We start from the raw sequence: 282,832 nt of genomic DNA, 5'->3' as shown, positions 1-282,832 counted from the left end.
AATAGAAAAAGTTCTGGTTTCAAGTCTATATGTTTATGTATCATTTTCTCCAACCGCATGTGTATTTTAGTCCAGTATCTTTTAGCTTCAGGACAGGTCCACCACATGTGGTAGAATGTGCCCGGCGTATGTTGACATTTCCAGCATTTTTCAGACTTATTCTTCCACATTCTTGCTATTCTCGATGGGGATAACTGCCACCTATAAAACATCTTATACAAGTTTTCTTTATATGCAGTTGACATTGTCATTTTATAATTTTCTTGTTCTATTATTAGCAGAAATCGTAGGGATGTGTTGTGTATTCTATTTCTTCCTCTTCTTAAAAATCAAGCTTCTGGGGGCTTTAGAGACCAACGTTTTTTGCGCTCAAAATTGAAAAACCCGTGAGAGGACTTCGTTTGCGGTGGAATTGCGTGCTTCAAAATGGTATTTCTTGGTGTTTTTTAAAAATCAACGCTTTTGCACCCAGAGGAGAGGAGGAAAATTCCTGACCCTGCGGTCAGAAAAATGGGGGCTTGGGGGGAAAATCTTTTTCCCGGTCAAATTGAAAAACCCGTGATGGGACGGTAACCGTCCTGCCACGCCTTAGGAATTATTTCGATCGTGGCACCTAAAGCAACAACCGGAATCCTATAATTCTAATTTATGTAAATGAATTCTCCGTGCAGCTAACAATGAAGTGATAAAAAATATTACATCGCTTCCCTGCTCTTGTTGAAAGATAAAAAATTTGTCTTGTCTTGGTGAAGTTCCCTTCCTACCCTTAAAAATGGTTGTTATTTCTTGCTATTTCTATAAATCAATGTTTTTGCACCCAGAGGAGGAAAAGACGACCTGGTACCCTGCTTCTGCGTGCCCTCCGACCTTCCCGGGGGCTTCCCGTTGGTCCAAAACACCTGGTCTGCTTGTTCTTGCATTGACCCGTGTGTCAACGCTCCAATTAATGCACCTGTGGAAAGCAGAATTCCAAGACAGGTAGATCCTTCAAAAGGTTTATTGGATACATGAAATTGGTATGAGTGGTGAAAACCGGCTCTGAAAGTTCCTGCCGTTTTCAGCTAATGTCAAGTGAAACTTCCCCCCTTTTCCCCCATTGTCCGATCGAAGTGCCGGGTGTCTGCTTGGTTGCTCCGCTCCGCTTTTTTACTCCGCTTTTGACTATAAAAACACAGCTATGCATTTCCCACCCCTCCCCGCCCGTTCTTCTGCCCTGTAGCAACCCTGAACCCTGCGAGGTGGTCTCGGCCAGAATCGCTTCGGGGTTGACGCCGAGCAAGTCCGGTGTAGCCTGCCCCCTGCCTGGCTTCCCAGCCTCCCAGGGACTGCCTGCTGGTCTGGATGGATGCGTCCTACCGTACCTGAAGCTGGTGCTTCTAACCCTTGCAAGCAGGTCGGGTGGAATTTGACAGGTTCGAACCATGACCTGCCCCTCAGCTCCACCTACCTGTATTTTCTCAGCTGAGTCCCGCGGCACAGTGGATTGCCGTGCCTCAGCTGTTTTCCTTCCCAAGCAGCGTTCCGAAAGGTAAGTATTCTCTAAATTGTGCAAGCGGTGAGCTGGTTGTTAAACCGGTAGGATCCCACCCCTGCTCGGCTCTTCTTCCGTGGGAGGCCCTCGGCTCCGAGAAGGTTATGCACAAATACAATACAATCCTATACCCATAGAAGGAGTCTCTGTCCAGCCAGGCCTCTGCACTCTTTCCATGCCCATTTTCTCTGTCCTGAGTGAGCAAAATGGTCTCTTATTTCCCTTGTCCAACTACATTGCTATCAAATTTTACATCTGCAAGAAAAATGGGGGGGGGGAGCATTTCCAATTGGACAATACGGTTTTCTGGTCAAAAATGGAATAAATCTTTCATATGAATTCTTTTCTCTTTTTCTTGGTCATCCGACCCCGGATGTCGTCTCCGCCGTCCGTTTCTCTCAGGCTTGGTCAGCGTTTGCGGATCAAAATATCCCAGCTATCCTTCCAACGCAGAGCCTGCAACTCGGATTTCGAGAGTGCCGGTTCTCCGTAGGTGAGCGGGCGGAAGGTGTAGTACGTCAGGTAGACGGAAGACATCCAGGCCGCTACCAAAGCACTGTGCATGCTCTTGTAAAGCCTGGATCTGTCCAACAGAGAGACAAGCATAAAAAAAGGAGGATGAGACTCTACAAAGAATGCAGGGAAGACCGACCGAGTTTATTCAGGAGGTTAAAACGGCTCCTCTTTTATTCCCTATGAGAGTGGCCATTCGTGGTCCGCTTGTGGCCTTACTCCCAAGTCCACCCCCCTTCTTTACCTGTTCCCTTCTCCTGGCAGCTGTGCGTGCGCACAACGGGAACAGGCTCCAGCTGTTCTTCTGCCTCAGAGCTGTCTGACTTTGAAGGCACCTGATCGCTGCCAGATGGCCTCGGCCCCCTCTCTGCCTCCAACACAGAGCCCTCATCGGAGCCTTCCCCAGACTCCAGGACTGGCCCGTGCTCCTCCCCAACCTTCTCACCGTCTGAGTCTGCCGCCAGCTACGCTGGAGGGCCACAACACCGGCTGTTCTACCTGCAAAGGAAGTCGCTGGTGTGCTGCAGAACGACGGGGATCAGAAGAATTTGAAAAGTGACAGCCGGCAGGTAATGGTAAAGGAAGAGGTTCTTCTCCATCAAGAAGAAAGGCAGGTAGTTTGTGGCCCATCCGCCCACGCAGATCCCTCCGGCCAGGAGCCACTGCTGCCAAGTCTCTGCAGAGGAGCGGGATAGGGAAATAGGCAAGTCAGTTTCTCAGCCTGACAAAATGCCAGGTCAGGTCGGAGCAGAGAGGAGAACAAGAAATGAACTTAGGGGCGTTTCACCACCTTTCAGGCAGGATGGGTGCAGTGAATGCAAGAGAGTTCATCGAAGCCTAGCACTCCACAAGAGTCAGTGTGTCCATCAAAAGGCACACTGATCTACCACCAGGCGTGGGATTCTACCGGTTCAGACTGGTTCAGGTGAACCACTTTGTTCTGACTTTCAGCTGGGCGCACGCAAAGCGAACCGGTTGCTACACCGATAGGATCACAGCCCTGCCTACAACCGGCCTGCTGAACACCCCGTCTTGGAATACAAAGCAACCACACAGCCAACTGGACACGGCGCCCACCCTCAACCAACTCACGCAATTGCGCGCACACGCACACACACACGCACACACAGTTCACCTCCCAATGCGCCTGACCTGAGATAATCTGAAATAAATTAGTAGAGCTTCTCCTGCCTGAGCAGGGGGCTGGACTAGAAGACTTCCCAGGTCCGTTCAAGGATTAAAGCCAATTTTATGTCAGCAAAAACAGACCTCAAAGGCTTCAACTCTCTGCAACAGGTCTAGGCCGACCCAATTAAGGGGGGTCTTGGATAGAAGATTGAGATGGGGTTGGAGGTCCCAGACCTTCAGGGATATCCCGGATATTTCGCCGTCGCCGGAGCAGGTACCCCAAGAACAAAACCACATAGACGATGGTGGCTACGTTGGCTGATGTCCAGCTGACGAGGTTTCCCAGAAGGTGAATTTGAGCCTGGCCAAGAAACATTGAGAAAATGCTTTGAGTTGTGTTTTGCGACCTTCTGATAAACCAAATCCATGGTTCGCTTTAACAACTGTGTTACTAACTGAACAACTGCAGTGATTTGCGTAGCGGCAAGACGGGTCTCAAAATGAGGTAAAGCTCGCTTCGCAAATGCCTTGCTTAGCAGCAGAAATTTTGGGCTCAGTTATGGTTGTTAATCGGGGACTTGCCTGAACGCTTAAAAAGGCAGCCAGATATGGACTGCTGAAATTCTCTCTGGGACAAAGGGAGAGCTGGAGATTGCCCGCGTGTATTTCAGAAAACATGATTTCTAAAGTCCACATAAAAATCCAGTAAAATCACCCCTGAGCTGGAATGGAACCAGTAAGCGATGTTGGTCTCCAGGGTGATCCAATCTAAGGGAGATGAGCTGTATTTATGTTCCGTGTCCTCGTTTTTCAGGGTAAGGATCTTCCACTAGAACGAAACACAAGAATTGGGAATTCCGGATATCGATGCAAGCTACGAGTGATGCAGCCCCTAATTCAAAATGTCGCTTGAAGTCTACGACCCCCAAGTTGTGAAATCGGCTGGCAGCATTTACTCCACACGCTTAACGTTCTGGTGTGTTTTAGGGGCTGTAGCTTGGGGGGGGGGGGGCGCTCTGCCTGGTTCAGCTTGGCGCCTCGCCGGCATCCTGCCATCAAGGGCTGGAAGGGAGGGAAAGGATGGAAGGGCTATAAAGCTGTGTGTATACGTGATGGGAAATTGGAAGTGGCGAGGGATTGACAAAAATCAATAAATGGAACTTCAATTCCCAGAATCCCCTGGACAAGTACACCTGCTGCTGAGAATTCTGGGAAATGAAGTCCACCCTGTGACTTTATCGTAGGCTGACTTTCTGGACCTTTCTCTCACCTGCAGTTCGGTGAACTTGGCAACAAAGGTGAGATTATGGCTGATGTTGATCTGAGTGGGCAGATGCAATTCCACCTCTCTTTCTTTCTGCTCATGGCCTGCAAAGGATTAAAACGAGAGAGATCTGAAAAAACAGGTTAGTTGGGGCAAAACCTTTCTCCCACAATCCCTCGGGGGGAATCTCTAAACCCACCTGGGGTAGGTAGGGTGGACCGCTGCTCTCGGAGGAGCATTTGGGTCAAACCCTTGACTTACAAGAGTTCGTTTTATGACCGTTTGAACTTACAACGGCACTGAAAAAAAGCGACTTATGACCGTTTTTCATACTTATGTCTGTTGCTGCCTCCGCATGCAAATTCAGACGCTTGGCAACTGGCATGTACCTATGACAGTTGTGGTGTCCCGGGGGCCATGTGATACCCTTTTCCGACCTTCTGGTGAGCAAAAGCAACAGGGAAATCAGATTCACTCAAGGACCCGGTTACTAACTTATCCGCCGCAGTGATTCGCTTAACAACCGTGGCAGGAAATGTCGCAAAATGGGGAAAAACTCACTTAACGGTCTCTTTTGGCAACGGGAATTTTTTTAGTTAAGTCGAGGTCAATTTCTCCAAGTATGGACTGAGTGGGGGGAAAAAACCAAGTCTTTCCAGAACTTTGAATGGGGAGGGAACTTCATTCACATACAGAGGTTTTCCTAAAACAGGGGTCAGCAATCTGCGACTCTGGAGACGCGTGTGGCTCTTTCATACCTCTGTTTTACGCCTTTTACGACTCTTCTTGCCACGGCCGTTAAGTGAATCGCTGCAGTTTTTAAATTGGGAACTCAGGTTGTTAACTGAATCTGGTTTTCCCAATGGACTTTGCTTGTCGTAATGTCATAAAAGGGGAATATGTGATCACGGGAGCCACTGCGACCGTCATAAATTTGAGTCAGCGGCCAATCCTCTGGATTTTGATCACGACCGGGTCGGAGTGCTGCAACGGTCATTTACTGTGAAAAATGGTGGTAATTGAATTACTGCTGTTGTTAAATTAGTAACCTGGTTTATTAAGTGATTTTCAATTAACCTCTGAGATTCATTTACCATCTGTGCCAAGCAAGGTCACAAAAGGAGGCAAAACTGACTTTTAGCAACTGGCACCTAAAGTTTTGGGCTGAATTAGGGCTGTAAGTAGCAAACTATCTTTCATAACAGAAGAACAATGTAGCACGAAGCCAAATTTAGCGGTTTACTTCTATTCTATTCTAGACCTAGCTACTTGCGGGATCGTATCCTGCCCCATACATCCCTGCGACCAATTCGCTCGCACAGAGAGGGACTCCTCCAGGTGCCGTCCACCAGACAATGTCGGGGGGCGGCGTCTAGGAGTAGAGCCTTCTCTGTTGCGGGCCCAGCCCTGTGGAATGACCTTCCCCCGGATATTAGGACTACCTCTGACCTCCGCGCCTTCCGGATAAAGCTCAAGACCCACCTATTTCAATTAGCTGGCCTGGCTCAACCATAGTTCGTTCACACTGCTCCTGACGGGTTTTTTAATTTTGTGATTTTTGGAATTTTAGGGGATTTTAAATTGTGTTTTAACTGTCTTTATTCATCTTCCTACCTCCTCCTTGTACATGTATTCGTTTATTTTGTGTGTGTATTGTCCATATTGTTTTTATGTGTTTTATTGTACGCCGCCCCGAGTCCTTCGGGAGAGGGTGCGGCTAAGAAATAAATTTTATTATTATTATTATTATTATTATTATTATTATTATTATTATTATTATTATTATTCATCCATTCAGCCACGATTCCGTCTGAGCTCCATTGTCCTCCGTGACAACTCGATTAATGTTAATCTCAATTTATTTTCAAGGGCTTTTTCACATGCCAAAAGGTGGACTGAATAATAAATAGTTTTATGTGTTTAGATTAAAAGCTTTTAAAAACGCAACGGTGAGGTTTTCCGCAGACGGTCTTTATAAACAGACAGAAAGAAAAGTTTTGTTTTAATTCCCGGAAAAGCCATTGTTGATACCGACATTTTTAGTCAACTAAATCTATGGCATCCCCATATATTGGAATATGTTTTTTTTTCACCAGACTTTTTTTTTCTTACATAAAATTATAGGCATACGTTCACATAGTTATTCTTCTTTTTTACATTCATCGTTCTTATGCATTTGACGTTCTGTTTACAGGATTAAAACATACTGTTTGGGTTGCTTTGTTTACCATCCCTCGCCTGTTTTGAAACCACCTTATTTTTCCCTTTCTTTTCTCCCTCTCTTCCTTCTCTACTTCCTTCCTTCCTTCCTCCTCTCCTTTCCATTCCTTCTTCTCTTACCTCTCCCCTGCTTCTCCCTTCCTACCCTTTCTCCTTCTCTCTCTCTCTTCCTTCCATCTTCCTCTCACCTCTATCTTCCTTCCTTTCCTCCTCTCCTCTCCTCCTCTCTTCCTTTCTTTTTCGGTTGTTGTAGGTATCTCTTCCAGCTCTTAATTTTTATTTTCTTGGGGTGGCATTTCTGCAAAGCCAAAAATAACTTGGTATCATTCCTGGTTCCCTTTCCTTCTCAAATCTATCCTGATTATGCCCCCCCCGCTTTGTATCTTACTTTTGAATGTATACTTATATGCTATTATTTTCTTTTCTACTCCCCCCCCCCTCTTCTGCCCCTTTTCTACTTAATGCCGTATCCTCTAGGTTCTAGGAATATGTTTACTTACACTACAGCTCTGGGATAGGACAGAGCCCACAGCCGGCTGACCAATCCAACCACAATCAAAACCACCAAGTTGACATTTATTTCCACCGAAAAGACAATTGGCTGCTTTAAGAATCCGAGCATTTTACAGAATAACCTGGGAGTATCTAAAAAAAAAAGGAAAATCGGTCCCATTCGGAAAAAATAAAAATCAGGCACGCTCTCAAAACTGTTGGAAAAGTTATGTTATTCATACCAGTCAGCCATCCACAGACACAGAGAGATAAAGATATTTCGCCATCGTTGAAAAGAAACAATAAAAACGTAAGGAAAGAAAAACACCACAACACCCCCCCTCTAGCTGCCCATAATTAGATAAGCAGGGATTAACTCCAGACTATCAAGCAAACAATAGTATCTTAATTGAGGAATTACCAAGGAGAAAACCACACCTGCAAGGGGAGCTTCTGTATATAAACAAGAGAGCAAATCCACGAGCTCACTAACATTGGTGATGTACCTTAGTAGGGTAATGAAAAGCCTGCAATGAAACAACCGAGTGCAGAGGGCAGCAAGGAGCCCGGTTTAACCCTGAGCTACAGGGATAGGTGGCCCAAAATGCCAAATGCAATCTAAATATTTGGCTGATTGAGCAACAAGCCATAAGAATAATAACAGGGGAGAGTGACGGTATTTGGGAGATAGCAGAAGAGAAAAAACTGGAGAAGATAACAAATTAGAAAGCTATGCAATGCCTTTAACCCCATACAACCACAACATCTGCCTTTCCTGGGTCCTTGATACATGGATACAGATACAGAGTAACTAGGTTGGAAGGGACCTTGGAGGTCTTCTAGTCCAACCTCCAGCTCAAGCAGAAGACCCAATACCCTTCTGAACACATAGCTCTCACATCACTTCTTAAAAGCTTTCGGTGATGGAGCGGTTATTATTGAAAGTGTGTTTATGAATATTCCATTGGCTGCAAAACTGATGCAAATCCTACTATTCAGATGCATTGTGTATCCTTCTCTTACTCCTCCTTTTCTCCTTCCTCCATTCCCACTCCTTTTCAGCACTTTTGACATTACCTGGTTCGGTCATGAAACGTCTGCAAGAAAACAAACAAGCTCAAAGAGCACCAAGGACCCCACAGTCCTCCTCCCCTCCTCCTCCTCCTCCTCCTCCTCTCCCCCCAAACCCTACTCCTTTTCAGAACTGATGACATTAATGCCAGATCCGGTCTAAACACAGTTCTAGGCTGCATCAACAGAGGGACAGAATCAAGATCACGTGAAGTGTTAATACCACTTTATAATGCTTTGGTAAGGCCAAATTTGGAATACGGCATCCAGTTTTGGTCGCCGGATGTAAAAAAGATGTGGAGACTCTAGGAAGAGTGCAGAGAAGAGTAACAAAGAGGATTAGGGGACTGGAGGCTAAAACGTATGAAGAACGGTTGCAGGAACTAGGTATGTCTAGCTTAAGAGAAAGAAGGACCAGGGGAGACATGATAGCAGCCTTCCAATATCTCAGGGGTTGCCACAAAGAAGAGGGAGTCTAGCTATTCTCCAAAGCACTTGAGGGCAGGACAAGAAGCAACTGGTGGAAACTCATCAAGGGGAGAAGCAACTTAGAACGAAGGAGAAATTTCACAGTGAGAACAATTAATCAGTGAAAAAACTTGCCTCCAGAAGCTCTGAATGCTCCAACACTGGAAATTTTTAAAAAGAGATTGGACGGTTCATTTGTCTGAAGTGTTGTAGGGTTTCCTGCCTAAGCAGGGGGCTGGACTAGAAGACCTCCAAGGTCCCTTCCAACTCTGTTATTCTATTCTGTTCTGTTCTATCTAGCTGACTGAACGACCAACCACAATATGAAGCATCAGCGTTCGCCAAATACCCATCAATCCTTATATCGTGCGACAATGCCTGTTAAAACACCACAAACCAGCATTGGAGCGTGCAAAGTTGCAAACTCTCTCCAGCAATTCATTCTCTCTGCGTCCATCTTTTGCACCAACCCGTTCTTCTTTTACACTCCGGCTGGCTAAGCACGCTTGGTAAAAATATTTGTGTATAAATCTTATCGATATTAATACCCGGGGGTTTGCTTTCACTGTCTTCCCGATTATTTCGAGAAACTTACCCGATCCCTTCTGCTTCTGGCTCGCCTGCTTGGTTCAACCGCCTTAATTTCTCAGCGCCCTTCTCCCCCTTTTCCAGGAATGCGCTCGCTTTCGTGCCTGTGTTCAGGCGGCGGAGATGGGACATATCAATGATAAAGGGGGGGGTGAGAAAGGAGGCGAACATGGCCCCCCCCCTATCATTGGTATGTCCCATCTCCGCCGCCTGAACACAGGCACGAAAGCGAGCGCATTCCTGGAAAAGGGGGAGAAGGGCGGTGAGAAATTAAGGCGGTTGAACCAAGCAGGCGAGCCAGCAGGCGAGCCAGAACCCCCCCGTGAGAAAGGAGGCGAACATGTAGTCCGGTCTACTCCTCTACCGTGCAGAAGGCAGGAAGACAGGACCGGAGGTGACATCACGGACCCGGACAGTTGCCATAGGAACAAGAAACCATACAGCAGCCCATGGGCTCTCGCTCACCCCACCCTGTCTAACCATTTGCAACCGGGTCGGTTACCAGGGAAACTACAGGCCCCAGAATTCCTAGTTTTACACATCTCCGACTGCAAATCTATTTCCATTACCCAATTTCTGCCGTTATTTACAGCGGAGCAAATGATTCTCTCAATAATGTCTCTTAAAGCAACAATCGCGACCCTGTAATGTGGAAAATAAAAATTTTAAGGGCTGCTGTTCCTTCTTTCGCGCCGTCCCGTGGCGAATGAAGGAACAGCAGCCCTTTAAAAAAAAATATTTTTCAGCAAGAGCGGGGAAGCGAATCATGCGCAGTTTAAAGGTGATTTTATAGAGCACAGCGCCGTCCCGTGGCGAATGAAGGAACAGCAGCCCTTTAAAAAATCTATTTTTCTGCAAGAGCGGGGAAGCGAATCATGCGCAGTTTGCAGGTGATTTTATAGAGCACAGCGCCGTCCCGTGGCGAATGAAGGAACAGCAGCCCTTTAAAAAATCTATTTTTTAGCAAGAGCGGGGAAGCGAATCATGCGCAGTTTGCAGGTGATTTTATAGAGCACAGCGCCGTCCCGTGGCGAATGAAGGAACAGCAGCCCTTTAAAAAAAATATTTTTCAGCAAGAGCGGGGAAGCGAATCATGCGCAGTTTGCAGGTGATTTTATAGAGCACAGCGCCGTCCCGTGGCGCATGAAGGAACAGCAGCCCTTTAAAAAATCTATTTTTTAGCAAGAGCTGGGAAGCGAATCATGCGCAGTTTAAAGGTGATTTTATAGAGCACAGCGCCGTCCCGTGGCGAATGAAGGAACAGCAGCCCTTTAAAAAAAATATTTTTCAGCAAGAGCGGGGAAGCGAATCATGCGCAGTTTAAAGGTGATTTTATAGAGCACAGCGCCGTCCCGTGGCGAATGAAGGAACAGCAGCCCTTTAAAAAAAATATTTTTCAGCAAGAGCGGGGAAGCGAATCATGCGCAGTTTGCAGGTGATTTTATAGAGCACAGCGCCGTCCCGTGGCGAATGAAGGAACAGCAGCCCTTTAAAAAATCTATTTTTCTGCAAGAGCGGGGAAGCGAATCATGCGCAGTTTGCAGGTGATTTTATAGAGCACAGCGCCCTCCCGTGGCGAATGAAGGAACAGCAGTCCTTTAAAAAAAATATTTTTCAGCAAGAGCGGGGAAGCGAATCATGCGCAGTTTAAAGGTGATTTTATAGAGCACAGCGCCGTCCCGTGGCGAATGAAGGAACAGCAGCCCTTTAAAAAATCTATTTTTAGCAAGAGCTGGGAAGCGAATCATGCGCAGTTTAAAGGTGATTTTATAGAGCACAGCGCCGTCCCGTGGCGAATGAAGGAACAGCAGCCCTTTAAAAAAATATTTTTCTGCAAGAGCGGGGAAGCGAATCATGCGCAGTTTAAAGGTGATTTTATAGAGCACAGCGCCGTCCCGTGGCGAATGAAGGAACAGCAGCCCTTTAAAAAAAATATTTTTCAGCAAGAGCGGGGAAGCGAATCATGCGCAGTTTAAAGGTGATTTTATAGAGCACAGCGCCGTCCCGTGGCGAATGAAGGAACAGCAGTCCTTTAAAAAAAATATTTTTCAGCAAGAGCGGGGAAGCGAATCATGCGCAGTTTAAAGGTGATTTTATAGAGCACAGCGCCGTCCCGTGGCGAATGAAGGAACAGCAGCCCTTTAAAAAATCTATTTTTTAGCAAGAGCTGGGAAGCGAATCATGCGCAGTTTAAAGGTGATTTTATAGAGCACAGCGCCGTCCCGTGGCGAATGAAGGAACAGCAGCCCTTTAAAAAAATATTTTTCTGCAAGAGCGGGGAAGCGAATCATGCGCAGTTTAAAGGTGATTTTATAGAGCACAGCGCCGTCCCGTGGCGAATGAAGGAACAGCAGCCCTTTAAAAAAATATTTTTCAGCAAGAGCGGGGAAGCGAATCATGCGCAGTTTGCAGGTGATTTTATAGAGCACAGCGCCGTCCCGTGGCAAATGAAGGAACAGCAGCCCTTTAAAAAAATTATTTTTCAGCAAGAGCGGAGAAGCGAATCATGCGCAGTTTGCAGGTGATTTTATAGAGCACAGCGCCGTCCCGTGGCGAATGAAGGAACAGCAGCCCTTTAAAAAAATTATTTTTCAGCAAGAGCGGGGAAGCGAATCATGCGCAGTTTGCAGGTGATTTTATAGAGCACAGCGCCGTCCCGTGGCGCATGAAGGAACAGCAGCCCTTTAAAAAATCTATTTTTTAGCAAGAGCTGGGAAGCGAATCATGCGCAGTTTAAAGGTGATTTTATAGAGCACAGCGCCGTCCCGTGGCGAATGAAGGAACAGCAGCCCTTTAAAAAAAATATTTTTCAGCAAGAGCGGGGAAGCGAATCATGCGCAGTTTAAAGGTGATTTTATAGAGCACAGCGCCGTCCCGTGGCGAATGAAGGAACAGCAGCCCTTTAAAAAATCTATTTTTTAGCAAGAGCTGGGAAGCGAATCATGCGCAGTTTAAAGGTGATTTTATAGAGCACAGCGCCGTCCCGTGGCGAATGAAGGAACAGCAGCCCTTTAAAAAAATATTTTTCTGCAAGAGCGGGGAAGCGAATCATGCGCAGTTTAAAGGTGATTTTATAGAGCACAGCGCCGTCCCGTGGCGAATGAAGGAACAGCAGCCCTTTAAAAAAATATTTTTCAGCAAGAGCGGGGAAGCGAATCATGCGCAGTTTGCAGGTGATTTTATAGAGCACAGCGCCGTCCCGTGGCGAATGAAGGAACAGCAGCCCTTTAAAAAAATTATTTTTCAGCAAGAGCGGAGAAGCGAATCATGCGCAGTTTGCAGGTGATTTTATAGAGCACAGCGCCGTCCCGTGGCGAATGAAGGAACAGCAGCCCTTTAAAAAAATTATTTTTCAGCAAGAGCGGGGAAGCGAATCATGCGCAGTTTGCAGGTGATTTTATAGAGCACAGCGCCGTCCCGTGGCGAATGAAGGAACAGCAGCCCTTTAAAAAAATAGTTTTCAGCAAGAGCGGGGAAGCGAATCATGCGCAGTTTGGGATCTGAAAAAACAGGTTAGTTGGGGCAAAACCTTTCTCCCACAATCCCTTGGGGGAATCTCTAAACCCACCTGGGGTAGTTAGGGTGGACCGCTGCTCTCGGAGGAGCATTTGGGTCAAACCCTTGACTTACAAGAGTTCGTTTTATGACCGTTTGAACTTACAACGGCACTGAAAAAAAGCGACTTATGACCGTTTTTCATACTTATGTCTGTTGCTGCCTCCGCATGCAAATTCAGACGCTTGGCAACTGGCATGTACCTATGACAGTTGTGGTGTCCCGGGGGCCATGTGATACCCTTTTCCGACCTTCTGGTGAGCAAAAGCAACAGGGAAATCAGATTCACTCAAGGACCCGGTTACTAACTTATCCGCCGCAGTGATTCGCTTAACAACCGTGGCAGGAAATGTCGCAAAATGGGGAAAAACTCACTTAACGGTCTCTTTTGGCAACGGGAATTTTTTTAGTTAAGTCGAGGTCAATTTCTCCAAGTATGGACTGAGTGGGGGGAAAAAACCAAGTCTTTCCAGAACTTTGAATGGGGAGGGAACCTTCATTCACATACAGAGGTTTTCCTAAAACAGGGGTCAGCAATCTGCGACTCTGGAGACGCGTGTGGCTCTTTCATACCTCTGTTTTACGCCTTTTACGACTCTTCTTGCCACGGCCGTTAAGTGAATCGCTGCAGTTTTTAAATTGGGAACTCAGGTTGTTAACTGAATCTGGTTTTCCCAATGGACTTTGCTTGTCGTAATGTCATAAAAGGGGAATATGTGATCACGGGAGCCACTGCGACCGTCATAAATTTGAGTCAGCGGCCAATCCTCTGGATTTTGATCACGACCGGGTCGGAGTGCTGCAACGGTCATTTACTGTGAAAAATGGTGGTAATTGAATTACTGCTGTTGTTAAATTAGTAACCTGGTTTATTAAGTGATTTTCAATTAACCTCTGAGATTCATTTACCATCTGTGCCAAGCAAGGTCACAAAAGGAGGCAAAACTGACTTTTAGCAACTGGCACCTAAAGTTTTGGGCTGAATTAGGGCTGTAAGTAGCAAACTATCTTTCATAACAGAAGAACAATGTAGCACGAAGCCAAATTTAGCGGTTTACTTCTATTCTATTCTAGACCTAGCTACTTGCGGGATCGTATCCTGCCCCATACATCCCTGCGACCAATTCGCTCGCACAGAGAGGGACTCCTCCAGGTGCCGTCCACCAGACAATGTCGGGGGGCGGCGTCTAGGAGTAGAGCCTTCTCTGTTGCGGGCCCAGCCCTGTGGAATGACCTTCCCCCGGATATTAGGACTACCTCTGACCTCCGCGCCTTCCGGATAAAGCTCAAGACCCACCTATTTCAATTAGCTGGCCTGGCTCAACCATAGTTCGTTCACACTGCTCCTGACGGGTTTTTTAATTTTGTGATTTTTGGAATTTTAGGGGATTTTAAATTGTGTTTTAACTGTCTTTATTCATCTTCCTACCTCCTCCTTGTACATGTATTCGTTTATTTTGTGTGTGTATTGTCCATATTGTTTTTATGTGTTTTATTGTACGCCGCCCCGAGTCCTTCGGGAGAGGGTGCGGCTAAGAAATAAATTTTATTATTATTATTATTATTATTATTATTATTATTATTATTATTATTATTATTATTATTATTATTATTATTATTATTATTATTCATCCATTCAGCCACGATTCCGTCTGAGCTCCATTGTCCTCCGTGACAACTCGATTAATGTTAATCTCAATTTATTTTCAAGGGCTTTTTCACATGCCAAAAGGTGGACTGAATAATAAATAGTTTTATGTGTTTAGATTAAAAGCTTTTAAAAACGCAACGGTGAGGTTTTCCGCAGACGGTCTTTATAAACAGACAGAAAGAAAAGTTTTGTTTTAATTCCCGGAAAAGCCATTGTTGATACCGACATTTTTAGTCAACTAAATCTATGGCATCCCCATATATTGGAATATGTTTTTTTTTCACCAGACTTTTTTTTTCTTACATAAAATTATAGGCATACGTTCACATAGTTATTCTTCTTTTTTACATTCATCGTTCTTATGCATTTGACGTTCTGTTTACAGGATTAAAACATACTGTTTGGGTTGCTTTGTTTACCATCCCTCGCCTGTTTTGAAACCACCTTATTTTTCCCTTTCTTTTCTCCCTCTCTTCCTTCTCTACTTCCTTCCTTCCTTCCTCCTCTCCTTTCCATTCCTTCTTCTCTTACCTCTCCCCTGCTTCTCCCTTCCTACCCTTTCTCCTTCTCTCTCTCTCTTCCTTCCATCTTCCTCTCACCTCTATCTTCCTTCCTTTCCTCCTCTCCTCTCCTCCTCTCTTCCTTTCTTTTTCGGTTGTTGTAGGTATCTCTTCCAGCTCTTAATTTTTATTTTCTTGGGGTGGCATTTCTGCAAAGCCAAAAATAACTTGGTATCATTCCTGGTTCCCTTTCCTTCTCAAATCTATCCTGATTATGCCCCCCCCCCCCCCGCTTTGTATCTTACTTTTGAATGTATACTTATATGCTATTATTTTCTTTTCTACTTCCCCCCCCCCTCTTCTGCCCCTTTTCTACTTAATGCCGTATCCTCTAGGTTCTAGGAATATGTTTACTTACACTACAGCTCTGGGATAGGACAGAGCCCACAGCCGGCTGACCAATCCAACCACAATCAAAACCACCAGGTTGACATTTATTTCCACCGAAAAGACAATTGGCTGCTTTAAGAATCCGAGCATTTTACAGAATAACCTGGGAGTATCTAAAAAAAAAAGGGAAATCGGTCCCATTCGGAAAAAATAAAAATCAGGCACGCTCTCAAAACTGTTGGAAAAGTTATGTTATTCATACCAGTCAGCCATCCACAGACACAGAGAGATAAAGATATTTCGCCATCGTTGAAAAGAAACAATAAAAACGTAAGGAAAGAAAAACACCACAACACCCCCCCCTCTAGCTGCCCATAATTAGATAAGCAGGGATTAACTCCAGACTATCAAGCAAACAATAGTATCTTAATTGAGGAATTACCAAGGAGAAAACCACACCTGCAAGGGGAGCTACTGTATATAAACAAGAGAGCAAATCCACGAGCTCACTAACATTGGTGATGTACCTTAGTAGGGTAATGAAAAGCCTGCAATGAAACAACCGAGTGCAGAGGGCAGCAAGGAGCCCGGTTTAACCCTGAGCTACAGGGATAGGTGGCCCAAAATGCCAAATGCAATCTAAATATTTGGCTGATTGAGCAACAAGCCATAAGAATAATAACAGGGGAGAGTGACGGTATTTGGGAGATAGCAGAAGAGAAAAAACTGGAGAAGATAACAAATTAGAAAGCTATGCAATGCCTTTAACCCCATACAACCACAACATCTGCCTTTCCTGGGTCCTTGATACATGGATACAGATACAGAGTAACTAGGTTGGAAGGGACCTTGGAGGTCTTCTAGTCCAACCTCCAGCTCAAGCAGAAGACCCAATACCCTTCTGAACACATAGCTCTCACATCACTTCTTAAAAGCTTTCGGTGATGGAGCGGTTATTATTGAAAGTGTGTTTATGAATATTCCATTGGCTGCAAAACTGATGCAAATCCTACTATTCAGATGCATTGTGTATCCTTCTCTTACTCCTCCTTTTCTCCTTCCTCCATTCCCACTCCTTTTCAGCACTTTTGACATTACCTGGTTCGGTCATGAAACGTCTGCAAGAAAACAAACAAGCTCAAAGAGCACCAAGGACCCCACAGTCCTCCTCCCCTCCTCCTCCTCCTCCTCCTCCTCTCCCCCCAAACCCTACTCCTTTTCAGAACTGATGACATTAATGCCAGATCCGGTCTAAACACAGTTCTAGGCTGCATCAACAGAGGGACAGAATCAAGATCACGTGAAGTGTTAATACCACTTTATAATGCTTTGGTAAGGCCAAATTTGGAATACGGCATCCAGTTTTGGTCGCCGGATGTAAAAAAGATGTGGAGACTCTAGGAAGAGTGCAGAGAAGAGTAACAAAGAGGATTAGGGGACTGGAGGCTAAAACGTATGAAGAACGGTTGCAGGAACTAGGTATGTCTAGCTTAAGAGAAAGAAGGACCAGGGGAGACATGATAGCAGCCTTCCAATATCTCAGGGGTTGCCACAAAGAAGAGGGAGTCTAGCTATTCTCCAAAGCACTTGAGGGCAGGACAAGAAGCAACTGGTGGAAACTCATCAAGGGGAGAAGCAACTTAGAACGAAGGAGAAATTTCACAGTGAGAACAATTAATCAGTGAAAAAACTTGCCTCCAGAAGCTCTGAATGCTCCAACACTGGAAATTTTTAAAAAGAGATTGGACGGTTCATTTGTCTGAAGTGTTGTAGGGTTTCCTGCCTAAGCAGGGGGTTGGACTAGAAGACCTCCAAGGTCCCTTCCAACTCTGTTATTCTATTCTGTTCTGTTCTATCTAGCTGACTGAACGACCAACCACAATATGAAGCATCAGCGTTCGCCAAATACCCATCAATCCTTATATCGTGCGACAATGCCTGTTAAAACACCACAAACCAGCATTGGAGCGTGCAAAGTTGCAAACTCTCTCCAGCAATTCATTCTCTCTGCGTCCATCTTTTGCACCAACCCGTTCTTCTTTTACACTCCGGCTGGCTAAGCACGCCTGGTAAAAATATTTGTGTATAAATCTTATCGATATTAATACCCGGGGGTTTGCTTTCACTGTCTTCCCGATTATTTCGAGAAACTTACCCGATCCCTTCTGCTTCTGGCTCGCCTGCTTGGTTCAACCGCCTTAATTTCTCAGCGCCCTTCTCCCCCTTTTCCAGGAATGCGCTCGCTTTCGTGCCTGTGTTCAGGCGGCGGAGATGGGACATATCAATGATAAAGGGGGGGGTGAGAAAGGAGGCGAACATGGGCCCCCCCTTATCATTGGTATGTCCCATCTCCGCCGCCTGAACACAGGCACGAAAGCGAGCGCATTCCTGGAAAAGGGGGAGAAGGGCGCTGAGAAATTAAGGCGGTTGAACCAAGCAGGCGAGCCAGCAGGCGAGCCAGAACCCCCCCGTGAGAAAGGAGGCGAACATGTAGTCCGGTCTACTCCTCTACCGTGCAGAAGGCAGGAAGACAGGACCGGAGGTGACATCACGGACCCGGACAGTTGCCATAGGAACAAGAAACCATACAGCAGCCCATGGGGTCTCGCTCACCCCACCCTGTCTAACCATTTGCAACCGGGTCGGTTACCAGGGAAACTACAGGCCCCAGAATTCCTAGTTTTACACATCTCCGACTGCAAATCTATTTCCATTACCCAATTTCTGCCGTTATTTACAGCGGAGCAAATGATTCTCTCAATAATGTCTCTTAAAGCAACAATCGCGACCCTGTAATGTGGAAAATAAAAATTTTAAGGGCTGCTGTTCCTTCTTTCGCGCCGTCCCGTGGCGAATGAAGGAACAGCAGCCCTTTAAAAAAAAATATTTTTCAGCAAGAGCGGGGAAGCGAATCATGCGCAGTTTAAAGGTGATTTTATAGAGCACAGCGCCGTCCCGTGGCGAATGAAGGAACAGCAGCCCTTTAAAAAATCTATTTTTCTGCAAGAGCGGGGAAGCGAATCATGCGCAGTTTGCAGGTGATTTTATAGAGCACAGCGCCGTCCCGTGGCGAATGAAGGAACAGCAGCCCTTTAAAAAATCTATTTTTTAGCAAGAGCTGGGAAGCGAATCATGCGCAGTTTAAAGGTGATTTTATAGAGCACAGCGCCGTCCCGTGGCGAATGAAGGAACAGCAGCCCTTTAAAAAAAATATTTTTCAGCAAGAGCGGGGAAGCGAATCATGCGCAGTTTAAAGGTGATTTTATAGAGCACAGCGCCGTCCCGTGGCGAATGAAGGAAGAGCAGCCCTTTAAAAAAAATATTTTTCAGCAAGAGCGGGGAAGCGAATCATGCGCAGTTTGCAGGTGATTTTATAGAGCACAGCGCCGTCCCGTGGCGAATGAAGGAACAGCAGCCCTTTAAAAAAATTATTTTTCAGCAAGAGCCGTGAACCGAATCATGCGCAGTTTGCAGGTGATTTTATAGAGCACAGCACCGTCCCGTGGCGAATGAAGGAACAGCAGCCCTTTAAAAAATCTATTTTTCAGCAAGAGCGGGGAAGCGAATCATGCGCAGTTTGCAGGTGATTTTATAGAGCACAGCGCCGTCCCGTGGCGAATGAAGGAACAGCAGTCCTTTAAAAAAAATATTTTTCAGCAAGAGGGGGGAAGCGAATCATGCGCAGTTTAAAGGTGATTTTATAGAGCATAGCGCCGACCCGTGGCGAATGAAGGAACAGCAGCCCTTTAAAAAATCTATTTTTTAGCAAGAGCTGGGAAGCGAATCATGCGCAGTTTAAAGGTGATTTTATAGAGCACAGCGCCGTCCCGTGGCGAATGAAGGAACAGCAGCCCTTTAAAAAAATATTTTTCTGCAAGAGCGGGGAAGCGAATCATGCGCAGTTTAAAGGTGATTTTATAGAGCACAGCGCCGTCCCGTGGCGAATGAAGGAACAGCAGCCCTTTAAAAAAAATATTTTTCAGCAAGAGCGGGGAAGCGAATCATGCGCAGTTTGCAGGTGATTTTATAGAGCACAGCGCCGTCCCGTGGCGAATGAAGGAACAGCAGCCCTTTAAAAAAAATATTTTTCAGCAAGAGCGGGGAAGCGAATCATGCGCAGTTTGCAGGTGATTTTATAGAGCACAGCGCCGTCCCGTGGCGAATGAAGGAACAGCAGCCCTTTAAAAAAAATATTTTTCAGCAAGAGCGGGGAAGCGAATCATGCGCAGTTTGCAGGTGATTTTATAGAGCACAGCGCCGTCCCGTGGCGAATGAAGGAACAGCAGCCCTTTAAAAAAATAGTTTTCAGCAAGAGCGGGGAAGCGAATCATGCGCAGTTTGGGATCTGAAAAAACAGGTTAGTTGGGGCAAAACCTTTCTCCCACAATCCCTTGGGGGAATCTCTAAACCCACCTGGGGTAGGTAGGGTGGACCGCTGCTCTCGGAGGAGCATTTGGGTCAAACCCTTGACTTACAAGAGTTCGTTTTATGACCGTTTGAACTTACAACGGCACTGAAAAAAAGCGACTTATGACCGTTTTTCATACTTATGTCTGTTGCTGCCTCCGCATGCAAATTCAGACGCTTGGCAACTGGCATGTACCTATGACAGTTGTGGTGTCCCGGGGGCCATGTGATACCCTTTTCCGACCTTCTGGTGAGCAAAAGCAACAGGGAAATCAGATTCACTCAAGGACCCGGTTACTAACTTATCCGCCGCAGTGATTCGCTTAACAACCGTGGCAGGAAATGTCGCAAAATGGGGAAAACTCACTTAACGGTCTCTTTTGGCAACGGGAATTTTTTTAGTTAAGTCGAGGTCAATTTCTCCAAGTATGGACTGAGTGGGGGGAAAAAACCAAGTCTTTCCAGAACTTTGAATGGGGAGGGAACCTTCATTCACATACAGAGGTTTTCCTAAAACAGGGGTCAGCAATCTGCGACTCTGGAGACGCGTGTGGCTCTTTCATACCTCTGTTTTACGCCTTTTACGACTCTTCTTGCCACGGCCGTTAAGTGAATCGCTGCAGTTTTTAAATTGGGAACTCAGGTTGTTAACTGAATCTGGTTTTCCCAATGGACTTTGCTTGTCGTAATGTCATAAAAGGGGAATATGTGATCACGGGAGCCACTGCGACCGTCATAAATTTGAGTCAGCGGCCAATCCTCTGGATTTTGATCACGACCGGGTCGGAGTGCTGCAACGGTCATTTACTGTGAAAAATGGTGGTAATTGAATTACTGCTGTTGTTAAATTAGTAACCTGGTTTATTAAGTGATTTTCAATTAACCTCTGAGATTCATTTACCATCTGTGCCAAGCAAGGTCACAAAAGGAGGCAAAACTGACTTTTAGCAACTGGCACCTAAAGTTTTGGGCTGAATTAGGGCTGTAAGTAGCAAACTATCTTTCATAACAGAAGAACAATGTAGCACGAAGCCAAATTTAGCGGTTTACTTCTATTCTATTCTAGACCTAGCTACTTGCGGGATCGTATCCTGCCCCATACATCCCTGCGACCAATTCGCTCGCACAGAGAGGGACTCCTCCAGGTGCCGTCCACCAGACAATGTCGGGGGGCGGCGTCTAGGAGTAGAGCCTTCTCTGTTGCGGGCCCAGCCCTGTGGAATGACCTTCCCCCGGATATTAGGACTACCTCTGACCTCCGCGCCTTCCGGATAAAGCTCAAGACCCACCTATTTCAATTAGCTGGCCTGGCTCAACCATAGTTCGTTCACACTGCTCCTGACGGGTTTTTTAATTTTGTGATTTTTGGAATTTTAGGGGATTTTAAATTGTGTTTTAACTGTCTTTATTCATCTTCCTACCTCCTCCTTGTACATGTATTCGTTTATTTTGTGTGTGTATTGTCCATATTGTTTTTATGTGTTTTATTGTACGCCGCCCCGAGTCCTTCGGGAGAGGGTGCGGCTAAGAAATAAATTTTATTATTATTATTATTATTATTATTATTATTATTATTATTATTATTATTATTATTATTATTATTATTATTCATCCATTCAGCCACGATTCCGTCTGAGCTCCATTGTCCTCCGTGACAACTCGATTAATGTTAATCTCAATTTATTTTCAAGGGCTTTTTCACATGCCAAAAGGTGGACTGAATAATAAATAGTTTTATGTGTTTAGATTAAAAGCTTTTAAAAACGCAACGGTGAGGTTTTCCGCAGACGGTCTTTATAAACAGACAGAAAGAAAAGTTTTGTTTTAATTCCCGGAAAAGCCATTGTTGATACCGACATTTTTAGTCAACTAAATCTATGGCATCCCCATATATTGGAATATGTTTTTTTTTCACCAGACTTTTTTTTTCTTACATAAAATTATAGGCATACGTTCACATAGTTATTCTTCTTTTTTACATTCATCGTTCTTATGCATTTGACGTTCTGTTTACAGGATTAAAACATACTGTTTGGGTTGCTTTGTTTACCATCCCTCGCCTGTTTTGAAACCACCTTATTTTTCCCTTTCTTTTCTCCCTCTCTTCCTTCTCTACTTCCTTCCTTCCTTCCTCCTCTCCTTTCCATTCCTTCTTCTCTTACCTCTCCCCTGCTTCTCCCTTCCTACCCTTTCTCCTTCTCTCTCTCTCTTCCTTCCATCTTCCTCTCACCTCTATCTTCCTTCCTTTCCTCCTCTCCTCTCCTCCTCTCTTCCTTTCTTTTTCGGTTGTTGTAGGTATCTCTTCCAGCTCTTAATTTTTATTTTCTTGGGGTGGCATTTCTGCAAAGCCAAAAATAACTTGGTATCATTCCTGGTTCCCTTTCCTTCTCAAATCTATCCTGATTATGCCCCCCCCCCCGCTTTGTATCTTACTTTTGAATGTATACTTATATGCTATTATTTTCTTTTCTACTCCCCCCCCCCTCTTCTGCCCCTTTTCTACTTAATGCCGTATCCTCTAGGTTCTAGGAATATGTTTACTTACACTACAGCTCTGGGATAGGACAGAGCCCACAGCCGGCTGACCAATCCAACCACAATCAAAACCACCAGGTTGACATTTATTTCCACCGAAAAGACAATTGGCTGCTTTAAGAATCCGAGCATTTTACAGAATAACCTGGGAGTATCTAAAAAAAAAAGGAAAATCGGTCCCATTCGGAAAAAATAAAAATCAGGCACGCTCTCAAAACTGTTGGAAAAGTTATGTTATTCATACCAGTCAGCCATCCACAGACACAGAGAGATAAAGATATTTCGCCATCGTTGAAAAGAAACAATAAAAACGTAAGGAAAGAAAAACACCACAACACCCCCCCTCTAGCTGCCCATAATTAGATAAGCAGGGATTAACTCCAGACTATCAAGCAAACAATAGTATCTTAATTGAGGAATTACCAAGGAGAAAACCACACCTGCAAGGGGAGCTACTGTATATAAACAAGAGAGCAAATCCACGAGCTCACTAACATTGGTGATGTACCTTAGTAGGGTAATGAAAAGCCTGCAATGAAACAACCGAGTGCAGAGGGCAGCAAGGAGCCCGGTTTAACCCTGAGCTACAGGGATAGGTGGCCCAAAATGCCAAATGCAATCTAAATATTTGGCTGATTGAGCAACAAGCCATAAGAATAATAACAGGGGAGAGTGACGGTATTTGGGAGATAGCAGAAGAGAAAAAACTGGAGAAGATAACAAATTAGAAAGCTATGCAATGCCTTTAACCCCATACAACCACAACATCTGCCTTTCCTGGGTCCTTGATACATGGATACAGATACAGAGTAACTAGGTTGGAAGGGACCTTGGAGGTCTTCTAGTCCAACCTCCAGCTCAAGCAGAAGACCCAATACCCTTCTGAACACATAGCTCTCACATCACTTCTTAAAAGCTTTCGGTGATGGAGCGGTTATTATTGAAAGTGTGTTTATGAATATTCCATTGGCTGCAAAACTGATGCAAATCCTACTATTCAGATGCATTGTGTATCCTTCTCTTACTCCTCCTTTTCTCCTTCCTCCATTCCCACTCCTTTTCAGCACTTTTGACATTACCTGGTTCGGTCATGAAACGTCTGCAAGAAAACAAACAAGCTCAAAGAGCACCAAGGACCCCACAGTCCTCCTCCCCTCCTCCTCCTCCTCCTCCTCCTCTCCCCCCAAACCCTACTCCTTTTCAGAACTGATGACATTAATGCCAGATCCGGTCTAAACACAGTTCTAGGCTGCATCAACAGAGGGACAGAATCAAGATCACGTGAAGTGTTAATACCACTTTATAATGCTTTGGTAAGGCCAAATTTGGAATACGGCATCCAGTTTTGGTCGCCGGATGTAAAAAAGATGTGGAGACTCTAGGAAGAGTGCAGAGAAGAGTAACAAAGAGGATTAGGGGACTGGAGGCTAAAACGTATGAAGAACGGTTGCAGGAACTAGGTATGTCTAGCTTAAGAGAAAGAAGGACCAGGGGAGACATGATAGCAGCCTTCCAATATCTCAGGGGTTGCCACAAAGAAGAGGGAGTCTAGCTATTCTCCAAAGCACTTGAGGGCAGGACAAGAAGCAACTGGTGGAAACTCATCAAGGGGAGAAGCAACTTAGAACGAAGGAGAAATTTCACAGTGAGAACAATTAATCAGTGAAAAAACTTGCCTCCAGAAGCTCTGAATGCTCCAACACTGGAAATTTTTAAAAAGAGATTGGACGGTTCATTTGTCTGAAGTGTTGTAGGGTTTCCTGCCTAAGCAGGGGGTTGGACTAGAAGACCTCCAAGGTCCCTTCCAACTCTGTTATTCTATTCTGTTCTGTTCTATCTAGCTGACTGAACGACCAACCACAATATGAAGCATCAGCGTTCGCCAAATACCCATCAATCCTTATATCGTGCGACAATGCCTGTTAAAACACCACAAACCAGCATTGGAGCGTGCAAAGTTGCAAACTCTCTCCAGCAATTCATTCTCTCTGCGTCCATCTTTTGCACCAACCCGTTCTTCTTTTACACTCCGGCTGGCTAAGCACGCCTGGTAAAAATATTTGTGTATAAATCTTATCGATATTAATACCCGGGGGTTTGCTTTCACTGTCTTCCCGATTATTTCGAGAAACTTACCCGATCCCTTCTGCTTCTGGCTCGCCTGCTTGGTTCAACCGCCTTAATTTCTCAGCGCCCTTCTCCCCCTTTTCCAGGAATGCGCTCGCTTTCGTGCCTGTGTTCAGGCGGCGGAGATGGGACATATCAATGATAAAGGGGGGGTGAGAAAGGAGGCGAACATGGGCCCCCCCTTATCATTGGTATGTCCCATCTCCGCCGCCTGAACACAGGCACGAAAGCGAGCGCATTCCTGGAAAAGGGGGAGAAGGGCGGTGAGAAATTAAGGCGGTTGAACCAAGCAGGCGAGCCAGCAGGCGAGCCAGAACCCCCCCGTGAGAAAGGAGGCGAACATGTAGTCCGGTCTACTCCTCTACCGTGCAGAAGGCAGGAAGACAGGACCGGAGGTGACATCACGGACCCGGACAGTTGCCATAGGAACAAGAAACCATACAGCAGCCCATGGGCTCTCGCTCACCCCACCCTGTCTAACCATTTGCAACCGGGTCGGTTACCAGGGAAACTACAGGCCCCAGAATTCCTAGTTTTACACATCTCCGACTGCAAATCTATTTCCATTACCCAATTTCTGCCGTTATTTACAGCGGAGCAAATGATTCTCTCAATAATGTCTCTTAAAGCAACAATCGCGACCCTGTAATGTGGAAAATAAAAATTTTAAGGGCTGCTGTTCCTTCTTTCGCGCCGTCCCGTGGCGAATGAAGGAACAGCAGCCCTTTAAAAAAAAATATTTTTCAGCAAGAGCGGGGAAGCGAATCATGCGCAGTTTAAAGGTGATTTTATAGAGCACAGCGCCGTCCCGTGGCGAATGAAGGAACAGCAGCCCTTTAAAAAATCTATTTTTCTGCAAGAGCGGGGAAGCGAATCATGCGCAGTTTGCAGGTGATTTTATAGAGCACAGCGCCGTCCCGTGGCGAATGAAGGAACAGCAGCCCTTTAAAAAATCTATTTTTCTGCAAGAGCGGGGAAGCGAATCATGCGCAGTTTGCAGGTGATTTTATAGAGCACAGCGCCGTCCCGTGGCGAATGAAGGAACAGCAGCCCTTTAAAAAAAAATATTTTTCAGCAAGAGCGGGGAAGCGAATCATGCGCAGTTTAAAGGTGATTTTATAGAGCACAGCGCCGTCCCGTGGCGCATGAAGGAACAGCAGCCCTTTAAAAAATCTATTTTTTAGCAAGAGCGGGGAAGCGAATCATGCGCAGTTTGCAGGTGATTTTATAGAGCACAGCGCCGTCCCGTGGCGAATGAAGGAACAGCAGCCCTTTAAAAAAAATATTTTTCAGCAAGAGCGGGGAAGCGAATCATGCGCAGTTTAAAGGTGATTTTATAGAGCACAGCGCCGTCCCGTGGCGAATGAAGGAACAGCAGCCCTTTAAAAAATCTATTTTTTAGCAAGAGCTGGGAAGCGAATCATGCGCAGTTTAAAGGTGATTTTATAGAGCACAGCGCCGTCCCGTGGCGAATGAAGGAACAGCAGCCCTTTAAAAAAATATTTTTCTGCAAGAGCGGGGAAGCGAATCATGCGCAGTTTAAAGGTGATTTTATAGAGCACAGCGCCGTCCCGTGGCGAATGAAGGAACAGCAGCCCTTTAAAAAAATATTTTTCAGCAAGAGCGGGGAAGCGAATCATGCGCAGTTTGCAGGTGATTTTATAGAGCACAGCGCCGTCCCGTGGCGAATGAAGGAACAGCAGCCCTTTAAAAAAATTATTTTTCAGCAAGAGCGGAGAAGCGAATCATGCGCAGTTTGCAGGTGATTTTATAGAGCACAGCGCCGTCCCGTGGCGAATGAAGGAACAGCAGCCCTTTAAAAAAATAGTTTTCAGCAAGAGCGGGGAAGCGAATCATGCGCAGTTTGGGATCTGAAAAAACAGGTTAGTTGGGGCAAAACCTTTCTCCCACAATCCCTTGGGGGAATCTCTAAACCCACCTGGGGTAGCTAGGGTGGACCGCTGCTCTCGGAGGAGCATTTGGGTCAAACCCTTGACTTACAAGAGTTCGTTTTATGACCGTTTGAACTTACAACGGCACTGAAAAAAAGCGACTTATGACCGTTTTTCATACTTATGTCTGTTGCTGCCTCCGCATGCAAATTCAGACGCTTGGCAACTGGCATGTACCTATGACAGTTGTGGTGTCCCGGGGGCCATGTGATACCCTTTTCCGACCTTCTGGTGAGCAAAAGCAACAGGGAAATCAGATTCACTCAAGGACCCGGTTACTAACTTATCCGCCGCAGTGATTCGCTTAACAACCGTGGCAGGAAATGTCGCAAAATGGGGAAAAACTCACTTAACGGTCTCTTTTGGCAACGGGAATTTTTTTAGTTAAGTCGAGGTCAATTTCTCCAAGTATGGACTGAGTGGGGGGAAAAAACCAAGTCTTTCCAGAACTTTGAATGGGGAGGGAACCTTCATTCACATACAGAGGTTTTCCTAAAACAGGGGTCAGCAATCTGCGACTCTGGAGACGCGTGTGGCTCTTTCATACCTCTGTTTTACGCCTTTTACGACTCTTCTTGCCACGGCCGTTAAGTGAATCGCTGCAGTTTTTAAATTGGGAACTCAGGTTGTTAACTGAATCTGGTTTTCCCAATGGACTTTGCTTGTCGTAATGTCATAAAAGGGGAATATGTGATCACGGGAGCCACTGCGACCGTCATAAATTTGAGTCAGCGGCCAATCCTCTGGATTTTGATCACGACCGGGTCGGAGTGCTGCAACGGTCATTTACTGTGAAAAATGGTGGTAATTGAATTACTGCTGTTGTTAAATTAGTAACCTGGTTTATTAAGTGATTTTCAATTAACCTCTGAGATTCATTTACCATCTGTGCCAAGCAAGGTCACAAAAGGAGGCAAAACTGACTTTTAGCAACTGGCACCTAAAGTTTTGGGCTGAATTAGGGCTGTAAGTAGCAAACTATCTTTCATAACAGAAGAACAATGTAGCACGAAGCCAAATTTAGCGGTTTACTTCTATTCTATTCTAGACCTAGCTACTTGCGGGATCGTATCCTGCCCCATACATCCCTGCGACCAATTCGCTCGCACAGAGAGGGACTCCTCCAGGTGCCGTCCACCAGACAATGTCGGGGGGCGGCGTCTAGGAGTAGAGCCTTCTCTGTTGCGGGCCCAGCCCTGTGGAATGACCTTCCCCCGGATATTAGGACTACCTCTGACCTCCGCGCCTTCCGGATAAAGCTCAAGACCCACCTATTTCAATTAGCTGGCCTGGCTCAACCATAGTTCGTTCACACTGCTCCTGACGGGTTTTTTAATTTTGTGATTTTTGGAATTTTAGGGGATTTTAAATTGTGTTTTAACTGTCTTTATTCATCTTCCTACCTCCTCCTTGTACATGTATTCGTTTATTTTGTGTGTGTATTGTCCATATTGTTTTTATGTGTTTTATTGTACGCCGCCCCGAGTCCTTCGGGAGAGGGTGCGGCTAAGAAATAAATTTTATTATTATTATTATTATTATTATTATTATTATTATTATTATTATTATTATTATTATTATTCATCCATTCAGCCACGATTCCGTCTGAGCTCCATTGTCCTCCGTGACAACTCGATTAATGTTAATCTCAATTTATTTTCAAGGGCTTTTTCACATGCCAAAAGGTGGACTGAATAATAAATAGTTTTATGTGTTTAGATTAAAAGCTTTTAAAAACGCAACGGTGAGGTTTTCCGCAGACGGTCTTTATAAACAGACAGAAAGAAAAGTTTTGTTTTAATTCCCGGAAAAGCCATTGTTGATACCGACATTTTTAGTCAACTAAATCTATGGCATCCCCATATATTGGAATATGTTTTTTTTTCACCAGACTTTTTTTTTCTTACATAAAATTATAGGCATACGTTCACATAGTTATTCTTCTTTTTTACATTCATCGTTCTTATGCATTTGACGTTCTGTTTACAGGATTAAAACATACTGTTTGGGTTGCTTTGTTTACCATCCCTCGCCTGTTTTGAAACCACCTTATTTTTCCCTTTCTTTTCTCCCTCTCTTCCTTCTCTACTTCCTTCCTTCCTTCCTCCTCTCCTTTCCATTCCTTCTTCTCTTACCTCTCCCCTGCTTCTCCCTTCCTACCCTTTCTCCTTCTCTCTCTCTCTTCCTTCCATCTTCCTCTCACCTCTATCTTCCTTCCTTTCCTCCTCTCCTCTCCTCCTCTCTTCCTTTCTTTTTCGGTTGTTGTAGGTATCTCTTCCAGCTCTTAATTTTTATTTTCTTGGGGTGGCATTTCTGCAAAGCCAAAAATAACTTGGTATCATTCCTGGTTCCCTTTCCTTCTCAAATCTATCCTGATTATGCCCCCCCCCGCTTTGTATCTTACTTTTGAATGTATACTTATATGCTATTATTTTCTTTTCTACTCCCCCCCCCTCTTCTGCCCCTTTTCTACTTAATGCCGTATCCTCTAGGTTCTAGGAATATGTTTACTTACACTACAGCTCTGGGATAGGACAGAGCCCACAGCCGGCTGACCAATCCAACCACAATCAAAACCACCAAGTTGACATTTATTTCCACCGAAAAGACAATTGGCTGCTTTAAGAATCCGAGCATTTTACAGAATAACCTGGGAGTATCTAAAAAAAAAAGGAAAATCGGTCCCATTCGGAAAAAATAAAAATCAGGCACGCTCTCAAAACTGTTGGAAAAGTTATGTTATTCATACCAGTCAGCCATCCACAGACACAGAGAGATAAAGATATTTCGCCATCGTTGAAAAGAAACAATAAAAACGTAAGGAAAGAAAAACACCACAACACCCCCCCTCTAGCTGCCCATAATTAGATAAGCAGGGATTAACTCCAGACTATCAAGCAAACAATAGTATCTTAATTGAGGAATTACCAAGGAGAAAACCACACCTGCAAGGGGAGCTACTGTATATAAACAAGAGAGCAAATCCACGAGCTCACTAACATTGGTGATGTACCTTAGTAGGGTAATGAAAAGCCTGCAATGAAACAACCGAGTGCAGAGGGCAGCAAGGAGCCCGGTTTAACCCTGAGCTACAGGGATAGGTGGCCCAAAATGCCAAATGCAATCTAAATATTTGGCTGATTGAGCAACAAGCCATAAGAATAATAACAGGGGAGAGTGACGGTATTTGGGAGATAGCAGAAGAGAAAAAACTGGAGAAGATAACAAATTAGAAAGCTATGCAATGCCTTTAACCCCATACAACCACAACATCTGCCTTTCCTGGGTCCTTGATACATGGATACAGATACAGAGTAACTAGGTTGGAAGGGACCTTGGAGGTCTTCTAGTCCAACCTCCAGCTCAAGCAGAAGACCCAATACCCTTCTGAACACATAGCTCTCACATCACTTCTTAAAAGCTTTCGGTGATGGAGCGGTTATTATTGAAAGTGTGTTTATGAATATTCCATTGGCTGCAAAACTGATGCAAATCCTACTATTCAGATGCATTGTGTATCCTTCTCTTACTCCTCCTTTTCTCCTTCCTCCATTCCCACTCCTTTTCAGCACTTTTGACATTACCTGGTTCGGTCATGAAACGTCTGCAAGAAAACAAACAAGCTCAAAGAGCACCAAGGACCCCACAGTCCTCCTCCCCTCCTCCTCCTCCTCCTCCTCCTCTCCCCCCAAACCCTACTCCTTTTCAGAACTGATGACATTAATGCCAGATCCGGTCTAAACACAGTTCTAGGCTGCATCAACAGAGGGACAGAATCAAGATCACGTGAAGTGTTAATACCACTTTATAATGCTTTGGTAAGGCCAAATTTGGAATACGGCATCCAGTTTTGGTCGCCGGATGTAAAAAAGATGTGGAGACTCTAGGAAGAGTGCAGAGAAGAGTAACAAAGAGGATTAGGGGACTGGAGGCTAAAACGTATGAAGAACGGTTGCAGGAACTAGGTATGTCTAGCTTAAGAGAAAGAAGGACCAGGGGAGACATGATAGCAGCCTTCCAATATCTCAGGGGTTGCCACAAAGAAGAGGGAGTCTAGCTATTCTCCAAAGCACCTGAGGGCAGGACAAGAAGCAACTGGTGGAAACTCATCAAGGGGAGAAGCAACTTAGAACGAAGGAGAAATTTCACAGTGAGAACAATTAATCAGTGAAAAAACTTGCCTCCAGAAGCTCTGAATGCTCCAACACTGGAAATTTTTAAAAAGAGATTGGACGGTTCATTTGTCTGAAGTGTTGTAGGGTTTCCTGCCTAAGCAGGGGGTTGGACTAGAAGACCTCCAAGGTCCCTTCCAACTCTGTTATTCTATTCTGTTCTGTTCTATCTAGCTGACTGAACGACCAACCACAATATGAAGCATCAGCGTTCGCCAAATACCCATCAATCCTTATATCGTGCGACAATGCCTGTTAAAACACCACAAACCAGCATTGGAGCGTGCAAAGTTGCAAACTCTCTCCAGCAATTCATTCTCTCTGCGTCCATCTTTTGCACCAACCCGTTCTTCTTTTACACTCCGGCTGGCTAAGCACGCTTGGTAAAAATATTTGTGTATAAATCTTATCGATATTAATACCCGGGGGTTTGCTTTCACTGTCTTCCCGATTATTTCGAGAAACTTACCCGATCCCTTCTGCTTCTGGCTCGCCTGCTTGGTTCAACCGCCTTAATTTCTCAGCGCCCTTCTCCCCCTTTTCCAGGAATGCGCTCGCTTTCGTGCCTGTGTTCAGGCGGCGGAGATGGGACATATCAATGATAAAGGGGGGGGTGAGAAAGGAGGCGAACATGGGCCCCCCCTATCATTGGTATGTCCCATCTCCGCCGCCTGAACACAGGCACGAAAGCGAGCGCATTCCTGGAAAAGGGGGAGAAGGGCGGTGAGAAATTAAGGCGGTTGAACCAAGCAGGCGAGCCAGCAGGCGAGCCAGAACCCCCCCGTGAGAAAGGAGGCGAACATGTAGTCCGGTCTACTCCTCTACCGTGCAGAAGGCAGGAAGACAGGACCGGAGGTGACATCACGGACCCGGACAGTTGCCATAGGAACAAGAAACCATACAGCAGCCCATGGGCTCTCGCTCACCCCACCCTGTCTAACCATTTGCAACCGGGTCGGTTACCAGGGAAACTACAGGCCCCAGAATTCCTAGTTTTACACATCTCCGACTGCAAATCTATTTCCATTACCCAATTTCTGCCGTTATTTACAGCGGAGCAAATGATTCTCTCAATAATGTCTCTTAAAGCAACAATCGCGACCCTGTAATGTGGAAAATAAAAATTTTAAGGGCTGCTGTTCCTTCTTTCGCGCCGTCCCGTGGCGAATGAAGGAACAGCAGCCCTTTAAAAAAATTATTTTTCAGCAAGAGCGGGGAAGCGAATCATGCGCAGTTTGCAGGTGATTTTATAGAGCACAGCGCCGTCCCGTGGCGAATGAAGGAACAGCAGCCCTTTAAAAAATCTATTTTTTAGCAAGAGCTGGGAAGCGAATCATGCGCAGTTTAAAGGTGATTTTATAGAGCACAGCGCCGTCCCGTGGCGAATGAAGGAACAGCAGCCCTTTAAAAAAAATATTTTTCAGCAAGAGCGGGGAAGCGAATCATGCGCAGTTTAAAGGTGATTTTATAGAGCACAGCGCCGTCCCGTGGCGAATGAAGGAACAGCAGCCCTTTAAAAAATCTATTTTTTAGCAAGAGCTGGGAAGCGAATCATGCGCAGTTTAAAGGTGATTTTATAGAGCACAGCGCCGTCCCGTGGCGAATGAAGGAACAGCAGCCCTTTAAAAAAATATTTTTCTGCAAGAGCGGGGAAGCGAATCATGCGCAGTTTAAAGGTGATTTTATAGAGCACAGCGCCGTCCCGTGGCGAATGAAGGAACAGCAGCCCTTTAAAAAAATATTTTTCAGCAAGAGCGGGGAAGCGAATCATGCGCAGTTTGCAGGTGATTTTATAGAGCACAGCGCCGTCCCGTGGCGAATGAAGGAACAGCAGCCCTTTAAAAAAATTATTTTTCAGCAAGAGCGGAGAAGCGAATCATGCGCAGTTTGCAGGTGATTTTATAGAGCACAGCGCCGTCCCGTGGCGAATGAAGGAACAGCAGCCCTTTAAAAAAATTATTTTTCAGCAAGAGCGGGGAAGCGAATCATGCGCAGTTTGCAGGTGATTTTATAGAGCACAGCGCCGTCCCGTGGCGAATGAAGGAACAGCAGCCCTTTAAAAAAATAGTTTTCAGCAAGAGCGGGGAAGCGAATCATGCGCAGTTTGGGATCTGAAAAAACAGGTTAGTTGGGGCAAAACCTTTCTCCCACAATCCCTTGGGGGAATCTCTAAACCCACCTGGGGTAGGTAGGGTGGACCGCTGCTCTCGGAGGAGCATTTGGGTCAAACCCTTGACTTACAAGAGTTCGTTTTATGACCGTTTGAACTTACAACGGCACTGAAAAAAAGCGACTTATGACCGTTTTTCATACTTATGTCTGTTGCTGCCTCCGCATGCAAATTCAGACGCTTGGCAACTGGCATGTACCTATGACAGTTGTGGTGTCCCGGGGGCCATGTGATACCCTTTTCCGACCTTCTGGTGAGCAAAAGCAACAGGGAAATCAGATTCACTCAAGGACCCGGTTACTAACTTATCCGCCGCAGTGATTCGCTTAACAACCGTGGCAGGAAATGTCGCAAAATGGGGAAAAACTCACTTAACGGTCTCTTTTGGCAACGGGAATTTTTTTAGTTAAGTCGAGGTCAATTTCTCCAAGTATGGACTGAGTGGGGGGAAAAAACCAAGTCTTTCCAGAACTTTGAATGGGGAGGGAACCTTCATTCACATACAGAGGTTTTCCTAAAACAGGGGTCAGCAATCTGCGACTCTGGAGACGCGTGTGGCTCTTTCATACCTCTGTTTTACGCCTTTTACGACTCTTCTTGCCACGGCCGTTAAGTGAATCGCTGCAGTTTTTAAATTGGGAACTCAGGTTGTTAACTGAATCTGGTTTTCCCAATGGACTTTGCTTGTCGTAATGTCATAAAAGGGGAATATGTGATCACGGGAGCCACTGCGACCGTCATAAATTTGAGTCAGCGGCCAATCCTCTGGATTTTGATCACGACCGGGTCGGAGTGCTGCAACGGTCATTTACTGTGAAAAATGGTGGTAATTGAATTACTGCTGTTGTTAAATTAGTAACCTGGTTTATTAAGTGATTTTCAATTAACCTCTGAGATTCATTTACCATCTGTGCCAAGCAAGGTCACAAAAGGAGGCAAAACTGACTTTTAGCAACTGGCACCTAAAGTTTTGGGCTGAATTAGGGCTGTAAGTAGCAAACTATCTTTCATAACAGAAGAACAATGTAGCACGAAGCCAAATTTAGCGGTTTACTTCTATTCTATTCTAGACCTAGCTACTTGCGGGATCGTATCCTGCCCCATACATCCCTGCGACCAATTCGCTCGCACAGAGAGGGACTCCTCCAGGTGCCGTCCACCAGACAATGTCGGGGGGCGGCGTCTAGGAGTAGAGCCTTCTCTGTTGCGGGCCCAGCCCTGTGGAATGACCTTCCCCCGGATATTAGGACTACCTCTGACCTCCGCGCCTTCCGGATAAAGCTCAAGACCCACCTATTTCAATTAGCTGGCCTGGCTCAACCATAGTTCGTTCACACTGCTCCTGACGGGTTTTTTAATTTTGTGATTTTTGGAATTTTAGGGGATTTTAAATTGTGTTTTAACTGTCTTTATTCATCTTCCTACCTCCTCCTTGTACATGTATTCGTTTATTTTGTGTGTGTATTGTCCATATTGTTTTTATGTGTTTTATTGTACGCCGCCCCGAGTCCTTCGGGAGAGGGTGCGGCTAAGAAATAAATTTTATTATTATTATTATTATTATTATTATTATTATTATTATTATTATTATTATTCATCCATTCAGCCACGATTCCGTCTGAGCTCCATTGTCCTCCGTGACAACTCGATTAATGTTAATCTCAATTTATTTTCAAGGGCTTTTTCACATGCCAAAAGGTGGACTGAATAATAAATAGTTTTATGTGTTTAGATTAAAAGCTTTTAAAAACGCAACGGTGAGGTTTTCCGCAGACGGTCTTTATAAACAGACAGAAAGAAAAGTTTTGTTTTAATTCCCGGAAAAGCCATTGTTGATACCGACATTTTTAGTCAACTAAATCTATGGCATCCCCATATATTGGAATATGTTTTTTTTTCACCAGACTTTTTTTTTCTTACATAAAATTATAGGCATACGTTCACATAGTTATTCTTCTTTTTTACATTCATCGTTCTTATGCATTTGACGTTCTGTTTACAGGATTAAAACATACTGTTTGGGTTGCTTTGTTTACCATCCCTCGCCTGTTTTGAAACCACCTTATTTTTCCCTTTCTTTTCTCCCTCTCTTCCTTCTCTACTTCCTTCCTTCCTTCCTCCTCTCCTTTCCATTCCTTCTTCTCTTACCTCTCCCCTGCTTCTCCCTTCCTACCCTTTCTCCTTCTCTCTCTCTCTTCCTTCCATCTTCCTCTCACCTCTATCTTCCTTCCTTTCCTCCTCTCCTCTCCTCCTCTCTTCCTTTCTTTTTCGGTTGTTGTAGGTATCTCTTCCAGCTCTTAATTTTTATTTTCTTGGGGTGGCATTTCTGCAAAGCCAAAAATAACTTGGTATCATTCCTGGTTCCCTTTCCTTCTCAAATCTATCCTGATTATGCCCCCCCCCGCTTTGTATCTTACTTTTGAATGTATACTTATATGCTATTATTTTCTTTTCTACTTCCCCCCCCCTCTTCTGCCCCTTTTCTACTTAATGCCGTATCCTCTAGGTTCTAGGAATATGTTTACTTACACTACAGCTCTGGGATAGGACAGAGCCCACAGCCGGCTGACCAATCCAACCACAATCAAAACCACCAGGTTGACATTTATTTCCACCGAAAAGACAATTGGCTGCTTTAAGAATCCGAGCATTTTACAGAATAACCTGGGAGTATCTAAAAAAAAAAGGAAAATCGGTCCCATTCGGAAAAAATAAAAATCAGGCACGCTCTCAAAACTGTTGGAAAAGTTATGTTATTCATACCAGTCAGCCATCCACAGACACAGAGAGATAAAGATATTTCGCCATCGTTGAAAAGAAACAATAAAAACGTAAGGAAAGAAAAACACCACAACACCCCCCCCTCTAGCTGCCCATAATTAGATAAGCAGGGATTAACTCCAGACTATCAAGCAAACAATAGTATCTTAATTGAGGAATTACCAAGGAGAAAACCACACCTGCAAGGGGAGCTACTGTATATAAACAAGAGAGCAAATCCACGAGCTCACTAACATTGGTGATGTACCTTAGTAGGGTAATGAAAAGCCTGCAATGAAACAACCGAGTGCAGAGGGCAGCAAGGAGCCCGGTTTAACCCTGAGCTACAGGGATAGGTGGCCCAAAATGCCAAATGCAATCTAAATATTTGGCTGATTGAGCAACAAGCCATAAGAATAATAACAGGGGAGAGTGACGGTATTTGGGAGATAGCAGAAGAGAAAAAACTGGAGAAGATAACAAATTAGAAAGCTATGCAATGCCTTTAACCCCATACAACCACAACATCTGCCTTTCCTGGGTCCTTGATACATGGATACAGATACAGAGTAACTAGGTTGGAAGGGACCTTGGAGGTCTTCTAGTCCAACCTCCAGCTCAAGCAGAAGACCCAATACCCTTCTGAACACATAGCTCTCACATCACTTCTTAAAAGCTTTCGGTGATGGAGCGGTTATTATTGAAAGTGTGTTTATGAATATTCCATTGGCTGCAAAACTGATGCAAATCCTACTATTCAGATGCATTGTGTATCCTTCTCTTACTCCTCCTTTTCTCCTTCCTCCATTCCCACTCCTTTTCAGCACTTTTGACATTACCTGGTTCGGTCATGAAACGTCTGCAAGAAAACAAACAAGCTCAAAGAGCACCAAGGACCCCACAGTCCTCCTCCCCTCCTCCTCCTCCTCCTCCTCCTCTCCCCCCAAACCCTACTCCTTTTCAGAACTGATGACATTAATGCCAGATCCGGTCTAAACACAGTTCTAGGCTGCATCAACAGAGGGACAGAATCAAGATCACGTGAAGTGTTAATACCACTTTATAATGCTTTGGTAAGGCCAAATTTGGAATACGGCATCCAGTTTTGGTCGCCGGATGTAAAAAAGATGTGGAGACTCTAGGAAGAGTGCAGAGAAGAGTAACAAAGAGGATTAGGGGACTGGAGGCTAAAACGTATGAAGAACGGTTGCAGGAACTAGGTATGTCTAGCTTAAGAGAAAGAAGGACCAGGGGAGACATGATAGCAGCCTTCCAATATCTCAGGGGTTGCCACAAAGAAGAGGGAGTCTAGCTATTCTCCAAAGCACTTGAGGGCAGGACAAGAAGCAACTGGTGGAAACTCATCAAGGGGAGAAGCAACTTAGAACGAAGGAGAAATTTCACAGTGAGAACAATTAATCAGTGAAAAAACTTGCCTCCAGAAGCTCTGAATGCTCCAACACTGGAAGTTTTTAAAAAGAGATTGGACGGTTCATTTGTCTGAAGTGTTGTAGGGTTTCCTGCCTAAGCAGGGGGTTGGACTAGAAGACCTCCAAGGTCCCTTCCAACTCTGTTATTCTATTCTGTTCTGTTCTATCTAGCTGACTGAACGACCAACCACAATATGAAGCATCAGCGTTCGCCAAATACCCATCAATCCTTATATCGTGCGACAATGCCTGTTAAAACACCACAAACCAGCATTGGAGCGTGCAAAGTTGCAAACTCTCTCCAGCAATTCATTCTCTCTGCGTCCATCTTTTGCACCAACCCGTTCTTCTTTTACACTCCGGCTGGCTAAGCACGCCTGGTAAAAATATTTGTGTATAAATCTTATCGATATTAATACCCGGGGGTTTGCTTTCACTGTCTTCCCGATTATTTCGAGAAACTTACCCGATCCCTTCTGCTTCTGGCTCGCCTGCTTGGTTCAACCGCCTTAATTTCTCAGCGCCCTTCTCCCCCTTTTCCAGGAATGCGCTCGCTTTCGTGCCTGTGTTCAGGCGGCGGAGATGGGACATATCAATGATAAAGGGGGGGGGTGAGAAAGGAGGCGAACATGGGCCCCCCCTTATCATTGGTATGTCCCATCTCCGCCGCCTGAACACAGGCACGAAAGCGAGCGCATTCCTGGAAAAGGGGGAGAAGGGCGGTGAGAAATTAAGGCGGTTGAACCAAGCAGGCGAGCCAGCAGGCGAGCCAGAACCCCCCCGTGAGAAAGGAGGCGAACATGTAGTCCGGTCTACTCCTCTACCGTGCAGAAGGCAGGAAGACAGGACCGGAGGTGACATCACGGACCCGGACAGTTGCCATAGGAACAAGAAACCATACAGCAGCCCATGGGCTCTCGCTCACCCCACCCTGTCTAACCATTTGCAACCGGGTCGGTTACCAGGGAAACTACAGGCCCCAGAATTCCTAGTTTTACACATCTCCGACTGCAAATCTATTTCCATTACCCAATTTCTGCCGTTATTTACAGCGGAGCAAAAGATTCTCTCAATAATGTCTCTTAAAGCAACAATCGCAACCCTGTAATGTGGAAAATAAAAATTTTAAGGGCTGGTGTTCCTTCTTTTGCCACGGGATGGCGTTGTGGTCTATAAAATCACCTGCAAACTGCGCTCAAAACGCTTCCCTGCTCTTGCTGAAAGATAACTTTTAAAGGACTGCTGCTCCTTCTTTCCCCACGAGAGGGCAATGTTGTCTGTAAAATCACCTGCAACAGGCGAACTGCTCTGGAATTCTACAAACCGATAAAGCTCTTCCGATGCTTTCTACCTTTTTTTCTTTCTTGTTCTATTAGCAGACATCCTGCGGGTGTGTTGCGTATTGTATCTCTTCCTCTTTTTAAAAAACAACCTTTGGGGGGCTTGGGACGGCATCGTTTTTGGGACCCCGAATTGAAAACCCATGAGGAGACTTCGTTCGGGGTGGGCTTTCGTGCTTAAAATTTCATTCTTAAAAATGGCATTCTTCGCTGTTTTTAAAAATCAGGCTTTTTGCACCCAGAGGAGAGGAGCAAAACTCCTCACGCTGTGGTCAGAAAAATGTGCGCTTTGGAGGCCAAACGTTTTTGGAGCCCAAAAAAGTATTCCCTACGCAGTACGCTCATTCCATACAAAGCGACATACTTCAAGCTGTGATGTGTCATCGTGACGATTATGGCTTATGGCTCGTGAAAACCCCAAATCTTCCATCTCGGAAAATTAGAATATTGTGAAAAGGTGCAATATTCTACGCTCAAAGTGCCCCGCTCTAATCGGCTAATTAAGCCGTAACACCTGCAAAGAGTTCCGGAGCTTTTAAATGGTCTCTCGGTCTGGTTCGGTAGGAATCGCAATCGTGGGAAACACGGCTGACCGGACGGCTGTGTGGAAAACCACCGGAGACACCCTCCCTAAGGAAAGGGAATTGTAAAAGAAGTTGGATGTTCCCAAAGTGCTGTATTGAAGCGCGTTAATAGAAAGTGATGTGGAAGGGAAAACTGTGGAAGAAAAAGGTGCGCGAGAGGCGGGGATGACCGCAGCCTCGAGAGGATTGTCAGGAAAAGGGCGTTCAAAAGGGTTGGGGACTTTCACGATGACTGGACTGAGGCTGGAGCCAGTGCATCGACAGCCGCCACGCTCAGATGGATCCTGGACATGGGCTTCGAATGTCGTATTCCTCTTGTCAAGCCGTTCCTGAACTACAAACGACGTCGGAAGCGTCTTACCTGGCCTAAAGATATTGGTGTTATCCTGAGTCAGGAAAGCTGAAAAACCAAGTTCAGATCACTCAATGGTTTTTCAGCTTTCCTGACTCAGGACAATACCAATATGTGTTTCTTGTTCGAATCTAAGCTCTGGGTCCAAACTAATGTTTTCTGGCTGATTTGACTTCTTCTGCCAATTTTGACGTATGCTTTGATCCAACTCCTCAGGGAAAACTCAGATCACCCAATGGGTTGTTCGGTTTTCCAAAAATGGCACCAATGGTCAAAACTAGTTTTCTGGCAATTGAGTTTTTGCCAGTTCTGATTTATGCTTCGGCCTAAGTCCTCAGGGAAAGCTCAGATCATTGGATGGAGCGGTTTTTCAGTTTTCCCAACTGACAACATCTATATGTGTTTCTTGTTGGAATCTGAGCTCTGGGTCAAAACTAACGTTTTCTGGCTGAATTGAGTTCTTTTGCCAATTCTGAGATAAGCTTTCAACATTTTTTTTAGAGTGGCCACCAAATCTGGATGAAGTATTCTAGGTGTGGTCTTACTTACTTACTTACTTACTTTATAGAGTACCTCACTTGATCTTGACCGTATCCCTCTGTTAATGCAACCTGGGATTGCATTGGCTTTTCTGGCTGCCCCCATAAACTGTTGCCTCATATTTAATTGGTCGTCCACTAAGACTCCAAGATCCCTCTCACAATGGACACTAGTTCACTTGCTTTTCTCCTTCCTCTTGACACAGGAGTTGTTTCTAGCCCGGCTTTCAGAGATGGCAGCAGCTCAGAAGGTGAGGAGGGGGCTAGAGGGCTGGAGGCAACCCACCCACTGCCATTCAAGCAGAACCACCCCAGAGCCCTTATCCTGCTCACTGTGCTTGGTGAGTTTTTTCTGCCCAGACTGGAACAAAAACTGTGTCTCTGCCTTCTGCCTCCGGATGGCAACTGCCCTGGAGAAAACAAAATTAAATAGCTGCTCAAAAAGTTATGAGTGGGAGAACCTGCTTCCTCGTCTGCAAGTGAACCCTTAAAAGATTAGCTTTTAATCTTTGGGCTTCTCCGCTGCAATGCCAACCTGAGCCACAGGAGGGTTATGTTGCACTTTGCATAGCTGGCATTTCCATATGCAACATGCTATTTCCCTAAAGTTTGTGTTGTTTATCATTCACTATCCCTAAACTGAAACCCATGGAGTTTATTTCTGTTGAAAATGGAATGTTACTAATTCTGTCGTAGCATCATAGATATTAATTTGCCTTAATTACTATCTTGTGTATCTAAAAGCTGCAATCACATTTCTTCCTCCCAGCAGCCTTTCAGAGTCTCCAGTCCAACCTTTCTTCCGCTTGATCTGCTTTAATTTATTTTATTTTATCATACTGAAGGTGTTCTCGGTCCATTCGTCATTTAACCTTTGCATTAATTGTGGTTCTTGGCATGGGTGAGTCAGATCAGCCGACTAAAGGTGCACAGTATTGTCAGTTGTGGTCAATGAAATAAACAAGGAAATTTGATAAGCAATTCATTGACTTTTCTGAACTTGAGATTGACCTTTTGGAAAATGCCAATTTGGCATGGATTATGAATCTGTTAGCTTTCTCTTCCAGAATTACACTTGGTGATGAGAGCCAGTTTGTGGCTGTGGTTAAGACATCAGGCTGGAAAATGGGAGATGCTGAATTCTAGCCCTGCCTTAAAGCCAGCTATGTGACCTTGGGCCAGCCATACTCTCTCAGCCCTTGGAAGGAGGCAATGATGAAGTACTTTTGAAAAGCCTTGCAAGAAAACTGCAGGGGCTTTCCCTTGAAGCCTCTGAGAATCACTCAATTAAATTGAAGGGGAAAACATCACTGATACCAAGTTCTCTTCTGTCACATAACAGAACTTCAGCTCTGATGCTGCAGCTACTTCACAGGGTGCTTCAGACGTTATCTAAATGGCAAACTGCCATAAGAACAACTGCAGGAACATTCCCATAAAATATGTTCAGATGATCAATGTGCCCCACAGCCTTCAAAGTCTGGAAGCTTCAGATTTACTGTGGGCACATCCTTCTGGTTTCAAATGTATATGGCCACTCAACTTGCACTCAAGTATGCATGCAGCAGACCAATAGATATTGGTAAGGAGGAAGGGGAAGAAGGGAAGAAAAGGAAATGTGCAAAATAAAATGTGCATCTTGAACTAGATCAAAAAGCTATTCCTAAACAATATCACTTGGCCATAAGAGTTGTTGGAAGACCTTGTTTCAAAGTCCCCGTCTGTAAAATCTGAAGCTATCTCTGGGAAGAAGCAAAGGGCCAAAAAAAACAGGAGAGAGAACAACAGATCATTCATGTCAACAATGAGTGAAATTCTAAAATAACAATCTGTTTGCCAGCTTTTTAAAAAGAACATATTGATTTTTAGGAACCGGTCTAAGCTACCAATAATTTGTAACACCAGGACAATTTTATAAAAATTTCTAGAAAAAAACATTAAATATGCTCACTGAACATCTTGCTTTCAGAAATCACTGAACCTATGCAAAGAATTTTAAAAGTTGCTGGCCAAGGTGCCAGATGACCTCTACTTGCCTCCCCACCACCTTGGAAAAAGAGAGGCCCCTAGACCCCACAGAAGGAAGTGCTGGGGAAGACTGGGACTTGCTGGGAGAGTTTGACTCCTTAGAATTCAAAGCCCTCCCAACCCCTAATCTGTGACTTCAAAGGGGGATAAGCTTTGAGAAAATAGGGAACAGGAAAAAACTAAAGGGTGAGCTGCTTGCTCCAGGAAAGGTCCCAGAAAGCAGGACAGAACACAAACTCTTTTGCAACCACCCTGCCAATTAATCCAAATCTTTTCTATTAGATCAATGGTCCAAAAGTTCATTTCCAATCTAGGATCAGCAAAATGTGCGGTATTTCTAATCCAAAGGTTGGTAATAAGGATGTGCAAAATCTCCCCCTCTACTCCCAAGCAGCTTCTGGCAGCTGCTGTTGGTACTTGGTGAATCTTCTGATCAACAAGAAGAATGTCATTTTATGTAATTTTAATGGTGGCCTATTTTGCAGAAGATTTCTCGAAATTAAAGTGAAAATAACTTGCTAAGTAACAGAGAATAAGCACAGTCTCAACTCTAGAACATAAGACTATGTTTCTGAAATGGCTTTATGCTTCAAGGACCGAGAACTGGAAGAAGGAATTTAATCTAGAAGGCAAAGGGAAATGCCAAATCACAGTGCTGTTTCTGGAAAACAGAACAAAGACCAACCTTACAGGAATCTGCACTGTTTAAACTTCATTTGAAGATTCATTTCCATTCAAGCTGTTTTGAGATTTGGCTCTAGAAAAGATTTGTCCATAAACTAATGGTGAACCCTCCAATTTATTTAACTCTTGTTAAGAAAGATTCCTTAATTAGGAGCATCCACTGTCCTGCAGAGGAGTAGCCACTATAGCCTCCCACCTGTGATGCTGATCTAGAAATGCAACCTGAAGTATTCCTGAGAGTGGGGAAACGGAATAGCTGCTATGAGAATACTTTTAATCCACAGTGTAATGCCTCAATTTATATATTAGTTTGCCAAAATTCCTTCCTTCCTTCAGATTGTCCACAGGATCCAGTTTGCAGCCGCTCATCCATCTCACTGTGCTTTATCCAATTACACTTTCTAGTAGGCACACTTAGAATTCCTAAAATTTTCAAGAAATTTCAGGCAAGACTGAAGATTGTCTGTCTCTCCTGTGCAGAAAAAGGCATTTCTCCTCCCAGTCAGGAGTAAGTCCTGACCTCCTTCTGGCCCAGCCCTCGAGGCAGCCACACATCCCTCTCTGGGAGATAATCCCTTGATTGAATATTGGTCACCCAGCCAAGAGAGGAGGCTCTCCTACTTAGAGCAGTGTCACCCTCCAGGGGCACTCCAGATCCTGACAACCACAATGGCAAAGATGGTGTCGTTCTCTGGGATATGCTGCCTTTTGGCCCTTCTCCTGGAACAGCCGAGCCTTGGACATCGGCAGCCGGGGTCTTTCTCAGAGCCCAATGACTTTTTCGGCCTCTGGAACAAGATGAGACACGATGCACACATCTACCAAGCTACCGTCATGTACCACCAGGCTGTGGGGCACTTGAACAAGGAGCACAACTGCACCTACCTTTCAGCACCTGGAGAAAAGGTCCACGTCCAAATGATGGCAAGTTTCTGGTTTTTCTCATTCTATTCATGTTTGCTTGCAAAGCTGCAAGGGGGCACTTTCTGATTATATTCATGCTTTTTATTGCGTGCGTGCACACACACGCACACACCGTGCTCTTTAGTTTTCCTCTTCTACAATCCAGTGGCAGTACTTTAATGTCTTATCTTTTGAACAGATTTGTTCTTCAAAATACTTTTTTATCATTTAAAAAGAATTCCTCTTCAGTAGCAGGTAAAGAGAGAGAGAGAGAGAGAACCGTGTCCTTAGCTCACTGGCTTCACTCACTGGCAACGGAACGGAAAATGGTTGTTTTCCTCCCTTTCAGCAGAATCTTCCTTGCTTGATGCCCCCCTTCCCTCCTTAGAACTGCTACTGTCGTGAAGAAATGGGTCTTTTAAAGTACTCTCTGGCCTGCTTCTTCATTCCAGGAAACCAATCCTTATCTAACATAATTTTTAAAAGGCAAGTTAAACACTGCTATGCCTGTTATTTTGAAAATTCTGGTGCAAATTCTGTAACATTCAAAAGACTCGATGGTCTTTTTCCTGGACCCCACCAGGCCTACCCAACCCTGCTGCTCAGGACCTGCTGCCAATCCTCTGAAGGGAAATCAGGGACGTGGGGTGCGGAGGGGGAGACAAGAGGGAGCTCACACGAGAATTTTCCTGGCTGTATTTCAGATTATGCATGGGAAAATTTACCACTTCACCACCGTCCTGGTGAAGGTCACGTGCCCTCCGGGGGAGAAAACGCCAAATCTTAAGAACTGTCAGATTGTTCCTGGATCACCGGTGAGGAAAGGGTTTTTATGCCATTTTTAAGAATGGGGTTTAGGGAATCACTCCTAGCTGTTAGCATAGCTGAAATCCGGGTGGGCTGGAGGTAGCCCAGTGGGGGGGTGGGGTAGGGGTGGGAGGAAGAAAGGTGGAGTGGGATTTGGGCCTTTGTGACCTCCAGCCAATGCAAACCCACCTGTGTTGTTGTCCGTGAAGACAACCTGAGCAGAAAGGCGAGTGGGGCTCCCACCCCCAGGGTTTCATCCTCCATTGCCTGCTGACCTCCCCTCTGCCCCCAACAGTTTTCAGCAGGGCAGAGGGGCCAGAGCCACTGAGCTGTTTTTTCCCGTTGGTGGGAGGAGGTCAAACTCTTCTTTGAAGAGCTGCGTTGCCTTACAACCCTAGAGGAGGGGAAGGGGGGCTCCTGATGCAAGTCGCTCCTGCCCTCCTCCCATCTGGGGGGGGGGGGGCATGCTGCCCACGAGGTACCGCTCCTTTCTCCAGGATAATTGCTCTGTGGAGGAGGGACTGCCTTCACCTGGCACACGCCACCAGCCCTTTAGCCACCTTTGGCTGCTGTGGTCCAATTCATTGGCACCAGGATGAGAAACCGGGAGCCTCTGAGGGGTGCTGTTTGCACAGTCAACTGCCCATGAAATACAGAGCAACTACACGGCTTCCTTCGGATGTAATGGAAATGCAGGAAAGGAGGTGGAGGGGGGGTGGGGGTGTCAAGATTTTGGAAAAAGTAAAGACCAGCCTCCATGCAAGAGCCCTGCAAAGTCTTGTCTGTTTTATTTCTTTATGCCTGTAGAAATATAAGTGCAACTTGGAATTGGAAACCGTCCCTGCTTTCAACATCCTTAAAGTAAGTGTAAAAAGTTGTGAGGTGTACCAGGCGCCCCCGCGTTCTCCCGAGGTCCCAACTGCAGAAGAACCTGAAAAAGAAGAGGGCACTCCGTTCATGTGAAGAGAGCTTCTCCTCTACGGTGGATCCCCAGCCCAGAGATCCCCCCACCCCCCACCCCCGACTGGTGCCCATGAAATGAAAATTCTGTAACAAAAATGGAATGATCCTAAATCTCATGAGTGGCAAAATGCTCTTCTTGGCTCTTATTCATGCTCGGCTTATTCCTTCGGAACTTATCCATCCGGTTCCAGATGGCACAAAATCTCCCATCATGGAGGCCTCCTCAGAAACGTTCCCTTCTTTAAAACCCGGCATTCCTCACTGGTAGACAAAACTGGTTCCCATTGCAAGAATCTGACCAGACTGGGGAAATGGCAGGCCTCAGAGTTTGACCTCAGGGTCCGTCCTCTTCAGCCAGCGATTCCACCGCACTGGCATAAAGCCTGTGAGGAGGGGGGATCTGAAGAGGCCGGTACAGTACACATAAGGGGGAGGGGGAGGGGGGAAGGTTGGGTAGAAGCAGAGGAAGGGTACAGAACCAAAGACTGCAAGGCCATCTCCAGAAGCTGTAGGACCCACATCAGGAGGCGACAGCTGAAATGCGCTAAGACTTGCAATAATGTCAGAAACAACCCAAAATGTTTGGCAGCTCATTAGAGGGGGGGGGGGGAAATGGGGGGTGGGGGTTGCAAAGAAGTTGTAGAACTTTGCAAGGAGAAAATGGTAAGAATGCAGAGCTCCTAGGGGAAGGAGGGAGCAGCGACTCAGGTAGAGAGCGCGGAGGTAAGAGATTTAAAGGAATTCAGGTCTCCAGGGCCAGAGAGGTCACATCCCAGGATCCTGAAGGAACCAGCAGGGGTGATCATAGACCATTGAGAAGTCCTGGAGGAGCTTATCTTGAAAAAAACAGCAGGAGACAACAAAGGGCAGAGACCTATCCTGTACAAAATCTTCAAGCCACGTTTGACAGCTTGTTTGTCAGCGCTCTGATAGGAAGAATTGGTCACAAGAATCCAGCATGGGTTGGCTGCGGATCACTAACCTTCCTTTTTTTTTTTTTTGTCAGTAAAAATCCTAGGTTAGAAGATTCTCCTGCTCAGCCAAGCTCTCCTGCGCTCCTTAATAAAATGGCAAAAGGCAGACTAGACCGAAAGGCTCTCAAGTGGGCCTCAGAGGACCCTGTCCTGGGCTGGGGTCTTCCATACTTTCCCAATGACTCGCATGAGACATTTATCCAGTCTGCAGACGACACGAAGAGATTCTAGACAAGAAAGAGGAGATTCAGAAAGATCTGGGCAGGGCTGAGCAAGGGGCCGAAATGATCCCAGCAAGTCCCAGGAAGAATAGGCCCAGTTCTGCATTTGGACAGGAAACAGAAAGGCATAAAAACAGAAGCGGGGGGGGGGGGGAGAGGGGGAGCCTGGCTGGGCAGTGGCACCTGTGACTTTGGCCACCGAACAAAACGCTGCTGGAACTCTCAGAGACTCCGTTTGGGGAATCTGGCGTGATCCTGGCCCACGGACTCTTCACCTGGCCCAGGATCTCCCTCCCTCCCTCTTGCTGTGGCTCAGGGTAGCTGTGATGGTTGCCCAGTCCTGGCCACGCACTCCCTCCAGCAGCAGCCCTGCCTCTGCCTTCGCATTGCACAGAAACGAAGGGCGGCATTGGACTACCAGCCCAGCAAGGGATTTGCCCTGCAGTTGCTTGGTGCTGGCTCAGCTGAAACAGCGAGATGCCCTTGAGGAGTGTGTGTGAAAAATGGGGTTTTGTGTGGATGGGAGAGTGTTTGTAGCAACTAGAAAGAGGGTCAAGGAGACACTGGAAGCGAACAGATATTCTCAAACATTGAAAATAAATTGCAAACTTGTCTTTTACAGCCCTTCCCCCCCCCCCCAACTACTGAGTGCCTCTGATGGCCAAGCCCCACAGTCTCCGCCCTCCCTAGCCGTCCCTCCTGGCCTACAGTGGACACCCAGAGGGCCAAAGCGATCCAGGGTCTCCTTTGTTTCTGCTCTGCCCGTTGGATGGCTCCTTGTGATTTTGAACAGCTGCTGAACAAACGTTAAGCCGGGGGATCCTAGCCCTGTTCCTAATGTTTTCTGCTGCTCTTCTGACACAGTTTGTAAAAGGAAGCGCTCATGTAAATTAGCCGAGGCTGAAGGAGCGGAGGGAACGCGCGTCAAGGAAGGCAAAGAAGCATACAGAGCCATCGCATTTTATTTCATTTATTTCAAGGGCTTCCATTAAGAGTTTTGCCCTTGTTTTACCCAAGTAAAATCCATCCACAATTCTCAGGCCCAGCCCAGATGATCGGTCCAATAATCGGCAACCGGAAAATCATGATTTGGTTGCACTGCCCCCTCCTGTGGTGGAAGGAGGGACGGCAGCCCCTGCCCCCCCCCCCCCAAAGCAACCCTGGAGTCTCGGCTTAGCTGGCTTTTACATCACAGAGCGGCAGCCCAGGGTCTAAACCTGGGCACAGCCAACCTTCCTCGGTTTGGCAACTGAAATGGAAGGGATGAGGTGGATGGATGAAGGGAGGAAGCAGGGAGGGACCTCTCCCCCTCTGGGGGAAAAAAAGGCTTATATTGGGGCAAAAGTTATCCTCCAGAAAGGAAGGAGAAAGGAGGGAGGAGGCAGAAGAGAGGCAGCTGGAGAGGAAGAAACACGCCCCCCCCCCCACCTGCCTGGGACAGAAATGGTCCCCATCTGCTGCCAAACTGGCTCACAGCCTCCAGGAAAAGGGGGTGCGAGAGAGATGGGGGTGGGCAGCCACAGCAATTTCTTCACACTCGGCTCCTTTTCTCTCTGCCAGAAGGAGGAAGGCAACGACGAGTGCCATGATACTCGCGGAGGGGGTGGGGGTGGGGAGCAATGAGTCCCCTGCCCTCCTTAAGCCCAGCCCTGCCTGCTCCTCCCTTAGGAGGGGAGGGGAGGGAAAGGGAAAGGGGGGTCCAGTGATGAAAGCTGGGAAACTTGCTTTGAGGGCCTCTCGGCAGCCCTGCTCAGAAGCCGCCGCAGCTTTTGAGGTCCCTGGGACGGAGGTGGCTACTCAATCTCCAGGATCAGATCATCCCCTTCTAAGCTCATCTCAGGCTTGACATAAATTTTCTTGACCGTCCCTGACACGGGCGAGTTGACCACGGTCTCCATCTTCATGGCGCTCAAGACGCAGAGCGGGTGTCCCTTCTCAACCTGCCCGCCTTCCTTCACTTTGATGTCGATGACTTTCCCAGGCATGGGGGCCCCCACTTGGCCTTTGACGTCCTTGAGGGCTTTGGGGTGGAAGTGCATCTCCTGGCAAGGCAAGATTTAGCGTGTGAGGTGGGCGGAGGGCACCCTTGGCTTCCTTCCATTGCTTCCTGCCCAAGGCAGAGTGCCGGGGGGGGGGGGGGCTGGTGGAGACAGGGGAGGAAGTGGGGGGGGGGGTTTCCATTGGAAAGTAGGTGACAATAGTGGAACATGTTGTTGCTAATGGCATTAGGAATTAACCTAAATATCATTTATGAATAAAAGATGTATTTTAAATGCCGCTGATTTTAAAGAAGACTGATAACTCTGTAAAGCAAAATCCAATCTCTCGGGATTGAATTCCTTAAGATGCCAACCCTGCCCTGCCTCCCGCCTGCCTCTTTCGTTACCTTCATGGCCTTGGCATCCTTGACCAGGATGGAGCGCAGCTGCCCGTTCAGTTCGAAGAAGACTTCCCTCTGGCCAGCCCGGTTGAGGTCTCCCAGGGCTAAGGCCTTGATGTGCAGCGTCTTCCCCCGTTCCAGCTCCACCTGCGAGGGCACCAGGGAGGGAAGAGAGCAAGAGGTGGGTCCTTTGCCGCTTCTTTCCCACCCTCTGGCCCTTGCAATCTGTGCAACCCGGTCACCTGGCCCTGCTGCAGCTTCTGCGTCTCCTTCTGTACCCCCCCTCCCCCCCTTGTTTATCTCTACTGTATCCTCAACCGTGATATTAGAGAGCTTTGAAAAAGTGGATTCCCTCCTAGATCTGCCCCTGCTCTTTCGAGGGCTGTCACTTGTTATCTGAACTGATAATCCTATCCCACTGAAGAGGTTTCAATCTTTTTCGTTTTTTTAATAAGGAAATTGGTGGCATGAGCTACCAAGTGCAAATCCAGGAAAAATGGTACGGATGGAGGAATCACAGGAGCAGCGCACAACCAGGAGCAAGTTTGGGCTCCACCTAGCCCTAAGCGGCGTCCCCACAAGGAGGCCAGACCTGGATCTGTGGGGCAGCAGGCAAAGCCTCGTCAGTCACATGGGTGAGATGGGGTGGTGAGGGTTATATGCATTTAATGAAGGACTGAATAAAATGCCACGTTTGGGGCTCCTAGCGCAGACTAATCCCGCGCTGACCCCCCTTTGCTCATTCCTGGGGGGTCCAACTCCTGGCATTTTGACCCAGCTTTTGCTGCTTCCTGCGCTCTCCCTCTCACCTCAAACTCCTCGGCTATCTTGGGCCCCTCCAGGAAGAGCCGCGTATTGAGACATTCGACAGGCCCAAAGGAGGCTGTGAAGTCCTTGAAGTCACTGAAGACCTTGGGGTACATGGCAGCAGACAGGACGTCCTCTGGGGTGATCTCTTCATGCTTTTCGCACAATTCCTGCTCCAATTGTGTGAAGTCCAAAGGGGGAAGGGAGGCCCCGGGGCGGCCCTCCACGCGGGGCAGACCTTTCAGCACCTAAGAAAGGACAATGGGCTTTGAGGTGGAAGCCCCATAGAAGCAGCCCTATCCAAGGAAGGGCAAAGTCGGCATAATCTCTCTCTGCTCCCTCTGACTTGCCCGGCCTTCCACTCAACCCCCCAAAGCAGGAATCGAGGTGTGTGTGTGGGGGAGGGGTAGAGAATATCTGAAAGCCTCCGTTTTTTTAGGCTTCCACCATGCCAGAAGGGCCCCCCCAAAATGCAAAGAACAAACCCCTCATGCCAAATCCTTGGTATGAAGTTAAGAGAAGGCGGCTGTGGGTTTACTTCCCTCCCCACGATTTCTCTGGGCCCTGCTAGGTGGCAAGGCAGGGAGCGGAAGGGCCCACCTTGGAGCGGAAGGGCTCTGGGAAGCCCCCGTGGGGGATGCCGATGTAGCCTTGCAGGAACTCCACCACGGACTGGGGGAAGGAGAGCTCGTCTGCCTGAGCTTCCACGTCTTCCCGCGTCAGGTTGTTCTGAACCATGAACTGAGCCAGGTCCCCCACGATCTTCGAAGAGGGTGTCACCTGCGCAGGGCAGCAAAAGGGGGGGGGGGAACACACTGAGAGGAGCAGCACCAGCTGTCTCTCCCCAGAAGCAGCCAACAGCCATTGAGGCACAAAGCCAGGCCCTTCAGCAGGCAGGGTAAGGCCATCTTGTCCAGGACCGGGCTGCAGGTAGAGAATCCAATGGTCACAGCTGCTACTGCCTTTTCCTGGAACAAACTGTGTGCTCAGAAAAATTAGATAGGGCTCTGGCAAGCTTTGGCTTTACGTAAGAGTGTGCTTTGGCCACGAAAGCCCCTTTCTCAAGGGATGGCACACAGAACATGTGTCCGAGCCGCATGTGGCCTTTAGGGACCTTTGAACTAGAGACCGTCAACCCTTGAGGAGGCCTGGAGCCCTTTAGCCAGTGACGCCGCTAGCTAAACAGATAATTATGCAAAGACCTGGAATCTTTTTGAGAGTTTCTTTGCCCGCCCAGGTCTGTGATGCCCACCCTGCCCTCCTGGGAGGGGAGAGGACTGGGGTGGGCAGACTGACCTTGATGAGGTCGCCAAGCAGCTTGTTGGCCTCCACATAGGCTTTCTTCACCTCCTTGAACTTGTGACCCAGCCCCATGCTGTGGGCCTGGAAGTGCAGGTTGGTGTACTGGCCACCGGGGATCTCATTCTCGTAGACGTCTGCATTGCCAGATTTCATGGTGGCCGTGCAGTCGAAGGCCGCATAGAGGCCCCGAGCCACCTCCCAGTACTCACTGTAGTCAAAGACTTTCTCCATCTGGATGCCTGAGAGAAGGGAGGGGGGGGGAATCCTTCCCATCAGCCCAGAGCAGGGGGCAGCCCTGCCACCCACCTCTGAGCCCAGCTCCATTTCCAGGCGGGGTCAACCAGCTAACCAAATGAATAAACCTTCTTTCGAGGTTGAATACGGCCAGGTCTGAGTTAGTGTTGTGTTTTCAGAAACACAGCGCAGTGACCTTCAGGATTGCCCCTTTCCCCTTTCTCTAAGGAGCTGCAGGTGACAAAGGCTCCTCCTTGCCAGAGGGCGCCGGGGGCCGGTGCGCTCAGCTGGTGGTGCCTTGCTCTGGGACAAGGGACAGATTGGCCCAGCTGCAGAACCCTGTCCTGAATTGCCCCGGGGACCCTCGCTCTCTCTGCTCAACCCACCTCACAGGGTGGTTGTGGGGATAAAATAGGGGAGGGGGGGGCGATCTCTGATCTGACGTCTGGGGAGCCCCCCGATTCCCCAAGGGGAGCCAGTTCGCCAAAGGTCTGGAAGACATCCAGACAGTTCAGCAAACAGCCACGAAACTCCTCCGGGAAGAAATAACGTCCCTCTGGAAATAAACAAGTACAAGGAATAAAGCTTCCAGGACTGAGAGGGCCACCTGCAAGGAAACTCCTTGTGCCAGACAGGCATGGAGAAGAGCGGCTTCTCAAGAGGATCCTAGAGGCAGGAGGGGCCCCTGAGGCCATGAAGTCCAGCTCCCCCCTCCCCCAATCTTACTAAGTGTAGCCTTAATAGGAAGCCAGATGTTTGCTCCCCCCCCCCCCCCACTCACTTCTCAGAGCTCAAGGGCTGGTCTGGCTGGGTCCCGAACCTTCCAAGGGCAGGGAGAGCCTTGACTGGAATTCCCTGGCCAGAGGCCAATTATTTCTCTCTCTCTCTCTCTCTCTCTCTCTCTCTCTCACACACACACACACACACACACACACCCCTTCTTTCTGCTTCTGTTTTTATGGGCTCTTCTATAATTCTGATTTTAAAGGTTGGTGGAAGCTGCTGTGGCCAGTCACTTGGACTGACTGGCCGCAATTCCTTACATATATAGATTTCTTATTTCTTGGTGGAATTACGATTTTATAATTGCTTAAAGCAGCTCAAGGGCCTGGCATTTATTCTCCTGCTGCAACCCACAGGCCAGGCGGGAGGGGGCAAACTCCTGGCTGCAGACTGGCATGGGCTGCTCTTTGTCTGGGGCAGACGAGAACCCCTTCCGCTCCTGCTTCAGACCTGTGTCATGCTCTGTGCCACGGGTACAAGCCACCATCGCACCCATGCTCGGTTGGGAAGTCATGCCTGACATGGAATCCACCGCGACGTCAACAATGTCAGCCCCGGCAGCAGCACAAGCCAACATGGAAGCCACGCCAGCACCTGAAGTGTCATGGGTGTGAATGTGAAGCGGGACGTCAGGGAAGTGCTTGCGCAGTGCCCCCACAAGCATGGAGGAGGCTTGTGGCTTCAAGACTCCAGCCATGTCCTGCAAGAGAAAAGGGCAAAGGCTGCAGGTGAGGAGGAGGAGGAGGAGGAGGAGAGATGGAGGGAGGAGATGCAGCTGCAGATAAGACAGATCCCCTGAAGTCGAGGGATGGGCATCAGCTTTCCTTCTGGAGCCAGGCCAGGAGGAGGAGGAGGAGGAGGAGGACAACCGGCTCCCTCGGACTCTTTCAACTCCAAGCCCCTGGAAACCTCCTGGATGGAATGCCATGAGGAAGAATGGAAACGGGTGCCCCCCACCCCCTGGGGCAGGGGAGAGTGGAAGCATGCAGGCAAAGCCTTCCCCACCCTCCCTCCCTGCCTACCTTGATGGCCAAGATGTGAGTCCCGGCTTTGACCAGCTCCTCCGCAAGGCTAACGTAGTAATCCAAGGTGTACTTGGTCCGGCTGGGGTCAGCCACATCCCCTGTGTAGGAGATGGCAGCCTCCACCACGCCCCCGGCCTGCCCAGCTGCCTCCATCCCCAGCAGCATGTTAGGGAGGTAATTGAGGGAGTCAAAGACGCGGAAGATGTCCATCCCATTCTCTTTGGCCATCTGGCAGAACCTGCAATGGAGAGGAGTCCTGAGTCAAGGCCGGCCGGCTGTCCCTGTGTCAAACCCAGGCTCTGCTTCACGGCCTGCCTGGGAGGGAGGGAGGGAGGGAGGGAGGGAGGGGGCAGGCTAGCCAAAGGCAGATAAAGTCTAGCAAGGATGTCGGGTTAATGTGGAAAGCCACAATTGGGCTTTTCCTCCAAGGTGACTGAACTTCCAGGAGGGACCATAAAGGAACATAAAGGATTTAAACAAGCAAAAACAGAAGCTGAGCTTTTTGAGCATAAAATGTATAACTGCCAAAATAAACCTCAGAAAGGCAGGTTCTGAGAAAGACGAGAAGACTGGAAGGCAAGCGGGGCGTCCCCTTGTTCAAGCACCTGGAAACAGCCCAGGTGAAGCTGTAGGCACCACTTACTTGAAGACGGAGTTATCTGGGTAGTTGGTGTAGCCCACTGCATTCGCCCCTCTCAGCAGCATCTGGAATGGGACATTGGGGATGAGCTCTCGCAGCTCCTGCAGCCGGCGCCAGGGGCACTCGTACAGGAAGCGCATGGCAACATCAAAGGTGGCACCTGGAAGGGAGGGAGGGAGGGAGGGAGAAGAGCATCAGCAAGAAGTTTCCTGCACGCGTCTGAAGTCCTAGGGTTCCTTGGGAGCTTCCTCTCAGCTCCCTTGATTGTCAGAAAGGAAAATACGTAAGGGAACCCAGAGCGTGTTTTCTTTCCCAAAGGGCCCTCAGCTGGCACAGCAGCAAGTCCGAGGACGGGTCCTTGGTCAAAGTGGTCTGGCTCTGGCCTCAGTTGGAGCCATGGAGCCAAGTTCAACTCTCTTGTTCACCAGCACTGCCATCTTCACAGCAATATCCCTGCTTAAGGCCCTTAATCCCACGAGTTCTATACGCCACAGAGCCTCAGGCCTGTGGGAGCCAAACCTGTGGCCAAATTCAAGAGTCAACAGCCCACTCACTTCAAAACAGCCTCTGCTCAAGTGTTTCAGATGTATCACAGACCTGGGAAAAGAATCAGATCCCTCTGGAAAGGATCTGGATGAAGACAATCGGAGTTTGAAGTGAACATGCAAGGGAGTGAAGATGCAGCTTTAATGAGGATGAAGGGACCACATGTGGCTCATTATATAAGTAGGAATTTTGCTGCAATGAGGGCAGCATTTCCATCTGCCAATAGCTGGACTGGCAGCTTGTTCAAGGTGAGCCTCTCTCTCCTGGACAAAGGGGCCATCTGTTGGATGAAGTCGCTCAGAAGAGATCTGTTCCAAGTTAGGTCTGACTGTAAACGCCCCATGGAGTTGACTGCTTCGTCATCCGAGAAGAGGTGAACCTACTGGTCCTGAGGAACTGGAGAGGATCCTCAAAGTTGTAAGTGGAGTCACTTAAAAGATCCATGTTGCTTATGATTGTACGAAAACTATCCCAAGATGATGTGTGATAGGATCCATCTGGTAGTGATGCATTCTTGAGGGATGTACTCCTCAAGAAACAATGTTTATTTGGTCTCCAGCTGCCCATTTTAGGGAAGGTTGTTGAGAAGATGGTTGGTAGCCCTCTGGGGGTTGGAAGTGAGGAAATTAAGTTGTGGCAGTTCTCCTTTCTCCAAAAGCAGCTCCAGGCAGTTGGGAGCAGGCAAAAGGTCCGACATGGCGTTTCGGCACTGCTCTCACCCTCCCCATCCAATACTGCCTGACGTTGCTTGGTGAGGAATTAAGTACCATCAGAAAGATGGTCACACACAGCGATACATTCTAATAGTAGAGAACACATGTAGCTCAGGACTCAGGACTGGCTGAATGCCTCTCTGGCACCACATAATTCCCCCCCCTCCCCGGAAATGATTGACTGCTGTGTTTAAACCCTCACTGACCAATCAGGGAGGGTTTATTACTGCTTTTACCACCTATTTTTCCTGCTGTGCTGCAATACTCTCCTCCTCCCAGGCTTTGATTAGATAAAATGGGGCCCTTTATTCTGCTGACTGGGCTTGGGAATTGTAACGTTTGGGTTAGGGTTAGGGTTAGGGCAAGGTAACAAAAAGCCAAATCCTCACTTAAATATCCATTTTATGCCATTCTTAAGCTCTTTGGGTAATTTTGTTATTTTATTTACTCTTCTGATTTGCTGTTTTTGACCATTTGTAATACTAAGTTTGCTATGTCTTCCTTCAGGTTCACAGTTCTACTACTTGCCTATGGTGATTATTTGCAGGCAGGGTAAACCTGTCCCTTTATTTCAGGCCTGAGTTGCTAGCTTCATCGTGAGCCCTTGGTTGCAAAAGTCCACTCAGAACTCACTGGGCAGCCCCATCTCAGCCAGGCCATCAACCTGGCAGCCAGAAACTTTCTCACAAGCTTCCTCATAGGAGCTCTCAGACTTCCTGGGGGGGGGGACGGGGGGACCCCAGCGCTCTCTCTCACCTCCCCAGTTCTCGATGCTGAAGAGCCTACTGAAGTTATGAGCTACGAAGGGGGCAATCTTCTTCAGGTCGTGGGTGCGAACGCGAGTGGCCAGCAGCGACTGGTGAGCATCTCGGAAGGTGGTATCCATTAAAAGCAGGCCCTGGTGCTGGCGAATGGCCTTGGCGAAGCCCGCAGGGCCCTCTCTGAGAAGGACATCCCGGAAGCCGTCGGGGGGCTGACCTGTTGCAGAAAAAGGATTGTATTATATGCAAAGCACAGAAAGCGGTGATGAAAATCTCACTCCTTCCCCAGGGAGCCCAGGGGACTCTTATCTAAGGATTTCTAAACTGGCAAACGAACAGCTCTCCCCTTCTCTCGGGCCGCTGTACAATTCAAGAGCCCACGTCCTGAACACTGCAGAGTCTGTTGCAGACAACACACCAAAGAGCCTGGGGGCCTCCAGGAGAGACTCTCGGGCTCTCACGAAACAGCAGTTTTTGCCCCCGCAGGGACCTTCCTCAGATGCCCTGGGGCTGCAGGCAGAAGTGCCCACCATTCCAATTAGGATCAGCAGCCAATTGCAAAATGGCTAATTAAAGGTTAACCAAACCTCTGTTGCTTGGTTGGTGGGCTGAGAAGGGCTCATCCCCATGTAGAAGGGCCCCCTCCCCAGAAAAAAGTATTCCACAGAACAAGAAAAGAAGCAGAATTTCTCCTAAAGGGGAGGAGGAGAAAAATCTCCTAAAAAAAGGCAGAAAGGAGCCCCCGTCTTTCCCCCACTAAAACACCCTGCAGGCAAAGTTTAAGGAAACGAAGTTTCATTCATAAAATAATGCGCACATTGTAAAACCGGATTTGGCTAAGCAGAAGAGACCAAGGACTGAAATCGAGGTCAAATTAGGAAAACCAAACACTTAGGATTTACGTTTCCCCTTTTCCTTTAGGGCCAGTCGTGACTCCCCTTGCCACAAAAGACAATCTCACAACGACATTTGAAATACTATATCAAATCTAAGGAGCAGAGAAGAAACACATTTTTCATATAAATACCAACACAGAACCCAGAAACACATAAAAACTCACTAACTCACAACCCCAATTTGCCAGCTGCCCCCAAAATCCATGCTGTGGTCACTGTTGTTCCTGGGCAATAAGCAGAAACCTCCTCTGCAACTGGAAACACAGCGAAGGACTGGCCCGCAGCAGTGCCTCTGCCAGCAAAAAGGGAGCACGGGAGGCCCGCATGCCACACTCCCAGGCTCCATTTTCGGCTGTGAAGGCTCCTGCAGCCCTCTGCCAGCAAAAACGGAGCTCAGAGGGGTCACATGCAGCCATCACATATGAAAATGGGGCCAGGCGGGCCGCACACAGCTTCCTAGAGCTCCTTTTTCGTTGGCAGAGGGCTAGCAAAACAAATTAAAAGCAAAACAATACGAAAGGAGAAATGTTCCCCCTTTTGCATTTGAGCATCCAAGAAGGGACAGGAAAGGAGAAAGGGAAAGAGGAAAGAGAAAGAAAAGGAAGGAAGGATGGGAAGAGCAAGGGAGGAAAAAGAAGGAAAGAGGAGAAGAAAGAATGAGAAGGAAAAGGGAAGAAAAAAGAAGAAAAGGAAGGAAGGTTTAGCATGGGGCCACAAGCAGCCCTGCTGCCCTTTTGCCATCCCCTTGTCTCCTCCTCCTGACCTTTCCTGGTGGTCTCCCATCCTATCTCTGAAGATGCTTTGATGCAAAGTCGGGTCTCCTTGCGTGGAGACGGATGGCACGCCCCTGGGGAAGCAGGGCTGGGGTGGGCTGGGGGGGTCCCAGTGTCCTGGGAGCTCGAGGGCCAGGCTGGGCACTTGCCCTCTGCTGCCTAGGCCTCTGGACAGCCTGCCCTGCCACTTGACGGTCCTCTGCATGGCCTGAGAGGGATGGCGAGGCTCCTCTGGACACTTTGGTGCTCTCCCTGGTGTCACCTTCCTCTGATGGAGACAATGGATCCCCCCAGCGTCACCTGGGCCACCACAGAGCCCCCCCCCTGGCACGAGTGACGTCAAGCTGGCCACGCCCACCCCGGCCCCTTCGAGGTCAAACACAACCCTGATGTGGCCCTCAATGAAATAGAGTTTGACACCCCTGCCTTACACCATCCCTGGAAAGGAATATAAATTAGATTTATTCAACCAAATTTAAAATAGGGATGTTATTATCTCCAGTAAAGTTTAATGGACTTTTGCTGAGCAGGAGTGAACCATAAGGCTCCTTAGATTCATTTAAGATAAGAGACAAGATATGAGAAGAGATATTTGTTGCATTTTAAGAGAAAGTAATAACTTACTAAAGTTGTTTATCCTGTTATTAAGGAAGAAATCATTTTTATATATTTTCTTTTTCTTTAGTATATTCTTATTTTTCTTTTTTCCTTCTTTTCTGCATTATTTTTCTTGATATTACTTCATTTTTAGTATCTTTTAGTTTTTATCTTTTTATTGTAATATTTAATAAAATTGCTATTTTAAAAAAAAACAAGGGCTGAGCATATGGGGCATAAATCTTTTCTTCCTCTGGAGGATTTGAGCAAACCCTGGGAACGATCGGATGCCCCAGAGCAGATGAGATGGGGCAAGGGGGCTCCTTCCTCTCCAGGGAAGGCGGGGGAGGGAGGGGAGAGGAGGGAGGGAGGGGAGGGACTAGGTTCCTTGATCGAGCTAATTCTCTCTCCTACTTTTCCTTCCAGCCCCTTGTTTTTAGCCCTATTCCTGTACATTGGAATGGAGGCTGCAGAGAGTCGCAGGAGACTTGGGTAGTTTATGAGTCCCACCAGGTCAGCAAGCAATTGACCATCCTTGGCCGTAAATGGTCCCCGGGATCCCAAGTGCTCCTGTGACTCAGGGCAGCAGCAGCAGCAGCAGCAGCCGCCGCCACCGCCATTTCCTGAAGGCCAGCGTTAGTCAATCATGGCGGTCCAGCCGAGCGTTTCCTTTGCTGCAGCCAGATGTCTTGGGGGAGGCTTCCCCCAGTTCTTCTGGAAAACGAAGAGGGCTTCTGGGAGCAACTCACCTAAGGGAACCGCAGGGACGATCGGATCAATGGGCGAAGGTTGGGCTTTCACAGGGATGGGCGTGGTGGGGCCATTTACCATGACGTGTCCTGGAAAGGAAGAGGAGGAGAAGTCAACGGAGGGGACTGCCTGCAGATGCCCCTGGCTGCTCACAGCAGGAGAGAAAGGCTTTGCCCGTCCCCTAACTTGGTTCTGAACTTCCGTTTCTAAGAAGTAACCCCGAGATGATTCAAATTCATGCGGCTTCCCTTCTCCTTTCCTGCCCAGTCAAGACCCAATGTGTGAAGCCACCGAGGACCCAAAGCAAGCTGAGCTGGGACCTCTGCCTCTCCAGGGGGAGGGTGTGGATCGGAACAAGGGTTCAAGTGACAGGAAGCAGATTCTGGTTAAATGGGGGAGAGAGATTCTTAATAGTGACAGCAGTGACGGTGGATCCCCCTCTGCTGGATGCAGCCATTGGTCACGAAGGACTTGGGTTCCTTCCCTGATCATTGTGGGTGGGATGCAGTCTTTTTGATGGCAGGATTCTAAACCTACCCAGGTAGTGGAGCAGCTTCTGAGCTCTGTTCTGGCCAGGCCGCAGATGGAAGAGGTCTGGGTTTTCATCAATGAACTGGGTGTCCACAGTGCCATGGAGAAACTGATCATTACTGAGCACGTTCTGCAGGAAAGGGATGTTGGTCTGAAAGGGAAGGGAGAGCAGAAGGAGGGGATGCTGAGGAGAGGCACTACGGATGGCTCCGTTTCTGCATCCCTCCACTGCACAAGGAGGCTCTTCGGAACTGAACTGGCTCTTCTCGGACTTTGGCTGGATAACCTGGAGATGCCTGTTGCTGGATGAGACTGGAAGCCCGACTCACCTTTTCCGCTCAAAGCCAGCTAATTCCCCCAAGCGATGGCAGCAGGCCCAGCACCTGGCCCAGAGGGGCAGAGCCACTGATTATGGCTCTTCTGAGTACCTGTGGGCTGCCCCCATAATAGCTGCTAGAGCAGACTTCTCTTCCTCCATGAATTATGTTTCTGTGCAATAATTAATAGCAGATGGGAGGAGGGCCAGGCATCCGGGGTCAAAAGAGACGGAATCTTGTCTCGGGGGGGGCTACAAAAGGAGGGAGGGAGCGGCAGCCATGTGAAGCTGGCACCGAAGGGCTAATAGGGAGCCTGATCCTCTTCACAGCCAGCCACACGCAGGGCAGGGAAGCAGCTGCCCTTGGCAGCCCTTGGCTTCTTGCAGCGGAAATCCAGAGGGAAGCCCAAAGGAAGCTCCACTGAGCTGCCAGTCCCGAAAGCTTCTTCTCCCGTCACTTCTCCACTTGGATTGGTCTAACTCGGATACCGGCATCCACCGATTGCTTTAAAACAGATGGGGCTGAAATAAGCAAATACCCTAAACAATCTAGGAACCACTTCGTTTGAAACCCTGCAGTGGCGTGTCCTGCCTTGGGTGGTGGAAAGGATATGCTTGTGAGCTAAGTTATGATCTGGAGGAATATTTGTCAATACAAAGTTCAGAGAAGCCTCCGCGTTCGTTCCAGCTTCCTTTGGGGATTCAGGGGATTTCACCCCACATGCTCCATTGGCTCCATTGTCAAAAACAGAAAGGGAGCCCCAAGCTACACTCTACAAATCTCTTGTGTGGCCCCGTCTTCAAGCCAATACGCTTCCAATTCCTAAGACAATTCCAATTTCAGATAATTGTATCAACTTTTAACAGAGCGACTTTTTCTGCTAAATTTAAAGGGGCCAAAACTAGTAGAACAATGAGCCTTAGAATTGACAATGAAGGTATACACAGGGCAGAGAGCTTCTGCCTTTCAGGATCAACCATCCACAAGAAAGGCAGAGGCAGTCAAGAAACAGGCCACAGGTGACGGGCCTTGGGCAGAGCAACCCCTTGTGATTCAGTGACTGTGCTACTTCTAGTCCCACAAAGATCAGAACGAGGCAAGACGGGGGATTCCACGCAACACTCTATGGCAATGAAAGGGGGACTTTGAAGAAGCAGGTTATGAAGAGCGTTAATATCAGAACTTTGATGTTTTGAATTCTGATTTTGGAAAAGACCCCTGAGAATATTGTGGACAGCCAAGAAAACAAACCAATGGATCACTGAACAAATCAGACCACTTGAGGCACAAATGGCCGGATCGTATGATCTTCTTTGGACATGTAACCAGCTCTCTGCAGAAGGGTCTATTGCTGGGAAAGTGGAAGAAGAGAGGAAAAGAAGACAACCCATAGCGGACGGGACACACTCGGGCACAGTGGCAACGGGGGCTCTGCCAAAAGGCCTGAAAGACCAGGGATCATCACGGGAACAATAGATTGGTTTCTGTTGTTGCTGAGGGTCAACAATGGAATGATGGGACGTAAGCAATCAATCCATCGCTTCTTTTGCATCAAACGTTCCTATGCCGGGGAGCAGGTAGGACGGTCCAAATAGACGCTGTACGGTCTATTTGGACCTAAACCGTCCCGAAGAGATGGTGACAGGGAAGAGATCTCAGGGACATTGCAAAGTCCCTGATTGATCCAAGAGAATATCTTCTTGCCGGCGACAAAAAGCACAGCCTCAAGCTGCTGAAGTCGGGACAGGTCTGCAACAGGAGGAAAATCAGAAAGAGAAAGTGTGTCCATCTGGTGAGGAAATCTTATTTTTATAAAAGACTGCCCAAAAAAGATTGAAGTTAAATTAAACTGATAAAGAAAAGGAAATAAGCAGCGAAATTAAACATTGTTGGACAGTGTGTTATCTTTTTTTATTTTATTTTTTTCTATCGATGGAAGTTTTGTGAACGTTTTTTACTTTTGGATTTTCTTCTGTTTCTTTTTTTTACCTATGGACTAAATCTTTTTCTTTATTCCTACAATACTGGCTGGGATGGATTCTTTCTTTTTATTTTATTTCATTTAAGAACTTTGTTTCTTCTAAGCCTGAAACATAAAGAAGATATAAAAGGAATATAAAGAGGGTAGTAATCTTAGAGGTTACACTGCCACTTGGAGGTTGGTTAAGACTTGGAAACATTGCTTTTTCTTTTTCCCCTTTGATCATTTTGACCTTGCACTTCAAGGGCATCAGCTTGTTTATAGAGAAGAGCATGGGTTGTTTACGCAGGTGCTCTCTGGATGCTTGTTGATAGCTGGAAAGAAGTGAAAACAAATATTTGTTTTTAAACTAGAGTGGCAATGTTTACTAATTGGAAGGAAGGCACGACTTCAAAAAGAAACCATAGCATTACAACAGATTATATTTGGAATTCAAAAATTATTAGAAACAACAGAGAGAATTGAGAAGAGATATGAAAATATTGAAAATATAAATTGTAATGTGATAAAACCTTATGGAAAAATGGAAGATATTCAGCAAATGGAAAAAGTGGAGGCTAGAGTCCTAAAAATCCAAGGGAAAAATGAACAAAGAGGCAAGATAAGCATGGATATTGACAGTGAACTGAATGTGGTTGGAGATGGAAAGAGTGGAACAAGGAAAGGGAAGATAGATGGAAAGATGCTTTACTACAGATTTCAAGGTATAGAAGAAGAAAAAAGAGAAGAATTGATGGACTTAAGGAGAGAAACTTTGACAAAAACACTACTGATAACCAAAGATAAGCTGATTAAAGAAACTGATGGAGGGTTTCGAGATCTTGTTTTTTTGTTTGTTTGTTTATTTGGATTTATATGCCGCCCTTCTCCAGAAGGACTCAGGGCGGCGTACAACATTAAAAAAACACACATCCCAACAGTTAAAAAATTTTTTTAAATCCATATCCAAAAAAACAAACCGAATTTAAAAGACAATACATTTAAAATAAGTTAAAATTAACAGGCCAGGCCGGCTTGCTGGATATCTTACAAGATATGTAACAAGCAACAAGTTGCGAAGAGAAGTCCAAACAAATTTGATTAAGGAAATAGCCAGAAGCTCAATTCCACAAATGGCAGAAGAAATAGGACTACACCATTACTGGAAAGATACAGGTTGAGATATGAAAATTAATAATAAAAGACTAGTTAAATTTAGTTAAAATTAGAGCCTTATGTTAAAAATGTAGTGATAATGATAAAGTTAGGTAAATAATTGATAATGATAATAATGTATACATATGTATTGGTTTGATAAGATGAAATTTGATATAAATTTTAAATGGTAAAAAAGGGGGAAAAGTAAGTTAAACATAGTCAAACTATCGTTAAATAATTGACTGATAATGATACTAATGTAATAATTTGTATTTACATGATAAAAGGGAAATTGGATATAAATTGTAAACAATGATTAAGAAAAGAGGTCTAAACCACCCCAACGAGGCTGTCGAAGTGATGTCCCGGTGTTTGGAAGCCGTCGGGGTCTGGATGGGGGACAACAGACTCAAACTCAACCCCTCCAAGACTGAGTGGCTGTGGCTACCGGCACCCCGGTTCAGCCAGCTAACTCCATCGCTGGCCATAGGGGGTGAACAACTCCCCCCTGTGGAGCGGGCGCGCAATTTGGGCGTCCTCCTAGATGCCCGGCTGTCTATGGATGACCATGTGGCAGCCGTGGCAAGGGGGGCGTTCCACCAGGTTCGCCTGGTGCGTCAATTGCGCCCCCTACTGGACCGGGATGCCCTACGCACGGTCACTCATGCGCTGGTGACGTCTCGCCTGGACTACTGCAATGCCCTCTACATGGGGCTTCCCTTGGGACGCATCCGAAGACTACAGCTAGTTCAGAACGCAGCCGCGCGGGTGATTATGGGGAGCTCAAGATACTCCCATGTGACACCTCTCCTGCGCGAGCTGCACTGGCTACCTGTGGTTTTTCGGGTGCGTTTCAAGGTATTGATTACCATCTTTAAAGCGCTCCATGGCACAGGACCCAGTTACCTGCAGGATCGTATCCTCCAGCACACATCCCTACGACCAATCCGCTCTCACAGGGAGGGACTACTACTGGTGCCGTCCACTAGGCAGTGCCAGCGGGCGACGCCTAGGGGTAGGACCTTCTCTGTGATGGGCCCAACCCTCTGGAATGACCTCCCCCCCGACATTAGAACTACCACTGACTTCCGTTCCTTCCGTCAAAAATTAAAGACTCACCTGTTTCGATTAGCTGGCCTGGCACATTCTTAGTTTTTACCTCCCGATGGATATATTTTAATGGGTAATTTTGGGTAATATTTTAACTCTTGGGTTATTAGAGTTTTTAATGTACTATATTTATTATTCTATATACAGTCTTGCAACCTCCTCCACCTACGTATTTAATTATTTAACTGTTTTATGTATTTTATAACGCATTTTAGTGACTGTACACCGCCCCGAGTCCCTTTCGGGAGAGGGGGCGGTCTATAAATACGAATAATAAATAAATAAATAAATAAATAAATAAATAAATAAATAAAATTTTTGTTATTAAACATAATTAATTTTTATTTTGAATGCGTTATAAAGGTATAATGTGGCTGGATGATATTGAAAATAGATAAGGGAATGCCATTATGTGATTTGTTTTAAATTTTGGAATATTTGTTATAAAGGGATGTTAAAACAACTGTAGTCATATGAAGGATGGGGTATGATGATAGCAATATATATAAATATATGTGATGTAAAATATGTAACTTGATATGAATCATAGGTTATGGCTGTGGAAGGGATGCACGAAAGTTCTTTGTAACCAATTGACATATTTTCTACAATTTGTAATGGAAGTGTCAGGCCTGCAATTATATTCCTTTTTTAGGATCTTTGGCCTGCCACACTTTCTATTATTTTCCTATGCTGTTTCATTAGTGTAGTAATTAGGAGGGGGGAATAGAAAGGAGTAGAATTGTGGAATGTGTTGTTGTCATTCTTTTCTAGAAGCCCAAGGTCATCTTTTGTCTCCGCACTTTGACACCTGACCGGAACCAGCGGGGTGGAGTTGTCGGGGTCGAAGAAGAAGATTGGACCATGTGATGGATTTATGGGAGTGGACATAAGATTATGAACTTTCAACTGGGTGGAATTTCAGGAAATAAATCAGGGTTGGTATTTCACAGATGTGCCAAAATGTCTGCTTTATTAAATGGGAACTTTAAGGATAACTCTGCCTTGGACTGATTTATTTCTGCATGATATTTGGAACGCTGACGGGAAGATGATTTTAAGGTGTTTGTTTCAATATATATATATATATAAAAAGAGTGCATTCTCATCCAGACTGGCTAGACGATGGGTGGAAAGAAACAAGGGGTCTTCCAGCTAAAAGGTTGCCATTGGAAAAGAAAACCCTGGGGCACACATACAAGGTGGAGAAAGAGTTGGTGTTGTCTCTGACAGGCTGAACACAAACCATCCAGCAAGGTGAGATGATGGTCAGGAGAGTCGGTGCACTAGGAGAAGCACATGAAAGGCGTCCCGTTCCATTCCATTGTATGCCACTCCACTCGTATTCATTTATATAACAGAATAACAGGGTTGGGAGGGACCTTGGAGGTCTTCTAGTCCAAGCAGAAGATCCTAGAGTCTAGACCATTCCATCCAAATGGCGGTCCAATCTCCTCTCAAAAACCTCCAGCTGGAGCAACCACAATCCCTGGAGGAAAGTTGCTCCACTGATCAATTTAAGGAAAGATTCTACCTCCAACCGATTCTTGCTTTGCTCCTTACCTTGCCAATTTTGTTCATATTTATGATCTTAATATTTTAATGTTTTACACTGTTGATGTTAAGCCGCCTGAAAATGACTCTAGGCGGCTTACAGTGTAAAAACAAGGTAAAACATTAAAATATTAAGATCATAAATATTAATATCTTAAAACCATTGAAATAGTAGCAAACAACAAGAATGAAATTCTATTAAAGCAAGATTAAAATTAATTATTTCTGCTTTGGGTAAAAACCCCTGAATATTGACACTGAGTAAAAGGTATTAATGCTGAAAGGAGGAGAAAAAAGGCTTCTTGTAACTACACCAGGTTAAGGTGCCTCCCTTCGAGATTTTCCCTCACCTGCTTTTTCTCTGAGCTGAAAGCAAATTTTTACCACACTCTTTCACAGAATGGGAGCTGCTGCTACTCTCCTTCGTCAGAGTTCTGCCTTCCCTTTTGCTTCTTTTCTAACCCTAAACATGGATTCTGAAGTGCGGTAATCAGGCATGTACACAGTATTTCAAGCGACAGATTTATATCAGGATGTTTTGTGTTAGCTTTGGGTTTTTTAAATTCTCTTCCTAAAAATTCGGAGGATGGAATTTAGCACTGTGCTGACATTTTCCTGTAATTCAGCATGAATCCTCGTTTCTCCTTTTTTAGTTCAGTCCCAATTAATATAATACGTTGACTTTGGGGTTCCCCTGCCCTGCCACTCTATTGATGCCCCAAATACCTGTGTTTAAGGCCAGTCCCTGAGGACATTGAGAAAATGGCCTTTCCCACTGGAGGATGAGCTTGAGAGGCGGAACAGGGGGGAACAATTGCAAGTCCTTTCAATCCTCCTAAATATATTTGGAGATTGTTGTCACTCGCTCAGAAGCCCTGTCACTGCGAATCACCACACTTTACGTGGTGCCCCCCCCCCCAGCCTTTCCCAACCCACCAATCCCCATTTCAACATTAGAATTGCCTTCCCTTTCCTCACGCAGGGCAGGGTCCCAAACTGAGACCTTCCTCCCTTGGGGTCCCCAGGGAAGCCGTGAAGAACCTTTGTGTTACAATAAGTCCCCCTTTCCCTGTATTCGTTTCATGGTTCATTAGTGCCCGTTTGGAGGTTTGGATTTGTAGGAAAGGTGTGTGTACATTACAAAGCTTAGAACCTCTGCTCTGCCAGTGCTCTCCAACCAGATGCGCTCAGAGCCCAGGATGGGTTCACCTTCTTAACCATTGCTTTTTGATATTCAATGCCACCAGGGCAGGCCTCTGATAGTCAAGTGGAGCCCATCCCTTTTGTATCTGCCTGTCCTGCCCACAAAGAAGTGCTGGTGCACCCTAAATCCCAACCTCTCCTGTGGGCACCGTCATCTTACTGGTCTATGGGGAAATGGCCCTTTTGGTGACTCTGGCTTTCAAGCACATGTCAGGCAAGGAAACAAGTTGGGCCTGTTGAACCCCAAATGTCAGACATGTCTCCTTCAATATCCAAGAAAGAAAAACCTCAACTCCATTTGAATAGAGATAAAGTACTTTTACTAGATATGAAGTGAAAGCAGCTAAAAGGAAAGCAAGATCTGAGCCAAAAAGGCGGGAACATGTACGTATCAAACATTTACCCAGCACCCTCCCCCCAATTCCCCAACCCAATGTCCAATCTGCAACTCCCTAAGGTGTCATGTGGGGTGCATCTTCAGAAGGCCTCATCCAGTTGGTATGTGAGACGGTTGGCCTTGACCAAGTCCAAACACAGGCCACCAGCATGCGCAGAAGGTGGTGAGAACAAAACTCCCTTCTTCATAACTCCTCCAGCACCAGTAATTCCCCCTTCCAAATATCTCCAGCCCCCTCCCTCCCCGTTTCTATGGCAGCCGATAGCAAGCAAGGAAAGTAGAGGCTGACTATTTCTTCTCCTATCGCTGGGACTGCTGACCTGCCCCAAGACCGGGAGGCTGCAACAAGGACCACCCTCACAGTTGCTTGGCTGCTACCAAGGCCCTGAGCCAGCACAAGAAACGCACAGAAGAGAGACAATCCCAACTCGGGAAACAATTCAGTAAACAAAATAACTAGGCTGATTGATTGGCTTGGCTGCTCACTGTTGCCTCATAAAAATGATGGCACAAAACGCTGCCATCTTTTCAGGAGTTGCTGGAATTTGGTCTGATAGACATAACGACACAAAAGATCACCCAACTCACGTAGCAGATTCATTGGAGCAGAAAAGCTTCTGGGACAGAAACAAAACGCCCAACTTTTCCTGGGAAGGGCAGGTAGCCTTCAAGAGGCTCTCTGTTACTTCAGTTATAATTTACACTGAGTTACACTTACTCTGTGACACACACACACACACACCCAAGCTATTTCGAGGCCCTATGCAGCATCCCTTCCTGGATTCAGACCAGACCCATCCACAAAAGCACATCTGCTCAAGGAACAATGCAAAACCTTAACACAAGCCAACGGGACAGCCATTCCCTGAATCCCCACTAAAGGATGAGGTCATAGAGACAGGTGCAATCCCTTCCTGGAAGCCCCAAACGTGAAATAGTTGAGAATGTTCTCTAGAGTTCTCCCAAACATTTTGTCAAAAAACAACCACATGACAGCACAACGGAAGCAAAACCAACAGGAGTTCCTGAACTGAGCTTTCAGGGACCCCTCTAGGGCGGATGGAAACCAGGCTAGCTGGGGGGAAAAAGATAAATAAACAGATCCATCTTCAAGTTTCAGTTCTATCAAGCTAAGATGCCAAGCTATTTATTGACCTTTGTGATGGTGACAAATGTATTTATTTATTGATCTACTGACTATACTGTTTTCCTGAAGACTCTGACTTCCATTCCAGTAAGTCACCTGCAGTTGACCCATCTTCAGTGGACCTTCAAGCATCTTCCAAGAGGTTCTTCTTGTAGTGATTCATCTGACCCAAGATTGTCATTCTTCAGGTCTGCCAAGGAGCCTCGTATTCAGAGTGGACATGGCTACCTGTCCCAAGACCTTCCTCTGGGGCTTTTTGGCTGTCAAACGTCCATATTCACATCCACAGCATTTGCCCGTAGGGCATCTGGTGGCCCCCAAGCTCTGCCTGGTTACTTGTCTGCAGGTTGGTTGCTGGATTGATTAGCTGGCCCCGAATTCCCAGGAGGTGAGGCAGTCCTTTGCCAGCTGCTTCAACCTTGTTTCTCAGGAGGTTGTGAGACATCATCACTCAGGCTCCCTTCTGGCCCACCGAATCTTTCTGCGAACCTTCCTCAGGTATCTCAACCCTACCTCTAAAATGGAAACTGGACTTCCCCTATATGAGCCTGAGAGAGAAACTTAAAACATTTTTGAATAAAGATGCTTTTCATGCTCATTTCAGGAGCAGCCTTCCCTGAAGTGCAGAACTGCCTCAGGACTTCATTGTTTCAGAGGGTCAATACTGAGGCACAAGTGTGCATACTTGAAACAGGAAACAGGAAATTGCCATTATGGGGGGGTCCAATGTTCCTCTTCCCCTGCTGCTCCATCTCCCCTCTCCTGCCTGAAGGGGCCAAAAGAGCCTGGGCTGCTCCAGGATGCCTTTCCCCTTAAGGGAAGCCCGCCTCCTAGCAACAATCACCCAGGGCAACAGGATGAAGGTAACTTGGCTGCTCTCTCTCCTTCTACAATTCTGATGGGGAGGAGACAGGGGAAAGGTGTATAAATACTTGGAAACCTCCCAAATCAGAGATAGGCATCCAGCCAGCGCATCTTAAAACGAGAAGGGTAGAAATGTAATGTTTAATTTCATAATACAAACTCCCTTTCATAACACAAGGGCCTTGGCTGCTGCCCCAGATTGCTGGAAGAGAGGAGAATTTTCCTCTTGAGCAGCTGCTCCATCCATCTCTCTTCCCCAGAAAGGCTGGGAAGGAGGGAGAGGGGGAGGACCTTTTCGGCTCCTCCATCTTCCTCCCCCCAATCAGAGCTCGAGGAGGAGGAGGATGTGGCGAGGCGGCCAGGGCCGTCCCCTGGAAGAACAGCAGCAGCCCAGCCTCCATCCACTCAGCCCCCCCCCCCCCCCGCTGGAACAGGAGCAGCTTGAGGAGGAAGCGGGGTGGGAGGGGGCCAAAGCAGGCGGGAGCTGGGAGAGCACGGGTTGTGGGCAGGCTGCTCCTCCTCACATCACCCCTCCTGCGCACTGAGGCGGCAGCAGCAGCAGCAGCAGCAGCAGCAGAGAGGCTGGTGGAGACAAAGAGGGGCTGCAGGAAGGGGGGGCTGCCAAAGACACCATTCTGGGAAGGTTGCGGCTGCCCGATCCCTCAAGACCTTCCGGCGCCTGAAGGAGGGTGGAGGTGCCAGGAATCCAGATGGCCACGGCCCAGAGAGGTTCTGTCCCACCGGCACAGAGAAAGGACTGAGACCCAAGAAGAACAGTCTACCACTGGTCTAAGGGGGCACAGCAGGATGGAAGAGCAGCCGCTGGGCCTCCGAAGCGAAAGGAGAAGAGAGGAGGAGGTGGGGGAACTGCTGCAGGCAGGGTTTCTCCAGAGCTGAAAGGCAGACGCCCGGCTGAGGGGCCCCTGGAATGGGCCTGGGCTGGAGATTCAGAATCTAAGGCTGCCGGAAGAAGTAGCCCAGCCCCTCCGGGAGAGCTCCAGTTGATAACCTATGGAGTCCCCCGGGAGTCCTGAGGGCTGAAAGGCCCGGAATGGACCAGGCGCACCTGGGCACCCCATCTCCCTTGGGAGCATCAGGAACCCCAAGGCCTGGGAAGGGCCTGGGACTGGAAGCCAAGAAGGCTGCGGCAGCCAGAACCTGAAGGGCTGAGATGCAAAGGACCGGATGAGCAGGGTGCCCAGAGAGTGGCACCCCACCCCCATCGGCACTGGGGCTTGAAGAGCTTGGCATGGCTGCCGTCACTCTGCCTGCCTGAAGCTGCAGCATTTCTCTTTTCCGTGGCTGGGGGAGGGGACCGAGGATGCTCCTCTGCCTGCAGGCTGTATGCTGCCCTCGGCCACCCCGAGCCAAGGAATCTGGGCACCTCCCCATGGCACCCCCCCAAGAACCTGCGGGAGCCCTGGGACCACAGCCTGCTCAGGAGACGCTGAGAAGGAGGCACAGGGACAGGTGACTCTGTGTGGGGAGCAGCTGGACTGCCACAGCTCATCTCTGGGGAGCCCAGAGGCCAAGGTAAAGCTGTGTCAGGTGCACGTGAGCACTGGGGGCCTTCGGAGGGGGGGGGGAGGGGCTGCAGAACGACCAGTTCGGCTGCAACATGTATGGTAAAAGCCTTCCACTCCCTGGACTTCCTCTTTTTCTCCTCTCCCCCCACCCTCCGTGGGAAAGTTGTGCTATGACAGACACAGCAAGGTCTCCCCCACATGTGCCCCCACTCCTTGCTCCTTGACCTTTCTCTCTATCCTGAGCCCAGACCTCTATGCGAAATCATCCTTCCTGCCTCCCAGGCATTCTCCCTTACTCCATTCTCCCCCCCCCCCCCAGACGTTACATCCCAGAGACATTGTGACCAGCGTTCATCCTGATCTTGAGAGGGGAAAAGGGAAGGGGCAACTCGAGGTGCCCCTGACAACTGGAGAGCCTGTTGCCTTCCGTGGTCTTCTTCCACAGTCCAGCAGCTCCCACCTAGAACAGGGAGCCTTGAGGGAAAACCTTCCAATCCCCCAGAATCCCCCAAATGTTTGTCACTTTGGTTACAACCCTGGATTGCTTTAAGATGCTTCTACCCTTCAGCCTCACTCTCCACTCCAGCCCCGACCCCAAATATCCCCCCAAGCCAAGTACAGGACAAGGACCAGAAACTGCCTCGGTAGTCCCTGAACTGGTAGAGACTCTCCTTGCCCTGCAGCCCTCCTGGATGCTCTTGAGGGATAGCTGCCCCCTCCCCATCAGCAACCAGTATCTGGATGTGTGCGTGCGTGTATGTGTGTGTGTTATATGGTCCTACTAAAAGCTGCCTCCATGAATCTGCCTGCTCTCCTCTTAGCTCCATGCCTGGACAGAGAGTGATTCAAAATTGAAGGCCCCACAGTCTGAATCAGAAGAGTGCTGGACAACTAAGATCACCCCACATACACACAACCCCCCCCGCCTCAGTGCATACCCTCCCCTTTCTATACGCACAGAAGGGCACCCACCAAATATACAGCCTAGTCCAGCTGGACGTCTGCAGCCCAAGTTGAGCAATAGCATCAAGGGGGCCCAGAATACTTACGATCTGGGTCTATCACAATCCTGATGAAGGTCAGGTGCCAATGCTGCCACGCCAGCTGGGAGTCGGAGTGGAAGCCGGTTGAGGGAGATGAACGAATCCCAAGAGCATTTATTCAATGGTGGTTGGACTAATGGGAAAGCCTGGATGCTTCTGAACCCTAGAGGACCTTCAGCTCTACAAAGGGGTAGTTTCAAAATCACATAAAGTAACAGTCCCACTTTATGAGCCCCACTAGTGAGGCCATACGTGGAATAGCGCGTCTAGTTGTGGTCATCATAATATGAAAAGGATGCTGAGACTCTAGAAAGACTCTAGAAAGCGCGCAGAGAAGAGCCACAAAGATGATTAGGAATCAAGAGGCTAAATTGTATGATGAACCATTGATGGAACCGGGCATGTGTCTAGTCTAACAAAGAGAAGGACTAGGGGTGACATGATACCAGTCTTCCAATATTTGGGAGCCGGCCCCAGAGAAGGTGTCAACCTATTCTCCAAAGCACCTGAGGGCAAGACAGGTGTGGAAGACCATTAAAGGGAGATCCACCCTGGAAATAAGGAGGTGGTGGTGAGAATGGCCAGTGGAATAGCTCACCTCCAGAGGTTATGGCTGCTCCATCACTGGAGGGTTTTAAGAAGAGATTTGTCCAGGATGCTATAGGTCTCCTTCTTGAGCAGGGAGTTTGACAGCAAAAACCTCCAGGGTCCCTTCCAACTCTGTTATTCTGTGTTCTGTGACTGACGGAAGACTGCCAGTTGAGAGGGAGGCCAAGAAAAGGACAGACAGGAGCTGCTGCAATTAAGGTCTAGGTTCATTCCAGTCCCACAACTTCCACAGCTTCAGGCTTTGCCAGTGCCAAGAGGCCAAGGGTTCCTGGGAGAGGCCACATGTCCTATGAGGAAGTTCATCAAGAAGGGGAGACCAGCGTCAGTTAGGAAAAAATCTTCCTAACACCCCTGGGTCTCGTAATTCCATTGTCTGAGAGGGGGCAAAACTACTTTTCCCACATGATTAACTCTGATCCTTGCCTTGCCATTGGCTCAGGTGTTGCGGGGAGGGGGACTCTTCCACCCCTTCCTCATTTTTGCAGGGGGAAAAGTTTAGGGTACCCTCTGCTTGCTGGATAAGGTGGTCAGGACTATGTGCGGTAATCGAAACAGGATTGCCCCAAGACCTGCCTGGAAGCCTTGCCAGTTTTACTTTCCTGCCTTTCCTATAAAGGCCTTCACAGCAACTGTCCTGCGTTTGTGGTCCATGATGTCTTCCCTGGCCAGCCCAGACCACATCAATGGAAGCACCAAGCTTTGGATCCTGCCCTGCCTCCGCCCTTCCGATGGCTGCTGCCCCTCCAGCTGCAGCAACTGGCAACTAGCACAATAAAACAGTAGTCAGGAAACCACAACTACTACTACTACTACTACTACTACTATTATTATTATTATTATTATTATTATTATTATTATTATTATTATTATTATTATTATTATTATAAATGATAAAAACAAAGCACAGCCATAGAAAAAGGACTGATTCCTGAATGCTCCTTGGATGTCTGCCCATGTCTGCCCTCCTGTCTTAGCATGCCCAGGTGGGAGGTCTGCTTACTTCTGTCCCGAGACTGGAAGGCCTTCCATTCCATTCCCTGATTCTCCCCATCCAGGCACGGTCAAGACTTCCTGCCCATCTCTGTTCCAGGGAGCCTCTGGCTGAGATTCATGCTGACAGATGACCTCTGCAGTGGCTTCACTCAGATTTGGGGTGGGGAGAATAGCTAACTCCAACCGCTGCAGACAACTTAGACCACCACAGTTGCTCGTACTGAAGACCCCACCACCCATCAAGCTGACTAACAGTAACCAGTGCGGTGCCAGTCTCAGGCCCAGGTCTGACCTCTGGCTGAGAGTGATCCAGGGTACCCATAATTGTCACCTCATAGAGGTGCCTCTTCTGGCTGGGGTAAGGGCAGAGACTTTTACATGTTTTTACATTAAACACTCAACAGTCTTGGCTACCTCACTCTGAAGAATTCTTTAAAAATGGTCTTTCTCGTGGCTTTAATTATCCATTCCTCTCAGCCTCTTCTCTTTCCATTCGGCCCCAGTTCTGGTCACCCGTTAAAATCAGGGCCTGACGTTAAAAAGCTTCCTCCCTTCCTTTGTAGAGAGAGTTTCAGGGTGTCAAACCACAAAGGTGGTTTTAACGCTCTTCCGTTTACAACATTATCCTATTGTGCTGGGGGTGGGGGGGGGCTGCTCACGGTTCTACTACCTGTTGGCAACCTGCACATGTGCAATGTTCAATATAAATGGTTATTCGCGTAGAACAATTTACAGTGAACTGCGCACGCATAGTCCCTAAAAACCAAAATGGCAGTGACCCAGCAGCGGTGAGAATGACAGATTATATTTATCTATTCTAGTTCTAGATGACTTTTTGGCTGTTAGGAGGCCATGTCTAGAATATCAATTTCTCCCCTACAAGTCTGTTTTTTAACATAAAGCTACACCATTCTAGTCTTCAAAAACTTGAGTTAAAGTTTTTGAAAAGAAGTCATTTATAAATAAAAGAGAGGCTATTAAAAGAAATCATTGTATACAGCATTTAGCCAAGCAACAAATGAAAAAAATGGAGTTTCCCTAGAAGAATCCCCAGAGTTTCAGAGTGAGATGGGCGACACATAAATTTAATAAATAAACACTTATAATCCAAATCCAAGGCAGAGGAGCTACGGGCCCAGGTGCATCTTGCCCTCCTTTCCCTTCCAAGAAAATGCTGAGCAGTCCAATGCAGCTGATGAGTCGGGCCTTGGAATCCTCGGCTTCTTTCCCTTCCAACCACCGTAATCAGAGACGCAGCTGGGCTGGCCTCTCCAGATGTTTTGAGCCTGTTTTGAAGAAATTTCCTCAGAGCAATGGCTCACAGATGCCACTCAGCCGGCTAGGCTCCTTCTTGGCAGGCGTGGCAGAGAAGCCACAGCAACACCGAAGATCTGCCCACCCCCGGATGGGAACAGAGCCCTCCACGTGTGGGTCTCTGCTCCAGGGCTTCACAAGGCAGGAGGCCATTTTCCCTTGACTTGACAAGGCAAGAGATTTGGCCACAGAGCATCTCCTTGAGAAGATTTACTGAATGGCTCTGCCTGACCTGAGACTTATGGGGCCCCGTCTCACCATTGAGGCCACTTCCCCCCTTCTCAGGACACCCCTACAAAAGGCTCCGTGAAACAACGGGTGCCAGCACTCTCTTGCTCCGGCCTGCTCGCCTCTCAGCTGTCCCGCCACTTTTTGTACCATCTCTTGTTCTAAGGTTGAATCTCCAGGGCCACAGAAGTAACTGAGCCTCCCCAAATGACAACACAGCATCTCACAAAGGCTGAAACAGAACAGCTTTTCTTTTGCATCTGCCCAGAGAACGACCCCTCGGCTTTGCAAGCCCTTGGACACTCTTGGTGGGATGAAATCAAGTCATCACATGGAACGCCTCCTCCCTAAGCTCAGATAGTTACAAATAAAATTCAATGAAGAGGTGAGGGTATCCAAGGGAGCACGTTCTTACACACAACACTGTTTAACTATGATTAGTTGTACAGGTCAGTGGTCTGGATCACACGAGAGGCCAACCATAAAATGGGGTGGTCAACACACAGACCATATGTGCAGCACAGCAGACAGTCTGCAGCGTTCAGACCCTCGGATGCTGCTGCCCACATTCAGAACTAGGCTCCATTGTGGCTTCGCGAGTTGCGAACACAGGCCTCTAATTTCACACACACAATGCTGAGTGTGAGGCTAAGCTCCGGTCCCTTGGGGTGGGTTTCTGGAACCTGACATGGTCTGCCATCTTCTTGGGCCAATACTAAATTTTGAGCAGCGTGCTGTGGCTTACTCAACAAATTGAGTGCAGCCTCAATAAAGCTAATGCAGTTTTAATTTAATGTTAATTTGAATTATGCTCACTCAACAAACAAGGTATTGCTAAGACAAATGCCAACATTCATTTAATTTACTTTAAATTTGGTTGAATTAATTCAATGCAATCGTAGGGTTATTGTCTACATTTTGCCCTTCAGCCACATTAGGAATCTCTGTGGCAGCAAATATTGGAAGAATTCCTAGGGGCGAGAGAGCAATTTGTGAGAAACTGATCCTGAGAAGCTGATTCTTCTCTTCCCCCTTGAAGTCCAGGAAATTCTGTAGCTGCCAAGTGCATTCCCAGAGGACTCTCCAAATGGAAGCAGGGAGCTCAAGCCAACCAGGTTAGCGAAATCTGATCCTGAGAGCCCATTTGCTCCTCAATAACATTCCACCCAGAAGCAGAAATCCGGGGAGAGGAGAGGATGAAAACCAAAATCAAGGATGGCAATGAACCTCAACACGCAGTAGAAGCCCTTAGAAGCATCAGGCTCTTTTTCACCAAACGCCGTGTGGCCTTCCACCTCTCTCTTCTCACTCATGCTCGTTTGTTCAGATTTTCACCTGGCTCGTAGTTGTGCATATTGGGCCCAGAGGTGTCAGTCGAGTGATCAAAAGAGCACCAAAATTCCTTATCTGAAGGGTTTTTCAATACAAGTGGCGAAACTCTATGCTGAAGTAAGATGGAAAAATGTATGTCTGATAAATCATTTGTAACCGTACACAGTTTATGAATCCTTCAATGAGCCGAAGGCAACATGAGGTTGCCACAGATGACACAAAGTTGCAAGAAGGCGCTAATATTTCGGACAGAAGATTCAAAAAGATCTGAGCAGCCAAAAAAGATTGGGCTGAAATAAACGGGGTTGTAATTTAACAGCAGAAATTCTACACATGGGCAGGAAAAAGAAAGGCACAAGATGTGGGGAAAGTTGGCTTGGCAGGAGAAGGAGGGAAAGGGATCTGAGCCAGCCGCGCGAGGCGGCTGCCAAAAGGGCGAACGCAATCTTGCAGTGCCTCAACTGGAGCACAGAAAGGGACTATTCCGCCCCCCCGCCCCCCGCCCCTCAGGCCAGACCCCAGGGAGAGCACTGTGGGTTCCAATTCTGGGCATCAGAAGGGATGGTGGTGAGGTGGAATTCAGGGATGGGCTACTAGGACTGAGGAGATTCACTTAAAAGATGGGGGCATGTTTGGCCTACAGGACTGCCATACAAGAGCAGCCTCTCCATGCCGCACAGAAGCCGAAATGGACTTACTGTGTGTATTCCGCGGCCAGAACTGCTAGAAATAAAACAACGAAGAAGGACTTCCTGAGTTCACAAGCAGCGGAGCCATGGAGCAGGCTACTTCCAGAGGTTGGTCAAGTAGTAAGAGAGGACTACTAGGCAGGAAGGGAACTCAAGAAAATACGCAGGGCAGATATTACCAAAGCTCAGCTGACCTGTTTTTCCTCTCTTCTAGGGCCTGCCAAGACGACGACCATGGAAAGGCTGCTCCTGATCCAGCTTTTGATGGTGGGGAGCACCGTAGCTCAGGTGGAGTCCTGCCCCTTTCACTGCGTCTGCCAAAACCTCTCCGACTCGCTTAGCACCCTCTGTGCCAACAAGGGGCTCCTCTTTATTCCAGTCAACATTGACCGGCGGACGGTGGAGCTGCGCCTGGCTGACAATTTCATCCGGGTGGTGGAAGCCCCAGACTTTCTGAACATGACGGGCCTCGTGGATCTCACCCTCTCCCGGAACACCATCGACACCCTCCGGCCCTTTGCGTTCGGGGACCTGGAGAGCCTCCGCTCGCTCCACCTGGACAGCAACCGGCTGACGGAGATCAGGGAGGAGGCTCTCCGGGGAATGCTGAACCTCCAGCACCTCATCCTGAGCAACAACCAGCTGGTCAATGTCTCTGGGGCTGCTTTTGATGACTTTCTCTCTACTCTGGAAGACCTGGATCTGTCCTACAACAACCTGCGCCGCGTCCCTTGGGAGGGCATCCAAGGCATGCTGTGCCTGCACACCCTGAACCTGGATCACAACCTGATTGACTTCATTATGGAAGGAACCTTTGATGAACTCTATAAACTCTCCCGGCTGGACATGACCTCCAATCGTCTTTCCACACTGCCCCCCGACCCACTGTTTGCCCGCTCCCAGATCGGGGCCATCAGCCCAACCCCTTACATGGCCACCATAACGCTCAGCTTCGGAGGAAATCCTTTGCACTGCAACTGTGAGTTGCTGTGGCTGCGGCGTTTGGCGCGAGAGGATGACATGGAGACCTGTGCTTCTCCCCAACACGTGGCTGGCCGCTATTTCTGGTCTGTGCCTGAGGAGGACTTCACCTGCGAGCCTCCTCTCATCACCCGGCACACCCACAAGCTCTGGATCTTGGAAGGCCAAAGGGCCACCCTGAGGTGCAGAGCCCTCGGAGACCCCGAGCCGGTCATCCACTGGGTCTCCCCTGATGACAAAATCATCGCCAACTCCTCCAGGACCGTATCATTCCGCAATGGCACCCTTGACCTTTTGGTGACCACCATCCGCGATGACGGGGCCTACACCTGCATTGCCATCAATGCTGCTGGGGAGTCGACAGCCACTGTGGACCTCAAAATCATCCCCTTGCCTCATCGAGGGAACGGCAGCACCACAGTGCTGCAGCAGGATCCAGGATCCTCCGACATTGCCACCTCGGCCAGGAGCTCTGCCAACGCCACCCAGGAGGCTTCCGAAAAGAGAGTGGAGGTGCTGGGGGTGACTGCCACGTCAGCCCTGGTGCGCTGGCAGGCAGATAGGTCGACCTACGTGGCCTGGATGTATCAGATCCAGTACAACTGCACTGCAGACGATGCCCTTGTTTACAGGTAAGGGGGCTGCAGTATGGGGACGGGGCCTGCTCCATAGACGGAGGGGACTCTGCGTTTCAGATTCTCTTTCCCGGCAATGAAGGTGCCTGGCTGCTTCGGTACCTTTCGGATTTCTCAGGTTACAAACGGGCCTCTCCTTAATTACATCTCTGCTGCTCACTCAGCCAGAGGGCTCTCCCTCTGGGTACAGTGTTGCCCTCCTCGGTTCACCCCTCTCCTCTGTTCCCACAAGACCTGAACTGTGTACCAGTGGGGCAGCTGGCTGTGCAGGAAGAGACTGGGGACTGGGGATGCCGTAGGTCGTGCGAACAAGAGTGCAGCAGACCCAAAAGCTCTGGCCTTGCTCCCCTGAAACAGAGAGTCACCACCCAAGGACACGGAAGCAGACCTTGGCTAAAGAGCCGGGTCCAGTTCCTTCAGCGGGGTGGGGGAGGCTTCAAAGGTTCATGCACAGGGCGAGTCAGAGGTTTCTGCCCAGCAGGAGGCGGGTGGGGGGTGGGGATTAAACCACAGAGACGGGTAGCAGAATTCATTTCCACAATATGAACAGCAAACCCAGGCAAGAAGAAATCTCTTTCCTAATGGCTCCATTTTGTAGATATTTCTAACCTTAAAACTCAGAACCACAGAATACGTGGCTCACGCCAATCCATTTCATGGCACTGAGCAGCCCAAAGAAGCCCTGGGTCTAAAGAAACCACCTCTCCTTCCCAGAGGCAGCTGGGGTTGGCAGGCAGCCTCTGCCCCTCCATCCTCCTGGGCAGGTGGTCTGGGCAGGTAAGCGGCCGCTCTCTCTCTCTCTCTCTCCCGTCTGAGGCAGAGGTCCCCCTCCCTGGTATCACATCCAGCGCTGCTGCTCCAGCAGTGCCCCCTCATCAACCGTCTCTCAAGGGTTGAGTCCTGGGTCCCAAACAAAATGCTCAAGGGGGGGCTTCTTCAATCAACGGAGGGACAGTGTCCAAGAACCAAGTGAAAGTTCGCTGGAATCAAGAAGACCTGAGAGACCTGCAGGGCGGGACAGCAGCTCTTCCTGTTTCCAGCTACGGTTGCCTTTTATTTCCTTCTGCACCAATAACTGGGCCGCAAGATTCACCAGGGTAGAGAATAATAGGCCATTAATGTGCAGATAAGCTACCTACTTAAGAGAAGGTGTGTGTGGGGGATAGAGGGCCCTGGCCAGCAATGAGGGTTTCTGTCCCTAGCGAAAGGACGCCCCCCCCCCATTGGAGGAGGGAGGGGGTGGAGGCTGCAGATGCTTACTCTCCCCGTCTTTCTCGCCTGCAGGATCATCCCCGCCAGCAGCCAGGACTTCCTTCTTAAGCATCTTGTGCCCAGCATGGATTACGACCTGTGTGTCTTAGCCATCTTTGACGACCTGGCCACTTCGCTGGCAGCCACCCACCTGCTGGGCTGTGCCCAGTTTACCACGCAGGAAGCCTACCCAGACTGCCATTCACTGCACGTCCACTTCCTGGGGGGCGCCCTGACAGTGACGGTGGGAGGCATCATCGTGGCTTCCTTGCTGGTCTTCACAGGAGTCATGATGGTGAAGTACAAAGTCTGTGGCAGCGTCCACGGGAGCCTGCCCAGGGTCAGCAATGTGCACTCACAGACCAATGGCGGACACCCAAACGGCCTGCTGCCCCAGCGGATACCCCCTGCGGAGTGCCAGCACGGGAAGGCCAAGGCAGGCGCAGCCAAGGGTACAGAGCGCCGGATGGGAGGCGCTGGGCAGGGCACCATGGCTTCGGCCAAAGCCAGGCGCAGCAGCTCCCTGGACATGGGAGACGCCTCGTCCAGCGCCTGCTACAGCTACGCCAAGCGCCTGAGCTTCATGTGGGCCAAGCGCAGCCAGTCAGTCCACGGGAGGCTGGCACAGGGCACGCCCCTTGAAGACAGCACCCGCACGCAACCCGGGCCCTTCCTTAATGTGGATAAATTGGAGGAAAGCGTAGTATAGCCCTCACGGGGGAGGACCGGCGTCCTACCCCTAAAGCATCTGGGACAGCAACTCCCAATGGGGAGGCCCATGGAGGGCGGATCCCGGCCGCACTTCAGTTGGTTGAGCCAAGCCTTCCAGGTAGAGGCCAGCCCTGCTGACCAGGCCATGCCTTGCCCAGAGCAGAGCCCCCCGAGCCAGCCAGGCTCAGAGCGAGACCTCCTGCAAGCTGGGGAGGGAGAGAGGGCAGGAGCTGAGAGAGAGAGAGAGAGGAGAGGCTTGGAAACAGTTTTTTCCTCTGCATTTTGCAGCTGATTAATTGAGGTGCAACTAGTGACCTGGATTCAAGAATCAATTATTTTGAAGAGGAAAGAAGACAACTTTTAAAGGAAAAAGAAAACAGTTTCCAAAAGAGAGCAAGAACATGCTATTCAATAAGTCTAAGTCATCAAGGATTTAAAGACAAAAGAGTTAATACAGAACCATTTCAGGCAATATTGGATGTTATCTGTGTTAAAACAGAGGTGTGAAGGCTGGGGGTTGGGGTCGGGGAATTCAAAATTCATGTTAAAGGCAAAACTTGTACGTGGCATTTAATGACCTCTATAAATGTCCATATGTGTGTCTCTTTTGGCATAAACGTTACTCCTGGTGTGCAATGGGGAGGGGGTTCTCCTCACTAAACTCACTCTGTAGAAAAGGGAGGGAGGGAAGGAAAGAAGGAAGCCAGGCAGCTGAGGGCAACCCCCCCCCCCAAAAAAAAACCTCAACTCTGATCCACAAAGAAGTCTACCTTTGCAATCCCATTAATTGAAGCAGTGTCAAGCGCCAGGAAAATTAGAAGATTCAGGCAGTTCAAATGGCTGTAAAGATTGATTTCTAGTTCAAACTCTCGACAAGAATCTGGCCAACTAATGGTCAAAGCAAACTGGCGAACTCAAGGTGAGCAGGACTTAGTTCTCTGGTGAGCGCAAAGAGACTCGAGACTGATGACTCGCTTGACCCCTTCCTCCCTTCAGCCCGGTCATCTCCTACAAGTAACTTCTAAAAAGGAATCTGCATTTTTCCTGAAAGGTGAAATCCTACCTTGGGTGCAGATGTTTACTGCCTGGTGAGGCAGTGCTACTTGTCGGTAACCTAGGGCCTCTCAAAGTTTGCCTAGAGAAGTGGAATATTTCAAACTAGGTCAGCTCTCTAGCCTGAATAACTTTGCTGTCCCTTTCAAAGGCGTTGCATCCTCCAAGAGCGACAGGTTCAGGAACGAGGCTAATAAAATGCCCTTCTGGCCCTTCCAGACTGCGGGCATCGCCCACTGCTCCTACCAAGGGAATCTGCACTGAGGGAGGGCAGGGGTCAGGGGCAGCCCCAGAAGAAGGCGGACACAAAGCCCCCGTCCTCATGGGGATGACCAAACGGGCAAGCCAGAGGGGACTTTACTTCAGAAGGGATAAACAGTCTACTTCCCTCTCTATCCTGTCGAGATGACAAGCAGGCCAGAGGGAATGCTTGGGGAGGCCGAAAGGGGGCCTTTCGGCCTCCCCAAGCATTATTAGACTCCTTCTGGCACGGGGATATCCCACAAGACTCAGTCCGTCAGGAGAAGGCTGGGAACCCTGGCCTTTCAGGGCTGCAGCAGGCATACAGCTGCCCCCTTTGGAAGAGGAGGGAGAGAGGGTGGCAGGAAGGCATGCACAGAGCCCGGCCCCACCCTGGAGAGGCCATCTCTGTGGCTGAGCTGGGCAAAAACAGTTCATTTTCGAGCCATGGCAGGATCGGCCTGGCCACAAGCTAAGCTGCATCATTCAAAATCTCTGGGCCCAGCAGGAAGCACCTATGGAAGGAGGACAGCCTGCAAACCAGAGCAAGAGATGAAGCCGAGAAAGCTCAGCTCCGGGTGAGGCTAGTCCTCAAGGCCTCCGGGGCTCACCAGGAGACTGACTGGGAGCCTGGAGAGGCAAAGCAGAGGCTGCAGTCTGAGAGCTAGAAAACAAGAGAGAACAAGGCCGGGGGTGGGCCAGCCTGATGATGCAGCTTCTGCTCCTTTATCCCACCTTCCTCCCAGGTAGGTGAGGCACCTCTGGAGAAGGCTGGCCCTCACCAGCATGGACTGGCAGAAGGCGGGGCTCCTCACAGCCTTAGGGGGCAACGCAGACCCCTAGGATGCCCACCCAACTCTACTGTAAGCCTTCACTAACTGAAACTGGCAAGTCTCAAAGGACATTCCCCCATTCCTTCTGTGGACTGAGATGTCACTTCTCCACTGGGGCTCTCCCCCCTCACACACAAACGCCTCCCTCCCTCCCTCCCCCCCCCTCTCTCTAGGTCATTTCCCCAACTTCCCCTTCCCACAGAGGCCCACTCAGGACTCCAAAGCAGGAGAAGGAAGCTCATCTGTGCGCTGCTTGGGGAGGAGTTGCAGGGGCGACGGCAGGGCCCCCGAGTCTCCTTAAGGCCCTCATCCTGCCCATCACCTGCAGCAGAAACCACTGGCTGGAAGGAAAATGCCAAAGGGTCTGGAGAGCATGCTGGAGGGGTGGGGGGAACGAAAGGGGTCTCAGGAGGAACCTAGAAGGTAATCAGGAGGGGACAGGTTTGAGGTCTCATGGGGGACTCCCTTTTTTCTTCCTGGGCTCCACGTGAAGCCTTGGACTGGAGAGAGACAAAAGAGGATGGGCCACTGTGAACCTTTGGAGCAAACACCAACTCTGAGACAAGCCTGTTGGGGACTTAAATACCTTCAGGGGCAAAAAAACAAAAAATCCCCACTCTTTTTCTGAACACAAAAATTGCTAACACGTTTAGGAGGAGAAGGAAAGATGAGAGAGTTAATCTAACTTGGCACATCATTCACAGAGTCATACTAGTAACTTGTAAAGGGGACACAATAAATGGTTCAGAGAAACCTTTCCCTTCTCAGAGAAGTGATGGGTCTAATTGTACCCTGAGTAATAGATGACTCTAGCCTGACCAAAATGCATCACCCGATAACCCCACTTTCGCTTCTCAATAGTAAACAGGCTTAAATCGGGCAGCTTCATCAGTTCTCAAGCATCCATTCCCCAGAATATCCAGGCAGCATTTTACAGCCCACCGTGGCTTTCTGGGGGCCTGGCCAGCTGAACAACAAGCAATGACTTTTTGACTTTAACACCAACATTTATGGCCCTTTCCTGTTTTTATTGATTCACGTCACCAGATGCCAGACAAAGGAACGTGGGCGGCCTCTTATCAAGCAGCTTTTTTCCCAGAAAGCTTCCCATGTATGATACAGCTGGTACAGAAGCAAAGGCCTTTTCCTTAGAGATATCGTGTATTTAATTCTCTAATCCAAATTAAATTGTGACAATTGCTGGCATCAGATGACACGCAATGCCCAAACTAATCAGCCCCAAGGCAGCTTAACGCCGTGGCCTAGTTCACACCACACAGCTGGGCTCCTGCAGAAGCCAAACGCGGATTTGAGCTGGATCAGGCACGTCATTAAACTTTTCTTTACCATCTTCTAAAGCCCTCGCCTCAAACCAAAGCCTGGCATCCAAGTCTCTTGCAAAGGCCCCTCTCAATACAGACGAAATGCTACTTTTTAAATTAAAAAAGCCCATCCAAAGCAAGAATCGCTTCCACAGGTTCCATGGACCGAGTGGCTGCGTATAGAATGGTGGCTGTCACATAGGCAGCCAAAGGACGCAGTGCCTGTAGGCCTCGGCTCTTGCTCCCGTGGGCCCTCCTGGGGACAGAGAGAGAGGGACTGCCAGCACCTGGCCCCTCTCAGCTCACCTCGCCTGGCTGCTTCACCTAGGGGGAGCCTTGATTGCCAAAAGAAAGACTCCTCTGTGGTGCTGGTGGGAAAACTGGCATGTGGGTCAACCGTGATTAACTATTAATTGCCCTCATATCTGTTTCTGCCTAGGTTTTGTCGGCTGTGGTGTGCCAGTCACAGAATATTTGACTGTGACCAAAATGCACAAACACCAGTGGCCAAAGTTATTGGCTTGAGAGGCCTGGGACACCTTTTGATTTATTTGGCACACGCATTATGTGTTGTGCCTTTGCCTGAACTCAGTTAAACTCTTATTTTTAATTTTTAAACATTATTTTTATAGTGTGAGACAGATCTGCATAAATGTTCTAAATATAAGAGCAAGACCCATCTGGGACCAAGGGTAGCGAGAAAGGTTTGTTTGCACAAAGTTGTGGAAGGGCGGCCAAAGGACGCAATGGCCGTACCAGGGTGTGCATCAGAATCTCCACCGCCCCTTCCTGGCTCTGGGGGGCTCTTTCGGGTTAGAGGCCCTTTGGTCACAGCAGCTCATAAAGTCCATCACCCCAGCAGGGAGCTTGGGTTGCAAGGGCACTTCGGCTGAGCTAGGGGTACAGTAGTGATAGGAGTAAACGAAAGGTCTTCGGAATTTAAAATTCTAAGAGGAAGAAGTAGGTGCAAGAAGAAATAGCTTAGAGATAAAACAAAACAAATTGAAAAAACAGGAAAGATAAAACTAAACGAACCGAGTAACAGGAAAGAACCTATTGTTCTAAGAATCCATAAAACAACCAGGAACTTGAAAACAAGCTAAAAGAGCATGCTCAATAGACTGTTGAATACTATCTGACACACCTTGCATATATTGTCTGCTCATTTAAATGCACATGCAATGTATGATTTAGTATGTTTGCGGAAGGTGGTCAGACAGAATGTAACCTCAGCCAATGGGGAATGAGGAGGGACGGGCAGCCGGTGCAGGGAATCTACCAAGATGTTGATTTAAGATGATGAACTTTGGAGAGAACAAAGTTTGATAGCTTCCCCCTGCCTACTGCAATAAAAAAAAAAGATCTTCACTGTGTCTTGGCTGGTTATTGGTCAGGCAAGTATGGCATTGGCAAACTTGTGAAGGAAAGTAGCGTGTGTATATATATATATATATATATATATATATATATATATATATATATATATATATATATATATATATATATATATATATATATATATATATATATATATATAATGAATATATATGAATATATATATGAATATATTGGCAAACTTGTGAAGGAAAGTAGCGTGTGTGTGTGTGTGTGTATATATATATATATATATATATATATATATATATATATATATATATATATATATATATGAATATATGAATATATATGAATATATATATATATATAGGAGCAGAGGAATCACATTGTGGGACCACAAGGCAATCTGATGCAGATGTCCAAATGGGAACCCTTCCTCCATATCCTGGCCCAAAACAGGAAGAAGATAGTCCCAGGTTGAGCCAGAGGACCTACCAAAGGAAACCAAGAAATTAGTTGAAAATAATCAGGATTTAGAGGAGGAGATGAAAAAGAACAAGGAGGTGCAAGGAAAAATGGACCCTCTTACACGGGCCCAAGAAGACGATAGAGGAGGGGTACACATGGACCCTTTAAAAGTGACTTTAAAGAACACTGGTGAAGCAATTCACCAGAAACAGAATAACATTACATTGGAAGGAAGATTGTATTTAAAGCCCGTGGTGGAAGCGCTGCTGAAGGATAAATGTGTGAATGTGCTGATGTTAAACCGTATGAATGCCTGTGTTTGATCCTCACCCCCAGACTATGAAAGGGGCTAGTTACTTTGATTCCCACTCTTACAAAGAAATCATAAGTTGCAGATGTTTTATTGTGAAGTAAGTGGAAGGGCAATAGTAATGTTTACAATGAAGTGGGGGGAAATGGAAAAAAGGCCCATGGAAGAAAAATGTCTTTGAAGATGTGGGAGATAAATTAATGGCAGATGCAAATGATTTACTGAAGACACAGAGAGAGAAAACTAAAGGGCTGCCATAAAGAAGAGTGGCCAACTTAATTGTTATAAAGTGCTTAAAGACAGAAATGCAATAGTTCAAAGTTAAGAAAGAACCTAGAACCAGGGAAAATTCCCTTGACTGTGGGGGTAATTAATCAATGGGATGATTGTCTCCAGAAGCTGTGGGTGCTTCATTACTGGAAGTTTTTAAGAGGAAATTGGAGAACTATTTGTCTGAAACGAATAATGTTTACTGCTTCATTAGGATTAGATTTGGATTAGAGGACCGCTAGGGTCTCATGCAACTCTGCTAGTGTGTGTGAGAGAGAGGGGTTGGGGGGCAGAAGCAAACACCCAGGTTCAAGGTGGGTCAAACTGCAGTAGCCAAAGCCTGGCCCCCTCCAGAAGAGGAGGAGACACTGGGGTCGGTTCCTCTTCAGTAGCCTAAAATGAAGCCAATTAAGATCCTCCCCTTCCTGCCTGGTGGGAGGAGGGCGGCCAAGCCAGGAGCCCCACCAGGACAATGGCTGCATTCCCAAGCCGAGGCAAAGACCAATGTTCATTTCACGCCATTCCCATTTGCATGTAACACATGCTAACTACAGTGGTTCTCCATGGACCCCCGGGGAGCCACAAAGGCTTGGAGAAATGTTATGATTTAAACCTTGAGTTAAGTCTTGGGGTCTCTTGGCCATGGTCTGTGGCCACAAAAGGTATTTAAAGGGGGCCTATGCTGAAGAAAAGGTTGGAAACCACTCTTAAATATATAAATTACATTAAAATTATTATTATATGTCATATTTTTCTCTTTGTCCTATTAAAAGTTTTAGAGTGCTCTCCCTGGAGACCGGTTTTCTAGTTCAAGCTAGGAATGACCAAACAAGATTCCAGATCTTTTGGGATGCAAACATCTAGCTTGAAAAGGAAGCGCAAGTGTGGAAATGGTGCAACTGAATCCTTGTCATGAAGACAAGCTGCCGGGAACACACAGGGAGGGCCTATTCTGACATCCTTTGTGGTGCCCCCCATGGAGGGGGGTGGGGGGAGAGAGAAGGGGACTTCAAGAGGGCGATCACTTGCTGAAAGAGAGCTGCTGTCGGGCGAGAGGCCTCCATTCCTGCCACCTTCCCTCAGCAGCAGAAATAAGGCCATTCCCTCTGACTGGATGTAATTAGGCCATTGGGGATTATATGTTATTTCACCTGATAATTAATTACCTTTCAGGTAATTCTGGTCCCTCATGACTTTTTCCTAGTTGTAATTAGAAAGTATAGTTGAAAAGACTTTTATTTTATGAGGCTTCAAATAATGTTGATGTTTATTTCTTTTATTTTTCTATGATGGATAAAGCATTATTACCTGAAAATCTTCCTAAATAAAACAACTCAAAGCTTTCCAGCTCTTTTTCAGCCGTCCTCCTTCCTCAAACTCGGCAGTGGGGTGGGGGGGTGGGGAAGGTTTCCTGTTTATTGATAGAAAATCTGGAGTGGGGGATGTTCAGGCATTTCCAAGCAATCACAAATCACAAAGCCCACCTCACCAATCATGGCAAATGATTTGGCGTGACTTCAAAGAGTCCTACCTGCAAAGGGCAAAGGGCCTCTTGGGACCTTTGCTGAAGGACCCAGCTGTAACAGGGGCTTATTTATTGGGAAGGTTTTTTAAGAGTTTAAGACATTCACAAAACAAAGGATGTTGCTCTGACTTCAGAGCCTCTAACCTGAGACACAGGAACAGGGTGGGGAAAACCTGCACTAGAATACTTTCACCTTCTGGCAAGAGAAGCCCAGGTAAGAAATGGGCAATATCTGTCTTTTGGACTCCAAAGGAGGAAATATAAAACGATCCAGTAGGCAACTCGCAAAGAAACAAAGATCAGCACCAGACATCAGGCAGAAGGCAAGGAACGCCAGAGGAGGAGACTGGCTGGGGATGGGGCTGCACAGGCAAGCAGACCCCCTCCCTCCCTCCCTCCCACCTGGCTGGGAAATGGATGCCTGTCCGCCAGAGTCCCTCATCGTCTCAGCTGGACGACTGCAGGAACAACAGAGCTCATTGGTGCCCTGAGGACTGGCTTCGTTCTGCCTTTGTTCTAGATTTGGCTTCTGCTCCCCCAGAGTGAGCCGGGGTGTGTGTGTGTGTTAAAGGCAGGCGTTTGGGCAGGAGGTGAGCCTGACTTGTTTGGAAGATGCCAAATTGGCTCTGCTCGGCATATCTCTTGCAACGTTTCACTTACGATCTACCTGGCTGAAAGGTAGGGTGACCTTGTTCCTGTTTCTGCAGACCTTTTGTGCCACCAATGTGTCTTCTCATACAGTTTGCATTCCTCTCTGCATGGCTGCATGTCGCATTAGCTGGTTTTTGTCATGATCCCGGGGAGGAAAGAAAGGTGAGAAAATTGTACTCCAGCAGGCCTGGGCTGCGAATCCAGTCCTTGGCTACCAATTCTGCGGTTTGTCCAGCCCAGCCCAACCCAGCCCGTCTGGCAGGGAAGACCTCGTGCGCAGAGCTTTGGAGCCCAGGCAGAAGATGCTAGAAGAACTCTGGGCCCCACAGCTCAGTGCGGGGGCTTCTGGGACCACAGGCAGAGCGAGCCCTTTGCTCGTCCTCTCTCCACTAGGGCACCTTCCCCACGGAGCATGTGCTGGGCTCCCGGGTGTGGAGGTGTCCCCTTTCACAAGGAAGCACAAGGAGTGGGTCCCTTTCTCCACTTGCACTGGGAACTGCACAGCAATACACATTTTTTTTCATTTAAATCTGCCAGCAATAAAATTTCCCTTGAACTCGAGAAGAGGTTATGAACTATTACACATATTTCTTTCTTTATTGTTTGTTTTGAATGACTAGAAAAGGAATCACCAAAATGTTTTATTCAATAATGAATAATGAAGCAGTAATGAATAAAACATGCCCATTTATTTGCCAGTCTACATGCCTCACTGTTAATTATTACATTTCGGGTTGCTGTTTGTTTTTTCACTTTGGCCACTGAATAAAATAAATGCATCTCGCTGGGATTCATGGACTGCAGCCAAAAATGCTCTGGGCGGAAATGGAAGGTGCAGGTGGTCTTGATTGCACCTTAACCAGGGCAGAGGGGAGCAGGAAGAGCTCTCTTCCCCAGTTTGCCCTTGAGCTTTGGCAAAGAAACCCAGTGCGAAACACGGAAAGCTTGATGAAGACCTGAGAACAAATATGGGGGGAAAGTTTCTTCAGATATATTTAAAAGAAAAGGAAGAGAAAGCGGAACCCTTTCCCAGGCGCTCTGGGAAGACAGGAAAGCCCCGTCTGCTAACAAAGACTTTGGGTTGTATCTCTTCTAAAGAGGAACCAGACTAAAAAAAAAAATACCTTGAATCATGGGTGAATCACTATATATGCCAAAGTCCAACCTGGAAGAACTGTTGTCTCTGAGGAATACTAGAGAACAACTAAGAGGTGAAGGAAAGAAAATATCACCTTCAAGCAGGGGGAAAGGAGACACACAATTAGTCTGACATCAATTCGTGGGAATATTAGCAGATCATAAAGACAACTATCTAAAAGCATCTTGAGAAATGCAGTAATTATTAGCAGTCAGCGTGGATTTGTCAAGAAGGCGGCTTATCAAACCAGGCTTATTTCATTTCCTGACTGAATAACTTCCTTAGCAGCATACTAAGGAGGATACTTTTGTCAAGTACTTCAATGAAATCAAGATAAATTATATCTACTTCCTTAGTAGAGGGGAGTGTCATAGACATAAATTATCTTGAGTTTATTAAAGCACTTGACAAAGTATCCCATGATAATCAAACAGTTTGGTAATTAGGCACCGTTGGCACAACAAGATACCTGGCTGATTAAGACTGAACTCAAGTCTGCTCAGAAATGGTTTTTCATTAAACTGGAGTGAGACACTGAATGGGTTGATACAAGGTTCATTTTAAAGGAAAGTTTGTCTTGATTCCTGCAATGAGCAGGATTTGGACACCCTAAAATTAGATGGCACTGGCCAATTTTATAATTCAACGGAGCCATAACTAACCAAAATAAAGTGTGTGCACTCTACATGCTAACCAGAAGCAGCGCAAGCATGTCACAGTCCAGGGAATGCTTCCTACAATTTCAAGCTCGTAAGTTACATAGCAACCTACAGACTCAGGGTTTCTGAGACCAATGCATTCATTTCGGAGAATAGGGGGGGGGGGTTGGGGGAAGCAGGGAGAGACAGATATTACAGCCTTCTTTACATGCATGTGGCATGACCTCAGGGAAAGCCACGTGTGCTCTTTGGTGGGGCAGATTTCAGTTTGGGGAATCTTCTTAGGGCTCTTTGCTGCTGAGGTTCAGCCAGAGACTAAACAGAAACCCCTTGAGGGTGTGGTACCTGTGGATTGTTCTACAAGAAGTAGGGAAGGGGGCTAAATAACCATGAATATCCTCCCCATTTCTACGAGACACGCTTTTTCAGTGTTAAAAGACCAGGGGTTGCAGCCCGACTTCTCAGCCAAGGAAGCTCAGCTGATGTGAGATTCCAAGTAATGACAACTGACCTGCCATTCTTCCAGGCAAGACTCTTTTGTGGGTACAAAACAGGCATGGCTACCCAACCTTACCGTGCTCCTACAGATCTTTTCCCCTGCCCTTTTGAAATAAGACGCGCTGGTCGTTGTGTCTACCTTGCCTTTTCTACAGAGTTTCCTTCCGCTGGAGAAGAAACCAAGACTGCAGCTTAGTCCCTTCTTTCCGCCTCCGTCAAAACAGCTTTTCCCCAAAAGATCCAATTTCAGCCTAGCTAGCTTACAAAAGGCAGAGGAAAGTGGGTGAAGCAGCTGTTTCAGAGATAAACTCTACTTCCACTCCAGGCCTGCAAAAAGGCCATTTCTCTATCCTGACTTCCTATTCCTGGAAGCAAACGGGGCCAGAGGTGGGGAAAGCAGGAGAATTGCTTCTGTTTGAACCTGCAGAATGTGGTGGGCACGGAGGGAGCTGCTTGTATAAATGCTATGATCTGCTAGCTCCAGCAGTGAAGAAAAGGCTTTGCCCTGAGTACAAGGTCTGCTTTCTCGCAGTCCTGGTGGAATGGGTACAGAGGACATCTGAAGGCAGAGAACAGGATGTGGAGGAGGAGGAGGAGGAGGAGGAGGCTGGAGAGACTATCCACATTTATTCCATTGGGCATCAAGACCAGGTGAGCAGCAGCAAAGGTCAGCCATTCCTTTCATGGCCTCCTCAATTCCTGGCACTGCAGAAGCATCCAGGACACCCCCAGACAGGCGAGGCAGGAGCCTCCCTGGCTGACCCCAGGGCATTGCCTCTCTTCCTGGCAGGACGACCAGAGTCCGGATGCGTTTGGCAGCTCAGAGCCCCTCCAGCTTGGGGGAGGGGGGTCAGCCTGCAAGGGCAGCTAGGGGCAACATGGCAAGTGGCCCTGAGCTGAGCCTGGCTGGGCTGTTGAAATGGGGCATCTGGGGAGAAGGAGGGCAGATAAAAGAGCGAGGCCCAAACTCACAGCCAGCCGTCCAAGGCTCTTTTGGCACAGACAAGGGCGTGATCCTGACCCGTGCCCTTCCAGGGGGAGAGGCAACCCTGGCAAAGACCTCTGGATGGGCAGGGCGCCCGCCCACCTCTGCCCCCCGCCTCTCTTTCTTCCTGCCACGCTGTTCAAAGGGTCACAGCGGTCATCACCAGCCCCATCCACCCAAAGATTGCGAACAGACCTCTAATCAGTAAACACCAGGTAAGCCTCACTTAGCGACCACAATTGGGACCAGCTACTGGTTAAGCAGAAAATCATGTGAGTGCAGCTGAGCTTACAACTTGGCAACTCCTCTGGTTCTTAAGTGAGGACGTCACTAACTGAAAAATCACACAACTGCAATTTACAGTCTTGCTTCAGTTTTCCATACTGTAGAGTTTTAATTCTGTTTGTCACAAGTCAATTGCGACTTACACAAACAGCGACTACGGGACTGAGATGCGGCAATGGTCTCAAAAACAAGAACAGATTGCAAAGTTAGTTTTTTGCACCATCATAACTTCAAAGTCAGTAAGTGAGGATTACCTGCATATAACAGGACCAGGCCTGTCTCCTTTATTTTGCCCCTTTGATAAGGTCCAAAAGAATCCACACACACAATGGGTTCCATTACCATGTTGTCTAACAAGATCCAGGCCATGTCCCCCCCGCCTTTGAAACAGCCCCTCTTCAAGACCCCAACTCTTCCCCAGCACTGTACTCCCCCCCTCCCCCAGGCTGATCGGCTTTGTTTTATTTACTTTGTTTACTGTGTGATTTTTAATTTGTTGTTGCTGATGCTGATGCTCCAAGACGTGAACTGAGCAACAGCTGTACAAATCAAGGCAATAACAAAAGAAAAGCACAAACTCCCTCTAAGAAGAGGCCAGAGGTTGGTTGGTCCCGGATCGGGCGAACTGGTAGTAGCGGTGGTGAGAGGCTCCGCCCACTCAGAACCAGTAGTAAAAAAATTGACAACCCGCCACTGGAAGAGGCCCCTTACACACTCACTCAGCCAGCTGTGCCTCCTCCATCTTCCCTCTTTGGGCGCTCCCTTCACCCCCCACACGAAGGGCGGGGCGTTGTGTGCCATTCCCCGTCTCCTCCTCCCTTCCGAGGCTCCCCTGGCCTTTCCTCACCCCCTGCCCAGCGTGGGAAGAGGGGTCTGCTGGGTTTGCCAATAACCTCCCCCCACCCATCTTCCCCTCTCCCCCCACCCTTCAATAGGAAGGTAGGACTGGGATGCAGGCTGGGTCCTCACTCTGCCCAGGGGAGCCAATGAGGTTTCCTCCCACCTCCCCGCCCAGCAGCTCCTGACATGGGGAGGGAAGCCCACCCCAGGTCTGCTAGGCCAGAATCAGATCACTGAAGCCGGTTGCCCTGCATCCAAAGTCCCCAGAGGCCTCCTCATCGGCCTTTCAGTGCTGCTTCTCTGTACATGGAGCATCTAGCCGAAAGTGGGGGAGGTGCGATTTCAGCAAACAAAGAGCAGGGAATAAAAGGAAATCCATACCTGCCTTAACAAAAGGCAACGGCAGCGTTCCCCAAACAGACTCTGCCCCACCATCTACCCAAAATATGGCTTAACAGTTTGACAGGATTCCCGCAACAGCTCCCTCCAGCACCCTGCACCACGTTAGCCCCACAAGGGCCACTAAAGGGGACACCCTGCAGCCCCCAAACGGCCCCGGTCCTACCTTGACTCCCCGGATGCGGAACTCGGCCAGAGCCCGGCTCATCTTGGAGGCTGCCGTGGGGTGGTCTTTGCCATGGGCGATGACCTTCACCAGGAGCGAGTCGTAGTGGGGGGAGATGATGGCTCCCTGGAAGGCAGAGGCGCTGTCTAGGCGGATGCCCATCCCCTCACCGCTCCGGAAGACCTGGAGGAGAAGGGCCAGAGGGTCAAGACCTGTCCAGGAATCACTGTGGACTTCCTGCACCAGGGAAGAGGCAGACCCATCCGACTGCAGAGTCTGGAGCCCCTCCCCCCCCCCGAACGTGGTCTGTGGGCTGCAGCGGAGGGAAAATTATGCTCTTTGATTCTGTCCTCCGGATGGGCATCCTGACTTCCATTAATGCTTTCTTTCTTTTTCTTTGTCGTTCTGTTTCTGTTTTCCTTTCTTTTTCTGTATCAAGACCATTTTTTTTAATAAAAAAAAAAACAGCTTTTCAGAAAAGCTGAATGCATGAGTAGGCGAGGCCAAGTCTCCAGGCCCCAAAGAAAGAAGCCCCACCTGGTCCTATGGCTCCTTCCCTGGTTAGGCTGTTCCCTGGCCAATGGTGCCAGTGCCAGGGAACAGCCATTCCACATCTGACGGGGATCAGCCTGGCACAGACAGGGTTTCCATGAAGCTGGAGCAGCTTTTGCTGAGTGCCAAAAACTTTTTCTTTTTCCCTTTTGTTGGAACTGAGCAAGGAACTGCCATCTAGAAGCACCAGGGTAAATTGGTGGAGAGAAGAGCAAGGATTAGATGTCACCTTGGGAGCCTGTGAACTGAATTGATAAGGAATTGTTTTGATTGATAGAGCGTGGCACATTGGGAACGTTGCGTTTGCTGCTGGAATAGAATTGCTCTTGGAAACTAAAAGGTGAAGCAGTTAGAAATAGATTACAGAAAGTTTTTCTTTCTTTTTGTTTTTTTGAATACTTTGAAATAAGACTTTCATGTTTTTTAATTCCTTTTTTAGTGGCTGTTACTTGTCTTCCTACTTACATTTTTATTCTTTTTCTTTTTTTTCTTGTGGTAACACTGCAATTTTTTTGGGGGGGGGAATAAAAATAGGATAATTGTCATTTTGGGGCCTGGTGGGCTGATTTGGATTAGAAATTTATTTTTCCTCTTCCTGAGGTAATTTGGATTAAGGTAAGAACCTGAAGAAAAGAAGTAAAGCTACGAGATTTGGACTTGGATTATAAAAGTTTTTCCTTTTTGTCCTCCATTTGTGGTGGATTTATATTTGAATTATAAATTGGATTGGAATCATAAGGACTTATATCTGGTGGATTACAAATATCAAGATATTACAAGATGAAGAGAACAACGTCAGCATTATCTTCAACATCCTCTGCTACAACCTCTAACCCTGCTGGTCAGAGAACATTGGATACTATGGCGCAAGGGAAAACTAATACAATGTTCTTAGAATTAAAGAATAGGATACAAGCTCTCTATGAAGATTTGAAGGAAAGAATAGACAAGCTAGATGTGAGAATGGAGAAAGTAGGAGAATAAAAAGATGTTAAAGGGATCATGGAAGAAAATGAACAACGAATACAAAAAGTAGAAGAAAAAGCTGAATCAACGGAAAAGATTACACACGCACAGCTCTTTTTTTATTTCAATAGATAGAAATAAAAATTATTATTTCTTTAGAAAAGGACCAGGCAGATTATGATTTAAGGTTTCAGTGTACGGAGGACGAACACAGCAAAGGTAGTGGAAGGGACAGTAAGGTGCAAGACAAGAAGGAGGGGGGGGGCTGAGGCTTCCTCTGGGGATAGGGAGGAAGGAGCAATATCGAAAAGGCTCAGATCACAAAAATAAAAGTATTTGAAACCACAGCAATTGGTGACACTCTAGAAAGTGACAAAGGAAAACGAATGAACACATGGTTGACAATATAGAATAAGACCTGGCTTTCTGCTTGTCTTTTATATTTTGTTTTTAAGATTGTAAAAATTGTGAGTTTTGGGTGGATTTCTATCACTAGTGTGGGAGCTGCCAAAATGTTTTCTATATCCCCTTACCTTTTCCCCATATATGTATAAAAACCAATAAAAATTTTATTAAAAAAAAAAAAAATTTCAGTATACGGAGGTATGTGCACATGTTTCTGTACACACCATCAATGACACCCAGAGCCAGGCACAGATGTGGTTGATGCCAGGAGCTGCAGGGACCCTAAGTCCAGGGATGAAATCTAAAAATTTCCCCTACCGGTTCTCTGGGCGTGGCTTTGTGGGCGTGGCTTTGTGGTCAAACAGCTGATGGTCAAACAGCTGATACTTGAAACCATTTTTTTTTACTTTTTTGTGCAGCAGCTGCCAAAAAAGCCAACACAGTTCTAGGCTGCATCAACAGAGGGAGAGAATCAAGATCACGTGAAGTGTTGATGCCACTTTATAATGCCTTGGTAAGGCCACACTTGGAATACTACATTCAGTTTTGGTTGCCACGATGTAAAAAGGATGTGGAGACTCTAGAGAGAGTGCAGAGAAGAGCAACAAAGAGGATTAGGGGACTGGAGACTAAAACATAGGAAGAACGGTTGCAGGAACTGGGTATGTTTAGCTTAAGAGAAAGAAGGACTAGGGGAGACATGATAGCAGCCTTCCAATATCTCAGGGGTTGCCACAAAGAAGAGGGAGTCAAGCTATTCTCCAAGGCACCTGAGGGCATAACGAGAAGCAATGGGTGGAAACTAATCAAGGGGAGAAGCAACTTAGAGAACTGAGGAGAAACTTCCTGACAGTTAGAAGAATTAATCAGTGGAACAGAAGTTGCCTCCAGAAGTTGTGAATGCCCCAACACTGGAAGTCTTTAAGGAGATGTTGGATAGCCATCTGTCTGAAACGGTATAGGGTTTCCTGCCTAGGCAGGGGGTTGGACTAGAAGACCTCCAAGGTCCCTTCCAACTCTACTATTGTATTGTATTGTATTGTATTGTTGCTACCGGTTCCAGCGAACAGGTCAGAACTGGTAGCATTTCACCCCTGCCCTCTTCCTGCGAACGTCTGAGGGCATCTCAGTTAGTCTCAGCCTCTAGAGCTGCTTTGCCTGGCCCAGGGCTGGCATCTCCATTTGGCAGATCGTATCTCACCAGGCTCAAGGTTGACTCAGCCTTCCGGCCTTATGAGGATGGCAGCCATGAGACCCAGACTGTGGACAGCCAGGAACAGTTGCCTGGACTTGGACCACTTGAGGAGAAAGGCAGTGCCAAGGGAGGGTGTGGAAAAGCGGCCCCCTCCCAAGCATCATGAGCTGGATGGGACGATGCCATCCTAGGAAGAAACTGGTCAAGGCCTTGTGGAAGAGACGTCCAAGGCTCGGACACTTTGGGAAGACCCCACTGGCTTGGAAGAGGCAGGATGTGTGGGGAGCTCAGAGAACTACTGAGAGCGGGTCTCTGGTCCTCAGGCCAGGGCCTCGCTCAGGTCCCCGGTGAGGGAGGGGCTCAGTGGGTGCAGAGCCAAGTGCAGCCGACCCTGCCTTCCTGGCATATGCTGCTTCTCCTCCTTCGCTGTTCAGGCTACTCGTGACAGCTGCTCTGAGTCTTTAGTGCTTTAACTGCTATAAGAACATCTTGATTTAGATGTTGTAAACCAGGCAGGCAATTAAGTTTTAATCAATTAGGCAGGACTTACAATTTAAATAAAATGAAAAGTATCCCAAACCCATTTGGGAAAACAGAGTAGGGGGCTTCTGCTAAAGACATTTCCGATCCTGAATGGCAACTCTAATTGGGTTACTTCAAAAATCAGGAGTAATGCAGAAGTTCCGTCCCAGCCCTCTTTCTCTGCATCTGCTACAGGAATTCTCTAGCAAAGGAGGGTCCCGATGGTTTCCAAGTGGCATGAGATCAAAGACCTGGCAGGTATTTTAGAGGCCATGTAGTCCAGCCTTCTGCCCAGTGCAGGATTTGCTCGAGCAGCTGCTCAGTATTGCTACAGCATTAGTGTCTCTTTGAAGACTCCAGCAAAGAGAATCCCACCTGTCACACGGTCGACTCTGCCACTGGATCACAGCTCTTGTGGTCAGAGGTGCCTCCCACTCCCCTACTCTGGAGGCTGTGTTTCACCATCCACCTGGAACTGGGCAGGGGGCTCTATCTGAGGCCTGACCAGGACAAGCGCCTCCCAGGACCTGCTCCTTGTAACCCACCGCAAGGAAGCTGCAGCACCCGGCCAGCTCACATTTAACTCAGGGGCAACAAGGGCACCCAGATCCCTTTCACAAGCACCTCCACTATCAAACCAGGTTTGCTCCAACCAAGATTTGTGCCTTTTTTTTAGCCTGCGATTGGATGGCAAAATGTCCATCCGTGACATAACCATAAAGTGAAGCTAAAACTGCCCAGTTTGGGCAGAAATTGCCCAGTTTGGGCAGAAGGTTCAACCAGTTTAGCACCTACATTCTCACACCAAGCTCAGTTTGGTTAGCACTAATCTTCACTTGCGTGGTATGGCTTGGCGTGTTCTGTGAATCCAGCCGTTTTCTTAGCTTATCATTGCACATGTTGTGCAAACTTGAGAAATGAGATGATTTGGGAATCGAGGTGGTCGATGGATGCACTGTGGCGGTAAAGCCTTAATTCCTACCTCACCACAGACAGGAATGAAATCTTGAACTAGTTCAGATTTCCTGTTTCTAAGAGGCTGGGAAAACGTGGTGCTGGGTGCAGAGGACAGGTGGGTAGGAAGGTCACTCGAACACAAATCCTGCAGGCTGCTGAGAGGAGGGGAGTGCGATCAGTTACAGCCCCCCCCCTTCCAAATTAGGGATGACAACTCCTTGAAGCACAACAGCACGTCTCTCACCCTCCCCGCTTCTTTTCTTGCCAACAAAAGAAAATCCTTTGTGAAATTGTGGCAGCAAGGCGGTGCCTCTGTATGTCTGCCTGTTGCAGAGCAGAGCTCACGGGTCTCCCTGGCAGAAGCTGCCCGGGTCCTGAGGGTGACCTCTCCCCAACAGGACCAGCATCTGGCAATGGACCCGTGCTGGAAGAGGTCTCTAGCTGCAGAGATACATCTTAAACCATTGGCATCCCAGAGCTGGAACCACAAAGTGTTCAGCACGCTGGGAGGAGAGTCCCTTGCTGGGCTCAGTCTAGGAAAGGGGTCTTCTGCCTTCTGCAAGCAAAAGCCAGGAAATCTTCCTGAGCGCAGCGTCCAAAACATGTTGAGCCGGCTGCTCTCCTGCACCTCTGACCAGGATGACAAGCTGGGACCATGTTTCCCAAGGCCAGGAGAGGCGGCCCCAACAGCAGAAGACACGCGGACAGCAAACCCGGTTTCTTGGCCCACTTCCCTCTTCCTGCTCTCCTGCCTCACTTGCTCTGATTCCTGCCTCAGGCACCAAAGAGAGGTCCAGCTTTGACCCCTGGCTGCAATCTGGTCCCACCCATTGCTCCATTCCACGAAGAGGCTGAGCAGCAGCATCGCTGGACATGTAAAGCCGCTTTATTGGGGATGAAAGAAACCCAAGCCGAAATGTGTTAATAGCATGAATCAAAGTGTCACTAAACTGTGAAAGGGTTCTAATTCTGCAGAAATTTTCATTAAAGTTTTGGCAGTGAAGAAACACACAATATCATAAAGAAGAGAAAGGGGCAAAAGAAAAGCAGTAAACTGATCTGGCTAGCTGGCTCTGCAGTTAGGGAGGAACATGGTGGTAACCTTGAAGGAGGAATGCAAGAACAGCTGCATAAATCTAATGCAATTTAGCTCCCAGAAAGAGGAGAGAATGAGAAAGAAACTCAGGAAAAACCTACCTTGATTCTCTTTCAAAATTCCAGGATGTCAATATATATGACAGTAATGAAGTGGAACTCCAGGAGCTCTTGTTGAATCAGTTTCCTGACCTTGAAGGGCTGGGGGGGGGGGGGGGGGTGTCAGGCCTGGGTCCAATTCTATCTCTTTAACCTCCGGAGCCAGAAGATGAAGCCCTCAACAATAGCATAAGGCAGCCTTTCTTCCCTCTGCCATGCCCTACAAAACTGGCTTGGCATCCGGGTCTGCTCATGCAGGGTGCAACCAGATGGGACTTGGCACTGAGGGGCGATGTGGACAGTGGGTCTTCCCTCTTCTTTGTGGAAGAAGAAGAACGGGCAGCAACCCTGAAAAGCTCAAGGCACCCGGAAGGGCAGTTAATGATGGACTGAAGATGTCCCGGCTGTTCCAGAGGGGAGAGGAGCTGGGACTGTCCTCCCAACCCCTCTTGGGGGATGGGGGAGGGGCCTTTTTTGTCTACCTACTCCCTCCCCCCCCCCAGTCTATCAACTTCTGGTTTCCTTCTCCTCCTCTCTCCAGCCATTTCCGGTATTCTTTTCTCATAATATTTACCAGGAGAAGCAGAAGAGAGCATCAGTCAGAAAGAGGATGGCCTTTGGCAAAGAGAAAATAGGGCTGGGTTTCGACATCGCGCTAAGCATTAACCTTGTTTGTCTGGTGTGTTGTGTGAATCCAACCAACTCAAGGCTAACAATATAATAATGAAAGTAACATCGGACTGGGACAAAGTCCTAGTTTCCTGCCGTCATCTTAATTTGCCTCTTGGAGGAGTAGATGCAGCCGGGGGGCGGGGGGGGGGCGGGGAATGGCAAACACAATGGAGGACAGCATGCCTGGAGCCTTAGACCTGGCCTAGTGACCCGTCTCCATTTTCATTTGGCTCTCCTGCTCACCCAGACCTTTTCAGATCCATGCTGAGGAGTACCGGGGGGGGGGGGGACGACACCTCAGCTGCTGGCTCCCTGTGCCTTAGCCCCCAAGGCAACTGTCCTTCCTTCAAGGGACCATCACTCCCAGGAGGAGGAGGAGGCAAGATAAAATGCTATGGATGCTATTTGGAACCCTGAAAACTGGATGGTTATCTAATGCGACTGAATTGCCTCCTCTCAAGAACCTGCAGGGGGCATGCTGATTTAATGAAATCTGATTTGCAGCTGCTTCTTTACTATTTCCAAGAGCAGCTAATCTAACTCCTTTTCAAGCTGTCAATTAGCTGCTGTTCGATTGGTTATCCATTCAGAAAAAAACTTCTGAAGAGCAACTTCTTCGCATCTGTATTTATTGAAAACAAAGTCAGATTCTGTTTCAGCTGCCAACATGTAACTGTTCAAGTGGGAAAGGTGAGGGTGAGAAAGAGAGGTTAATTTTTTTGAAGCCCTACATTGAAAGATGGGACAGAGTTAGGGGCAGGAGGACAGCTAATCCCACCCCAATCCCTCATAAACCAGGCCAAGCCTTGGCTGCCCATGGAACCAAATAACAACCCACAGTTTCTTTGGGGATGCACTAAGGTCCTTCCAAAGGTTTTTCCCCCTGGCAGAACTTGCAAAAGCAGCAAGAGCGGCAGCAATCCACTCAGCGGTGCCAAGGAAGCCCAAGGTGCCAAAGAGAAGAGGCGGAAGGAGGCATTCAGTGATGGAGAGAGGGGTTTTGGTCAACAGGAGGTAGAGATGCCAAGCGTCTGGATCTCAGGAGACAAAGCTTCCCCTGATGCCCTTCTGGTCCAGAGAGACATTGCTACAGCTACATCCCGGACAGAGGCACCAAATGCCCTCTCTGTCTTCAGCCCTTGTTTCTGCAAAGAATCGGTCGCAAGGGGGGCTTAGGAAATGTATGGGCGATATCAAGCAGAGGGGATTGGCTAACACCGGGGGTGGGGTGGGGAATCTCTATTTACCAGACCATCAGCAAAGTCCTGCTTCTGGGTAAGAACAGGGAAATGCAAAGGCATGTTGACCTCCCTGCTAGGAGACCTGCTCAGTGGCATCAGGGTGAGTACGCCACCAGCTGAGCGTGGGCAAGATGCTTTCACATCCTGTGTCCTGACCATGGGAGAAGCTGGGCTGGGTTCCGGAGGAGAACTGCCAGGGGGATGAGAAGGCTGGCGTCAAGCTCTAGGGAGAAACTGCTTAAGCTTGCAAGGCAGAAGATGGGGGGAGGGGGGAGGGGAGATGAGATGGGGTACAAAGGCTGCCACGAATGTCCTCCCTGAACTGGAGGTGCAGGGCCGGGGCTGGTGGGCAGAAGGCCAAAGGGGGTTCAGGCAAAGGATAGGATTTCAAACAGCAGCAGCCTCTTTGCTGGAAGAACACCTGGACAGATGGTGCCCTTGCAAGCAGGAAACAAGCAGAGGCAGCCTGGCATTATCCTCCCCAAAGATCAGTGATAATGAAAGGCAAAGGGGCATCCTAAGCTCCTTTTCTTCACTTTCTCGGGCTCTCATCCCTTTGAGTTTGGAAGAAGAAGACAGAAAAGAGAAACAACTTTATTCTAAATTTATCTTTAATTGCAAACCGTTATCAGTGAGCTGGGGAGACTGGCAAAGGAGCGGGAGGCTTGACGGAGAGGGAGGAAGGAAGCAACCTGGAACTGCATCTGCCCATTAAGATTATTAAGGCTCAAGTGGGGCCCTGCTCCCACCAAGAAGGGAGCAGGAGGCTCTTGGGCCCCCAGGCTCTTCCCGGGACAACTTCCGTTTGGGGAGGGGGAGAGGCAAATCCCTACATTTCCAGAGTCTGGGAAGGCCCAGAGAGCTCAGGGTCCCCTTGGCCACCAGGGAGTCAGGCAACGGGCTCTCCAGGCTGCCTTTCCACTAACTTCAATACTAAGAAATGGAGGGGGACGCATGCTCCGCCCAAAGATAAAATTACGTAAAAACATCATCCCACCAGCTGTCCTGGATTATAAACCACTTCATTGGGCTTTGTATGCACCAAATGGCTGTCGGAGGGACAGAGATATTTTGCAAGCAGGAAGAAAGGAAGAGAAGAGCACACATATTATTCTAGGGGTGGCAGCATAATAACACAATACAATACAATAGCAGACTTGGAAGGGACCTTGGACATCCGACCCCCTGCCTAGGCAGGAAACCTTATACCGTTTCAGACAAATGGCTATCCAACATCTCCTTAAAGACTTCCAGTGTTGGGGCATTCACAACTTCTGAAGGCAACTTCTGTTCCACTGATTAATTGTTCTCACTGTCAGGAAGTTTCTCCTCAGTTCTAAGTTGCTTCTCTCCTTGATTAGTTTCCCTCCATTGCTTCTTGTTCTACCCTCAGGTGCTTTGGAGAATAGTTTGACTCCCTCTTCTCTGTGGCAACCCCTGAGATATTGGAAAACTGCTATCATGTCTCCCCTAGTCCTTCTTTCTCTTAAGCTAGACATACCCAGTTCCTGCAACCGTTCTTCCTATGTTTTAGTTTCCAATCCCCTAATCCTCTTTGTTGCTCTTCTCTGCACTCTTTCTAGAGTCTCCACATCTTTTCTACATCGTGGTGACCAAAACTGAATGCAGTATTCCAAGTGTGGCCTTACCAAGGAATTATAAAATGGTATTAACCCTTCACATGATCTTGATTCTATCCCTCTGTTGATGCAGCCTAGAACTGTGTTGGCTTTTTTGGCAGCTGCTGCAAACGGCTGGCTCCTATTTAAATGGTTGTCCACTAGGACTTCAAGATCCCTTTCACAGTTACTACTATTGAGCAAGGTCCCACCTATACTGTACCTGTGCATTTCGCTTTTCTTGCCTAAATGTAGAACCTGACTCTTTTCACCATTGAATTTCATTTTATTAGATAGTGCCCAATGTTCAAGTTTGTCAAGATCATTCTGTATCTTTAGCCTATCTTCTGGAGTGTTGGCTATTCGTGCCCAGCTTGGTGTCATCTGCAAATTTGATGAGTTCCCCATCTATTCCCTCGTCCAAATCATTGATGAAGATGTTGAAGAGTACTGGGCCCAAAACAGAGCCTTGGGGTACTCCACTGCATACCTCCCTCCATGTAGATGCAGTTCCATTGAGGACTACATGTTGAGTGCAATTGGTCAGCCAGTTACGAATCCATCTGGTGGTGATGCTGTCTAATCCACATTCTTCTACTTTATCTAGTAGTAGGTTATGGTCTACTTTATCAAATGCCATGCTGAAGTCCAAGTAAACTATATCAACGGCATTCCTCTGGTCCACTAATTTTGTCACTTTGTCGAAGAATGCAGTAACATTAGTCTGGCATGATCTATTTTTGACAAACCCATGTTGGCTTTTGGCTATTATTTTGTTTACTTCTAGGTGTTCGCTAATTCATTGCTTGATTATCTTTTCCAGAATCTTCCCTGGTATTGAGGTCAGGCTGATAGGTCTATACTTTCCTGGATCTAACCTTCACAAGATCTTGTTTGCAATCAAGCTTCTCTTCCTGAGAATGAGAGAAAGAGATGGAGGAAGGCAGAGCTACTTGAAGAGTAAACAGGAGGGAGGGAGGAAAAGAGGAGGGAGGCGGGCCAAGCCTAGTATCCTGAGACCTACAGAAAAAGAGCTGGTTGAAGATGAGGGGCAGAAAAAAAGGGCCTGGGCTGGCAGAAGAGCCTGACCCAACTGTGCCTCCACCTGCCCCATAAAAAAAAACCCTGCAGTGCGGAGTGAGTCAGCGGTCCTGAGGCTGGAAGTCAACCATGATGGGGGCAACTGAGACAGTTGACCTGCAAAGTGCTAGGAAACCCCACGAGTGGTTTTGCCCAGACTCTGCAAAACGCCATGCTGGGCAAAGCAGCCAGGGCAGACAGAGCTGAGCTTTGGGGTAGTGAGTGGCTTGAATACATACCCCCCACCCCCAACAACAAAAGAGCAGCAGCTGATGGTTGATGAGGGGCAGGCAGCACCAGGCACAAAGCAAACACTTTCTATTTTCCATTGCAAAGACAGCACTGCCGGGATTCATCCCCCAGAACCCAAACTCCCGCTGCCCCTTCAGGAAAACAAGAAGGGACCAGATTGGGCTGGAGGGGAAGGAGGACCCAGCCCCACCTTCTACAGGAGGCCCTGCAGGTTCTATGCCACCCACTCTGCAGGGCACCACAGGGGAGGCTGCTGCACTTGCAGGGGGCAGAGACAAGGCACTGGCGGCTTCTGGAAAGAGGAGCACCCAAAATGGCCGTCACAAGCCCTCCCGTGTGATTTTGCTGGGCCAAAAGATCAAAAAAAAAAGGCTAGAAATACAGAAATGACTGAATACGATTGGGAGGAGAACCAGAGCAACTGTCGGGTGGGCAGAAACTCCCCCTTCATGAGAAGCCAAGAGCTGATTGATGCCACCCAGGACTCAGTTTAATTGCGTCCCTCTCCAGTTTGAGGGTCTCCCTGAAATGCAGAACCCCCCAGCAATCTTTTAAAACTTGAGATGACTGGACAAACAAGTCATTGACAGAGGCTGAGAAAGGAGGAATTTGCTATTCCCCCAAATAGTCTCCGATTCCAGTTTATATGTTCCAGAAATGTGAAGGCGAGTGCACGTAAATGAACATTTGCTCCAGAAAATTGTGCAGATACAAATTTGCTCAGCGACTTAGGAAGATGCTCGATGTATTTTTCTGTGCCCCATAAATCTAATGTTTTACCACTCTGTACAAATGTGAATCCCTCAGTATTCCATCCTTCCTTTAAGCTGTGCAGGAAGAAATTAATTTTATTTATAATTTTCTGATAGTCTGCAGTCAAAGGAAGTGCAGGGAGTTGGGAACATCTCAAAAAGTCACACACTCTCCCGATGGTGCGGTTTAAAAGCTGGCAGAGAGGACGAGTGATACTGCCAGGAGCTCTGGGCTGAGCCAGACTGGCAGAATCTGTCACCCAGGAAGTAGCTGGCACCTGGGCAGAAGTGGGAATTCTCTAGGGCAGGGCAGGTGAGCACAGCCAGACTGGGACTTCTGCCAACTCATCTTTGATTGGCTAACGATATTGGAAAGTTTGCAGCTTGTACCACATCAAGCACATTTATATTATTCTTCCCATCGTCATTATGAGGGTAGATTTTATGCCTGACTGATTCAAGTCTGCGTTTTTATTGAATATTAAAATTGCAGCTCAATCAAACGAAAGGCAGAAATACCTTTCACTCAGAATGAGTGATGGAGACCTCTTTACGATGCCTGGGGCCCTTCTGTTCACCCTGCTATCCTCTCCATGGCACAGATTTTGGGGACAGAGAACTGGTACTGCCGCCTCCTCCTCCTACCTCAATCCGGCCTGTGTCTGGCTGGAACCCACGAGCAGGATCCTCGGTCGTCACGCGACACTGGATGGCACAGCCGTTGATGCGCACATTCTCCTGCTTCAGGCCCAGCTCTGGCAGGCTCTTCCCCTCAGCGATGTGGATTTGGGCATGGACAAGATCAACACTGCAAAGCACATGAGAGCGCAGTTGAGACCAACCTACGGCAGCAGAGAGCACTGCAGCTGTGCCCTACAAATGGCGGCTGGAGAACACAGGACACCATCTTAAATGGGCACAGGGAGCTCAACAAACTTGGCTTTCGGAGGACTGCAGCCTTCTCCGGTGAGGCAAAACTGCGCATCTGAAGATGAACCATCGAACATAGAATAACAGGGTTAGAAGGGACCCTGGAGGTCTTCTAGTCCAACCCCCCCCCCCCAAGCAGGAGACTCTATACTATGGCTGGCCAGTCTCTTCCTGAACCCCTCCAGTTACGGAGCACCCATAATTTCTGAAGGGAAACTGATTAATTGCTCTCATTGTGAGACACAATTGTTCTAATTGTGTCAGGAAATTGCTCCCATGTGAGAGGGATCTCGGAGTCTTAGTGGGCAACCAGTTACACATGAACAAACAGTGTATGGGGGCAGCCAGAAAAGCCAATGCAATCCCAGGTTGCATTAATAGAGGGATACAGTCAAGATCAAGTGGAGTACTAATACCACTTTATAAAGCGTAGGGCCACACCTAGAATACGGCATCCAGTTTTGGTGACTACACTATAAAAAAGATGTTGAAACTCTAGAAAAAAGTGCAAAGAAGAGCAACCAGGATGATTAGAAGACTGGAGGCTAAAACCAGGGGTGAAATCCAGCAGGTTCTGACAGGTTCTGGAGAACAGGTAGTGGAAATTTTGAGTAGTTCGGAGAACCGGCAAATCCCACCTCTGGCTAGCCCCCAAGTGGGGAAGGGGATGGGGATTTTGCAACATCCTTCACCTGCAACGCCCACCAAGCCACGCCCACAGAACCTGTAGTTTTAAAAAAAATGAATTTCACCATTGGCTAAAACATATGCAGGATCAGGGCCTGGCTAGTCTAATGAAGAGAAGGACCAGGGGAGACATGATAGCAGTCTTCCAATATTTGAGGGGCTGCCATAGAGAATAGAATAACGGAGTTGGAAGGGACCTTGGAGGTCTTCTAGTCCAACCCCCTGCTTAGGCACCACTACACCACTTCAGACAAATGGTTATCCAACATCTTCTTATAAACTTCCAGTGTTGGAGCATTCACAACATGGAGGCAAGTTGTTCCACTTATTAACTGTTTCAACTGTCAGGAAATTTCTCCTTAGTTGTAAGTTGCTTCTCTCCTTGATTAGTTTCCACCCATTGCTCTTCCGATCTTGGGCTGGTGAGATGGTGTCCTTTGGCAGCATCGGTTCTGATCCTAGCAATCATCTCACCAGACCTCCATTTTTTGCCCAAAGCCATGTTTTCTCTTCTGGACCGCATCAGAGCACGGAACAACTCAAAGAAGCAGCCCAAGATCGGAAGAGGTGGAGAAACCTGGCCCAGAGACCTGGCCCAGAGAATTGCCAAGAGTTGGACACGGTTGAATGGATGACGTTGTTATCACGAGGATCTGAAGCTCACGTTGTTTATGTCCACACTCTGTGCACTGACGTGTTGACAATCAGGTTCACAATCTTTTTCATTTGCCTTTGAGTGGCTTAAGAGGCCCCATTTCAGCAACACCCCATTTCTTCAGCGCAGAAGTCCTTGCTTCAGGGTCCCCTCTCCAAAATCCCTGGGGGACTCTACCTAAAGTCCTCCTCTTCCAAACTCTGCGAGGGGGAGCCCATCCCGTGCTAGAAGGCCGTCATTCAGATCACTCAAAGCCTGAACCCAAATCGCTGCTCTGGGTGCCACTTGCAAAGCCAGCCTTGATCCGCAGGCGACTTCTTTGCCTCTCCAGTTCCCTTCTGTGAAAATGGAAGAATTTCCCACTACGAGAAGTTGAGCTTCCTTCCGATACCATCTGTGATGATCTGGTGTAGCTGTTTAGCCTCACTGAACTGAAAGCTCTTTGGCATCCCCATGGTCTTTTCTTTTAGAAGCCACCATGCTACCCAAGCCTGGAGCTCCAGTCAACCCGTGTTCCCTCTCATTTCCTCCCTCCCTGCCTTCTTATAACGCCCTGTGGCCGCTCAGGAGGCACCATCCTGGCCTTCCCCCCCCCCCCCCCCCGGGCAGGTCTTCTTGTTCTCAGGTAGGAAGAGGCCATCACCACTGCAGGGCATGTCTTCAAATGCTTCTCCATCTTCATCTTCATTTTCCCTTCTTAGAATACCAGCAGGAGAAAAATGTTTTCTTCTGCTCCCTTTTCACCTTCTACGGCTGGGCCTGATTGCTCCCCCAAATGAAGGGCAGCCAGGGCACTCCAGATCACCAGAAAGCACCTCAGAATCTTAAACACTGGCTAACAACAAAACCTCGGGGGGGGGGGGAGGAAGAGAGAGCCACTTACTCTGTGATCTCTTCTGTCACCGTGTGCTCAACCTGAAGCCGGGAATTGACCTCAATGAAGTAATGCTTGCCATGTTTGTCCAACAAGAACTCCACCGTGCCAGCATTCTCATATCCAACCTGCAAAAAGAAGGCAGTAAGTGGACTTCAGTGGCACACACAGAAATCTCACATATGAATACGGGCAGCACTCCATGTTCCAGGCCGAAGAGAACGTTACAATAGAGGAAGAGGTTCTGACAGAAATCTGTGATGCAGGCGGTGAGATGAATTCCACAAAGTGGATTTTTTCTCTTTTTCTAGCCGGCCTCCAGCAGTTCAGAACAATATTGGCAGATGGGGACCGGAAAAGCAGAGCTACCGCTTGCTGAGAGCTATTTGCACAGAAAGGAGCCAGATCTGAGTAGGCCATGAAGATTCTTCCATGGCCATCTCAAGCCTCTGGTCAGTTTTTGCCAAACTGACCCAGGAAAGTGGATCTCCTGTTCTCTGCCCCCAAAAGGCCAGGCTGAGCAGTACAAAGACTGGGGAATCCCATCCCTTTGCTCAGGGGCACCGTGGTCTCTAGCTAGGGAGGTCCTTGCTGACCCCTGGGGCCCCCCACCCCCAAGTGGCTGGGCTGCTTGCCGTCCCTCACCTGTTTGGCGAGGCGGACGGCGTCAGCAGTGAGTTTAGAGCGCAGCTGGGAGTCGAGGTGGGCGGCAGGGGCGATTTCCACCACTTTCTGGTGCCGTCGCTGGATGGAGCAATCCCTCTCATACAGGTGCAACACATTCCCATGCCGGTCACCTGCCGAGGAGGAGAAACAGGGCCAAAGATGAAGCCGGGCCAAGGCGGAGGCTAAGCAGGCAAGCTCTCTGCACTGGGAAGGCTCCCTTGGCAGGATGGGTCCGCCTGACCTGCTTATATCGAAGAAGGGATTCCCTGCCAAACCCCACAATTCCCTTTTCTCTTATTAAAAGCTGCAACTTGATCACTCAAATTATTAAACTCATAGATTATCAGGCCAGTATATTTCTGTAGTCAGAAGGCTTGGTATAAATAAGTTATTTACTTTTCTAGTCAATAACCATAATAAACATGCTATGTTTCTTTTGATTGCAGCAAAATTAATCTTCTTCTCATATACTGTATTTTTTGGACTATCGAACGTACAGGAGTATAAGACGCACCAAGATTTTGAAGAGGTAAATTTAAAAAAAAAAGTTTTTGCACTCTGCAGACCTCCCAAACCCTCTGCACGCACTTGTTTTTTTGTGAAAAACAGGGCATGCATAGGCATTGGGAGGCTTGTAGAGTGCTCTTGGGGGCTGGGGGGGGGGGCAAAAAACAACCAAAAAAAGGCCAGATGTTCATGAAAACAGGCCCTTTTTTGCAAAAAACAGGGCATGCATAGGCTTTGGGAGGCTTGTAGAGTGCTCTTGGGGGCTGGGGGGGGGGGCGGAAACAACCAAAAAAAGGCCTGCTTTTCATGAAAACAGGACTGTTTTTTTGCAAACAAAAAAACAAAAAACACAGGGCATGCAAAGGCATTGGGAGGCTTGTAGAGTGTTCCTGGGGGCTGGGTGGGGAAGAACGGGAGAAAATGGCCTGTTTCCTGCTCATTTCTGTCCTCCCCAGCCCCCAGGAGCAGTTTATAAGCTGCCCAAACCCTCTGCACTTCCATTTTTGCAAAGGGGGAGACAGGGTTTTGGGAGGCCAAAAATGCTGTATTCGGTGTTTAAGACGCACCCAGATTTTCACCCTCTTTTTCGGGGGAGAAGGTGTGTCTTATACTCTGTAAAATACGATAATCTTCAATCAAATATTTATTTCTCCATCCACCGTTCTCAGGTTAAGAAGTCATCTTTCACTGCTACCCTCCAGGCAAAGAAAGGACGGGCGACTATTTCGTTCCATACCCAAAATCTGGACTTCGATGTGTCTTGGCTTCTCCACGAACTTCTCCACGAAGAGAGCACCATTGCCAAAAGCAGAGAGGGCCTCAGAGAACGCCCGGGTGTAGTTCTCTTCCAGCTCCTGCCCAGAGAAAAGGGATCACCCTGGCTTGACACCCCATCCTCAGCGAAGACCCTCCTGTCCCCCAGCTGGGGATGCCCCCAAATATTTCTGGCCCATCCGGGGACAAGAAAGGAGCCACCTCAAAGGCTGCATTATTTGGGGCCAATCCAATGGGCAACGGTTTTTGTCACCAACAAATCCTGTCGAAGAAGAACCACCTTTCAATTAGTTTTGTGGGGGCTTCTGACACAAACATGGGCAGGCGCCCCGTGACATAGCCTGCCTGGCCCCAGCTTCTTCCCTGAGTTCAAGGCCCTGCAATGCGGAGCCACAAGCCCTACCTCGTAGCTGCGCACAACTCTCATGCCCCGTCCTCCTCCGCCATAGGCAGCCTTGAAGATGATGGGAAAGCCGTACGCCTGCGAGAACTCCTGCGCCTCATTCAGAGAGGAGATGGGGGCGTCTGTCCCGGGGACCACAGGCACTCCTGAGGGGCAAAGAGGAGTCCCACTGAGCCCGACAGCGCCTGGACTGTGTCTCACTGGGAGCCCTGACAAGGGAGTGTCTGGGGGAGGGGGGGGAGGGGGGGGAGGATTAAGGAACCCCTGTCCCCAAGGCCACTTCCGGGCCTATTGCTTTGTCCCGTCCACCCGTCTCCTGGAACTGTCCCTCAGAAGGAGCAGAAGAAGTAAGGAAACACGAAGCTGATCTTGAGGAAGGTGTAAGAAAAACTCAAAATCACCTACAAGATTAGCATCCTTACTAAGGAAAATTAGCAGAACCCTGAAGGCCTCATTTCCAAATTTCTCTCTTTCCTCTCTTACGTTAAACCAAACCAAGGTGAGATTATGATGAGTTCCTTTCTCAAAACTGCCGTGATCCAAGGCCCCCTTAACAGCTCTCTCATACCTTTTCCAAGGTTAAGGCACTACAACAGTGATGAGTGACTTCCGGTTTGCTCGGAGGGTGCTTTTAAGCGCTCCGAAGGCGTCAGGGAAGCCTCCGGACGGTCCTTGAAGCCTTCGGAACGCTTAAAACGACCCTCCGTTTGCTCGGAGGGTCATTTTAAGCATTCCGAAGGCTTCAGGGAAGCCTCCAGACGGTCCCTGAAGCCTCCGGAGGGCCTCCGGGGGGGGGGGCTCATTTTGCCCTCCCCAGGCTCCTATAAAGCCTCTGGAGCCTGGGAGGGCGAAAAAAGCATGTAAAAATGGGGGGGGGGGGTCACGCGTTGTGCGTGCATGTGCACTGAGGGGGTCGCACGTTGCATTATGGGTGCGGCACACCCGCACACGACACCCCTGCACTCCCCCCCCCCCACTTGTGGCACGCGAGCCAAAAAAGGTTCGCCATCGCTGCTCTACAACGATTGGCTGAAGTACTGAAAGATCCCAGCTCTCATCAGCAGTCCAAAAATGCAATCACCTCTATCAAAAGCTTCCGAGATCTCAGAATGAAGAGGATCCTGTCTCCCCCGCAGTCCAGGTCTTGCCATGGTCTACCAAAATGGGGACTGATACATTTCCTGTTCTTTGAATTGGCCCTGGGTCCAGAACAAGTCGGCTCCAACAAAATGATGGAAATTCCCTACCAGAAATTAGTAAACTTGGAGCAAAAAGGACAACAAGGAGCGATTTCAAAGCTGCTGCCTCCCCTGAGTCATCGTTACTGTAGGCTAATCCTACCCAGATCCTTTAGCCTTTCCTCGTGCAGATCCTTCATCATCTCTGAACTTGCTCCAATTTGTTACAGCACTGTCCTCTTTGAACAATGACGCCTAAATCCAAGCTCCAGACTCCAAATGAGCATCACCATTTGAACAAGAGCAACATGAATGAAAGGGAGCTCAAGAAACTATCATGGATGAAAATGTGATCTTCAGCCAACATTGGTTATAACAGAAATAGATTGCAAGACGGCCAAATCAGCAAACATTAGCAGGTGTCAACAGTCATATTTTGGATGCATAGGAGAGTTAGTTTAGAAGCTATTAAATCGCAGAAAAAGTGGGGGGAAATGAAGCATTGGCAGGGGGAAAATAGGCACAGGCTCCAAAAGAGCAGCACGCTACTCTTTGTACAAGAGCACCACTCCCAAGGAAAGGAGGATGTTAGGAATAACTAGGTAGGTTCAGGTTTGTTCATTTCCTAAATCAACCTTATTTATTTCTAAAAAGCTATGTAGGAAATGTAATATATATATATATATAACTATGCTATAGCCAACTTAATAAAATGTTTGCTAACTGGGATCTTTCCCTCAAAGAGAACAGCTCTTTGAACGCATAAATCTTCGGCTACTGGTTTACTACAGTTAAAACAGGGATTAAGGGGAAAGACTGTCCTGCAGGGTGCAGTCACCAAAGGTGAGTTAACAACAGGTAGTTACCGGCAGACAGGTTGAAGCGGCTACCGGGAAAGGTGGATAAGAACAGAGGCGGCTAGAAGATGGTAGGTGACCTGAATAGCTAGAGCACTTGCTTCGGTTTTTAAAAGGGGGGTGATTTTATGTCTGAGACCAATTACACCTGAACGCTGGTCAGGACGGTGACCTTGCTGCAATATTGGCTTTAGCCTCTCATATAAGCCTCCCATACAGTTGTATGCCAGATGATCAGCTTGAGGTTGGTTCTGGGCAAAGGTCCGGAACGGATAATGCAGCAGGCAGGTTGCAGGTATTTCAAAAAGGAGGCATGGCTGTATGTTCCAGTGCTCCAGAGCAGGCCTGCCCTTCTCTGCAACAGCCATAGCAATAGTGCTCAGACTTATATGCCAACCACACCACAAGGCGTTACAGCCTTCTCCAAGTAGCTTAAAGAATCAGCATGTGGCCTCCAACAATGTGGGTCCTCATTTTACCGACCTTGGAAGGATGGAAGGCTGAGTCAACCTCAGAATCAAAGAGAATCGAACTGCCGGAAGTCAGCAGAATTAGCCTGCAGTACTGCATTCTAACCACTGCGCCACCATGGCACATCAACAGCCTCTGCTTCAGGGGATACTCTCCCACCACCACCATCCCAGTGTTATTCTGGGAAGGGGATAAAATGTTAACGTATTTTTGGCCCCCTATGGACTCTTCTTTGATGGTTCCTTATTTAGGGTGCACCAAGAATAAACCATGTCAAAACAACCTGAGCTCTGTTTTAATAGGGCAACTAGTATCGCTGACCATGGGAATAAAAGTGCATCATTAACCTGATTCTCCCAAAGCAATAGCAAAGTTCCCTGCAAAATTCAGAGAAGGTGACAAGAAATAGGTTGTCCTTCAGCCTCTGGGTCGAAATTGTCGAGGGGCATTCCGCAGGGGTCCTTACTTGGCCCTGTGTAGTTCAAGATATTTATACATGACTAGAATGAGGGGGTGGAAAGGGAAATTTGTTGCTGAATCAGCAACAATAGATGGATAGCACAATCATCCCTCTCCGCCCCCCCCCCGCCCCCTCTGTTCTGAGTATCTCAGGCCACAATGCATCCAGTTTGGGCCCTCCGGAAGGACATGTCCAGAAGACAGAAACCAAGATGAGGAGGGGACTGGAGAAGAGACAGCTGCCTTTGAGGGTCTACAGGTCTGTCATGTATAACACAGGGCAGAATCCTTGCTCAGAGCTGCTCTGAAGAACAGACCAGGAAACAAAAATATATACAAGCAAAGTGCAACAGATGCCTCAGAAGAGTGGCTGGAATATCCTTGCTAGAGGCATTGATTAGAGGCTGGGTGGGTTCCTCCCCAGGCTGGGAACATAGAGAATTGGCTAACATTGTTTTTAATTTTGAGTGTACGTTCAGCCACTGGGAAACTGGAATGAAGTTAACAGGGTGCAGATGGGAGGGGGGTATACATGGGATGGGGGCAGATTTGACTTCTCCAGAATGGACGTTAGAGGGCTGGGGCATCAATATCTGCCTGCTTGTTGGAACTCTCTGGACTATAAAGCTGGTCCCTCAGAATGCCAAGAAAGAAGCTTAAGGTTGCATGTAAGAAGGCAGGAAAATTCTATTTTGTTTCCGCAGCTCATCAGTCCAAAGGGAAAGAGGCTTCTCTCTCTTGAGCAGGCAAAGTAGAATTCTTGATTATTTTGGAAAGGGCTACTGGACCTCTGAACAAGAGAAGCCATTTCCGAGGGCTGAAACGGAAACAACTGACCGTTTTACCGTCTTAGCCAATGGACTGCAATAAGCCATCTCTCTGGGCCTCTTGGGGAGCTGGCTAAGCAGAGTTCGGTCACCGTAGAACGGCTTGCTTGGTGAGGCAAACCTTCTTACCAGCAGAAATCGCAATGGCGCGGGCCTCCACCTTGTCCCCCATCTTGCGCACCACTTCAGGAGAGGGCCCAATGAAGCACACCCCAGCTTCCAGGCAGGCCTTGGCAAAATCAGCTCGCTCGGAGAGGAAGCCGTAGCCGGGATGGATCGCGTCCACTGCATTATCCTGGAAAAAGCAGGAAGCGCTGGAAATCTTTGCTCTCTCAAGCAAAGCAGCCCCGAGGTTTCTAAACTTGGACGGGCTGTTTAGAAAGCCCATGTGATATTTCTCTCTTGCAAATGTGTCTAAAAGATCCAACATATATATATATATATACAAAAACATCACCTGCAGGTACTGGTTTAAACCCCTGCGGAATTAAACTTAACTTTATGCTGAAAATCTTTTTGCAAAGCCACATATTTAAATTTTTCAACATCTTAAATCCAAGATCACCTGCGTCAACCGTACCTGCTTGCATAACAGGCTCGCTCTTTCCCTCTGCAGCCCCCACCCCCCCCCCAGCATCCCATCCCAGAATGGCCTCTAATGCTCCAGAGAGGATTTAGAGGGAGGATATTGGTCTCTCCCCAAATACAGACCAAAGCGCTCCACCAAAAGCCATCAGTGGAGTGGAAAAGCTCCAAAGTCTGCTCAGGCTTTCTTCTACAGCAGGGGTCACCAACCTTCCGGACTTCAGGGACCACTAAATTCATAATTTTAAATTCCGCGAACCACTAATATGAATCCAGCACACAGCTTGCTGAAGCGCTTGGACTCCCAGTGACGGGGTGGGGTCCTTCAGGCACTTAGCTTGGCCGCCTGTTTCTGCCATCCTAAACACTCAAAGAGCCATTTGGACACCAGGATCCCTCATCTCTCTCTCTCTCTCTCTCTCTCTCTCTCTCTCTCTCTCTCTCTCTCCCTCCCTCCCTCCCTCCCTCCCTCTCTCCCGTCTCTCTCTCTCTCTCCCGTCTCTCTCTCTCTCTCCCGTCTCTCTCCTCTCTCGTCCTGAGGGAAAGCGTGGGCCATGTACTGTAGTTGTCATAGCTGTGGGCATGCAACAGGGAGAGAACAAGCTGTGGGCATGCAACAGGGCCTGGAACTGGGGGGTGGGGGAAGCGCGGATGTAGTGCTGCTCATACTCATTGTTGCTGCTACTGTGGCGGGACCAAGAAGCAGGGGTGGGGCCGGAGGGCTCCCTGCTGCCACCACCATTATCACCTCCGCTGCTGCCGCTATCGCCTCCCAATACTCGTCCCAAGAAAGAGTCCCAGTGAGGGCCTTTGAGGCACTCTCCTTCCTTGGCTGGGCTGCGGGGCAGGAGTAAGCGCGGAGGCGCTGCTGGTAGAAGCCGAAGCTGGGCCCAGCCAACCACAGGTTATTTTAAAATATGTATGGAAATGACAAAGCCAGGAAGAACGCTCTGTGTCCAATGTTTTTAATGTGTACTTAACAAAAACATTTTGTTTTAAAGGAGGGCCTTCCCAGCCAGTCTCAGGGCCATCACCCACGGCCATCATTGCACAGTCGGAGGAGTAGCAGCTGCCACAGCCTCCTTGCTCTCCTCTCACGCACATATTTCTTGTGGAAGTTGTGCTTAAAACGCTCCGTGCCTGGGGGAGTGCGGGCTGGGGCCCAAAAGCAAAGCCGTGCTGCACCTCCTCCTCCAAATCTCTCATCTCGCTCTTTCTCTCTCTCATCTCACAGGTCAGCCAGTGTTTTGGGGAGGAGAGGAAGTCACACGTCTCCCAGTCGTGCAGCACCAACAAGGGCCGGAAGAAACGCCGGCGAGATCCAGCAAGAGATGAAGCTTTTTCCCCACTCTGGAATATGGACTGAATCTCCATCCTCCTGGATGTGCTGCAGACCACGCAAATCTTCTCACGGAAAGGAGCCGGTCCTTGGGGGTTCCCAAGGAGCAGGAGGGGATGTGCCTAGCCCACCTTTCTTAACCCTCCTCTGCCTGTGCGGCTGTTGGGAAATGATATTGATCTGTCTGTACCCAAGTGATGCAAAAAGAGCTGTTTGGGGAGGAGCCCAAGGCCCACTGGATTAGAAATGTCTCTCCCAGTAGTTAACTTGTAACTCAGAACTAGAGAAAATAATCTGGAAATCACCTTGTCATTTTTAAGGGTAAGCAAGACTCTTTGCATCCAGCGCATACGATTCCCACCGTGACCTGAACGGACAGTGTTAGGTACAGGGAAAGTGCAGTCAGTGGGCATTCACCTTTGGACACATGGGGTCAATTTGATTCTGGGTCAATTTTAGCTCAGCCTTTAATCCCAAATAGGCCTGCTGCTTGCCTGTCTCTTTTCTTTTTTTTCCACTTGAGTAAAATTCCTTCATGCTAGGAGAAATCTGCAGTGACGAGAGGACTACTTCTCGTATAAATCTTTCACATTCACATAACTTCCTTTTTACCAGGAAAAATGGCTACAATACTCTGCCATAAGTAGACACAGAAACATTGGTCCTCTCATAACTACAAGAGAAGCATTGGCACCTTGGCAACCAATGCATAGATTAGACCAAGAAGCTTCCGAGCTGTTTGAGGGTGTGCTGGGAAGGAGGTTGGACTACATGATCTCTAAGATCCCTTCCAACTCTTATATTTGACTCTAGATGAACAAGACTTCAAGATGTTAGCGGCGTTTCGATTTTTGTCCTTTGTTGATTGAGAATTTGGCGCTTCCTCAGATAATGAGGCCCTGAGCCATGTAGGTGTTGGAGGCTGATAAGCAATATTATCAGAACGCTCCGTGCCTGGGGAAGCTTTTGGGGGTCAGCCTCAGGGGAGCAGAGGCCATGATGAGACCTGCCCAGAACTGATCACTCTGCCAAATTCTGGACCAAGAATACCTTTCGTGTGGCCTTCAAGGGTAGCCCCATGTCACTGCAATAGTCTAAATGCAAGGTGACCGAGGAGTGAGAGATCCATCCAGTCCAATATCTGGCAGAACTGGCCATACTCTGCAGAGGCTTCCTGGCTGCAGCTGCTCCTGAAGGAGCAGCGGAGAATCCAGTGGAGCTCCAGATGCACAACAGCCCCAAATAAGGAAGTGCAACCCGAGACCAAATCTCACAAGTCTCCCTGAAAGAGGATCCAGGAAGTCTCCCAAGGATCGATCAGGCGTCACTTTGCCAGTCTGAGGTCAAGACATGCAAATGACTATCATACCAATCTATGATTTCAGCACACTGACTCCAAAGTGAAGGATGGCCTCCTTGGCTGCTGCTTCGCTCTTTGTGGGGCATGCAATGGGAATTACCTGCTTGTCTTTGGCCACCCGGGTCAGAGGTGGAGACTTCTCACCTTGGCGACTTTGATGATGTCTGGAATGTGCAGATAGGCCTGAACTGGGGGGAGGCCGCGACCGATCAGATATGCCTCATCTGCCTTCTGTCGATGCATCTGCCCCGTGTCCTGCTCGGAGTAGACCGCCACTGTCCGGATGCCAAGCTCCGTGCAGGCTCGGAAAACCCGGATTGCGATCTCCCCTGGAATTCACGAGCGTTAAGAGCACAAGGTCAGGATGAGAGGCTACTGTTTTTTAGGAAAGCGTTTGGGGTCAGGGTCAAAGAAACCCAAATCGGACACTCAGATTGTTTAACAGTTTTTGTCTACCATTGGTTCCAGGCCGATGAAGCGGCTCCTTCTAAAAATGCTTCTGAAAAAACAGTCCGGCCAGGCAATTTGGGGGGTGGGGGGTGGGTGGGGCAGAAGCAGCTCCCAGCAATCCCAGTTCCCAAGCCCTGCTCACCTCGGTTGGCTACCATCACCTTCTGGATCGGCTTGTATTCTACCCGTGGGGTGCTCAGGAAGGCAGCGGGGTGACGGAAGAGGTGCTGGAGGGCCAAGAAGGGCATCCTGCCCTTGGCACAAGGCAACGGCAGCATCTGTGGGCAAAGAGAGAGAGAGAGAGAGATCAGCCAGTGCTGCTGCTAGGCCTTCAGTTGCAGCTCTAGTTGCAGTTCCAAGATGCAGCTGCAGGGGAGGCCGGGGTGGGGGGTGGGGGTGCAGGAATTAAGGAGCGTGGGAGCACCAGGTGAGGACCTTAAACTCAGTCCCCTCCTCTTTTCAGGAAGTAAATCATGAAATGCTTGTCCAGAGTTAGGCTGTCCCCCATCACAGGTTGAAGAGCAACAAGGCCCCTCCGGCTCCCAGGCAGAAAATGTGAGGCAGATGGAAGCAGGTGTTTCCAAGGATCACTTGGTTGACTCTTTCCGGGTTCTTTTCCAGGATTGTAACAACCAACTTGGGCTTCAGGTGAAGAGGGGGATGCCTTGGTCTGTTGAAAGGTACCTGGGGGGGGGGGGGATCCAGGCTTTTGCCAGCATCATCAGAGGTTGGGCGCCCTGGTCTCCATAGTCCGTCCGTCCCCCAGTTCCTTTCAACAAACCAATGAACACACACACACCCCGCCTTTGCTTGAAGCCCGAGGCTGGCCTTCCATTTCTCTTCCCTTAAAATGGCAGAAAATCATAACACCCCTTTCTGGAGACAGGAGAGTTAGACATACCAAGATATTGGGTACAAAGGGGGGGGGGGGAAAGTGCTCTTGAGCGTACCATTAAAAGTTGCAATGCCACAAGAATCTAGGAAGTTGCATTGGGGGTTGGGGGGGGGGTTGGGTTAGAGAAGCTCATTTTTTTCAGGACACCCATGTGTTCCAACAAATAAGCAAACTCCTTAGCTACCAACCTGCGTTAGCGCATTATTCTTTAATTGACAGTGTGTATGTAAGTGTATTTAAATACAGATCTTGGTTAGCTCAGTAATTCCATACCAGAGGAAGCAAATCAATTTCAGTTCATGTTCAGATTTTCAACATTTTGTTGAGAAGTTTCTCAAATTCCTGCTCTGGGCCACGTGACTGACCCAGCCAAGAACTTGCCAAAGCCCCTGCACCTTCCCCTTCCCTCCCCCGTGCGCGTTGCGGGGGCTCCAAAACCAGGGAGGGGTTGATTGGTGCTGCTTTGCAAGCCTCTGCCTCTTTCCCAATTAGGAAGATTAAAGTATGCAGGAAAGAAAGTATGCAAATTAGCACTATTTGGATAATTTATTTCATGACACAGAATCTGCCTTTCCTTGGCACAGAGCTTGAATTACAGAGCTTGAATTGACGCAAGGCTAACAATATCTTAAGTGCAAAATAAATAAAATGTTTTCTAGAATTTGCGGATGGGGCATAAAAATACTATCCGCTTCAAAAACAGGAGTGGGGGACAGATGCCTGGAATTCTGCAGTGCTCCAATTCATTTAATTTGAGTGTTGAATTGTATACATTTTTCTATACACTCAGCTATAAAAACTATCCCATAGGAATTCACAGAAAATGCTACAATGATAAGAACAGTACCACACAACCACCAGGAGTAGCTTTTGGGAAATAGTCAACTGAGGTGCTCAAAGCAGGCTTGCAGGCAGTTGGGAGGAAGGGACCCAAGGAAGGGATGCGAAGGGTTGGCTAACAACCTGAAAGCAAGAACAAAGAGGAATGGGGCAGAAGTCAGCCACAGTTGCGAAGAATACAAATAAGTTTTCTGGATCTGGAAAGCAAAGGACCAAGAGCCCAGGACCAGTTGCTCAGTGGATGTGGCCAAACACTGGCCAGCAGGGAGGGGGGAAAGGCAGCAGCTGCTCCACTGAACTGCTCCAGCTCGTCCTTCTTCTCCTTCAAAAGACTTGAGAAGAAAGGCAGAAGGAGGGAGGGAGACTGAGCAGAGGAGACCTCTTGAGACCATAAAGCATTGCCTGAGAAAGTGGAGAAATACTGGGTGACTGGAGGAAGAAAAGAAACGCTGTTGATCTTCTAACAGCTCGAAAGACAAATAAAAATTTAAATGATCTTGTTAGGACAGAGAAATAGGCCGAACATAATAGAGTGAAATTTCAACTAGGCCACAGAGGTGAAGGGAACCAAGAGAATCACAACTGATTGTTACATTAAATGAGAGTGGGCTGTGGCTGCAAAGCAAAGCAAAATTAGGCAATTTTGGTGGCATCCAAAACAAAGGCAGTTTCTGCATCACAGGAATCAATTCTTTCACGTGACTCTAGTTGGGGGGAAAAGCATCTTGAGGGCTACTTCCGGTTCAGAGCCCCAGACGTGGAGGAAGGTTCTATAAAGCTGGAAGACGTACGAAGTCTTACCAGAAAGCACGTCCTCTCCACAGAAAGAGCCTCCCAGAGGGTGCCTGAGGGAGGGTCTCTGCATGGCCAGACAGTCTCTCATCTCTCTTCTGCCAGAGGACAGAGTAATGGAGAATTAGGGGACGGGAAGGCAGGTTCTAATGAAATATTGAGAGGGGAGGAGGGAAGAACCAGGGGGGAAACCCTGGATCCCAGTTCATTGGATCTGCACTGACTATCAAGTTGGACTCCTCGAGGGCTGATCGGGTGCCTTCCAACAGAGCCGCTCTCTTTGCTTCTCTTGCTCCTGTCCAGCCACCGCATAGCCCACTCCCTTCCCTGGGCCACTCTGGTGCTCTCCAGCTTGACCACCACTCACTCTGACTGGGTCTGAGACGCCCAGGGACTCCATCTGGGCAGAACCTGGTGTAGGATTGCCTCGGGCATCCTTAGAAACAATCTGGGGCCATGTTGTATCACCTGGTCCCTCGCTTTGGCTGCTCTAGCCAATCAGGCCTCCCTAAGCCTCGCAAAGCTGCTTCTCCAGCCTGGTTGCCAAGAGAGGCCCTGTGGCAGGTTCCCTGCCTTTTGAGGCTACAGAATGCCAAGCGGGCACGGCGGGCCCTCTTTATGGAATGATCCAGGGAGGCAGCCCCTGCTTTTTGAAACGGAGACAGATGTGGCCGTGTCTGGCTGGGCAAACGCAGCACCCCACGACCCTCCGAGAATACAGTGGAACCCCCGTCCTGGCTGTCCTCAACCAGGCCCTTGCGTCTCATCAGCCCTTCAGAGCCCAAGGGGTCCAAAACCAGCGGTCAGGCCTATAGTTATGTTTCTTTTAGGATCTTTGGCCTGCCACACTTTCTTATAACCAGCTTGTTGAGAGACACGCAGACACGAAGCCACCCCCAGGGTTGGCTTCCCACACCCCATACACTAAGTACAGCCAATGGTTCTGTGATCAGCCTCCACTACTTTCTGCAGATTTCAACATGTTTACATTGGTTGCAGTCTCTAAACCAGGGGTGTCAAACTCAAGACCTGGGGGCCGGATCCAGCTCGTGGGGTGCTTAGTTCTGGCCCACAAGGCTGCCCTAGAAACAGTGAAGAATGGCCTTCAGAGTTTCTGCCAGCAAAAATGGAGCCGTCGCAACTGAAAATAGAGCTCGCGAGGGCTGCAGGCAGCATTCCCAACTCCATTTTTGCTGGCAGAGGGTTGCAGGAGACCGTTGTAGCCGAAATGGAGCTCGGGAGCCCCCCAAAGTCAAACAGAACCTCGATGCGGCCCTCGGGGTGGTGGTGGTGAAGTTTTCCGGAATGGATGACAGACACTGAATTTCTGCCTCCTCCAGACCATCTCAGAGAATGGTTCTAAAAAAAATATAACATCCATCTAGATTATGAAATTTGAGAGATTTTGAAAAGTGAATTATTTCCCTTGCCTTTCTCCTGAAGATTGGACTGTATTTGATTTGGAATTGGACATTTTTTCAGAGGAGCTTTGAGCCTCAGCGTTTGTTTAAAGACTTGAGCGGCCTTTGAGGGCAGACGGGATAGGAAGGCAGTCTGAGAAAGAAAGAATTTGGAGAGAGTTTAAAGGAGTATAGCTGAGAAGATAATAGCTGATTTATGAGTTTACTGTGAAGGCCCATTATTCCCTTTTTCCAGTCAAAGGGTCGAGCCTTGGAGAAATTAGATATTTTTAAGACACAGATTGGATGAGGTGTGTATAGTAAAGTTAACTGCTGCCATTGGATTTATTTAGTTTTATTAAGTTGCATTCTCGGGGCTAAGTTGATAAAGATGAGATGAAGACGAAGGAGGAAGTGACGTTTATGGACTGTAAAACTCTTAAAAGGTCAAGAGCTCCTTCGGATGGCTGGATGTCAAAACGTACCAAAAGGGTGGAAAGTGTTCGGCAAAGACCCAGACTCAGACCTTCAGGATTATGCCTGATCCATGTTGGAAAAGATTTAGAAATGGAAGTGAGGGAAAAAAATCATCACCTGAGAAATCACTGACTCAATCAGACAAATTTGATATTCTCTTGCAAGAATTAAGAGAAATGAATAAAAATATGAAGGAGGATTTGAAATTAATAAATGATAAAATGGACAATATGGATATAACAACAACAAATTTGGTGAAACAAAGTCAGGATATGACACAAAATATTATAGAAGTGAAGACTCAGATTGGAGAACATGATAGAGTGTTAAAAAGCTGCATCAGGTGAAAAAGGATTTGATTGATATACAGGACCGTCAGCGCTGCTCAAATTTACGGATCTTTACCTTTACCTTTTATTTCGATTTTTATACCGCCCCCTCTCCCCAAAGGGACTCGGGGCGGTGTACAGTCAAGTGAAATAGATAAAATAGACATGGATATCTGGAGAAAAGTGAAGAAAATGAAGCAAAGTTGATCCAAGGAGTATTGCACCGGGCTACCTCGATCCTCCCAGATGTCCCCTTTACAAGATACAATATTGATACAATACAGAGAGTCGGCCCAAAAAGATCAGGAAGAAAATATCCGAGAGACATAGTGGCAAGATTTTGAACTTACGAAAAACAACAACAACTGATGTGTGAATTATGAAATATGGCGATGAGCGTGTTTTGGGGTCAACAGATACAAGTTTTTAAGTATCTTAAGACTTTACAATGGAGGTGAGAGATGCATCAAGTTTGTCAAATTATGAAGAAAAACAATATTATTTATAGTTGGGGCTATCCAGTTTTTTTTTTTTTTAGATTTCCATATGGTGGAAGATTTTATAGGGTTGAAACAAAGGAGGAGGTGATGGAGAAATTAAGGGAGTTCGGAATCATCAATAGAGAAGAGTTCACAGAGCAGATGCAGAAAAAGAATGAGATGTCACAATTCTCAAGAAGGAAGATGGAGAAGAAGAAGAAGATAGAAGATCTACAGGCGAAAGGGAGGCTGGATGAAGCAACAGGAGTTACAAGTTCACTGTAGAGATAGCATATAAATATTTGTAGTACTTATATCAAGGGATATGGATTATAACATATGCTTGGGTGTAAAAATAGAGTAAAGATGGGTGAAGGGGGGGGGGGTAGAGTGGGCGACCGAAGTCCGTGTATGGATGGCTCCTCTTTCCTGCAGGCGGAGAGGAGGAAGATCTCCTGAAGAAGAGAAGGGGAGCGTTATGTATGTTTATGGTGGGTAAGAGGTTATTTACATTTTGGGGTAATAAGTATACTGTGCAGTTTTAGTTTTGCAAGATTTATGTTAGAGCACAAATGGAGACCAAAGGGAATATGTAATATGAGGAATAGATGGGGAAATGATGCCGCTTTATAATGCCTTGGTGAGGCCACACTTGGAATACTGCATTCAGTTCTGGTCGCCACGATGTAAAAAAAGGTTGTTGAGACTCTAGAAAGAGTGCAGAGAAGAGCAAGAAAGATGATTAGGGGACTGGAGACTAAAACATATGAGGAACGGTTGCAGGAACTGGGTATGTTTAGCTTAAGAGAAAGAAGGACCAGGGGTGACATGATAGCAGTGTTCCAATATCTCAGGGGTTGCCACAAAGAAGAGGGAGTCAAACTATTCTCCAAGGCACCTGAGGACAGAACAAGAAGCAATGGGTGGAAACTAATCAAGGAGAGAAGCAACTTAGAAGTGAGGAGAAATTTCCTGACAGTTAGAACAATTAATCAGTGGAACAGCTTGCCTCCAGAAGTTGTGAATGCCCCAACACTGGAAGTCTTTAAGAAGATGTTGGATAGCTATTTGTCTGAAACGGTATAGGGTTTCCTGCCTAGGCAGGGGGTTGGACTAGAAGACCTCCAAGGTCCCTTCCAACTCTACTATTGTATTATAAATTGTTGAAGGAAGCTACATGGAATGTACATGGCTTGGGGGGGGGGGATATAAATGAGAATTGAAAAATCAATTAACAAAGAGAAAATAGGTATTGTATTCTTACAAGAAACACATCGAAAGAAAGACGGGATGAGTGAACTGGGCTGATGTATATGAAAAGGCATTTGGTACCTCAAAAGCAAGAGGGGGAGCAATCATTGTAACTAAAAGATGTGAATTTATTATGAAGACTATAAAAAGGGATGTTTTGGAAAGATTTCTTATAATGCAAAGATTGATTTATGGACAAGAGGTTACCTTAGCAAACTTGTATGCACCTAATATAAATCAAAGAGAGTTTTATAATAGGGTATATAAAGAAATAGAAGAAGTCAAAAAATGTTATGTGATAATGGCAGGCAATTATAATATGGTTATGGATAGTGGAAATGACAAATCCAATCCATCAAAAGCGGAAACAAAGCATAATAATACAGATTTAAGAAAATTTCTTAATAGAAATAGATTGAAAGATGTCTGGAGAGAACTATATGGTAATAAAAGAGTTATACATATTTTTTCTGGTAGACATAAAAATTTAACAAGTATAGACTATATATTTGTAACACTGGAAATATCATCTAAAATAATGAGAAGATAAAAAATAATTAAAGTATCTCATCATGCAATGGTAACTATCGATATGGAAATAGATTGTGATTATAAACAGGCAAGTAGATGGGAGAATGGATTTGAGAATTTTTTAAAATAAAGAGCTTTTAGGAAAAAATGGAAAGGGAATTAAAAGAAATAAGGACTATAAATGAAGAGGGAGGTAGTAATACAGGTGTAATATGGGATGCAATCAGAGGTGGGTTCCTACCGGTTCGCACGGCATACTCGCCACACCCCCAAACAGGTTCCCTGGTCACCACGACATCCTTTTTTAAAAACATTTTTAATGATCTGCGCATACAAGCCACTATGCACGCGCAAAGCAAGCACATGGGCGCAAATCGCCTGTGCCTCGAGCCAGCAGTAATGCCAGCAGAAACCCACTCCTGGATGCAACGAAAGCAGTCGTGCGAGGTTTAGGGATAAAATACTCTTATGAAGTAAAAAAATAAAGAGAGAAATATATAGAGTGCTTGGAGGAGGAAATTAGGGAACTAGAGAGCAAATATATCGAAAGTAGAGAAAATAAGATTATGTTAGAACTATCAGCTAAAAGAAAAGAGTTGCAAAATATTCAGACAGGACAGGTTCAGAGAAATCTAATATACTTAAAAAGGGAATTTTATGAAAGCAGTAATAATAATTCTGGAATGTTGTCCAGAGCCACGCAAGCTAAAAAGGCGAAAAGCCTGGTTGGAGTAATAAAGAACGACAAGGGGGAAAGATGTAATATGATGAGAGAAAAATTGTTGATATTTCATAAATTCTTTGAAAAGCTATATAAGGGAAATAACATAAATGTGAACGAAAGTCAGGCAAATATAAAGAAGTATTTAAATTGTAAAATTCAAGAAAATGATAAAGAAATAATGGAATCACCAATAGAAGAAAAGGAAATAGTGGAAGTTATTAATAAAGTGAAAATGCCAGGGTTAAGTGGATTAGGTGCAGAATATTATAAAAATTTCAAAGGGCTATCTATTGGTGCCGAAGATGAAGATAGTGTTTAATAAAACAATGGAAAGGGAAAACGTTCCATGCTCCTGGAAGCAATCCTTGATAATACTGATAGCAAAACCAGGTAAATATCATACAAACCCAGGATCACATAGACCAATATCACTTATTAATCAGGACGCTAAGATTTTGACAGCAGTATTGGCAAATAGATTAAATATATTTATAGAGAATTATATTAAAAACAACCAGTGTGGATTTATAAGAGGCCGACAAATGTCAGATATAGTAAGAAGGGTATTAAACATAGATCGTTATATAAAGAATCAAAAATTAAAGTCAGGTATATTAGCATTAGATGCATTTAAGGCCTTTAAATACATCTTAAGGCCCTTAAGGTGGGCTAGCCTGAAAAGGATCCAAGATATACGTTCTTGCCAGTTTGAAGCTAGACGTGCTACAACGAAGCCATGATGCAAAGCTAGGCGGCCACTTTGGATTCCTAAAGACGCTCCATCTCGCCAGACTCAGAATTTTGGTGGCCTAAGATGAAAACCGAAGTGGAAGACTACATGAAAAGTGTCCCCCATGCCGCTGAGGTGGCTGCACTCCAAGTGGAGTGGGTTGTGATGCGACCCGGAGGAGATTGTGACTGCAAGGAGTAGGACTTTGAAATGCAGGCCCAGATCCACCTGCCCAACAGTGAAGCCGATGCCTTGCGCCCCATAGTGTCTGGTTGAAATGAAGGAAAAAGGAAGATGTTCTGTGGAGATAGACGTGGAGCGCTCGTCGTACATCCAGCATGTGCCACCTACATTCAAGACAGTGGGCAGGATCTGGGCAGAAATTCGGTAAAACCAATTCTTGAGAGCAGTGAAATTTAGAGTTCACCTTCAGGATGACGGGCCCAGGGTAGGGGCGGTGGGGTAGCGATAATCATCCAGGAAGATTTGGCTCCAAGAGAATTCACTGTGTCGCAGACATCTGGTTGTGAGTCTCTGGGTGTGAAATGGGGCCCAGGGAGTCAGTTGGGTCTGTTGATAGTATACCTGGCTCCCCGCCATACATCAACGGCCCTGCCCGGACTCCTCGAGCTGATCGCGGAGATGGCGGTTGAGACCCCCAAGTTATTAGTGATGGGGGATTTCAATCTGCCGTCGACGGGAGAGGCATCCGAGGCAGCCCGGGAATTCATGGCTTCCATGACAGCCATGGATCTGACTCAAGTAGTTCGGGACCCCACACACGAAAGAGGCCACATACTGGATCTTGTGTTTGTCTCCGACCAGTGGACGAGTGATCTGGGAAGAGGGAATTTAGTCATCACGCCCCTGTCATGGTCAGATCACTCACTTCTCCAACTGGACTTCCCTGGCGCTACTCCCCGCCGCGGGGAGGCGGAACCAGACGGTCCCAGATGGTTCCGCCCCAGGCGTCTGATGGAACCAGATAGGTTCCAGGCGGAGCTTGGGCCACCTCCTGCAGACCTGTCCCGCTCCCGGGCGGAGGACCTGGTGGCCGCCGCGTGGAACAGCGTGGCCGCCGGGGCCTTGGACCGGGTTGCGCCGTTGCGGCCTCTCCGATGGCAACGATCGACCCGGGCCCCCTGGTTTAACGGGGAGCTAAGGGCGATGAAACGCCACAGGAGACGCCTAGAGAACAAGTGGAGATCCTCCCGCTCCGAATCCGATCGAACACAGGTAAGAGCCTACTTAAGGACCTACCATGTGGCAATAAGGGTGGCCAAACGTCAATATTGTTCCACCCTTATAGCATCCGCAGAGAACCACCCTGCCGCCCTGTTTCGGGTGACCCGCTCCCTGCTATCGCAGGAACAGCGGGACCCCCATTGCAGGGCAGGGCAGAGGAGTTTGGGGAATACCTGCAGGATAAAATTGATCAGATCCGGAGGGGGTGGACCCACTCCAGTACTCCAGAGGGGGCGTCCGAGGCTAGTCTTGAGATTCCACGCTGGGAGGAGTTTGACCCTGTTGTCACCGAAGATTTGGACAGGTTGCGCGGGCGACTGCGAGCCACCACATGTTTATTGGACCCGTGTCCCTCATGGTTGGTACTGGCTTCCTGGGAGGGTTCACGAGGCTGGCTACTGGGACTGGTGAACGCTTCGTTGGGTGAGGGCCTTTTACCAACCGCCTTGAAAGAGGCGGTGGTGAGATCCCTGCTCAAGAAGCCTTCTCTGGACCCAATGGAGCTAGCAAATTATCGTCCTGTCTCCAACCTTCCTTTTTTAGCGAAGGTTGTTGAGAGTGTGGTGGCTCAGCAGTTCCTGCGTCACCTGGAGGAAGATGATTATCTAGACCCGCGCCAGTCCGGCTTCCGGCCCGGTCACAGCACGGAGACGGCCTTGGTCGCGTTGGTGGATGATCTCTGGAGGGCAAAGGATGGGGGTTGTTCCTCCATCCTTGTCCTATTAGACCTCTCGGCGGCTTTCGATACCATCGACCATGGTATCCTATTGCGCCGTCTGGAGGGGTTGGGGATCGGGGGCACCGTATTGCGGTGGTTCCGCTCCTACCTCTCTGGCCGGACGCAATGTGTGTTGACAGGGGAGCAGAGGTCGACCCCGAGGCCCCTTACTTGTGGGGTCCCACAGGGGTCGATCCTCTTGCCTCTCCTGTTCAACACATATATGAAACCGCTGGGCGAGATCATCCGTGGTTTTGGGGTGAGATATCATCTGTACGCTGATGACACTCAGCTGTACATTTCCACCCCAAACCACCCCAACGAGGCTGTTGAAGTGATGTCCCGTTGTCTGGAAGCCGTGTGGGTCTGGATGGGTGACAACAGGCTCAGGCTCAACCCCTCCAAGACAGAGTGGCTGTGGCTTCCGGCACCCCGGTACAACCAGCACATTCCATCGCTGGCCATCGGGGATGAACAATTAGCCCCGGTGGAACGGGCACGCAATTTGGGCGTCCTCCTTGATGCCCGGCTGGCTATGGAAGATCATGTGGCAGCCGTGGCGAGGGGGACGTTCCACCAGGTTCGCCTGGTGCGCCAATTGCGACCCCTTTTGGACCGGGAGGCCTTGCACACAGTCACTCACGCGCTGGTGACGTCTCGCCTGGACTACTGTAATGCTCTCTACATGGGGCTCCCCTTGAGGTGCACCCGGAGGCTGCAGTTGGTCCAGAATGCAGCTGCGCAGGTAATTATGGGGAGATCGAGGTTCTCCCATATAACACCGCTCCTGCGCGAGCTGCACTGGCTTCCTGTGGCCTACCGGGTGCGCTTCAAGGTGTTAGTTACCATCTTCAAAGCGCTCCATGGCATAGGGCCTAGTTACCTGCGGGATCGTGTCCTGCCCCATACATCCCTGCGGCCCATTCGCTCACACAGAGAGGGTCTCCTCCGGGTGCCGTCCTCTAGAGATTGTCAGAGGGCGGTGCCCAGGAGTAGGTCCTTCTCTGTGGCGGGCCCTACCCTTTGGAACGACCTCCCCCCAGACATTAGAACAACAACTGATCTCCACTCCTTCGGCAGTAAACTGAAGACCCACCTGTTTCGGCTAGCCGGCCTGGCATAACTCGACAACTTATCCACCCCTAGGTCATTTTTAATTGTTAATTTTAGTTTTTAAACTATTAATGTTATTGAGGTTTTAACCTTTTTCAGCATTGTAATTATTTATTTTTTACCTCCTCTGTATGACACTGTGTTGACTGTTGCTTGTGTACGTCGCCCCGAGTCCCTGTGGGGAGAGGGGGCGACTAATAAGTTTAAATAAATAAATAAAATAAATAAATAATAAATGACGGATCGACTCTCAAGACGACTCTGTCTGCATGAAAAATGCACAGGTGTTGCCTGACAGGTAGGGCCACCAGTTCCGATATCATCCTTGCTGAGATGATTGCCACCAAGAAGACCACCTTCTGAGACAGGGACATCAGCGACGATTCCATCAACAGCTCGAATGACGGACCTGTGAATTCCTGGAGTACCAAGGGCAAATCCCAGGATGGATACCGATGAATGGCAGGAAGTCGTAGATTTGTGGCCCCTCTCAGAAACCACCTGACCAGTGGATTATGCACCAGGGACGTGCTGGACACAGCACACAACATGGACGAAAGGGCCGCCACCTGCCTCCTAAGAGTGTTGGGAGACAACCCTGTGTTCAAACCTCCTGTAGAAAGTCCAGGACCTGGTGAGTGAGGGCCTGGGAGGGAACGATGTTTTTGGGCCCGCACCAATGATAGAAGGCTTTCCACATGGCATCATAAATGGGATTAGTCGAGGGTCGCCTTGCAGCCTGTATAGTCCTAATGACTGATGGGGAGAGGCCCTCTGCGGTCATTGAGTGCCGCTCAACCTCCAGGCGGTCAATTTGATCCACTGACAATCTGGGTGCCCTACGGATCCCTGAATGCGAAATGTCCTGGAGGGGAGAGATTTGCCACGGAGGTGCCACTGAGAGACTCATGAGGTCCACAAACCATGGGCAACGTGGCCAATAGGGTGCCAGAAATAACAGCTCCGCCCGCTCCTCTAGCAGTTTCCAGATGACCCACTGGATCAGGGAAAACGGCGGGAAGGTGTAGAGGAGACCTGCGGGCCAAGGGTAGCAGAGGGTATCCACTCTTTCTGCCTCCAGTGTCACGTACCTTGCAAAGAATTGAGGGATCTGCCTGTTGCCTCTGGTGGTGAAGAGATCGACCTTTGGAACCCCGAATAACCTGGTCAGGTCTTGGAATTATGATGGGTGAAGAGTCCACTCTGCCTGGTCCACCCGAGTGCGACTCAACCAATCGTCCTTGACATTGTCTGTCCCTGAGATGTGCTCGGCTCGCAATGACAGGAGATGTGATTCTGCCCAGAGCCCCAGGCATTTGACCTCCTTCATGAGAAGTGTGGAATGGGTCCCACCCTGTCAATTGATGTGAGCCTTCGCCGTCATGTTGTCCATGAGGATCAACACATGCTTGCCTTCTACTGCCCTCTGAAGGCGAATCAGTCTGAGACATATCGCCCACAGCTCCATGGTATACTTGATGGTATGTTGAAATTTGGCTTGGGACCACTGACCTTGAGCCACCTCCGTCACCGAGTGTATGCCCCACCCGAATAGACTGGCATCCGTGGGGATTGTCACACGAGAGGGGTCCTGGAAGAGCAACCCCTTTGTGATGGCTGGAGACTCCCACCAGGCTAGGGATCTGGTCACATCTGGAGGGATCAGAATGGCGACTGAAGAACAGCTGCTGCCGTCCTTCTGATGCGGAAGGAGGAGTCACTGAAGAGGTCTGCTGTGTAGTCTGGCCCAGGGCACTATGGAGAACCAGGAGACCATCTTGCCCAGGAGTTGAGAGAGCAGCAACAGCTGGACTCGATGGGACCTCCGCACTTGTTGGACCAGGGCCCTGAGACTGTCCTGTCATTCTCTCAACTGGTAGACCCTGACTTCTCTGTTGTCCCATCAGAGCCCCTAAATGGAGAATGTGAGTGGTCGGGACCAGCTGGCTTTTTGACAGGTTTATAGAAAACCCGTGATCCCTCAAGGTCAGCAGAGTGACCTCTCGGTCTCGTTGTGCCTGACTGGGGGACCTGGACAACAGGAGGATGTCATCCAGGTAGTATATTATCCTGCTCGGGCGTGATCAAAAGTGGGCCGCCACCACTGCCAGCAGCTTGGTAAACACTCTGGGTGCTGCGGATTGGCCGAATGGAAGGGCCCTTCCTAAATCTTCTCTTTATCAGTTTTCTGTTTTCAAGGCGGGATTCTTACTCCCCGTTTTAGAATCTGTCTCTAGCTGAGGAAAAGATGTAGATGAGGGTTCAGTGTTAAGGAGTGTATGTTTCTTCTTAGCGGCCTTCTGGTGACCAATTCACAGTTCTTGCTCTTATTCCTGTGCTTTTCTGGCAAAGGAGCTTCTAGGCCATCATTTTCCTCTGATAGGGAAAATGTCCTGTGCTCCAAATTCCTGTTAACTGATTCCTTTTCAAGCCGAGTGGCTTGAAAAATTAAAGTTTTAGCAATTTAGAATTTTTGGGAGCCTCTTTCTCTAACAAAAGTGCTTCCGTTAACTCTTCCAACTCTTCCTTTCTCTGGGTGAATCTCTCTTTTCGGTGGATCCATTCCAGATCCACCCGGGGTGCCAAACCCTCAGTCATTCCTTCTGAAAGAGCCTGCAGACAGAATAGAATAGATCTTGGCCTCAATTGTCTTCTCAGAGCCATGGACAAAGCATGCAATAAGGCTTGTAAAAATTGGTAGCAATTTCCCTCAGTGGTGATTAGAGGCCTAGAAAAAGAACCAGCGAAACAGGAGCAGCAAGAATAGCCCTTTGATGGACTGACCAAAACTTTTAGTATGATCTCTCAGACAGCCTGAGGAACTGGAGAAAGGCCAGGCCATTGGAGTAGAGTAAACTAGCAGAGAGGCAATCTGAGAATGGGGATTATTCTAGAGCACCTTGATTCAAGAGAAGGATCTGAAAGCCCCTTGGAAATAACAGATTTATTAATTTGTCAAAAATAATCCTAGCCAAAGTAAAATTTTCATCTGGTTTTTCGCTTTTTCATCAAGTATCTAGTTTCTAGGATTGTGGGAATGCTGTGCCTTAATTTCCACAAAGAACTTCAGCAGTCAAATTATAACAGCACAGCACATGTGCCAAACACACAGAGGCATCTCTCTGGGCACCCCAGCTGTTGTCTGTTGCTCTTCCGGTTTCTGCCAGCTGGCCTTCATGTGCAAATGCCCGCCAGAAACCGGAAGACCAGGTGACCGGTGCACTCAGCTTCCCGGCGCACACATGCAGTTGCTAAGTAAATCACTCCAGTGGTTAACTTAGTTACACGGTTGTAAAGTGAAACTGGTTTCTGAATTGGCTTTGCTTGTCAGAAGGGTACAAATGGTGGTCACCTCAGGGTCACTCCATGTCAAGTGGTCTGGGGTTAACCATCTGCTCAACCATCACAGATTTTGATGAAATTTGGTGGGAACATGCACACACATCTCCAATGTACATTGGTAAAGTGTTACATTGGCCAATGCAGTACTTGCGGAAATATAGTCATCTGTTTGACCCCATAGCACAGCCTTCTACAGTATTAGAACTGCCACTCTGGCTTCCAGCCTCCCCGCATGTCCGCTCCAGGGAGCTGCTCTTCCGGTTTCTGGTGATTCCCCTCCCCCACCCCCCCACCCCGCTCTCCCATTTCGATTCCAAAAAGGTATTAAAGAAAGATTCACCCAATTAGCTTCAGACCAAGGGTAACCCTTCCAATGCACTAAGTACTGTAAGCAACCCCTATTCATAATATACATATATATTATGCTGAATTAAATCATTGTCCAAGGCAAAGTAGTCCTTAAAACTCAAATTTAAAATGAATCAGGCATGTTGGCATTATGCTGTTGAAATTTCAACTCTAAGGTACATCCGGTGAATTCCCCAAGTTAAAAGTTCATCATCTATCCCCACACCCCATAATTCATCACATGGTCCAATCTTCATCTTCCACGCTGGCATGTACACCCCTCTTCTTCCGGCCAGGTGTCGAGGTGCGGAGACAAAAGACGACCTTGACACTGGCCTAGTGGATGCACTTGGTTCAAAAGCTCCTCCTCAAACCTTTGTTTAGCTGCACTTAGGAGTTGATGCACTCCTGTGCTGCAAAGGGGTGGATGCAGTGGTGGGATTCAACCCGTGTGCCAAGTGGATGCTCCGCACACATGCTGTGAGTTTGAAAACAGCTCTAAAACTTACTTCTACTGCAGCCCCCGTGAGTAAAACAGCTGAGGAGTGGCAATCCAATCTGCTGCGCCTATCCGCTGGGCTTCAGAGAAAGGAACTAAAGGACAGACTAGCGCAGGGGTGGGCGGGCGGGGTCAACTGATCGCCAGAACTACTGGTTCACCCCAAACTGGTTTGTACTGGCTGAATCCCACCCCTGGGTTGATGGGTAAGCAAAGGCTGCAGACCAGCCAATATGCAAACCTCCCAAGTCTCAACTGCACGTTAGGTGGAGATGGCACCCTGCATGTTGATTGGCTGATCCCACCATGTTTTCTGTTGCTTAAGTGCCCCCTCATTCAGGTTAACATTGGCAGAAATATAAATGCAACAACCACGCATCCGTCTCCGAGGGAGAGACGCACACATGGTTCCCTCTCTCTCTCTCTCTCTCAGGCTTCAGAACACTTCCTCCCGGAGCCTCCCTTCAGCCAGAGGGAAACGCCGGTGAAGCTTCACCCCAGGCCCTTCCTATCGCCTGCAGAGGAAACAGGCTTGCCCAACCTGCAAATGAAACAAAAGGGTTCAACTCCAATGTAAGCACCTGGAAAGGGAGCGGTGGAATTTCACAAGACCAACTGAGAATTTTTTTCTTAGGCCAAAGCAGCAGCAGTCGCAGGCGCAGCAAGATGGCGACCCGGGCAGTAGAGAGCAGCCACATCAGAGGCCGAGGCCGCCAGGAGAAGGCAAGTGCCTTTGTGGTCATTGCGGATGTTGCTTGTGCAGAAATACAGCAGCAGGCCAAGACCTCTTCCCCGTCATTCGGAAAAGCAGGCTGGGGTACCAGGCAGGTTCCAGCTTCTCGCTTTCACTTGAGTTTGGATGCAAATGCAGCTCTGGCCTGGTTAGACGAGCTGTGTGAATGCCGTCCCCTTGCTCCTGAAGCACCCTCACTGGCACTAGGGAAGCTACCTTCAGAGGAAGCCATTTCCAAAACCCAGCTAAGGGGAGAGATCTGCAAACAGAGCCCCTCTGCGCCCCTTGCCCAGGAGGGCCTGAATTCGAATGAGAACTTCTGCCTGTCTCTCTGTTTCCCCTTTCTCTGTCCTTGCCCTTCTCCAGGCCTGGCCAATGCCCCTCAAGCTCCTAACCCCCTTCCATGACACCTGTCCCTGCAAGAAGCCTTTTCCCTCGGGTGGGCTCAGGCCCCAGGGGGAGCATGGCAATTGCCTTCCCCCTCCACTTGCCTCGGAGAGCAAGACCAAGTCAAAATCACAAGGCAAAGGAGGAATCGCAAAGAAGCTGCCCAACTCGGAACCACCCATTAGGAACCACCCAAAGAAGGGGGCCTTTTTGGAAGGGGTATCACCAAGGAAAATGGCATTATCCTTAATTGTTCCACCACCATCATCTGGGGGCCTCTCCCAGTCCAGAGGATAATGGAGGGAAGGACCGGTGCCCCTGTGGGATGTGTGTGTGTGTGTGTGCGCGTGCGTGCGTGCGTGCGTGTGTGTGTGTGTGTAATAAACTACTACAGGGGAAGGTCCTATCCTCCTGCCTCCCAGCTGCAACTAGGGAGCCCGGTTGGCCCAGGAGAGAACAAGGAAAATACAGAAATAGCTCACTTGAAAAAACACAGCAATTTTTTAATTGATGACTTTGCTGCTAAGAATTTTACCAAACACTTTGCAGGCTCTACCTAGGAAGTTGGCTGCACGATTTTTCTAAGAATAAACAAGCAGCAAATACTGACACGGCTTTGTTTGCTGGGTGCAGCCTCAGCAGGAAAAGCAGCTGAAAGGCTGAGGTGACGAGCCAGCCAGCCTCGCTTCCATCCTCAGGGCAGACCAAATGCCTCTCCTTCTCAAATCACGAATGCAAGGGGAGAGGCTTCCCTTTTCCTTTCTTTGGCTTTTAATGATCCAGCAGTGTTTGCAGGGCGAGAGTCCAGCTGGAATCCACCCCTTCACCAAGGAGGTTCAGGGCCGACCGCATCAAAGGCTTAGCAGGCTCCCCCAGAGCCCCACTGACCTGGAGCAGAGAGGCTGCCTCCATACGCACACTGGCTAACTGCAGGGGGGGGGGGCAGAACGGGCAGGGACTTTGCTTCCTAGGTGGGAAACAAGGGAATTCTGAGAGATCCGGACTCAGGCTCTGCTGGGCCAGATTGAAGGAGAGTTCGGACCGCAGGGCTTCTGTCCCTGGCAGGATCTCCAGGAAGGAGTCTCATGGGATCCCCTCCGTTTGACTCCCCTCGTCCAAGCCAACCCCATACCAGAGCAAGCTCTGCTGGTAGGCTGAGCAGAGGTTGAGAGAGGTTTGCGAGAGGTTGCTTTCCTCTCTCAAAGAGCAAACCTTCCCCAGGTGCACAAGCGAAACCCCTCCGGGACTCTTCCTGCCCTCTCCCAGGGCTTTTCCACTTTGCCCAAAGGCTGCAGCAACAGTTCCTCTGCCAGGAATCAAGTCAAGGTGTGTCAACATCTCCCAGGTTGCACAACTCAAGACGTTTCCTTCGCAGCTGTAACCTGAGGGCTGTGGGAAGAGGCAATCTGCAAGGGAATGGGGCGTTGGTTCTTACCTGATACGCCCCTTCTCTGGGCAGGTGGAGACAGCGGTCATGCATGGGTTAACTCAGTCAGTAACCAATAGAACAGAGTCTACCAAAGAGATGTCCTCGCCTCTGAGGAGCATGCTCCCGCTTTTCTTGACGAAGGAGATAAGTAGACTGCTTTGCGCCAAACAATTGCTCTCCATCCTGCAACGTTACAATAGTGCTCCCAGAAAGGGTGGGGATGACCGCTGTCTCCACCTGCCCAGAGAAGGAGCATATCAGGTAAGAACCAACGCCCCATTCTCCTAAGTTGGTGGAGACAGCGGTCATGCATGGGACGTACCAAAGCTGCCCCGGGAGGGGAAAAAACTGGACTAGGAGCTTGAAGAAGGAAGAATGTGCTGAAGGACCCGTCTTCCAAAGGCCGCATCCACCGAAGCAAACCTATCCACCTTATATTGGCGGATAAATGAGGTAGGAGACGACCAGGTAGCCGCCTTGCAGATTTCTTCCACCTAGGCTTGTTGCGTCCACGCCGCCGATGTAGCTGCACTGCGTGTGGAATGAGCCATAATGTTGGAAGGAGGCGTGAGGTGATGTGAGAGGTAAGCCCTTGAGATTGCCGACCTGACCCAACGGCCAATCATAGATGGAGAAGCTTTCAGCCCCTTATTGGTAGGGTGGAAAGAGACGAAGAGAGCTTCGGGGCATCTAAAGGTTGCCATCGTGGCTATGTAGATCTTAAGAGCCCGTCTTACATCTAATGTGTGCCATTTGCGCTCCAGGCTGTGAGGAGGAGCAGGGCAGAAATTTGGAAGAGTGAGGTCCAGAGATCAATGAAATGCCAAGTTGACCTTTGGGAGGGAAGGCGTACAGGAGACTGCGAAGCCACCTGCACCGTAGAGCGTCCGTCCCTTCCACGCCTGGTGTCGTGTAGCGTGACATGTACCTGGGCAGTTGTTTGTTGGACACCGTTGCGAAGAGATCTGGAGTCGGTGTCCCGTACCTGGATGACAGCTGGTGGTAGATGCAACAATTCAGTGCCCACTCTGCTGGGTCGATCGTGTGCGGCTCAACCAGTCTGCCCTGGCATTGTTGGAACCTGAGATGTGTTTGGCGTGGAGAGAGAGAAAGTTGGCTTCCGCCCAGATTCCTAGGCGAAAGGCAGACTCCATGAGAGATACCGCTCTTGTCCCCCCTTGGCAGTTGACGTGCGCCTTGGCTGTCGTGCTGTCGGTCCAAATTAGCACATGTGTGTTGCGAAGAAAGGATTGGAAGTGAAGGAGGGCTAGATGGATGGCCCTCAATTCTAGCCAATTCATACTGTGGGAGAGGTCGGAATCTGACCAAAGACACTGAGCTACTTGATTCTCCAGGTGAGCCCCCCACTCCGTCAAACTCGCGTATGTTGTAACTATGAGATGCAGAGGTTCCCTGAAGAGGGAACCCAGAGTAATGACCGTGGAGATCCACCAGTCTGGAGATTGGAGTACCTCTGGAGTCAAGCTGACCTTCACTAGGGAGCAGCTGCTGTTGGTTTTCTGGAACAGCAGAAGAAACCACTGAAGGCAGCGGCTGTGAAGCCGTGCCCAAGGGATGATGGAGAAGCAAGAGACCATCTTCCCCAGCAGTTGAGACAGCTGGAGAAGAGGGACCCGTTGTCTCCTCCGCACGTCGTTGGCTAAATCCCTGATATTGCTCTGGCGTTCCTGAGACAGGAAGACCTTCCCCTGAGATGAATCGATGAGGGCTCCCAAGTGCACTAGGCGAGAGGTTGGAAGAAAGTGGCTCTTCTCCCGATTGATGGAGAATCCCACCTCCTGAAGCACTCGCAGAGTGTCCTTGAGATCCCGGAGGGCCTGGGTGCGCGACCTGGACAACAAGAGAATGTCGTCCAGGTTGCAAAAGATTTGAATGGGTCTGGCATGCAAGTGGGCTGCCACAACTGACAGGAGTTTCGTGAAAACCCTTGGGGCTGACGGCAGCCCGAAGGGTAGGGCCCGATATTGAAAGTGACGCCCTGCATGGACAAAGCGGAGGAACCGTCTGTGTCGCCTGTGAATAGGCACATGGAGGTAAGTCTCTGTGAGGTCCACTCATGTGAGGAGATCGTTTCTGCACACACTCTTTAGAATTGACAGGAGTGCATTTTTTTGAGATCGAGGATAGCTCTCCAGCCCCCCGAAAACCTTGGCACGATAAAGAGATGAGAATAAAAACCCCGTCCCGCCTGGCCTGGAGGCACAGATTGAATGGCCCAAATATGGAGCAGGTTATGAATGGCCTGCTCTACTAGGAGCCTTCTTTGAGGATCCCTGGAGATCGGGCACATGACAAAGTGATTTGGAGGGCTGGAGCACAAATCCAAGAGAAGGCCGAATCTGATCGTGGACCTGACCCACGCGTCGTTGGTGATGTCGTTCTAATGATCCGCGATCGCCAGACGTCCCCCTATCGGGAGATCCTCCAGTCACTTACTTCTGCCTCTTATAGGAGCAGTTGGAATTGTCCCTGAAGGACTTTCTGGGCTGGAATCTCTGGTTGTTTCTGCCTGATCTGTTGGAAAAGGAAGGTCCCTGTCGGGGAGGGGCCTGACGTTGCGGACGGGAGTTGGAGAAACCCCCGTCCTGGCCACGAAAGGGCTCCCTGTGATAAAAGGACTGGCTCCGCCCTTCCTGTTTTTTAGTGGCTGGTTGTAGAACCTTCCGCTTATCTTTGGACTCTACCAGCAGAGGCTCTAATGGGGGACCAAAGAGAAGGGAGGAGGAATAGGGAGAGGAGACTAGCCTCCACTTGGGCCGGGTCTCCGCCTGCCACTGCTTCAGCCAAAGGAGACGGCGAGTGGGGATGGAGGATGCAATGGCTTTGGACGCAAAATGGGCTGCTCAATTTGTTAATGTTCATGCGAGCCCTAGAATCTTGGGCTGGAAGCCGAGCTTGAAGTTGTCTCAGCCATAATAAAGCAGAGCGACTAAAGGAGGAGGCAGAGGTACCCGCTCTAACGGCCCAAGCTGAGGCCTGGTGACCCTTGACCAGTTTGTTCTATACTTTTGTCTTCAGGGTGAAGAGCCTCCTCAGGAGCTGCTGAGGCTGCGTTAGGAGAGGAAAGACCAATTATAGGTAAGTCAATAGAAGGTACCTCCAGAGCCTTGGCGAAGTCAGGTCCAACATTATACAGGCGCTTGTCCAAGGTATTGGGGAGGGGACCTGTACCTGGTGACGCTCATTGATTCTGGACCACGTCCATGAAGAGTCTGGGCGACGGAATCACCTCCTTTTCCACCGTGGGCTGGATAAAGAGAGGATCAGTGGTGTCATTCTTCCCTGCCTCTGTTCCCTGACCCGTCTTGGGAGAAGGAATGCCTGCAATCTTTTTGGTTTTAAAAAGGAGAGATTGAAAGACAGCAGGTTTGAATAAAGCGACAAAGGCAGGTGGGTCGGGAGGAAGACCCTCGTCCTCTGAGAGATCTGAATCTCTTGCAGGGCGTTCCTCTTCTCTGAAAACCGATGGTTGACTGGAAGTACCGGGTAGCTTGTGGGACGATGAAGCCGGGAGATCGCCCTCCCTGCGCCTGGAACTAGAGGAAGAAGCAGACCTGCGAGAAGTAGAACGGTTAGAAGACTTGTGTTTAAGTCCAGCAGCTATGCCCCGTTTGATGGCCTCAGATATCATATCAGCCGTGCCAGGTGAGTAAGAACGGCGGCGGCGGGGCAGGGGAGAAATGTCCTCCTGGCGGAGGGGATCCTTATCAGGGGTAATGCTTCTGCCGCCATCCGAATCATCCCCACTGCTGGCCAAATTGCCTGAGCCCCTGGCATCCTCAGGTTGGAAAATGGAAGCAGCAGGGGAGAGGTCATCCTCCAAAGATAGGTCAGGAGGAAGACTGGAGTGAACAGGCCTTTGGGCCTGGAATAGACGTGATTCAGTGTGCTTGGACTTGGCCCTGGCTTTCTTTGGAGGGACCTGAGAGGCACTGTCATCTTCCTGAGGGGATGGATTGGCTGCACCCCTCTGATCCGATCTGGGGGTCCTGGAAGGGGGCCCATGGGGGTAGCTTCTGGAGCAGGCCTGCACCTGTGGGTCTCAGATGAAGGGGACTCGGTGGTGGGAACAGGGGTCAAGGAGGTTGAAGGCCCCTGCGGCTCAGAATTAGGAGAGGAGGCCTTGGCCTGTACTCACGGCTCGTTGAAGGAGGTAAAATGGCCACCGGATGATTTTCACGCCCAAACAAAATGGCCACTGAGGCTACAGAGCATTTGGGCCGGCGCCATGAGGTAGCCGAGGCCACGGATTGCACGTGGGCGTCGGAGGCCCTGCGGCAAGGCTGCAGAAGTGAGGGCACAGCAGCGGTGGTCTAGCGGCAGCAGGAGCACAGAGGAACGGTGGCGAAGTGTGGCGGCAGCAGCAGCGCTTCCCGGCGGCGCTGACAGCAGCATTTGGTGGCTCCCGGTGGCTCCCTGAGGCATCCGGCAGCGGTTAGCGGTGTTGGTGGCAAAGGAGAGCCAGGCAAAGCCAGCAGAGGCAGCAGCGCTGAGCGGAGTCTCCAACGGCTATTGCCCGATCGCACTGTTTGCCAGGGAGGCTCTGAAGCCCGGCCAGTCCAGAGGCAAAAGCTGCGAAAAACCCCCGGCTATGCCTCTCCAGAAGCCCAGGGGCTAAGCATCCAGCAGAATTTTTTATTTAGTATTCTAAAGTCAATTAATAAATCAAGTTGAGGAGAGAGCAATTAGCACAGCCAGTTCCGATCGAACTGAGTCTAAAAAGCGGGAGCACGCTCCTCAGAGGCGATGACATCACTTTGGTAGACTCAGTTCTGCGCCCATTTTATCATTTGTTCTTTCACAATTTCCTCTTCCATTTTATACTTCAGGAGAAATTTATATATTCTCCCTATCATCTTTCTATCTGAGCTTTGAATAATTTTATCCAATTCGTGTGGTTCTGTCTCGATATCATATAATTTGGTATCTTTATTGTATTTAGTTTTGATTTGAAGGTAAGTTAGCCAGTCAACTTTCATGTTCTCTTCTGCCAATTCTTCAATTGTTTTTAAGTTTCCCTGTCTATTAATTAAGTCTCTATATCTTAGCATTTTGTTCAAATCTATAAAATTTGGATGGGTCGTCCTTTCTGTCAGTGATAGCCAATTCGGAATTTTCGCATAGTGGTTTTTTTTTTATTTTGAGCCATTTTGGCAATAACGCTCTTCTAATTAAATGATTTTGAAAGTATTTGTGGGTTTAATTTTTATCATCCCATAGGAATGTATGCCAGCCTGCTTGCAAATCATGGCCTTCCAAGGTCAAAATTCTTTTATTCTTTAGCTCTATCCAATCCTTCACCCATGTTATTGTTACTGCTGATGTGTATAGACCCCAATTTGGTAATGCTAAACCTCCCCTCTCCTTGCTGTCTTGCATTGACTTTAGTTTAATCCTCGCTTTTCGTTCCTGCCAAATAAATCTAGCGGTTATTTTGTTTAATTCTTGAAAGAATTTTTACCCAGATTAATAAATGCAGCTTGCAACAGGAATAAGATTCTTGGTAAAATATTCATTTTAATTGTCGCTATACATTCCATGAGTGATAGTTGAATATTTTTCCAATTTTCTAAAACTTTATTTGTATCACTAATTTATTATAATTATTATCATCTTTAATTGTGGAACATTTTGCCGACACCCAGATCCCCAAGTATTTCACTTTCTTAGTTATTTGCATTCTGGTTGTTACTTCCAGTTCCTCTTCTTGCTTTTTTGTCATGTTCTTGGTTATCATTCTTGTTTTGTTTTTATTGATCTTTAGTCCTGCCACTTCGCCATATTCTTCTAATTTTTGAATTAATTTCAGGCTGGATTCTAATGGGTCCTCTAGAACAAATACTAAGTCATCGGCATAGGCTTGGGCCTTATATTCTTCATTTTTGAGTCTTAAACCTTTTATTCCCTGGTCTTTCCGGATTTCATTTAATAAAATTTCCAAAGTCAATATAAACAGCAAAGGAGAGAGGGGGCATCCCTGTCTGACTCCTTTTTTATTTCAATCTTCTCTGTTAATTCTCCATTCATCAGAACTTTGGCTGTCTGATTGTTATAAAATCCTTCTATCATTTTTATAAATTTTTCTCCGAATTTCATCTCATCCAATAGTGTTATTATAAATTTCCAGATTACGTTGTCAAATGCTTTTTGTGCATCAAGGAAAACCAGTACCATTTGTTTTTCTGGATGCGCCTCGTAGTACTCCATTATATCTAGGATGATTCTCGTATTATTTCTAATGTGTCTGTGAGGTTAAAATCCGTTTTGGTCCAGGTGTATTCGTTCATTTAAAACCTGTTTAATTCTTCCTGCCATAATTGCTGCAAATATTTTATAATTGGAGTTTAGTAAGGAAATTGACCTGTAGTTTTGAATTTCTTGTAGGCTGGTTTCTTCTTTTGGGATTAGTGATATTATTGCTTCTGTCCATGATTCAGGTATCTTGGCTTTTCCTAAAACTTTGTTAAACATTTCCACTCCTAGCTCTTCCAATATTATTTTATCATATTTGTATAGCTCTACCGGTATTCCATCTGGTCCTGGGGTTTTATTATTTTTCTGATTTTTCAGGACTAATTCCACTTCGGCTAGCGTTATTGGCTTGTTTATCGCCTCCCTTTGCTCTTTTGATATTGGTGTTATCTTTTCTGTGTTTAAATAATGTTTTCTTTTGTTTTCCTCCATACTATCTTGTGCTATCTTATCTTGTAGACTCAGTTCTATTGGTTACTGACAGAGTTAACCCATGCATGACCACTGTCTCCACCAACTTAGGAGAAGGGCCTCTTTCTAAGCCCATCTTGGCCTGTTTGAAAAGCAAAGCAAAGGCCGCCCTTCCTTCTCCAGAAAGCAGTTGTGCAGACAGATGTTGGCTGATGCTGAGGGCCCCCACACACACACACCCCACCAGAAGCCAAAAGGGATGGAAGCTCCCCTGCCAGTCCCCTCGGGCCTTCCAATCACCTGGGGCTGGCAGGAAGACAGGATGCCTACTTCAGGCCATTCTCTTCCAACCAGGAAAATGCGCTGGCCATCCCAGCAGGGACCCAGCAGGATCCCCGAGGGCCTCAGCTTGAATTACTGTTTCAGAACACGAGGAGGAAGCCCCCGCAGTGTCAGCTCGGGGATTGGGGAGAGGGTCAGCCACAACTTGGGGTCATTTAATAAAGAGGGGGTATATCATTATTTCTGAACTTCATTGTTTTAAAGAAAAAAGTAATGCAGACAGAGAGTAACAGTGCATGGATAAAGGGATTACAGAGCTTGTACCTTGAGTGTTTTATTACACCGCTGATGGAAAATCAGTCATACAAAACCAGACTTCATTAGTTTGATGATATGAAGGATTTTATGGATCATTTTGGATCTCTTAAAAGCTACGTGCCAAAGTCTTCCCTACCTATTTTGCCGCAGGCAGTCCTCCATTTGAAGTTACGATGGACCTCCCTTGGCGCTACCTGTGACCCAGAGGACAAGTGCCAGGGTTGCCACACAATGGAGCTTCAGGCGCTGGGCAACACAGCTGCGTTTATGGCTGATTGTAGCATCCCACAGTTAAGGGACCATTTTTTAATGATGCTTTTGCCAAAAACTGGCACTTATTTCTGGTTTTCGGCAAAACCGTGCCGTTTAAAGATCATGGAGTTTGCTTAATCACCGTGGTGATTGACTTAATGACTGCCACAAAAACAGTTATAAAATAGGGTCGGTCACATGGCTGATACATTTTATGACCTTCACAACTTACAACCATGGAAGTCTCCATTATGGTCTTAAATTGAGGACTACCTGTGTTTAAGAATATAACAAAAATTAAAAACTAGAAAGACTATTGACATTAGAAAGTTCAAATAGTTTTCCTTCTTCCTTACTCCAGGGGATTAATTTGCCTTGTATAATATGTAATATTGCTTAAATATACTTAAACCAGTTGTGGATATATGTGTTAATTTTGCAATGACTGCACACACCAATTCCCAGAGTGATATAATGCATTTTTTTTCAGCATTGTACTAGATTTGCCCTGGAAGCCATGAACATCTAATGTATCTTAATAAATCCATAGTGACATTTTTGTGTTATTAATATGCTTTGGAATTATGCCTGATTAAAAAAACCAGATTCATTTCAGATTTGGCTTCTAACATTCTCTGGATAATGTGGCATATTTCTTTTCAGTACTTTTGTGGCTTTTTACACATTCATAGATACAGAAAAATGTTCTTGAGGCATTTCCAGTATTTATTACTATATGATTTGTTTATCTTTTGATTACTGACACATTGTTGTACCCTCAACAAAAGAATTTTACACCAGTTTCAAGTTGTAATTTGCAGTAAATTTTATAGGTTTATTCCATATAGTTTTTCTCACTGTTGTATTGTGACTGTTTCCTTAAACTTTTGCATCCATCCTACCAAACAGTGTTTTAGTTGTTGTGTCATATCTAAGTGTACAAATCATCCCAGAGTTGCCACTCTGGGCATAAATGACCAGACTCAAGGGATCTCACTTTAGATGCCCTACATGAAGGCCGGGTGATGAGAAGGTGGGAGGAAGAAGAGAATGACCTACTGCAGGATGGACAGAGTCAGCATGGGGACCATGGAAAACACGAAAGGCCAGGCTGGGGACAGATACTGTGGGGAAAATCTACCCATATATATAAAATATGTGTACATACTTTTCCAACAATTTGTAGGTACAAACCAGACAGGGTATTCCGCCCGAAACCTTTACTGAAACTTTTCTGTACAATTATCTTTTATTGCTTGATTTGCTCTTTTTAATTAAAAGCTGAACACTCCAAGGTAAATGGGAATTAAAATTGGGGTTCAAATTAGGGTAGTATTGGGAGGATATAATTTTTGTCCCAGCAACCTGTCATAGGGTGCTTTGCCAAAAACTTTTCTGAAGATAAATCATTGGCTGCAGCATTCTCTTCAGTCAATTTAATCTGCCAAGATTTGTACTTGACAAATTTCCTGTCAACCCAGAACCCTATAAATATTGTGCAAGAAAAACTTTTGCCTCAATAAAGCTAGAACTTCCTTTCTGAAATTGCTCCAAATGAACAATGCCTTTGAACAAAGAAAAGAAAATAACAGGTCTTAAAGGAAGCCAAAAAGAAAAAGAGCATGGCCCTTCAATGTTTTCCGATATTTAAATCTCAAATTATTCCCTGGCCAGGATGAAATCAAAACCATCTTCTTCCCTACAAACATGGAAAAAATAATACTGCAGTGAATTCATCCCCTCATTCCTGCCCAGGTAGGTACCGGCTTCGGAAGCCTTTTCTACATCAGGACTCCAGTCTGGCTCTCTCCTGCCCTCTTGTGGCAGCATGTGGGGCACCACTGATTGTGAGCCAGATTCTCCCTCACCCGTTCCGGGGCCCTTCCCGGATCCCATTGCTCTGCAGGGACAGCAAGAGAAAGCCAAGTGCCAGGGCAGGGGAGGCTTTCTTGCAGGGAAGAACGGCAGCCTCCTCTTGGGAAGGGCCTACCCCTTGACTGTCTTTCAAGGCACACCATGGGATGCAGAGACAGAAAGCCAGCGGGGCCCAATCGTGCGCTCGCTCACCCTCCTCTCGAACACATGCTGCGATCTGTCAGCAATGCCCAGCTGTGTGGAAAAAGGAAATGGATCAACCTGACATCAGAAGAACATTAGGGAAACGTGAACCCTAAAAGGAATTTCTCCAAGGGGCCACTGCAGCTCCCGAGGGGGCGGGGGGAGGCGCTCTAGGTAACCCAGGGTGCTGATGCCCCAGGATGGGAGCTCCTCTTTCCCTGGAAAGAGGCTTCCCGGGGTACACCTGCAATCCCACCCCAGAGTCCCCGCAGGACGCCTTCTGTGCTCTGCCACAGGCCTCCGCGTCCTGCGTGACTCCGAGGGGAGGGGGGAAGCTGCCTCCCTTTCCCCCAAAACCATCAACAGAATTGAAGGCAAGAGTGAAGAGGCAGTCTCAGAAAGCACCGAGGGAACCAGACCAAGCCTGCCCAACTGCGGTTCTGAGACCTCAGCCACTTTGGGGAGCAGAGAGGGCCGGGGTGGCCTTCCAAATCCTCTGCCCAGCAGCAGGCGCTCTTCTCAGCTGCCCCTGCCCCTTTCCTGTCACCTGCTCTGGATCCCCAAAGGACCGATGCCCCTGGCTATTCACTGAGCAGCAGGATCTGGCCACCACATCAGCCAAAAAGGGAGAGGAGGGGGATCAACCCCAACTCTGCCAGCGTGGGGCTGTTTGAGGACCACCGGGGTCCCTTGCTACACCTGGGAGGAAAATTGGTAGGAAGGGGGGGGCCCTCCGGCATTTCCTCCTCCTGGGTTTCTAGATTGCTGTTTGAGGAGATGGTTTTATGGAGCCTGAACTACACACACACACACACAGTCTACACACTTTTAAATGTCACAATTATACACGCAGCCCATATCGCTCATTCGTTTTGTCATCAGTGAGCAAAGCCACAGAGCGCCTCTCAGCCAGAGAGGGCAGGGAGCTTCTAGGAGCCTTCCCCAGGCCGAAGGACTCACAATGGCTCAAAGGGTTTGCTCAGATCAGGGCTTCCCTGCGTTTCTGCTTCTCTGTTTCTGGTCTCCCGCCTTTATCACTTCTACAAACAATGCTAGGGAGCCAAGGGATCTAACATTCCTGCCTCCCATTTTCTGCATCACAACAGCCCTGTGAGGAGGGTTGGCCCAAACTCACCCAGCTGCCTTTCAGACCTGAGGCAGGACTAGAACTCACAGTCTCCTGGCTTCTAGCCTGGTACCTCCATCACAAGGCCAAACTACTTCCGTGCTTAATATTTAAAGGCTGTTGCTTTTTAACTTGTATCACAATTTATATACACATACTGTAGCCTTATCACCAAGGAGGGGAGGCCATTGCTGCCAAGGACAGGCAGGGACCAATAGGGGAGCCAGACAGGCAGAGGCCTCTCAGCTCTTGGAGCCTTCTTTGGCCTTGGCTAAAAGCTGGCTTGCACCCACGCCCATTCCCCAATACTTTGTAGGCTCTGGCACTTGGCTTTGGGTCCCTTTGACATAATCACGAGGATGGGGGGGCGGGGGGGAGGCAGAGCTGCCCCATCAGGTCACCTGGAGCGTCTCCCCTTCCCAAACAGAAGCCCTAATCAGCCACCTCTGGCCCCAATCACACCACAGGCAGGGCAGCTCTGGAGACAGGCAGGAGTCACTAGAGCTGCAGGTCAGCACAGGAAAGGGGCAGGCGGCTCCCCCCCCCAAATCTGGGCTTGGAGCCCCCTCAGTAGCAAAGGGAACCCCAAAAGGCCAGCCTAGCAGCAGCCTCAGCAACCTCCCTGCCCCGCCTGCCCTTCTGCATAGCCCCAGATATCACCGCCTGCTGTTTCCCCCTCCCACAGCGACACTTAACGCCATGCTCACTAATGCACCCCACCCCGTTCAAGGCTCCCCTCTTCTCTGCCCTCTGGAATGGAGGGAGATGCCAGGGAGGCTGGTGAGCTTGACGTGATGGGAGAGGAGAAGGAGGAGGCTGCCTCTGTTGTGGGGGAGGGATATTGCCCTGCTCTTGCACCCAGGAGCAGCCTGTGGCTATGCTGCTGCTGCTGCTGCTCCTCCTCCCAAAGCAGGTGGCCGAGGTAGGTGGCCAGAGGGAAGGGGCCCACTTCAGCCTCCAGGAAATCCGCCCATTGAAGGGAGAAATGCACCAGCCGCAGAGGGGAACCCCACTAGCTCAGCCGGCTGGGGTCACTGGCCAGGAGGCTTTTTCACAGGCAGCCAATGGGGGACACCCAAGCGATGAGGCCCAGGGAGCGAAGGCCATGCAACAGGTTGGCACCGGACAGTGTTTTCACAGCAGCCTCACAGTTGGATGCTTTTAATATATCACGCATTATGCCTTATCTTTTGTTTACTACCCAGAGCAGACAGCAGGCTACAAAAACGAAAGCGGTAAAGAAACAGAGGGTACCTCTCTCCCGTCTCTGTCCAGCCTGGGGAGTCCGGTGTGCCAGGGAACAAAGTCTCCAAAGTAGAACCCCCAGGGGCTGCCAAGAACCCAGCCAGCGGCACTCGTGCCAGCAGCCTCCTAGACAAGCCCTTTTCTGCAGGAATACGCAGATAAATCTGAGGGTCTCCATCTGGGGAAGTCAAGCCACGCACAGCAGGAAAACTACATTCTGCAAATATTTCCAACACTGCTCTAGTGTCTCTTCAGACCATCCCGCCCCCCCCTCCCCTCACCACCTCTGGAAGCCACCATATCTAGAAATGGGAGTGTCCCAAAGGAAATTTCCACAGCAAAGGCAGGGGGGCAGGCAGCATTTTAAAGACAGCATCCCTCCCTTTTGGACTGTGGTTCCTCCATCTCAAAAGCAGAGTCAAAACAGAGACCAGTTCAGGCAACACACCTCAGCAGAATACCCAAACCACGGCTTTTTGAAAAGCAGAAAATGTTCTGTGGCAGACAATCATGGGCTCCAACCTTTATTTTGGCTGCTGGGCAGATTGCACACATCCATTTACTGCTGGAGCTCCGCAGTTTGGGAGGGGAAGGGGTGTCGTCCCATCACCAGGGGCCCTCAGCTGCCACCAGCCTTCCTAAAGACGCTCTCGGGCCCAGGGGGACATTACTAACTGTAACTAAATCCAGCTTTTGGTGTACAAGCAAAAGAGAAGAACGGGCTGACTTCTCACCCAGTGATCCCAGGGGATATTTTGCAATTATTTGCATAAACTAAAAAGTGGCTTTTCTGATAAGGAAGGAGGCTGAAGGCCATCACCTCCAACTGTACAACCAAAACAAAGATGGGCTCCTGGACCCGTGCCGAACTGGAGAAGGGGCCCTGATCCTAGAAAAGAGGTGCCCCGGAGAAGGTCCTCCAAGCAGCAAGCACCCCCCTGTCCTTCGAGGACCTAGCCTGGCCCCTTCACCTCTCCACCCCCCACCCCACCCCACCCCCGAGGCTTACAGAGAGGCTTACCCAGAAGAGCAGCCGTGAAAATCCCATTTTGTCTCAGCTCTGCCTTTCCAAACAGGCCCAATGCTAGGAACACGTCACACAAAGACGTTCTGCACACAGCAACACGCAGGTAGGTAGGTAGGTAGGTAGGTAGGTAGGTACCTGCCATCTGTTCATCTGCCCAGCTGTCCTGAGGAGCAAATGCCCCTCCTCCTAAGGCTTCCCCACACAGTTGGATTCAGCTGCTCTTTCCTGCCCTGAAGTGCCACGGGGCCCAGCGTCATTACAAGCCAACAGGAGGCCAATCTGCCAAACTACTCTAGCTCCCCTGAAACTGCCCTGGCTTCGTTCGTTCGTTCATAAAGTGTATTTGCCACCCATCTCGTACTCAATGGTTCTGGGCAGGTCATAGAATAAAAACATCGAAAGATATTAAAATAATAAATTGTAAAAAACACAGCAGATAAAAAGCATTGATAAAATTATGGAATTTTAATTAATGAACCACCTGCCGTGTAAAGTGTCCCCCCATTGGGTCCCCAAGGCGCCTTGGCAGGGCCTGGTCTTGAGGCTCTGAGGAAAGGTCAGCCGCCCATTTCACCTCAGGGGCTGAGAGGTTCACCGGGGACCTGGGCCGCCATTCTGATGGTTACGACTGCAACGCTATTGCTAACTGGCCAAGTATGTCGGCTGCTGTCTCTGTTCATTTCGGATGTTTTTATTGCTTTAAAAGGTTTTAGTGTTTAATTGCCATGTATTTTTTAAAAATTGTAGGCTGCCCAGAGTCATTGACTGAGATGGGCGGCTATAGAAATTGAATAAATAAACAAAACCAGCAACTTTCTCATCTATTTTCAATTCTTCAGCTTTGATGCATTCCATTATATCAGTCCCATGAAAAGCTTGGGACATTCTCCATATTCACAGGTCATGATGGAGTGTTTCTAGTAATTCAGATGCGATGCTATAAAACATGAACAAGAACATTCTTGATTCACTTTTGAAAACCATCCAATGTTGTCTTAACATATGCAGAAAACGTTAGTGTATCTAAAGTTGATATTACCAAATTTGTCACTTCCTATAAATCCAGGCTATGAATCAGTTCACAAATGCAAATATTCTAAGCCTGCTCCATCATAATTTCAGTGATTTCAAAGTCAATTTTAGATAGCATTCAAAGTCCATTCGTGTAGTACAAGTAGGCCTATCAGTTAAAACTGTAGAAAACTGAAAAATATTGTTTTGTTCAAAAGGAACTGGCGGAATATAAAGGGAGAAAACTGTGAATTAAAGATACCTCAGACTTAATTAAGGTGTTATGTTATGTGGAAAAAAAGCAGCCCTGTGGTTTCCTGCCTCCCCCCCCCCCCCGCCCACAACCAAGAAGGATGGTGATTTCAAAAGCATCTTTGAAAGAGACCTAAAGCTGAAATAGTGGGAGATTTTGGTTCCTCGCATCTCAACCACCTTTTCCAGGATAATTCTGCCTTGTTTCGCAACTTTCAGAAATGGAAATAGACCTTTTGTAGGTGGCACCTTCTGCCTGCTACAATCGCCAAAATGTTTAGAAATTCATCACCAAACTGCTGGAAATGTGACCAAGAACCAGGCAGGTACCACCCATATGTGGGGGTCGTGCCTAAAAGTCAAAGTATACTGGCAGAATATCCAAAAGTGGTTGACAGAGATAACCCGAAGAGGAAATAGAATTCACACCAGAACTATTTCTCTTGGGAATTATAAACAAGAAATACAACAAGAGGGTTATCTTTCTAACAATACATATTATCATGGAGCAAGAATGGTCTTTGCCCAAAATTGGAAAAATAGGGAAACTCCACAAGAAAGGGAAATAATTAGGAAAATCTTGATCTGTGCTGAAATGGATAAATTGACGTGGGAATTGAAGAATAAAGATGAATCCGAATATTATAAGATCTGGGATAAATTTTATTGATGGTTGGAATATAAAAGGGAAAGCCAAAAATAGGCATGAGCCAAGATTCATAGAATGGAGACTAGAATTATGTATGAAATGATAAACGCGAGAATGTACAAGATAAACACAAACCACCACAGCTGGAAATAGGTAATAATAATAATAATAATAATAATAATAATAATAATAATAATAATAATAATAATAATAATAATAATAATTTATTTGATTAGCCGCAACCCTCTCCCGAAGGACTCGGGGCGGCGTACAATCAAAGCAAATAAAAAACAGATAAAGACAACATACATACATGAGAAACAAAGACATATACATGTGCATGGAGGAGGTAGATTAATAAGTGAAGACAATTAAAAAACACAATTTAAAATCCCATTAAATAAAATTACCAATTAAAAAACCCGTCAGGAGCGTTATGAAGTTATGGTTGAGCCAGGCCAGCTATTTGGAATAGGTGGGTCTTGAGCTTTATACGGAAGGAGCGGAGGTCAGTGGTTGTCCTAATATCCGGAGGGAGGTCATTCCACAGGGCTGGGCCCGCCACAGAGAAGGCTCTGCTCCTAGGCGCCGCCCCTCGGCACTGTCTGGTGGACGACACCTGGAGAAGTCCCTCTCTGTGCGAGCGGATGGGTCGTAGGGATGTATGGGGCAGAATACGATCCCGCAGGTAACTAGGTCCTGAGCCATGGAGCGCTTTAAAGATCGTAATCAAGACCTTGAAACGCACCCGATAGACCACAGGAAGCCAGTGCAGCTCACGCAGGAGCGGTGTCACATGGGAGTACCTAGTACTCCCCATAATCACCCGCGCGGCCGCATTCTGGACCAACTGCAGTCTCCGAGTGCATTTCAAGGGAAGCCCCATGTAGAGAGCGTTGCAGTAGTCCAGGCGAGACGTCACCAGCGCATGGGTGACTGTGCATAGGGCATCCCGGTCCAATAGGGGGCGCAATTGGCGCACCAGGCGAACCTGGTGGAACGCCCCCCTGGCCACGGCTGTCACATGGTCATCCATGGACAGCCTGGCATCCAGGAGGACGCCCAAATTGCGCGCCCGCTCCACGGGGGCGAGTTGAATGCCCCCAATGGCCAGAGATGGAATTAACTGGTTGAACCGGGGGGCCGGAACCCACAGCCACTCCGTCTTGGAAGGGTTGAGCTTGAGTCGGTTGTCATCCATCCAGACCCGTACGGCTTCCACACACCGGGACATCATTTCAACGGCCTCGTTGGGGTGGTTCGGGGTGGAAATGTACAGCTGAGTATCATCAGCGTACAGATGATATCCCACCCCGAAACCACGGATGATCTCGCCCAGCGGCTTCATGTATGTGTTGAACAGGAGTGGCGAGAGGACCGACCCCTGTGGCACCCCACAAGTAAGGGGGCTTAGGGTCGACCTCTGCTCCCCTGCCAACACACGTTGTGTCCGGCCAGAAAGGTAGGAGCCGAACCACCGCAAGACGGTGCCCCGGACCCCCAACCCCTCCAGTCGGTGCAACAGGATACCATGGTCGATGGTTACTTTTCTTCTTTTTTTGTAAATACGGTACGGATCAAATGTAAAAAATCAGGGTGGCTACAATGTGCAACTAGATATCTTAGCATGGATGGCATAGATTCTGCAGTTTACACTGCATCCAACGTCTTAAATTTATGTTCAATAAAAAAACTTTTTAATTAAAAAAAGGGGAATAGACCTAAGGAGCTGAAGCTACCTCTGATGCAGCCAAAGGGGAAGGCTCTGCAGACGTTGTGGGGACTTGGGAGCAAGCGATGGTGTAACCTGATGATCCCTGACACAAAGGGAAACGTCCGGCCTGTCCACATTCAGCCACAGGAGGGCTTGCCCTTCTCCTCCTTATCCATACCATGGCTTATCCATGCTTCATGGCAAGGGGGAAACACCCCCACTGCTGAGCCCCCCGTCTTGTCAGTTGGCACGTTGCCCCTCCCCCTCCCCAGGCAGAAGTCAGAGACCGCCTGGACTCACCTTTTCCTCCCTTTGCAAGAAAAGCCATCAAAGTCCCAACTGGCCTTGGGGTGACCAGCAGGTGGAGACAGGGAATCTAAAGTGGGTGGGTGGGGGGTGGGTGGGGGTTTGTCTCTGCTTAGGAATTCTATCTAAGCAAAACTGCCGGAGGAAAGAGGGCAACGTTTCCACAGTTGGAGGGGGACCAGAGACTCCTCAAAGAGCACCAAGGACTCCGCAGTAAGGGCTTGTGGGTCACCTGAGCTATTTGCTAAGAGTCCCTGCAATGGGAACAGGGCTGATTGCACGTACGTAGCAGGAATGGTACAATGGCTACAACTATTCCAGTGGGGGGGGGGGGGAAACGAAAGTCAACCCCAGGTCTGTGGCTGCCCAACCAAGAGGGGCCATCTCATGAGCGAAAGCAGAGCTTGGAAGGAGCTGAGCTGGGAAAAGGATCCCAGCTACAGACCAAAGAGCTCCCTCAGAGGAAGCCAAAATCAAAGCAATGGCGTCTGCTGGATTGAGTTCTGTCTCCTCCAGAAAAGAGGAAACATGTTCCACCAATCTCTTCCGCAAAGAGCAGGAGGAAGGGGCAGGATTTCAGTCTAGTCAGGGAACGTAACTCCTTTGAGTTTAAAAGGGCAGAGTTAGAAATGCATTGCATTCCAAGACAGTAAAGGAATTTGCCAATAATCTTGCAGATAATCTACTTTTGAGAAATCACAAAGAATGGATCGAAGGAGAGCAAGTTTTGTTCTCCTCTTCAAAAGTGGGTGAGAAGGAAAACAGGGAAGCTGCAGATCTGTCTGGTGTTGTCATGTATGGGAAGATCTACCACAAGTCATAAACAGACTGAGAACTGTGGCTGGCTTTAAAACTACGGAATGGTTCCACATCAAATTGAAATGGTACCATAGGATTAATGGAAATAATACAAAATTCTTCATTTAGGAAAAAAAAAGTCAAATGCACAGCTCTGGGGAGAGGGAAAAGGCCATTAGAATGATAAATGAGAAAAGGCTGAAGGGTGAAGTAATTCCCCAAACGCAAAAGTCCCAAGTTGCATTCATCATCATCCCCTGAGATTCGTATCTGGCCAGCTAAGATTATCCAACTGTTATTTAAGCTCAGAGAAACTTCAGAGGGGAAAAACGAGGTTGATCAGAAGAGAAAAAGGAGAAGTTAGCCTTTAGTAAAGCTAACTAAGATAAGATGAAGAGAGCCCTTTTCAAGCATTTCGAGGTGTGTCACACGAAGATCTGATCTCTTTCTCATCCTAAGGACAGAAACAAGTATCACAGGGTCATAAAACTGGAAGTGACTTCAAAGGTTACAGAGTCCAACCTCTTGCTCAACACAGGATCTGTGAAAGTCTCTGAAGGCCTCCAGCGAAGACAAGGCAGCTGATTTCCCTGGCTGGCAGCTCAGGAAATTTCTCCTAATATCTCCTGCCCTGCAGATTCAGTCCCTTAGTTCTGGACCTGCCCTCTGGGTCAACAGGGAATCAACCATGTCCCCCCCGCCCATCCTCTCCACAAGAGGCCTTCAGGCCCCTGATGGCTGCCATCCTATCTGCCCTCAAGCCTTCTCCTTCTGAAGACGGCTCTGTTCCTGCCTCTCAGGGGACCTGCTTTCTTCATGCTCTGGAAGACCATCTCTGAGCTCACTCTGGGCTGCTCAGCCTCCCAGGGAAAAGAACAAGCATTTACTGCAACCCAGGCTCTGCTTTGTTAGTTAGGACATACCGAAGCTGCCTTTTTAGTGTGTGAAGGAACGTGCTGACAAGGACAGGGGCCTCCGATGGAGCCCTCTACCCTGTCCTACTGTAAAGCTGAAGCAGAGCCTTTAAGGACCCCCAGTCAACCGACAGTGATGAGCACATCTAGCAGTAGGATCGTATCTCCTGAATGACTGTTGGCTTACCTGAACAGTTGTTCTCTGGGAGCTGCGGGAGAGTCCAAACATGGGTTAAATACAGTCTATCTGCCCTAGGACTGAGTAGATTTTTCTTTAACCACACCTCCTTTGCCTCATTGAGGTCAGTTTAAAAATGAAGGTCTTGTCCACTGCAGGACGCCCTACAGAATTTCAACCGTGACAAGTCTCGGACACCTAGTTAAACCCTGGGCAGGGTTGGGCTCTCCCCCAGCGCCCAGAGAACGATTGTTCAGGTAAGCCAACCGTCATTCTCCTGTGCGCTGCTTGGAGAGTCCAAGCATGGGACATACCCAAGCTATTGTGTCCCAGGGCGGGAAGAGTTAGTGTCTGGATCTGGAGCATCTTTCTGCAAAACACATCTTCCAAAGGAGGCTGAGGCAAAGGTGTCAATCTTGTAATTTCTAATGAACGCAGTGGGGGACGCCCACGTAGCCGTTCTGCAAATGTCAATGATGGACGCTTGGGTCATCCACACTGCTGTAGTGGCAGCACTCCTTGTGGAGTGTGTCATCACCCGACCAGGCACGGCCCTGCCCTGATGTTCATAGGCCATCTTGATGTAGGCCCACAGCCAACGTCCAATGGTTGAAGACGATGCCTTGCGGCCCAGCGACCCAGGCTGAAATGACACAAAGAATGACTCGGAGCGTCTAAGTTCTTTAGTCCTCCTAACATATATGCAAACAGCTTGTCTAATGTCTAACGTATGCCAAGTACGCTCCCTGGGATGCGTAGGTTTAGGGCAAAAGTTGGGGAGGATCACTTCCTGGGCTCTGTGGAAGTGAGAGTTCACCTTGGGGATAAAGGTGGGGTCGAGTCTGAATATGACCCAATCAGTATGAATTATACATAGCTCCTCCCTGACTGAGAGAGCCGCAAGCTCTGAGATTCTCCGAGCAGACGTAATCGCCACTAGGAAGGCTGTCTTAAGTGTCAAATGACGCAGGCTCGTAGTTCAAATCGGCTCGAAAGGCGCGCTCATCAGGGCCCACAGAACAAACAGCAAGTTCCAGGAAGGGTATCGGTGTATAGTCTGAGGGCTGATATTGGCCTTGCCCTTCAGGAAACTCTTGACCTGAGGGTGTTGACTGAGGGACCTGGACGAGCCCCTAGCGAGGATGGTGGACAAAGCAACGACCTGGCAACGGAGAGTGTTGGGCGCCAGACCTTTGTCCAAACCTTCCTGAAAGAAGTCTAGTAGTTGTGGTATTGAAACCAAAATGTCCCTTATACCACATTCGTTGCACCAGGTTGAAAAGGTGACCCATGTCGCTTCGTATATTCGCGTAGTAGATGGTCTTCTGGACATTTGAATAGTCTTGATGACCTTGTCAGAAAGATTTTGTCCCCTCAGGAACTCAAGTGCAAGACGGCTAATTGGAGCCACTGGGGATCCGGATGGCAGACAGCCCCCTGGCTGAGGGAGATTTGCTCATGAGGAATCCTCCATGGTCTCTGGATGGAGAGACTGACAAGGTCCACGTACCAAGACCTCCTTATCACTGTGTTAATTGTTTGCTAGCCGAGCTGAAAGAGTTATTGCGCAGGTCATAGGTCCTTATCAGCAATGATTTACTGCGCATGCTTAACACGTTTATAATACACCACACATTCCAGAGACTTTTTTCCTTTTGATCTTCTGTTCGTCTTCCAAGAAGGCGGACAACATTTGTTCTTACCAAAATGTAACAATTAGATAGATTTGTTTTATTTCTATTTTCTTATTTTTGTATTAAAGCTTGTTTTTAATTAGAACATGTTCTCGGGTTTTTATTTTTGTTTTTCTTGAAGATATGCTGTTTGGAAAAGCCATCGATTCTAGACCTCATTAGTTCAAGGTGAAATTTCCCCTGACACTCCTGGGCCAGTGTGGAGTCACAAGGAGGATCTCCGCTTCCTCCGCTAAGAGTTTGGCTACTACTTGTGGAATAAGTGGGAGGGAAGGGAATGCGTAGAGAAGTCCTGAGGGCCACTTGCACCTCAGGGCATCCGTCCCCTCCGCCTGGGGTGAGAGGTAACAAGAAAAGAACCTTGGCATGTGTGTGTTGGCGTGAGTGGCGAATAGGTCTACTTGAGGTTGGCCGAACCTCCAAACTATCTGTTGGAACAGTACTGGATGCAGACACCACTCGGAGTTGTCGATTGTCTGCCGGCTCAACCAGTCTGCCTTCACATTGCTTGTCCCAGATATGTGGTCTGCTAGGTGGCGTTCCGCCCACCTGCCCAGAGACTCTGCCTCTGTCATGAGTCTCTTGGAGTGGGTGCCACCCTGCCGGTTTATGTGGGCCTTTGTTGCTACGTCTGTTAGCAATAGTACGTGGTGGCCCGCAATCTGTGTTGAAAACTGTCGTAGGGCGAGCCGGGCAGCTCCCAGCTCCAGCCAATTTATGTTGTGAGCTGCCTCCCTCTGCGTCCATCTGCCTTGTGTCAGTTGTCCTTGACAATGTGCCCTCCATCCGTAGAGGCTGGCATCTGAGGTTACCACAATTCTTTTGGGCTCCTTGAACTGGCACCCCTTTTCCACTGCTGCCAATTGCCACCAGCGAAGGGAGCGGATCACTTTCAGCAGCAGAAGTACTCGCCTCGGAGAGTTGCTGTCCTTTGACCTCTGAATCGGCAGGAGGAATCACTGTAGTTCCCTGGCATGAAGGCGCTCCCAGGGAACTACCTTTAGACAGGAAATCATGATGCCGAGAAGTTGCGATAGTCTGCTGATCGGCACTGACCTGAGTTGCCGACACTGATGCACTCTGCTCCTGAGGTTGCGTAGACGGTCCAGTGAGAGAAACACCTGGCAAGAGATGGAGTCTATGACGGTGCCGAGATGCTGAATTCGCGTGGTTGGCTCAAGGTGACTTTTCTTCTGGTTTACCGAGAAGCCATGCTGTTGGAGGGTGCGTATAGTCACTCCAACATCTCATAGGGCCTGGTTGTGGCTCGAGGACTGAATGATGATGTCATCCAAGTAGCATTCCAGTCGAATCAGACAGGCCCAGAGGTGAGCTCCCACAGCTGCCAGAAGCTTTGTGAAGGTCCTGGGCGTGGACAAGAGGCCGAATGGGAGGGCCTTGTACTGGTAATGCCTCCTGTCATAATAGAACCGCAGGAACTTCCCATGGATGGGAATGTGCAGGTAAGGTTCTTTCAAGTCTATGGAGGTGAGCAGGTCTCCTTGCCTTATGCAGTCCAGGGTGGACTGGAGGGACTGCATCTTGAACCGCTTGTAGGCCAAATGTTGATTCAGGCACTTTAAGTCTAGGATGGTCCTCCTGAGCTTTTCGGGACCAGGAAAAGAATGGTGTACAACCCCTTCCCTTGCTCCTTCGGTACAGGTTCTATGGCCCTTATTTGCAGAAGGTGACGAATATCCGCCTGCATGAGGGATCTCTTCATGGGATATTTGGATTTCAGGCAGCGGATGAAGTTCTGCTCAGGAAATGATAGAAATTCTAGGACTAGGCCCCTCCTGATCGTGTTGAGGACCCAAGAGTCCGAGGTGATCTCCTCCCATTTGTGGGCATACAATTGTAGTCAGCCGCCTATGGGAGGAACCTGTTGGTGGTCAGTTGTTGGTTGTAATTGGCGGGAGTTGGAACCGCCACGAAAGGGCTTCCGAAAGAAAGCCTGCTGTTGTCTACCCCGGGGCTCAAATGAGTTTCTATCCTGGTTCCTGTCCCCAGCTTGGGAATAGGACCTCTACCTCTGGCAATTTCAAGATGTCATCCATTCTGGTCTCTGTGGAATATAAATTTTTATCTCCCCGCTGGCGTTGGACAACGTCTATAAAGAGATCAGGAACCGGAATCAGTTCCTGCGTTGGGGCATTTTCCTTAAATAGACCCTCCTTGGGGTCCTGAGAGGTGGAGGGGGCTGCCTTATCCTTGGGCTTGGCTCCTAACTCGGTGGAAGCCTTAGCCTTGTGTAAGATGGCCTTAAATAAAGCCGGTTTAAATAGGCCGGTGAAGGCGGGTTTATCAAGAGGAAGGTCCTCATCCTCCGATAACTCGAATTCCTCTGCCTCTTCCCCCTCTGAGGCAGACTCCTCCGTGGCCACTGAGGTGCCAGAAGAGGCCGGGGCGCAGTCCATGTCCTGAACAGGGCATGATCGAGACTTGGAAGAACCAGAGGCTTGAGCATCCTTCTGGCGTATCCCCTCAGCTATAACCTGCGAGATGGCAATAACCTCCCTCATCTCTGCAGATAAGGCAGAGCCCTTGTCCTCTTTAGGCCGAGCCCTAGAGTTTGTGGACCTGCTTCTGGGCCTGCTCGTACGTGTGTCCTCCTCCTGAGGGGGGAAACACTGAAAGGGCTCTGGTTCCTTCCTAATGGAAGAACTAGGGGAGTCAGGGTATCCCCAGGAGGCCTCGGGAAAAGAATCCCACAACACCTCTTCAACCATAGATGGAGGGCTATGTCCCTGAGGTGATCCGGATACTTCTTCCCCCATCTGCTCAATGGACGGGTCAGGCGAGGGAGCTCTCTGCTCGGGTGATCTGGTTTGCCCTCTTGCCTTTCCCGCAATATTTATAATGAGCTTGTGCTTCCGGGGTTCCTCCCTGGGGGTAGTTATACTGCCCGAGGGACCCTGGGATTCCTTCCCTATGGTGCCTTTCCATCCCTTCTCCCCTTGTGATGGAGGATCTGGCCTACTGTGTCTCGAAGAGGGCCCTGCCAACTCCTCCTGCGCCTCCGTCTGCCATGGTGTTCTACTTGCAGATCAAAGGGTCGTCCTCCGAGGGATAGAAGAGGCTGTAGCAGTAACATGGCACCAGGCGCGGGCTGGCTGGCTCCGATGCGCCTGCAGATCAACAGAGATAGGGGCGTGACTTAAGTAGCCACAACTCCTAGGGCCGCACTCGGTGGTCCCTGACTATGCTGCAGGGAGGTAGATCTTGCCGGTGACCCAGACAAGGTCAGAGATTCCCTGGCGGTGATCTGCGGCTGAGGGGCTTTAGCGCAAAGGTGCGGTGGTCCAGGAGTCTTCCGATGATGATCTGGCAAGAAAGGCACTTAAAATGGCCATCGCCGCACACCGCCGCTCTCCAAGCCGAATGTCCCACTTTGCAGCCTCAGAAAGCACGTGAAACGCTTTCAAAATGGGCGCCGCACTTGCCAGGCTGAGGAGAAACCGCCAAAACCGCCGGAGCTCTACTCGAGCAACCGGAGGTTGAAATGTAAAGAAGCGGCCAGCTTTGCGGACGATCTAGTGTTTGTGCTAGAAGATCCTATGAAGTCTGGTACGAAACTCATTGAGGAACTGACAGAGTATGGGAACAAAGCGGGTCTAAAGATAAATATGACAAAGACCAAAATGCTGACTAAAAATATCAAATCAAAAGCAAAAGAGGAGTTAACGAAGAAATTGGGTATCCAAATTGTCAAAAAAGTTAAATATCTTGGTATACATTTATCTGCGAGGTGTGTGACCATCAAAGAAGACAATTATACCAATCTGATTAATAAAACTAAGAAAGATCTAGAAAGATGGAAAAACCTACAACTGTCCCTGATGGGCAGGATCGCAATTATAAAAATGAATATATTACCAAAATTTCTTTTCCTATTTCAGAATATACCCATTAAATTAGAAAAAGGTGTCTTCAAAGATTTGAATCAATTGGTTTTGAAATTTATCTGGCAGGGAAGAAAACCAAGAATAAAACTTAAGGCTATGCAAGACACTAAGGAAAAGGGAGGATTTGGCGTACCAGATTGGGAACTCTATTATACTGCGGCCATATTAACATGGCTAAGGGAATGGATAATGCTGAGAAATAAAAGGTTACTCAAATTGGAAGGTCATGACCTCCAAGCAGGCTGGCATGCCTTCCTCTGGTATGAAAAAGGATCTGCACACAAATATTTTAGTAGACATTACATCAGACAATCTCTGTTAATAATATGGAACAAAATTAAACATGACCACTATACCAAAATACCCATTTGGCTATCTACGATGGAAGCATACATACACCCAAATTTAATTAATGTGGAAAATATAGTCACATATAAAGAGCTATTGAACAGGCAGGGGGAGATCAAAACCAGATCAGAACTGACATCACAAGGAGTACAAGTAGAATGGTGGTCTTATTTACAGATACAATCAAGGTATGCACAGGATAGGAAGAACGAAGGTATTGCCAAAGACTACACAATATTAGATAAACTGTTGATACAGACAGAAAACAGACTGATCAAAGTGCTGTATAGATTCTTGTTGGAATATAAACTAGAGGAGGAACATGTCAAAGAAACCATGGTCGCCTGGGCGAAAAATTTCGGTTACAATGTGGAATTGGCCAAGTGGGAAAAACTTTGGATACTTAATCAGAAATTAACATTGGCTACGGCGTAAAAAAGAAAACCTTTACAAGATGTTCTACAAATGGCATCTCCCGCCAGCACGGCTTTCTAAAATGTTCAAAAATCTGGCCCCAGATTGTCGGAAGTGTAAAAAAACACCAGGCACTTTCTACCATATGTGGTGGACGTGCAATGAAGCAAAAAAATATTGGAAAATGATCCAATCATGGTTAGAACAAATGGTGGGAGAACAAATTATGTTTAAACCAGAAGCTTTTCTCCTAGGCATAATACCGGAGGGGTTTAAGAAAGATACACTCTATCTAGTTATACATATACTGACTGCAGCGCGCATAACCTATGCACAGCATTGGAAAAAAGAAAATACACTATCAGAGCTAGATATAATCAGAAAAGTGTTGGCCTGTGCAGAAGCAGATAGGCTCACTTTGGAACTTAAAAATAAAGGGGAATCAGAATATTTTGAAGTATGGAATAGATTTTATGACTGTTATAAGTTAAGATGACAAGACTGGAACAAATGTATATATTGTGATCGAACAGAAGGACAGACAATGTATTAAGTAGAATAACTGTTAATGGTTGAAACTAGCTGTACATAATGTGAATATATGATCACCCCGACTCCCTGCCGTCTTTCTGTAAGACTTACAGAAAGACGGCAGCTCCGATCACATTTTAAGCCCACAGCTTGAAGATGGCAGGTGTGATCCTGCCGAAACGTTGCAAAGACAATCTCAACCTTACACGGGAAAAGACCCGAATACAACAAAACCAGCATATATATATATATATATATATATATATATATATATATATATATATATATATATATATATATATATACACATACACATACACATACACACACACATATACACATATACACTTATATACATACATACATACATACATACATACATATACACATACACATACACACACACACATATACACATATACACATATACACTTATATACATACATACATACATACATACATACATACATACATAGTAAAGAAGCGGCCAGGAAACGGACATAAAGCCTACTGTCACCCCTGTGCTTGCTGGCAGCCGCCAGGCAAGCACCTCCACCACTCCACACGCTGCGTGCGACCGGCAGCTCCGTGGAGCCTCGACAGCCACCTCAGCAGGTTCAGAATCAATGGAATCTTCCTATAAATCCTAAACTAAGATGAAACCTGTAACACTCTATACAAAAATAAAAAATTCTAATTTCGCTGTATTCTACTTGGAGAGTCCAGTCTATCTGACCTAGAACTGAGGAGCTCCCCAAATATAGTCCTAACGGCCGGACCGAGTTTTTAAACTGACCTCAATGGGGCAAAGGAGGCGTGGTTAAAGAAAAATCTACTCAGTCCTAGGGCAGATAGACTGTATTTAACCCATGCTTGGACTCTCCAAGCAGCGCACAAGAGAATGTGACCATTTTATTAAAGAAGAACTTTGTTGAATGTTTTCCTGGTGCCTGGTATTCCCATGGTTAATCTTTCAAGACTTGTTCATGACAAGCTCATTCTGGCTCTTGTGGACTGATTGACGCATTCCTATCCATTCCTATCCAAGCGCTCACCAACGTCAGGTTAATCTGTGCTGAAGATCTTTGAGGGGCAGGAAAAGGGTCAGCGTGAAGCCTTTCCCTTCCCTCTTTGGACTACATTTAGTCCCTTCCTGTCTTCTGGAATTTCACCAGATCTCTGTGGAAGTTGCCCATCCAAGGACTAACCAACCTGAACCTGCTAAACCTCTGAGCCCAACCCAACTCAGTCAGCCTCAAAATATTAAAAGGGTTGCCTTGTTGTGCCACAGTAATGGGGCAGCCCCAAAGGAGGAAAACATAAATGAGCCATCAATGTGGTAACGGGGGGGGGGGGGGACGACACAACCAGGAGGGCATTATTATTCCTGCAGGAACCTGAAGAACCAGCTTTGCAAGGGACTGAGACCAATTTGCTTGGAGGAGGCGCAGAACAAGTAAAGTGATTTGTCAACCATCATCAGGGTTGAGCCGAGAGGCTTAGATCCCATCCTAGCAGACCAGGAAATTGGAAAAGGAGATTGAGCCGGAAGGGGGGAAAGTTGCCAAACTATACCAGCTAAAAGCTCTCTGGCTTAAAGACAAAATTGGGCAGCGTTGCCTCCTGACATCTTTGCTTCCCTCCCTTCTCCCATCAACTTTGGCTGGCCTGAGAAGATCCAGTAAGGTGGGCTCCCTCCACACCCCTTCTTGTCAAGGGCTACAGCATCCCCAGGGATTCTGGAAGGGAATCATTTCAGGAACAACCCCACCCACCCACCCACCCACCCCAAAGACAACTGAATGGCCCCGTCCCTCTTCACCTTCAGAAGTCCATCAGACTGTGGCCCTTCCACCAGGCCACCAGTGCTGGAAACTGTTCCCTCTGAAGAAGAAAGCGGTTTTAATGTCTGGAACACTGACGTGTGTGTGGTATTCCTGATTTTTTAGTCTCTGTTCTTATTGATTTGCTTCAGGGTTATTACTTACATTTATTTTAAATCTGAATTTAGAAAAATGGAAAATTGTAAGAATCCGCCATGACCGAAGTGACTTAAAAGCAGATAGATAATTAGTTACAGCTGTAATCCGTCCTCTGCCTCCCTTCTCCTGAAACTTTCTTTCTGAGGGAAAAAGCAACTGACACGTTTTAACTCCATCACGTATGTCAGAGTCTCCACAAATCCAACATGCTCTGGACATGTGCATCTCCTCTGATTTACAGGTGTGTGCTATACTTGTGTCAAAGTCCGATTCCAAGGAACAGCCTGACAGATCTTCATCCATCCCCCCCCCCACATGCATCAAGAGGAGATCCCTAAATCCAACAACACTTGGATCAACCAAGGAGGTCATTTAAAGCAGATACCACAAATCTACATTGAGCTATTGCCGAATCTTTTAACTACATATAATTCTTGAATTATGGTCACAATAAAGTCTAAAATTTCTGTTGCTAAGTGAGACATTTATTAAGTGAATTTTGCTCCATTTTACAACCTTTCTCGCCACAGTTGTCAAGTGAATCACTGCGGTTGTTAAGTGTTAGTAACATAGTTGATGGATTCCCCATTGGCTTTGCTTGTTCAGAAAAATCACAAAAACGACCCCCAGGACGACCCCAGGCCGTCACATGTATCAGTGCCCAAGCCTCTGAATTTTGATAACTGACCATGGGAATTCCGCAAAGGTCATAAGTGTGAAAAATGGTCCCGTCACTCTTTCAGTGCCACTGTAATTTTGAACGGTCACTAAATGAACTAGGAATAGGTACTGGGGACACTATGCGTGGAGGATTTAAGGAACGCAGGAGGAGAAGGAAGGTATTTGTTTTGCGTGTGTTTCCTAAGTACACAATGAGTAAAGGAGCCACAAATGGATCAGCCCAACACTTGATAAGATCCAGCAAGGCACTTAATATTAACCCGGGCTGAGAGTCTTCTGCCGCCCGATGGACTGCAGGTGACCTGGAGTACCCCAGCCTTTCAGCCATGCCTCTGTGGCCCCCTCCCCTCCGGTTCTTTTCTTTTCCAGCAGAGGTTTCCTCCAGACTGGGGGGGGGGAGAGATAAGAAAGGGGGGAGGAGGCAAAGCAGCAGGTGGAGTTGTTGAGGTAGAAGTGGCTCTTTCTTGCCGCTACTCCTGACGCCAGCCAGAAAATTAATGAAATTAAAACAAGCCATGTTTTCAGATGGATTCAACCATATCATTGTCGGTTTGGACAAGGCAACTGGAACCACATATCATGTGGACTTGCCCGTGTTGGAAACACGAGAGTCGACATTGGACATTTTGGAAGAGAACAAAATAACCTTGAATTCTAAAGCTATCTTTCTACTCTTGCAGCAGGCTGTAGGCCTCTAACAGAAGACCAGCTGCAACGCACCTCATGAAGCCTGAGGGCATGAAGAGGGCCAGGTGGGTCGGTATGCCTTGGCACCAGTGCCTCCATCCTGCCTGTGATGTCGCCCACCGCTCCCCACTCCCTGCAACGCCCGCAAGGACGCACCTTTCTTCCAGGAAGAGTTCCACTTCTGGCACACTCAGCAAAGGGGTTTTCTGCAAGGCAACCAAAGGATCCGGTCTCAGAGAAGCAGGAATGTGGCCTGTAGAGGGAAGGGGTAAAGGGGGGCGTCAGCCATCCTCCTTCCAAACTCTTCTGAAAGGAGCTGCTAAGGGGGCGGGGTTCCCAGCAGCCACACTGTCAGGGCAGCCTCCATCAGTAACCAGGAAAGAAACCACTCAAGTCCATTTTTCAGAATTAAGAGTACTTTTACCGGTTATGAGTGGATAGCAGCAAGCAGAAAGCAAGATCTGAGGCAAAAGCGCGCGCAATCATAGATATCAATATGTGACCCAGCTCCCTCCCCCTAGTGATCCCAACCCCCAGTCCAATCCCCATACCCCACAGGTGTCATGTGGGCTGCAGTTTCAAAACCCATCATCAGGATGGTATGCCGGACGGTTGGCCTTGGCGGCAATTCCATTGTCTGCAGCCTGCGCAGTAGATGGTGAGAAAACGACTCCCTTCTTCATTCACTCCTGTGCTCAAACTTCCCCTCCCAAATGCCATATATCTCCCCCCCCCCTCCCCGTTTCAATAGCAGCCGAAAGCGAGCAGCAAAGCAGAGGCCGACACACACACATCCTCTGGGGCAAATCCCATCTCCCAATTGAGCTGGGGACAGCCTGGAGATGAAGTTTAACGCTCTTTCTTCCGCTTGAGCAACGACACTCATCCCAAGACTTGGAAATCCCACCGCCTTCTTCAGCACCATCTCATCTCAGAGCAGAGGGGCAGAAATGAGGACTCAGTTCACTATTTCCTAAGAAAACCCAATTCTAATTGAAATTACATGTGACCTTGTCCAGCACCTTACCCCCCAAAGCAAGAATAGATCAGAAGATCTTGCATTCTCCTAAATTACAGACTTTTGGGAACAGGCGTCACTGGCAAACACGCAAAGGGTCAGGGTGGGGTGTGGTCCGGAGTCCCAGGAAGGAGGGGTTGCACTCCAGTCAGAGGACCAAGAGAGGTTTAGATCATTGGCTCTAATCATTGGAAGAGGGTCAGGATGGCTCCTCTCTAGAGGTTGTGCATTTTGGACCACGCAAGTGGCAGCTTTTAGTTTGGCAAGGTTTGTGTCTATGAAATGTGAGGAACAACAAAAGTTCAGAAATAACTGTGCTTCTCTTGGTTTTTGGAGCCTGTCACAAAAATCAACTCAGCCAAAACTCCTCGGTCTTGCTCTCCATTTCATTTTCCAGATGAGCTGATGCTGCTTAACTGGAACAGGCTGGTTGGTGGGTAAAGAAAGTGGGGGTCTTTAGCCAGTTTCAACACAAATTCCCGCCTCATTTTTTGGGGGGGGGGGATCCCTATGTTATAATCACAAGAGAGTTGGAAGTGCTCAATAGTAACATACCGGAAGAATCGGTAGGAAGTAAATGGGGAGATGTACAAAAACAGGAGCTAGTGTTCAATTATTAAGAGATGCACTGGCAAATACTAAAAACTGCAGAAAGCTAAAACTCAAAAAGAAACTTGGGCTTGGAAAGGAGGCCACAATAAAAGGTGATGGGGTGTGTGTGTGTGTGTGTGTGTGTGTGTTGAGAATCAGTAAGAATAGAAATAAAATGTGACCATCACATTTGCAGGCAGCCAAGTCAAGATTTGGGAGGATCTTGAGAAACTGGGACACCAGGCCAGGTCTGGACACCTTGAACTGAGGAGAGTGCTGAGCAGGGTGGATAAAAATTGATTTTTAAAAATAAATAAATAAATCAGGTTATATTTATTTAAATCAGATTTTTTTACTTTTATTAAATTTATTTTAATAAATGCTTTTTCTATCTAAAGATAGTTTTCTATTTAAGGTAAATTAATAATTTGGTGTATTCAGCATGAAATGGAGCTTAGTTATATAGCATGAGGAGGCTGCATATTCTGCAATAGTCAACAGAGGGTCAGAGGAGGAGCTACTGCAGGACAGAGATGACAGTTGCTCTTTAAACATTATGATTTAAATCGAGGTGATCTAAATCAAGCCTTCTTACTAGTTATTTAAATCGAGTTGATTTAAACTAAATCCACCCTGGGGCTGAGCAACCAGCAGCTGAGTGTCTGCTCCCCCAACCTCCAGCCCCAAAGAGAAAGGGTGGCGGGGGGGGGGGGAGCACAGGGGGGAGAGGGGAGGTCTCTGTGGGGACTCCCCTGGGGGGGGGGGCACAAGACTATTATGCTGCTGCCTCCCAGGGGCCAGCAACCTGAAGGGGACGGAAGGGGGGCTTTGGACTCAAGAGACCCAGTTCGTCCTTATTTCCTAGGGCCCACCGGAGGGCCAGGGAGGGGCTTTTTACTGAAGCAAAACATGCCCCCAGCAAACCCTTTGGCCTGCATTCTGAGCCCTGGGCGAGGCCCAAGGGGGAGCCAAGGCAGGATCTGCAAACATTCTGTTCCAAAGGAATACCCTTCAGAAGGCAAGGGCGAGCCAGCGGGCGAAGGAAGAAACCTGCTAAATAAACAAAGGCGGCTGGGGGGGGGGGTTTGGCAGGGGAGGAGAGAGCTAAATCCTTTCCCTTCCTTTGTCAAGGAAACTTGAAAAGCAAGTTGGTAACTGCAACCAGGGCAAACCTCCTCAAAGGGTCCCCGTTTCAGGCAACGAGCAGCGCATTGCCTGCAAAGACCCCCAATCCCAATTCACCGGCTGGTTATAATGGAGCCAAAGCCCCTGCAGCAGATGGGGGGGGGGTATCTCCTATATCCGCCTGACCGGCAGTTGGTGGTGGTGGTGGTGGGGGATCTACCCAGCAAAGCCAGGTGCACAAAATGCCTCTGAACCTGGAGACTGGAAAACTGCTTTCCTCCCAACCCCACACCTTTCCCCCTCTTCTTCTTCAAAGCTTGCCCCACACATACGAACAAAGCCACCTCGTGACCTTCAGTAGATTCCCCTTCATGAATCTACACTGGTCACTTTGCACTTCGTCATCCATGCTAAAACATTCCAGGTTCATCTTTTGTCGGGCTGATCAATGACTTCACTCTTCAAGGAGGAAGAAGTTATACCCCCTACCCCCACCCCAGAGCACGGGACCACCTGTAGATCACCTCTTACATGCGCAGTGACCAGAGGTGGCTGCAAAGCAGAGACCGGACGGCCATCTGCCTGGGATGGTTGAATTGGGATTCCTGCCAACAGGCTGGCCTGAGGGCCCAGGTGGCCCCTTTCCACTCTAGCAAAGGGGGCCCCACCAGGCACAGGAAGAGGCAAGAGGGACCCAGAGGGATCACCAGGAGGTCCTGGAGACCAAGCACAATGGGGCACTTTCTTCTGTCTTTGGAGGAGAACCTGAAGCACTGAGGGGGCATCCAAAGACACCCCAGAAGACAGCAAGGGAGATGACCGGCAACACGGGGTGGCTCTGGCCCAGGGGGGGAGGGGGGGGCTCAGCTGGAGTCAAGACGGGTCTGAAGAAGACGGGGCAGCTTGACTGGGGGGCAGAGGGCAATGCTACTTTTTCTGCTTCATGCTGCAAGCAGGAGCCCATTGGGGGTACCCTGGCTCAGCCAGAAGGAACCCCCTGTCTTTCCCTTCGGTTCAAGGTTACTCTCTAATCTTATACACACACACACACACACACACACACACACACAGAGAGCTTCCCCTCTTATCAGCAGAAGAACACAAAGGCTCCTCTGGGCACTCAGCTTCCCTCTCAACAAACTTCCTCCCTTGAAAGGTTTCGGCCATCAGCTGCCCAGCCAAATCAAAAGCGGTGACTCCCACCGCCCTTCTCCTCCTGGGCTGGACTCAGGGAGGAGGAGGGAATTCACGGGACCCAAAAGAAACAAAAAGGGGCCCAGAGTTAAGCACACATTTACTTGCAAAATGGAAAGCTTGTCCATCTGGTACAGGAGAGGCTCAAAATGCTACAAAATGTCCAGAAAAACAGGTGCTCCTTGACTTACAACCACTTTATTTAGTGACCAAAGTTACAAACGCACTAAAATAACGTATGACTGGTCCTTACGGTTGCAACCAACACAGCATCCTTGTGGTGACCAGATCAAAATTTGGGTGTGTGGAGAACCAGCCTGCATCTACAGCACTTGCAGCGTCCTCCTGGGGCCCCCGGGACCACCCACCACTCACAGCCTTCGCAGACAGCTTCCAGGAAGCCACGTCAGTGGGTGAAACCTGGATTCACCTTCACGGTTGCAATGATTGCCTTAATGACTGTGGCAAAAAACATAAAATCAGGTGTGGCTCATTTAACAGCTGTCAACTAATAACAGAAATTCTGGTCTCCATTATGGCTGTAACTTGAGGACTTCCAGTAAAACTATCCCCCTCCCCAACAACAGAAGCTACATGCCTCCAGGTCCTGCCATCTTACTCAACTTTGCAAAGGGAGCAGCCAGCTGTGCCCCACAGGTGGGGAAGGAAAAGAGCCAGGAGGCTGCCCTGAAGATCAACTGAGCCAGCAGTGGCCCACAAGGGAGGGACAGCCTGGTATCAAGTGTAGGCCCTCCAACTCCCAGGGACTCCAGGCAGGTGAAGAAAAAGTGTAAGTGCTCCCAAGCAGCCCCAACTCCTCCCTGATGGCGGGTGAGAGAGTTGCTCCCCTCAAGGGGAAGCCGCCCCACTGCAAACACCCCCTTCTCTGCACTCCAGCTCAGTCTCCCTCCTGATCTTGGAAGGAAGGAGGCACCCAAATGCCCAACAAAGGCTCCCAACGCATTCACAAGGTAGGCAACTAACTTGAAAAAATAACTGACCCCCAAGTAGGAGCCATGGTGGTGGTGGTGGGGGGGGACCAGTTGCCAGCACCTCAGTGGTGACGCAAAGAAGGACGTCCGCTCCATGCCACTGACTCTATATCCCACTGATTCAAACTACTTCCAACCTAGAAATAAGCCTGAAAATTGAGAGACCTGGGTGCACAAGAAATAAAATATACCGGTATTAAATGTTGTTCTTCAAATTAAAGATTCTTCTACAACACCCTTTTAAAATCACAAACAATTGAATCTTCAACAGTTTAACAGTTGTTAACAGCACAAACCGTAAATCCATTTTAGGCCCCTCACCCAAGCTCACAAAATATTCTGCTTTTTAATAAAAGTTGTGACTCAAAAGTTGCTTCGGACTCCCAATTTATGGCAACCAGAGGCAGCTTCCTCATTCAGTGCCTATTCGAGACAGCTGCTCCCGGGAGACTTCAGAATCGGCAGCCTCAGCAAGGCACACACACACACACCACCACCACCACCACCACCACCACCACCACCACCACCACCACCACCACCACCACCACCACCAGCAGCAGCCACCGGCTCAAGTATCCCCACATTCTTGGGCAGCATAAACGGAACACCTATTTTTCAAGCTGGGCAATCTCTGCATAACCATCAGGAGCTTCTCTTTAAAAAGCTCCTGAAAGAAACACAGGAGATAAATCGCATTAGCCAACTATTGGCTAAATAAAGACCATTCTACTGAGGGGGAGGGGGCTAGGAAGCCATTGTGGATGGCCTGGAAGCTTCCACCTGAGCTGAAGCAAATGGGGCTGAAAGGAAGAGAGGTGCAATCAGAACAGAATAACAGAGTAGGAAGGGACCTTGGGGGCAGGAGACCCTATACCAGGGGTGTAAAATTCAAGGCCTGTGGGCCGGATCCAGCCGGCAGGGTGCTTACATCCGGCCCACAGGGCTGGCCTAGAAATATCAAAGGATATAAAACCCTCCGGCGGCTAAAATGGGCCGCTTGCAGCCCCACGGCACCTCGTTTTCAAACTCCATGCCCTCCTGCAGCCCTCTGCTGGGCAGAAACGGGCCCAAAAACAGGTCAAAAATGGGGCCCAAAACGGGCTGCACACAGCCTCTTTTGGCCAGCAGGGTGCTGCAGGAGGCAGCCATCTCGTCTCCCCAACGGCCCCCCCCCTCCTCAGGCCCGCAATCAACTACAATGCTGTTCCGGCCCTTGAAGAAATCCAGTTTGACACCCCTGCCCTACCGCATTCCAGACAAGTAGCTGTCCAATCTCTTATTAAAAACCTCCAGTGTTGGAGCTTCTGGTTAATTGTTCTGTCAGGAAAGTTCTCCTTAGTTCCAGGTTGCTTCTCTCCTTGATTAGTTTCCATCCATTGCTTCAGGTGCTTTGGAGAATAGGTCGGCCGCTACTTCTTTGTGGCAGCCCCTCAAATATTGGAAGGCGGCTACCATGTCTCTCCTAGTCCTTCTTTTCACTAGACAACCGTTCTTCACGTGTTTTAGCCTCCAGCCCCCTAATCATCTTTCTTGCTCTTCTCTGCACTCTTTCCAGAGTCTCCACATCTTTTTTTTTATAACCTCACCAAGGAGGTATCTTAGCAAGAAGCTAATTGTTAGGGAGTAACTTAGGAAAGCCCTTATGTCTCTTTCCCCAGACATTAGGGGCCTGGCTAAAAACAGGAGCCCCCCCCCCCCCCCGGGCCTGCTTTGTTGGTTGCCTTTCTGTGACCACAGCAGCAAAGGATGGGAGAAGGGCAAGGGATGCTCCTGTCCTCCCAGAGAGAAAAAAAAGGATCCAGGCAAGTCAGACAAATCAAGCTGGGATACTAGGCAAACTTGTTTCTACAATCTTACCTATTGGATCCCCTCAAGCATGTGTGAGGCGGCTAGTTCACATTTGGGAGATTAAGGGAGCAATGCCCCCCCCCCCCCCAGTATGCAAGCAAGGCTCAGCTCAGTCACCAGCCAGCTCAGCTCCTTCGCCTGGAATGAAAGCTCGAAGGGCCCTTGGGTGGGGATGCTGGGCTGGTTTTGGTTTTCCTGGACAACAAAAACAAGGAGAAGGCCAGGGGAGGTGAGAGAGAGGCAGGGGGCACATCTTACACAGCCGGTTAGCGCTCCAGTTCTAGACAGAGCCCATTTCAAGGGTTCCCCATATTATTTCCTTCTGATTAACAAAACTGCATTGCTGAAAAATGGATTTCCTTAGGGCACAAAGAGTCAAGCAAGGCCCAGCCCCCATAATGGCAATGGCTCTCCTTCTTTCCATTTGGACTCCAGAGGCCAGCTGTCCAATTGCTACTTTGACCCATCATCCACTGTCCCAATGAACAACTCTTCGGTTCAGGCAGCTCAAGTGCAGCTGCGTCTCTTATCCAGCCAGCCACAGGCTACATTGCAAGCCAATTATGAGCCACCATTGTTGGCTGCAGAAGAAGTCAGAATATGCCTCTTCCTGCACTGCGCTGGGGCCAGTCCAATGTATGTGTTCCCGGTGAGATCCAACTGAATCAGCCATGCTCTGTTTTGCCTTCATCACCCTTATCTCATCTTGGGACTTGGCCTAAAATACCTCCAGGTCCTCTCCTTCAAACACCCATCAGCCAGCTCAGCCGAACTTTGACCCCTGCCTAAAACAATGAAGAATTGTAGTGCCGCTTTCCCCAAGATCCCCTACACAAGCACACCCAAATCTTGTTCCAACAAGCATCACATGCTCCCTTTGAAAGTCCTCTTGTTTCAAGAGCCAGGGCTAAATCCCTGGCAAGCAATCCATGAGCAGAGACTGAGGGAAGGGGTGCCACCCGAGGACTCAATGAGAGGTTGGCAGAAAAGTTGCCCTTTACAAGGGGGGGAGGACCCACACCACTTGGCTGGCTATGGGGCTATGGGGCATTCTTAGCAAAGAATGAAAACTTTCCCATGGCAAACCCTCCTTATGCTGAGAGACTCTGGCAAAGGCCTCCCATTCTTTGACTGTCAAAAATCGAGGCCAAGAGACAATTAATGCTTCTTCACAGCAATGGAAGAATGAGGCAGCCGAGGGGCCACAGTTCTCCAGGAGATTTTCAATTAGATAAAATTAGACTAGAAACATCCATCTGATGGGCTGATGAGAAACACAGGTACCGACCTACTTCTTCTTCTTCTTCGAAAGAGACTTTCAGTGGTCAGCAGAAAGAAAAGCATGAAAGCTTGTAACATCATTTGTAAAAATCCTCGAGCAGAATTGCAGCACCCTATCACTCTATAAGACGCAAGCCCACACTTGCTTTGCCCTCCTTCTGACACATCCTTCGCACACTCCTACACGGGCAAGAGTGTGCAAATTTTTGCTCCTTTATTCTTCAACCTGTTGAGTAACCCAGGGGGAAACTGTGTGGTCCCGCACTGCACACCCCCTCCTTGTTTGGGAGAGGACCTAAACTCAGCTGCATTTACTCCCCACCTTCCCCTGGAAATGCCATTTTCTCACCAGTTTGGGCTTGGAAGCCGGGGAGAGAAGGATCTTCTCACAAGCCTGGCTAACAGGCTTCATGCAGAGACTTGAGGGAGGCTGTGAAGGAATTTCCTGTGGAGGCGGGAGGAGGTTCTGCACCACAGCACCCTTCAGCAAGGAAACCCAGGTACAAACTGACAAAACAAATCCCTTCCCTCTGCTCCAAGAACAGAATCCATAACCGCTTGTCAACCTGACAGCACCCCAAAAAGCCACCATCCTAATTATAGCAGTTGGAAATAAAATGATCTGAAATAGCAGGAAAATTAGATCTTATGTTTGAAACAACACAGAAAGTCGGCTAATGTCAAGGAAATTCACCATTTATTGCAAATATTTTCTTGCAACAACCTAAAAGAAGATTCTGCACATGGATATCAACAGATAGATAACATCAAATATACTCCACCAACAAAGATGGATAAATTGTTAAGTCAACAAAAACAGGAGCTTGTACCGCAGCTCAGATAAGATAGCCCCAGCCTCCCAAAACAATATTCCATTAGATTACACAGCAAGGATAAAGGCTTAATAGATTAGATTTGATAGAGTGCCTGAAATTCTCATGCACGAAATTCATGATGCTGTTAAGATGAGGCAAACAAAAATATGAAATAAAGAAAGCAAAGTGAAACAGCTGTCCACTAAAAGGGAGGCAGAAAGCAAAACCCAACCGAGAACAGCAAGAGAGGTCGCATCTAAATATACTGTACAGAAGAAGTCTGCAGAAAATCAATGACGGGTACAAAGGTTGGATCACTGAAACAGATCCTGTTAAACAGTGAAGTAGGCCTTAGAAAATACGGCTAACAACAAAGTTGTAGTTGAGAAATACCAGCTGAACCACTTCAAGATAAGGCAGTTAAAAGGATTTGTTAGTAGTCCATTTAAAATCCCTCACCCAAAATGTACAGCGCTAAAGAACGTCCCATATAGCACACAGGGTAGCAAAATAATCTTCCTTTGCCATTCAGACTTAAAGGACATATGGAATGAAAACGGCCAACTGGATGCAGAAGAGGCTCCTGGGATCACAGTGCTGACATCCAGGGGACAATGGAGGTTCCCAAATGCTCCTCCTCCCCTTAGGCTTCAGATATTGGACCCTTTGCACCGCCAACCCATTGGGGAGAGTCCCGGAAGGGCAGGTGCCCCAGTCCCGTCCCCCCCCCCACCCACCCACTTATTGGCAAAGGCGGCCAGAGCTCTGTAGTCACTTAGCATACCCAGGAGGAGCAGAGGAAAGGCTGGCCTGGAAGCAACAGAAAGGGGACTAAGATCGTCCGGAGGACCCTCAGCCGCCCCGGAGGATCCCGGTCTCCGGGTGGAAAGTGCTGGGGAGGGGAGGGGGGCCCAGAGGCCTCCAGGGTGGGATCCCCCAACAGATCTCGGAGAGGGAGGAAAAACAACAACAACAGCCGCCTCTGTCCTCCTGGATCTTCTGCAGTGAAGCCCGGGATGTCTTCCGTCTCTCCACCCCCCCACACACACACCCCGAGCCCTCCCATCCCTTCGGGCTTTGGGCAGGGCTCCCTGCCGCTCCTGCGCTGGGCTCCCCATCCCTCCGGGCGTCTCTCGGCCCAAAGCCCAGCGCTACCGGCTGCCCCCCGGGCAGAAGGGAGCCTCCTCTCCGGTCGACGCCCTCCTGCCTTCCCGGGGAGGCCGGGGAGCTCCCAGGCAGAGGGTCCGGGCGAGGCGGGTGGGAGACAGCGGGGCGAGGACAGGTCAGGCCCGCGGAGCCCCTGAGCCTCGGCCGGCTCCGCTCTCGGGCCATTCGGAGCCCAGGACGAGGCGGCGGCGCTCCCTCCTCACTCACCGGCAGGGCCCGCGGCCTTCCCCGCTCCGCCCACGCCCGTCCCGGACTCCCCTGGCGAGAGGGAAGCCGGCCCGCGGCAGAGCGGATGGAGCTGACTTCTCGGGCCGCGCAAGCGGGCAAGGCGGGAGACCTCATGAAGGAACGGCGGGGCGTGACGCTTCGGCCGGCCACGGTGACGTCAACAGGGGCGCTCGCGCTGCTCACCTCGCTTCGGTATCGCTCCGGTCCCTCACGCCGCCAGCCCCGCTTCCTACCGCGGACCCCGCTCGCTCCCGATTGGCCGCTCCCGCGACCCTCCCGCTTCTCACTGGCCTCCGCTGAAGACGCCCCTTTTCTTTCCTCTGTGGCCACGCCTCCTCTTCCTCCGCCTCTTCCCTGTCACTCACCCACACTTTCAAGCCTGGCGCCTTCGAGCCGATCGTTCCGCCCATCTTTCGGAATTCCGTCTTTTCGTTGGCTGCTTCTCTCGCCGGGCGTAACCTCCTAGTGGTTTCTCTTTACGCCAGTCCTCATACCCGGCTCTCTAGCCGCAACTATTGGCCGGGAGGTCCCACCTCGTCGCTTCTACTGAGTCGTTTACCAGAGGTTGGTTTCTTCCGCTCCGCGCAGAAAGGAGACAGAGAAAAGCGCCTCGGAACCTCTCCCTGCCTCTGATTGGCTGATGGTGGGAGGGGGCGTTCCCTCGAAGGCTCCTGCACGTGGCGCACAGCTGGCCGTCCGCCTCCCCTTGTTGTTGTTGTTTCTGCTGCCGCCAGGTGGGCAGCTCGGGCGAGGCTGGAGACCTCCTGCCCTGCTGGCCGTTTCAGAAGCGCCGCTGAGCCGCGGGACGGAGGTGGCGGCCTTGAGCCCATCTTGGCTGATCTTGAAAACCTGCGCGGGGTTTATCTCTTTATTAATGGTCTGAAAGCATTTGGCCACCGACTCAGGAGCCAGCCAGAGAAGTAAGAAATTATATAATAAAACGATCGACTTAGCTCATGCTTGGATGGGAGACCATGAGAAAACCGCATGCCAGGAGAAGGCCAAGGGAGCCACTTCTGGAATGCTGCCAAGAAAGCAACGGAATCCCTTACCTTTAGGAAGATGTTCTCCAGCCTAATCTGCTCCCACAAATGCTTTTTAAAGGTTTCGGTATAACATTTGAAGTTGCCTTTTCTCCTTTATTTACTATTCTATTGGTATTTATTACATTTTTACCCCACCTTTTACTACTTTATAGATAACAAGTGGCAAACATACACAATGCCCTTCTTAATTTCTCCACAAACCCCGTGAGGTGGCTTGGGGGCTGAGAAAGAGGCCCTGGCTCAAAATCTTCCAGATGGCTTCCATGCCTAAGGCGGAAGTAGATCTCACCATCTCCTGGTTTCTAGGCCAGCGCCTTGACCATACACCAAACTGGCTCATCAGGCTACTATTTTGATGCCATTCTGTTCCTAATGGCTCGCAGCTTAGACATTTAAAAAACCCGCCGGGTTTAGAGGGTCACGACTTGCTGTTGGGATGGCATGCATCTTTATGGTATAAGGGAACCAAAGCACATGGCTACTTTAGAAGACATTATGTAAGAGAGGCTTTGTTATTAAACTGGGATAAGTTTAAGAGGTTACATTATTTAAAAATTCCAGTCTAGATATCAACTATTGAAGCTTTTTCATATTCAATAATATACAAAAAGGAACAAACAGATACGCTGAACTATTAAATACAGAAGGCGAACTTAAATCCATTCAAGACTTGAAACAGGAAGGAATTGAAATTAATTGGTATTCATATGTGCAAATACATTCTAGATACAATGAAGATCGAAAAATGGAGGATTTTTATGATAAAATGACTGAATTAGATAAAATCTTAACAGGTACTGATGAAAAAGTAATTTAAAAACTTTATGGCTACTTCTTAGAGGTGAAGCTACAGGAAGAACAAGTTAAAGAAACTATGTTTTTCTTTGTTTGTTTTTGTTTTTTATTGGATTTATATGCCGCCCTTCTCCCAAAGGACTCAGGCTTGGGGGGGAAACTTTGGGCATGGGATTGACCTAGAGAAATGGTAAAAACTGTGGTCTCAAAACTATAAAATGACAATGTGAACTGCATATAAAGAGAATTTGTATAAGATGTTTTACAGAATAGCAAGAATGTCTAAGAACAAATCGGAAAAACGCTGGAAATGTCATCAGACGCCGGGCTCATATTATCACATGTGGTGGACTTGTACTGAAGCTAAAAGATACTGGACTAAAATCCACATGTGGTTGGAGAAAATGATACATAAACACATAGACTTAAAACCAGAACTCTTTTTATTGGGAATCATACCAGAAACATACAACAAGGACTTGAAATATTTGATTGTAAATGTCTTAGCAGCTGCTAGAATTGTATTTGCAAAAAACTGGAAAAATGAGAAAATACCAACACAGGAGGAAACTATTGGGAAAATAATGGAATGTGCTGAAATGAGTAAACTTACATTTGTAATTAGAGAGCAAGAGGACAAGCAATTTTATAAGGTATGAGATTTGTTTTACCAATGGTTAGATAAAAAACTTGGAAATTAAATTGTTTATCTATGTATTACTAGAAAGTCATAGTCATTGCTATGAAAGGTTTTTTTGCTATGAAATAGAGTGCTTGATACAATACAATACAATAGTAGAGTTGGAAGGGACCTTGGAGGTCTTCTAGTCCAACCCCCTGCCTAGGCAGGAAACCCTATACCGTTTCAGACAAATAGCTATCCAACATCTTCTTAAAGACTTCCAGTGTTGGGGCATTCACAACTTCTGGAGGCAAGCTGTTCCACTGATTAATTGTTCTCACTGTCAGGAAATTCCTCCTCAGTTCTAAATTGCTTCTCTCCTTGATTAGTTTCCACCCATTGCTTCTTGTTCTACCCTCAGGTGCTGATCATACGATGTATAAAGGACAATAATGAATCTAATGTATAACAGTGGGATGACTTGAACGTTATGCATAATTGTAAGTAGTGATCATTTTATACTGGAAAGATTTTTGTATGTTAAATGGACTAATGATGATGTAATGAATAATTGATGCATACATGAATTGAAATATTCAATAACTATTTGGATTAACAATGGAAAATTATTACTGGAATTGAATATGTTACACTATAAGTATTGTATACTCTATGGATGATTGGTGACATTGTGGTTAATTGAAAGTAATGATGTACAATACAAGTGATGGGAATTTATTATTATTATTATTATTATTATTATTATTATTATTATTATTATTATTATTATTATTATTATTATTATTATTATTATTTTCTTATTTTTTGTAAGGCCAATAGATAGAGATAGGTGATTTTATAATTTTATAAAGATTTATTGTTGCTTAATAGATAATTAAGGCTTTAAGGAAATAAGGTTTGTTTGAAATGAAGGAATATTAATGGTAACCTGAACACATGATGCTCAATGATAGTGATGTATTTAGTTATGTTTGATGGACAACCAGTGATCTTATTTCTAATTGTAAAAGTTGTAACCAAATAACATGCTTGACGAAATTGAGGAAAGTTTTTTGTATGTGTTGTTTTGTTTTTGTTTGTCTTAAAAATAAAAATAAATAAATAAATAAACCCGCCGGCCAGTAAAAAGCGCCATCGGCTGTTCTGGGACCATTAGCCCACGACCCCAACTGGTCCCACCCAGAGCCCAGGCGCTTCCAGCTTCGCCTCGCACCGGCAGCGGCTTTTTCAGAGACAAACGCGGAACGTCCACCAGGGGGCGTGAGAGTCGCGCGCGCTTGCCGCTTGTCTGCACCCCCCCACCCGCTCCGATCTCCGCGGGGAGGGGCTGATTACCCCCCTCCCTCCCCGATCCCCAGCTGAAGCCTGCACGGGCGCTCCCGGCGCTGCAGCCGCCAGACTGGAAAGGCTAAGTGAGGCCTGAGCGGAACAAATGAAAGGGCGATATATTTCCCGGCCACTGGAGCATTTCAGAGGCCGGTGGAGGAAGGAGCCGGACGTGCGGCGTCTTTGAGGAAAAAGAGCTCCGCAGCCCAAGCGCACCGGTCTTCCACCCCCAGTCACCGCGGGGACTGAGGCCCTCCTGTCCGGGTCACTCAGACCGGGAAGTGCTGAGCCGGGACCCTTCCAGGGGACTCATCGCTTCCTCGGCCGCTTGCCTGCCCTGGTCCCGGGAGCCCCGCACCCGCCTCCCATGCTGGTCTCCCCCTCTCACTGGGTGGCTGGGTGAGAAGGGCGCCCTGTCCTCTGAGTAACCGTTGGCCTTTGGGCTCCGGGGAGTTAATCCAGCGTCCCTCTGGCTGTGCTGAGCACGAACAGGTGTCCTTTGGACTGATCCACCCTCCCCTTTGCCTGCAACCTGGCCTAAGCGTTGCAGAAGCAGCGTTGGGCTTGAAGTTCTGCTCCAGAGAGCCACCACCCTGCTGAGGCCAAACTCCACCTGGCTTCCTAAGATCCATCACCTCCTTCCCGAAGAAGGGTGCGGTATCTGCGCGTGGGAAGCAGGGAGAGGCCCCCAAGGGCCTTTTGCTCCCTGCCTGGGGACGTGTCTGGAGGGCCTGGCCTGGCCTGTCTCCCCCGCCTGGGGGGGGCAGCTGATAAAAGGGCTGTTGAGAAAGTCCAAAGAGTTCAAGTCTGCCAGAGTCACTCCTCCTCCTCCTCCTCCTCCTCCCCACCTCAATGAGTCATGCAAGAAAGGGGGAGGGGAAGGCTCTGGCTGAGCACAGCAACTTGACTCTTGCTAGGGGCTCTTCGTCCTGCAGCCAGCCAGGCCCCAGACCCCCATGACCAAGCACACAGGCTTCCGGAGGGCCTGCTCGCTGAGGGCACCCCAGGCCCCGGGGCTCCTGGATCGTGTCCCTGGAAGCTCGTATGGCTCCTTGGAGGAGGCCCCTCTCCCCTGGGAAGCCCAGGAGGCCCCTTGGAGGGCGGAGGGCAGCCTGGGCCACAGCCAGGAAGGGGCTTTCCAGGAAGCAGCCAAGAAGAAGGGCAGCCGCAGCCGCCGAGCCCTGAGCCTGAAGGGGCAGGACACGAAGGACGAAGAGGCCACCCCAGCAGGTGAAGCCAGTGAGGGGCAGCTGCTCATAGGACAGGCTCATGGCAAAGCCCAAGCCAGCAACGGGGTGAAGCGGTGCCAAAAGGTAAGGGGAGGAGGGTCCAGCCGTTTTGGGGAGGGCAGGTTGCTGCCGAAGGGAGACAGTCCCCACCCTTCCACCTTAGTTTTGTGGCCTTGCTTTATACAGGTGTGGAAGCTGCTCTGTGGCTGCTAAAGCTGATTTGAGACTTAGCTGGCTGCCATTCTGGACACACACACTCCTTCCCCTACTTTTCCTGCTGTGTTCCTCCCCAGAGATCATGCAAGACATGGCTTCATCGGGTGGCCTGGTCACCCACCTGCTTGGAGACAATTCCTCTGCCCCCTTTCATCTTTTCCAAAGGCCTGTGACTTTTTCTCTGTGCCACAGAGTGTGTGAAGTGTACTTGGTGGTATTTTCTACCCTCCCAAGAGGAAGGCAAAAACAAGCTGAGAAGGGAGCCGCTTCTCTTCTTCCACTCCTTAATATCTTGACTGGCAGATTGAATGTCCCAGCACTGCTCAGCCGAGGCAGTTTTTGAAAGGCCCCCAGAGGCCGCTGTGGGGTTCACCAGGGACCCCAGCCTCTTCAGCCTCTGGGGACAAGGACCCACATAGTTTTCTGCAGCTGAGCCAGACCTGGGTCAAACCCACTTCCCCCACTGGGGAAGAAGAGATCCCCATTGTTATCCTCCAATTTGAGTCCAAATAATTGCTCTATGTAGACAGTGCCCACACACGCGCACACACACACACGCACGCACACACACACACACACACACACACACCCCAGAGAGGCAGGGTAAACCTCAGGTGTTGTGCCTAACTCTGCTTGCCCCCAGCAGGTCAATCGTACCCTCCAGAGGGGCTGGCAGGGCTTCCTCACCAACATACACAGACTGATGCTGATGCGCTCGGCCTCCCTGCCCACCCACCGACGGTGACGGGCTGTTCCTGGAAGCAGTTCCCTGGAAGGAGCAGAGCAGACCCCAAAGAGCCACCAGACAGCCTCTTGGACAGCCCCCCACCACCACCACCAACGGCCCCAGCAAGGATGGAGGACAATTTCCCGCAGGGGGAGGGCTTCCCTGTTGGAGTGGAGAACAGCCGCTGTCCTCCTTCTCCAGTGGGAACTGCCCCAGGCTTCGAAGATGGCCTGGAGGAACACCCAGAAGACAAGGAGATTCAGGACACTGGTGTGCACTCTGATTCGGGGACCCTGGTTCTCACCTGTTGATAAGAAAGGGTTGGGCAGCCACATGGACAACTCACCTCAAGCAGGCTTGTGAAGCACAATGGCCTCTCTCTCTCTCCTGCAGAGTCCTCCTCATACTGATCAACCCCCCCCCCATCTCCCCACCTCTTTGGCACTTGGCCAGCTGCAGGCATCTTGGCCAGATCCTCAGGGATCTCCCAGGACTCTTGGGATGTTGAGGGGAAAAGAGAATGGGGGAGAGGGGGCTTTTGCCCCTCAAGTGCCATCAATAAAAGGATGAAACCAGATACTTGCTCTGCATTCTAGAATTGTAGAGACCATTGAAAGCCCTCCCGGCCCACACTCACGCCCACCCACAGGGCAACCAAGGATCAGCAATGGGCAGTCATGGTTTCTATAATACATGAGATCTACGCAAGGAAAGGGACCAGTGGATTTCCAACAGCTTCCTTGGCATCCATTTGTTGATCTATCAGTGTTCGGAGCTGCAAAAGACCCCAGAGTGACTTGGCAAGGCTGATTTTATGGTGGTTTCTGTTTTATAGAGTATAGAATAACAGAGTTGGAAGGAATCTTGGAGGTCTTCTTGTCCAACCCTCTGCTCAGGCAGGAGACCCTAAACAACTTTAGACAAATCTTCCCCAACTCTCCCACAGATCAGGCATGAAATCCTACCGGTTCAGACCGGTTTGGGAGAACCGGTAGTGGACATTGGGTTGTCAAACCGGTAGGGGCCATTGCCGCTCACTCGCCCTGCCCAGCCCAGTCTCTGCTTTCCACCATCCCATCCGGCCTCCCCTACTCCCTTCCCTGCGGCCTGCAGCCCTGCCATGCTTGCCTGCCTTCCATGTGGCCTTTCCAGTGTCCCCGTGGCCAACTTGCAAAGGCAGGCAAGCAGAAGGCTACGTGGAAGGCAGGCAAACATGTCGGGGCCGACAGGCTGCAGGGAAGGGAGCTGGCAGCCTACTCCCTTCCCTGCAGCCCTGCCGTGCTTGCCTGCCTTCCATGCAGCCTTCCCGGCGGTCCCCCACACCCGCTTGCCTTTGGGTGGGTGGGCGGCCCTTGGTCTCCATGCGGCCGCTGCTCTGAGGCTGAGAGGGACGGCGGTTGTGGCAGCAGAACACGCCCTGAGAGAGAGCGAGGGAGAAAGAAAGAAAGAGAGAGAGAGAGAGATAGAAGAAAGAAAGAAAAATAAATAAATAGGAAGGGGAGAGGGAGGGAGAAAGAAAGAAAGGAAAAAGAAAAGAAGAAAGACAAAGAGAAAGAAAGAGGAAGGGAAAGAGAGAGATAAGGAAGGAAGGAAGGAAGGAAGGAAGGAAGGAAGGAAGGAAGGAAACCTGTGACCACAATTGAGCCCAAAATTTTGGTTGCTAAGCAAGAGTGTTGGTAAGTGAGTTTCACCACATTTTACAAGTTGACCACACTCACCCAGTCACATGACCACCAAGCCACACCCACAGGACCGATAGGGAACATTTTTGGATTTCACCACTGCCACAGATCCTCCAGGTACGGTGAACCCAAAGCTGACCGCCAGTCTGTTCTCCATGCCAGTCCCTCTCTCTTGTCTTTGGCTCTTTAAGGGTGGCGGGAATCTTGGTCCTGGCATTTCTCACTCAAGGCCAGAGGACATCCAAACTGGCCTAGCTTGTTGGGGTCCAGTGCAAGTAGAAGCCCATCCCTTGTGCAGCCCGTTGGGTGAAGTGGTTTCACACTGGCTGATGGTGGGGTCTGGGGTGTTACGTAGTGGCCAAGGTGACTTGAAAATGCATCCACAGGCCACCTCACTGTCTTCAGGATTCATCTACCCTGCCTGAAGAAGGACAAAAGGGTTTTGATGGGCATTATAGAAGCCAATCAAAGAAATCCCATTAAAAAACATTTGGGGGCAAAAACCAGCTTGCTCCCCCCAGGACCAGTTGCCAAAGAGGCCAAGAGAGGGAGCCGAGACCGCTCTGGCCAAACAGCCAGAGGGGCCTGCATGTTCGGCCCTGCTGAAATGTCGCCAGGCTCCTCTGGGTTGAGAGCTGCAAGGAAAGATGCCAAAGGCAGAAGGGTGAAGGGCTGGCTGGACCCACCTGGAAACAAGCGAGGGAGCAGCACACACTGAGGAGTCACGGCCCCAGACTTGGCTGTGAATTTAGCGCAGTTCACCTTCATGCAGAAATGTGCTGAAAAGTACTGAGGACAAAAGGGCACCCAGGGATAAAGCATATGGCGACATAAAAGTTAATCAAGGGACAGAAGCCTGTCCCTTCAGTGGCCAGCCGGCTGAAAGGAGGAAAGCAGAACGGAGCAAAAAGCAGTGGCCACAGATGCCTCTTGATGGCTGGTGGGGGAGAAGAGGGTCTCCTTTGGTGAGGTGCCCTGAGACGCAGGACAGAGACCCTTCGGGGGGCAGACAGATAGAGGCCTCGTGGCAGAGTCCAAGTCCTGAGGTCCTGACATGGCAGGTTAATTCCTTCCCACGTTTTAAAGCATTGCAGGGAGGGCTGGCCTGTGCAGCCAACAAGGGCCTCCCATGGAAAAAGCCAAGGTCCAGAGCTGAGCGATTTCCATCATTCCGTGTGCAGCTACTTCAGCTTCCCTGTTCCGCCTGGAATGCAGGCACAGAGGCCACCAACCTGCTTCCACTTCATCCCCCCCACCCCGCCTCCCCAAAACCACATGGAAGGGCAGTTCCATGCTCTGCCAGACAGAATCAGAATCCAGTCCAGACTGATGTCTCCAATTTCAGGGAGAATCATCATCCCAGCTTGGGGGGGGGGGGGGGGTTGGCAGGGCTCTGGTTGCCGTTTTTTCTATGGGGGGGGGGCATTTGGAGGAGCAGGATTGGGAGAGAAATGTGCCCACTGCTGCTGGTGTGATTCGGGGGGGCATCGGGAGGTAGGGGAGAGCTGTTGGCTGAAGTGCTGCCCCCCCCCAGCAAGAGAAGCAGGACCAGGGAAAGTGGGAGGGAGGTGAGGAGGGGCTACCCTGGCCGCATCGTTTGCAGGGTAGGAATATCTTGTGGTACACAAGAGGCCACTCCCACTTTGGTCTCTCAATCCATCCAGGCAGCCAATCTGACTGCTTTGTGGCCCAGATGAAACAGGGACCCTTGGAGACTAACTTTCCAGCTGGCCCTTCTCATTCCAGGGAGGGGCCCTTGAGAGGCACAGACAGGCATCTCCCCTGGTGGGGGGGGAGGTTTCCTGTGACTGCTGTTTTCAGAACACCCCCCCTTCCAGAGGAGATGGATAATCTCTGGGCTCAGCTGACCCATAGTCATCCTTAGTGTGACCCCACCAGGACAGCCTTCCCACCCACCCCCATGGGCATATCTAGGAGTTTTTGCAGCTGCAATGGAAATCCTGGGACACAGCAAGGTAGGACCCCCTTCCTGGATTTAGCTTGCCCTTTTCAGGGTCTCAAGAAAGTCTTGAGCAGGAGGAGGTGGCGGGGGGGGGGGTTCCTTTGCACTTAGCTCTGCTACGTTTTGCAGGAGTCGTGCTCAGTCACCAGCCTGATCTTTCTCAGCTCAGCCCAAGATGACCAACCAAGTGCCGTGGCAGAGGGGTGCACGCTTTTGCACGTGGGACACGCCTGGCAAGCCCAGAGGCCGCACTTCTGGCTTGAGGCTGGGGCATCATCATTCGCTCAGCACCGCAGTCCCCAGGCCAGCTGGCCGGCCAGCTGCAGTGGTTTCAATGTCCCTTGCTGAGTCTGCAGCTCCAGGCGTCTCATTCTCCCGTACAAATGATCTCATGTGCGGAAGCGCCTAAGCCAGCCTGGGGATGGTTTGGGAGGCCTCCAGGTTGCCATGGAGAGCCAGGATAGACATTGGGGAGGGAGGGAGGGAGGGAGGGAGGAGGAGGAGGAGGAGGAGGCCACATCCACACCAGCACTGGTCTTTTCCACCACTTTTGCAACCGAGATCTGCATCTCTCCAAACCACAGGGTCAGATTTTCCAACTTTAAACAATACTTTTTGGTCACAGAGGAATGGTAACACTTTTGCTGTTTAGCACCATAGGGCTGAAGGTTCAACCCCGTGTTCTGAGCAAGGACCCTCAGATCAGCCCAGATCAAGGGCTGTGCATCCTTTGCTTGGAGCCTCCTGAGATGGAGGAGGGAGGGAGGCTGCCTCCCCCCCTCCTCCTCTTCCTCCTGCTCATCATCCACAGCCAGGAAATGTCTCCACTTCAAGGATGTACAAAGAGCAGCATGTTGCATCAGGACAGGATGGGAGAGGGAACCACATTCCAAAGAGTCCCAAGGAACTTTCAGGCTCATCTGAGGCTGGAGGAGGAGGAGGAGAAGATGGAACTGTGATGGGCCTCTCCTGGGCAGCCTGCAGGAGGGGGCTGGGGAGTCTCTCCCCAGCAAAAGCCAAGGGGTGCAGGAGGAAGCCCAAGGAAATGGGGAGATCCCCCTTTCCCTTTGCCAATCTGGAGAGCCTGAATTCTATTCTTGCCTGAGGCCCAAAACCAGAGGGCCAGTCCTTGTCTCTCAGCCCTGGGAAGGAGGCAATGACAAACCACCAAGGAAACTTCAGGGACCTGTCCAGGAGTGAACAGGATGTGTGGGAAGACACCCCCAGGCACCTGTATGCACACAAACCAGACCCAGACTTAAGGGGGAGACTGCAGCATCAGTGCAGTGAGCAGACCCTTCTGGCAAACTCCCACTCTCCTTTGGGGGCAGTGTGGGATGAATTCTGCTTATTCCTCTGGTCCCCAAACTCCCCGGTTCCTGCCTGCTCCTGTGCCATGGTGTGCAACTGCCTCTCCTCCTCCTCCTCCTCCTCCTCCTCCTCCTCCTCCTCCTCCTCCTCCTCAGAAGTGCTGATTCAGGCAAGCCAGCCAGCCAGTAGCTGCACGCACAATTCTCACGCACTCCTCTGGAGGAGTAGAGGGTCAGACTTGCATCCCCAGGAGTTCTCCAGCAGCTCCGTCCATCCCAAAGGCAGGCAGGCCTTGGAGTCAATGGCTCCAAAGAGGGGAGCATCTTCCACAATAGCCTAGTCCCTCCCTCCCTTTGGAAGACTTTAAGGCTTACAAGGATGAAGCAACAACTGAGGCATTCTGGCAGGAAGCCTGTCACCATTTCTCAGGAGCGAATGAATGGCACATTTTCCATTCAGGACTCGGCTGCGAAGGGCAGCAAATGTTTCCCCAGACTGGCTGCATTTGGACTCCAGTGGAAACAGGAGGAGGAGGAGGAGGACACAGCAGCATAATGAGCTGCAGCTGCTCCTCCGGTGAGCCTGGCAGCCTCCTCCCAAATGGAAAGATCTGGGCACCAGCGAGAAAGCGGCCAAGCCCTGCTGTGGCTTTGGGGCCATGCCTGGCTCTGGGCTGTGGCTTCTGCCGCCTCCCTTCTTCTTCGGACAGTTGCAAAGCCACCCTTCATCCTCTCTGCTCTCCTTTCTCTTGCCCCCTCCGCATCGACCCTGAGCAGGCCCCTCCCTCTGAGGGGTCCAGAGGCTCAGCCAGTCTCTGCCCCGAGGAGAATTCCCTTGCTTGGAGGGAGTCCTCTGCTCATCTCAAGCCTTTGCTCTGGGAACAGAAAGGGGTCTTGCCACCCTCAGGAACTCCAGCTGTGAGCAGAGAAGCTGCTTTTGTTGCAATTGCCTAGAAAGCTCTGGAAATGGGAAGCAGCTCCTGCAAGCTCTAGCAATGGAGCCAGGTTAAGGCCCTGGACTTCAACCATTTTACCCATGGCAGGCACATGGCCAGTGTTTGGATGGGGATCCCATCTGCTCTGATCCCTCTCACTCCTGAACTTCTTTCCAAGTTCAGCCCTTGCACCCATGGATGCTTTCCGAAGCCCTTTCAACTTGAATAGGAGGATGAAGGTTTATGGCTGTGCACACCAAAACATTCTTGCTCCCCTCCCCCCAGTGATTTCAATGGGTTACAGTTGAAGTGCCCCGTTTACACCCAGCAATAAGTACGGTGGCACTCCTGGATCTCCTCCCTGCCAGCTCAAAATGGGAGAGTGCTCCATGCCTCCACTCACTGGGGGGGGGGGGGCTTCTGCATTTGGTTGCCTTTAGTGCTCATCCACCATCCAACTCTTGTGCCACCCAGGCTGGGAGTCCTTGGCCCACGTGGGCGCTGCATGTGATCTGAAGCAGCAATGGGGAAGGACCCCTCCCAGCTATGGAGAGGTTGGTCTTCTGGACTCTCCGCTCTCTTCTCTGATCAACCTCACCTGGAAATCGGATGGCATCGTGAGTTAGGGGTCAAAAAAAGCCAGGTGGAAACAGATAATTGTTCCTGCTGTATGCAGGTGCTTTGTCAACACACAAGCAGACCCCCTCCCCCAAATGCTTTTTGTTCTGGCATTCTAGGGACAAGAATCCAGACACAGCTCAAACAGTTCTCGGAGACCCCAGTCTCATGATTCCATCAGTGTTTCTTGTGGGGTTGATATTAAAAAAGATTCCTCCGTGTATTTTTATTTCTCACATGAGAGATATCAAGATTTAAAAGCTAAGGGGAAAGCTGACATTCCTGAGCCCCCAGAGCAAAGAGGTGGAACCAGGGTGGACATTTTGAAGAAGTCACAGCCTTCTAAGAAAAACTCCTTCTTAACAAAAGTTATTTGGATCTTCTGGCTCCCTCCAAGCATCGAAGGGAGAAGAACCAAAAGGGCCAGCCCAGTCCTGCTGTTGCTGCTGCTGCTTGAGGAGCCTTCTGGGCAGGTCACTGGAGTTGCATAATGTACTGGAAAGGAAGTCTTAAGACATAAAATTAACCTCATAATTCTGGCTTCATTAACAGTCCTGAGTGTGGTCAGGAAGACGGGAATGTCTTCTGAGGCTCCCTTCGCTTGATCTTTCCTCTCAAAACTCTCAGTTCCAGGGTCTTTTTGATAGTTTCTTGTGTGAGGACAAAGGCAGAGGTCAGGAAGAACAACAGAGTGAAACATCCCCAAGGGGGAAGCCTGTATCCCAAGCCAGGCTAAGGTCCTGATCCCCTGCCGTATCATTGATGTCAGCCACCCTCTATTGCATGTGTATACAAACACACACACACACACACACACACACACACACCACAATTGTTCAATGTTCTCACCCAGAACAAAGAGCCTTTCCATTCCAGTTCCCAATTGTGGTTCCCGGTGTGGTTCAGATCACCCTGGCCAGGAATGGCTGGGCCCCTCGGCAGGGGCTCCTTCTGGGAACACCCCAAGCAAGCTCTCTTCTCCTTTGGGGGTGTATGAACCCTAATGGATAAAGACCCTGGGGGCTTCAGCTTCTTATCCGACACGTTGTTCCTCCATCCAGACACAATTAAGGACGTGACCAGCTTCCCTCATTCAAATGGTACGGAACAGCAGAGCTGGTACCATTCCTGGTGACATAGTCCCATTTCTTCCTGGGAAATGGACACTGAGGGGAGGGGGAGCTTTTGGACATGCTCTTCTCTAAGCTCATCTTTTGAAGGAAGAGGGGCCTCTTTCTCCTCACCCCCGGACTGAGAAGGCTGTTAGTCAATGCTATTGGAAGCTGCTGAGCGGTCCAGCAGGATCAACCAGTCACTTCCCTCTGCCTCTTTCCAGCAGGAGTTCAATTAAAAGGAGCAAAGAAGGTTGGTTCAGTTTCCAGAGCAGGATTCCTAAAGGATATTTCTGAAATCTTGGAAGGATTTCTTTCAGAATAGGTCTGTCTTTGCCTCTTTAAAGACCTGGGCGGGGGGGGGGGTGTTGCCACAAAGGTGCATCTAGAGACATTCCCCCTTGGCTAAGCTGAACAAGCCAAGATTATAGGTCAGAGAGCTGTCATGTTCCTATCCACACCTTGAGTACTAAAAGCCATGCCAAAGAATTGGACCAGATGACACACTGGAAACTTTGGCATGAACAAAAGCAGAGTGCAAGCTGGCATGAAGAGGCCAAGTCTACTTCCAAAGTGCCCTGCAAAGGAACATTGAGGGTTCTAAACGAGCATCTCAAAATGGCTGAAAAGCTTTGCTCTTTTGTACCATTCTCTATTGAGTGTCCATTCAGAGTACAACTTCACTTCTGCTCCGTTTCTGGTGGTTTTGTTGTCTGGAGATCCCCAGAAAATCCAGTAGAATTCAAGACGTTCAGTTACTTTTCAAATAAGATGATGTAAGCTGACTAATTTGATCCAGAAGAGAATCCTAGTCAGAAAGTGTGGGTCTTTCCCCCTCCCCCCTCTCTCCCCCACGGGAGAGGGGAGCCAAGCTTCTTTTCTGAGCTACTATTTGAATGCTAAGGTTTATGGGCTGAAAGTTGTTGCTGGGGTGGGTGGACGTGTGACTTTATTATATTAAATTATTCTTTTTTTATTAGTTTTATTGTTTTAAATGAGGTTTTATAGTCTGTAAGCAGCCTTGAGTTGCCATGTGCGAATAGGCAGCGATATAAAGTCAATAAGTAAGTAAGTAAAATAAACAAATAAATACCCTCATCTCAGAGGCAGCTGTTGCAGAAGCCCCAGGATTTACCTGTGGGAAGGCAAGGGACAAAAGAAAACAGGGCAGATCTGCCTGTATTTTCATTGTCAAAGCTGCGTGGGCCCTGCATAGATGCACACGTGTGTGTCCTGCTGTTTCCTTTCTCCACCCATGTCCCCCAGAACTTGGAGTAGGCCCCTCCAGGTCCAAGAAGGGGGGGAGGGCTCCCTTCCTCATGACATTTGTCCCATCTTCCAGTCAGCAGAAAGAGCCAGCGCTCGGTCCGTATGGGATGAATTAAGGAAAGGGTTTGGATTTCCTGCTTTGGGAGGAGAGGCAGAACCCACGGCTCCCACTCGGAGTATGTGGTGGGAGCCCAGGAGGTGGGGACTTTTGACAGATGGCTGGGCCCCGATCCACAAGGCGTGTGGTCACTTCCAGGAATGGAGGGAAGAGCTACTCCTGCACCCCACCCTGGTGGCCCACGGGTGGGCTCTCTGTCCACTTAGGATCACTTGCCGGGACGGGCAAGCAAGCAAGAGAAGCGGGAAGGAAGTTACCCCTCTGGTCTTGAACCATCGGCCTCCGCCCCCACCCGCCAAGCTTACCTTTCGCAAGGGCTTCCCGCTGCCCGAAAGGAAAGGCTCCGAGACCATCCGGGGAAGGAGGGAGAGAGCGCGGCCAAGCAGTCCGCCCGGTGCCGGCCGAGTCATCACTCGCGTCCTTCGAGAAGCGTCCCAGACCTGCCGGGAAAGAGGGGGGATGCTAGGGGGACCAGGCAGGATGAAGAGCCCGAGGGGAACGGGGGGGAGGGCGACAGGAGGATAATAAGCCCGCAGTGGGAAGAGACTCCGGGCTACCGCAATTGCCCGCGATCCGGAAAAGCCGTCCGGGCTCCTCTGCCCCTCCCCGCCCCCTTTCGCGTTCCCTCCAAAATGCTCATTCAGCGGCGCTGCGGGATTTCAGGAGTGCAGAATTTGGCTCCGGACCGTTAAGCTGCCGCAACCTGAACCAAAGCGCGGGGGGCGGGAGGGGGAGGGGAGCAGCGTTTCTCTAAGAAATGATCTCTCTTCCCCCACCCAGCGCTTGGCCGCGCGCCAAGGCGTTTCTGTAGCCGTCAAAAACCCTGCTTGGGCAGCATCCGTATGCAGCAGCTGGACCCTCCAGAACCGCCGGACCATCCCGAGAGACCCCGGATCAGGCCCCCGCACTCCCTTCGGGTTGCTTGCAGGCGCTCCTCGCTGGTTGGCTGCCTTTCCACCGCCGCCCCCTCTGTGCGGCGGCTTTCGACCTGCTCCCCCCTCCCTCCGCCGCACCCCTAACTTGAACCTGGTCCGCAGAGGGGCGAGCGGGCGTGGGGGGGGGGGGTATCCGGCACCTGCGCTTCGGCGCAGCCCAGCGGACGGGGCGCTGCGCGAGGGGGCGGGGCGAGGAGAGGCGGGGCGCCCTGCCCTCCCGGCCGTCCCGCTGCTCCTCCTTCCCGGCCGGGCTCCCAGCGCCGCAGTTCTGCACCGCAGTGGCCACCGCAGCGCCAGGGCCGTTCTCCCCGGGGGACGCGGGCTGCTTCTCCGCGCCGAAGTTGGTGAGTCCCGAACGCACCGCGCTTCTCCCTGTCGGGGAGGCGGTGGAGGTCACCCGGGCGGAAAGGCAGGTCGGGCTGGCCCAAGTGCGGAGTATCTTCCGCGCCGCCGCCCAAGGCGGCGAGACTGGGGTACCGGTTCTGCCCTAGCTGGCCGGCCGCGGCGGGCTTGCGATCTGCGGTCCGGAGGGCGTTGGCATTCTTGGGGAGCAGCTGGAGTCTGGGGGACCCTCTACGCTCCCTTCCCTTCTGGCCTCGGGAGCCCGAGAAAAAGAGAAGGAAACGGGCCAGCGTCGACTTCTTCGGGGTGGCGGCTTTTACTTTCCGGGGCCAGGAGGAAGGTATCCAGAGTCAGCCTGCCTCCGAAGATGGGGGTTTTATTTGCAACCGGGCATTCAAAGATAAAGGAGGGTTTAAGAATTGATACTTTAAAACGCAAGTTCTTCTCACGCTCCACTAATCTACCAAGAAGGGAGAAGGGGGAATCGGGTGCTTCCCCCTTCACTGAAGAGGCAAAGGTTTCCAATTGTCCAGCATCCCTCGTGGCAAACATTTTTTTTTTTCATTTTCTTGAGGAAGTTTGACTCCGGCGGTTTCTGTAGTGTTTTACTGGTGGGCTTTTCATTTTAGGAAAGGATTTGGTCCTACATCAAGATACATTTCTGAAGATGTTATCAGTACCTCCTTTCTGGTCTTTGTTTTGATTTGCTTGTTTGTAAAGAAAATATCTTACTGGTTGCAAGTAGTATGAGGTCACCATTGGGTTTCTGGACTAGAAGGTCCCACCGATCTCTCCAAGTGGGTCTCCTGTGCTTTCATTGGGAGCATCACAACTTCATGCCCTGTTCCTGTCTGGGGCTGCATGAGAAGGAGGCTCTCCAGCTCAGGGTCAGGGTCAGGGAAGCGGCTCCAGAGAACCACCTAAGTTTCCTCTGGACATCACACCTCGACTGCTGTGGGCTTCCAGGGATGTCACAGCTGAAAGGGACCTGCTTTGTCTTTCTAAGAAATGGAGTGTTCGCTATTTATTGTGTCGATGAATGAAACGGAGGCTCTGAAATTGACATGAAGATTAGCACTCTTGCAGATGAGCCCGAAACACCAACTCAGCCTCAGCAGGCTCCTTTTCCTCCGACTCTCTCTCCGACCAGCAGCAGCGTGAGTCTCCTGCTGAAGGGTTTGGAGATGACCCCCTCGCCCAGAAACTGGCCACTGGGTCCCAGGAAAAGGCTACCTGCCTTTCTTCCCGAGAGCAGCCTTTGTCGCTGACAAAGTCTAGCACTATTATAGACCTTCACACACCCCCATCAGGGGAAGCTTGTCTTTTCCATGGGCCTGATCTCTCAAAGCCTGAGCTTCTTTCAGAAGAAGGCTGCCCCTGCTGCCTGCCCCCAGCAGCGATAGGGATGGGAAGCCTCTGCCAGGGCCCATGTACAGACCTTCCCCTGCTGAGCTCCTTGGAGAGGTGGAGAGCAGACAGGGCCATTTGTAGCAGAAAAAGCCCTGCAGCCAGGTGGCACCCTGCACCCCAAAAGAACCCTGCCAGCTCTCTAGAGAGAGTGCAATGATATTGGTCTTGCAGGCCAGCCAAGGACCTTCTGCAGGGAGTGCTGGATGTCACTGCTGGCAGGACAAAGTCCTTTGCAGGAAGGAGCCCTCTTCACAAAAGGCTGCTTCTCATCCCCCTCCTGGGAGCCTTTCAGTCCCCAAATTCTTTCAAGCAGGCCAAGCAGCCTCTCTGCTGCTGTTGCCTGGAAATAACTCATTATGGTCCATCCGTCCGTCCCCCAGTTCAATGGCACTAGAGAAGCTGTTTTCTTTTGATGGTGGGCATTGCCCGCTGGAGCAGATTAGAGCCTACAAGATCTGAGGCAGGCAACCTAAAGTCAGAATCCCCAAGTGGAAAAGGAGGGAGATCCGGGAAAGGCCAGCTGGGATCCTTGCTGTGGAACCTCCTGACTTCTGGGCAAGTGGAAACATTAGAAGGCGAACTCTGTCCGTCTCTTCCCTGGGGTGTAGGATTGAGTCGTGCAGCTGGCTTTTCATGCCTCCATATTCTACTCCACTTTTAGGCTAAAATTGTGGCCAGATCTGCTGGGGATGACCTTTTTGGGGTTCTTGCTGAATCCCAAGGAGAGGGCCCCCTCCAAGGAGCCCCCTGCCCTGAGAGCCACTGGGGCACATGAGAAGACTTGCCTGGAAAGGGCTCCCTGATCTCCTGCCCCAACCTGGTGGCAGCTGCTAATGCGTGGTTTTGTTTCTGATCCCTACAAGCTCTTCGATATCTGCCAGGTTTAAGGAACTGTAACTTGTGGGTGAAACCCCCAAACCGGTCCATTTTGCACCAGCCAACTTTCAAACAGGCTTCAGCAACTTCCGAGGATGAGAAGACATTCCAGGCTAATCCCAAACAACCTTGGCATGCTTGGGGAGTGCACGCTCCCCCTTGGAGTCCATGGGTAAACTTCCCCATTAAGGCCCCAGGATGCCCATGAAAGGGAGCCCAACTTGTGCCCACAGGCTGCTGCCCGAAGCTTCCTCAACACTCCAGCGAGAGCAGCAGGAGCAGTGGCAGGTGACAGAAAAAGAGGGAGGGGTGTGAATCCAGCCCAGGGGCTTCCTAGAGGCCTGAAAAAACCCTGGGCAATGCTCCAGCTTTCCTGGCTGCTGGCCTGGAGTGGCCCATTGGACACAGTGAATAGACGCTCTTCAAATGCTTCTCCATTTGTGGAAGCAAGAAGAAATACAGGGAATGCATACCAACAAGGGATGTGTGTGTGTGTGTGTGTGTGTGTAAGATATGTGTGTTCTCTCTCTCTCTCTCTCTCTCTCTCTCTCTCTCTCTCCACTCTCTCCAGGCATGTTCAGCTTTTCCCACCAGAAAACAGGATATCCCTTGTATACCAGCCCCCTATTCATGAGCTCACCCCCCCCTCGACTTTTTCTGGGTCCATCCATGCCTGTTCCTGAAGAGCAGCCCTCCCTCCACCCGCATTCTGCCTGGGTCATGTTAGATCTGAAGATTTACATATCCCGTTTCTCTTTCTCTTCCCACAAATGGGGGTCATGACCCACAGGTTTATCCACACCAAGGAGCATCTGCCAGAAGGTGGCCTCGGGGGCTGTCCCAAGCCCTTGGTTTTGGGGTATTTCATCTCCATGTTTGTCTCTGCAGCTCCATTGTGGATGGTTTTGCCAGCAGAAGTGCTCCAGAAAGAATGGGAGTTCTGTACTGTGGGCAGTACATGTGGGCAGTCCTTCAGTGGAATCTAGGTGAAGGTTTCCATCAACCATGGACCTTCCGAGCTCCCACTGCTGGCATTGGATGCCATTCTTGTTATTTTCCGTGTCCATTAATTGACTACAGAACTTCGTACCAGCACAAGAGAAGAAATGTCAGGCAAGGCACAGCTTTCCCCCCACTCCCCCAAAAAGTTAAGCCCTTTTCATTCCCTTTGCAGCTGAAGTTGATGGAGCTGATGAGCTCTCACTTTCTTTGCCCTTCTTAATTATCTCTCTCCTCTTCTTCTCCTTTCTATGTTCAACAATTTTAAGCCAACACAGGAAACCTCCCCTTTCCTTTCCCTCTTTCCTTACCTTCTAAAACCTGTCATGAGGCTGTCTCAAGCACACATACATGGAGACTGAAATGATGTAGACAACAATGTGACATCTTAGCTGCCAGTTCTTTAACTGGTGTTGGCCATCATATGCATGAGGTTCTTCCCAAGAACCTGGGATGTTGTAATGACAAGTATATGTGCAGATCCAAGTGATTGTTATTAGCATTATTGTTAAAGTGACTCCATTGGTCTGAGAGATGGGAGGAGAGAGAGGGAGGGAGAGGGGGGGAGAGGGGGGAGATTGAGTTGCACCAGGAGGAGAGGTTGGGAAACATACTATTGCTTTGTATGTGAGTAATCAAAATTATGGGATGAGATACTTATATATGCTAGGCCTTGGTTGTGTTTGATCTTGCTTCTGAAACAAAATTGTGGTTTAGAATTTATAAAATTAGATAGATAGATAGATAGATGGATGGATGGATGGATGGATGGATGGATGGATGGGTAGGTAGGTAGGTAGAAATTCGATATGCAGAATAAATTGTGGTACTTCTGAAGCTTTCCCCAATCTACCTGTCCTGTCCTGAGCAGACACACAGGCGCAGAAACCTGATGAGCAATCAGTTGCTTGGGGCAGCTGAATGCAGGTGAACAGACACAGTTCTCACCCACCTCAGAGTCCCACCTAGTTTACCTGGAGGGATTTTGGTGCTCAAAGGTCCAAAGGAGTGAGCCAAAATGTAATTCAAGCCATAGTCCATTCAAGCCAAGCATCCTAACAAACTTGTTGGCCAGCACAGGTTACAAAGGAACAGAATTTTCACAAGAAGTTGAAGTGATGAATGGACCGAGTTTCTGATAAGCTCTTCTGACTGATGAGGCAGAGTAGAGAGAAACACTCACTTCCTATAATTTCACATGGGCTCATGCCAAGGAAACATTGCATTCATTATTAAACGCAAGTGGTAGCCACTCAGCAGAGCAAGGGAAGCCCCTGGAGAAAATCCTCCAAAGACGAGGAGGCTCTTCAAAGACATGGGGGGCCATACAAGACCAGGCATTCTTAGAGGACCATTTCCTGATTTGGCCTTTCACTCCTTGGGTTTCAGAAGTTCATTGAGACCATTTCCTGCCAACCTTTGGCCTTGGTTGATTCATAATGACGTAAATCATTGTCTTGGTTTGGTTTCAGTTATGTTGGTTTTTCCCATGTAATTGGGGCAGTCCACACCACACTCTTTTAGGGTCCCAGAGGTTGAAGGTAGCATCTTTTCTTTAAATGAATTTGCATTTGCCGGGTAGTTTTCACATAGAAAGACTATAACAGCCAAAGGTCACCTCCTCCAACCTTCTGCTCAAGACTGGCATTGGCCACAGCAGCAGCCGCCCTGACCTGGGTTTGGGGGTCTCTGGAGAAACAGGCAGGCTAATGCACTGGAAAGTTCCCAGCAGGCGACCATCTTTACCTTGTAGATAAGCCAAAGGGGTCAACTGACCAAGCCCATCAAGTCAGCACTGAGGGTAGAGTCGGAGCTGGGAGTGTCACCCAGCTGCTTTGCAAAAGCCAAGGCCAGAGCAGGCCTTTAGGAAGGGGACTGGACAAATAGCTGCCCAGCTCAAAAATCCTTGATGACCACCATGTATTTGGGCACAGGGCATAGAACTTCTAGTTGAAGCAGGAAAAGATGCCAAAGAAAAACATAAAAAGATCCCACTCCAGTATGAGTTTGTCTAAAACTGGGGGATGCTGGAAACAGATCCTTATGCCACTCCTGGATCACTGGATGGGAGGGCTCATTTTTTCAGCCTTGTCTAGGTCTTTAACTCCACCTCTTCCTCCCCCCTGGCCAGCCACCAGCGCTGCAGCAGCCAAAGCCTAGGAAACTGTGGGGGGAGTGGGGAGTGAGGGGTGCTCCTTCCTGCCCTTTGACAGCTGAGCAGACAATTTGAAAAGAGAAATGATCCCGCTGGGAGAAGCAGAGGAATGTTGTATATCACAGCAGGTGATATACAATGCCAGGCTGGGGCTGCGGTGGCAGCACCTTAGGCCAAATTACGTTGCCTCAGAGAATGGTATAGAAAGGGAAGCTGAACTTCAGGAAGAAGAAAAAAGCTAATCACAATTATTCGCTGATGTTCCAGAGCCTGGGAGAATTTCAGCTGAACGAAAGAAGAAAAAGACTTCTTAAAGTGCAGCTGGGCATGGAGCCACCGAGTCCAAGATTGGGGGTTCCTTTCAAGGAATGTATTCTGTTGGGGGGGGTTTGACTTGGCGAGGAGGGCAGCCTTACTCATTTTACCGCTTTAAAAACTGGTTACTTCCCAAGCCGATCCGGACCTTTCCCTATATTTCTCACCACTGCACGCAACGGTAGCATTGTATGTGCGCGCAGGCGCTCGTGAGAGAGAGAGCGAAGAAGCAGGACTCCGGCAACGTCTCCAGAAAAAGGGCAAAACCTTCGACAGACGCTGCAGGTGCAAAAAGTCTCGCTCCCACCCAATGCGGAGACGCGTTTTCTACTCTCTCTTTCCGCTCTCGTCCAGCCTCTTGCAAAGCGGGCAGCGATGCCTGGGACGCGGGGCGAGGAGCGGCCGGCCTCCCTCTCAGAGGCCGAGCCTGAGGGCTGGGGGCCTCTGGGCCGACTGGAGCCGAGGGACGCCTGGGTGCAGGGCCAAGCTTCTCCCTCTCAAGGCGCCCAGCCGTCGCCTAGAAGAAGCCGGGAGGGACTCAGCTCCTTTCCCCTTGTTGCCACTAGAACGAGCGAAGGCTTAAAATTCCCTCTCCGGAAAGATTTTTCTCCCCGCGGCCATCATCGATCGGTTCACCAAACTCCGTGGCAGGCAAAACCTTCCGCCAGTAGTGTATTAACCATTAAGCAGACTAAGCAGGGGCACCATAACGTTGAGAAAGAAAGAAAAGAAAGAAAGAAAAATCAATGAAGATTTGCACAGTATGTCCAAAGGGGGGGACACCAAGAACGTCAGGGCTTAGGGCATCAGTGAGCCTTCATCCCCCACTCTCGCCGGCCCTTGAGCTGAGCTGCGCTCCGTGCACCTCCGTGCACCTCCGTGCACCTCCACAAAGCCGGACTTTTGTTCGCCCGGGGAACGGCCGGGCATCCGGAGGAAGACGTCGAGCTCTGCCCAAGCCCGCTTGAGGGCTGGGGCTGCCGGTCGCGGAGCCCTTTCCGGGGCGACCGCGTCCTTTTAGGGCACCCTCCGTTTGGGGTGTCGGCTTTTCGCGCGCCTTCGGGGCGGATGGTCCGATCCGCGTGGGCGAGGATCAATACCGCGCACCTTCCCAGGAGAGCTGGAGGTACGGTCCGCGGCTGTTGCGGCGACCCCGAGAAGATGAAGGGAGACCTGAGAAGCAAAGGCGGGGATGGCTGCAGGCGAGGACCGGGCTGGTTGCCTTCGCCGCTTCTGGGGGCCAAAGCTCGCCCTCCCCCGCCTCGCTGCCTGGCAGAAGAAGCGCGCATATGGCAAAGGCAGCCCTGCGAGGAGCCAGACCAAAGCCGCGCCGATCAATTCTGGAGGAGACGGTTAAATGAGGCGAAGAGTCGTCGAGAAAGGTTAGCAACCCCTGGAAAGAAGGGCGGGAAAATGTCTTCCCCGTTTTGCATCTCGGCAGCTGCCGCCTGGCGCCGCCTCCCAGCCCGGGCCAAGGGGAACGCTAAGGAGGCACCCATTTTCCAAGGCTCGCTTTGGCAAAAGGCCTTTGGCAAAACTCGCGTCCAAGAAGTCCCTCGGATAGGACGACAGAGCTTGGAAGTGGCCTAACAGGTCGTGGGGTCTAAGGCCACCCGCGCTGCAGGATCCGCCCCACCGTCCCCACTGACAACTCTCAGCTTCGGCTTGAAGGGGAGGAACCGTCCCCTGACTGATAGCTGTCAAGATGTTCTTCCTATTTTCGATTCCTTTCTTTCATCCCATTTGCCTGGGGCAGTCTACGGCTCCTGGGCGAAAAGCTTCCCCACCCCAGGTCCCTCCCAGCCCTAGGAGTCTATGTTCTCCTCTCTCCTCTGTACCTGCACCCTTCAAGTCCTCCCATTGTCCAGTCTTGCCCCTCTGGAGCAAGCAGACTCCCGAACCCAGACTTCGTTTATCAAGTGTGAAGTTACTTTGGACATGGACTTGGAATCCCCTAGTTGACTGCCATTTCCATCGGGAAGGAATTCTGCATTCTTTGAATCCACCATGAAAGGGTTGAGAGTCCTCCCTCAAAGCAGAAACGAGGCTTCCAAAGGACGAAAAGCCTTTTTTGCACCGAGAAAGGGCCTTGCTGCTCTTCTTCATCCCCAGTTATGTCAGATTATCTTTCATCGATCTCTTTGGAACAAAGCCCACCTGATCAGTATTTTATATCTGCCAGGAGGTGATTTTTTTTTCTCCTGCTAAAATACCTGTCAAAAGTTTATAACCAACTCTTCAATAAAGAGATGGGTCTCTACCGCTCTGAACCGGTTGGACTCTCCCCTTGGTAAGACAGGAGAGTTGCAAAAGCCTCTTGCAGCCTTTCTCACCCGTTCCTTTCGAACCAAACCCACTTAGATGGACCCAGCAGGGAGGGAGGGAGAGTGGGAGAAGGAGAGAGAGGGAGGGAGAGAGGAGAGGGAGGATGAAGGAGGAGGGAGGGAGGGAGAGTGGGAGAAGGAGAGAGAGGGAGGAAGGGAGGAGAGGGAGGATGAAGGAGGAGGGAGGGAGGAGAGGAAGAGGGGGTGGAGAGAGGGAGGGAGGGGGCAGGGGAGGAGAGAGGGGGAGGAAGGGCTGGGAGATTGTTTATTTGCCGATAAAAGGCAGTGGTCGGACGGTGGTTCCCTGGGTGAAGGTTGCCAGTACTAAGCGAGTTTTTTTCCTCCCTGGCAGAGTCTGACAAGCTTCCTCTACACTATACTTACAGTATACTTTCGCGGTGACCTTTACCTACTAGATGCTATTGTATATCTAGCAGCATTTTCTTCACCAAAGCCAGTTCGATCTGAATTCTTCCCGCAGGGATTTCTTTTACTTTTTTCTTCTCCATTAAAGGCCAGCAGGTGGCGGTCTTGCACTTTCCACATTGTGCTCTCTAGGGGCTTCTTTTTTCTACTGCCCCCCCCCCCCCCAACCGTCTCCTTCGTGGTGGCAAATGTAACATTGCCTTCCGCTGCCCAGTTAAGGTCGTGGGTGAATCCCGAGGTCGCAGTGAATGTTGTTTTGTTTTCTTTGGGCGATGGAGCTAGAGAAGCTGAAGGCGAGACTGCAGAGCGGTCGGAATGGGTCCACTTTGAAAACTTCCTTTCCCTGGGATGCGGGGGGGGGGGGGTGTTTCTCAAATTGGAGATCAGTCCCCAATTGACTATTGTGCTATAGGAGGGCGGGTGTGTGTGACATCCAGGTCTTTTATGGGTAACAATCAGGTGCAGAAAAGAGCCGGTTACTTGTCCGACTGCCAAACAATCACCATTACAGCATTTTGGCCTCTTGGCCAGTTCTATAGTCCAGTTATGAAATGCTCCCTCTTTTTCTTTCTTTTTCTTTTAGTGAACTTGGGAAAAGACCATTGCTTAAGCTTCCCCTCCCTCTAACCCCAGCTTCCTGCCTCCCCCCCAAGCAGGACCAGGATGGCCTTCGGCCGAGACCTCTTGCTCTGCGCTGCCTTGGCCCAGCTGGTGTCTCTGGGGGCATCCTTCCACTTTGTCAGGGAAAGCACAGGTAAAGTGGCCACGCTGCGTGGTGAGACAGAATAGAAGCAGTGGCTGGGTGGGGTGGGCCAAGCCCTCTCTGGAGGGGGGGCTCACAGAAGGCAAGCATAGCAGTCAAGCCCAGAGGCTTCAGCCTTTTATCCTTCTGATAAAAGGGGCAGGAAGGTAATGACCGCTTGACTTCCTGTGCCCCCAGGCCTCTCAGGAGCCCCCTCCCGGATTATGCTGGTGAAAATGGATGGAACAGGCAAAACACAACATTGTCTGTCTCCCAAAACTGGTGGAGGGGAGAGGCCATCCAGGGTCAGGATGCTGCACTTGACCCTCCGGAGATGCCACTGTCAGTCATTGCCACAGTTTGCAAGTCAAAGAAAGGGGTGGAAGAGCAGCCACAAGGGGAAAGGACCGTCCCCAAAGACCCATTCAGTCCTGGCTGTTCTGCAGGTGCTTTCCCCCACCCCCAGCTTCTCAAGGCTTGCCCCTCCTTTTCTCCCCTCAGATGACCTCAAAGCTCTCCGGGTCTCAATTTCCAAGTATCCGCCCATACGAGCCGTCCTGTCTGGCAGCCTCACCATCCCCTGCCACATCACCTACCTGCGGCCACTGCCCACTGCCGAAACAGCCAGCCGCCATGGGGTTCGCGGCACCCTCCGAGTAAAATGGACCTTCCTTGCTGACGGCAAAGAGACCGAGATCCTTGTGGCCCGGGGCCTGAAGGTCAAAGTCAGTGAAATCTACCGCAACCGAGTCTTCCTGCCCTTCTATCCCGACTCGCCCACGGACGCCACCCTGGTCCTGAGTGAGCTGCGCTCCAATGACTCCGGGTTGTATCGCTGTGATGCTCAACACGGGATTGAGGATGGGCAGGATTTCCTGGAGGTGAAGGTGAAGGGTAAGAGGTTCCCAGCCCAAGCTCCCCGCGGCCTCTCTCTCTCTCAGGCTGGGTTGCATGCCTGGCTTTATTTATGATGAAAGTTCAGAAGACTAGGTGAACTTTACAGCCAATTCAGTTAGGAATTGGCTTGTTTTAAGTGTAACGTAATCCATAATCTGCAATATGCAGCACAGTGAAATCATTTAATGGATTTTTAAGCAGTAGCTTTACATTTGTTGCTTCAATTCTTTCATGTCGGCTCTCCTTGAAGCTCTTAAAATCTCTCATTTTGCCGCTTCCTTACTATGATCCAAAGCCATTTTTCTCAAACTACTACCCGCATATATCTACTATGTATTTACATTATTTATTTCTGCTTTATTCAATTTATGATCCCTATATTCTGAGCGGTGGACTAATAAGCCTTAGCAACCATTTCCTTGAAGAAAAGAGCAACAAAGATGATTAGGGGTCTGGAGGCTAAAACATGAAAAGTGGTTATAGGTATTGGGTATGTCTAGTCTAGAAAAGAAAAGAATTGATTAGCCGTGACATGATAGCAGTCTTCCAATACTTGAGGGGCTCTTACAAAGACGAGGTCAAGCTATTTTCCAAAGCACCAAAAGGCAAGACAAGAAACAATGGTTGGAAATTAACCAAGGAGAGAAGCAACCTAGAACTAAGGAGAAATTACCTAATGGTAAGAGCAAGCAACCAGTGGAATAGCTTTTCTCCAGAAATTGTGGGTTTCCCAGAAGAGATTGGACAGCCATTTGTTCAGAATGGTAGAGGGTCTCCTCCTGTTTGAGCAGGAGGTTGGACTAGAAGACCTCCAACTATTATTATACATCCTATGTTCCTTTCTTACTTTCCATGAAGCAAGATTCACATGAAGGGTATTAAAAAACATCATTTTAGGATAGAAAAATCTATTTCTCTCAATGAACGTCCTAACAGCTTTTCCCATAGAAGCCAACACTTCAATATTAGTTGATAAAGCAAAGCGTGCCTAGAGGGTAGCAGAAGCCCTAATAACATTAAGATCCTACAAAGGCCACTTCAAGAGAACCCAGCCTTGTGGAGTCTCCCGGTTTAACAATGAACGTAACAAACAGTGTATCCTTCCTCTCCACAGGTGGCAGGGACTGTCATGTCTCCTATATTAAGAATAGCTGTAGTGGGGGGGGGGGTGGGGGGGGAGTAAGATGTTGGAAGCAGCAAATCCTGTGAAAAAGTCCCACCCCAGGAGAGGGAGAGCCGAGAGGAAGCCTCCCTTGGGGCATCTCTTTAGGGGCGGGAAGAAAAGGGTCGGGGAAGCTACCTGGACAGCTGAAGGCGGGGCTCTTAAGGAAGTTAGCCTGGCACTTGCAACGGTCCTGGGAATTACTAGCGACGCTTGCAGGCTGCTCCCCTCAGCCCCCTCCGAGAGAAAGGCGCTGGGTTCGCCTTCCCCCTGGGCTCCGGCGGTCAGACTCCCCGCTCCTGCCCGACAGAGAGCGGGAGAGCCGAACAAGCCCCGGGAGAGGTCAGGCAGAAGCCGGGGGTGGCAACAGCGTTTGAGGGACCCGGCCCCACCGAGGAGAAGCAGCCGGGGCTGGCGGGGCCCGAGATCTGCCGCCTCCTGTCCCGCCAGGCGCCCAGCCTCTCTCTCGCCTTGCAGGGGTCGTCTTCCATTACCGGGGAGGGTCTTCCCGCTACGCGTATACCTTTCCCCAGGCCCAGGCGGCCTGCGCCCGGATCGGGGCGGCCATCGCCACCCCCGAGCAGCTCCACGCCGCCTACCGCAGCGGCTATGAGCAGTGCGACGCCGGCTGGCTGGCCGACCAGACCGTCAGGTAAGGGGGCGCGGCGGGGGTGGGGGTGGGCGGGTGGCCCTGTACGTCATCGGTCCGGAAGCCCCTGGACTGATGCGGAATGAGCCCGTCCCTCTTGTTCGTTACTCGGTTTGTTGGGACGGCAAAAGGCACCTTTAACTGAACCGCCGTCTTGGTGTGGATCTTATTCTAACGCAAAAACGTTTTGAAAATCCTGCAGCAAAAACGCATTTCCTGGGATGGGCTGCACAACGCTATCCCTAAGAATATCTTTGTCTGGACAGGAATATTCAACATGGATGCTTAAAACATTTTACTTTTGAAATTTATGTGTTTGTATGTGTTTTTATTTCATTTTTTCTTACTCCTCTTAAAGTTTTGTTTTCAGTCCTTAACTTTCTGGTCTGCAGGCATTAACAAAATCTAGTTGGCTTCTTAGTTATAATTCTGTTCAGTATTCATGCCTAGGAAATACCTCTATATTCTTTACCCAGACATATATTACAATGTATATATGGAGAAAAAGAAGCAGAATGCAAATATTAATGCATCCTGACCTGGAACTACTTTTCCAAAATAAGTATTTTAGAGTTTACTGTTACAAAGATACATTTGCTTCTTAACATAGACCAGCAAAATAAACAAGTTTCTAGTTTACTGAATTGAATTATTTGCATGATAATAAATATATTTTATGGATTTTTCCTCAATCCAGTTTTTTCTTCAAGCGGACACTGTATCTCTCAGAGCTTAGGTGGGGAAATTGCACAGTTCATACATAACTGGGCAGGTTGAAGATAGGGGACACAGGCCTCTGCTGACACCCTGCCTGGTCCACGTGGCTCAGGAAGTGGCTCAGGGGAGCCAGGAAGAGGCGAGGCCCATCAGAACCGAACTCCAGGCTGAATCTTTCCACTTTCATTTGCCATTTTCTCTCATAAAATGGTTGGATTATTTGCATTTCACATTCTTGGGTTCTTTTCCACCCTCACTTCAGGCAGCCAGTCCTGACTTGCCCTTTCGTGTAACCACACTATGATCACCTCTAGGTACCCCATCCATGCCCCTCGCGAAGCCTGCTATGGAGACATGAACGGCTTTCCGGGAATCCGCAATTATGGAGTAGTCGATCCAGATGACACGTACGACGTCTACTGCTACGCTGAAGAACTTTATGGTCAGTTTAGTGGCCAGAAGCCTTTTGCCCCACGTGGCTCCCGTCCCATTCAGTCTCCTTCTGGGACCAGGGCTAGTGGGTTGTCTTCTGCCAGGGGGTGAGAGGAGCCTGGCATGAGATTCACTCCAATAATCAAATAGGGCTTCCAGACATGCACTCGATAGCCAAATCAAGATCTTGTTTTATTGTTTTTAGCTTCATGGAAGTAGGTGAAGCCTAAGGGGGGAACACTCATTTTGCTGGTCGTATCTTTAGATCTTCCCTTGGAGATCTACGATGAGGGGCCACTGAAAATCCCAGGGCTGTGAACTAGACTTTTAAAAATATCTTCTTTTGAAATTAGTTTGGTTGTAGAATAGAAACATTACAAGAAACCCCCCTGTTGCCTCCTACTAGTAAATTTCATTTTTCTGATTTTTTTTCCTAAGCCAAACTGATTCCAAAAAACCTCTGTGTGGTCAGTATTTCAATCAATAGAAACATGCCGGTGCTTTTCTTTCTAAAAGCATTATGAGCTGCTGCGTTTCTGCCCTCAGGGGACCTGTTTGTGATGAGTTCCCCGGGGAAATTCACCTGGGAGGAGGCCAAAGCAGCATGTGAATCCCTGAGGGTGGAGATGGCCACGACCGGCCAGCTCTATGCGGCCTGGAACCAAGGGATGGACCACTGCAACCCAGGCTGGCTGGCAGACGGCAGCGTGCGCTACCCCATTGCGATGCCCCGCGAGAAGTGCGGAGGGAACATGCCCGGCGTCAAAACCCTCTTCCTCTTCCGCAATCAGACGGGCTTCCCAGATCCCCAGAGCAAGTTCGATGTATTCTGCTTCAGAGGTAAGCAGGGGTCTTACCTGAGGGATTCAGGGCTCCACCTCCGCGTATTTGGCCAGCTCCTGCATCGCGAGGGGTAGCTTTTGCCATCGTTTGTCTCCTGTCCGGGGCAAAGAGGACCATGAAAGTCTAGCTGGTTTGCCTTTCCTCTGAGACCGGCTGGGCTCTTATGAGCAGTTGTGTTTTCTTGCATTGTCCTCGGTCTTTTTGGCCAGGATCTTTCTAGAAAAAAAAGTTGCACGTTGCCAGCAAAGCATCCAAGTTGCCAAGAAAAGCTCAGTGAGTGGAGCTGAAGGGCCCTGGGGGTGAGGAGGGGGCTTGTTTACTCCCTTCTCAGCCAGGACATGATTTGCTGATGTTGAACTGCCCTTATTAGCAAAGGGCTTCCAGAGGCAGCAGGAGCCTCTCTGTGTCGTCCACTTGAAGGTCTCAGATACCCTCAGCTGGACAGGATGGGTGGCGCAGGAAGCCGGCTGTGCGTTCCACTTGCAGGCCTAGTGGTCATCTTCACCACATCTGGCAGAAGAGACTTACCTAGCAGTAGGTCCCTCTGGTTCCCTCCAATGGCCAGGCCAGCCACTGCTTCCCACAAGTAACATTCGAAGACCAGCTGCCTCTGGGAGCTCCTGGGTCGCCCAGCCCTCCCAGGTTTCTTCCCTTTAACACCCAGAGAGGTGGGGGCTGTCCGTTCTCCTTCATCACCAGAGCACAAAAGGGTCTGGGAGGAAGGGAGGGGCAGCTTCTGCCTCCCACCGTGGCCATCTGGCATCTCCTCCCATGAACTGCCATAGGCCAGTCTCCTCCTTGCTCCTTCTCCTCCAAAGGGGCACTGGAGGCCAGACCCAGAGCTTTCTTTTCTTGGCATGTTGTGGTTGTGGAAAGGCCACCTCTGCCCTCGTTTTTTGCCCAAGGAGGAGAGATTCCCAAGCAAGCAGCCACACACCTGCCCAGCCCACCTGCCCAGCCCACCTGCCCAGCCGGCTCTTAGGAGGAGGAGGAGGAGGAGGAGGAGGAGAAGGCTTGGGCAGTAACCCCTGCTTCTCTTTCTGCTGCAGAGGAGACCAGCCCCTCCCTGGAATCTCCCGTCCCCGAGGCAGAGAGCAGCAAGGAGATCGCCACGGTGACCCAGAAGATGGAGGAGCTGCAGCTGCCCGAGAGAGAGCCTGAGGGGGCCAAGGAGTCCAGGGGGGCCATTTACTCTGTGCCCCTCTTGCAGGACCCCCTTGGGCTGCCAGAGGAGCCAAGCAAAGCCTTTGAGGAGGCAGCCACCACAGAGCCCAAGGAGGCTGGCCCAGGCGGTTGTGACAGGCGGAGCGGAGGCGAAGAGGGGGAGGAAAGAGGTGGCAGCTGTGACAGGCGACATGGGCCTGGTAGGTGGTGGGAGGGAAGGGCCATCTTTTAAAAAAAAAAAAAACTTAAAGACGAGTTAATAGAGAACACAAACTGAAATTAGGAAACAAAAGGAGACAGGGTGAAAAAGAATATTTAAAGAGGCAATTCCCAATACTCTTTGCAACAAATACTGGCAAATTAATAAATCCCCTCCCCCAACTGATTACATACATGATTCATTTCTTCCCATAATCCTCCCCCCATGCCATTCACAGATCCAAAAATCCTCACTTCTGTTCAATTGTCAGCAAAAAAATCCATAAAGGGTTTCCAGAACTTTATAATTTTTTGTTCTTACTTTAGCCTTAGATCAAACAAGTCAACTTTATATTCCTTTCCTTTGCTTCTATCCATGTTCATCGTTGATTCATGAAGTTGCTATAATAGGATTGAATTTCCATTCACATTTACTTTCTCCCATCCCAAATATTTCTTGGGGTTTTAAAAACCCTCCTTTGTAAGTCCAAAAAGAAGTCCCAGCCCAGGTCTTTTTTCATCTCTTGATTTGTAATTTGTATTTCTACTCAGATTGTCTTCGCTATTTTGTAATCCTCAATTTCTTTATTTTCCCATATTTCCCCATCAGCTACAATTTGCATCGTCTTTTAATCCTGTCTATCCATAAACTCTTCCGTATTGTTGTCTATCATATTTCTCACTTCTTCTCTTTATATATATTTTTTTCAAAAAATGCGTTTACAGGTGCTGCAAAGTGCTGCCTAATTTGTTATATTGTTCTCTCCCAGTTCTTCAAAAATTCTTTGAAGTGCCACTCCCTTCTTTGCCATTTGGTAGATTTCACTTTCTTTTTGCTGCCTGGGACTTTAGTTCCCTCCAGCGGCTGATTTCTAGGCAGACAGTCCTCACTTAGCAACCCTTTATTCGACGACCACTCAAAGTTGCAATGGTGCTGAAAAAATAACTTTATACCAATTTACAGCCATTGATGACCTTTGCTGCATTCCTCAGCCACATGATCTCCATTACAGTCAATACATTGAACTGCCTAACCTGTGTATTTTTCTTCCTTTCCTCCCTTTCAGAGAAGAGAGAGATAGGAGAAAGGGAGTGCAAGAGAGTAAGCTGTGTGCTCTTTTACACATTGAAAGCTATACCAGCAGCCCCGTTGCTAAGAGCCATGGTCACGCCACACAAACAGCTTTTAGTACTGAGATCTATTTTTCTCCAATCCCTCTGTTCTGGGGTGGGGGTGGTGGTGGAGGGGGCCAGCGATTTTTGCAGGTTTTAGGTTCGTTTCCTTTGCCCCTGTTTTCTTTCAAACCATCTTGGATGTAGCACTTTCAGTTTCCCCCAAAATCAAAACAATCCACAGAAGTCAGATCCCACCAAGAAGGTTCACATCCGTATGTGGGACTGTCCCATAGTCTGCATTAGAGACAATGATCAGAGGGATGCCCTCTTTAGGCAGAAAAGAGAGATGGGGGGGAGGCATAATTGTCTGGAATGGGACAATTGGCCCCAGCTGCCTCCCCCAGCTACCCCCCCCCCCCGGGCCCCTGCCCCAGGTGACCCCTCCTTCCCAGCCGCTTGCACATGTTCACTGAGGGTACAGCCCTCTCTGTGCCCACGTGCGCCATTGCCAGCTGCTCTTCCCGGTTTCGTCAGGCGCATCCACGCTGGGCAGCATCTCTCTTCTGGGTTCTGGTGCTCTGGCACACTCCAGTTTTGGCACTCAGTGCCGAAGAGCTTAGGCATCACCATCCTAGACCCCCAATTGTCCAGCTATACTCAGCAGTGGCAGAGCAGTGGCCATGCGGGCTCTATTTCTGTGGCCATCTCCCTGATGGTCTGGAGAGACAACCCCGTCAGCCGATGGGTGGGGCTCAGGCTTGGGGCAGTTGGGGCAGTTGGAGGCCAGCAGCTGCTGGGGCCTTGCAAGAGGCTTCCCTGAGCCTGATGGGGCACGGTGTGTAGCTGTGTGTGTGTGTGGGGGGGGGTGCTTGTGTGTGACAAGAGACTATGGTCCTTGATCGAGAAACTCCAGGCCCACCAGATTCCCCTAATGGTTTTGCCTGGACATTTGAGAGCAGGTGGCTTGGAACTGCTGATTAACACCTGATGGTTGATGTTGGATCAATTAATTGCAAATTGATTAGAATTTGACACAAAGCAACAAGAGGCACGAATGTTTGATCGTGCCCACCTGTACAAAAAAGGAGGGCAGAGGCAGCACCCCCCCCTCAGAGGCAGCGTGTTGCGTGAAGCGAAGCTCCACTGCTGGGGCTTCCATTTGCTTCTCCCTGGACGTCTTCTCTCCCTCACCCATTTCCTCTGGCTTTTCAGAGCGAGAGCCCAGCGTGGAGGAGGCGCTCAGCACCCAGAAGGCCCACATCCCGGACCAAAGGCAGCAGAGGGAGGAAGGCGAGCCAGAGATTTCGGAGGCAGCTCCCCAGGAAGGGGAGGTGGAGGAGGGAGAGGCCAGGGATGAGAAGGAGCCCCACGGTGTCCACAGCCCTGTGAAACCCTCCCCAGAGACTACAGACAGCTTCTCCCACAGCCCAGAGGGACAGGCGGTGGGCAAAGTCCAGGAAGGTCCCTCTGTGTCTCCCTCAGAGACAGTCACCGAAAGGACCCACAGTGCCAGCCATGCTTCCAGTCCACCGGAAGAAGCTGGCGCAGGAACTTCTTCTGCCGGACGAGTCGAAAGCAGCCCCATTTCTGGGCCGTCAGTCCCTCGCCACCCCAGTCCTCCCCGAGAGGCAGGAGCTGAGCCTCCAGGGACAGCCGCTTTCCCAGGGACCCCCCAGGTTCTCATGCGTCTCCCGTCCCTGAGCATGACACCAGCCGGCTCGCCTGAAGAGAGTGGGGACCACTCAGGCTCTTCCTGGCCACCTCCAGCCTGGGTCTCCCCGGTCACCATCTCCAGTCCTCCGGATGAAGCATCGGAGGAGGAGCAGGAACCGACTCTGAGGACAACGGTGCCAGCTGCAGACAACGAAGGGCACCCGGAGGCTGTCCCCTCTGGAAGCCCTTTGGGTTTCAACTTCTTCAGCACCCCATTCCTGGAGGCCTCCTTGACTACTACCCACTCTCGGCCGGTTCTGCCCACTGAAAGTGCCAGCCTTGGAGCATCTGGCAGCGTGTCAGGTAATCCTTTTGGCTCTATGGCTTTGGCATCCTTGGCCACTATTTTGGCTGTCCTGCCAGACTAAGCCCATCCCTGGCTCAGCGACTCCTTTCAGGCTGCACTTTCCTGTGTCTCTTCTCCTCCTCCTCCTCCTCTTCCTCTTTCTCCCTGCTCATTTCCAGGATTGGGGAAGGCAAAGGAACCAGAGAAGCACACGTGTTTCCCACAGACACAAACCACCCTAGAGAGTGCGGGCTCTTTAAGTCTCTCCTACTTCTATGAAGTGTTTTTAACCATGGTTTCCGTGAAAAAAACGGCCCAGGAAGGAGACTCATTTGAAAGAGAATAAGAAATTAAAAGCTTTCTAGAAGAAAACTGTCTGGATGTCTGTACCTGTCTCTGTCTTTCTTTCCTTTCCCTCTTGTTCCTTCTTATCTTTCCTGCATTAATGAACTTTCCCTTCTGAGTTCAGGGAATCGCTGGAGCCCCGTTAGAGCTAAAAGGCGCACTGAGGTCATCAAGTCAACCCTCTGCTCAGCACTGGGATCCAAATAGCTTCTCTTCTCTATCCAATGGAGGAGGAAATATGGCCAGGGTTCAGAATCCGGTTGGGGAGGGGAGGGCAAAAGAAGGTTAGGGGAGGCCTTCAGGGTCCCCCAGGGTGTGGCCCCTGACTTCCCCTTTGTGTGGCTGGGGAAATCATGGCACTGATTGAGAGTATTTGGGCAGGCATTTTTCACTTCCATAAGATGATGAAATAGGGTGTGTGCTTGGAATTCGGCACTAGGTGACCAGAAACGCTGGGTTTTTCAACTGAGATCCTTCAAAATTGGGTCTTTAAGTGTTTTGTTTTGCTTTGTGACCAAAAAATATGAAATGTGGAGAGAAATTTGGGAAGTTTCAGAGGCTGAAGATCCCACAGCTGTATCTGAAGGCAGGAGGAGGCCTCCCTGGTCACTGCCATCCACTCATGTCCTGTTGCCTGGCACCGCTTTCTCTCTCTCTCTCTCTTTGGCAAAATGGTTGCAGCACCAGCCGTGGGAAATGGGTTGTCAGTTTCTGCATTTAGCTACCTTTCTGTCTTGCCTCTCTTCCAAGGCAACTTGGAAACAGGGCGTATCTGTAGCCAAAGGAGTCATTCTGCTTGATGGTAGAGAAGAGATGGCAGAGCAGGAGCTCTCGGAACAGCCGACGCTCAGAGCCCTTGCTTGCTCTCCCTCCTCCACCACTTTTCACTACCGCCCCCAGCCCAACATTAGAAGGATGAGAACCTCCTTGTCAAGAATATACTGCATTCTCCATCAGCCTCTGCCATGCCAAAGTCCGTGGCAACACGCAAGGTTGCCTGGTTTATCCCTTCCTTCCTTCCTTCCTTCCTTCCTTCCTTCCTTCCTTCCTTCCTTCCTTCCTTCCTTCCTTCCCACTCAAAGAGATTTCTGTTGGCTGTCGAGAGGAAGATGGAGCATTGGACCATCCAGCTGCCAGCTACAGGAGTCTATAAAACCACACAGTGCAGGCTCTTCATGAGAAACCAGTGTGCTGCAGCTGCTGCATTGGTGGGACCAGCAGAAGAGCTGGCCGCTGGCCCAGGAGGCCGCCTCACAGAAGGGCAGCAGCAGTGACACATTAAAGCAGCTCCATCATGAATCCTCCTGCCTATAGAAAAGTAGCCTTTCAGAGGAATAATTTTGTATGTAGGGCAATCTTCCCCGGGGCTGTTTTGTTGAATTAATCCCCATCCCCGTTTCATTCTGTGTGTGCTTTTCTTCTAGGGCTGCCCTTGGGTTGCCTTGCGAGGCAGGCTCAGCTGAGGTCTGCAAGGCCTTTTATTAGGTCACTTAATCCGGTCTGACTCGGCTGCCGGGCCAGGTCCCCTTGACGGCCCAAAGGCAGCCTGCCTATGCAGGGGAGAACCAGACGTGGAGTGTCAGGGCGGCCAAGGGGAGAAACGGAGCCCCTGGGGGCTTTGCACTTCTTGGACTGTGACCAGCTCCACCTCCAGAGCTTGGCATCAGGTTGTTCCTCCCCTGTTAACTTCGGCCTCTCCCCATGGTGCTCGCTCTAGGGAGGTGGGGTCATCTGGGAGGGAGGAGGGAGAGGGGGAAATGGAACAAAATCCTCCGAGAGATGAAAGGGAGGGAGGGCTTTGCAGGCATTTCCGACACTTGGAGCCCCTAACAATGCCCAACCGGGGTGTTGACCTGTCATACACCTTCTAAGGAGTGACCAAAGCAGCCCTCCACGCCGGGATCCCAGGCTGATGAAGCATCTTTGCAGCATTCCCCCCCCCTGCTCCCCCCCCAGCCTCTTGCTGAGGTTCCTGCCCATCATTGCTGACTGGGGGGGGGCAAGGCAAGGGGGAGGGTGGGAAAAGTCTGCCGAGAGAACCCCCAAACAACCCCCAAGCCTGGAGATGCTGCCTCTGGCTTAGCTCCACCAGGCTGGAGACACCTGGGCTGAAGTTGATCAAGGTGAATCCCCTGAGGGCCCCTGGTCTCCCTCCCCAGCAACTGGGACCTCCCAGGGATGGCCTCCCACCTTCTTCTTGGCTAATCAGTTGCAATTGTTTGGCAAACTGGGTTTCCATTTCATCCCTCACAAAAACACTCAAGGCAACGGCTGCATTCACACACATTTGCCCAGGATCAAATGCCACCATCCAGTCTTGGTTTTAGTAGTCAGGCGTGAAGCTGGCTCAGCTTTCGTTTTGGCTCAGGTGTGTTGCAGTGGTGGGTTCCGGACGGTGTGCCCCAATACAGGCGTACCGGTGGTAGCGGGGAGCAATGGCTGCCGTACCGGAACGGTGGCTGGTTGCGCCCACCCGCCCACGTTCCACCCACGTTGGGAAATGGGCCAATTGTGCATGCGCGCACAGAATGCAGCCCCTGCGCGACCTCCACCGAGCAGCTGAGTGTCGCTGGGCAGTGGTGTGTGCAGCCGTGTGCAGCGCGTATGCCCAACAAGCATGCCCGGCCCCGTGGCAGCATACCGGTTGCGACGGGATCTGGAACTCACTCCTGGTGTGTTGTGGTTTAAAGTGTTGCAGGAAGCCGGAATTCATGGTTCCGTTCAATTGCTGAAGCTCAGAAAAATAACCAGCAGGCTAAGCCTGTCGCTTGAACACGCCCGTCACACAAAAACGGGACCCGCTTGATGTGATACCTGGATATTTCACAGCCCATTGTGACTTGGTGTAGAAGGGAGCGGGGGTTGTGTGAACCCAGCCATCTCATACGGTCATAATTCTATCTGGACTGTTTCTCCACCCCTCCTGACCACCTCCTGATCGCCACCTGCTGCCCGCACCCTCCACCACCACCAGGCCCAGTGCCTCTGATGGGTCCAGCTGGGGCAAGAGATGGAGCTTCGTCTGCTGGGCAAAGGGAAGTGGGAGGATCGGGGTGTCTCTCCAAACCTTCCGGGATGACCCACTGCCTCCCCCATCTGCTTTCAGACACCTGCATGCCAAACCCCTGCAGGAACGGAGGGACTTGCACAGAAGGAAGGGGGCGCCCGGGCTGCCTCTGCCTGCCGGGATACGGAGGGGACGCCTGCAATGTCAGTGAGTAAATGGGGCACAGGGAAGCTGGCCAGGAGTCTGCCGGGGGTGCAGGGACAGGGCTTCCCTCGGGGCTGAGCAGCAGCCGATGGCCCCCAATTCAACCGGAGGGGAGGGGAGGGGTCCAGAAAAGAATCCTCCCGGGGAGGGGGGGTCGCGTCACAGGCCTCCAAACAGCAGCAGCCTCTCTTTTTTTCCACTTGCCCCCCTCCCTCCCTGGGGATGCTGTGCAAGGGGGCTGAATCCTGTGGGGCAGAGGGAGCATCCCGTGGGCTATTCTAGGCCCAGTTGGCCGTCCCTCCTCCTCCTCTCAAGGCAAAGGTCCTTCCACTTTGGGAAGGTCGGAGGCTGCAGGATTCATCCTGGCTTTTGTTTCTCTCTCCAGGCCTGAGGAAGTGCCAGCCAGGCTGGGATGCCTTCCAAGGATTCTGCTACAAGCATTTCTCTGCCCGGAGGAGCTGGGAGGATGCCGAGACCCGATGCCGAGAGCACGGGGGGCACTTGGCCAATATCATGTCCCCAGAGGAGCAGAGCTTCATCAACAGTAGGGGCCTCAGCCTTGGATCAGTTTGGAGCTGCAGGGCTGGTGGGATTGCCCGGCTCTCGTGGCTTCCTGAGCAAACCTGTGCCAGCAGCCCTTGCGGGCATTGGGCGTCTCCCCTCCACTGAGGGCCTCCGTTCTTCTCCCTCACCTATCGGCCTTTCCACCTGTGCAGTGGGAAGGGGTGGGGTATCCAGGGGCCCCTAGGAAGGAAGGAAGGAAGGAAGGAAGGAAGGAAGGAAGGAAGGAAGGAAGGAAGGAAGGAAGGAAGGAAGGAAGGAAGGAAGGAAGCTTTCATTGCTTTGGTTGCTCGTGTTGTCCCCTTCCCTTATCTGGGCCAGAGCAGGGGGGCTGAAGGGTGCTTTCCCCATTCCTGAAGGGTCCCTTCCTCGATTCCAGATCAGTACAAGGAGTACCAGTGGATCGGCCTGAATGATCGCACGATTGAAGGGGACTTCCAGTGGTCCGATGGGAGTCCTCTGGTAAGTGGAGCTCAGAAAGCTCCCTGGGCTGAAGGCTCTGAAGCTTTGGAAAAGGGGCGAGGCTGTAGAATTCAGTCCCGGCAAAGGAGCCCCTGCCAGCCTCCGGGGAGACCCTGGGCGCCCCCCGAAAGGAGGCCTTTAGGATGGAGAAAAACCACCTGGGTGGGGTCTTCCAAGTGGGAGGGGGGGTCTTCATCTCCGTGCCTGTGATGCCTCCTTGCGTGGTCTGAGCTGGAGGGAGGTTTTAGCCCCACTGAGGTTTCTGTCTGTTGTGCCCCATCCTGAGTGGGCTTATCCTTCACGTTTACTAGCAGTCCAAGCAAAAAGACCCACAGCTCTACAGCTGCCCTGTCCGCTGAAGCTGCCTGTAGTTATCCGGTGAGTTCAGGGTAGAAAGCAGCAGATTTTAAGAAAAATGGCTCCCCCCCCCCCCCCACACACTGATGTGTCGCAGAGCAGCCCAGCTATTCCAGTCTGGAAATAGGAGAAGCCCCTCCCTCCCTGCTTGAGCTGAGCGTCCTGGGCAACCCTTGCCCTTTGCCAGCCTTGCCCGCACGAGCAGCCCAGACCTGAGTGGCTGATCTCTCTCTCTTTCCCTGCCCGCTCTGGAAGCTCTACGAGAACTGGCACAACGGGCAGCCTGACAGCCACTTCCTCTACGGGGAGAACTGTGTGGGCCTGTCCTGGCGAAAGGATGGGAAGTGGAGCGACGTGCCCTGTGGCTACCATCTGCCCTTCACCTGCAAAATGGGGCTGAGTGAGTATCCGAGGGGAGAAACCCTCTTCCCCAAAGCAAGACCCCCTCCTGGTTTTCCCTCCAGGACCCTGTGAAAGTCCAAGCAAGGGCAAAGCAACGAGTCGGGGAAAGAGATGCCCACGGGAATTCAGGCTGGGCACCTAAGCTCATCCGTTTCCACAAGCCCTGAAGAGGCTTTGGGTGTGACCTCCCTTTGCTTGCCTGGCAGGGAGATCTTTTGGGGGGGGGGGTGTCCCTGGACACTAGGATCAGCAAAGAAGGGCCTCTGACCGACCCTTTGGGCACTGGAAGCTGGACAGTGTCCGTCTGAAAGAAACCCAGGGCCTCCTCCGTGGGGCAAGAGGCCCTGGGGCTGTGCCGGAAGGGGCCCTTCAGCTACGCTGGGCCTTGTCATCCTCCTCCGGCCGAGGCTGCTTTGGACACCAGGGTAATTTGGGACTTATGGTCCAATGCCAGCCCCCCCCCCCAGCTCTGCACCCAAATGCACCATGCTGGGCATTTCCCCCCCTCCCAGCTGTTGAGCAGGGGACACAACTGACCGTTGGACTTTTCTCCCCAGTCTCTTGCAGCTCCCCTCCCAAAGTGGCCGATGCGCAGATATTTGGCAAACTAAAGCAGCGTTACGAAGTCAATTCCGTCCTCCGATACTGGTGCCCAGAAGGCTTTGTTCAGCACCGCTGGCCCCTCATTCGCTGCCAGGAGAACGGCCAGTGGCAGCAGCCGCAATTTGCCTGCAGCCCCCCGGAGTCCTAGAGGCCGGCTGCCCCTGCCCAAGGGCCCTGGGGAACTTTGGGCAGCTGGGGACTTCTCGGGGGGTGGGTGGGGGGTGGAGCCCTGGGTGCCTGAGCAGGGTGGGCCAGGGGCGTTGGGGGGAAGGGGCTCCCAAGTGCAAACACTCATTGCCATGGGAACTGAGAGGGTCTCGAAGTACAAGGCAGGGGAGGGCTTCCTAGGGCAGCAGGAAGGGAGGGGCAAGCCTTTTTCTACTGAGAGCATGAGAAAGGGGAGCCTGTATGTCAGAGGCTGCTTTTCCCTCCTCTTCCTCATTCTCCTGCTATAAGTGATGTGCCTACTCCCCCCTCCCCCCCAAAAAAACCCACAGGGCAAACTAAAAGAGGCCTTTAAGATTCATGATCTAGTACAGAGGGAGGAGAATGTGGTGCCTTTTGCTCTTACTTGTTTTTTTACATTATTATATGTGTACACATAAAGATAATCTAATAACTAAATGGTTCTTTAAACAGACTTTTTAAGGGTGACCTCCTTTCTCCCATCCCACTTGGGGCTGCCCTTCTCATCTTACAGCTAACTATTCAAACACACAGCTCTCCCCAAGAGCCTTACACCCCCCCCCACCCCACCCCAAATAGGGGTGGGGAGCCTCCTGCTTCTCTGGCTGCCCATCTGATGGGACTCTGTCCCCGGGATGCCTCCCACCCACCCACCCACCAAGAGGGGACTGGAGACTTGCTCAAGGCCATCGGATTCATTCACTGAGTTGGGGGGATTCCCTTTGCAACCCACTGAATGCTGAGTTTCTGAATATTTGGGCCCAGTTATCAAACTATAGTCCTCGGGCTATGTATCTGGTGGATTATTTTTAATAATTGTTTATATCTTGTTTCATCATGGACAACTTATTTCACCATGTTGTAATGCATCCTTTATCATATTTGCAAGCAGAATGTCCATAAAAAGTGTAATACAGGGGATAAAATAATAATAGAAAAGTTTTAATATTTTTATTATAACTTTTTTAATTAAATAATGTCAGAGAAACCAAGAAGTTCCCTCTTTCAGTGGAGAAACTGGAGCTGGTAACCTAGTTTGTTAAGGGCATTGAAGTATACACATTGCTCTGTGTCTTTGCCTTGTCCTTTTTTTCTTGGCAAAGTCCAGGCAAGCATTTCTTATATTAAAGGATTGCAGTGTGAAACAAAAGCAAAGGGCTGACCAATTTTAATACTAAGACCTCAGGTACTGCAGTAATTTCCCAGGATATCAGAGCGGACAGAGCAGGGGGGGGGGGCATTCTGACCAGGTTCTGACCCGTAGCGGAAATTTTGAGTAGTTTGGAGAACCGTAAAAATGCCACCTCTGGCTGGCCCCGCCCCCATCTATTCTCTGCCTCCCGAGTCCCAGCTGATCAGGAGGAAATGGGGATTTTGCAGTATCCTTCCCCTGCCACGCCCACAGAACCGGTAGTAAAAAGTTTGGAATCCCACCGCTGGGATGGAGGCCTTTACAAAACCATTCCCGCACTCTGTGCTCAGCATGACAGGTGTCTGGTCAAAGCCGCCATAGCCTGGACCAACAAGACCAACTCTGACTCCAGGGAGGGATGGAGGAAAGTCCCCGTCAAGGGATCCGGATGAATTCTGACCAGAGAAGAACAGCACCGGTTGTGGCTTCCTGGGCCGTTGCCTTCAGCCGTGGCCTCCTCCTGCCTGGGGATTTTGCCCCTGCTACTTCGCAGAGAAGCAGTAAACGCCATACTTCTTCCGGAGTTTGCTGGGGAAGCCGAAGTTGCGGACGCCGGGGTCTGGAAGCCCCCCGCAGTGTGGGCGGGGAGCAGTGATGGGGAAGCGCACGCTGCCGTCCTCCAGCCAGCCTCCATTGCAACGGTCCAGCTGGGAGAATCTCCAGGCTGCATAGAGCTGCCCAACCTTGGCCACGGAAGTTCCATCATTGTGGCAGGCTTCCATGCCTTCTTTAAAGTTAAAGTGGCCCCTGATGAAATAGACGCGGCCTGGGCAAGAGGGGGTGGGGTGGGGGGGGAGAGAGGGTGACTACAAGAGAGCCAGAGTTGGGAAGACAGCTTCACAGCCCATTCCACAGCCCAAATCAGAATGGAGTGCGATTAGCAGGAATGGGGTTGCGTTCCCACAAAAAAAACCTTGGGAGCTGAAGCTACAGGGCCCAGATTCCGAAACCCAGCTGCCGTAGGCCAAAGCTTTGCACATCCAATGAACCCTTTCCACCTAGCAAGATGCGGGAAGGCAAGAGGATGGGGGCAGGCAAGAGGGAAGGGCTTGGGTTTTATTCTGGGTGGGATCATTTTTAGCAATCTGATCTTGGGCGATGCTCCATCAGGTAGGGCAGCCCTTCCTCATTCATGAGGGGCCACAAGCTGGAGGTCTTCCTGGAATCACCTCTGCTGCTCAAAGAGCAGGTGGCAGACCTGCCCAGGAAGCCTTTGTGCAGCTTCATCTGGTACATCAGGCGGCATTTTGGACAATGCCACCCTGGTCATCCTGCAGTTTGACTACTGAAACATGCTCTACAGAGGGCTTCCCTTGAGGGTCACCTGGAAGATTCACCCAGTCCAGAATGAAGTGGGCCTGCCTCACTGTGCCCATTAGCTTCTCTGCTTCATGAGCTGCACCAGGTGCAAGTCTGGAAGTTGCCAAATAGGTTTGACCCATCCATACCACAGCCGTCCTTCCAAGGAAAGGTCTGAAAAACTGGCTTCTGGGTCCCTTCCAGAATGTGGGAAAAGAAGCTGCACCCAATCTGGGCCTCGGCAACAGGCCTTACCGGTGGTGCCCCTCGGCCAGTTTCCACCTACCTTGCACGCTTGAAGTGAAGCAGAAGGCATCAAAGCGATCTTTCAGCTTGTCCTTGGGCCCATAGGTTCGTACTCCGGGCCGAAGAAGAAGGCCTCCGCAGGGCTTGCGGGAGTTGCGGATGGGGTAGTGCACACTTCCCTCCATGACCCAGCCGGCATTGCACCAGTCCAGCCCTTCTGTCCATGCTAGGAGAAGAGCAGAGAGAGGGAGACCTTGGCTTCTGCCCTGGGATGCTTTGGACAGACGTTTGGGTGGCGATGGCCACCAGGGATTTGCTTTTAATTAGCCATTAGAGCCGCGGGAGCCACAGGGAGACAGGAAGTTTAGCAATAAACTGAAAGGGTGTGGAGGGATGATATAAGCCCTCCCAATTTTATTTGCCATCCTGGGGTAAACAAGCACAACCTCCCACCCTGCTCTCTGGAGAAATAAACAAGGAGTTGGTCCAAAGATCTCCCACACCATTAATTTGTTAAGAGGCATATAAGCATTCTTTATCTTCTGCCCCAAGTACCTCTGTTCTGCTGACTTGACCTTTTCCCAAGCCTCTCCATCCAGGTCCATCCCTTCCTCCTTCCCCCTTCCCTCCCCACTTCCAGGACAGTAGTTGACCATGAGCACAAGAGTTGATGTACTGAAGAAATGGGAGGGGAGGAGAGGAGAGGAGCTGGATGGAGCCCTTAAGTTCAACCAATGCAAACAACCCCCCCCCCCGAGCTGCCCTTCATTCCTGAGAATTGCAGAGCATAGAAAGGAGGATAGCAACCAAAATAACTGGAATGCCGGGGGGGGGGGGGATGTTCATTGCCTGAATGATCCTGATGACCAGAGCTTGGGCTCCAGTTGGGCGGTGTTTGGTATGGAGAAGAGAGGCCCACAGAGAGACCACGTAGCTGCCACCGCTGAAGGGTAGAACATGGGGCAGGATCCATGGGCAGGATGAGGCTGCCTGGGTGAAAGCCATAAGTAAAGAGACTGGGCATCGGGAGGCATCTCCTCCTAGAGAAGACCTGCTCACCCGGGGCCTCAGGAAGCAGGGAACTCTCCGTTGCTTCCGTCTTTGAGAGGCTGGAGGCTCAACTGCTCTGGGGGTGCCGTAGTGGTACTTTTCAGTAGTGGGCAGGAGGCTGGATTACATGATCTCCAAGGATCCTTACAACCCTTATTTGCTGTGCTAATAATTCACTGAATTATGAAATTATGAATTATGATGGGAAAGTTACAAGCACACTTATCTTTGGTTCGGAAACTTAGTCAATGATTTCTTACTGCCTCATCACCTTCCAGATGACAGCTCAGTCTGGAAACAAATGTTCCAGTTGCATCACCTTTGAGCTTTGCCTTGGAAGGGCTTTTGGGGAGGGGGAGCGATTGACTGATTATGCATCACCAGGTTGGTGTTGACTCTTAGCTCCCACACAAATAGATTTTCGCTGTGAGTGGGAATAAAAGTCTCCCATCATTTCCTGTGCACAGCCCAAACTGCTTACCTTGGTAAAGCTGCTGGTAGGTGGCCAGCCGGGCATCTTGTTCTTGGCAAGCTTTCTGGGCCCCAAAGTAGTTGAATTGATAGCGCCCCTGGCTGGTTTGGTAGGGGAAGACGACCCCTGGAGGAAAGGGGCAAGACGTTGAGGGACCAGCAGGGGGCAGCGGACAGAGATTGCCCGCGCAGAGACACTCCCCATCCCCAACACAAAAGGCCAGGGCTGTTGTTACTGCTTGCAGGTGCCCCAGTTAAGGGTCTGCGGCTTTTCTGCTTCGCACCCACAGCGACAGAGAACCTTGACCTCTGGGAGAGAAGCCCTCTTCCCTCCCACAAAGCAGGGTGACAGTCCCCCTTTCGACAGTCCCATCTTTCAGAGGAGGCAGAGGAGGCTGTGCCACAGACGGCCGCCCTGTTGAAGGGATGGGAGATGTGGCACAATGGTCTCCCTCTGCCGAAAGGTGCGAGGCTCCTTCGATCTGCTTCCCTGGGTGGATGAGACACAATTGGGGTGTGGTGGGGGACTTTCTGCCTTGCCTGGGAGCCCCTCCTACCTTCTAGCTGCAAGACAAGAGAGACACTTTCGTCCTCCAGGCCATTGACAAGCTGGCAGCGATAGCGGCCCTCGTCGTCCAAGGTCAGGTTGGAGATGGTCAGCGATGCATCATATCGGTGGCTGCGTTTCAGGTGAGCCCGGCTGCCCAGCGGGCCGTAGGTTTTGTGATGGACCCCATTGCTGATTAGGATGGCAACTTCCAGGTACTCTGTTGGCTCCACCTTGCTCCATCTGATCTTGTAGTTTTGGGGCACGACCCACAGGACGCAAGGCAGGGTGACCGAGGCTCCCCGCCGGGCCTGCACTATCTTGTTTGTGGGCTCCAGCAAGTACTGCAAGGGGGCAGGAGTTGCTGTGGGGAGGGGGGGAAACAGATGCTCATACAGCCATAAGGTGCAGAGGCCAACAGCAAGGAGGGGAAGCTCTCCTTGATTGCCAAGTCATCCATCTAATTAAGTTTGCCCTGACAGTGAAGAGGACACGAACATTTGCCTCTGCAACAAACCATTGGGCAACCCTGAGGAAACGGTCTGTGCACCAGTGCAAGCTGGGAACAAGAAGGGGAATGAGAGGCTTCTGGGAAGGAGGGGCCCCAGCAACACTGCAAGCCGGAATGAGTGTTCTGGGGCAGGCACCACTGGGAGAGGCTTGGTCAAGGAGGGGCATTCATGGCATACCTGGCTGAGCCCCACTCGGCCTCTGGTAGATGGCAGGGACTCCGGGAGCAGAAGACAGACACAGGGAAACCAGGAGCAGCAACAGAGGCATCCCTTGAGCAGCAGCTGACACCTGGTGTGCCTGCAAAAGGAGAGGTGCCCCGTCACCCCAGCGGCCACTGAAGCACAGCAGAACCTCACCAACACACAGCAGGAAAAGGCCAAACTGTCTCAGCCACCCCAGACTGACCCAGAGAAGGACGGCCTTCCTGAACCCTCCAAGCAAGAGAGGCTTCCCAGTGCCAGAGATTCAAAGGGGGGAGCTGCAAAACAGACACGTTTCTCCCTCCCCCATTTCCCACGTACAGAAAACCGGCATGAGGAACGAAGGGGAAAGATGGGGCTCCCTTTGCTGGATGCCTTCTGGACACCCCCTCAGGGATGATTCTGTTAGGGCCAGCAGAGCCCAACTCCAAGGTCCAGCGAATTCTTGCTGCCATCAGATGGGTCTTGTGCCCTTGGCAGACACAGCGATAGGGAACCGTGACCTGAACAGGCAGCCAGACTCAAGGGTTGAGTCTGCCAGGCAGCCAGGCTCAAGGGGGAAATGATGAAATGCCCCATATAGAGAACAAAAGTGGGGCTCCCTTATCCAGCCGTGTGCAGCAATAGCCAAAAAAGCTAATACAATCCTGGGTTGTATAAACAGAGTCATAGAATCAAGGTCATGCGAAGCACAACACCGCTTTATAAAACCCTGGAATCCTGCAACCAGTTTCAGTCACCAGACTACAAAAAAGACGTTGAGACTTTGGAAAAAGTTCAGAGAAGAGCAACTAAGACGATCAAAGGCCTGGGGACTAAACCATATGAAGATCAGCTACAGGATTTGGGTCTGGCTAGTCTAAAGAAAAGAAGAATTAAGGATGACATGATAGCAGCCTTCCAGTACTTGAGGGGCTGCCCCAAAGAAGAGGAAGGGGTCAAGCTATTCTCCAAAGCAGCAGAAGGCAAGACAAGAAACCATGGATGGAACAGGGAGGACAATTAACCAGCGGAACAGAAGTTGCCCTCAGAAATCGTGGGTGCTTAAAAACTGGAGGTCTTTAAGAAGAGACTGGGCAGCCATTTGTCTGAAGTCCACTCGGCCATAGATCTCCATCTACCCTAAAAGTGGAGCTTCTGAATAGGTTCTGGGCCTTTGAAGAATGAAAATCAAGAAGAACTAAGCTTGGTCAGTCATGCCCAACCACCCGTTTCTTGCCAGAATGTTCAGCAAAAGACGATGAACGGCCCTGTGTTTGAATCTCTGCCAGGCAGTTTTCATTTCATGCTGCTACCCCCTTCTAGTTTGGTCAGCATCCTTCTTTGCCTGCAGAGGACCAGCAGGGCTTTTGGGGGTGCATGGGGAAAAGACTGAAGATGAGGGTGAAATGGGAGCCAGAGGCTTCAAGGCAGGGATTCAAACACTCTACCTACTCCCAAATATTTGCTGAACTCTTCTCAGGATGACCCTCTTTGTCTTCATCTCCACTCCCCTTTCATCTTCCTTTGAAAGCAAAACAAAAAATGCTGAATAAATTCTGGACACTTTTGCTTTGTTATACTAACTCAAATTATTTTTACAACCGATTTTCTGAGCAACGGGTCAAGTCTTTGATAAGACCTGAGAGGACGAGCGCTTGGTTTCTAGTCTTTATTTAAGGCTGTTAATTTTAATGTTTTCCATTTATGCTTTTATGCCTTTGTCAGCCAACCAGGTTCACTTTGGATAATGAGGTGGGTAGCATATAAATGCAATAAACAAATCAATAAGAGCTGTACCTGGTGCAGCAGTTCATCTACAAATCCCCAACCAAAACATGAACTGAACATGAACCCGTCATTCTTCTTCTGAATCCAGCCTCAGGGATCTGCCCAAATCCTTGTGCAGGAGGAAGAGAGATCTGCCGGTGCCTCTGAGGAAGGACTACAGGCCACATCGGGACCAACTGGAGCTCAGAGCCTGAGAAGAGCACGGTCCTCTCATCCTTCTGGGAAATTGCATCCTTCTGCTCTTGCTCGCCTCGCCACCTTCTGCATCTCTCTCTCTCTGGGTTGCCACTTGCATCCTCAGCACCAGGGCTCTGTTCCAAGAATAGACGAAAACAAAGGAGAGGAAACAGCTCCCCATTGTTTGGCCTGGCAAACAGGGCAACACCCAGCAAACAAGCCTGCCTTTATGGACGAATAATTCAGACAAACGATCAACACCCTTCTAGTGCTGGGTTGGGGATCTGCAAGATCAAGGACCGGTGCAGGGATGCTGAAAGCCCCAGAGAGTTTCCCATAATGCACCAGCTTCAGCCACTTTCAGCTCCCAACTACAGAAGCTATTTTCCTTGAGCCTCAGCATTCAGGCACCTGATGTCGCCGAAACTGGCACCTGATCTCTGTTGCCCAGGCCGACTCGTGCCCATCATTTGGCTGGGAGTTTAAAAATCTGCCTTTTGGCCCTTCTCCTGCTCTCCCATTCAAAACCCCTTGGGAGGTTTCTCTCCTCCCTGTCTTCCCTTTTGCAACCCAAGCAGGCCCTCCCCCCTTGGAGCCCCCTTCCAAGCCTCGCTTTCCATTATTTTTGTGCTCCTGGGAGGGGTCTCCTCACACCAGCTTCTCCCTGCTCCTTGTAAAGTGTGGTGCTCAAAATGATGCACAACAGGTAACAGATAAGTTGCAATCTGTGAGTGAGAAAGCCAAGCCAAGAACATTTGTTTCTCAGATCTCAAGAAAGCTTCTATAATATACCTCCATCTTTGCATATGTTTTAAGCTTTGTTCCATAGCAATCTTTTCATTTTTTTCTATACAATTTTTTAAAATGCTGTTCTTCCACAAGCATAAATACAAATCCCCAAACTCCATTTAACATTCACTGAATGGAAAATACTTCTGTGTGATTGTCAAGAGGAGCTGACAGGCGGAAGCGGCTCAGAGGCTCAGCCAGCCAGGTGATTCCGAGGAAGAGGCACGGTGGGAAAGCAGTGGTCCTCCCAAGCATCTGGAACTCAGCAATAGGTTCCTTCTCTGTGGAGGGAGCTTCCTCCCTCCTCCTGATCCTCCTAGTCCACCCCTCTGCCTCCTTGGCCAGGTAACAGATAAGTTGGGGACCATCAAATCTGATTCCAGCCAAAGTCTATCTTAATCCAAAATTTGGTTTCTAGTGGTTGGCCACGAAGATGCTCCTGGGTAACACATGGCTGATCCACACAACCAGGCAGCCCTAGTCGAAATACAGGGGCAGTTGGAGATGCAACGGTCTATATGGGAACATCCTTGGAGAGGTAGGATGAGGGAGCCGCAGCCGGGCAACCATCAGCATCTCAGTCCACAGACGAATGGGTGCAGGGAGCATCTCAGAAGCATCACACACACACACACACACACACACACACACACACTTCCTAGGAAGTAAAAGCAAGTGAAGCTTTCACACTTGCAAGATTCAGTTTCTGTATTTTAATCATCCAATAGAATTCAGAGTTTGGTCCCTTGTCTATCGAAGGGCTGACAGTGGCCCCCAGGAGGAAGAGGGCTGGTGAAATGCTGCCCAAATGCCTCTTCAGACCAGGCTGACTCTTCTGTGGCTGGACTCTAGCAGGAAATGTAGCAAAATCCCTGGACCACCTTCCCTGCTCCAGATAAGAAAAAGCCATAGGGAATAGCAAGGGAATAGCATGGGGTTAGGGTCCCTTGCAAAGGGGGCCACTCCCCATGCCACCCCCTCCATGTGGGGCCAGGAGAATTGGGCCATTGTTGCACAGTCCTGGCTGCATGTGACAATGCACCAAGGCCCGGGACGCTTTGTTCCCTTCAGCGCGAACAAACAGCTGCTTGTGTGAGAGTCCATCATCTGTTGCTGTGCATCTGATGAGCTCCTGCTCTGCAAAGGGCAGCCTCATGGTCTCCCTCCCTAGTGACCGGCACACGATGGATCAGAAACTGCCTCTCTTTCCTGCTCACTTTGGGCCCAGAGGGATACCTGGCTTAAAGGTGGCTTATTGCCCTGGACTTTCAGAGGACACTTCTTTGCTCGTTCCCTTCCCACTGGATCTTGCCCAGGGAAAGCCTCGCAGCTTAGGAGCATTGAAAGAAGCATGAGGGGGTCCGAAGAAGCCGGCCCTTCCCCCATCGTGGGGATTGTGGGACGATCACAGTCTTGGCAACAGGTCACAGCCGGCAAAGGCACCAGGCTGGTATCCCGGTGGGCTGCCCTCATGCCCGCTTCCTGCAAAGGCCCTGGAAGGACTTCCCAGAGAGCAGCGCTTTCTTTTCACAATATCTTGCTTGGATGTCCCCTTCCTAAACTCTTAAGCAGCATTTGGCCAATGGGGTCCAATTAATGAGAAGCCGTTGTTAAACAGATACAGGAGTTACCACTCAGTTGAAGCCTCTCATTTTCCCCTCTTCTGCCTGGACACACTGGCCTGTCCAGATAGAGTGGAAAGGGAGCCCATCTGGGGAGTCCAGGCTGATCTCGGCTCAGCTGCATTGAAAATCTTGAATCTGATGAAAGTAGGGAAGAATTCAAACTCTTCAGACTTTTTCTAAATAGAATTTAAGGTGCATAATTGTGGTCATAGTGAACACACATGGGATTTTCTCCCACATTTCTACATATATCTTTGTCTATCTCATGCCTTTCTTAGTTCCGTACAACTCTCTGGCCTCAAATATGGGACGTCAGCCGAAATGGGGCCAGGGAGCTTTAGACTGCTCCAACTAAGGAAGCCTTTTAAATGGTTTCAATCTCAGCAATATTTAAAAAGCGGTTAAATGGGAAGGAAAGGAATCCGTGCCATATCCGAGAAGCAGAACAAACTGTTTCTTTTTTTTTTTTAATTAAAAGAGTTTTGTACAAACAATTTTCCCCCTTTTCACCCCCCCGCCATACAATATAAATCTCATACAAATGCTATACCCCCCACCCCCCACCCACAAAAATTCACTTTCAAATATTATACCAAATACTTTGCCCCCTCCCCTCCCCCCATCTTAAAATAGATTACTCGTAGCCCCTCTCCTCCCAACAAACACAATATAAAGTTCTCTTAGATTAATAATAACACATTGATCCCATTTTCTAAGCTAATTTAACATCTATAACTCTTAATATAAATTTCTCCTAGCATAACAATATTTCATTAATCCCATCTTCTAATTTATTCATACATATATATTACCCCACCCTCCACCCTAACCCTCCCCCACCTCCCACACAAACCCACCCCCCTGACTTCCGCTGTATACCACTCTAACAATTCCAAACATCCCATATACTATTTACTCTGATCATCTATCGGTCTAAACATTCTTACCTAAAGGTTACATAATAACTCCTAGTCTGGTATTTATTCTGTATATAATCAATCCATTTTGCCCATTCCTGTGTGTAATCCTCCTGTTTCTGAGCTTTTAAGAAAGCTGAAATTTTTGCCATTTCAGCGAACCCCGCCACCTTCTGAATCCATTGATCAATTGTCGGTAAAAAATCTTTTTTCCAATGTTGCGCAATCAACAACCTAGCTGCTGTAACCATATACAAGGCCAATTTTGTTTCCCCTTTGGTAAAATCCTTAGCTATACCCAATAAAAACATTTGCGGAGTGAATTGTATTCTTTTCTTAAATACATTCTGCATAACCCACCATATTTTTATCCAAAAAGCTTTCACCTTGTTACAAGTCCACCATACATGAAAAAAGGTAGCATCTAGACACCCGCATCTCCAACATTTTGGTTGAACATTTGGGTACATGCATGATAATTTTTTAGGATCTAAATACCATCTGTAAAACATTTTATAAAAATTCTCCCTTAAATTCTGTGACTGTGTAAATTTAACATTCTGAACCCATATTTTTTCCCACGTTTCCAACATAACCACTTCACCAAAATTCTGAGCCCATTTAATCATACAATCCTTAACCAATTCACTTTCTGAGTCTCTCTCTAACAGTACATTATATATTCTTTTAACTTGTTTTGGACCAGTCTCTTTTATCTGCTTAATCAGTTCCACTTCTTTATCCATAAAACCGACCCTGTGATCTTCTTCCCATCTCTTCTGTAACTGTATGTAATGTAACCAATTTAAAGTAATTCCTTCTTCCAACAGCTGTTCCAAAGTTTTTAACTTCCATTCGCCCCCATCAGCAATAAGCACATCTTTATATAAACAACCCCCGAGTGACTTAATATTCATAATCCCCATGGTGTCTGCAAGATCCAACCAAAGCGGTATTTTATAATCCCAATTGGGCCGGTGCTTCTTCCATATTCTCATCAAGGCACTTCGGAGAACATGGTTGTTAAACACTTTATCTACCCTATCTTCATAAAAAAGATATGCATGCCATCCCAGAACAAGATCATGGCCTTCTATATTCAGCAATTCCATTTTTGTTTTCCCAAACCAATCTGCTACATGCGTTAATACCGCAGCTTCATAATATAATCGAAGGTTTGGGAGTCTGAGGCCGCCTCTTTCATGTGTATCTTGCATAATCTTCATCTTTACTCTCGGTTTTTTCTCCTTCCAAACAAATTTATTTAATGTTGTTTGCCAATTTAACAAGGTTTTATCTGACTTAAGCACCGGAATCATCTGGAATAGAAAGATAAATCTAGGTAGAATGTTCATTTTAATTGCTGAGATCCTTCCAAGCAAAGACAATTGTAACTTTTTCCACGCTTCAAGATCTTTCTGTATCTTTTGCCACAACACTTCATAGTTATTTGAGAAAAGTTTTGTATTTGTCAAATTCAGAACAAACTGTTTCTTCTCGTGCCTTTGGGACTCTGCAAATACTTCATTTGGAAGCGGTTTTGTCCGCCTTTCCTCAATTGAGAAAAGAAGATTCCTGGACTTTGGAGGTGACTTCTCTTCAGTTTTCCTCCCTCTGGTGAGGAGACAGAGCAATCCTACTGGAAGTTGAAGGGAGTGGCTGCACCTCAAAGTTGGAGAACCTCCGTCTTTTTGCTGTTGTTGGGATTTATTCTGTTTTTCATCTCTGTTGAAATAGGACCGGTTTCTTAAAAGACACCTTGATATTTTGCACTTATTAACTGCTTTGACTGAAGAGCTAACACAATGAAATTGGATCTTCTTACCCTGAGAAACTCTGGCTCAAAACTCTGAGAGGGGCCAGGGGAGAGCTGCAAAGATGGCGGTTATGAAACGTTTAACAACCACTTCAAGGCTTAGAGCAAAGCCTCCTTTAATTTGCAGGAAGGGCAGAAGGATTAAGCCAACATGGATGTAGTGCAATTACCAGTAAAGGGCCCTTGGCATCCCCCGCGAAGGCAGACCCTGGCCTGGACTCCCGGGAATGCAGAGAGATCCGTCAGATTCCCCCCCCCCCATCACTATCTGGCATTTCACATGAGTGGAGAGAGACTTTCTGGCCCCTCCCTTGGCTTCTTCCCTGCAGTCTGTCCATTGGGAACAGAACTCAGGAAAGGTGCTAACCTCCCCCCAGGCACGCAGGCAGAGCATCCCAGGAGCAGAGCCCACCACAAGGAGGGACTGCAAAACCTTGAAACAACCTGTCCCAGATGAGGAATAAAGATAAACAGACCCCAGCGGCAGACTTAATGATTAACTGAGTAATGAGCTTCTTTTACTTGGATGCCCTTTGCTTTCCAATCTAGGGCAAAAGGCGGCATCTGCTCACTATGGGAGCAAGGGTCAGTGGTGAGGGAGCCAAGGGGGCCAGTGTCCCCAGGGCCCTCTGCCATGTGCAGGGCCCACCCACAGCATCTGACCTGCTCAGCGAAGCAGGAGAGGCTGCTGAGGGCATAAAGGAGCCCCACATGTTGCAGTCAGAGGCCAAACCTTGGCTGGCTCTGGCTGCTTTTGCCCCCTCTGAGGATGGGGGGGGGGGGCTCCTGGGCTGACACGGTGGGCCTGGAACTGCTGGAGATTGGCAGAGCCTCAATGGAGCCTTCCCACCAGGCAGCCTGGGTGAAAACTGAGGTCGTTGTGTGGGGACCAGGGACCCAACTAATGTCAGAAACTGACGCATGGTAGCTGTTCTGTGGAGGTGGGGGCAGTGCAGGAAAGGCTCCTCTTCTCTCAAAGGGAAGCCTTGGAGGTTGTTTTCTCTCAAGGTGGGGCTGGTTTTTGGCCTTCTCTCTTGGCAGCTCCTGCCCTGCCCCACCCTGGCAAACCAAGAGAGGGCTGCCATGGGGAGCAATTGGCACAATCCAGATTGTCTCTGCAAGGGGCAACCTTCCTTGGGTTCAAATAGGGAGTCCCCCAATCGCGCGACTGGGATGCCAAGGCCAAACCTGCTTCCTTTGCCTTTTTGGAGACAGAAGGTGCCCAAGCCAGCTTTCCGTCACCTGGCTGGGACGCTCCTGCCACTCCCCCTCCCTGCCCACCCCACACTTCCCCAGCTGGCCCCGCCTCAGAGCAGGTGGCTCCCGGCCAGGGTGAGCAGTGAGCAAACAGCCGTGGAGGTTGCCTCCTCCTCCCCCCTCACTCTTCCTCCTCCAAAGGACGCCCAGGAAAACAGGGCATTCGTTCGCTCGGCGGCTGCTCTTCCTGACGCACTCCCGCTTGGCTCTCCTCTCTCTCACCATGTCGGGCCACCCCACCAACGTGAGAGTGAAGCTGCCCCTGCTCTGCGCTCTCCTGCAGCTGGCCACGGTCCTCCTGTTCGCCTTCTTTGTCCAGTATGACGGCCACACCAGCCCTCGGCTGTGGCACGAGGACATCCAGTTGCATAGCAAAGGCCCTCTGGACAATGAATTCTACCCACGCTACCCAAGTGAGTATTTCCTGCCCACCTGCCAGGGTGCCAGGTCCAACGAGAGAGGGCCCTGGGAGCACAGAAGGAACAAGGGCGTAGGAGAACACGGCAGGGCACCTCTCCTGCCTAGGATGAACCAGGACCCTTCCCCAAATGGTCCCCACTTACACTCCAGCGCTTAGATGTCTTGCTTCAGTTTGGTGTCTGTAGCGGGGAGGAAGTGAAAGCTTTGGGAATTCTCTGTGGATCCCTTCTGATTCTCTGTAAATGGAAAGCAGCATTTGTGATAAATTCTTCCCCTGCCCCAGGCAATTGTGGAAGCTACCATTGCCTCAAGATGTTTTCTGAATGGTATTTTTGAGTGCAGAACCTAGTTAAGTCCTGGCTTCGTAGGGATGGGCTACTGGGGGTTTGGGAGAATCTCAAGCTAAGATTCTGTGCAGTTTGGAGAACCCCCAAATCCCACTCCTGGCTGGCCCCGCTCTGCCCCTCCCCTCCCCTCCCCTCCCAGGAGTTCCCACATGGCCCATTTTGGATGCAGGTAAGTGCAGGGCATGTGCAGAGGCTCAGGGAGGGTGGAAAATGGGCCTACCAGAGGTTTGGGAAGGCCAGGGGGCCTCTGGAGGATGGGAAGGCCATTTTCGCCCCCCCCCCCAGAGGCTCAAGGAAAGCCTCCGGAACCCAGGGAGGGCAAAAACGCCTCCCCCACCACCACCACCATGCCACGGCCACCCAGCAGAGAACCCGGCAGAGAAGCCCTTGCTAAAAATTTTGACGCCCACCCCTGCTTCATGGAGGGAGCCTTTGGCTTCCTCCACATGACTTCCACACCTTCTCAGTCCCACCTGGTAGTCTCCACCCATCTACCTGCTTAACTTCGGCAGATTGACTATCCAGCAAACCAGTTTATGGATGCATTTATGCATTCTTAAAAAGGCAGCTAAATCTTGATTCGGTCGCAACATTTTTGTAAAGGCCCCGCAGGAAGGAAAGGCTGCGACAGAGAAGCTGCCTTAGGATCTTCCGCATTAGCAAGCAACAAGATTCCCAAAGTTAGGCCAACTGAGCCCTGTTTCGATCAGGTCACAATTATTACACTCCCAAAATGGGTGGCTGAGAAGCTGGTCCCCACCCACCCCAACACAACTACCACCTTTGCCTTTTTCGGCAGAAGTGGGCAAATGGTCGTAAGGGTCCCAGAGCTTGTGGTCCCAGCCCGGCACACCTGGGCCAGCCTTGGGTCCAGCTGGATCCGTTCTTCCTAGCTGGGAATCCAGCTGGTCCTACCCAGCTCCCCCCCCAGAGGGGCGCGAGACCCTTTTCTCCTCCCGGTCAGTCCCTGGGGCTCCAGGTGCCCCACTAGGCCAAATAGCCCTGTTGGGTCCGGCTTCCACTGTCCATCCATCCGCCCGTCCGTCCGTCCGTCCGTCCGTCCGTCCGGTGGGAGGTTTTGCTTCTCCTGGTGGGCAGCGAGAGCCGGAGAGAGGCTGCTCCTTCCCCACGCTGAGCTCGGCAGGCATCCTGCAGGCATTTAGCCATCCCCTCTGCAGAAAGGCCAACAGGTCCTGTGGGGAAAAGATCCAGGGACTGATTCCCTGGTGTTTAAGCAAAACAGTTGTTTGGCAGCTAGTTTGGGAAACAGAAAATGAATTCTCCTCCTCCTCCGCTTCCTTCTTCCCATTGCTCTGTTCTTCATGCTTGGATGTCCATGTCTTGTTGAGGACACACTTGAGCCACCTGGCCTTCTGCAATCATCAGCACTTTTCTTTTCAATCCACAGCTGCTGCCCTCCGCACCAGCATCTCCCCTAAATTGTCTTCCAGGACCCCCCCCCCCCGGTTCTTCCCCTGGAAGGCAGCCAGGCCCCGAGCAGCAGAGATGCAAGCGGTGAGGAGGCACCCGGGTTTCTTAATCTTGGCAGCTTCAAGATCTGTGGACTTCGACTCCAGAATTCTCCAGCCAGTCATGTTGCCTGCGGAATTCTGGGAGCTAAAGTCCACACACCTCCAAGTTCACAAGGCTGAGAAACGCTGCTGCACAAACCTAAACAAAACCTCATTTCTTTCAGACCATGGTTTGTTTGGCCTCGGCCATTACTACTTCCTGAATGTATTAGTATAATTCTAAAATCGGATTGCACGTAAGCCGGGTTTAGGGTTCCAACGTAGGAGGAGGAGCCGTCCCGTCCCATAACTGCCACCACCACCCACTCCAGCCACAGCACCCCCGAGATGGGGCTGCGCTCAGCCGGCCAAGAGCAGCTGCAGCACCTCCCCCTCCTCACCTGCTGAGCCACTTGCAGACTCTGCCCTGCAGCTGGTACACACACTCACTCTGATCAGCCCGACCTAATGAGGTCACTTTGGGAACCCAATTATCCATTTCAACTTTGGAGCCCCTGGCTGAAGAGGTAAAGCTGAGCAGGTGATGAGCTGGAAGTCAGGGAGGCGTTTGACTTGTCGGACGGGTGCTGGCAGCCCCTCGGAGTCTGGAATCTTTCTTCTCGGCCCCTTCCCCTCCTGCAGGCTTCCAAGACGTCCACGTCATGATTTTCCTCGGCTTTGGCTTCCTGATGACCTTCCTGAAACGCTACAGCTTCGGTGGGGTGGCTTTCAATTTTCTGATTGCCGCCTTTGCCCTCCAGTGGTCTGTCCTCATCCAGGGATTTTTCCACACCTTTCACGATGGCAAAATCCATGTGGGAATAGAAAGGTGAGCAAGCAAGGCTTGGCCTCCTCGAGCCCCCAAAATGGGTGACTTTAGCTGAAGCAGAGGCAGCAGAAGGCAGCAGGAAGATGGAGCTGAGTGGGAGCACATCCCTCGGCAGTTGGGTCACACTCAACTCAGCCTCCGAATCCCGTCCCCATTTCTTGTTGAAGACTTGAAGCCTCCCTCCTCCAGACGCAGACTGGCAGTCAGAGTATCTGAAGGGTGTGGCCAAAAGAAATCAAGTGTGCCACTAAAGCTCCACGTCTGAATTTTTCTGGCCACACCAATGCAATTAAGGTGGGGCACTAGCAACCAACATCAAAAATCAAGCAGCTTAGTAAGAGGTATGGAGGCAGTCTGCAGCTAATGAAGGGGCTCTCAGTAGATGGTAACTCAGAGATTGGATTCAAAGCTCTTTTGCTCTGCCCATTGGCTGCCACCTTGATCTTGGTGCTGCCCCCGACTGGACTTTGAGAGCCAGGAGTGGGGATGTGGGGAGGGGTCCCGTTAATCTCTCAGGCACTCTGTGCTTGCCCGGTGCAAGGCAAACCTGCAGCCCCAGATTCTCCTGCCATGTCCTCCTGCTCCTCCCCACAGGACCCAAAGCCGGCACAGCCCACCGTGGCAACCTCTGGCTTCAGCCAGTCCTACCATTGCCTTTGTCTCCAGCTCAGCCTGGGCAGCCTTAAGTCACCTTTTGCATAGGAAGGCAGCCTTTTCTCCTGCAGGGAGGGAGGGAGGATTTTTGAGGGTAGGGGGGCAGGAAGGGTGGGGGAGCCACTCTCTCTCCACCCACAACCTCCCCATAGGTGGGGGTGGGGGGGTTTCAAGCATTTTAAGCGCAGGCTCTTTGGAAATCCTTATTTAAAGACAGCCGAGATGAAAGGGGGAGAAGGGAAATCTCCTTTCAGCCCTTTCTCTCTCCCCTCCCCACTTCTGTCTTCTTGCCAGCATGATCAATGCGGACTTCTGTGCCGGGTCCGTCCTCATCTCCTTTGGGGCGCTGCTGGGTAAGACAAGCCCCGTTCAGTTGCTGCTGATGGCAGGGCTGGAAGTCACCCTCTTTGGCATCAACGAGTATGTCTTGCTCAGCCTCCTTCAGGTGAATTGCTCCCTGTGGGGGACTCATCCCTCACCCCTTGGGACGGGATGGGCGCAGCAGGGCAAGAGACTGTTATCCAAAGTCAATCAGTTCACACCACCATTAAACCTACATTGTGTAATATGTCAGGCATGGGAAACCAAGAACGACGCAGGAAGTTCTGAAAGCAGTTTCTTTACTGCTTTTTGGCATAAACAGACAGCATCTTCCTGGACTAAAGCACCTTCTGCGTAATTCTCTGATACAGGCTGCGGAGAATTATTAGGGACGGCCACTCTGCGCCCAGGGACGATTCCAGGATGATGATGTTGATGTTACTCTTTGCAACTCAGCTCCAGATCCCATCGCAGTTAGTTACATAAAGTGCAACACTCCTGATTCCCATTGCCCACCCCCACTGATTGCAATGCCATCCTTTTGAGTGGGGTGGGGGCTAATAGTTGTATGAACCCATTCCTAGTTTCACGATTGGCAGAGCTTTGGCTTCCCGTCCTCGACTTGTGACAATGATCCTCAGCCCCAAAGAGCGTCTCCCTCTCCCCCACCCACCCATGTTACCCAGCTGCAGGGGGCCTCCTGGTACCCCTGTGTCTTGTGACCTACTGAGTCTTCGCTCTGGCCCCCATTTCCCTGAGCAGCCTCCCTCCAAGGATCCGGCAGACTCGTCTTCATACCTGGTGCTCCTTCGATGGATCCCCCTGGGGCCCTCTGAGCCTGCAGCCTTTGGCTCAGGAGGTTTGGTGAGCTCTGCGAGGATGTGGCTTTTGTGGTTTCTGAGGTGGTTTATTATTTTTACCAGGGGGACATACGTTGCACTGAGAGCCATTGCTGTGAGATGGATAGCTCCATAAATAATTGAAATAAACAAATGAATTAACACAAATAGGGAATTGTGGGAATAAAGATTGATTACAATCCTGGGAGGTGCCTTGAAGGAGGCAGAAGATTTTAAAAGACTTTCAAAAGTTGTTGGTGCTGAAAACGACGCTGGTTCGTCCAGCGCTGTCGAAGCCCGCCCCCTGCAGTGTTTCCCCCATCTGGCCCAGGTGAAGGACGCCGGGGGCTCTATGACCATCCACGCTTTCGGGGCCTACTTCGGGCTGATGGTGTCCCGCCTTCTTTTCCGACCCCACCTAGACAAGAGCCGGCAGCGGGAAGGCTCCGCCTACCACTCGGACCTCTTTGCTATGATCGGTGAGGCTCCCAAAGGGGCGCTGGGCTTTGCACCTTTAGGAGAGAAGCTGCATCCGGAGAGGCCCCGGTGGACGGAGCTAAGCGGGTCTCTTGATGGCTTTGGTAGAAGCGGCGGGGGCTTTCTGGCTTTGCTTAGGCTTCTCTTCCACCTCACTCGGGGTCTGTATACTCCATGAAAAATAGGGGGGGTCGTTAGCAATTGTCCAACAAATGGCCCAACGAGGGAGGCCTTATGGCTGCCCAGGACCATCCCTGCCCATCCCTTTCTTAACCCGTGGGCCCCTCTTGCACAGCGGAAGGGCTGCTGCTTTGCTCCTTTTGAAAGCAGCCCCGCCCGCCCCTCTCCCTGGCAGGCACCCTCTTCCTGTGGGTCTTCTGGCCCAGCTTCAACTCGGCAGTGACCGCCCACGGGGATGACCAGCAACGGACAGTGATCAACACCTACTTCTCCCTGGCGTCCAGCACCTTTGCCACCTTCGCCATCTCTGCCCTGGTGAACCGCGGAGGCCAGCTGGACATGGTGAGGCAGCCCCTGGGCTTGTCCCCGGGCACTTCCAGAGAGGGGCCCCTGATCCCAGAGGGAGGGTCTGATTTGCACCCCCAGATGTTGGAGGGCAGGAGGGCAAAATCACCTGCTTTGCCTGAGTCTGGTTCAAAAGCTGTGGGGGGGATCTCTTCCATGTCACTAATTGATGTTTTCTGTGGGCCTCTCAAAGGAGCCACTGCAGGGATCCTAGGGCAGGTTTGCGGCAGGCCCAGGGTGGGCTCCTGGGCCCCTCCAAGTGACAATCCAGGCAGGGGGCCTTTAACTACAGGGAGCATCACTATTATTTTATTCCACCTATTTTATTCCTCCTACAAACGGTAGGTATGTTCACTGCCTGGAGTACTTATGCAGTAATCCTGTCTCCTACTTTCCCATTTTATTATGTTTAATACTGTATTTTATCATTAACTGAATGGAATTTAATTTTAAGTTTAATGTACGCAAAATGGGAATTCCTCCCCCCAATTCCTGGGTCACTTTCTTCTCTCTGCCCCCTCCCCAGGTTCACATCCAGAATGCCGCCCTGGCTGGCGGAGTGATCGTTGGCACTTCGGCCGAGATGGTGCTGACTCCCTTTGGGGCCCTGATCGCTGGGTGCGTGGCCGGCCTGGTGGCCACCCTCGGCTTCAAGTTCCTCACGGTAGGCCCAATGCCCGACCCGAGCTTTGCCTACAGCCCCTTGGTGTCTCCCAAAGGAGAGGATTCAGCACCAGAGCCCAGAAGGGGAGGTGGGCAGGGTGCCAGCCAGGAGAGAAGGAGGTCCAGTTCTCAGGCTTCCTACCTTCTTTCTCTCTCTTGCCCAGCCCATCCTGGCTGCCAGGCTGAAAATCCAGGACACCTGCGGAATACACAACCTGCATGGGATGCCCGGCTTGCTCGGTGCCCTCCTTGGCGCCCTGGTGGCCGCTCTAGCAACCCCAGATGCCTATGGAGAGGGGTGAGTGCCATGGGGGGGGGGAAGCAAAGGGTAGGACTGGGAGGGACAGCTGCTTCCCTCTCTGGCTCTCTTCCCAAAAGAAACTTTGCCCAGGCGGTTGGGATCTGCCAGGCTGTGCTGGCTCACTGGGACCGTCTTGCTCCTGCAGAATGGCCGATGTCTTCCCCCTCGTGGCCTCTGGGCAAAGGACCCCCATCAGACAGAGCCTCTTCCAGCTGCTGGGCCTGCTGGTCTCCCTGGGCATGGCCACGGTCGGTGGCAGTCTGGTGGGTGAGTGGGGGTGGGAGGGGGCAAGCAATCCCGCAGCTCTTTCCACTACTTTTCACACACACGGATGTTTTCTCGCTTGGGGGTCTCATGCAACCTCGGAAGGGAGTGGGATGCAGGCCCCAGACCTGAAGGGGCTTGAGAAACAGCCCTGGTATTTTTATTTATTTATGAAATGTCTATGCCACCCATCTCACTGTCATCTGGGCAGCTTACAACATCATAAAAACAAGAATATAAAAACCATAAACCCTAACAAACATACCATAAACATTAACAAAAATTGGGTAAAGTAGGAAGCAATCCCTGAATGGATGGAAGTGGGAGTCCACTAACCATGGGTCACTCCCTTGGGGGCCAAAACCAGAGGCCAGTTTTAAGGCAATTTTGGGAGGCCAAGAGGGTGGGGTGCATTGAGTGACCTGATGTTCCAAAAGACAGAAGCCACAAGAGAAAAAGTTCTTCTTATGGACCCCCCCCCCAGCCAAGTTCTTGGACTGACAGGATCTGTTGGCATGAATGGGTAGGCCAATCCCATTCTGAAGTGGGACTTCCAGGGAAGCTCCTGCCCCTCCCACTGCAATGCAGATCCCCCGCTCTTCTGACTGCTCTCTTTTTTTAGGGGCCATCCTGAAGATGCGAAGCCTTGCGATGCCCCCAGACGCTCTCTGCTTCGAGGATCAAATCTATTGGGAGGTATTTGAAGGCTTCCTCGGGGTCAAAGCCGGCTGCCCTTTAACCCACATCAGTGTATTCCCTTGAGACCACCGGGGGCTGATTGTTTTATAGCCTGCCTTTCCTCTGGGGACCTCAGTGGAAGGGACCCCCTCCCCAATCCCATCCTAAGAAGCTTAGCCAGCACCAGCTACTCCAGAATGTAGCACAGGAGCTCGGTTCATGCAATGTGCAAGACTAAGCTAGAATGAGACTGGGAGAATGGTGATTCTGCTAATAGTGTGAGCTCATTGCAGGGACAGGATGCGAAGAAGCTTTGCTTGCGCATCTTCTTTTGTAAACCTCAATTTGGGCGCAAACAGAACCACACGATTCAAGTTAGTAGGGAAAGGGGAAATGGTGGACGTGCAGAATAGAGCCATGGGAGACCCCTGGTCCTCTGAGGCTGTGGGCCACATTAGGTCAGTGTGGACTGGAAGGGTCAGCTCTGCCTCTGGAGGGCCAAAGACATATACTGGTTCTGGTTCTGGCAACCTTTCCTTTGGGAAGCTGGAATCAAGAGAACTTGGATGCTTGCAGGCTGCCTGGAGGACAGAGAAAATGGGGGGGGGACACCCTTTTATCACCCCTCTCCTTTTGGCCTTACATAGGTGCCTGAAGAGCATCGTGATGGCTTCCAGGTCATGGAAGCTCTCAGCACGGAGGAGGCAGACAAGGCCACCCATGCCTGACAGTTGGGTCGGTTGGGGAGGCTCACATCACCCTCATCACCACCAACACCAACACCTGAGGAAGCGACCGTGTGTTGCCTGGAAAGAAGCAAGGAGGATCCTGTTGCTGGAGGAGCAGCAGCTCCTCCTTCCAGGATTGGAGCCCGCCTGGAAGATGGTTCAGGCACAGCTTCAGAAGCATCGACTTCCATGTGATTATTTCATGGGGTCCCAGAGTTGTTCCATCAGCTACTAAAAAATATCCCAAGGCCAACAGCAGCCAATGTTCTTTTTAGAGTAAAAAGCGTTGTTTCCTCTTTCACAGCCACCCTTCAATTTACGGGATCCTATTTGCTTTTCAACATAAATTCCATAATGCAAATCAGAGATACAACCAAATACAGGTAGTCCTCAAGTTACCACCACAATTGAGCCCAACATTTATGTTGCTGTGAAACATCTGTTAAGTGAGTTTTGTCCCATTTTACAACTTTTCTTAGCACGGTTATTAAGTGAATCATTGCATTTGTTAAGTTAGTAACACAGTTGTTAAGTGAATCCGGCTTCCCCATTGACTTTGCTTGTCAGAAGGGGTCATGTGACCTTAGGATACTACAGCCGTCCTAAATAGGAACCGGTTGCCAAGCGCCTGAGTTTTGGTCATGTGACCCTGGGGAAGCTGCAATGGTTGTGTGAAAAAACGTTGTGTGAAAAATGTCACATTTTTCAGTGCCGTTGTAACTTTGAATGGTCACTAAATGAACTGTTGTAAGTCAAGGACTCCCTGCAACTGAGAGTGTGCAACAGCAGCAACCTAGTAAAAGATGGGAATAATAAGGCAATCAAGACAGACTCGACTCTGAGTTTTTTCTGAACGTTACAGCCGAGAAGCGGTTGTCCAACTCTGCGGACCCCGTGAAAGCGCTTTCACAGTGGTGAAATTCATTTTTTTTAAACTACTGATTCTGTGGGCGTGGCTTGGTGGGCGTGGCAGGGGAAGGATTCTGCAAAATCCCCATTTTCTCCCCACTGGGGTGGGGGCAGCCAGAGGTTGCATTTGCTGTTTATCCCAACTACTCCAAATTTCCCCCTACTGCTTCTCCAGAACCTGTCAGAACCCGCTGGATTTTCACCCCTGGCTTTCATCCATCTGTGTGGCTTCCACAATGCCAGCTGCCAGTCTTTGGGGGAACATTGGGCTGGTTTGGATCTTTGCAGATTTTCAGTATTCCACATAAATAATGTTAACTCAGTAAATGTTATGAAATTTGGCAATAAAGTAGCTGAAGGGCAAGTAAAGGACAAGATAAATGTGTTGCGTCTTAATATATCTTCCTTTCCAAAACTGTTGAATTTTTTCAGCTGAAAAATTATTTATCATGTTTCCAATTTATTTTGAAAAATTGGGAGCCATTTTAACAATCGTAACTGAAGTAATATATCAAAGAAAAAATATGTACACTATAGTTTTAAGCATGCTATTTGAAGTAAAGTTAATATTACTTTACTGTTGAGATTCTCATTGTTGGATATCAATAGTATCCATTTTATGCATTTGTTTAACCACACAAACTTTCACTTGTTCAGCTTCAGGATTAAATTCTATCCATAATTTATAATTAAATTCTAATAAATATTTAAACTCTTGTATTAAAACATTCTTAATTCTATTAAGTTTATTCTATTAAGAGTCCACTGGCTAATACATTCAAATTAATAATAATAAAAATAAGACTCCCAAATAAGGATTTCATTAAGTGCTGCCCTGCTGGTGTGTGAATGCTGGAATCAGTGAGAGGTTTCAATCCATTCTTGAGTCATCTTCTCATAAGATTTCATTCTGGTTTTATTGACCCACAAATCTTAAAATCCATACAAATTATGAAAAGTCCACCGATTAATCTTACTTTAAAATGTCAATTGTGACAATGCAAGTGGGCGGCAAGAGGGTGGACGCTGATCCTTTGAACTCCCGGTGTTACAGTGGAGCGAGTGGGCACACACACTAGTCTATACCCGCTCGGAGTTACTAGAAATTGGATCTTCTAGTCAACTGAATATCACTTTCAGTGGTCTCATAATATATCGAGTGACACAGTCAGACTGCTGGGCTCCCTATGGATCGCTGTTGGGCCTGGGACGGCCAAGAGAGCAGAAGCAGAGACAAGGATGCAAAGCTGGTTTGCTAGCTCGGTTATGGAAGCAGCCTCATAGACCTGCACTACCAAGTGTTTTTGTAACCAACGCTAGATCCCTTGTCAACAAAACTGATGAACTTGAGCTATGGATGCGAATGAGCCCATGATCATCACGGAGACCTGGCTTCTGTTCTGGCCTCGAGGACCACAACATCTTCATCCACCTCTACCGGAGGCGTAAGTGGAGCTTCCTAACCGCACCACACACTGCTTTGACAGAAATGAAAACTCCGGTAAAAGCAAAGGTGGAGGATTTTGTATTTACACGCATAATGACTTGTGTACTAACAGTAGAGTTACCTATACACACTATACTCCATATATATGGAATTCTTAACTGTCATTTGTCAGCCATTTTATTTACCTAGAGAGATTTCTGTTATAGTTATCACTGCTGTTTATATTCCACCTGAGGCAAATGTTAACTCAGTGCTCTCTAAGCTACATGATGTCACGGAGAGGCAGCAGCAAACTTACCCTGAGGGCACTTTTGTCGTGGCTGGGGATTTTAATCAAGCCCGTCTAAAGTCTGTTCTCCCTAAGTTTGTGCAGTACGTGCAGTGTACCACCAGAGGTAAGAACACTGTAGACCTTAAGAGAGGCATATAGAGCAAGCCCCCTCTCTCTTCTGGGTACATCTGACCACATCTCTCTGCTACTGTGCCCAAAGTATATCCCCCTTAGGAAAAGGATATGGCCAGCCAGGAAAACTGTCAAAATCTAGCCAGAGGGAGCACTCTGCCAGTTGCAGCAGGACAGCTTTGAGACTACTGAGTGGAGTATATTTGAACATTTGGAGCTGCGAGAATTCAGCCACACCCTACTCTCATACATTAAAACATGCACAGACAACGTAACAGTGAATAAGTGCATTAGAGTTTACAGTAATCGTAAACCCTGGATGTCAGCAGACACGTACAATCACGTCTGAGAGCCTGAAACTCCACCTTCAAGGCAGGAAACAAGGACTAATACAACGAGGCCAGGGCAAACGTGAGAGGCATTAAGGCAGCTAAACAGAAATACAAACTAAAAGTAGAGAAGCATCTGGCAGATAATAACCCAAGACAGGTGTGGCAGGGGCTACAACATCTAATCAATTATAAGGGAAATACGATGAAAATAGCCAATGCTAATGCCCTGCTGGTGGAGAGGCTTCTTCACCCACTTTGAAGTTAAAAGACTGCCTCTGTGGCTCAAAAGCCCTCTAATCTCCAGCCACTCACACTGCATGAACATCAAGGGAGAGCTGTGCTGACAGCTCCCAAAAAAGCTGCAGGCCCAGATGGGATGTTGGGGAAAGTGGTAAAAACCTGCACTGACCAATTAATAGGCATCTTGACAAGGATTTTTAACATCTTCCTGCAATTGGTTAGAGTCCCATCTTGCTTGAAAGCAGCCACAAACATCCGAGTTCCAAAGAAAGCAACCATAAACAGCCTGAATGACTGTAGACCCATTGCACTGACGTCTATAGTGACGAAGTGCTTTGAGACACCTCAGGTCCTGTCTTCCACCAGATTTTGATTGACACCAGTTTGCTTATAGGATCAACAGGTTAACAGAAGACGCCATTGCCATTGCTCTACATACTGCACTGAGACACCTTGAGAAATCTGGGAATTATGTCAGAATGCTTTTTATAGACTATAGCTCGGCCTTTAATACCATCTTACCAGGCATTCTTATTGAAAAGTTGACTGACCTGAATTCCCCTCCCCTCACTTGTGACTGACTGACTCAAGACGTCCTGATGGACCATCCACAAACAGTAAGGTATGCTGGTTTAACAGCTGTGGTCAGGAAGGCACTACAGAGAGTGGTCAACTTGGCACAAGAGACCATTGGTTGCCCTCTGACACCACTGGATGACATCACCAGGTCTCGCTGTTTCAGCAGAGTAAGGAAAATACTTAGGGATGATTCACACCCTGGCCAGCGTCTCTTTTCACTTTTACCATCGGGCAGAAGACATCAAAGTATAGCCAGCTGGACAAACAGGTTTAAAAACAGCTTCTACCCATGGGGTGTCAGACTCCTAAACACAATCAAAATCACTCCACGTACATGTGGAAATGTATGAGTAGTTTCCCCCCAACACACACTAACACAACTACTTGTATAAGGATTATTCTCTATATTATTCATATTCTGTTATGGATTGCACCAGTAGAGGCTAAACCAATTTCGTTGTATACATGATGTACAATGACAATAAAGGCTATTATTATTATTATACTTTATTCATTAAACATGAAACTCAGCCAACTGAACATTCAAAAACGCATCACAAATACCATTGACTGGTGCTGATGGTTGATACGGGTTCCTGCCAGCGTCCCATGTATCAACCAAGGACCTTCTTAAAATATACGATGTAGCGCAGGTTTTTTGCAGTTCTGCTGTTGTTATAGCAGGAAGCTGCAATTTATTGATGTATTGTTAAATCTGCTGTTATTGTTAAATCTGTTCATGTACTTTCCCCAAATTTTCATTAAATCGTTTATAATAACGTATAATTGTTTCAATCCATAAGATTTCAAAGGATGCAGGGTCTCCTCCTAGAGAAGAATTTCAAACTTTCAAACTCAAGCCAATTTGCACTTTGCTTTTGCTTTTTTTTTTTTTTTTTGCTTTTTGACATCCCAGCAAGCAGTCGCCAGTCGCCCGGCATCCATTCCGATAGATATAAACTGAAATAGAACGTCTATTCAATACTTATAAAATATATTTATAATGGATATCTCTGCCTAGAAGGAAAATGACCTTGGGAGCCGTCTCCCATTCTTGGCATATAGGCCAAGTTAGAGTGTCAAATGCAAGTTTGACCACTAGATGGCGGTGCTCTGCTTTTCTACTCTGCCCAGCAAGTCCGCCGGGCCTTCAGCTTAAGGTGGGCTAGTGGGGGCCGGTCTGGGGGGGCCGGTCTGGAGAGCTGGGGAGGGCGGTCTGGAGAGCTGGGGAGGGCGCTCTCTTTGGGTTGCTGATTCGGCAGCGAAGCTTCCAAGGAGGTCGTTGGGCTGCACCTCCCCTTTGAGGCCGTTCAGCGGCAGCCGTGGCCACATCGCTCACAGCCAAGATCTAAAACATACAAAATAGGGACCAGATGAGTCTCCTTTCCGCCCATCCTCTCTGATGAGAACCGCCATTCTGGTCAACCATCCCAAAGTGTTTGTGGAGCTTCTTGGTCATCCAGTTGTCCCAAGAGACAACTGGACTTTCTGGTTTTTCTTTGAAGACGTTTCGCTTCTCATCCAAGAAGCTGAGAGCTGAAGAAGCTTATTGGATGAGAAGCGAAACGTCTTCAAAGAAACAAGAAAGTCCAGTTGCCTCTTGAAAAAACACCTTCGGGACAACCAGTCCTAAGGTACTATGAGCTCAGGTGCCAATCATTTGTAGGGAGCTGGCAGTGTAGGCTGCTTAAATCACCAAGGGTGCCCTGGCTCCCTCCCTCTTTGGACATCCGGCTCCTCTTCCCTCTGAGGCCCCACTGAGCACAGCCTGCGCAGGTCCACTTCTGGGTGGATTTTTTTGGAGGGATTCCTGGTCAGGGAATCCCAAGGGAGAGCCAGCCTGGCAAGGCAGGAAGTGGATGGGGGGCAGGAGAGCCCAAGGCTGTAAGGGGGATGGGGAGACTCAAGACTGGGAGACCAGAAGGGTGCCTGGCGGTTGATCTGTTCACCCCCCATTTTCTGCCCCACTGCCACTGACTTCCCACCTATATTAGAGGCCAGGGAAAGAAGCAAGGCAGCCCCCCTGAAGCTTCCAACTGCCTGGAAAGGGGAAGAAGGTTTTGAGGGGCTTCCAGGGAGTCAGCAGGAGGTATGGATGGGCGGAGCAGCAGATGAGGGGATGGGGGGGCAGCCCTTCTGGGCAGATTGTTTTGGGGGTGCAGAGCCCCCAGGGCTTTCTCCATTGTAAGCCTCCCCATCAACGGGCCTCTTGGTCGCGCACGACGAGATGCTCGCAGATTCTTCGGCGAGACGAAGATGCCTAATTAGAATTAAATGCCGAGACGCTTTCCTGTTAACGAGCCCTTCGTCGGGGGGAGCCCCAGAGAAAGGGCAGGCCACGTGGTTGCCGCCTCGGGCCTGAGGGGCGGCGGAACAAAGGGGGAGCGCCTTGGGTTGCTGGACACGTCCGAGGCAGACGCCGAGCCCGAAGGAAGCGCCTGAGAAAGCCCCGGCCCGTCTCTTTCCCAAGCAGGAGGGGGGGCGGCTGGGCGAATGGGACGTGAGGCGGGGGGCGGGCGGGGGGCGGGCGGGGGCGACGGAATCCGTGACCGAAGACACAGTGTGCCCCGCCGGGCTTGGGAACGAAAGGCTCGCCCTGAGAAGGTCCTTCCTCCCGCCCAGCAGGAGGCCCCTGGCAGACCACGCCGCCAACAAGGAACAGGCCGCCGGCTAGTGGGCACCCCATGTAATGTTGGGCTCCCAGTTTGTGGGCTTTCCGGAAACCCGATCCGGTGCCGCGGACGGCCGAGTGCTTCTACCGGAGCCGGTTCGGTGAGACCTGCCGGACAGGCCTGGCGGCGGGGCGTATTTGTTACAGAGCTCGCCCGCCGGCTGCCGCGGGGATCGGCTGCCGCGTCTCGTGTCCGCAGAGCGAAAGGAGACTGGCGGGATGGGTAGCCCTGCGCCAGTCGCTGAGGGGGGAACTGCGTTCCCGGACCTCGATTGGGGGTGTGTGTCCTAAATGAAGTCGGGGGGGGAAAGGCAGGTAGACCTGGCTGGGCGGGGGGGGGGCTGGGGGCCCAGCCCGGAGCGAAAAGGAGAAGCCAAGCCTCCCAAATGGGGGTTGCGAAGCTTCCAGGTGGCATCTGAGCCAGCCCGCTTCTGTCTTCGGCGGAGCCTGGGTACTTGGTGGTCCTGGTTTGCCAAGACCTGCGTCTCCTTCATGTTGGGACAAGCATCTCTTCAATTCTCAGCCGAGGTTGACTTTCCTCGCCGCGTTTGGCTCACACCAAAGCCAATCCATCGGTCCTCCCGTTTTCCCTGGGGAGAACTCGCAGGAACACGGGCGACGGAGCCCTCGACGGTTGCGCGCCTAACTGTGGGGCCAGTCGTCGGGGCTTCAACACGGGAAGGGAAGGGACGCAGAGCCGAACTGCGCGCTCTGGCTCGGAAGGCAGCACTGGGAAGCTGCCTGCGCCTCAGACGGCGCTGCCAGGGTTCGCAGCTTCCCGAGACCGGCTCCCCTGTCGGACAGAATTGCAGGCCGGGAGACTCTCATCCTGGGAAGCCAATCCACGAAGGAGAGCGCTTAGTCTCCAGGAAGGAGCTGAGGCCGCCCATCGCTTGGGAGGGGGGGGGTCTCCCTGCTCCCTTGGCCGTGGGGGGGGGGGAGCCTTGGAGGAGGAGGGGGTTAATTCCTTGGAAGGTCTCGAAGGGGCCGTTGGGAGGAAGGAGGCCTTGCGGGGGCGGGTCTCTGTCTGAAAGCAGCGCTGGCGGCGACGTCATCCCCCGCGCACGCGGCTCTTCAAGAGGCGCGGATGCGGCGCGGGTGCTTCATTCCCGGGTCCCCTTGGCGGCGGCCCTACGGAGGTGGCCGAGGGACTCCTGTTCGCGGATCTCCGAGGCGGGTAAGAAAGTCTCTCCATTCCTCCCGTGCTCTGCCTCCTCCGACGACGCCCGCACGTCCTGGCTCCGAGCTTGCCTGCTGAACGTGGAAGGCGTGCCGAGCGGGTGGAGGGCCTTCGCGGGCTAGAGCCCGGGGGAAGCGGAGATATTGGGCAGGGACGAAGGCTCCCGGGAGCCTCGAGGGTTTTGGCGCTCAAGAGGACGGGGAGGGTAAGAAAGGCCGGCGCTTTGAGGGGGGGGTCGGTGTTTCCCTGCGTGCCGCTTGTGCCAGCCGAAGAGACAAACGTCCCAAAGTGAGGCTGGTCTTTGGTTTCAGTTGTTGTTTGCTGTTCCTGGGCAACCCCCCGCTCAGCGTTTGGGTCCCAATTCTGCTCCGAGGAGCATTTGCCCGTCCACTTAAGTGGCCTCGGGAGATAAGTTGCTTACTGCCCCCGCCTCTCCTTCAAAGCTGGTCCCTGGCACCGGCGGCAGATCAACCAAGCCGGCCGCGGGGAGATCCGATTGCCTACAAACACAGGGCGGACTTCAGTTTTGTGCAGGTCCTGGGCGCCACACAAAAACAATTGCGGCTTTCAGAAACTCGGTACGTTTTAATGTTTTGCCGCCCGAAGCAAGGTGCTCGGGACGGTTTCGAAGGCGTCTCGTGGCTGCTGAGCATTTTCTTTCGGAGACATTTTACGGACTCCTACTACAGATTTGTTTCACACCGGGAATCGATCTGGTTTTCTTTAATATTTTCCCCAGGATCATTAATGCGACTGTTGTAACTTTGTGCCTTGTAGCTATGAACTTTGTGTGACGTTTTGGTAGTGTTTCGTTTTAATTTCTTAGAGCTATTAAGAGGGTGGACGTAACAATATTAAATAGAATAAACCGTTTACAGTTAAGTATTAAAACAGCGTGGAACTGAATTTCTATGTGGTTTTCTGTTCAACGATTTTTAAATTTTAATTATATCATGTATACTTTGAAATATAAGAAAGAAAAACTCATTTAAGGATTCAGACAATGTGAAATTATTGGCGATTCTCCACCGATCCTGCACCACGATCCTGAGCGCCACCCCAGGGCGAGGGCAGTGGGCGGGCGACATAAAAGGAGAGGGGCAGCCTGGCCGGAAGGGAAACGGGAGCCCCGCGGAAAGGTGGCCGACGCTTTCTTTCACTCGCCCGGGAGGATTCATGCCGGTCCCAGGCAGGCAGGGGCCTCTCTAGGCCTTATTTCGCGCACGGCATACCTGACTATCAATAGCCTGATTCAGCCTGAGTCCGTGTTTATACCGTGGGATTTATAGGTTCTCCTGGAGAAAGATTCCTCCCGAAAAATATGTTCCCCAAAAGCGTGTCTGCTCTGAAAAGAACCGAATCCAGTCGGTACGGAGAGAGTTTCCTCCTTTTAAAATAGTCCCTTAACTCTTTTGAGGTTTGCAGATAAACAGACGGAGCTGGTTACTTTAATCAACTAAACTTCCAGCTTTTGTGTTTTATTTAATGTACGGACTTAAACAAAATTAAGCGGGCTTGTCCACAACGGCATGAGCCGCCCGGGGGAGTCATAAAGGGGAGGCATTAAAATTTAATCAACAAATGCCTCCTTCTCGCCAATACCGAAGGACCAGCGATCGCCCAATTCCCCTTCCGCGCTTAAACGAAACCGCATTCCTCCGGACGAAGACTCCACCGCCCCGGGACGTCCCCTAAGGCCTGATCCGAGTCCGTAGCAGGGACTGTTGGGAGTGCAAGGCCGCCAAAATGTCTCTTGGCCTGGCATCGACTTTAGCTGCCGAGGGGCACCCAGAACCGCGAGCTTCCCTGATGTGAAGGTGTCCCGCGGGGGTGGGGGCTGGCAACGGGCCGGGCGGTGACTGAACCCGGCTGTCCTACTGGCCGGAACGAGCCCGGGAGGAGGTGGTCAGGCCAACAGCTCAGTCTCCCGCCTTGTTCAAGCGAAGCTCCGGCGGGGCTCGAACCTGCATTGCAGGAAGACTCCCTCTTGGGGTGCGTGCACTCCAGGCTTCCTCTGGAGACACACACACACCGTTCCTAAAGTTGGCGGGGACACCTTTCTTGGTCTGCCGGTGCCTCTTCCCAGCCCGGGGGGGGGGGGAAACACCTCGGGGCGCCCGACGCTCCGCTGCTCTGGGTGGACGATGTTTTGCCGAGCCTGGAAATTGCTTACGAAGAAGCGCGGAGAGGCTTCGCTTTTTCTCCTCCCGATCCACCCCACAATCCCCCTCTGGACCCGGCGCAGGAGCAGCCCAAGCCAAACAGGCGCGGAGCTTCTCTTGGCTCGGCTCCAGGCCAGCAAACCGGCAGTTCACCGGGCCTGAAGCTGTACGGTAGGGTCGACCGTTGCGCGCCTTTTGCGCCCGTTCCCTTGTTCCGCCACTCCCTTCTTGCCATCGGGCCTCCGCGACTGACTCCGGGCAGGAGCTTCTGTGGATTCCGCAGGGCCAGATGGCAAGCGAGCAAAACCCGAAGAAGGGACATTGGCAGCACAAAAACTCGGTCGCCCCCGGCCTCCTGCGGCCTTGCCCGCCATTCGATTCGCCTGCTCCTGGGGCCGGGAAGCCCAGCTACGGTCGGTTCGGCTCTTGGGCGGGTGAAGAATCTGCGGGCGAAGCGAGCCCCACAGGGGAGGGCAGTGGGGAGCAGCTGCCCGGGAGGACCTGGCCGCCCTCCCTCACTCTCCGGCCATCGCGCGCCTGTATCGCCGGGTCGACCCGCAGGGCAGCTGAAGCCGGAACGCCGCCCCAATCTGGGCTCCCTTTGGCCCGCGACACCAGGCGACCTAGGGTGGCTGCCCCCCTCCCCGCAACTGGGTCGTCGCCCCCAGGTCCCTATTAGCAAAAGGCTGTCGCCCTTGAGTCAGTGGGACTCGGGTATCCGTGGGAATCTCTGAGCCTGTGGGAGGAAAGGCGTTGTCTTCGCAGGAAAATCCCTGGGGACAGTAGCCATCGCGTTTGTCAAGCCCAAAAGCTGTGTGAATCCAGCCACCCTTTTTGTGCTGTCTTGTGCCTCTTTAATTGATTCTTTTCTGAGCCGCCTTGATTAAGCTGCTTGGACAGGAAAAAGTCTACCGGACTTAGGGAGGGAGAAATGTTTTGGACTAGCTAAGAATCTGATGGTACCCAAAGACCAACAGATTAATTGTGCCTGGATCTTAAATGGATGCTGGTCAGTTTATAGAGGCCGCCACTGGCACAGATGAGGACCCGAGGGAGGCCTGTGGAATGAAATGTCCCCCAACAAGCAAAGCTGTTTCCACAGTGAGTGAAACTAGTATTCACAAGTTCGCCTTGTTTTATCCACAGGGTCTTTAAGCATGTCAGGGTAATTTGTCTCTAGCCAAAACTTCATCAGGAGGCCCAGGTGAAGCCATCCATGCCTAGCCCCAGTGGGGAGCCTGCCATACTTCGGGCTCCCTCATTTATTCCCACGAGTTGTGGGTCTTCCTCCAAGCAGGATCTTCCAGGCTGGCCTAGAATTATCTGCCTGCAGAATTCAGAGAAGCTAATCAGCAAATATCCACAAGGACTCCCTCTCTGCCTAGGGTTCCTCTATTGTCTGCCCCACCCCAAACGGCCAGGGAAATCCACACTTCCTCAAGGATGCAAAACAAGATCTACTGAGGAGGATGCTAAAACCATCGCTCTTCACTGTGACTCATTTGGAACAGCGGGGGGTGGGTGGGATATGTGAGGATGCTTTTTGTAGATTTTAGCTCTGCATTTAATACAACACTTCCACATAGACTGGTGTCTAAACTTATGGATTTTATGGACTTTCTTATTCAATCTGCTTTTGGATTATGGATTTCCTGTCTGGCCACTCTCTGAGGGTCAGATTAGGTAATAATATCTCTTCAGCCCTTATTCTTAACACTGGTGCATCAAAGGGTTGTGTGTTGAGTCCCTTCTCTATCTCTTTATGTACATGACTGCATTCCCACTCACACTAGTAACACTATTACTAAATTTGAAGATGATACAACAATGGTGGGAATCATCTCCAGGGTGGTGGTGAGGGTGAGTCTGCCTATCGAGATGAGGTGGACCGGTTGCTTTCATGGTGTGGAGACAATAACTTGGTCCTTAACAACAATAAGACCAAGAAGCTTATAGTGGACTATAGAAGGAAAAGATCAGACACCCAGCCCTTGCTTATCAAGGGAGACCGTGCAAGTGGAGCAAGTGGCCAGTTTTAAGTTGCTGGGTGTTGTCATTAAAAGAGGACCTGACCTGGGCAACTCACATTGCAGCCCTGGTCAAAAGGGCCCAGCAGAGATTATACTACCTGAGACTTCTCGGGGAAATAACTGAATAAAAAACTGCTGGTGACCTTCTACCACTTCACCATAGAGAGTATTCTAACTTACTACAAATGCGCCTGGTTTGCCAATTGCACAGTGGCAGCTAGGACGGTGCTCCAGAGGGTTAACTTCATTGCCCAGAGGATCATTGGTTGCCCTCTCCCCTCTTTGGAAGAGCTTGATAGCTCCCACTGCCTTAAGAAACTTCAAAACATTCTTAAAGATCCATCTCATCCTGGACTCCTTTTTTTTTTTTTTGAACTATTACCATTTGGCAGCCAGTACAGGATAATAAAATTGACAAATAGGCTGAAAAATAGCTTTCTATCCCAGAGCAGTAACAATACTGAACTACTGTATATAGTGCAATACCAATGCAATATTGGGTTTTCAATTCAATTGTATATAGAATGTGAAGGATGTGTGTTTGTGTTTTATTTTTATAGTTATAATGTACATTAAAGATGGCATTTAAGTTCGTTGTATGAGGTGCAATGACAATAAAATAAATTTAACTTAAGATGGTAGTTCTTAGTTAGTACCTCTATTCAGACAAAAACAAAAATTGCAGAAAGAAACACCCAGAGATGTTTAGGATGAAGGTGTTATTTACGAAGGACGACAATTATAATAACATGTAGCAGAAAAACAAAATGTCTTCTAATGCGCTAAAGATAATTTATTATCATATAAGCTTCCGTGAATCATAGTTTCTTATGACTGCAATCCACACTTGAAACATGACCTTATTATGGGTTAGGCTTACAAAAGAGACGTCAACTTTCAGATACATGAAAATGAGGGATGCTCATGACATCTTAAAACCGAGGAATGCTCTTAGTGGATCAAATCCTCTGCTGCAGATTGGTGACAAAACCTTGCCGTGGACAGACAGTTGCAGGACGTCGTTCACTCCTCCATCATCGTGTCCTGATTGGAAGACCTGTCTTTTAAGTCAGCAGAGCCCCTCTCTGCAAAACCATTAACCCTAACCCAGGGTGAAATCCAGCAGGTTCTGACAGGTTCCGGAGAACCAGTAGCGGAAATTTTGAGTAGTTCAGAGAACCGGCAAATGCCACTTCTGGCTGACCCCAGAGTGGGGACGGAATGGGGATTTTGCAATATCCTTCCGCTGCCACGCCCACCAACCCACGCCTACAAAACCGGTAGTAAAAAAAAATTGAATTTCACCACTGCCCTAATCCCTCCTTTCATATTGGTTTATGCCATTACCATATAAATATGGCAACAGAGTAACCAATATTGGACATTTTAATTCATTTCAAACACCATATTCTCTTCTGTAGGCACTGTGGGTCTGGCTGCTCTCTCCCTCCCTCCCTCCCTCCTTCTCCCCACAGCTCACAAGGCTTTGAAGGCTGAGGGGAGCCAGTCTCAGCTGCACATCTGCTGAGAATTTAGTGCAAAAGTTGAGGATAAAATGTGTCAAATGTTGATAGAAAATTAGATGTAAGCTATTGGAGGTGTGTTATGTGTAAAACAGTTGTGAAATCTGGATCTTTTGGCCTGGCTGAACCATGGCAGCAAGGTTTTTTTTCCAATGAGCAGAGGGGCAGCTCAGGGATTTAATAGGTATGGCACCCAAAAGGTATGGCACCCAAAATTGTTCCCAAACTATCATCTTTAATGATCGTTGTAATCATTAAATTCATAGCGTGTGTCTCTAATGAACAAAAGGACTGTGAAATCAAAATGTGTCTTTACTTTTATGCTGGCCTCAAGTACAACTTTCAGGGGAGGGGCATCAGACCTAGGTCAGTCATCAAAGTTTGACCCTTGCAAGTCAAACCACACATTCATGTATTGAAATATCGTCCCATAAATTGTTTCAGTTAATTGGGTTCGTTTCCTGGTTTGAGTGGATAAGAGAAATGGGGAGGGAGCCCAGACTGCTGTGATGCCAAAAAAGTGAGGTGCCTTTGAGGACTTTCCCCTTCTGGTCTTCAAAACCCCTGTGGGACTGTTGGGGGGTTTTATCCCATCAAAAAGGGCAGCCCTGAACGGGGATCCAAAGGATCCAATCCTCTAGCATTCGATCGGCTGTTGGTGCTGAATGGCAGGCTTAGTCCCCGTTTCTGGATTTGGGCCCTTGTGTTGCCTCCGGGCTGTTAGAGGCGCTTCTGGAAGCGAGGGAGGTCCGATGGAGAACACCGGCTCTTAATCAATCTTTCATTTTGGCTAAATTTTGAAATATTCATATTCCAGGAGATTGATTTAAAAATCATCAGAACAAATCGGTTCTTAAAATATCGAAAGTCTGGAAGGAGCTAGGCTCAAATTAATAGTCGCCGAAGGAAAGAAACGGATTGATAGATGCAAACATTTCCCCCCAGTTTTAAAATCAAAGAAAGGCGCTTCCCTCCCCCACCCCCCCGCACGACTCTGAATTAGGGCAAAACCCACCTGGAATCGGGAACTGTGGCTTGTAGGGAAAGAACAGGAAAGCCCCATCAAACGAAGAAAGGCGGCGGCGGCGGCTCGAAAGACCGATTTAAAAACGAATTCGAAAGCGTTGCGATCCAACCTTTCCGTTTCCAGTAGAAAAATCTGCTGCCAAAACAGCGGAGCGAGAGTGGGGTGGGGTTCGGCACTTTCCCTCTTCTAGCCCAACGCCCACGGCCACTGGTGGATCAAACCAAGGAAGTTAATCTGCTGTAAGGCGGTTAGATTTCGCGCAAACATTATTTCGATCTCAGAATAGAGGGATCTTTTTGAGACCGGATTCAGATTGTGCAGAATCTCCTAGAATCATTTTGACTCCACGGGTGACCCAGGACGGTTGTGGCCGCCCTCCGCGCGTGTTCAGCTGCCTCTGGGCAACGGTCTGAGATGCCCCCGCCCCTCTCCCCCCCGCGAAATTTCCCAAAGAGTTTTGGGCGAGTGGCTGCTGTCCCCCCCCCCCAACCCGCGTTGCAATCTCCTCAGTTCCTGGGCAGCAACGCTTCCTCTGCAGGGCCCCCGCGCCGCTTCACCCCCTTCGAGGCAGCCTGGGGCCCGTTGAAGCCGAGATTAAAACAATCAGCGTCGTAAGATTTCCGGCCATTCCCCCTTCTCGGTGAGTGACGCCGGGCTTTGCTAGTCGCTTCTGCCTCAGCCTGAGACTTCTCGGAAAGCAGACCGTTGGGTGGGGAGGTATGTGGGCAGTAAATAGCCGTCGAGGAGACTCCGCGGGGCGAGAACCCTCGCAAAGGAGGAGGAGGAGGAGGAGGAGGAGGAAGAGGAGGCCCCGCGTGGGAGCCCAACCAGCCCACGGGCGCTCATCCTCTCTCCAATAGGAAAAAAAGGTCAAACCAGAAACTGAACGGAGGGGAACCGACGCCGATGCTTCAGCCCATCCCGGGGGGGGGGGGGGGAGGTGTCTCGTCCGGTGCGGAGTCCAAAGCCGTAAAAGCTACGCGGGCGGCTGATCCGGCGGCGTCGCTCACGGGAGCTCCAGGAGGCTCCTCCTCTCCCTGCCCGGGCTGGAGGCGCCACCGGGCGGGTCGCAGAAGCCAAACCGTTTTCTAATCGGCGCCTAGCGGCTTCTCCACATGCTCGGCTAATCCCGCCAAGGCAGCCGCCGCAGCCGCCGCGAGAATAAACCGAGCCGGACGCCTCTCTTCGTTTCTTCCGTCCCAGCCCGGGCGGCGTTAGAGGCAAAGAGGGAAAGGTTCGCCATTAACCCGCAGTTCCCGTTGCCTCCGGAGCCCAGGCGAGGGCAGAGCCGCCCATCCAGGCCCGCCACAAGCGCCGCCTCGCGGGCTCCACGGGCTCCTCACCCGCCCTGGAGCCAGCAGCGGCGGGGCCGGGGCGGAGAGCACCAGGGGCGGTGACGTCAGTGGGCCGGAGCCAATGGGTGGCGGGCGGGCGCCGAAGCCTACCTGGTCCGGGCGCCGGTCCCTCTGGGCTTTTTTCGCCGCCGGGCCGCCGGGGCGGCCCCGCCTGCTCATCCCGGAGCCATCGGGCCGCGGCCTTCGGGAGGCTTTTGGCGGCTCTCGGAGCGCCTGGTTCCCTTCTGACGGAGACCCGTCTCCCTCGAGGCTCCGGAGCTCCCGGGCTGAAGGGCTGGTAGGCCCGGAGAGCGCGGACTCCCCACCTGCCCACCGGGAACGCCGGGCGGCTCCTGAAGGCCCAGCCAAGCTCCTCGGGGGACGGCGCGCCTCTCGCCTGGCTCGCTCTCCATCGCCCAGGGGCGCCCCGGAGACGCCAGGCCCGGCCGCCCCGTGGAGAAGCGGGCGCTGACTGGGGAAGTTCCCCGGCGGAGCTCGGGTCGAGGCCGTGAAGTTGCCCAGCCTCCCGCGCCTCGTCCTGGTGGCAGCTGCTCCAAGGCGGACCGAGCGGCTCCCGGGCCGAAGCCCTGCGAGACCGCCGCTTTCTCTGCCCCTTGAAGCGCCTGGCAGGGGCCTCTGAAGCCGGCTCGCCGCTTGAGCCAGCGCCGCCCGCCGCTCGTTCCCTTCGCTCTTCGTCCTGCTCCCTCCCTGCCCGAGTTACGGGGGCGTTTGCCGGAGAAGCGGGCGGGCAAGTACTTGTCACCGAGACGCTCCGGAAAAGCTCAGCGAGCGAAGCCCCCGCGGGCTTTGATTGCCCCGTCCAGACCTCCGTTCCGCCTCCTGCAAAGCCCCCGTGGGATCCGGGCAGGCCTTGAATAGCCGGCCGCCTCCACTCCTCGCCTTCTGCCAAGCGGCTTCCGCGTGCAGGCCTCCCTCAGCCTCGCCTCGCACGTGGGGAGGGGAGGCGGCCTTTGCCCCGCTGACTTTCGCCCCAAACGCCGGAGGGCCGCCGCCGGCTACCCGCAGGGCCCTTCCCGGCCTCCTTCCCGGCCTCGGGGGTGATCGCGGCGGCGGAATCCCGGCTTCACGCCCTGCTTCGGAGCGACCCTCCCGGAGCCGGCGAAACAAAAGCTGCCTCCAGGGGTTGGTTGTTATCTTTGGTTATCTAGCTGTATGAGTGGGGTCAAGTCTTCATAAAGCTAGATAACCGAAAGTAAAAATAACCCCATTACACGCCTGAGGAAGAGAAGCAAGAAGGCCGAAGCCGCGTCTGAAGAGGGCTCCAAACCTGCCTGCTTCTGCGGGCGACCGCGTGGGACGGGTAGCGGGCCAAGGGCGGCCTGGGGCCTCAGGTCAGGCGGCGGCAGCCAGGCAGAGGGATCCCTGCCGCGCCTTGGAAGGGGCGGCCGCTCTGTCTGGCTTGTTGCCGCCGTCAGCCCAGACTGGAAGTGAGCACCTTGGTGCGGAGAGGCGGGAGCGCTGCTGCCCAGCCTCCCGGTTGTGACTCTGCGCGTTGAGAGGTTGCCTTCGGGTACCCAGGCCCCGGCGCAGCGCCTCCTTGAAGGGGGCTCCCCTTGAACCGTGACGAAACGGCGACGGGAAGGCCCGGTTCAAGGGGAGCCTTGAACAGTCTTTGGTGTTTCCTGGATTGCTTCTGTTATTTGGATGTTACTTCTCCCTGGAAATCCTTCGTGTATTGCCCCAGGTCAGTTGCTAGAGTTAAGGTCAAACGTCTATGTATTGAGTTTGTTTTATTGATTCTTTATGAAGAGAATCAGCAAATAATTCTTATTGGTCAACCTTACATTTAAAGCTTTAGTGCCATGGGACTAAATTTCCGTAATTCACCCAGCAGATTACTCTCATGGTAAAGATAGGCAGCATATAAATTTAACAAATAACTGAATAAATTAAATATTAAGCTGAATACATCTACATGGATTATTTTGTTACATTTCTCATATTACAGCTAAAGAATTCTTTCCTAGATGAACACTTTAATTCATTGTTTGGAAATAATTCCATTATTTTCTTCCTCACATTGATTAACATTTTACAGGTTGAGATAAATTGCCCAGAATTTTGTAGTGGCAGGACCAGAATCGTCGTTCTGGTTTGGAAGGAGGACCCGGCCCGAGGCTGGGAGCCACAGACTGCTGGGGCCAGGCATCAGGTGAGCCTGCCCCCCCCCCCACAGGCTGGGTTTCTTTGGGGACTTCTGATCCCCTTTCCGAATGAGAAGCTGGGGTGGCTGCCGTGGATGCCTTCTTGCCTGGGTTTCCTCAATCCTTTAAAAATCAGGAAACCAGCAGGGGCCATGGCGACCCAGAACCCCGGAGATTCTAGAGTAGCTTGGCGGGGAAAGAGAGGGTCTCTAAAGGAGGAAGAGTTGAAGCTGCTGCATGTCTGAAGGAGGCGTGGAAGGAAGGGAGAATTCCATTCCCTTCTTGGCTTCCCTTTGTTGCATCCAGATACAGTCTGAGGCAGCCTGCAAACATCCCCTGGCTAAGAGAAAGGAAAAAGGGAAGGGACGCACCTCAGAGAGGAAAACTTCTGGAGACAAGATACAGCGCAAAGCATGGTCATCATCACGGACAAAGGTGGGTGGGTGGAGCTCTTTACTGTCCGGGAACTACCTCATCGCATCCCGTCGCTCTGTTTTTTTGGATGGGCTTGTCTGGCTTCTCACTGCCCCCCCCCGCTCCTGTTCATCTCCCACACCTCCTCCAGCATTGTTCTTTTGGGGAGACTTGAGAGTTGCCATTCTTAACGGTCCCCATCCTATTTCTGTGGAATTGAGATCTCTGGGATTTTTCAAAGCAGTAACATTTTGAGTTGTAACTCTCTTGGAATTTTAATGCTAAACATTCCCCCCAAAACTGGCCGTCAATGAATGCTACTAGAGCTTGCTCCCCAGCACCGCTGTGTTCAGAGATGAGTTGAGTACAGAATTGGGTGTGTGGAAATGGTTTTTTTTTTTTTGTTACACTTCTCATATTGTAGGCTAAAGACTAGATGAACACATTAATTCATTGTTGGAAAATAAAGAATTTCCGTCTGCTTGGCCTGGAGAAATGAGAATGTTTCAGTTTTAAAAGTAGAACGTTCTCTTCTCTCTCCATCAAAGCAGGACCGAAATCAACAGGAACAAATTGCCCAAATCCTTGCCAGGCGATGGTTCTGAGCAGTTTGCGAGATGAGAACCAGCAGGTCTTCAGGCGCGGCTTCTCTCTGTTGGGCGCATGGAACTCAGCCATTCTGTCCGTCCGTGGGACGGAGTGGGACGGGAGGGAAGAAGATGGCCAGCGAAGGTAGCAAGGCTGGCTGCCTTTCAGGCGAATTCTCTGTCCACAGTGCTGAAAAGTTTGGCCTGCCATTTCGAGGGGAAGCCGGGACTCAAATTTTTCTCAGCAAAGGGGCAAAATCAAGAGGAAGGAATGCCAGCTTTTTGCCAAAAACCACGGAGGGATTTTTGAAGTGCCATCTTCTCTACCCGTCCATCCCGCCCAGCCCCCAATAGCTGTAGGAATACCTCCCCCCCCCCCCCCGGCCCAGGAGAGATTGGGAGGGGATGTCAGTCCAAGACTGATTACTCAAGGGAGGCCCAGGCACAACTCAGTGGACTTTTATGGGGCTGAAACTGAACTCCAGCATTCGCCTTAGCCACAGGTTCCCCCCAAAATGTTTGAAGTGGGGATCATGTAACAACACAGTCTGGCCTGTCTTGGAACTGGGTAGCTGAAGCAGCTGCTGGGGTTTCTTGCCTTGTAATCTTTTTTATTTTATTTTCAGACATCAGGATGGCTTTCCTGGTGGTCCACATTCCAAATCCCACAAAATGAATCACTGCAAAATCAGGTTGGTTCTCTGGATCTCCCCCCCCCCGTTCTCTCCCCCCCCCTGCATCTTTGACACAACTGATTGTGATTAACCAAATAAAAGCAGGAAATGAAAGAAGGAGCTGGTCTGGTGTTGCAGTGGGGTCTGTGAAGCCCACCTGACATTTTAAAAATAGTAGGAGCCATAAAGGATAAAAGATGTGTCTAGAAAGAATAAAAAGTAAATTGTAAGTTAAGGAACAAGTAAATGGACATGGAATCCAAATGTCACGGAGATTGCAGCTTTGCAAATACATCATTATTAAACCTGTATCATAATTATATATTTTATTTCTAATATATTATAATTATTTATATTGTATAATCAAAATATCTAACAAATTATATGAAATAATTGTATACATTCATAAAGATATGAAATAGGTCATAGCACTTTTAACTGAGGGAATGATTAATCACTATGAAATGAATATAGTGACATTAATTTAATAAAAGTTTTTATTGTGCAGCCCCAGGAGCTCCCGTTTTCCCTTCCTTTCCAAGCCTCCGTATTTTGGGATCAATTTCCACGGGGAAGGAAACATTTCTGAGCTGCTCCTGCTGCCAATAAACCCCACCAGGCAATGAGGGCACGGAGAGGGGTGGCCAGAAAGCCCAGTCGGGCAACGATTCGCGGCTGCCCTTCCGCTTCTGCACCATTCTCTGCGCAGACGCCCCTGCAACCTCCCGGAGGAGCCAAGGCCTAGGGACCCCTGCCTCGCTCAAGGGTTTGTTGCCCCTAAACTACTGTGATGCCGGGCGGCTTCGTGCTCCCCCGGCCGGCACTTAGTTCGCTTCGCCCGTCTCGCGCCATCCTGGCTCGCTCTTGGCAGAGCCCATGCTCCTGCGCCCGCTCCTTCCTGGACTTGCCGCCTCCCAGGAAGCGGGGTGGGCTGCGGGAAGGCCTCTCCTGCTAATGACCAGCCTGCTCCAGCTTGGGAATGGCCCGGGGAAGCGGAGCGGCTCTTGGAAGGCAAGGGATGGTGGGAATTCTCCACCAAGGAGTAATTAATGACCCCTGCCTCCTAGACCTCGCCGCTTTGCCCCCACCCGCGGCAAACTTCATTAGCAATTCTGGGGCCGCTTCCCTCCTCCTCCTCCTCCTTTTAGATCTAAACTTGATTTGCATACATTTGCATAATGAACCTCATTTGCATTCCCGATTGTTGGCTACCTCTGTGGGAAAAGTCAAAGCGGGAGACTTGGGGAGGGGGCTTCGGCAAAGACAAAAGGGAAGATTCCCGCTCCCCGGGGCTCCCCTCCCCTCCCCGCCATCCCAGGCCCTTAGCACGCAACGGCTTTTCTTTCTGCCGGGCGAAGACAGAGGGGCCTTTCAGCCTCCCTGCCTTTCTCGCCGCTTCCTCCCAGCTGCTTCCCCTCCCGCGACCTCCTCTTTTCCCCTCGGAAGCGGCGGGCCGAGGTGAGCGGGGAGGCAGGCAGGGTGAGGGCAGCTACCATGTTAGGCAGCCTCGGTGAAATGGCGGACTCTTGCGGGCAAGTGCGAAGAGCCTTGTGTCAGGCCTGCTTTTCAGAGAGTCCCGCAGGGCCCACACCTGACCCCAGGGGTGGGTGGAGGCTGAGCAGCTTCCGGAGCCACCAGGTAGCCTGGAAGAGCCTCACAGACGCTCCACGTGGCATTGCCCACCAGGCCTAGGCTGGCAATGGCTCCATCCCAGCATCAGCATAGGGGAGAACTTGGCACAACCACTAGACGGGGGTAAAGTGAGGCTGGTGACTGCTAGTTCATTATCCTCACATGTGAGAAGAAGGAGGCCTTCTTGTGAAGCCGGATCCATAAACAAAATGACTGTGGTTGATGGGCATCCAGGAATCCCTGGTTGACCCTTGGTGGAGAACGTCCAGTGAAAGACGCTCACAACTCCAGGAGACGCTTCCCTCTTTCAGTCACTCTCATGGTTAGGAAATCCCTCCTCCTCCTTTGAACTTTGGTCTCCCACTACGGCTTCCACCCACCCTTGGGTCTTGGGTGCATGGAGAGTAAATCCACCCCTTCCCTGGGACAGCCCTTCAAGACTTTCCTCGTGTTTCCTCATTTGAGGCCAAAAAAGCCCACTTCTTCCCCAGTCTTCCTAGAATTTGACTTCCAAGCCCCTGACGGCCACATTTGTTGCTCTTCTCTGCACTATTTTTTGGTTGCAAACGATTTAAGAAAGTTGGAGGGTTCCCAGCCCCAGGCGGGTTTCTTCACCTACCTTTCCAGCTCTTCCTCCGATGTGTCACAGGGTCCTCAGCGGCTGACCCAATGGCAAACAAACCAGAGTCCTTGTCCTTGTCTGAATGCTATAAGGGCTTCTTGCATTGGTCTGTGCTGCGGGTGGGTGTCAGATTTCAAACCACCTCAATTTTGTTGGCTATGTCAGATTTTTGCAATTTTGTTCTTCCCTCCCTAAATACAAATCTAGGCAAAAGAGGCAAATAGATCTCAGCTCTTCTGGCCTGGTGGTGAGATTTCTTCTCTGTGACTTTGTCTAATCCAGTGGATGACCTAACACAGAACAACAAGGCATTGCCTTTGTCTTCCTCATTTCAGCAATGCTCTCCAGAAGTGGTGAATTTTTCAGTCTTTTGCAGAGATAATGGGGGCATGATCTTAGGCCAAGGAGCAGCTGAAGAGTTCACTGGGGCTGCTGTTCTTTCCACATTAAAGAGAGACCTGAAGCCCCCTACAGTTGGAAAAGGCACTCGAGATCTTTGGGACCAACTTCTGGCCACTCCTAGACAGTCAGTGGTTGTCCAGCCTGCGCTTTAAGAAATCCACTGAAATGGATGGTCATGGCGGTCAGAATTTGCTTTCCGGCTTATCCTAACATTTATCCTGAGTAGCCCCTGCTAAAGTAGCCGCTTGGCAGATAAGCCAAGTTGTCTGAAGTGGTGTAGGGTTTCCTGTCTAGGCAAGGGGTTGGACTAGAAGACCTCCAAGGTCCCTTCCAGCTCTGAATTCTCTTTGAAGCTGGTCCCATAAAACACTTCTGGAAGAACAGGACTCTCTTAGGCCACCGTTATTTTTAAAGCCTGGGTTTCTCTGCCTTGTTGCACTCAGGCAGTTTCTGTAAAGCTTCATCCAGAGATCCAAAGATCCAAAGTGAAGTGGTTAGTGAAGCTGCAAATCCATGCCTGGGATTCAAGATATAAAACAAAGCACCAGCAATGGTCTTCCCCCCCCCCCCACTTCCCCCCAAAAGAGTGTCTTGGGTGTCTGAAGCTCATTCTGGCCACCGCCTGGCAAGACAATGGGCTCAGGCCGACTGTTCAGAAAAGGGCTTTTTCTTATGGGTATTGGATGCCAGCCCTCACAGCAGCACCCAGACTAGATTTCCCAGGTGGTAGTCAGGAGCTTTGCAGCTGCAGCTGAGAAGAGGGAACAGTTTGCCATGGAAGGCCTTCTCCTCCTGTCCCTGGGATAGAGGGAGGGTGGGTGGGTGGGTGGGCAGGCCGGAAGTCCCTTTCAGGCTCCGGAGCTCAGGTGTTGCCCTGCTGTCCATTTTGCCGTTCTAAAGAACGTTTCACACTCCCCCACACATAGTTATGAAAACTAGCAAGTGCCGTGTGTGTTTTTGTGTGTAGAGTTATTCCAAGGTTCCCCACCAGCCCCAGCCCCACTGGAAGCTTGTCAAAGGCTGGATGGAGCAAAGGTTAGTATGGGATTGTGTGCTGAGGGAGGGGTGGGGGGATGTGAACAAGACAGTGCATTTATTAATGAAGCCCAGCAAAGCAGCTCCTTTGCCAGTGATCTGCTTAATTCATAAAACTGCTCATTGTTTCAGAGCTGGCTCCGTATTCCCCCCACTTCATCTTCCCCCCCTCCCTCCTCATACAAAGATATCATTGTGTTGGGGACAGAATGGTAATGATGGTGGCATTATTGTTTGGGGCTAAAGTGGTGGTGGTGGGGGGGGGGGAGAGAGATTGCAGAAAGCAAGCAGGCCAGTAATGGGCCAAGGAGGCTCCCGAGAAGGTGAAGAGGTTTAAATCAGCTTAGTTCAAATGCCAATTAAAAGTGAAGTGGATTAGCTTCCATGATCCACAGAATAGAGCAGCATTGTGTGCCTGGGACTGAGTGAAAACTTCTTTTCCTCTTCCACAAATTGGCTCAACTCAAGTTTCTCTGCCAGTGCCTCCCCTCCCTTCTCTTTTCATCCCAGGTGATGCTTAAACTCTTGAGACGGGCCCTGAACTCACCAGAGGGACAGCAATGCGGGAGCCTTTTCTCTGAATCTTCATATTTCTCCTTGATTTTGGTAATGTTGATCAAGAATTGTGAACCTTTGATCTGAACATAGAAGACTAAAAGCATGGGATTGTGTGTGTGTGTGTGTTTTCTCTTGATTCCTGACATTTTTTCCCAAATAATGAAAGAAACGTCCCCATGTGAAAAAGCCGTGATTTGTCCTTTCCAACACCCCCGGTTCCGTTGCCAGAGCCTTCGTGGTTTTCTCTTCGACCCCAAGCTCAGGGCAGGAGCTCTCTCCTTCCATCATTTTCCTTGGGGAGCCCCTTCCTGTGGTCTATCGGGTGCGTTTCAAGGTCTTGATTACGATCTTTAAAGCGCTCCATGGCTCAGGACCTAGTTACCTGCGGGATCGTATTCTGCCCCATACATCCCTACGACCCATCCGCTCGCACAGAGAGGGACTTCTCCAGGTGCCGTCCACCAGACAGTGCCGAGGAGCGGCGCCTAGGAGCAGAGCCTTCTCTGTGGCGGGCCCAGCCCTGTGGAATGACCTCCCCCCAGATATTAGGACCACTACTGACCTCCGCTCCTTCCGTGTCAAGCTCAAGACCCACCTATTCCAAATAGCCGGCCTGGCTCAACCATAACTTCATAACGCTCCTGATGGGTTTTTTAATTTAGTAATTTTTTTTTTAAGGGGATTTTAAATTGTGTTTTTAATTGTCTTTCACTTATAAGTCAACTCTCCTCCATGCACATATGTATATGTCTCTGTTCTTTTTGTATATATGTTTGTCTTATGTGTATTTTTATCCGTTTTGATTGTACGCCGCCCCGAGTCCTTCGGGAGAGGGTTGCGGCTAATCAAATAAAATTATTCTTATTCTTCTTATTCCTTGACCGCAGAGGCAGCCGCGTCCACTGCTGAAGAGCTCTCCTGGCCAGAAGGTTCCTCCTTGCTTTGAGTGTGGATCCAGCTGGTGGTTCTGGCCCCACCCTTGGGCAGTGGAGGAAATGTATCCGTGCTCAGTTCCAGTGAGAGAGCTTGGAGAAAGACCTCGATTGCCTCCCCCCCCCCCCCGTCCTCTTGTCTCCTTGAGGCCCAAAGGTCCTTTGACCTGTTTTGGTCAGTTTTGCCTCCAAGCCCCTCCCCCTCCCCAGTGCTGTCTCTGCAGTGGCCTCACCTTCCCAAAAAGCCACTCATACCTGTGGCAGCTGCCAGCTACACTGTCAGCGGCCCAGGGATCCAGGTGCAAAAGTTTCACTCACCTCTGTTTAGAATTCAGTTGCTGGTTTTACCCAGAAGGCGAAGCCTTGGGTGGCTGGAGAGCTTTTTCCCCTGAGCCTCTTTGGCAGGAGATGGGAACTTAGAAAGCTGCCTTAAGGTTGGCCTCCGTGTCCAAAGGGCAGCAGGAAGTCTTTTACGAGAAATACCTTTTTCTGCAAAACAAGATGGAGTTTGCATGGCAGCCTTGCAGAAAAGACCGGGCAGAGAGTTGCCGGCACTTCAGCCACAGAGCCAGGGGGCCAGTTTTCACTTACCCGCCATGGCAAAGTGGGTGAGAGCTGGGCGGTTCTCCCCTCTTTCGCTGGCCCAACCCCTCTCTTCCCAGACTCCTGCTGCAAGGTTGCCAGGGCACCTGCTCCGCATCTTTGGGCAACGCAGGGAGGCAGGGAGCCCTCGGTTTGGCCCATCTGGAGCTCCAGCCCCATAGCACCTCACCGTGGCAGGGAGAGGCCTGGGAACGGGGCTTTCAGACTCCCCAAGTTCAGTGCCATCAGAGGGAGGCCGCCTCCGGTTCTCAAGGCTGGGTGGGTGGGTGGGGGGGTGGAGAATGGCCGGTTGCCTTTCTCAGCTCTCCTGGGCCTTTTCCCAGCCTGCCCTTCGTCTCCTGGCTTGCAGACTGACCCTCCCAGCCTATTCTCCTCCTGACATAAATAAATGGCCCCCACGGTTTGCATTTGGTCAGACAATCAGTCCCCAAACTCCATTCAGCTCCAAAGGGGCCCCTTTCTTCCAGGCATGAAAGCCACAGAATGGTTTGCAAGGGATCCCGCGACTCTGTCAAACTGTAAATAAGATGCTAATAACAATCATAATAAAATCGGGTGCAAGGAGGGGGGGGAGAAAGGGGGAGGGAGAAAGGAACAAAACGGGGGGGACTTTTGCTGGCTGCCGCAGCAACCAAATGAATCTGTAATGACTGAACTGTGTACAAACTGTGGAAGGCGATATAATGGCCAGCCTGTCGGAGGGTCTCTGCATTATGGGCACTCCATCCATCGGGGCTTGGGCTGTATCCCTGAGGACTCCCTTTGCTTGGCCTCCCCTTGGCACATGCCACCCCATCTCCCTTGGCAAAGCCTGGCATGCCACCTCAGAATGAGGCTACTCTCAGGGTACCTGAATGAGGCCAACCTAGACAGTTGTCACATTGCTGAGCCTGGATTCTGCCCGCTGAGCATCTTGAGAACTGGATGGAGAGGAGCCATTGGTCCTGCAAGGGTCTTCAGGGGTCCAGAGTGAGTATCTGAGAGTTAAACACCCTTTTCGGGACAAGTATCCTTTCAGAAACTCAACCCTCCCCCCCAGGGTTTCACTCTAGGCTGGATGCAAGAGCTTCTCATGCATTCGTCCCTGGGAGGAATTCCCTGCCCCCTCTGGGACGAGACCTCCACACGCCACCTCCCAAGGTCCGCTGTCTTCCTGTTCTCCCATGATGCCTTCCCAAGCCTCCTCTTGTGGGGCTGCCCTGAGCCAGTGGCCTCTGCAGTAGTCATGCGTGGCAGCGCACCTGTGTCCCGGATGCCACCCAGGCAGGGAGAGCCTGGACAAACCGTGTCCAGGCCTGTCACCATGTCTGAACCCCATTTCTTGGTGGGCCCCTCCAGGAGACGGGCAAGCTCCTCTCTCTGCTGTGAAAAAGGTTCATGGTCTGGTTTAGTCAGTGATTGTGTAATTAAATCTACACCAAGGTAGATTTACAGCAAGATCGAATACAGCCGTGTATTTTCCTCCGGGGGGGCCCCTTCCCCTGGGAAAGACCAGCCTCCGTGAAGGAGGTTGCTAAAGCCAAGCCCTCCAATGGCACCAGCCCCCAGGGCAGCCTCGGCCTCATGGCATCTCTACAGCTTCACTCTGGTTTGGGTGCAGGGATTTTTGACACTCCATAAATGTTGTAAAATAATTCCTCAACATTTTTCCTAAATATAATTTACAAATTATATGGAATTGCATCGAATGAGAAAACAATTATTCAGAACGCCTTTTGAATGTGTAAATCGGATGACACAATCCTGGCAATTGCTGTCGTCTGGGCAAAAAGGGACCAAGAGACAGAAAATTTACCTGAACAAAAACTGGGTTTGCTTTTGAGACATTTATGAGCAAGAAGGTGGTGGTTCTGGATTCTTCTATTTCAGTTCAATATGACTATATATATTTTTTTAAAAAAGTCAACTGCTTGACATTCTTAATGACAGGTTCTGAAAAATGGAATCGGAGCTTTGAATGGTGATGTATTTTCCCCTGGAGTAATCCCTGGTTTACCATCTTCACAGCAACAATTTGAAATGCATTATTTCTTCATATGAAACTTGAGGAAGTTGGTCACTCTTCCTGGAAAGAGATGTTGGGCAGTTTCCATTTGCAGAGTGGAGTCACCTTTTTCCATGGATGGAGAAGGAAGAAGGAAGCTACCGCTGAATGAGCTGAGGTACTGAAGGCAGTCAGGCCCTGCCTCTCTCTCGATGGGAAGCGGGGGCTCTGGGGGAACTTAACCAGAATAAAACCCTCTTCTACACGCTGATTACCTCTAAGCAGATTATAGGATTTGAAAATACTTTGAATTCTCCAAATTCAAGATTGCTTGGCCATGGTCTTCCTCTTTTACACCCCTCTGCCTTTGCAAACCCTCCAAAGCTGGGCTTTGCCATTGAAGGAGGAGGGGTCTGAGTGAGAGAAAGGGCGGGGGGGGGGCATGCTGGGATGCTGGGGGCGGGGTGGGGGGAGACGCCATCTGTGCAGCACCTTCCCAGCCTCTTTCCATGGTCAACTGGGTGACCAGGAGACATTTTCTCAGGGAATTCAGCTAAAATTCCTGGAGTCTGCCACTGTCTGGGGAGGGGCATCAAAAGGAACAGGGAGCATTTTCCAAGATGAATCAAGCCGGTTGCTCCTCGGGTGCTCCCCTTTCTTCGTGCAAGGGCAAGGGAATTGTGTGTGTGTGTGGGGGGGAGGCAGCTTTGTCTCTTGCAAGGCGGCTCCAAATGGTTAATTAAGACAATGGAACAACTGAGGCTCAGCCGTCTAGACTCTATAGAGGAGCTGCACGTTCCCTCCAGAATGTTAACAGGATCGGTTGCCTGCCCCTCCCACTCACTCCCGGGAGCCCCCCCCCCAATCCTTTTTGGCCTTGCCCTGAAACAATCACAGGCTTGTGAAAGCATCCTGGCTGCATCTTGTGGGAGGCAAAAGGCGCGTCCCTCTTCCTTCCCAGGCTGTTTTCCCATACAGGCAAACATATTTGAAGCCAGGTTCTCTTTTGGGGAATATGTTTGGGGAGATGCACGAAATAAAAAACTCTGTGCTGAGCCAATTCTACGTGTACATGTTTGCAGCGTTTTGTCAGTGGGTGCTAAGTGCTTGCACAACGTAGGGCAAGCTCCGTGGATGGCCAGGGCTCTCTCTTAGAAATGAAATATGGGCCAGTGGCAGATACACTGGACATTTCTGCCTGAGGATTAAGCTTAAGCAACTCTGGAAGGCAGGGAGGAAATTGGGTTAGGAGGACCTAATCCCCCGACTGCCCCCATATCCCTCTTCTCTGGTCTTCCTTGCAAAATCACATGAAGCTGTAATTTTTAAAACATACTGTAATTTATAGCCAGGCTAGTTATGGTAATGTGAATTATTAAATTACTCCATCTTCAACTTCCTCCCATGTTATTATTGCAGTTTAAACTCTAATCTCCCTAGAACAGAAATTGTGTTTCTGGAAGGAGCTGCAATGCTTACAGACACCTCCCTTGTAGTGGTGGTGGTGGGGGAAGACTGGCTAAAGAACAGGATTTTTAGCAGCTCTGTGTGAATTTGACCTTCCTGAAAAGCAGCAGAAGATCTTGGGAGGAGAGCAAAGGGGAAGGTGAAGGGACTCCTCAGCTGGCCGAAGCATCAGTGTCCGTTTGATCCATGAAGATCAAAATAACTTTGCAGGATGACCAGAGAGGAAGCAAGATAGAGATCCTCCCAGACTAGGAGGAAATGAATGCCTTCTTCTGCATCAGTTGATCTCCTGAGGGCAGACACCCTTCAACCTGTAGAACTAAGCTGAGAACAGAGAGAGGCCCGATAATCCTGGAAATGCTTCCGTCACAATGAGGAACTCTCCTGCTGGATGATCTATGGAGCCATGCTAGATGGTGTACATGCTGGATGATCCTGACCTTTGACCTCAGTTAGGTTAATATATTTCTTTTTGCACTGTTCCTAACGGCACGTATTATATTGATTCAATACCCCCCCCCCAAAAAAAAAGTGAGGAAAAATGGAAAGACAGGCTGAAGACACCCAGTGGCCAATGTAAATACCATTTCTTCTTAAAATCAAGGGCAGTCTCCCGGAAACCATTGGACTATTGATGGACTTTAGGTTAGGGAGAATAAGAGAATCTTGATAAAAAGAAGCTGCATCTCTCTTGCATGATGTTCAGCTCTGCTTTTCTAAAACCTTCTACAGAAGAATTCCCCTCCCAACCTACTTAGGAATAAATGTTCTTGGGGGCCCAGGATCCCCCATGGGCCGTGGCAGAGGACACAGGGTGGGTCCTAGCTCAGCAGGGAGAGATGGGAATTCCTAGATGGGGAGATGATTTTACACAAACTTATAAACGATGGGACCTTTGGGGCGATGGGCGGAGCTCCCTGTCTGCCCCCACCAATCCAGGTCACGGGAGGCCAGAGGGCTTCTTCCATACCGAGGAAAAAGGGCTAAAGGTAGTGGATGATGTTCAGGGCAAAAGGTTTAAAAAGATGCAGAAGGAGCCACCCCCCAACTTCCCCATGCCCTGCTGTGGCCTGAGTGGTGGTGAAGAGAGCAGAGCCAACATCCGTTCTGTGCTGGCACTGCTGTGGGGAGGTCCTGGGGCCTTTCTGGGCTCACCAGGAGACAAGCCAAGAGGAACAGGCTGGAATATCTGTTCTAGAGAGGAAGGGGCTTTGCCAGGGAGACCCCAGGGATGCCTCAGCCAGACCACTCTTTGGGGGCAGAAAAGGCCTTGGCATGGCCTCCAACCCTTGCCCCCCTCTGGCGTATGCATGGGAGGGGGAAGCGTGGCGGTGGGAAGAAGCGTCCCTGCGAAGCTGCCGCTCGGCCCCGGGAGCCGCGGTCCGCTCGTCTCCGCACAGCAGCTGTCCCAGCCGAGCCCGACTGGCTTCAGAATGGCGACAGGAGGAAGGATCCAGCTACGCCTCTCCCGCCGCGGTCAAGTACCGGGCAGCCATCACCCCGAAAGCAAGAGGCGTCCCTTCTGCAGCCTGGCTTGTTCCGAGGGTAGAGGACGATTCCTCCGCAATGACTCCAAGGGCCGGCCCTGCTCCGCCGGAAGTAGCCTAGCCACAGCCGCACCCGCCGACAGAGCCTTCTGGGAAGAAGCGAAGTTTCAGTTGGGAAAATGTGACGGTCGCAGACCAGGCCAAGTCCCCAAATGCCAGGGAATTTCTGGAAGCCTGCTGGCACTCTTGGTGGCTATGAAGAGACAGGCAGACACCAACAACAGCCATACAGGTGAGACTCCCAAAATTAGAATATCGTGCAAAAGTTCATTTATTTCAGTAATACAACTTAAAAGGTGAAACTAACATATGAGATAGACTCATTACGTGCAAAGCAAGATAGTTCAAGCCGTGATTTGTCAAAATTGTGATGATTATGGCTTACAGCTCATGAAAACCCCAAATCCACAATCTCAGAAAATTAGAATATTGTGAAAAGGTGCCATATTCTAGGCTCAAAGTGCCCCGCTCTAATCAGCTAATTAAGCCATAACACCTGCAAAGGGTTCCTGAGCCTTTAAATGGTCTCTCAGTCTGGTTCGGTAGGAATCGCAATCCTGGGAAAGACTGCTGACCTGACAATTGTGCAGGAAACCATCCTTGACACCCTCCATAAGGAGGGAAAGCCTCCAAAGGTAGTTGCAAAAGAAGTTGGATGTTCCCAAAGTGCTGTATCAAAGCACATTCATAGAAAGTTATGTGGAAGGGAAAAGTGTGGAAGAAAAAGATGCACAAGCAGCAGGGATGACCGCAGCCTGGAGAGGGTTGTCAGGAAAAGGCCGTTCAAAAGTGTTGGGGACTTTCACAAGGAGTGGACTGAGGCTGGAGTCAGTGCATCAAGAGCCACCACACACAGACGGATCCTGGACATGGGCTTCAAATGTCGTATTCCTCTTGTCAAGCCGCTCCTGAACAACAAACAACGTCAGAAGCGTCTTACCTGGGCTAAAGAAAAAACAGACCTAGTCTGTTGCTCAGTGGTCCAAAGTCTCCTTTTCTGATGAGAGCAACTTTTGCATCTCATTTGGAAACCAAGGACCCCGAGTATGGAGGAAGAATGGAGAGGCACACACTGCAAGATGCTTGAAGTCCAGTGTGAAGTTTCCACAGTCTGTGTTGATTTGGGGAGCCATGTCATCTGCTGGTGTTGGTCCACTGTGCTTCATTAAGTCCAGGTCAACGCAGCCGTCTACCAGGAGATTTTGGAGCACTTTATGCTTCCTTCCGCAGATGAGCTTTATGGGGACTTCATTTTCCAGCAGGAGTTGACACCTGCCCACACTGCCAAAAGCACCAATACCTGGTTCAATGACCGTGGGATTACTGTGCTTGATTGGCCAGCAAACTCGCCTGACCTGAACCCTATAGAGAATCTCTGGGGCATTGCCAAGAGAAAGATTTAGAGACATGAGACTGAACAATGCAGAAGAGCTGAAGGCCGCTATTGAAGCATCCTGGTCTTCCATAACATCTCAGCAGTGCCACAGACGGATAGCTTCCATGCCATGCTGCATTGAGGCAGTAATTGCTGCAAAAGGGGCCCAAACCAAGTACTGAGTACATATGCGTGCTTATACTTTTCAGAGGTCCGATATTGTTCTATGTACAATCCTTGTTTTATTGATTGCATGTAATATTCTAATTTTCTGAGATGGTGAATTTGGGGTTTTCATGAGCCATAATCATCACAATTATGACACATCACGGCTTGAACTATCTTGCTTTGCATGTAATGAGTCTATCTCATATGTTAGTTTCACCTTTTAAGTTGTATTACTGAAATAAATGAACTTTTGCACGATATTCTAATTTTTCGAGTTTCACCTGTTGACTATGCAAAAGAGACCATCCACCAGCCCCAAAGAGAACAAAAAGACTCCAGCACCAGGCTGATCAATCAACTCCAAGGTTACCATCAGACCAACCATCAAGTAAGCAACACCCCAATCAAGAAACGGCCAAAGAGCCATCAGTAAACAATCCAACCAAAGAATCTTTAAACACCCCCCCCCCCTGTTCCTTTCCTGCTGAAAAGGCAGAAGTTCTCTCCTCTTTGGATACCTTCCTTATCAATCCCAAGGCTGCTTTGTTATCCTAGGATAATTTATGGAATGCTATTTTTGCTACTGGTAGTAGATTCTGGGAGACTCTAAAAACACAGACTATTTAGTGGGTCCCACTATCAGACCATTAAATTTATTTATTTATTATTAAATCTTTATGCCACCCACCTCACTATCCATTAAATGTGGCCATGGCTCCACTTGATCCAAAGCAATTTTTTGGGCAGATCTAAGGGTTGGGGGGGGGGAGCTGTTCTTCTCTAGGGATCTGCTTTGTCCCTCACTGAGAATGGCACTGAAAGTGTCCTTGCTCTGGCCCCCAATCCTCCACACCGTCCCGGGAAACCCTTGGGCCTGGGCTGGTGGGAAAGTCAGGCAGAGAAGTGTAATTCTGAGAGCCCCCTTGCCAGCAGAAGGGCATCGAGGGGATTAAAGGATTATCATTAAGCCCCCTTTTCTGGAAGCAGAGTTCTTTGGGGGTGTATTTGCAGATCACCCCACCCCCAGGTGTGCATTCATGGGAAACGCAGGGCATAAAGAAAAAAGCTTCCATCTCTCCCCCACCCCCTTTCTGTTGGCGAGCCCCCATTCCCCGAATTCCCTGATGGCACTCTTGACCCACCGCACTTTCCCACAGCAACTCAGACTTCCTTGAAAAGACGTTTCATTCAGTGACTCTTCCCGCCATTTACACAGACATTTACTTGTCTTTGAAGTTGTGGGGAGGGGGCAGGTGAACTGAGGGGGACATATATTAAGGGCCACCCCCACTGCCATGACTGCACTTGTGGGTCTGGGGGAGGCTCAAGCAGGCCCCTGTGTGGTTGCACGGAGCCGACCCATCCGAAGGCCCCGTTCTCTGGCCGTCTTTGGGATGGCTGTGGCTGCTCAGGATGGGGGGGGGGGGGACACAGCTCAAGTGAATGACCTTGAATTGCAGGTTAATGTAGAAATCATGATAGCTGGTCTGGGGCAAAAGGGGGGCAGGGACCACTTTTTAAAACCAAGCGGCTCTTTACATTCCAGAAACGTGTCCACCATCAACATTTCAGGGTTTGGCTCCTGTTAATAACCTCTCCGATCTGACCTTGGTAACCTAGAGGTCAAAGGAGTTGACCTCTGGCTCTCCTCCCTACTCAGCCATTGAGGCAGCTGGCATCACTCCTTGTGGTGCCTGGCCAGAAAAGCCGGTGCCACTCGTGCCAGCCAAGGGAGAGAGGAGTGACAGCCCACAGCTCAGCTGGGGCCAGAAGGATCTCGGAGCAGCTGTTTCTCTTCTAGGAATCTGGGCCTCTTCAGCAGAAAAAGGAGATACGTAAAATGACAATTGCGGCCCGAGCCAAACCGAGGAGGGGACTGACTGCACTCTTGGTGGCGACGCGAGCCCCGTGGTCGGTGGCCCGCCTCCTCTCGCCCTTCCCACCCACCGGCGACGGTGTCCGCAGCGCTGCAGGCTCCCCGCGCCCGGCAGCGCCCCTAGGGCGCTCAGGAACCCCCGGGCTTTCCCCGTTGGCCGCGGGGGGTGTTTCCGAGGCAGCCAGGCCCCCGACCAGCTCCTCCTCGGGGTGGCTGGCAGGGGAAGGCCGGGGCGTGAGCCAGGAGGCGGCGGCCCCGCACTTGGGCAGGCAGGGAAGCCGGACAGGAGCCGCTTTGATCGACGCCCCAAGAGCAGCCCCAAAAGACGCCCCCAGGGAGCCCGCCCCGTTCCCCGAGGGGAAGAGAAGCAGTTCCGAAAACTGCCTTTGGGCGGAGCGACCGCCTGGGAGCCCGTCCCGCCTCCAGCGCGCTCTGTAAGCCCAAAGGACGGCTCGGCGGATCCCGGGGGGCTTCTGGGATCCCCGAGAATCCGCAGCGGGACCGGAGCGAGGGCTCTCTCCCGGACCCTCCAGGCGGACTCCCGGCCTCACGCGGGCGGAGGGAGCGAAGGCGCTTGGCTCCCCTTTGGCAGAAGCCCCTCCCAGCCCTTTTCCCCGCAGCCGCGAAGGGAGCTTGACAGGGAGGGCGGAGCAGACCCCCCCTCCCTCCGCCGAGGCTCCCGTGCCCAGGGAGTCCGGCTCAGGGGCCCCCAAGGCAGGAGCGGGACGGGAGGCGCCTCTACCGGGCTTCCTCTCCCTGCTCCCCGCCTAACCCCAGCTTCGGACTCCGTGCAAACGGGGGAGGGGGAGGGGGCAGAAGCCGGGGGAGTCCGAGGCCTCGCTTCCTGCCGGCCCTTTGTGCTCCGGGGCGAAACGCTTCGGAAAAGGCCTCTCTCTCTCTTCCGAGATGCCCGCGAAGGAAGCGGCGGGGCTGGCAGCCGCTTCGAAGGTTTCCCCGGGCAAAGCAGGGCGAGGCGGGCGCCCCCCAACCCAGCCGTCGCCCCCGATTTCATTCAAGGAAAACAGCGGAAACAGACTTTGGTTAAGTAACCAGGCTTTTAGAAAGTAATATATCATTTCTAAACATATCAGTGCATACTTCTTATATGAAAATATACACTATTATATTTCATTCTCAAAGAAAAAATTGAAACATTTAAAAACCAAAAGCCAAACACAATATATTAGCCGTTTTTGTAGTTTAAATTTTTTAACGCTACACTTTGTTCAGGTTACACTTTTTTGTCTTTTTTTGTCTTTTTTGTAAATGTTTTCTCTCATGCATTGTACACTTTTTGTAGCCTTTGAGAATAAATAAGCTCCATTTCCTCCCACGTCTCTAAAAACTGCAGCATTTTCAACTAAAGTCATTTTAAATCGTGCAATTTTGTGTTTCGTTGCAACACCCCTTTTTAAAAATGGAAAATATATAATATATATATTTATATTTATATATATAGATAACTTTTTAAAACTAAAACCCTATACAAATTAAAAAAAAATTATACACAATGTAACTGTCAACAGTACAGATGAACACAAGAAATAAAATTAAAAGCTCTCGAGGAATATATTCATAGAAATACAAATAAGGTGGTTGATTTTGTAGATTGTCATTCTTTTGCTTGTCTTTCAAAAAATGAGGAGGTGGAGGAAAGAGGGAGGGATTGCAAGACCCCTCAGTGAAAGAATGGACGGAGGGGACCTCAGATGGACAGAAGTGAAGGAACAATTCTGGGCTGCTTCAAATGCCCCCAACCACCAACCCAGTGGCTGGGCTAAGCAGCCCCTTCTTTGGATGTACTCCACCCCCCACCCCCACCCCCGGCCTCACCTGTCTTGGCTCCAGGCAGTTAGCCAAGAGGCCAAACCCGTTTTCTGCACCCAAGGAGAGCGCAATGAGCCTCAACACCCCAGCCGTGGGCCATGGGCCTCAGGCACAGCCCTCCCCAGGTCACCCTTTGTGCGACAGACAGAATGGAGCGCATCACATTCATTGGCTCCAGCCCATCATCCACTAAAGCCAAGGGAGATCACCCACTCTGGAGCTCCTGTTGGGGCCCAGGGCTCCCAGGACAAGCCTGGCCCTCAGCAGAGCAAAGAGCTGGGGAGCTCCAGGCAAAAGGGAATTGATTCAATGCCTAGATTGGAAGTGGGGGAAGAGCAAATGGGAGAATCAAGCAGGAAAGCCAAGGTCACTGCCGTTCCACGGGGCTTTGCTCCCCCATCCTGCAACCAACCCCCGTCAGAATCCAAAGAAGCCTCCGGGGCTCAAACACTCTGGCCACAAATGAAGGCAAATGAAGATGAACCAAAAGCAATGATGTACAAACCAGGATTGGATGCTTCTTCCACTTGGAACTAAACCCTTGTCCTTTGGGGGGTGGCGATTCCCCCTCGGGAGCTTCCCAACACAGCCCTTCCACAAGACAATTGCAAGATTCCTGAGCGAACAAACGGCACTCCCCTTTCCTCCTTGAATCCCCGCAGGGGGGCACAGGGTTTTGCAAACATAAGGGGAGGGGGAAGAAGTTAGCCCCCCCCAGCTTTGCTGCCCCCCACTTAATCCCACAGCTTTGCTGCCCCCCCACTTAATTGGGCCAGGCCCTTTGCCCCTCCTGCTTCCCCTCAGAGCAGGCCCCTCTCTCTGGGAGCGGCAGGTCCTTGGTCCCTACTGGCTGAGTCCAGGCAGGCCAGGAAGGCTCAGCTGCTCTCTCCGCCCTCTGTCCTCTCCCACCCGGCTGCTGCTCCTTCTCACGCCAGGTGAGGTGGACCAAGCGGATCAACTGGCCAACTCAGAAGTGAAACAAGTGGCCCTTTCATTGGACCGAGGGGGGGGAGAACTTTGGGGGTTGAGAATCACAGGAAAAGCTCTGACAGCTGCAGCATCTCTGGTGGGAACCATGCAGTGTGTGAAAAGGTCCCCCCCCCCCAAGCAAATACTACAGCTTTCATCCCTTCAGCAAATGGGGGGGGGGAGAACCCACCCCACAATGGCATCACTGACCGATTGCCCCTGCCAACTCTCCCCTCCCCCCCCCATAGCTGCCCAGCTGTCTCTCCAGGCTTCCTTGTGCTGCGGGGTGCAACATGGGCCCTGCCCCTCCCACGGAAAGGAGAAGTGTAGACCTGGGAAAGGTTTCCGGGGGTTTTGGAGCGTGTGAGCGAGGGGGGCCACCGTCTTTGATTCAAGGGGGAAAAAAACCCTGTGCCCCAGATTATCAAAAGTTTGGAAAGAGTGGAGGAGAGAGCTCCCCCCCTCCTCAAAAGCTATTGCATTTCTCCAGCCTTCATTGACCTGGATAGCCTCCCAAGGGAGTGGGGGGGGGGGCTGCTGCTTCCCTCCCTCCTCTCCTGGCTTAAAGCGGCTGCTCGGGAGGAAATCCGTGCTGGGCCACGGCCCCTCCCCCCCTCTCTCAGCCCCCTGGGACACCCAAAGGCACTCTCCTCTCTCTCAACCAGGACCAGAAACGGCCGAAGGGAGACCTCCACCCCATCCCCACCCCGGCCCCCTGGCACAGCCAGCCATCGCCAGAGTCCCTGGACCAAGATGGCTGTTCTTGGAAGACCCTCGGGGGGCCTTTTCGTACTGCATAAGGTTCTAGAACAGATGCCTACAAAATCCTAAAGCTATTTTTCAGGCAGTTGATAATAAGCCCCCCCTCCCCCTCCCCTCCCCCTCCCTCCTCCTTTTCCACTGCCCTCCCTCCGACACAACCGCAGGGGGTGGGAAGCCGAGAGCCCCCCCCGCAGGAAAGAGGGGGCCACGTGGGGGGCAGTTACGTGGCCCAGGCGTCCAAGCGCATGCGTTTGATGGAGGGGTTCTCCCCCTCGGCCTCGGGTCTCAGGAGCCCGAGGGAGGAGCCAAAGTCGGCCCGGGTGGGGTCCTCCCGCTCGGGGGGGCCCTCGTAGGAGCTGGCGTTGCTGCTGAGACTGTCCACGGGCGAGCGTCCGCTGGGCTCGTGGCGGGCCTGGTGGGGGAAGGAGGAGGAGGAGAGCGGGGTGCCGCTGTTGCGCTCCCGGCTGGGCGAGATGGGCTCCGACTTGATGCTGATGCTGGGGCTGCTGGTGTTGACGGTCAAGGTGGCGGCAGAGGCGGAGGCCGTGGCAGCAGCGTGTGGCAGGTGGCTTCCTTGTCTGGCAGAGAAAGGAGAGGGGGGTGAGGGGCAGAAACCTTGCCCAGCCGGGGTGGCAGGGCTACTCTCAGGGACGGCTGCTTTCCCACCCGCTGGAAACCTGGCTTCTGGCCAACTGGTCCCAAAATATCATAAACACCTGAACCCAAATCTCACCTGACTGCAGGAACAGCAGCAGCCATGAATCCTGGCAGAGTGCCCAAAATGCAGCTATGGGGCGGGGGGCATGGGGGATGAGGGGCGGTCATTGGAGGTTCAGGACTGGGGGGGGGGGTCTATTATAAAGTTGAACAGGGGCTCAGTGGCCTCTCCCAAGCGGAGGACTAAGCTACTAATTCACCTGCAAAAGTAGAAGTGCTGCCAGGGAAACCACCTGGAAGGGAACGACCTTAGAGCAGGGATGGCAAACCTTTTTCACCTCAGGGGCCAAAAGCAGTGCCCACCCCTATAATTTAATGCCCCCCCCACCCCCGTGCTCCCTGCGCATGTGCATGAAATTCCCCGCACTGCCCAGTGCATGCGTGCATGGCTTCCTTGGAGCCTGGGGATGGTCCTGGAGGCCACCCAGAGGCCGGAAACGCCCCATTTTCTGACTTCCGGTTTGCACGTTGGGCCGTTTTGCTCCCTCGGGCGGGTGAAAAAGAGCCCAACACGCAAACCGGAGGTCAGTTCCCAGGAAGCCTCCGGAGGGCAAAAAGCGGGCAAAAATCAAGAGTGGAATGGGCTGGGAGCTGACAGGGCAACAATGCCTCCTGTGCCCTCAAAAATGGCTCCGCGTGCCACCTGTGCCACCTGTGCCACAGTTCGCCCTCCCAGCCTTCGAGTGTCCATACGGTTTACACCACATGGCTGCCTTCGGAGGCCAACAAGACTCTTTGGAGAGCTTTAGAGAGTCCCTTCAGGACACCCACTTTACAGCATCTGGGAGCAGAAGAGCAAGTCGTGGGGAAGATTATTCTCGCCAGGTGTGGCGTTAACCTTTCTCAGGGCGGCCTGCATTTCAGGCCCCGCTGGGTGGCAGCTCCGGGCCAAGGCCGGAGGCTCTGGGAAAGCTAAGCAGGGTCAAATGGGGAACGTCCTGGGGGTGAGAGACCACCAGGAGAAGCCAGGCTGGGGGTCTGTCTGGAAAGTCCATCAAAATCTCAGTTCTGCTGCCAAGGAAACAGCATGGATGAGTGCATTGTCCAGGGCAGGAAGAGGTCCATGATCAAAGCTGCTGGGGGGCTCCGGACTGACCCTTTTTCTGGTCCCCGTAGAAGCTGCTGCTGAGCTTCCTGGTGTCAATTGGGCCAATTGTCACAGAGTCCCCTGGCCGTCCTTCTGTGGCTTGATCCAAAGAGGGATATGCAGGACACGAGGGGGGGTGGGGGTGGGGACAGAGCCAGGGAGCTCCCGGCAGCTGAGGATTTCTGCCTGAAATGGCGGTGGGTGGGGGGCTCAACAGCCAGTCATTTGCCCCTGCCACGGCTGCACACCTGCCCTGCCCTTCTTAGAGAGGAGCAACCTGGAAAACCTCCATCCTGGAGGACGGAGGCAAAGCCGATTTCAGAGAAAAGACAACCTGGGAAGTTCCGTCTGTTTGAGATTCCTCAAGAAACATCTATTTTCATGGACTTTCGCAACCGCTGAGAATATCTAGCAACATTCTTCTCTTCCCTTCCTTCGTCTTTCCCTCCCTGCCTCCCTCCCCCAGCATGCCCGCAGTGTTCCAAAGTCCCCCCTTCAGGAGGAAGGCCCCGAGGCCCCACCTCAGTCAGGCCCTGCTGGCCCAGAGGAGCCACTTACATCAGGTTGCTGAGGGAGACCGGGATCTGCTGCGGCTGCTGCAGCTGTTGTGGCTGAGGCTGCCAGGCAGAGAGGCTGCCCAGAGAGAGGCTGGTGGGCGAGCTGAACGCCGGGAGGGAGGAGAGGTCCGCGCTGCTCAGCTGGTAGTCTGAAAGGAAGCGGAAAGGTCAGGCCAAGCGTTCCCCTCGTGCCCCCAGCTTGACTACTGCAAGACCCTCCTATAAGGAGCTGCCCCAGAAATTCCAACTGGCCCGGGAGGGATTGCCCTGCTTGGCAGTTTGATTTGGGTGCAATTCAAGGGGGCCGTCGTTACCCACAAAGCCTTCCTGACGCAGGGCCTGCTTACATGGGGAGCCGCTGCCTCCCGTAATATCTGCCCACTGGTTCACCTTGGCCAGGTTTAGACTAGATTAAATTAACCGAGTTGGAAGGGACCTTGTAGGTCATCTAGTCCAACCCTCCCCCTTTTCTGACAAATGGCAGTCCGGTCTCTTCTTGAAAGCCTCCAGGGACGAAGCTCCCACAAAGTCCCTCCAATGGAACGGTGCCATCCGTGGGGGCCCTGGAAGTACGTTTCTGTGCCACAGGCCTTGCCCCGAGGCTTCCCCCACCCTGCCATTGTTTCAAAGGGGCTTGAAGAGTTGGTTTTCATCCCAGGCCTTGGGTGAGGGAGGACGAGGGCCCTCTGCTTCATTCCTATCCCATCTGTTTAATTTTTAGAATGGGCATTAGCCTTTCCCCCTTCTTGTAAGCCCGGGATCCCTGGGAATGTGGTAGCACACGCACATTGGATGAGTGAAGTAAAGGAAGAAATAAGAGGAAGAGTCCTGACCCAAGGAATGGATCCAGCACCCAACGGCTTGTCCTCACTGTTTGCCCGACTCGGCTGGCTGGGGAATTCTGGGAGCTGAAGTCTTACAGACTTAGACAAGCAGAAGCTTAAAGTGGCCAAGGCTGTAGGTAGTTTTCACAGGGACAGGCCGCTAGGTGGCGCCCTCGGCACCCTCTTGGCCTCCCTTTGCAGCAGCAGCAGCCGAGGGAGACGCAGGGCAGCCATTAGGAACCAAAGGCCCGGAACGCTCCTTCCAGGCTGGTGGCTGTGCTCCTCCGCCAAAGGCCCCTTGGGACGGCCAGCTGCCAATTGGGCAGCCCAGGGGGCTCAGGGGAAGGTCCAGCCGTGTCCGACTGCAGGGCCCCTCTCCGCTCCTCAGCCGAGGGAGCCAGCCTGGTTGGCTGACGTTCTCCGGGGACACGGGACCTAAGGGGAGCCTGTTTATCTATTCATCCCACGGGGCAAGGAACAGGAGCTGGGCTCAGCATCTTTGGCCACTGAGCCATCGGCCCCTGCCCTGGACCTTCATTCATTTATCTGCATTGCTTTTAATTTTCTTAACTCTTCCAGACTTGTAAGCCACACAGAGTCACTGGGATGAGACGGATAAATAAATGATAAAACATACATAAAATTCTTAAGACTCCATGAACTGCAACTAAGCCCCCTGCTGTCCTTAGAGCACCAGGGAGGCCTTCTGAGGGACCCTCCGTGGGCATAAGAGGACAAGGCAGCTGCTTATTAAGCACAAACCAAGTTTGGGCCAACAATATTTTTTGAAAATATGAGAAATAGAAAAGGCCGGAAGCTTTACTGAGAGGAATTTTCTCTTTTCCCCTGCCTGAGAAAGGGTGGATTAGCTTTCGGCTAAGAAGCCGTATGGCATCCATTCCTGGAGGTTTTCAAGAAAAAACTGGCAGCCTTTTGTCCAGGAGGGCACGAAGACATGTGCACTGGGCTCGGGGTTGGACTAGATGACCTCCAAGGTCCCTTCTACTACGTGTCGCAGATGCAATTGTAGCTCATCCCCCAAGCAGAGAAGAGGGGCCGTGTTGGTGGAAAGTGGGGTGAAGGAGGACTCCAGAGGGAGCCAAACCAACCAAGAGAATCCCAGGGAGAGGCAGAGAAAACGGATGCCGGGCTCGCTCTCCTCAGAGCGGAAGAAGGAAAGGAAGCCTGGAGCTTCCTCGAAAGGGAGCGAGGGGAAGAGTCGCTGCGCCTCTTTTCTGCAGGAAGAATATATTCCCCCAAGCCAGCACCGATTGAGGAAGAGCCCCTGAGGGGGAGGGACGGAAGGAGGTTTGGGCCTGTTTTTCTGCATAGCTAATTCTTCACAATCCATTACACACCCAGCCTGCTATGATGGGGTGGGAAGAATCTGGGCCCCAGACCTGTCATCGCCCCACGGGAATTTCAACACCCAAAGTTTCTCTCCAACGCCTTGAAACTGCCGGGTGGCAGCAGCCTCCTGTCTTTGGGGGGGGGGGGGAAGGGTCCCAGGCAAGGGGTGGGGGACTGGAGGGGACTCCCAGCAGCCTCCTGTCTTTGGGGGGGGGAAGGGTCCCAGGCAAGGGGTGGGGGACTGGAGGGGACTCCCAGCAGCCTCCTGTCTCTGGTGGGTGGGTGGGGGGAAGGGTCCCAGGCAAGGGGTGGGGGACTGGAGGGGACTCCCAGCAGCCTCCTGTCTCTGGTGGGTGGGTGGGGGGGGAAGGGTCCCAGGCAAGGGGTGGGGGACTGGAGGGGACTCCCAGCAGCCTCCTGTCTCTGGTGGGGGGGGGAAGGGTCCCAGGCAAGGGGTGGGGGACTGGAGGGGACTCCCAGCAGCCTCCTGTCTCTGGTGGGGGGGGGAAGGGTCCCAGGCAAGGGGTGGGGGACTGGAGGGGACTCCCAGCAGCCTCCTGTCTCTGGTGGGTGGGGGGGGAAGGGTCCCAGGCAAGGGGTGGGGGACTGGAGGGGACTCCCAGCAGCCTCCTGTCTCTGGTGGGGGGGGGAAGGGTCCCAGGCAAGGGGTGGGGGACTGGAGGGGACTCCCAGCAGCCTCCTGTCTCTGGTGGGGGGGGGAAGGGTCCCAGGCAAGGGGTGGGGGACTGGAGGGGACTCCCAGCAGCCTCCTGTCTCTGGTGGGGGGGGGAAGGGTCCCAGGCAAGGGGTGGGGGACTGGAGGGGACTCCCAGCAGCCTCCTGTCTCTGGTGGGTGGGGGGGGAAGGGTCCCAGGCAAGGGGTGGGGGACTGGAGGGGACTCCCAGCAGCCTCCTGTCTCTGGTGGGGGGGGGAAGGGTCCCAGGCAAGGGGTGGGGGACTGGAGGGGACTCCCAGCAGCCTCCTGTCTCTGGTGGGTGGGGGGGGAAGGGTCCCAGGCAAGGGGTGGGGGACTGGAGGGAACTCCCTCTTCTGAAGAAATCTCCCTCGAGGCAAGTTGGCGATGGCTGATCTGAGTTAAGGCTAATCCAAGGCCGTCAGAATATTTGGGGGGCTCTTAGTTGGAATGTCCCATCCCACCCTTCTCTTTGGGGGACTCTGCAGTTTCTGACACACAACACACACACCCCTCATCTAACCCTCCCAAAAGTCAAGACTGAGCCAAGAATTCCCTGCTGCGTCTCCTTCCCGACTCCCAGCACTGCAGCAAAAGGCAGCCAGAGGGCGGAAACGTCGCTTGGGGGCTTTTCCGTTCCAGAGGCAGAGGAGAAGACCCCCCCCCCCCACTCACAAACAAGAGAGGGGCTGAGTCACTGGCCTACTTGGCAGGGGCTCCTTCCCAACATCCGGGGAGGGGGGAGACTTGCAGAGTGCCCTGGGAAGCCAAAGGACACCAACATTTGACGGCCTCCCCAAGTAGGCAGGCCTGGAGGGGAGCAAGACGTTCACACTCGGAACACGAGTGGCTCCCACCTGGGACACGCCGGGTGGCGGGTGAAGCCCCTTGGGCTGGTCCCAGGCCTCCCCGGCCAGCTGCAAGGCGTTTTCCCCCCATCCTCTGAAGGCAGCCTGAGCCAGGCGGGCGCTTCCTTTCCCTGGAACGGCCTTTGCCAGCAGCCCCCCCCCCCGGCCTCTATATGGAATGGCCCAGCCCCCCCCAAAGCCCTCCCAGGGCTGTTCAAAGGCAGAGGGGGCCTTGCTTAAGGTGCCATTCCCCCCCCCTTTCTGGAAAAGGCTTCCCCCTGCTTGCTTCTTGACGCAGCCCTTGGGTGGCCATCGCACGAGAGGCTCCCTCCCTAAATGGACGGACGTTGTTTTTCCCTTGGAGACGTTTCGCCTCTCATCCAAGAAGCTTCTCCAGAACTGACGGGAAGTGAAGCGTCTCCAAGGAAATAAACCAAGAAAGTCCACTTGCCTTTGGAAAAGACCCGTTGGGGGGACTGAGGATTTCCACAGGCCTCCCTTAATAACGTTATGGCCGATCCGGGCCGAGGTCCTTCCACTGCAATTGTCCACTCGCACAGCAGCCATGCCTGCTGGCCAGACAGCGGCCTCTGCTGGGAGTATGTCCATTCCGAGAGGACGTGGGCGGCTGAAGCCCGGGGAGCGAGCGGCAGCCTCCTCCCTCGTCTCTGGCAGGGGTCTCACCTGTGTTGTATGCCGTGGGCATCGCCGAGAAGGACAGCCCCTGGGTCAGCAGGCTGGGCGTGGCCACCGAAACGACTGGTGTGGTCAAAGAATGTGTGGCTTGAGACACCATGAGTCTCTGGGCGTTCTGCTGAGGGAGAGAGAGAGAAAGAAAGAGAGAGAGAGAAGGAATGGGACAGGGAATCTGAAAGAGGAGGAGGGAGGGCGGTGGGTTTTCAGTGATGGGTCTCTCTGACGTTTGGCCCCATGGGGAAGGGCATCATGCCGTGGAGAGCAAGGACAGACAGCGGTCCTCATGGCCACTGGATGCCATCCTGGGGATGGGG

General features: G+C 49.9%; 7 protein-coding genes and 1 long non-coding RNA gene across 20 annotated transcripts in view; 4 read left to right on the top strand and 4 right to left on the bottom strand.

Moving 5' to 3' along the window:
* Window positions 1-4,844: 4,844 nt before the first annotated feature.
* LOC309400012 lies at window positions 4,845-9,380 on the bottom strand. The gene is made up of 3 exons (XR_014176593.1): window positions 9,283-9,380; window positions 7,157-7,301; window positions 4,845-6,954 (listed from the first exon to the last, which is right to left on the bottom strand). It is a non-coding gene; the product is annotated as an uncharacterized lncRNA (long non-coding RNA).
* Window positions 9,381-47,273: 37,893 nt separating this feature from the next.
* Window positions 47,274-175,449, bottom strand: PC (pyruvate carboxylase). 4 transcript variants are annotated; one of them, XM_081967827.1, is made up of 22 exons: window positions 175,431-175,449; window positions 164,963-165,059; window positions 117,631-117,766; window positions 117,183-117,367; window positions 113,884-114,049; window positions 109,963-110,108; window positions 109,522-109,639; window positions 108,258-108,409; window positions 107,622-107,740; window positions 105,112-105,274; window positions 93,060-93,242; window positions 59,064-59,208; window positions 58,526-58,615; window positions 55,506-55,727; window positions 53,494-53,650; window positions 52,848-53,088; window positions 52,276-52,525; window positions 50,803-51,047; window positions 50,107-50,286; window positions 49,509-49,754; window positions 48,706-48,846; window positions 47,274-48,361 (listed from the first exon to the last, which is right to left on the bottom strand). In XM_081967827.1, exons 3-22 carry the CDS (start codon window positions 117,764-117,766, stop codon window positions 48,113-48,115), a joined length of 3,534 nt encoding a protein of 1,177 aa, XP_081823953.1. In that variant the 5' UTR covers window positions 164,963-165,059; window positions 175,431-175,449; the 3' UTR covers window positions 47,274-48,112. The 4 variants fall into 4 exon arrangements, with proteins under 4 accessions (XP_081823953.1, XP_081823951.1, XP_081823952.1 ...); XM_081967825.1 differs by lacking the exon at window positions 175,431-175,449 and adding an exon at window positions 175,249-175,376; XM_081967826.1 differs by lacking the exon at window positions 175,431-175,449 and adding an exon at window positions 175,045-175,200.
* On the top strand, window positions 70,167-80,801 carry LRFN4 (leucine rich repeat and fibronectin type III domain containing 4). 3 transcript variants are annotated; one of them, XM_081967831.1, is made up of 3 exons: window positions 70,167-70,300; window positions 76,716-78,114; window positions 79,402-80,801. In XM_081967831.1, exons 2-3 carry the CDS (start codon window positions 76,736-76,738, stop codon window positions 80,075-80,077), a joined length of 2,055 nt encoding a protein of 684 aa, XP_081823957.1. In that variant the 5' UTR covers window positions 70,167-70,300; window positions 76,716-76,735; the 3' UTR covers window positions 80,078-80,801. The 3 variants fall into 3 exon arrangements, with proteins under 3 accessions (XP_081823957.1, XP_081823956.1, XP_081823955.1); XM_081967830.1 differs by lacking the exon at window positions 70,167-70,300 and adding an exon at window positions 70,375-70,392; XM_081967829.1 differs by lacking the exon at window positions 70,167-70,300 and adding an exon at window positions 73,780-75,595.
* Window positions 106,095-223,396, bottom strand: HAPLN2 (hyaluronan and proteoglycan link protein 2). 2 transcript variants are annotated; one of them, XR_014176567.1, is made up of 7 exons: window positions 223,180-223,396; window positions 221,377-221,497; window positions 220,698-221,051; window positions 220,151-220,267; window positions 218,660-218,845; window positions 217,291-217,840; window positions 106,095-106,120 (listed from the first exon to the last, which is right to left on the bottom strand). XR_014176567.1 is itself a non-coding variant. In XM_081967832.1 (6 exons), exons 1-6 carry the CDS (start codon window positions 223,228-223,230, stop codon window positions 217,557-217,559), a joined length of 1,113 nt encoding a protein of 370 aa, XP_081823958.1. In that variant the 5' UTR covers window positions 223,231-223,396; the 3' UTR covers window positions 217,281-217,556. The 2 variants fall into 2 exon arrangements, 1 of the variants encoding a protein (XP_081823958.1); XM_081967832.1 differs by lacking the exon at window positions 106,095-106,120 and having other exon boundaries at window positions 217,281-217,840.
* Window positions 178,962-181,854, top strand: LOC309400068 (uncharacterized protein). 2 transcript variants are annotated; one of them, XM_081968388.1, is made up of 2 exons: window positions 178,962-180,188; window positions 180,967-181,854. In XM_081968388.1, the coding sequence occupies exons 1-2, from the start codon at window positions 179,832-179,834 to the stop codon at window positions 181,063-181,065; spliced, it is 456 nt and encodes a 151-aa protein (XP_081824514.1). In that variant the 5' UTR covers window positions 178,962-179,831; the 3' UTR covers window positions 181,066-181,854. The 2 variants fall into 2 exon arrangements, with proteins under 2 accessions (XP_081824514.1, XP_081824513.1); XM_081968387.1 differs by having other exon boundaries at window positions 180,964-181,854.
* BCAN (brevican) lies at window positions 190,897-216,877 on the top strand (the record flags this gene model as incomplete). Its single annotated transcript, XM_081968648.1, is given in 18 exon segments — window positions 190,897-190,929; window positions 190,931-190,962; window positions 190,964-191,043; window positions 191,046-191,176; window positions 191,179-191,333; window positions 200,420-200,489; window positions 200,491-200,590; window positions 201,080-201,472; window positions 203,115-203,289; window positions 204,318-204,445; window positions 204,982-205,275; window positions 206,328-206,642; window positions 208,969-209,772; window positions 213,207-213,314; window positions 213,697-213,855; window positions 214,252-214,334; window positions 214,947-215,091; window positions 215,651-216,877. Coding segments are annotated over 18 exon segments (3,399 nt in total). The 3' UTR covers window positions 215,845-216,877.
* A 6,464-nt stretch (window positions 223,397-229,860) lies between the features above and the next one.
* Window positions 229,861-239,943, top strand: RHBG (Rh family B glycoprotein). Of its 2 annotated transcripts, none has more exons than XR_014176560.1 (10): window positions 229,861-230,164; window positions 232,672-232,858; window positions 233,807-233,957; window positions 235,004-235,151; window positions 235,505-235,671; window positions 236,201-236,338; window positions 236,502-236,635; window positions 236,784-236,901; window positions 237,525-237,598; window positions 238,228-239,943. XR_014176560.1 is itself a non-coding variant. In XM_081967789.1 (10 exons), exons 1-10 carry the CDS (start codon window positions 229,975-229,977, stop codon window positions 238,306-238,308), a joined length of 1,392 nt encoding a protein of 463 aa, XP_081823915.1. In that variant the 5' UTR covers window positions 229,861-229,974; the 3' UTR covers window positions 238,309-239,943. The 2 variants fall into 2 exon arrangements, 1 of the variants encoding a protein (XP_081823915.1); XM_081967789.1 differs by having other exon boundaries at window positions 236,784-236,905.
* Window positions 239,944-275,859: 35,916 nt separating this feature from the next.
* The window catches only part of MEF2D (myocyte enhancer factor 2D), an 80,646-nt gene continuing 73,673 nt past the window's right edge, over window positions 275,860-282,832 (bottom strand). For 2 of the 5 annotated variants that reach the window (XM_081968644.1, XM_081968643.1), the window contains 3 exons: window positions 282,507-282,636; window positions 278,107-278,254; window positions 275,860-276,322 (listed from right to left, as the gene is read on the bottom strand). In XM_081968644.1, coding sequence (XP_081824770.1) covers window positions 275,965-276,322; window positions 278,107-278,254; window positions 282,507-282,636 — 636 coding nt within the window. In that variant the 3' untranslated portion in view covers window positions 275,860-275,964. The remainder of the gene's footprint in view (window positions 276,323-278,106; window positions 278,255-282,506; window positions 282,637-282,832) is intronic. The other 3 variants (XM_081968645.1, XM_081968647.1, XM_081968646.1) reach the window with 3 other exon arrangements.

This window comes from Natrix helvetica (genome assembly GCF_964273705.1).
Source record: "Natrix helvetica genome assembly, chromosome: 16".
In the NCBI taxonomy this organism is placed as follows: domain Eukaryota; kingdom Metazoa; phylum Chordata; class Lepidosauria; order Squamata; family Natricidae; genus Natrix; species Natrix helvetica.
This window is presented reverse-complemented; position numbering and strand designations above follow the sequence as displayed.

What these genes read in the sequence shown, in the direction of transcription:
- LOC309400068 (XM_081968387.1), top strand. Translation starts at nt 179,832, where the DNA reads ATGACCAAGCACACAGGCTTCCGGAGGGCCTGCTCGCTGAGGGCACCC. An exon ending in GGGTGAAGCGGTGCCAAAAG is followed by an intron (nt 180,189 to 180,963) that starts GTAAGGGGAGGA and finishes GCTTGCCCCCAG; the next exon opens with CAGGTCAATCGTACCCTCCA.
- HAPLN2 (XM_081967832.1), bottom strand. Translation starts at nt 223,230, where the DNA reads ATGTTCAGTTCATGTTTTGGTTGGGGATTTGTAGATGAACTGCTGCAC. An exon ending in GCCGAGTGGGGCTCAGCCAG is followed by an intron (nt 221,052 to 221,376) that starts GTATGCCATGAA and finishes CCCTCCCCACAG; the next exon opens with CAACTCCTGCCCCCTTGCAG. An exon ending in TCTTGTCTTGCAGCTAGAAG is followed by an intron (nt 220,268 to 220,697) that starts GTAGGAGGGGCT and finishes CCTTTCCTCCAG; the next exon opens with GGGTCGTCTTCCCCTACCAA.
- RHBG (XM_081967789.1), top strand. Translation starts at nt 229,975, where the DNA reads ATGTCGGGCCACCCCACCAACGTGAGAGTGAAGCTGCCCCTGCTCTGC. An exon ending in ATCCATGTGGGAATAGAAAG is followed by an intron (nt 232,859 to 233,806) that starts GTGAGCAAGCAA and finishes TCTTCTTGCCAG; the next exon opens with CATGATCAATGCGGACTTCT. An exon ending in TCTTGCTCAGCCTCCTTCAG is followed by an intron (nt 233,958 to 235,003) that starts GTGAATTGCTCC and finishes CATCTGGCCCAG; the next exon opens with GTGAAGGACGCCGGGGGCTC.
- PC (XM_081967827.1), bottom strand. Translation starts at nt 117,766, where the DNA reads ATGCTGCCGTTGCCTTGTGCCAAGGGCAGGATGCCCTTCTTGGCCCTC. An exon ending in CTCACATCTTGGCCATCAAG is followed by an intron (nt 52,526 to 52,847) that starts GTAGGCAGGGAG and finishes TTTCTCTTGCAG; the next exon opens with GACATGGCTGGAGTCTTGAA. An exon ending in CAGAGCCCTTCCGCTCCAAG is followed by an intron (nt 49,755 to 50,106) that starts GTGGGCCCTTCC and finishes GTCCTTTCTTAG; the next exon opens with GTGCTGAAAGGTCTGCCCCG.
- LRFN4 (XM_081967829.1), top strand. Translation starts at nt 75,568, where the DNA reads ATGGAAGCAGGGAGCTCAAGCCAACCAG. An exon ending in AGGGAGCTCAAGCCAACCAG is followed by an intron (nt 75,596 to 76,715) that starts GTTAGCGAAATC and finishes CCTCTCTTCTAG; the next exon opens with GGCCTGCCAAGACGACGACC. An exon ending in GACGATGCCCTTGTTTACAG is followed by an intron (nt 78,115 to 79,401) that starts GTAAGGGGGCTG and finishes TCTCGCCTGCAG; the next exon opens with GATCATCCCCGCCAGCAGCC.